General features: G+C 35.3%; 10 protein-coding genes and 1 non-coding gene across 27 annotated transcripts; 6 read left to right on the top strand and 5 right to left on the bottom strand.

Moving 5' to 3' along the window:
* The first annotated feature begins 111,796 nt into the window (after nt 1-111,796).
* Nucleotides 111,797-234,436, top strand: LOC123319852 (zinc finger protein 135-like). 16 transcript variants are annotated; one of them, XM_044906840.1, is made up of 12 exons: nt 111,797-111,915; nt 112,202-113,108; nt 152,600-153,670; nt 155,112-155,216; nt 191,129-191,351; nt 210,428-210,621; nt 224,791-224,941; nt 227,292-227,483; nt 227,972-228,145; nt 228,262-228,408; nt 228,475-228,647; nt 228,977-234,436. In XM_044906840.1, the coding sequence occupies exons 3-12, from the start codon at nt 153,089-153,091 to the stop codon at nt 229,454-229,456; spliced, it is 2,421 nt and encodes an 806-aa protein (XP_044762775.1). In that variant the 5' UTR covers nt 111,797-111,915; nt 112,202-113,108; nt 152,600-153,088; the 3' UTR covers nt 229,457-234,436. The 16 variants fall into 16 exon arrangements, with proteins under 16 accessions (XP_044762775.1, XP_044762784.1, XP_044762781.1 ...); XM_044906849.1 differs by lacking the exons at nt 111,797-111,915; nt 112,202-113,108 and adding exons at nt 131,443-131,726; nt 133,689-133,787 and having other exon boundaries at nt 210,428-210,612; nt 224,809-224,941; XM_044906846.1 differs by lacking the exons at nt 111,797-111,915; nt 112,202-113,108 and adding exons at nt 131,443-131,726; nt 133,689-133,787 and having other exon boundaries at nt 210,428-210,612.
* Nucleotides 123,960-124,073, bottom strand: Trnal-caa. Its single transcript has 2 exons — nt 124,036-124,073; nt 123,960-124,004 (listed from the first exon to the last, which is right to left on the bottom strand). It is a non-coding gene; the product is annotated as a tRNA-Leu (tRNA).
* Nucleotides 234,437-235,610: 1,174 nt separating the features above from the next.
* LOC123320358 (alpha-tocopherol transfer protein-like) lies at nt 235,611-238,857 on the bottom strand. Its single transcript, XM_044907655.1, has 6 exons — nt 238,570-238,857; nt 238,156-238,303; nt 237,636-237,888; nt 237,470-237,577; nt 237,217-237,319; nt 235,611-235,893 (listed from the first exon to the last, which is right to left on the bottom strand). The coding sequence occupies exons 1-6, from the start codon at nt 238,718-238,720 to the stop codon at nt 235,742-235,744; spliced, it is 915 nt and encodes a 304-aa protein (XP_044763590.1). The 5' UTR covers nt 238,721-238,857; the 3' UTR covers nt 235,611-235,741.
* A 5,412-nt stretch (nt 238,858-244,269) lies between these two features.
* On the bottom strand, nt 244,270-245,868 carry LOC123320170 (facilitated trehalose transporter Tret1-2 homolog). The gene has a single exon (XM_044907372.1). The coding sequence runs from the start codon at nt 245,811-245,813 to the stop codon at nt 244,662-244,664; it is 1,152 nt and encodes a 383-aa protein (XP_044763307.1). The 5' UTR covers nt 245,814-245,868; the 3' UTR covers nt 244,270-244,661.
* A 2,567-nt stretch (nt 245,869-248,435) lies between these two features.
* Nucleotides 248,436-258,443, top strand: LOC123320196 (serine/threonine-protein kinase BRSK2). Its single transcript, XM_044907399.1, has 15 exons — nt 248,436-249,168; nt 251,287-251,381; nt 251,440-251,525; nt 251,578-251,718; nt 251,774-251,924; nt 252,597-252,812; nt 252,868-253,067; nt 254,957-255,178; nt 255,289-255,419; nt 255,717-255,941; nt 256,006-256,140; nt 257,016-257,191; nt 257,270-257,456; nt 257,510-257,673; nt 257,728-258,443. The coding sequence occupies exons 1-15, from the start codon at nt 249,069-249,071 to the stop codon at nt 257,956-257,958; spliced, it is 2,460 nt and encodes an 819-aa protein (XP_044763334.1). The 5' UTR covers nt 248,436-249,068; the 3' UTR covers nt 257,959-258,443.
* A 3,122-nt stretch (nt 258,444-261,565) lies between these two features.
* LOC123320494 (facilitated trehalose transporter Tret1-like) lies at nt 261,566-265,500 on the top strand. Its single transcript, XM_044907827.1, has 4 exons — nt 261,566-261,681; nt 263,535-263,610; nt 263,657-263,792; nt 264,132-265,500. Exons 1-4 carry the CDS (start codon nt 261,647-261,649, stop codon nt 265,340-265,342), a joined length of 1,458 nt encoding a protein of 485 aa, XP_044763762.1. The 5' UTR covers nt 261,566-261,646; the 3' UTR covers nt 265,343-265,500.
* Nucleotides 265,501-266,261: 761 nt separating this feature from the next.
* On the top strand, nt 266,262-266,909 carry LOC123321108 (larval cuticle protein A2B-like). The gene is made up of 2 exons (XM_044908611.1): nt 266,262-266,315; nt 266,412-266,909. The coding sequence occupies exons 1-2, from the start codon at nt 266,262-266,264 to the stop codon at nt 266,907-266,909; spliced, it is 552 nt and encodes a 183-aa protein (XP_044764546.1).
* A 3,332-nt stretch (nt 266,910-270,241) lies between these two features.
* LOC123320651 (NADH-ubiquinone oxidoreductase 49 kDa subunit) lies at nt 270,242-272,275 on the bottom strand. The gene is made up of 7 exons (XM_044908025.1): nt 272,114-272,275; nt 271,823-272,045; nt 271,569-271,770; nt 271,328-271,515; nt 271,107-271,270; nt 270,808-271,057; nt 270,242-270,687 (listed from the first exon to the last, which is right to left on the bottom strand). The coding sequence occupies exons 1-7, from the start codon at nt 272,266-272,268 to the stop codon at nt 270,412-270,414; spliced, it is 1,458 nt and encodes a 485-aa protein (XP_044763960.1). The 5' UTR covers nt 272,269-272,275; the 3' UTR covers nt 270,242-270,411.
* A 268-nt stretch (nt 272,276-272,543) lies between these two features.
* LOC123319984 (codanin-1) lies at nt 272,544-277,769 on the top strand. 2 transcript variants are annotated; one of them, XM_044907091.1, is made up of 11 exons: nt 272,544-272,689; nt 272,750-272,838; nt 272,901-274,269; nt 274,346-274,616; nt 274,698-274,858; nt 274,914-275,411; nt 275,466-275,660; nt 275,745-275,973; nt 276,694-276,854; nt 277,025-277,187; nt 277,271-277,769. In XM_044907091.1, the coding sequence occupies exons 1-11, from the start codon at nt 272,603-272,605 to the stop codon at nt 277,651-277,653; spliced, it is 3,606 nt and encodes a 1,201-aa protein (XP_044763026.1). In that variant the 5' UTR covers nt 272,544-272,602; the 3' UTR covers nt 277,654-277,769. The 2 variants fall into 2 exon arrangements, with proteins under 2 accessions (XP_044763026.1, XP_044763025.1); XM_044907090.1 differs by having other exon boundaries at nt 275,457-275,660.
* A 69-nt stretch (nt 277,770-277,838) lies between these two features.
* On the top strand, nt 277,839-281,308 carry LOC123319987 (ciliogenesis-associated TTC17-interacting protein). Its single transcript, XM_044907093.1, has 7 exons — nt 277,839-278,311; nt 278,953-279,144; nt 280,031-280,235; nt 280,304-280,568; nt 280,627-280,750; nt 280,805-280,962; nt 281,034-281,308. The coding sequence occupies exons 1-7, from the start codon at nt 277,897-277,899 to the stop codon at nt 281,262-281,264; spliced, it is 1,590 nt and encodes a 529-aa protein (XP_044763028.1). The 5' UTR covers nt 277,839-277,896; the 3' UTR covers nt 281,265-281,308.
* Nucleotides 278,529-285,571, bottom strand: LOC123319986 (vacuolar protein sorting-associated protein 41 homolog). Its single transcript, XM_044907092.1, has 14 exons — nt 285,420-285,571; nt 285,186-285,314; nt 284,851-285,133; nt 284,596-284,794; nt 284,369-284,523; nt 283,988-284,312; nt 283,673-283,885; nt 283,504-283,600; nt 283,070-283,248; nt 282,833-283,019; nt 282,597-282,783; nt 282,268-282,545; nt 281,815-282,106; nt 278,529-278,917 (listed from the first exon to the last, which is right to left on the bottom strand). The coding sequence occupies exons 1-13, from the start codon at nt 285,438-285,440 to the stop codon at nt 281,840-281,842; spliced, it is 2,520 nt and encodes an 839-aa protein (XP_044763027.1). The 5' UTR covers nt 285,441-285,571; the 3' UTR covers nt 278,529-278,917; nt 281,815-281,839.
* Between the last annotated feature and the right edge of the window lie 2,787 nt (nt 285,572-288,358).

Here is a 288,358-nt window from a genome sequence, read left to right as displayed (position 1 = left end):
AGTAAAAATTTAACATTTGATAGGGAATTAAGAGTTAGAAAAAAAATTTAGAAACTATATGAATTGAGTGTACCAAAGTATTGATCTAGCTATATGATTTTGTTTGAAATTATTGTGAAACAAAGATTTCGTCCCACAAATAATTACTTTTTATGTAAAACTTCACTATACGATTACTGAACAGTATTATTTATAGTTGTTTCTTATCTTGTTGCTGCTCAGTTCTGGACTTTTTCCAAAGGGTTATCCAGATATGTTTTGTTTTTGATGTAAAGATCGAACCATTCATGATAAATTGTTCGAAAATTCAGTGGGGTCTCAAGATGAACCTCTGATATCATTATTTATTATACACATGAAATAAGTTATATTCACTCACACGATGTATACATAAACATTTCGAACAAATTCAGGATATTGATCTCTGAGGTTTTCGGACTCAGAAAGCTCCTGTAGGCCTTGGTCTGAAAATGCTTCTTTTCCAAGATAAAGGACTTTAAATGTTTTCCAAATAAATTACAAATTAAGAGACAACCTTGATGTTTTCGAAGCAGTTCGGCAATCCATGATTAAAAGAATTGTAAAAATGAATATAATTTTGGAAAAAGGCATTGACGACCTATTTTTCTCCAAAATTGTCAAACTAGGTACCACTGTAGTTGCTAAAGACGAGGAAGGTATACAACGTGAAATAATCAGATATCCATTTTCACCAAATCCGTTCAAATATGTCAGTCCTTTTTGGTTATGGTTCTTTATTTGGAATCTATTCAACTCCATGAATTGTAGCATTTCCAGACAAAGATCTAAAGGAGCTTTAAGACTCCAAAAAATTCATACAATAATTAACTGAATTTTTTTGCAATCTTTGAAACAAGCTATAGTTATCATTTTATTTGTGCACTCATATTGTACTCGAGCTTCAATATGAGTATACAAAAGAAACAAATGATATGAAAAACAGAGAAGAAGTGAATGAAATCCATAGGAAAATTTTTCATATGCTCCTAAAATTTCTGAATGAAGAAACCTCATCATATTGTACAGAAAACCAATCAACTTCAGAATTGTAATGTTGAGAGTTACTAAAATTAGTAATGTCCGTTTTACATCTGTTCCTTTCACAACTCATTTGCACTTTAAATCATACCAAAAAAGTGCAGTTAACGCAATTAGAACAACAATACTATGAGGGACAACTTACGCTCAGTCCAGAACTGCTAAACTCACCCCCGAAGAGGAAAACCGGGGAAATTGGAGCCGTGTTTTCCTAGGCGGAAATTCAACTCATTACATTTCCTACAAACTCGTGATATTTCATGAAATAAAAGTTTGCGAATTAAAACTCCGTTTATAAATTCCTCATTTGGACTTTTTGCCAGCTAGGCAGGTTTTGTTTCTGATTATTTCACGGGATGAGAGGGTTTGTTGGAGGGGTTGGAGGGGTATAAATCTGTTTCCGCTGTTGAATCACAGCGGGCATTCGGAAGTTTTTCATGGTTATAAATCACGGTTGAGTTCCATAATTTTTATCCATTTTTTTAACATTTCTGATATCAATAAATTTCAATTAAGATTTTTTTCTCAATTAACACTCATTAAGTGTTTGAGTTTGCACTGTTTTTCTCATTGAGATATCAGAAGAGTTTCCTCTTGGAGTGGCAAAAGATCTCGCGTATTGAAATACATCATCTCACCTAAGGATCCAGCACCTCGGGGTTTTCAACCCTCACAAAACGAAGATGATAAATTCGCATCCATATTTTAAATGCGTTTCTCTATCTTCGCGAGATAGGACGGAACTCGAACAACAATGGCGTACCATTTGTTTGATAAATTGGAGCAGTCTTATTGCGAGAAGGCGTATTAGGTGAGTTCTTTGTGAAGACGGTAGAAATATATATATGGATAACGCTAGAGTGTCATAACAGAAGGCGTAGAATGATTGGCCCTATGCGAATATGGAATCGCGTTGGGAATTTTAATATTCGTTTCTCCAAGACCTCGTTTGCAGAGCGAACATTTCGATCAATCAATTCGTTTCTTGAAAACGTACCAAATCAGCCAGAAACCAGCACACCCAGTATCAACCAGTAAGTATACTCCATTCACTTTTATTTTAGCACTCGGTTGGCCATGGAAACTTGACACATTCCACTCTGTATTGTACGAAAATGTGAGGTTATGACGCTAGTCAAAACGTTTTTGGGTTTAAAATAGTTGCTATGTTGACTGTTCTACTCTCAGTAATTTATCACATTGACGAAGGCATACCAAATCTAGTTATTTGCATGAAAAATACAAGAGATCAGTTTTTAAATATATTTACTTTTGCTATGGAATTTGCTATGAATTATTGACACATAGTTTGCAGTCTCATAAGGATAGTTAATGTAGTTTATGTTATCTTCTTTGGCTCAAGGTTGAAGGCGTTACATCAGTTGTAGGTTTCAAAAAAATCAACCCGAAGATGAAATGCATCTGATGCAGTGGTAGGGAATGGGTATCTCTCGAAGGAATTAACGAATGATTACAAGAATGTTAAATTCTTCAACAAAAAATCATCTTGCATCATTGGAAGTTAACAGAATTAAAAGTTTCAAGGCAAGAGGAACTTGACCTTTAAACAAAAATTTAACATGAATTACCAATTTAACAGGACAACTGCCTCATATTTATATGGCTGTTTACTTTGATATAATAATATTTACACATTTATCGATAACTTAAGACATTTACAGTGTATAGGAAAAGTCAAATAAAAAATAGAAATATTAAATTTCAGGAACTTATTCTACGATGACATTAATCGAAAATCCTGTAGTAACTTTACGAATTCGTTCACCCTAAAATGAAATTCTCAAATGCCACCAATTTTTTGGTTCTCCCAATAGAAGGAAATTCTTTGTCATTCTCTTCATTCACAATCTTCATGATTATGGAAACATTCAGCTAAAATATCGCTTAGATTCAGATGAAACATTATATAAATTCACTCACATTGAATATGGTGACTTGGGACGATTGTTGAATTCAACTTGTCATATTTTCAAAACGGTGACCTATTTTTATCTGAAAAAGAAGTTCGAATATGCTTAATGCCTCGGACTATTGATTAGGCTTTATACCATGCTTCAGAATTCGGATATAAATTTTGAAAAAATTGAATATATTTGTCCCAAGTCACCCACCGATTTGGGAGGCTTGGGACACAAGTTGAAATCAATTGATTACTCAACTCTCAAATGAAATAGATGACTTGGGACGGTGTATAGTTTTGAAAAATTAGAATTCGTGATTATATAGTTGAAATTCGGTAAGGAAATTAAATAATTAACCCTATTACAGCGAAAGTAAATATATTGCAACTGAAATGTAAAAAAACTAAACAAAACAAGGGAACTTTGATTTCTTTCATTCTTTGGTAATGTATTTGTGGAAATACATAACGTAACTAATAATGTTCTGCGAAAAATTGGCATTTTTCCTGCTGCCAATCAGCCGCTTGTATATATTCGGCATTGTACCAAGTCACCCTATGAAACAACAAAATAAATGAATGAGATTCGTGTTGCCGTTTGATTTGTAAACAAACTTGTTTCATGACAAATCTAATATCAAAATATCCCACGTATCCAGAAAAAAAAATTACACATACACAAAGTGAAACACATGTACAGGACACTAGAAGTATAAGGGCCATAAAAAAAAACGCGCTTTTACTCTCCTGAATTCGTCAATTCAAACGCTCTGGTCACGGTAATCTCAACAGAAATTAGTTGTTAAACTAACCGGAAAGACGCTACATGATATTATAAGTTTGTACCTTCACTCACTAATGGTAAAAAATGAAGAAATCTGCAAGGGGGGCAATTGTCCCAAGTACAGGACTGTCCCAAGTCTACCGGTACCGTCTGATATATTGTAGATATATTAGAATATCAGAGTTACCTACTATTTGAATGAGCAGACCTGAATACTAAATAGTACTGAAACCCTGTCATCTCTCTTTTTCAATGATTTTCGGTATTTTTGTAATTGACATTAGTTTTGGCAACGGCGTTATGACATTAACGACATTTCATGAGTGCCAGCCAACCTTACTCCGTTCTAGAGACAAAAACTAGAGAAAATTATTTCATGGCCAACCGAGTGCTCAAATGAAAGTGAATGGAGTAGGCACTCACCTGTCTCTCTTTCCTTATTTTGAACGAATAAACAAATATAGTCCTCGTTTGACCTGTCATATCAAATCGCCTGATGAGAAATTTCGCTTAATCCAGGTGTGTTGGATGCATTTTTGTGTTTCTATCACGATCTCTGTTTCAGTAGCCGGAATCTCAACTGATTTTTCCTTCTACGCAACCATCTGCCTCGACATATTTTTTCGAATTCAACCCCAGCTACCAGACCGGGAAATCTCTGGTAAAAAAGACATCGTTGTACATACGGCGACCCAAAAGACCCAACATATGGTACGAAATTGATGGTCTCTGGTACCCATATCGAGAGAGGTTCGGACAAAAGGTCACTGTGACCAATTATTGATTTCTGGCCCGACATACACGGGTTATTAGGGAAAAAACTTATTGAAAAGTTCGTTCCCGAAACGACCAACGGTAATTGTGAGGGACAGAATCGATAATTAGTGGTATTATGTACGGGCAGGATCTGTCGTCGATGGAATAAAAAAACTGTGGAACCGTTGTACGAGAAAGATTGTTTTTCTTTCACGATTCGGTTATTCCAACAGTCTTCCGAGGTAGGTTGACTCCTGCCACTTATTTTCTGGGAGGAAATTATTTGTATTCATCAGTGACGTTCGGAAAAACGGAGCTACCCTAAGAAACGGTTGTACCCAAAATTTGGTGAAATAAGCTAAAACTAGCAACTGAAGGAGGTAACAGCATACGACCTACTACGACATAGATTTTTTCTCCATATACAGAAGGATTGGTGAAAGGTATTGGTTTCGTAATAAAATTAGTTTTTCTTAAGGAGTACTGAAATTCATTTATATTGTGTGTTCAGACATTTATGATGAATGTGAATATTATTTATACAGGATGTTCTTCGATATTATTCAACTCCCCTTCCTTTATGAAATCATAACAACGTTTTGAAAGTCCTTCACAAAGCTGTTCTATAACTGCTTCGGTTATTTCTCGATATACAGAATGTTTTATGAAAACTTTAACCATATGAAGTTACAGGATAGTATCAAAATCGATGAGGAATATTATGTGCACATGATTCTTGGATGAACTTCTATTTTCTTCTATGAAGAAGTAATTACAAACTAGCTTTATATGGTTCTCACTATTTGGTTTTGTCTTCCTCATGAATAAGACGCAGAAATTATATCCAAGGACATTCTGTATAAATAAAATCTTTAGATTGGCTTAACCATTATTTTGAATGCTCTCATGACTATCTCAGTATAGGTATCTGGACATGAACCAAGTCGTCATAGAGCACCCTATATAAGGTTCATAATATGAATATTTGTAGAAAAGCAACCTGTATTTCTGGGACTTATCCACGCCGTCACAGAACACCCTATGAATTCCGAGAATGAACTCGGAATTTAACTACATTCTGACCTCAAAATCGGAATTAATCGAAAAATATTTCTAAAATATTATGTGGCACTTCTACGCATATATATATATCTGATTTCAACAACAGAAAAAAATTGATCGAATTAAACTTCATTCACTTTTATTTTAGCAGTCGGTTGGCCATGGAAATTTGACACATTCCACTCTGTATAGTACGAAAATGTGGGGTTATGAAGCTTGTCAAAACATTTTTGGGTCTTAAATCAACGCTATGTTGCCCGTTCTACGTAAAAGTTTCTGTTATTACGTATTTCATCACAATGTCGAATCTCTTCGGAAAATATGTGACGAACATAATTGAAGTTTATTCAAACTGATTGAAGGCATACCAAATCCAGTTATTTGCATGGAAAATACAAGAGATCAGTATAATATCATAATATGCACTATCAAGATAGTGCAGGAAAGTTAATGTTCGTTATCTTCTTTGGCTTACATCATTTGTAGATTTCAAAAATATTAACCCGAAGATGAGATGCATATGATGCAGTGGTTGGGAATGGGTATCTCCCGAAGGAATTAACAGATAATTACAAGAATGTTAAATTCTTCAACAAAAATCATCTTGCATCATTATAAGTAAAAGGAATTGAAGGAAGTTTCAAGTTAAGATGAACTTCACCTTTGAACAAAAATTTTACATAAATAAACAAGTAACAGGGCAACTTGCGCGTATTTGTCGCTATTCATCTTCATACGTTGATGTAATAATAATAATTAGGTATTTATTAGTACCTTAAGACATTTACATTAATTGTATAGGACAAGTCAAATGAAAAATAGAAAAATCCATTTTAGGGAACTAAAATGTCCTGTAGTAAACTTTTCGCATTAATTCACTCAAACATAAAATTCTCAAATGCCACCCCTTTTTTGGGTCTCCCAATAGAAGGAAATTCTTTGTCATCCTCTTCATCCACGATCTTTCTGATTGTGGAAATATCCAGCTGAAATATAAGTCATTTTGATTCAGATGAAACATTATATAAATTCTCTTACATTGAATATGTTCGCTACCGTCTGACGTATTGTGGATTTTAGAATATCAGGGTATAACAATTTGAATGAGCGGACCTGAATTCTAAATAGCACTTCCTGAAACCCTCTCTCTTTTTTCAATCACCTTCGGCATTTTCGTAATAAAAATTGATATTAGTTGTGGCAACGGCGTTATGACATTAACGACATTTCATGAGTGCCAACCTAACTTCGTTCTAGTTACAAAAACTTGAGAAAATTATTTCATGGCCAACCGACTGCTAAAATAACTTTGAATGAAGTATAGTTATTTTTTTTTTAATTAACCCTTTTTTATTATATGCATTAAATGGAAGAATATACCTAATTCGCAATTAATAAACTAACCTAACGTGACCTAACCTCACCTAACCTAATTTAAATCTAATAAATTGTTTTTTTTTTTTCGGAATATTGCTTATTAAAATATTCGAATACAATACGTGTACCTACAATTACGACGATGTTGTGAATTCATTAGTGACCTATATTTTGAAAGCATCTTCGAAAAATAATGAAAAATTTGTATGAATATAACCTTCAGATATAAGAGATATTTCAGGTTAAAAACAGAGCTTTTAATTTTAATTATAATGTTGATTCTACACATATTTTTGAGATTCTCATCTCACTCCTGCTCATAATAATACCCACCAAAAACGCAATGTTGTTTCAAGCATTCGTCAGTTTCAAACTTTTCATTTCAAATGACTATCCCAAAATTTTCCTTATATTGGTACAGTTTTAAGTCATCACCCGAATACCTTTGCAGAAGAATTCGCCTGGTGTTATAATCCCTATATGCCCTGCCTAAAAATCATTCCGGGAAAACTTGGTTTCATCCGAATTTTCCTAATGTTCCTGTTAATCCCTTCTCACGTGGCATGTAGGAAGGATTAACAAAGAAAGTTGTCTAATGCCGCAAACTCCAGGTTTTCAAACCCATAAGCCGGTCGTTCCGAGGAGGGAAATGTCTTTCTGAATACTTAAATTCGGTGCCAAGGATACTCCAGAGATTCCTCCAAGAATTGTTGGAGGGTTGGATGTTGTAGATATACAACTGCGATTCTCGGAATAAAACTTCCATCAAATTTCGTTCGGAAGTTTATTAGCTGATGATTTTCGCAGAAATGAGTTTATAGGGTTGTTATACACAAATATATTGAGTCAGTGAGTGAGTTTTCTCGTTTCGATGGACCTTAATTATTTTCATGAATTTTTGCAATCCACCATAACGCTTGCCTGCTAGACACTGTACTTTTGAATTTAAAACGAGTTTTCTTGGACACATAATAAATAAATAACTTATTGTTATTTTTTGTTTATTGAGGCTGAATATATGAAGATTCCCTTAGAATATATTGAAAAAGTAAGAAAATGGGGGTATGATCTAAATCAATTAACGAAAATTCCTAAAAAAGTGTGTATTTGGTTTTTAGACCTATCAGAATACTCCTTTCAAAAATTCCATTTTTCCTGGATAAAAATGTTGATTCAGACTAGATGCACAGGGTGTTCTACGACGACATAGATTATTCCTCCATATACAATAAGCACTAATATAATGTTAATTGATATTTAATGAATACTGAAATTCATTCATATTATCTTCGCACATCTATGATGAGCCTGAATGTTATTTATACAGGATTTTCCTTGATCTCATTCAACTCTCCTTGCATGATGAAATCATAACAAATTTATGAAAATGTTATACAAGCTGTTCTATGACGGCTTCGGTCATTTTTTGATACACAGGATGTTTTATAAAAATAGTTTTCCATATGTTTATATGAGGTGGGAGGGGGTGGGAACTTCTAGTATTGCATGAACATGAATATTTGTAGAAAAGTAACCTGTATTTCGGGAACTGATCCACCTTGTGATAGAACACCCTGTAAAAGGTAGGAAATTTTTTGTTATCGACCTAGTTTTACGTATGTAGGTAGGTACTATAAAATAGATTACAATCAAAATTCGTTATAATTTCTTCTTTGGTTATTTTTTCCTGTCGCTACAGAAATGAACTAGGTCATTTATATCAGTATGGTGAGGGTAAGGGAATAAAAATCAGCAAAATCGAAACTTTATTAGAATCATATTCATAGGACGCTCTTTTACTTATTGATATTTTATCATTCAAAACTCCTTTTATTTTTCATATGTAGAGATACTCATGTTTCCAAAAAAATCGTGTGTTCTCCATATTTAGTTCCGTACTACTTTTTCTGCAGATTCAAGCTGCTTGTTCTGCTCTTCGATCGTACAGCATTTATCGATTTTGATAGGTTGACATCTGTAAAGAAAAATAAATTAGTTTAAATTAATCATATAACTATTTTTCAATCAATTTTTCATTACAAATGCAGATTTTTTCATTTAATTTCATCATCGATAAACAGACGTTTAGAATGAAATATAAAAACATGAAATGAACAAAATATATTTAAAATTTCGAGACCAATGAAACATAATAAAACAGAAATAGTAAAGTGGGAATTTTTTTCTTTGTTGAATTTTCAGATGGTTCAGGAACTGTTACCCCTTTCCATCATGAGGAATATAAAATAATCTATTCCAAATAGAGAAAAATGATGGAAAAACCAAATTTACTAAATATGATTGATGGAAAATGCATCAAAACCTTTCGAACAAAACAGGCTATATATGTATTAGAAAAAATTCATCACAATTCATCATCCAACCAATCTCCAACGTGAAAACCTTACTTGAACTCAAAACAACCCTCCCCTACAATCCTTATCACAAGTGTTTTCCTGCTTCAGCTTCCCTGTTTTTCTCCGGTTTTCTATTAAAGTAAGCTGCGGCGAATTTCAAAAAGATCCTCTCTATCCTAATCAGATCCCATCGAGTCTATCCAAACAAAATCGATAGAAATGCTCTCCGCTATCTTTAAGAGGAAATTTAAACGAACCACCCTCTTCCCGATATTACGTTTCCAATGAGTTCAGACAGGGCGACTTTACGTGAACGATAAAATCTATCGAAGTTGGCGTTGAAAAGGTTGAGAATGAGAATTTCTCCGATTTAAGTCTATACGTAAAATGGCAAGGGATGGGAGAGATTTGGTTCGTTTTTCAAATTTGCTCAAAAACGACACAATTTGGCCACTGATTCTCGATACAACATTAGAAGAACCCTGAAATTCGCCACTGGGAATAGTTTCTTCTTCTTTCCTTTGAATCATACCAAACCCCCTTTAAACACCTTTAACTGGGCCACAATGTCTGTGGAACCACTAAACATTAACCGCGTGTTTGAATTCCTTGATAATTGTTGAACCGTGCTAAAAAGTCCCTTTTATCGAAAAATTTTCTTTCCACTTGCAATTTTTTCATGAAACGCAGGATTTTTGAGAAAAATTGTGAAATTCGAAAAATTGGAGTATCGAGCCATCATCAAGTTCCAGTATTTAAAAGGGTGAGCAGATTTACGAAGATATGCTTAAAACCCTTGGTGATCAATGTTCTTCGTATGCGACCATGAAAAATTGGACTGCAAGCTTCAAAAGAGGTAAATTTTCCCTTGAAGATGATGACCAATCGGGAAGGCCAGTTTTTGAGTCAGTCCCCGAAAATATCGATGCAGTTCATAAAATGATTTTATCAGACCATCGAATTGGTCTAAAACGGATATCTGAAGCACTGAATATTTCATACGAACGTGTTCATCATATAGTTCACGTCCATTCGGACATGAGAAAAATTGCTGCAAAATGGATCCCCAAATGAATTGAATGTTGACCAAAAGCGTGCAAGGGTAGAAGCATCGCGTTCGATCTGTGCTCGATGTGAAAACCATGTAAACTTCTTAAAGCGAATTGTTACTATGGATGAGATTCGGCTACATTTCTACGATCCAGAAACAAAGCAACAATCGATGGAATGACGACACTCTGGTTCTCCAAGACCTAAGAAGTTTCGTGTCCAAAAAATCTTCTGGAAAAGTTCTTGCTTCAGACTTTTGGAATTGCCATGGAGTTATCATGATTGATTTTATGGATATAAGTAGAACAATAACCGGAGATTACTATTCGACATTACTGATCACTTCACGGAAAAAAAAATTTAAGAGAAAAGACTCGGAAAGCTATCCAAAGATGTAATGTTCTTGCAGGACAACGTCCCTGCACACTAATCTCATGTTGCCATGCAAAAAAATTCGTGATTTAGGGTTTGAATTACTAGAACGCCCCCCTTATTCACCAGATTTAACTCCATCCTACTATCATCTCTTTCCTCAACCGAAAAAAAGTTTAAAAGGTCGTAAATTTTCTTCCAACGAGGAGATAATAAAAGCTGTGGAGGTTTGGTTTGCAGAGCAAGAAGAAACATTTTTTTTGAAAGGTCTAGAGACGTTGCAGGTTCACTGTAATAAATGTATCCAATTAAGAGGAGAATATGTAGAGTAATAAAATATTTCGACATTGAAAGTTTGTTTGGTTCTATAGCAAGCTAAGAATTTTTCAATATATCCTCATAGCAACTAAGTATCGCTAAACTAGCGATAACTATTGAAGGTCAAAACCTGAGTTCACAAAATAAAATATTATATAATATTTTGACATTGAAATTTAGTTTGCAAATTATAAATTGCCCTGTACGAAACTCCATAGAATAGATGAACGTTTATCTTTGCTCATCATCTTCCAACAAGGTCAAAAAACGAAACCGCGGCCATTTCCAACTCACCCTCTTTCCCACCTCCCTCGTCAATGACACCCCTGCGTCGACCCAAATATTTTCCAAACCCCACAAATCTATCCTTCCATCGCATCCAAACCGGGATGCCTTAACGGTTTCGGACGAGTTGATCTAGATTAATGAAAGTATTTTCTGGGTCCAATTTATCTCAGAATTAAGATTAAGACGTCTCAAAATGTCTAAGTCTTAATTTGTCACCCCGGGGGGGCGGCGATGCCCCCCTCGCGCCCCTCGCCATCGCAGCTTCTTTCGGGGGCGCTTCCTTCTAGTTGTTTTCTTATCTCCGACCGGCGAATTTAAATTGTAAATGGATTTTCGCCTGGACTTATTGATTTTTCCGGGTTTTCGACGCTCTAGCCCCGTCTCTGTCTGGCCCGACGGTCTTCCGGAGGTAAGAGATGGCCCCGAGATGATCAGTCTCGGATTCTTCCGGTAATCCGGCCGTCTCGGCCTTCTTCGTGATGACCCGGAGAGACGGAACTGTAGCTGGCTGTCGTCCTTCGGTTGTACTGTCCTTCCTCGCTGATAATTCATACGGGGTGAGTCTTGGCATTTATTTGTAGGGCTGAAAAATTACGTTGGTTTTAGAGCAGCAGAATCTCAATAAAAATATTTAAAAAAAAGTAAAAAGAAGCACAGGTTTGAAAAACACCTTAGAACTCTAGTTTTATGAGTCTACACCAGCTAAATCAGCCTACCAAATCCAGAAGGAATTTTATGTTTTTAGATTTTCATTACAATTTATTGCAACAGGTCGGATTTTTATTACACGTACCATTCCCGAGTTTTTCGTGTACAACAAAACAAATAAGTTCTAGAAAATTAATTTATCTATTTTTTCCATACATTATGAATGTCTCAATTAAGGAATCAATAAATATGTAATTATTATCATATCGAAGTATTAAAAATAAACAGCCATAAATACGAGCCAGTTGTTCTGCCAATTGTTAATTTGTGTGACATTTTTTTTAAAGAAATCCATTTAATTATTTTCACCCCCATTGATGATTCTGTTGAAAAATTCGACATTTTTGTAATTATGCAAGAAATCTTTTGAGGAATACCCATGCTCTACCACTGTATCAGATGCATTTCATCTTTGGGTTTATTTTTTTGAATTCTACAACTGTAATGCCTTCAACCTTTAGTCAAAGAAGATAACTAACATCAACTCTTCTCAATCAACTGCATACTATATGTCAATAATTTAATTTTCTTCAATAGCAAAATGAATTATGTTTAAAAACTTATATCTCTTGACTTTCCAAGCCAATAGCTATATTTTGACTCCCTTCAATCAGTTTGTATGAACGTCAATTATATTCATCACATATTTTTGACTTCATATTTTTTAAAGTAATTTGACATTGTGATAAATTAGTAAGTACTAACACTTTTACGTTTTTACGTAGAATGGATAACACAGTGCTGATTTAAAACCAATAAATGTTTTGGCGAGCGTCTTAACCTCACATTTTCGTACTATACCAAGTGGAATGTGTCAAATTTCCATGGCCATCCGAGTGCTTTTATATGAATACGAACTAAACGAGTTTCAAATCAGAATGAAGAATTTTGAATATAGCTAGACCCATCCAATTTTTGTGTTTGGAATAGGAAGCTTTATGAAAACACATTGTTTACATTTTTTGGGAAATTTATGTTGAAACTTCAGAATCATTCCAGCGAAGCTAAAAATTGAAAGATCTCTGTCGAGCAGCACTCAATTTGTTTACCGATGTATAGGATTATTGGTTTCCTGAAAAACAACTCCATGATTAACGGACGTTTTTCATTTCATTTGTTTCTACACGTCTTGGAATGAGTATACGGTAGTGAATAAATTCCTTCTCGATTGCAAATCTTACTTCGGATCATTGGACGAACAGCAAGATGTCCATGCCTAGACTACACTAGACAAGACTAGACTAGAGTAGACTGGACTAGTCTACACTAGACTAAACTAAACAAGGCAAGACTAGACTAGTCTAGACTAGACTAGACTAGACTAGACTAGACTAGACTAGACTAGACTAGACTAGAGTAGACTAGACTAGTCTAGACTAGTGTAGACTACACTAGTCTAGGCTAGACTTGTCTCGACTAGACTAGTCAGTCTAGTCTTGTCTAGACTAGTCTAGACTAGACCTGACTAGACTAGTCTAGACTAGACCAGACTGGACTAGTCTAGACTAGACTAGTCTAGTCTTGTCTAGTTTAGTTTAGTCTAGACTAGACTAGTTTCATCTAGTCTGGTCAAGATTAGAAATGATTTCCTGAAACATTTTAGGGTTTTCTCTCCCAATCTCTGAAACAGAATCAAGTAAAAAAATTGAAATAACGTCTGATGAAGCAGTTTGTTATAGACTCCGAAACGCTTCTGTACCTACATAATCAAAATTTCAAAATTCCTCTTTTCAGTTCATTGTCAGACAACACTTTTTTCTACTTGATTTACTCCTGACAATTTAGTGTAAGAATTCATGCAGGAGCAAATCGGTTATTTCAATTTTTTCAATTGGTTTTTTTCCAGAGATTGAGAGTGAAAACCCTAAAAAGTTTCAGAAAATGCAGAATTCTCCCAGACTGAATTTCAATCGATATCTGAAAGATTCGATAAGACTTGACTAGACTAGAATACACTAGACCATACAAGACTAGACTGGACTAGACCATACTAGACTAGACTAGACTAGAATAAACTAGGCTATACTAAACTAGGCTATACTAAACTAGGCTATACTAAACTAGGCTATACTAAACTAGGCTAGATTAAACTGGACTAGACCATAGTAGTCCTGATTCCCAGTCACAGAGAAATCAAAGGAAATGAGGCCAATACACCAGCCAGGAAAGGAGCACAAACTCTTTACAGTATCTCGCAAATTACCTGTGGCAATGGAAAATGTACAAACAAGAAAAAGTTTCAGGAGAAAGAAAAACCCAAAGAGAATTACTCTAGAGAAAATCGTCCATGATTTGAATACTCAGAAAAGTTCTTTGGAATCTTTGCAAGAATAATCTAACGGCTAAGAGAGTTCTGATGGGAGGCACAATAGATTTTTTTTCAGTGCACTGAAGCAACCCCTCCAGAAATCTAGATTTACAATCTAGACTAGACTAGATTATGCTATATAATGCTGATATAAATATACCAATTTCAAAAACGGTTATGAATGACAAAACACAAAACTATGGACATTGTATAGACTTGAGACAAGACTAGGCAAGGCGAGACTTGATGAAAGTCTAGTCTCTTTGGTCTCGTGCCGATCACTTGTTTCTCGTGCTTCAAAACAGAACTTGTATCATATTATTTATTATTCATTTTGATTCAGGAAAAGGATAAAGGAAAAAGTATGAAAGTTATTTTTTCATTATATCATTCTTAACATTCATTTTTTTGGCATTCTCCTTCTTTTCACCTTTTATTTCTTCAGTACCTACTTCTTATGCAAGCAACGTTTTCTCGCATCAAAATCATACAAAATACAGTATAGTGTAGTACGAGACTGCGTTCAAAAATTTCCCATTTCTTCGTGCACCTTTCACCTCCGAAATTTTCCTTCCAACCCTCGCCGGCCTCGCGCGGGGGTAACAATCCCCCATCTTTATTTCCGCCCAACGTAAAATTGGAAACTTCAGACACTGGAGTAATTCAATTCAGGCAACGTTTCATTTTAATCGTTTTCCTCCGTTGCTTTTCAGCCCCCCGCAAAAACTGCCATAAAAGAGCCAGAATTTAATTTCGCAGAGCGCCTGCAGAGAGCGCCTTATTACTTATTATTTCATGCAAATGCAAAGGAGGGTTGGAGGGAGGAGGGGGGCCGGACGGGGGGGGCGGAAAAGTAAAAAGCTATCCTCCAGGAACTTATTTACATAATGAGAGAATATCAAGCCGTGGTTTTTATGGCGGTTTTTATGGCCGCAAGCTTAAATCACCTCGTAAACTGCTACGAATGGCCTTCGTAGGGAGGAGATGTTCTTATCTGGTGGTTTATTCCTCCTCCGGTTTATACAGGCTGTTTGCCGGATGGCTTATCCAGGGCAGCTTTCATAACAATTTTCCATGTTACTTTTCTTAAAATAACTGTCCGTTTTTTGATGTTTCATATCACGATGTATGATTGGGGATCTCCATATCCTGGCAATAAGTTGAGTATTCAATGTCAATCATCATTATACGTGAGTGTGAAATGAGTTTTCAAGAGAATTTGGTTCTATATAGCGTATACAGATTCTCACAAATATTTTGTATTTAAATTCCATCACTTCCTTGAAGTACAATTTCTCATAATTCTTAAAATTCAATATGTATTTAATCATTTCCTTAAATATGGTAAGAAAGTTGCACAGTGCTGACCATTTTGAGCAACAATTATGCTTAAATTCAAAACATTTGAAATTATTAATTGAAATCCTGACTTCTCTGATATTGCCGATATTTGGTATTCAAACATTTAATCATTCAGTTTTTCTGAATATTCCAATAAATATACAGGGTGTATTTGAAGGTGAGGCTTTTTTTTCAACAGAAGATAGAACTGGTTAAAATGAAGCGTTTCACCTATACAAAACTTTCAAAATGACAATGTTGAAAAAAAATTTGAAAATGATTACTGAAATAGATCCTAATACGACCCTAGACCTTTTGTTAGCTGAATTATCGCAAAGCAGTGGGAAAAAACGTATCTCCTGATTCGACCATGTGGTTTCGTTTAGGATTTTGGCTCGTTCGATATTTACGTGGTTATGAAAATGGAAACTTAGGATTGCCGAATTATTCTCATTATTTTTTAGTTACTTACACGATTTTATGAAATGGCTCATTTCGATACCAACTGACAGAAGAGACATAGGGCACAACCGTAAAAATAGATAATACTTCAAAATCTCACTAATAAAATTTGTCCATATTATTCACGAAATTTTTCGCAATGAGCATCACAATCTTCTTGTTCGAACATTCCAACAATCGTCGTAAAAATGGGATGAAAGGGCGAAACATCATAGCACTTTTTCAACATAACTGACATAAGCACTTTCAAGAAACTGCCTCGATTTTCAAAATTTTTTTTTCACCGTTAATTGCACGATTCAACAATTATGATTCTCTCAAAAGTGACCTGATGCATCTAATCCGATGAACTTGGTACTGAACCATTCATTTTCCAGCCATATGTTCATGTTTTGTTTCGTTTTTGCGATGCCGGAGTCACCTTTCGCAGTGCCGTACTATAATGAAATTTTGTCGAACTTTTGTATCTCAGCCATCTTGGATATTTTATATAGACAATTTCTGGTTGAACGACTTATTTTGATGAGTTCTACCTTCTGTCAAAAAAAAAGCCTCACCTTTGAAAACACCCTGTAGTACAGTTTACAGCGACATAATTTTTCAGAAAACGTTCAAAAAGAAAATACCTAATGCTACCCTTGGCAGCCAGGAGATGTAGATCATTTTCTCATGGTGAGAGGAAGGGATTGCAATAAGAAATATCCTGTAGAAATCTGGTTTTACTATTTTTCTAGAAAAACTTATTTACCTCAAATTAAGGTTATTAAATTCTATCATTTCCTCATTAAATGATTGGAAATATCCGTTATATGAAAACTTAGTTTTGAAGAATTAGGATATGAAAATTGTGTGTACTTCTGGATTCTAAGGAAAGTGAAGAAATTGTTCAGGATTGGCATTGCATTCGTCAGAACCTGTATATGCCAGAGTTGAGTTTTCTAGAATAATTTATTCCCGAAGGTTTCGTTTTTGTTACTCATTTCACGATTTTCAAAGTTTATTTTCCAATAAAATCAAGCATGAAAAATCAGAAACATCGAGCTAATAATAAGGTAATGAAATCTAAAAAAATTGTGTGAGTTACATCTACTTAGTGCTTCATATTATGTATAGTTTTATGACTCAGTGTTTTTTAGAACCCTTAAAAAAAATAAAAATTGTCAACTCGTCATCGCCTTCCTAAGGCTATATCATGGAAGGGAGGTCGATTTCGAAAAAAAACTATTGGAGATACCCCTGCTTATTTTCATTGAGAAATCATCTCCCTATGTCCTTCACATTTGTGTTCGGACACCCTATAATAAATCAATTTCGTGGCTCTGATACGCCAGTATTCAACAAAAATTGAGGATATAGACTCAGAAAACTGTATCCCACCTAAAACCCTACATTCACCCCATATCATTTCCCAACTTCCCACACACACCCTGATAGAGTCAAAGCCCCGAAGAAGTCCAAAATACCGCCGACCTCCGAACGTTCAAAAGGGCGTGAAGGTAGAAGAGCCGCATTTTACGCCCGGTCGACCTTTCACCTAGCCCCAATCCACTTTTAAACCCCGAGTCATCGGTTTCGCCCGCGCTATTCCAAGGTAGAAACATCGATACAACAACCCCAATTGGCCGAAAAGAAAAGTTACCCAGAGGCCGGACGGAGAAAGAGAGGCGAAACGACGCCAAAGCTCAAGTTACCGTCAGAGGGAAGGACGGTAAACCACCCCTCCCGTCCTTATTCGCCGCCCCGGCCGATGTAAAAGTTCGTTCTTTTATCATTCCTATCCCCACTGAGTGTTTTGGGGTGGGTTCTGTCGGCTTTCTTTCCATTCTTTCCGGAGTTTTGTCGATAACTGGGAGGGTATGATGTTCTCCACCTGCCCTATTCTGCTCTGTTCGCGTTAGGGTTGTTCGATACTATTCAAAGTACCGTTTTTTCTTATGGCATCGCAAAATATCGGTATATTCGAATAGCGATTGTCGAAGAACCAGTAGTACGAGGATAGATTGAAAAATTTTTAGCCTACTATACAACCAAACAAAATTTCAATGTCAAAATATTTTATTACTCAACATATTCTCCTCTTAATTGGATACATTTATTACAGCGAACCTGCGACGTCTCTAGACCTTAAAAAAAAAATGTTTCTTCTTGATCTGCAAACCAGACCTCCACAGCTTTTATTAACTCCTCGTTGGAAGAAAATTTACGACCTTTTAAACTTTTTTTCAGTTGAGGAAAGAGACGACAGTCGGATGGAGCTATATCTGGTTAAAAAGGGGGCAGTTCTAGTTATTCAAACTCTAAATCACAACAAGTTTGGATAGCTTTCCTCGTCTTTACTCTCTAATTTTTTCCCGTAGAGTGGTCAGTAATGTCGAATAGTAATTTCCTGTTATTGTTATACCCTCATCCAAAAAAATCAATTATGATTACTCCATGGTAATCCCACAAAACTGAAGCAAGAACATTTCCAGCAAATTTTTGGACACGAAACTTCTTAGGTCTTGGAGAACCATCAGAGTGTCGCCATTCCATCGATTGTTGCTTTGTTTCTAGATCTTAGAAATGTACCCAAGTCTCAACCATAGTAACAATTCGGTTTAAGAAGTCTACATCGTTTTCAAATCGAGCACAGATCGAACGCTATGCTTCTACCCTTGTACGGTTTTGGTCAACATTCAAACATTTGGGGATCTATTTTGCAGCAATTTTTCTCGAGTCCAAATTGACGTGAACTACATGATGAACGCGTTGTTATGAAATATGCAGTGCTTCAGATATCCGTTTTAGCCCAATTCGACGGTGTGATAAAATCATGTCATGAACTGCATCGATATTTTCGGGTACTGACACAGAAACTGGCTTTCCCGATCGGTCATCATAATCAATGGAAAATTTACCTCTTTTGAAGCTTGCAGTCCAATTTTTCACGGTCGCATACGAAGGACATTGATCACCAAAGTATTAAGCATATCTTCATAAATCTGCTTACCTCTTAACCCTTTTGAATACAGGTACTTGATGATGGCTCGATACTCCAGTTTTTCGATTTTCACAATTTCGGTGGACATCTTCTTTCTTTTAATTTATTGCGTAACTGTTTTTCAACAGCCTGTACCTTTCAAACCAAGTCTATTCGGAAAAAATGGTAAAGGAAAAAATCGTTTCTTTTGACCTCAAAAATCTACTGTTAAAAAATTAATACCTGTCAAAAACTCACCCTGTACATCTGGATACAAGTCAAAGACTCACCCTGTGTAGGTATCCGACAAAATTATCTTTCTGTTGTAATAAATAAGAAAAGTTCATCATTTATAACCCTGCATGGTTCCCGGAAAATTGAAAACCGTGAAAATTCACTTGATTTCATGAGAAATTCGTACACCAGAGCGACAAAGATATAAGGCGACCTTTTCTTGCTTTTCCTCCAATCGAAACGGGGGAACTCGACATGCTGGGACTTCCAGATTCCTCAGACACTCCAACGGGTTCCCCTTCACTCCAGAAAGTTCTGATTGTGCGGAAAACTCCATTCGGATCGGGGCCCATTAATTTTCCGAGGGAAAACTCGGATATTTTCTACGTTTCCTTATATACGCGGCGGCTAAACATGACGGAATAAGAAATATCTGCTCGTTGGAAAACTTCCACCGAAAGTATGGACGAAGTTAAATAAGGAGGAAACTTCGGGAGCTGTCTCGAAATATAATTTGGGCGCTGCAGAAGACGGGAAAAACAGCTGTGATTAATTTAAATTTTGGATGGGTGGAAAAGCAACTTTAGGGGTTGGAGGGGGGGGCTGTGATTTATCACTCCTTGACTGTGGTTCAACTCGGAATAAGAACATGAGCTATTGGAAATTCCTAGTCGGAATAAGGATTTTCTTGTGGAACAAAAATGAGGAATGACAAATTTTGGGTTCAAAAGATAATAAAAGATGGAGTCATACATGATCCTCCCTTGTAGGGGGGCTAATTTACCCTACGATCGTAACTGATTCGCTGAATAGAAAAAGGGCAGAAGAAAAGAAATGACAAACCCTTATAAAGAAGCAAATACAATCTCAATATGTTCAGGACTCTTTCAGGAAATTGACAAGTCGTGCCCTTCATTTTTGAACAGTTTTTGAGGGGGTTGCAAGGCTGCTTAGTACTATATTCTTACACCCACAATTTTGCTATTGGATGCCTCCCCCTAACATCAAAACTCGTTGAAACTTATACTCTCAAAATCCGAATGGACTCTTTCATGTAGACCACCCTGTATACAAGGAGCATTGAGTTTATCCTTGGATAATATAAGAACAGAGCAAATAACACAATTTTGTGTTGTTTGGTCACGAAGAATCCTATTTCATGGTGTATTTTTGCATTAAACAATACCATACTGTTTTGTCTTCCTTTTCACCCTTAAAACGATGATTTCATGTTCAACTTCCAGAGTTCCTTCCGCTGTTCTCAACCCCGCAAAGTTATCCCGAATTCGCGACGTTTTTGCACGTGCTTTGGCTTCCTCTTCCTCATTTTTCCGAGGGAAAACAATGCGACTTGTCTGGTTATGGTTTCACGCTATGATGGTTCCTCCATGTCACCCACCTAGTGCAGTGTGTATGGAAGGATGAATGTGTTTAACAAGTACAAGAGGAAATATAATCTAATTGGAAACGAGTTTTTTCCCTTTTCATAAAGGACTATGAAACAATCTGACTAATTTCGTTTTGAATATGTAAAAAAATTTGAAAAAATGTCAAAACTCAAAATATGTGTCATTGAATAAATTCAGGAGAGGGAGTGAAATTTGCATCAATGGCAATTCTAGTTGGAGTATTTCTTGCACTCTGTGGTGGAGTTGCCACACCACTGGTGGAGTTACCAAAAACTTGGTGGAGTTGACCCAAAACTTGGTGAAGTTGGTAAAAATTTGGTGGAATTAACAATTCATTAATATTTTGGTAATGTCCTCAGTAAAAGAAGATTTACTTGAACCATTGCGTACTTCATGAAGTGTGTGTTAAATGAATTCCACTATTAATCAGCCAACTTTATCCATTCGAAAACATGCCATAAAAATCCATTCGAATTGGGGCATAACAAATTTTCAATTAGCATAGATTTGGTAATTTTATTCAGTTTGCATCAATCAGATCCTAATGCATGTTACAGGGGCTAATCATGTCAAAATTTATGTTTTTGCGTTGAATTCAATATTATTCGGTTATCGATGTAAATTGTGATTGATGGTGCTTCACAAATAGGACGTTATAGTGATATCGATCCAAAAGTTTTGTGAAATTTTTTCATGGCTTCTTTAGCAGGAATCAAATTCAAATGATTGAGGTTCTATGATAAGAAATTTAGAAATTACATGTCTTAACGTTTGCAGAAACGATTAAAAAAGAGATTTTTTTTAGGCTACGCTAATCAGAATCATAATCTGTTAAAACCAAGTTCCTTTATTATTTTTTAAAACAGGAAATCGCAAATGCTTATGGTGGGCAATAGGAGGTGCATCTTTTTGACCATTAAAGGTGCTGATCCTACGAAAACAGTTAAAAAACTTGAAAGTTGAAGCAGAAAATAATATCGAGGATTGTATGAAGAAGAAAAATGTATAAGATTCTTCTGGTAAATCAAAGAATGGTTTTTTGTTGTGAATATGATCGAACAAGTTCAACTATGTGTGAGATATGACGTAACCGACCATTTTTTTTTATTGAAATCCTAATTTTTTTTCCGACTATTTTTATGAGTATATCGAGAAATACATATGTGTACCCGAAATGAAATTCTTTGTTTTCGCTGTTAAAAAGTTATTCAATTCAGAATAATTCATCTACTTTGAAAATTTATCGTCAAGATGTTTAATAAACATTTTTCGTCAAACAAAGAAATTTGAGTTCAATTAGATTCCTTCATTTCCCAATTAGTTATTTGTTAAATATATTTTTAACATCAAAGAATGAGAATTTGATATTAGATAGGCGTGTGTAAGTGTACCTTGATGTACACTTTGAAAATAATCATGAAAAAATGAGATTGCGCTTCGAAAAGTCATAGATATTTTATCTAAAATTTAAGACACATCATATAACATTTCCTTACATCAAAAAGAGCGAAATTTAAAATACTATTCAGTCTATACAGTCTTCGATCGTTGGATGTATAAAGTGGAATTTGAGGATTTCAAGTCGTTCATACGATTTTCTCCGGATGAAAATGTTCCCCGCCACTGCTCCACCCCGTTATTATCGCCCAACCCCATTTTTCCAAGACACGATATTGCCTCAAACACGAACCGGGTCGGTTATCAAAATATCCCCCAGAAACTCCGAGAGATATCTGACGCAGGTATTTCAAACAAATGTAAGTCCCGAAATTATTCCAAACACTCATCGCCCCCTCCGGAACGGGGGATGAAAAAGAAGGAATAAGAGAGGGTGGATGGAAGAAGTGACGTCGGGCCATCTTGGAAACCCTTTTTCGACATTAATTTTGTTCCCTTTGTCTTTAATTTCTGTTTTAATTCCATGAAGGAAGCAGGCAGTTTTTACCCTCTCATTTCACCCCTTGAAGTTCTTGGAGATTCGATGCCGTTCCTTTGTAGGATCTGCTTTGAATGGGGGGGTAGTTTGAGACGGAATTAATTATCAATCTCTGGGGGTGAACATGAAAAATGTCATGCCTAAGGTTTATTGTCTCCTCGGGGATTTAATTGAAAAAGTAGTTTCGGGCTTGGAAAATGGCGCTTCTACAAAATAGGTTATACTCCGTTGAACTTAATTTCAGTTGAAGGTTACTAGAATGACTCAAACTTCCATATTGAATCTTTTTTCATCACAGTTTCGAACACCGCAAACGATGAATTGAAGTTTATCAGTATTTTCTCATCATTCAAGATCATTTTCCCCGAAATAATGAAATTTACCCAGTAAATCCTACCATATACACCATAAAAATTCATGGAGAAACATTCAATTTTCGATGAGCATGCTCTAGATAATACACTGCGCAAAAAATTGACGCACATTATGGAAATCTCAAATTTATTCTACAACTGAAGGTGTTCTCAATGATAATTATTTTCATCAGAATTATGCATGCATATGTTATCCACTTTCAATGGTTTTCTTCAATACAGATGTTTTTTCCCAGCAGGAATAAAAAAAGATGATATTATCAGATTTTGAATGTATTGGCTCCATTCTAAAATCAGTTGTTCTCGATCAATTCTAGTGATCAATAGTTTTTCTTTCGTTTGATTTTCTACACTCAATTGCTATGCAACGCAACAACAACAATTTGACCCAAAGGAATGTGCCCAAGCGGTAGTTTTGCGAGAAGAAGGGTGGACATACACAAGAATTGCAGAAAGGTTTGGAGTTTCTCATACAAGTGTGTCCAGAATGTTGCAGCGATTCAGAGAGACAGGTATGAATGTCTGAAGACCAGGACAGGGTAGACCACGGGTAAAAACTGCCATTAAAGAATGTTACTTGAGAGTTTCTTCGTTGAGACAACGGTTTGCAACCGCTCGCCTCCTTCAAATTCAGCTTGAGCAAACTCATGAGGTGCAAATTAGCACTCAGACAATAAGAAATCGCCTCAGAGAATATGATTTAAGGCCACGTGTCGCGGCAAGAGGCCCAGCTCTTACCCCAGCCCATCGAAGGGCGCGTTTGGATTTTGCGAGAGAGCATATCAATTGGGAAGAGGCCGATTGGGAAAGAGTTCTCTTCACAGATGAGTCTAGATTCTGCCTCTACCATTGTGATCGACGTTCCCTTGTATACAAACGTCCACATGAAAGATATGCTCAGTGCAATTTCCTGAATACTACTGATTTCGGGGGAGGATCGATTATGGTATGGGGTGGAATATCTTTGACTGCTCGCACAGACCTAGTGGTCGTTGATAATAGAGCTATGAACGCTGATAAGTATATAAGGAACATTCTTGAAGAGCATGTATTGCCATTTGCCCCATACATTGGTGAAAATTTCATTTTTATGGACGATAATGCCACACCCAATCGTGCGCGCATCGTTCAGGAGTACCTTGAAGAGGTTGAAGTCTCTCGAATGGAATGGCCAGCAAGAAGTCCAGATCTCAATCCGATGGAGCAGGTTTGGGACAACCTAAATAGAAGGGTGAGAAGTTCAGAAAATCATCCAGCTACTCTTAATGACTTAGGAATCCAACTCGGAGAAATCTAGGAAGGATTAGATCAGAACATTTTAAGATCACTCATTTTGAGTGTGAATCGTCGTTGCCGAGCTGTAATTAACGCAAGGGGTGGAAATACCAAGTATTAAATCACCTATCAGTATTTCAGTATTTTGAAAATTGTTCATTTCTCTTCTTTCACATAAGATTCGGTGAAATCCTGAATTTTTCTTCCATTTAATGTGTCTTGTTTCGTTCAAAACCTTCCCGAGAGAACATAAAAAATAAGTAATGAAGTCAATGTTGAATTAACTTTCATCAAAATTGAGATTTTCAGAATGTGCGTTAATTTTTTTGCGCAGTGTATTATTCAGGCAAAATAGATGACTGAGCCAAAATCTTTTTATAAATTGATGCAACCAGACAAACATGTACATAAATTTCGTATTTGGTCCATATTTCAATCTTCCGAATACAGGGTATACCTCCTACCATAGTCGTTAAAATTTTTACACCCCCTTTGCATTCGCTATCAACTCCTTTCTTTCCCAAATAGCCTCTTAAACTTGAATGACTGGCTCAGAACTTCAAGACGGAGCGGGGTCCTTATCTTATCAAACTGTTATGCTGTCATCAAATATGGATACGACTTTGGCCCTCAAGGGTGATATTCACTTTTGTGATGAGTCCGCGTTCTTCATGTCCAAAAATTCATTTTACTTTATCTGTCTCTTGCGGGAACCATATGATGAATTATTCAAACTTGGCTTGAGATAATTTGAGGACTTGGGATGATGAAAGGATTGGCCTTGGAAAATATTTTCTGAAATTTTGATGTAGAAGTATCATTATTTATTATGATAGAATAGTGTGTTTTTCATCAGAAAAATATTTTCAGATATGTAGTTTATCGACAGCATATTTGAAACACATACAGTTAGTGTGCATTTCAATTATACAGGGTGAGTCATTGACTCGTAAAATATTTTAACAGTAGATTCTTGAGGTCAAAAGAAACACTCGTTTCTCTACATTTTTTCCCGAATCAGCTCGGTTTAACAGATACAGGCTGTAGGCTGTTGAAAAACCATAAAAAAATGTTATTTTTAGATCTATCCTATACATCACAAATGGTTTTGTGGAATGGAATGAATTTCGGAATATAGTTTTCCATTCATTTGATGAAGCTTTTTCGAACAAAAAAAACCTACGTCTTCCAGTTTTCTCATTATGACCATAACGTACCATAAAAATACCAAAAATTCGAAAATCCCAACGTTTGAAACTAAGTTGGACGCATGAATATTTGAACGTTTCCTGGAATAGAAGTAGTAGTAGTATGTGTAGTGTCACAGATTTAGTTAGTTATTCTGAAGGCAATTTTGTTTTTCCAGAGATGGCACAGGTCATTATGAAAACTTAAAATGGCTGTATATTTTTAGCAGGGTCGAATCGGAAAAAATGTTTCAGGGAAAAGTGTTCCTTTTGACCTTAAGGATCTACTGATGGAATATTTGTGAGATTCAAAGACTCTCGTTGTAGAGCGAATTGAAAATTTTGAAATTTTCAATCGAGAAAGGTTCCATAGAATCCTTCAAACAGTTGGTTTGGTTGATTATTCGGATGGGAATAGTATTTATACTGCATTCACATTTATTTTAGCAGTCGGTTGGCCATGAAATAATTTTCTCAAGTTTTTGTAACTAGAACGGAGTAAGGTTGGCACTCATGAAATTTCGTTGATGTCATAACGCCGTTGCCACAACTAATATCAATTTTTATTGCAAAAATGCCGAAAGTGATTGAAAAAAGAGACCGGGTTTCAGGAAGTGCTATTTAGAATTCAGGTCCGCTCATTCAAATAGTTATACCCTGATATTCTAAAATCTACAATACGTCAGACGGTAGCGAACATTTTCAATGTAAGAGAATTTATATAATGTTTCATCTGAATCTAAACGACTTATATTTCAGCTGAATATTTCCACAGTCAAAAAGATTGTGAATGAAGAGGATGACAAAGAATTTCCTTCTATTAGGAGACCCAAAAAGGTGGAGGCATTTGAGAATTTTATGTTTGAGTGAATTATATAATGCGAAAAGTTTACTACAGGATTTTCGACAAATGTCGTCGGAGAATAAAATCCCTAAAATTGATTTTTCTATTTTTCATTTGACTTGTCCTAATACATTGTAAAGGTCTTACGGTACCAATAAGTACCTAATTATTATTATTATATTGATGCATTACGATGAACAGCCACAAATACACGCCAGTTGTCCTGCTAATTGTTTGTTCTTGCGAAATTTTTGTTCAAAGATGAAGTTCATCTTGATTGAAACTTCCTTTAATTCCTTTTACTTATACTTATTGATGCAAGATGATTTTTGTTGAAGAATTTAACATTCTTGTAATTATGTGTTAATTCCTTCGGGAGATACCCATTCCCAACCACTGCAACATATGCATTTCATCTTCGGGTTAATATTTTTGAAATCTACAACTGATGTAACCTATTCAAACTTCAGCCAAAGAAGATAACGAACATTAACTCTCCTCAAGCTAGTGCATATTATACTGACCTCTAGTATTTTCCATGCGAATAACTGGATTTGGTGTGCCTTCAATCAGTTTGTATGTACATCAATTTTGTTCGTCACATATTTTCCGAAGAGATTCGAGATTGTGATAAAATACGTAATAACAGAAACTTTTACGTAGAACTGCTAAAATAAAAGTGAATGGAGTACACGTACAATTCAGTCACAAAATAATTGATGCCCTAGAAACAATTCAAAATGTAACTGATTCATGAACTACAGCAATTTTATCGGCTTCCTCTCTTTGGATTAAAAAGAGACCTTGATTCTTCTAACGAAGTAGATCTTATCAACGAATCTTCCCAGGGACAAAATTACCAATAAAATAACCATAGAAAAATCATCCTTCACTAAGATAACCAATCTATAGACATAATAATTTCAGTTGAAATCTATCATCACATCTAGATCGCTTTTGAATGATATAATTCATGAACTTTTTTATTTAATCTTTTCAACTTTTCGATTTCATTTGCAGTTCAAAATTCAGCATTTTCTAATTTTTAGGCATTTATTTTCATTATTATTTCATCATTTTTTCTTCCTCATCCTATTTTTATTCTTTCAAAACTCACAACCTACAAATGAGGAAACTTGCCAATTTAAATTCTCACTGTTTCTGCTCACTCCACTAAATTTTTTTCTGTAGACAACATTGCGTATCGTTTCACCCCCATATTTTCTTTTGGTCCGGCCATCATCGCAATCCAATTAACCCCGTCCGTCCTCCACCCGGCCACATATCAATTTTTCAATTAAATTACCTCTCGCACCCTGTAAGCAAACAGTAATATATCTCAAAAGTCTCAGAAAGTTCATCGACAACCCTCTAAAATTACACCGTCATTCGATTAAGGCGTGAGCCGCAGTGTCTTGGATAGTGTATCGTATTTCAATCGATAACTCACCCCCCTAAACCATCCCTGTCGCATAATGAAATTGAAAAATGGCAGCATGGCCTTCTGGAGAACGTTCAGACGTTGAGGGTGGCGGGGTAAGGGGGGGTTTTAGATGGAAGAATAGAACGAAAGGCGACGCCGTGTTTTGGGGTTGAGACGAGAGTTTTTCGGGGGTGGATTTCATGAGGGGGTTGGTTTGATGACTGCCATTGTATCGTCGACGGTTGCTTCATGGGAATTTCGGTTTAGGAACCATTCGCTCGAGAAATGAGTCATGAAGATATATCTTCTAAGATAGGGCTATTGGGGTTGCATTGTTTTTTCTGTTAGTTAGGTCTTAATACCAATCTAAACTCAAATATACACTTATACACAGAATGTGAAGATGTCAAGGTGGTACACTTCAGCATTTAAGGTTGCACAACTAGGATTCGAATTTTCTTTGCTCAAAACCGATTACGATTAAAATCAACCTTTTCTTCAAAATCTCCTTAAACCTGACAATTGAGGAATGAGAAAAGAATTGACTTCAAGTCGATAGTTTACACCATTCTTGCAAAGACAAAACCAATCACCCTTACAGGATAGGAACTCGCTGATGAACACTGCTATTATAGCCTACCAGAAAAGATATTCTCTCAGAATTTTCAAAAATATCGATTCGATACAGTAGGAAATCATTTCTTTGCTGTAAAATAACGTTTCGAAGGTTTTTGCAGAATCTAAGTATCATCTGCCGCATGGTTCCTGAGATATAATTTTTTTTTGAAATTTTTAGTATCGGTAAATATCTGTAGAAGGATATTTTGGTAGTTCTCGAAGAACGGCCCAAAACCATTGAGCAGATTTCAATCCGTATTGAACTCAACCATCTGTTCCTCTTTGTTGCGGCATAGGAAATTCGGAATGATACCTTTCAATTGAAAGAAAACTGAATAAAGTCTAAAGAAGTCGAATTTGAGAGAGGAAACTCAATCAAAGGATCAGATTTGTGGGAATAAAACACTACGGCATCTCATAGGGCTGTCAATGTCAGAAAATCACATCTCACAACCACCGTATTGCCCTGATATGGATTCGATCGAGTTTTTGTCGTTTACGTTGGATTATTCTTGGCATAAGTCTGTAGGGTGTACTTTGAACACAATACAATTTTTTTTATGAATATTGCATATTACGTTAACAGTTTCCCGATCATTTTTGGGGGAAAATTTCCACATTTATTTAATGGGCGCTTCCCAAATTCTGGAATGAATGACCTTCAACATTTTATTGTGCATAAATTCAAATCTTGCCGCTCTTTACGAGTATCTGGAAGGATGCCTCTTCGTTATCTTAGGAAGGCTCGTAATACAAAAGCAAAGTTGGCCTGGAAATTTCCAATTTTCAACAAATAACTCATTCATTTTGATTAAGTTTTAATCAAACCTCGTTCGCGATGGATGCAATTAAACTCTCGAAATAATGCGAAATCTACTTTCAGTTTTTGTCATGGCATAAATTCAACGATGAAAAATGAGACGAGAGGAACGGCTGATTAAGAAGGTATGTGGAGAGCAGTGAATGACTGAGAGCTTTCCAGTGAAGAGGCCGAAGAATACCCTAATTTCAGCGGGATCGGTTCAACAATCCTCTACAGGATTCTCCTAAAAACGTTTCAATCAATGTTGTTGAGAACGGAGAAAAACTTATTTTATCATCCTTCTTTCTGAAATTGGAGAAATTCATCGAAAAAATACAGTATGTCCCGAATAAGATGGGGAACATTTCATGGATGATAAAGGATCACGTAAAAGACAAGATTCCTTGTCAGAAAATGATATGTGTCTTTATATTTTTGATGCAGCTGCCTAAAGATGGCAACTGAAAAACAATTTTTACTTTCTTTCTAGAAACCAGAGAACAGACAGAAATGAAATTTAGCATCAAGGAGGCAATAAAAAAAAGAAAAGAGTAACTCCTAAAATTTGTTTTGCAAGAAAGATTTATCGTTATTCATATCATTCCATTGAAAAACTTATTCTAGATAGCTTAATTCATTTTGGTTTCTATTAATTTCTTGCTGAAAGTAAAGGTTCTTGAGAAAAAGGATAAGTCATCAAAGGTACCTAAGTATAATACGTAGCGTGAGTACTATAGGCTGTTTTTTTTTATTGCGTTCTCACTCTTAGAGAACGTCATTTCTACTAGTAGATATTCTAGTTCCCAAGAAAAAAATTAGTTTTCAGGTTCTGATCGTTCCTCACGTGCGAATAAATCTTTTGATTTTTACAACACCCTATATATGTACAGTATCTACGACTATGTACTAGATTCTGATATGAAAGCTGTCTTTCTGAATCCAAGATGGCTGAGATACAACCCCTAGAAGTTCGACAAAATTTCATTGAATTTCAAGTGCGGGACTGTGGAAGGTGACTCCGGCATCGCAAAAACGAAACAAGACATAAACATATGACTGGTTCAGTACCAAGTTCATCAGATTAGATGCATCAGGTCACTTTTTAGAGAATCCTTAATGTTGTATCGTGCAATTTAGGGTGAAAAAAATGTATGAAATCAGGGCAGTTTCTTAAAAGTTCTTATGTTAGTTATGTTGAAAAAGTACAATGATGTTTACCCATTTCTTTCCCATTTTTAAGTCGATTGTTGGAATGTTCGTACAAGAAGATTGTGATGCCCATTGTGAAAAAATTCGGGAATAATTTAGACGAATTTAATTGGTTAGATTTTGAAGTATTATTCTGTTTTTTACACTTGGTTTCCTTAGTCTCTTCTATCAGTTGGTATCGAAATGAGCCATCTCATAAGTGTAAGTTACTAAAAATAATGAGAACAATTCGGCAATACTAAGTTTCAATTTTCATTACCACGTAAATATCCAACGAGCCAATATCCTAAACGAAACCACATGGTCGAATCAGGAGATAAGTTTTTTCCCACTGCTTTGCGATATTTCTGCTAACAAACGGTCTAGGGTCGTATTAGGATAAATTTCAGTATTCATTTTCAATTTTTTGTTCAACTTTGTCATTTTGAAAATTTTGTATAGGTGATTTTTGGTGAAACGCTTCATTTTGACTGGTTTCTGTTGAAAAAAAGACTCACCTTCGAATACACCCTATATACAATGACTAAAATTGGACATTGATGGTGAGAAAACTTGTCTATTTCAGTAATCATTTTGAATTTTTTTTTTCAACTTTGTCATTTTGAAAGTTTTGTGTGAGTGATTTTTGGTGAATCGCTTCATTTTGACCGGTTCTACCTTCTGTTGAAAAGAAAAGTCTCACCTTCAAATACATCCTGTATTTATTTTATTTTCCAAAGGAATCATTATTCTCCATTCAGTATATTGGCCGAAATATTTCTGAGATCCAATAATAAAAGGTAATATGTACCTATATGTTAATATTCAACTCTCAACTTAGTCCTGAACCTCAATTAAAAAAAATGGAAATAGTGCTAAATATTATAAGAGCGAAATTCAACAAAAAAAAATACAAGAAATTCTGTGAATTTAATTAAATCTGAATTCAAGTGATACAAGTCTTCTGCTAAAATGAAAATACGACTCTGTTATTCGAATATTTCTCCTGATGTACCGCAACTTTTTCCCATCAACCGCGTAGACCTTAAACGTCAACCCCCGTCCCCCCCTAACGCCCCCCTCCCAACCGCCCAGATCTCATCTTCCCCAAAATCTCAGTTTTAATGACTTGAAAACTTCTCCGGACCGACATCTGCCAACGGAATGATAATTCCTCCTCCGCCATCATCTTTTTTCGTGCCCGCCATCGTCCGACAACTTCCCGCCGACTGTGCACGAAACGCCCGCGCCGGGCGGACGTGTACGCCCGGTCGCGAAACTTTAAATTAGCGTTTCTTCCCCGAACTCAAAGAAGGCGCTTTTCCGACGGGGCAATTTATAATGAATAAAATTCGAAGTCGAGTTAATTGCCGGGCGTTGATGGATCCCCGAGTACGACGCCCGGGCGTGGACATTTTCCCTTCCCGCCGTTCCGCAGCGTTCTCCTGAGGGGTGAATACATTTTATAAATTGTGCGATGGGGGCGGGGGGTGGTAGCTAAGAACGCCATTTGGGTTTTATCGATTTTAAATGCGAATGTTTTTAGAGGGGTTGTAAGGTTTGGGGTGGTTTATGTTCCGGGTTTCTTCGTTTTATGATTTGTTTATCGGGGCATCTTACTCGATTGGTTTTCTGTCAGTTTATCTCGTTTATAGGATTTCCATCAAATAAAAAAAAATTAGTGTATTTATCGCTATATTGACAACGGATTATTTCAGCCACCTTCCACATTTATATTTGAATGAGATTATCATTGATAAAATTAATAAAAAAAAAATGCAGACTGAAGAAATATCAAGATTCATGTATACTAGGTGTATCATTTTAATTGTGAAGATTCCAGAAGCTTGATGAGTTACCATTCATGTTAAACTGAAAGAATGTCACAGTATTAAAATTCTTAATTCGATATAATTTTTTTTTAACAAATTTTCAAAAAAGTGGATAAAGTCAGTGAAAATTGCAGCAATTATTTAAGCAAAAATTGTATATATAAAATAATCAAGATAGTTTACTCACAACCCCTAGAATTTCGACAAAATTTCATTGAATTTCAAGTGCGGGACTGTGGAAGGTGACCCAGAATCAAAAAAACGAAAAAAAAAAAATAAACATATGTCTAAAAAACGGTTCAGTACCTTCGAGTCTATTCGATGAGTAAGTTGCATCAGGTCCCTTGAAAAAATTGTTGTATTGGGTGATTTTCGGTGACAACAGTGTAGAAAATAGCGACAGCTTATTGAAAGTGCTCATGTTGACAAAGTCCTATTGTTGTTACCTGATTTCACCCCATTTTTACGATGATTTTTGAGGAATTTTAATAAGAAGAAGATTGTAAAAAAATTTGTGAATAATTCAGGCGAATTTTATTGGTGAGATTTCGAACAAATATTTTGTTTTAATACCCTTGGTATCGAAATGATTTATTCCATAAAATCGTTCAAGTTTAAATAACGAGCAAAAGTCGACAATCTTAAGTTTCCATTTTCATTCCCACATTAAAATCGAACGGTTGAGTCAGTCATCACGAGATGAGTTTTTCACTTTTTCTCATTGATTTGCGATTATTCAGAGATCTATTTCAGTAATCATTCTCAATTTTGTCATTTTGAAAGTTTTGTATAGGTGAATTTTGGGGTTTCACTGTATTTCGACCAGTTCTACCTTCTGTTAAAAAAAGTCTCACCTTTATATTCACGCATTTGGTTGATCTGATGAAATTGTTCGAAAATCATAGCTAATAAATTCTATTGCATTGTGCATCTTCTTACTTTTAATGGCTTCAATACATTCCATCGATTTTGCTATTTTAACAGTTCCAGTTATATCAGTTGTGAAAATTCTTCTCTCCAAAGTAATAATTTTTTAACATAATATTTTTTATTTGTTTTATTTAATTATTTCCGCTACTTTTACCTCAAACTAAAAATGTACTCTCTACTAACTGTTATTGAGTCAATATCTGTCTATTTGAATAGATACAGAGATATTCAATATTTATTTGCAGAATAAGTAACCTAACTTTTTTATTCGAAAAACGCGCTTCAAGGTCAAAAACACAGTGTTTTGATGCTCTTACTAGTAGGTTTGGATTTTGTTCATTTCAATCAACTGACATGCCCTCTTACTAAATTCATCACAAAGACTGACCCTAGGATCTCTGATCGAAAAAAAAAAATTGATAAAAAAATAAAAATAAAAGTTTTCGAAACAATCCTTAAAATTCAGTAGTGAATAACGATATTATAGAACCAAATCCATCAGAAATGTCTTGTAATCGTTTGTGAATAGATTATGGAACAAATTTTCAGAGAGTTCTCCTGCAAAAACTAACACAATTCTAAATGTTCCTTGTGTTGAATAATTTTTTCTTATTCCTCCGAAGTAAAGATGTATAAAATTTGTAACCGAAAGAGTCAATATAAGTTGTTGTTATCTCATCGAATTCTTGATTCTGAAGAGAAAAATAATACAAAACAACGTTCTGACAATCAAAACAACCGACACCCTTTCTCTCGTCGAAAACTTGAATACTGCAGCTTTTCACGTCGGGAAACCTTAATTTTCGCCCGGGAAATTCAGACGATGGAATAATAAGAAAACTGCGAAGTATTTCCATAAAACTCCCCCGAGAAATCTAAACAAATAGAACTCCGGTCTTTGTTCCAGTCCTTAAAGGTCAGAATTTCGGCGGGCCGCCTTCCACAGTGAACCTTAAGGCCATTCATAAAGAAATTTATATAGAATATTAAGATTCCTTGTTGGCTTTAATGAGCAAGCCCCGCGACCCCCCTCTCGCGCCCCCTCGAGGTCCCTCGGATGCTGGAAGGAGAATTTTATTTAACTTTGCCTTCAATTACATTGGAAATTCCATTCTTAATTTACTTTGGACGAGGTTGGCGCAGTCGGCTGCGTCGTTTTGGAGTGGTTTTACCTTTGGAAATAATATTATTGAAGCAGCTGGAGGGTTGGAGATCGAATACAGGGCTGTCAAACTTTCACTACACATCAAAGATGCACAATAACTGTGAGAATTAACATGAAGGGATTGCTCATTTTGGGAAGAAAAGAATCAGTTATTTTATAGGTGTCAATTTATGTGCTGGATGGTATTGATTCAGTGACCTTCCAACCATAATGCCCCAGACGTTACTTAATTGGTGAAAAATCTGGAAATTGGGATGGCTGAGGCAACAAATACACATGGGTTGGCCCGAAAGGGAGTGGCAAGGTCAAGAGGTTCAGGTAGAACACAAGGCTCCATTTGAATGCTGATTACAGATCTCACATTAATTCTCTTTGTGATGAATTTAAATATCAGTTCATCAAGCCACTCTGATAATATGTGGGGAAGGAACAGGTAATGAGAGAATTTGAAACCACAAAGCCTGTTTTTCTCTGATCATGGACATCTCATCAGCAGATCTTGGTGTACTAAAGTCCATTCACTTCTAGTTACAAGTATTTGTAACTTGTCACTTTGGACATGAGAAAAATTGCTGCAAAATGGATCCCCAAATGTTTGAATGTTGACCAAAAGCGTGCGAGGGTAGAAGCACCGCGTTCGATCTGTGCTCGATTTGAAAACGATGTTAACTTCTTAAACCGAATTGTTACTATGGATGAGACTTGGGTACATTTCTACGATCCAGAAACAAAGTAACGATCGATGGAATGGCGACACTCTGGTTCTTCAAGACCTAAGAAGTTTCGTGTCCAAAAATCTGCTGGAAAAGTTTTTTCTTCAGTTTTTTGGGACTGCCATGGGGTAATCATGATTGGTTTTCTGGATAAGGGTAGAACAATAAACGGAGATTACTATTCGACATTACTGACCACTCTACGGGAAAAAATTAAAGAGAAAAGACGCGGAAAGCTATCCAAAGGTGTCTTGTTTTTGCAGGACGACGCCCCTGCACACGAATCTCATGTTGCCATGCAAAAAATTCGTGATTTAGGGTTTCAATTACTGAAACACCCTCATCATTCACCAGATTTGGCTCCATCCCACTATCATCTCTTTCCTCAACTGAAAAAAGTTTTAAAGTTCGTAAATTTTCTTCCAACGAGGAGGTAATGAAAGCTGTAGAGGTCTGGTTTGCAGAGCAAGAAGAAAAATTTTGTTTGAAAAGCCTAGAGACGTTGCAGGTTCGCTGTAATAAATGTATCCAGTTAAGAGGAGAGTATGTTGAGTAATAAAATATTTCGACAGTGAAATTTTGTTTAGTTCTATAGTAGGCTAAGAATTTTTCAATATATCCACATACTTATACAGGTCCAATGAAAGGAGTTTTTGCTTTTTGTTAACTGATATACTGGCCTTGTTATTCTTGCCTAATTCTGTGAGTTTTCTTCGGCACTAGGTACCATAACATCTCAGAATTTTATATTTATCGGTATTTCTTTTGAGGATTTAATGGATTCCCTTTCCCAATCTTCTATTCTTCTTAGCATCGTAGTGAATATTTTTTCATGCTTGTTTCCTTTATCGTCACGTCAGTGGGAAGATTATCTGATAGGATGCTTCCAGTCAGAGAGGTCCAGACTCTCTGATTCCTAATTCTGCATCACCCTCACCTTCCCAGGATATTCTTAGGATGGTTGATCTGGCTTTCGTATGAGGCACTGACACTGAGAATAAGTCTAACAGCAATTGACTGGAGCAGATTCTGTAGGGAGACCACCATTCCCAGCCAACGTGAAAAATGCTCTGGGCTATAATCCTGAAGAAGCGAGGGTGTAAACTTCTTGGAGCCCTTCCAGATAGATACTGTGGTTCATTGGAACACTGAAACTAGATGGTTAGCTGTATAAATGGTGTAGCAGTGAGAAGAGCTCTGATGGAGGGCACAAATGTCCAGTTCTCAATGGAGAATAACCCCTTAGATCAATTCACAATCTAGTTTACATCTTTCCAAGTATCTACAAAGAGGCTACGAGGTGTAGCTCCTTAGATATGATTGAGAAACGACATTTATCCAGTACTTATCTGCTGTCAATTGTCAAACCGATTGTCCTATATACAGTTTGGACGATATATGAGGAAAAATCGTCGAAAAATCAGAAAAATTTCTAGTTCCTTCCTTCCTCAATCTACGCAGCTGCTCCAGGGCTAATCAGCCTTATCTCTCCTCGGCTTCAGAGAAATATAAGCCTTCTAGGGCGGCGCGCGAAATTGGAAATAATTTCGACTGCGCCCGTGTTTTATCTCAGATAGGACCAATTGGAGGATCCAACTCCGGGGGCCCTTGGGCGAATTTTAAATTGGCGGGGCGAACTTTATATAGCCTAAGACTTATCTAAATCGAACCAATAACCGTCTACTTCGGTCGTGTTTTATAGGGCCCGGGAATAAAGTTAATTCAACGCCGCCGAGTTGAAAATTTCACGAATAAAATATGGATGATGTTCGCTGGCTTGCTCCGGGCCGGATTATTCGGAATGATTTGGAGAGTTGGGAGGTTGGAGGCTTCATTCAAGTCCCAAGAAGTTCGCGCAGAGTTAGATGGGATTTAATCGGAGATGGAAGTTGGATTGTTTGTATTGGGATGGAGCTGGACTGAAAAAGTCATATTTTTATGTCTTACTAGTAAATTCTTGAGCTTTTGCTGCGTGGCTGCCAACTGTATAATTTGCTCATCATTAAGACGAATTGATTAAATGGCAAATCATCCAATCAAATGGTTCCTCAAAATTATTCAGTTGAGTTAACAGAAAACTGGCAGATATCAAAAGACCCTGCTGAAGTTAGATTGTCTGCAGGAACTATTGATATACCTTTCAATGGTTGGCTATAAAGTTTTTTTGCCAGATAGCTAGCATAGAAACATCCAGTACTAATGAATCTATTACAACAGTGTTTTGTGTGCATGTGTCTTAGGTTAAGGATAGTAATCGATCAAAATTTGGAAAAAATCCTGAGATGATGGATTGCCTCTTGAGATATTTCATTCCAGGCAACTTAATACCTCATAGAAGTGACCTAGAGTCTTTTGGGGATGGAGTAAAAGGAGTAATATCCTTCTCATAATGTCCCAGACATTTTCTATTGGCCTCAAAATGGGTCAATGTAATTCTGGTAACATGTGGTCGAGTATTACCTGATTGTAAAAGTAGGTTGGAATAAAAGTAATCCCAGAATGCGTGTTTGACACTGTATTCCTATCCGTGAAAAATTGGCGCCCTAGCAGGGACTTCCTGACCCCACTTTTCATGATTTGAGCTGTTCCAATTAAGCAAGCGGTGATGTTTGATATATTATACATAATCAAAGGATTAAAATCAAGAATTCATTCATATTTTCTTCCCGTACAAAAAGTTTCAACAACTGTCGAGAACACATATATTCCAAACCAATCGATTTCGTCTTTTTTCAAAACGAACAAAATCTAATTCGGTATTCTAGAGTCGGTTCTAATGGATCTAAGTAACGATAGATTCGAGTGACTTGGGACAGTCCTGTAACTTGGGACAATTATCCCCCTTGCAGATTTCTTTGTTTCTTACCATTTATGAGTGAAGGGACGAACTTATAAGATTGTGTAGCGTCTTTTCGGTTAGTTTAACTATTAATTCCTGTTGAGTTTGCCGTGACCAGAGCGTTTGAATTGACAGGAAAAATTAACGAATTGAGCAGTTTTTTATGGTCCTTATACTTTCTAGTGTCCTGTAAGTGTGTTTCACTTTGTGCATGTGTAATTTTTTTTCTGGATACGTGGGATATTCAGATATTAGGTATGTCATGAAACAAGGTTGGTCACAAATCAAACGGCAATACGGATCTCATTCATTTATTTTGTTGTTTGATAGGGTGACTTGGGACAATGCCGAATAAATACAATCGGCGCATTGGCAGAAGGAAATATGACGAATTTTCGCAGGATATTATTATTCAAGTTATTTGCACAAAGAAATCATCAAAGAATGAAAGAAATCAAAGTTCCCTTGTTTTGTTTAGTTTTTTGACATTTGAGTTGCAATATATTTACTTTCGCTGTAATAGGAGTTTATCATTTAATTTCCTTACCGAATTTCAACTATATATTCACGAATTCTAATTCTTCAAAACTTTCACGAAAACAGCTTCTGGAAAAATTGAAATTTTATAAGATTGATCAAAGTGCGATTCTTCTGATCGAGTCCTTCCTCACAGACCGAAAACAGTTTGTAGATCATGGAGGTTATATGTCTAAAATGTGTGATGTTAAGTGTGGTGTTCCCCAAGGATCAGTTCTTGGGCCCCTTCTCTTTATTATTTACATAAATGACCTTCCAAACAGTGACCACGAAGCTGACGACGACACAACGGTATTAAAAAAGGCTAAATCCATCGAACTTCTTATGGATAAGATGAATATTTCGTTCTCTGTAGTTTCAGACTGGTTTCACAGCAATCAGCTTCAGTTTAATGTAGATAAGACAAAGTTTATGTATTTTTCAATGAGAGATATGGAGGGAATAGATGCAGAGGGTCCGGTTAGGTTCCTGGGTGTTAACATTGATAGTAAATTATCTTGGAGCTCCCACGTAGATAACGTCTGTCTCAGTGTATCGTCTTACATTTATGCATTGAGGACCTTGGCTGGAGTGGTATCTAGTAGGGTATTGTGTAGTGTTTATCATGCATTTATAGGATCAAAGGCGTCATACGGAATTTTGTGTTGGGGCCATGATCCTAACGTAAAGCGACTATTTGGTTTACAGGAGCTATCAGGGTAATGAGTCAACTTGGTTACTGAGATGACTGTAGAAACGCTTTCAGAGAAAAAAAAATTCTCACACTCCCGTGTTTGTATATATTTCAATGTTTGTTATATGTAAGGTCTCATATGGGTGAATATAGGACAAACCAAGAAGTTCATGATCATTGTACACGTCAAAGAGGGCAGATATATACCGACTTCCACAGGATCAATAAAGTAAAATGTGGGGTAACGTATTACGGGCCGAAATTTTTTAATAGGCTGCCCACTACAGTAAAGATGGCTATGTAGCCATCTAGGGAAGTTTAAAATTATGGTGAAAGAATATTTACTGCAAAAATGCTTTAACTCAATAGAGGAATACCTTTCTTGTGATTTTTCTGATTTTCACAAGTAATATATTTTTGTTCATTTTTTGTTGACGTATGTAAGCATCGTTAGTATGTATTAGCACGAATAAACTATTATTATTATTATACACCGTCCCAAGGCCCCTATTTCATTTGAGAGTTGACAAATCAATGGATTTTAACTTGTGTCCCAAGCCTCCCAAATCGGTGGGTGACTTGGGACAAGCATATTTGATTTTTTTCGAAATTCCTATCTGAATTCTGAAGCATGGTATATATCCTAATCAATAGTCTCAGTCATTAAGCAAATTCGAACCTCTTTTTCATATAAAAATAGGTCACCGTTTTGAAAATATGACAAGTTGAATTTCAAAATCGTCCCAAGTCACCCGAATCTACGGTACCACATAACTCAAGGATTTTTCGATGTGAAAAAATGAGAATCTTCTAAGCCAAAATGCCCAACGATGAAAAGTGGTCTCAGAATGCACATATTTCAATGTAGTGATAATCATAAAAATTGGTGACTCAGCAGAGTCAGCCCGAAAATTTTACTCAGAAGCTCTCTGAGTGGCGAATTCACAACAATTTTCTTGCAAGAAACTTTCAAGGAACATGTCAATCGACGATTTTTTGCAGTTGCAAAACGGCAAATCGAAGCTGGTTCGACTGTGGTCCTGTTAACACTACCCAACCATAACACTCATGGGTTTCGTCGTGTCAAGATCAAAATCAATTGAGGATCATCTTAGCTGAAATAACCCACCTTGAAAAAGGGCTCAGAATTAACATTTATCACTATACTGATAATCGTACAAATTGGCAACGAAACAGGGATGTTCCAGGAATTGGAAATTACATTCCTCATGATATCAGTTGTTGACAGCCGTGGTTATGTTGAATGAATGTCATCATCTGAAGAGTGAATTGATTCAGTTTTTTCCAAAAACATACAAAAAGTTCAAACGGCGACGGGACAACTCCGCCAACCAATTTTCTTGCGGGAAACCTCCCCGAGGACCCGTCAATTCCAAACCCAATCGATACCGATCCTTTTTTGCCGCTACAAAACGACAAAATCAAGGGTGGAACCGGTCCGGGGGTCGACTCCACTAAATCACTCTTCGCGACTGCGTCTTTTCCACTTTTCTTTGCTCCGGACCTTCTAACGGGCCTCCTCTCCCCTTATTCTTTGTTAATTGCATCCCCGCGCGCGCTGTACCCGTTCCTTCTACCATTAATTTTCGTTTCTCCAACCCCCTTCCTCCCCCAACCCCCCCGGGGCCCGGCGAAAAAGTTTCTCTCTCAGACTTAAAGTCTTCGTTGCGTGGATTCCATTTATTAAGCCGAGTTTTCGGCGAAATGCGAAGGGAAAACCTGCCAGTTTTGTAATTAGTTATTTATGATGGGAATCGTTATGAGTTAGGGACGTATTTGTGTCGCGAAGAAGGAAACGGAAACATATGACGCTTTCCCGAGCTACAGAAATTAGGGGAGTCGATAATAACTCTTTATTTTCTTCGGTGAAGGGGGCTTTAGATGGGAAGAGCAGAGTTTCTTCTCAGCCTTCACAAAATATAAAATAAAAACACTCACATCCTCACTCTATTCCAAATTATTTAAACTGTACAGGGTGACTTAGGGACTTATGGAGATTATTCTTTGATGAAAATAAGCAAGGGTAGTTCCTATAAATTTTTTTCGAAATCGACCTCCCTTCCAAGATACAGCCTTTGGAGGGTGATGACGAGTTGACAGTTTTTAATTTTTTATACGAGTTCTAAAAAACACTGAGTCATAAAACTACACATAATATGAAGCACTTACTCACACAATTTTTTTAGATTACATAACGTCATTAACAAGTATCGACTATCGAAATTTTGCAAGAGACTTTTTTCTCCATAATTGACTGTGAAACCATAGAAGAATTCCATTTTTCGATCATAAGGGGTTGTTATTTTCAACTTCTGATAATAAAATTATAAGATCTGAAAAATTGTGTGAGTAACATCTACTTAGTGCTTCATATTATGTGTGGTTTTATGACTCAGTGTTTTTTAGAACCCGTTAAAAAAATTAAAATCTGTCAACTTGCCATCGCTTTCCAAAGGCTATATCTTGGAAGGGAGGTCGATTTCATCGAGGAATCATCTCCCTAAGTCCTTCGCATTGTTTACAGACACATTGTATAATATACTAAGTAACATAGAAAACAGACCGCCAGTATTGATAAAATCATTAGAAAGAATGTCTAGGAATATATTTGAAAGATAAGAAAGATCAGTTTTTCAACCCTTTCTACACAGTGGTTTTTGTGTTATCATCGGTTCTCACAGAAAGTAAGTGAAGTGATAAGGATAAATTCAGATGCATACCACCCGCCGATATGAATATCAACAAGTGTTACGATCTGAATTGAACTAGCCAATTTGCCATCGTCAAGGCCCCAAATGGAGTACGCTCCATCGAAGAAAAGAAGATGCTGACCATAGTTTCGGTCTCATTTGACCTCATCAGAGCAACATAGCATTTTTCTCCGATGGAGAACGTTTGGAATTGATGGAACTTTATTCAATATTGGCACGCGCTACTGGGTACTATACATTTACCCAGACCGCCACCCAATATGAAACGGTGTCCAATTCAATCCCTCCAGATAGAAACCAAGACGAAGACAATAGCATATGTCCCATATTTTCTCTAATTCAGTACGACGATTCGCTTTGCGAACAACAGACGTGTCACGAATTGAGAAGTCCGGGAACACGTTCAGATCACGGCAGAAATGATGCCAGCGGTACAAGAATAATAGAATGATCACGCCTAAAGGCAATGAAGTAAGTAAAGTGTTTTGTCTTCATACAATACGCGATGAATAGTTGATTTAATTTGTCAATCATGCCAAGACGAAAAAATTGTCAACACTTTGGGCCACTTTGATAAAGCGCAAATATTGGGCTTTGCCTTAAAGAAAAAGCCACGAGAATGCACAGAAGGGTGAATAAGATAGAGGATTGATGTAAGGTATGGAATCAAGAAGGCGGTTCACGAAGAGCTATAGGTACAGGATGTGTCAGAACGCTTCACGTCCACAAGGTCACTGTTGGACCAATGGTTTGCAGAGCATAGCAAAATTATAATGCGAACTGTTTATGGCCAGATATTTTGTAATGCCATCTTTGGTTTGTTCTACCTATCACTCCTATGCACTGAAGTGATCGACTGGCTTGATGCAGAGAACATCTGAATTGGGACCTCGAATGGAATAGCATTATCCTAAGCGATAAATCCTGATTCTATTTGGAAGTTAGTCGTGCAAGTGTAAGAAAGCCTCGTGTTGGAAGAGGAGGTCCTCAATTTTTCGAGGAAATGCATGTTGATCACACTGTCGAAATTATGACATGAGGGCTGTTGGTTAGGTCATCTTTGGAAGTCATTGGAGGCAAGATGACATTAAATCCAGGAGGTGGTAGAACCACATGTTCCAAAGTCATTATCTGCCAGAGCTGCTCCATTTGTGGGCTTATATAGCCAATATAAGGCAGCAGCCACCAAAGGGAGTCGAAAAATGAAAGTTCCCTTTGTTTGAACACTCCCGGACTTGCACAGGTCGAATTATTCGAAGATGTTCACCGACCTGAAGCAGAAACCTCCAGAAGATACCACTAGCTGAGCTAGGGGTAATGGTGAGACTGCTGTACCGTTCAAGTATATTTTGTATCAATGGAAAGATCAGCAGATGAGACATGAAGGCTTTATGGATCGCGAAGAGAAGCAGCTGAGTACTAGCTGGCTCTCAAGCCATACATATGGCGTAGTTTGTCCAAATCGTCTAGAGAAGACAACCAAAGCTCTTAAGTCGTCGTCGGACATTTCAATGCCATTGATGTTCTCCTTAGGATTGAGTAAGTAAGGATGTTGGACAAAAGATCAAGCAGTGGCAGTTCTGAAGGGCTGAACCAAGCTGTAGAGATCCCGATCCAATAATAATAGTCGCCGAAGAAAGATAAGCACAAACTGAACTGCCGACCAACTCAATTTCTCGAGAAAAGCAACATTTTTCAAAAAGTCTGTTAGTCTAACTTTGAAGAGTAAATATTAGCATCGTTTTATGAGAACTGGAATAACTTTTTCCGCCAGCTTTATATTTAATGTTCTGCCCACCTTAAAACGAAATGAAACATGAAACTTAATGAATTTTGTATATTATATTTTTCAGGGAGCACTGAACGAAGAAGTCTTTCCACATTTCTTCACAAATATACTTCCTGATTCTCTAAACTACCCTCTACAAGCTGAAGGCTAAATCCAGTTCGATAATAATAAAATCTGACGGACTGCCAGATGCACAATCGAAGCGGGGACCGCTAAAATGTCGAAAATCCTTCACACAAACCTCCACCATCCCGGATATCATCCACGAACTCGACGTAACCTACACATGAACGTATCCGGGCCCCCCTCGCCCCTTACGCAATCCCCCCCTTGTCGTCGGCATCCAGTTTCATGAATGAACCAGCACACATTCACATGTTGGGGTAGTCGGGAGGTCGCGCTAGACGTAATCGGGGCAAATTTTGGAGGATCACGGTGAAAGTTGTCTGATATCTAGGGGATGGGGGTGGTTGCTGCCTGCGGTTGCGGTGTTTGTTCGCCGGAGACGGGTATGTGGGTTACGGGCCGGCGGACCGACGATGTTGCAATTGCGTTTTTGGGGTTGCTCGCGTATCGCCGAGAGATCGATTTGCGATCATTACTTCCGCACTTTATCTGTTAATTCTTCGGAATATTTCTATATTAAACATACCAAATCTGAACGGCAAAATCAGAACCAAATGAAAAGAACCCAAGGCATAATATGTAATGAAGAAAAATGATCAGAATGCATGTTCTTCACTTGTATCATAATAGTGAACAATTGGCGACAAAGCAGGGACGTGCTGAAAAATTTATCCTACTTTTTCCATGATTCATTTACACCATGTATAGTAAGTAATAAGAGATTAAAAAAACATATTCCAGGCCAGTGGCTTGCAGGTGAAGGATCTTGGGATGAAAATGCAATATCACCAAAGTAATGTCGAAGTTATAATTAATCAAACTCAGGTTATTCTTCAGCTGTTTCACTTCATTTGCTATTTACTTTCATAGACTGAGCAATCTTGAACAGCAAAACTCAAAACTTCGGCTACGAACGTGCCAACACATCTCATCCACATACCACATACCTCAATTTTTTTTCCGTTGTGAAATTAAGACTCTAACCAAATAAGAATCACGCAAGTCAAAACATCCATTGTTGAAAAGTGAGATCAGAAAGTATACTCTCCATTTTACTTGCAATCGTGAAAAATTGGCGCCACAGCAGGGACATCCTATTTTTTTAAATTATTTCAACTCTCTCTACTAAAGAGGCCTGATGATTTTCGATAAATGTCAATCAAAAAACAAAAATCTACGCAAAATCTGTTTATGTGGATCAGAAGATCAAAGCTTCATAGAAATTGTTAGGGATCCAAGAAGACGTTTGTTGAATAAGTTGATTTGCGTTGATCGTAGACATCGTGAAATGATCTTCATGATGTTTGTGATCGATAGGACCATTTAAAGACAGATTAACTTTTTTATAAGGCTTACTCACTCTACCTAACTAACTTACTAACTCAATAAAATAGGCAAGAAAAACAAGATTTCTTTAGTTTGAGTGACAACTGACAGAAGAGACTTAGGACGCAGGTGTAAAAAATAGAATAATACTTCAAAATCCCACCCATTAAATTCGTCTAAATAATTCACGAATCCTTTCACAATGGGCATCACAATCTTCTTGTTCGAACATTCCAACAATCGTGGTAAAAATGGGATGAAATGGGGAAACATTATAGCACTTTTTCAACATAACTAACATAAGCACTTTCAAGAAACTGCCTCAATTTTCTACATTTTTTTTCACCATTAATAGCACTATACAACAATTATTACTCTCTCAAAAGTGACCTGATGCATCTAATCCGATGAACTTGGTACTCATTGTCCAGAATGTTGATGTTTTATTTCGTTTTTGCGATGCCGGAGTCACCTTCCACAGTCCCGTACTTGGAATTCAATGAAATTTTGTGGAACCCCTAGGGTTGTATCTAAGCCATCTTGGATATTTTATATAGATAATTTGTGGTTAAACGACTTATTTTGATGAGTTCTACCTTCTGTCAAAAAAAAGCTTCATCTTCGAAAACACCCTGGATATTATCCAAGGATGAATACAGATTCTACAGAATTTGAAAACAATATCAACAGAATAAAAGAGACTCCTTTAGTAAATAGCGCTTGGCTACTAGTCATCGGTGAGATGAATGTGGAACCAATGTTATCGTGTTTTCACAGGATGGGGGTATAAAAATAGCTTCTCATTACATCTGCTCGGAGTAATATTCACAATTTGATAGTTCTGAAGGTGGTTAATTCAGTTGTGGGCGAAAAGGCAGGAGCAATACTCAATAGTAGCTTAAAAACTCTCTTCCGGTTCATTATCAAGAGCGAGTAAAAAGTTCTCTGGCGCATCCGACTCGTAGCTAATCGATAGAGCCAACATAAACTCTGATAACAAAATGAATATTTATCAAAATTGCGCTTTCGACTCGAGATTCGAGAAAACTTCCCCCAAAAGCCCCGCAAACGAATCTCCGTCTCTCATTCCGAATTCTAATCTGACAACTTCAAGACAGAATATGGAAAAGCTTTTAAATATCCCCAAACTGTGGAGACTCCAGAGCGTCACCGCCCCTCATCCACCCCCTCTACCGGGGAACCTGTAACAATATTTTCGACCGGATAAAAAGTGCTAACGGAATTAGAAACTTGGAGATCGAGTAGGCGACGACGGAAATTCTGGATATCTGGATCTGGAGAGTGCCGAATGGCCCCGTTATTTTGTTACGTTACGAGTTCCGTAATGAAGAAAGATGCCTAATTAAAATGGTGGATGATTGTGGAGCTGTATCTCCGTGGAGTTACCTTGGAGTCCCCCTCCTTTAGCAGACGGGGTCAACGATGCTTTTCAGTTAAACAAGTCAAAAATAAATTTTCAACGAATCTGGTAGGATGAATGAAAATATTTTCAGCGCGTTCCTGGTTGAACATCCCTAATCCCTTTATAATTAATTTGCTGGAGATACTATAAAGAGTAAATTTTATTTGGTCATGTCTCTATGCAACAAACGCCAACTGGATTTTTATGACAGTTTGAATATTCCTGAGAATTTTCAGAAAGTTATCTGAAATGTCCTTCTTGATTTTTCTAGTCGATACTACGAAAGCGCTGGCGGGCCACACACAAAAAAATCCAAATGTATAATTCCGACTTGCTAAGTCAGAATTCTGAGTTACAAGTCGGAATTCCGAATTGCAAGTCGTAATTCTGAGTTAGAAGTCGGAATTCTGAGATACAAGTCGGAATTCTGAGATACAAGTCGGAATTCCGACTTGCAAGTCGGAATTCTGAGATACAAGTCTGAGATACGTCGGAATTCCGATTTGTATCTCAGAATTCCGACTTGTATCTCAGAATTCCGACTTGTATCTCAGAATTCCGACTTGTATCTCAGAATTCCGACTTGTATCTCAAAATTACGACTTACATGTCGGCATTCTGACTTGCATCTCAGAATTCCGTCTTGCAAGTCAGAATTCTGACATGTATCTCAGAATTCCGACTTGCAAGTCAGAATTGTGCATTTTTATGACAATTTGAATATTCCTGAGAATTATCTGAAATTTCTTTCTTGATATTTCTAGTCGATACTACGAAAGCGCTGGCGGGCCACACACAAAAAAATCCAAATGTATAATTCCGACTTGCTAAGTCAGAATTCTGAGTTACAAGTCGGAATTCCGAATTGCAAGTCGTAATTCTGAGTTAGAAGTCGGAATTCTGAGATACAAGTCGGAATTCCGACTTGCAAGTCGGAATTCTGAGATACAAGTCTGAGTTACGTCGGAATTCCGATTTGTATCTCAAAATTCCGACTTGTATCTCAGAATTCCGACTTTTATCTCAGAATTACGACTTACATGTCGGAATTCTGACTTGTATCTCAGAATTCGGAGTTGCAAGTCAGAATTCTGACTTGCATCTCAGAATTCCGTCTTGCAAGTCAGAATTCTGACATGTATCTCAGAATTCCGACTTGTATCTCAGAATTCCGACTTGTATCTCAGAATTCCGACTTTTATCTCAGAATTACGACTTACATGTCGGAATTCTGACTTGTATCTCAGAATTCCGACATGTATCTCAGAATTCCGACTTTTATCTCAGAATTACGACTTACATGTCCGAATTCTGACTTGTATCTCAGAATTCGGAGTTGCAAGTCAGAATTCTGACTTGCATCTCAGAATTCCGTCTTGCAAGTCAGAATTCTGACATGTATCTCAGAATTCCGACTTGCAAGTCGGAATTGTGCATTTGGAATTTTTTTTCGTGTGGCACTTCAGCGCTTTCGAACGATACAACTAAATTACAAGGGACCAAAACGTTTAGTACTAGGACTCTTCCTGCATTCCTCAAACAACTGCGAAAAAGATTCTAGGAGAGAAAATGTAAGGAATGTCCCTTTTTCCAATTCAGTAACAACACCCTGTAGTTCAAGTTTTATTTAAAATAAAAAGAGTCCAAATAAAGGACCATTTCAAACAAGGGTTACTCAGACTATGAATTTTTCAATTCGAAAAATGGATAGAAAGAAGCCTAGAATAATCAGTTCGACTCTAATTCAATTATCAATTATTATTTCGCTCCTATTCAATAACCATAAATATTCGACATTGAATTCAAAATCAATACTAATTATAAATTCGATTCTGTTTTCCTCAGAACCCTGTTTTTGGAATGACATAAATTAATCTGGTGAACCATTTGGTTATTTTCCATAATAATTATTTGGTTTAGAATCAGTCTCGTTTGTGTAAACTCTGGAATAAATTAAACAACGAAGATTAAAGCTATCGTTGTGGGGTTGATATAAAAACACACTTTTTGGGTGCTTATGGTGATTCTCAATTATGATTTCAATCCTGCCAACTTTTCGAAATAATTCAGCACAAATTTCGTTATTTCAAGGGAAAATCTTCTTTCCCTCAGAAATGTAATGGTCAGACTAAATTATACTGAAATTATTTACCTTTGAACTTTCCATGGAATCAGCGAAAGGTGTTTGACACTTCACAAGGATTATATTCCTCACTTGTTAGAATTCGCTAGATATTGATCATTGAACTCAATAGAGTTACACAATTGGATAGAAGAAAATTGTGTACCATCATTGTATCCTCACATCGTGATGGTTCATGGACTTCATCGACCCCCAGCTTCTGTTGGGTAGTATCCTGAAGACACTGGGTTATCACTGTGTTCACTTCTTCATGAAGATACAGGGTTAGGTTAGCTTCTGTTGGGTAGAATCCTGAAGACACTGGGTGATAACTGTGTTCACTTCTTCATGAAGATACAGGGTTAGCAATGAAAATATTCTTGGGGAGGATTTGTTTTAAGAGCAAAAGGGTATATTCGACGAGCTCGAATTGAAACACTGGATTTTGTGTCATTACACCTTTAAAAGAACACCAACAATGTAACAATATTGCACCCTGACATACTGGCCAAAGGGTTCAGATTGAAACTTCATCTTTTCTCCTCATAAATTTTGACAGGCAATGAAACTCTGTTCCATTTCAAGAGGACATTTATCATCTCTTTATGTTTCATCTAATATAACTAGAGTTTCATAATACATCTTCATGTATGATTTTGCAGTTTCTCCTCAAAGTTTTGAGATTAAGGTCATTGAATTTTTCGATTTACACTGTTTTGTATTGTCTGCATATTTATATTTCTTAGTTTTTCTGTTTGTTTAAAACTTTGTTTGTTTTTATAACACTGCTATGATAAGGTGATTTCGTTGATCTTCAATGCTGAGTTATTTTGGATCTGACTAGTTCATTGTCTTTCTCTTCCTGATTTCTTCTACTTTTCTTTTGTCTCTGATCAATGTAATAATTGTCCTGTCTTTTTGAAAGAGCAGCTTTTTCTTTGGATTGAGGAGGTGACAAATATATTCCTAACGAAGCACTGCGTCATTGGAGCTTAATTCTTCATCGGAGCTTTGGCCACTTCTTCTTGTTATTTCTTAAACTTCTTTTTGCGTTGTCTTGTAATTCATTCTTAATTAATTTGTTGTCATTGGAGTAAACACTGCATGTTATCTGAACTCATTACTTTCTGTCTAGCGAAAAACAAACGATATTTCTAAAATCTTGTTTCCTTTCGCAAATTTTTTCATCGACACTACCACTAGCACTGCCTTTCTCACATCACATTCTTGCCAAGTCCAGAAGCGTCAGTGTTACCGTCACAAAAATACCGATATAACTAAAGCAAAAATCCTACGTTTTCCTACCTCTTTCCTTGCAAGGAAGGGTCAACGGAACCCCATCAGGTCCCACGTCACCTTTCAAGGGGTCAGGAATGGAAATAGAACCGGAGTTATTAAAATGACAGAAAATAAATGCGGAAGGGTCCCTACCGGTCATCCAGAACTGGACAAACCTGTTTTGGATTTTTCTATTTTTTCAGGGAACGGACGGCCCGGTTAAGAAATGGTCATTCATGCTCACCCCAGGGACTAGCGGGATTTATTTTGAATGGGAAAGGGCGCAATCACATATGGACTGTATCGTGGGAAAGCGTTCAGGTAAAGGGACGAGCGATGAAGGTTCCGCAGTGTCTAGGAACGGACTTGATACCTTACATCAATGATAATGATGAACAAATTTCATTTCGAAGAATATCGCATCCAATTTCAAAGCAGTATTAACTGAAATGATAAAAATGGGGAGAGCATTGAAGGATCATAAACAATTTCGAGCATCCCTGATGGTAAGTTTCGGAAACACAGATATTTTCTTATTCATTAAATTTTTTTTTTTTTAAGTGAATGCTGACGGAATTCCTTTCGATAATTGGTATCGGTAGATATGTACTTTGGTACTTGTTAATAATTATTAAGGTTCGTGCCCAAGATGCCACAGATCCGAATAAATCGAATGTTAATAGAACCATTCATATTCAAGAATGTCTGTTGGATCTTGGACCTATATATCTTCGAATAATACATGAAAACAGAGAAAAACCTCAGTGAAAACTCTCTGTCTGCCCTTATGAGTGTAATAATAACGAATTTGTGTGAAGAATAGGCTTAAATTATTATATTGAAGGACATCTTCTTCATAGGACAAAATCCAAAAACTTCTTTCCCCCTCTTTCTACCATTCTGGTTGACGAAGTGAGAATAATCTGAAAACAAAAAAGAAGGAACAAACGATAGGGGTATTGAATTTTATTTTTCTCAATAAATAATTTTGAAATTTATAACCCATCTCAAAAAAGAATCGATCACCTAATGAATTCCTTCAAAACCACCCTGAAATTTATATTTTGTGCAACTGTTTACCATGGTCTAAAGTCTCTTTTTCTGCGCCATACTCACAACTCGGACTATCAACAGCAGTCCATCTAAAGAGCATGCTATTACACTGACCATATAGCCAGTCCTGTATGTCGATTTAGCGTACACCAAACTTTTCTACGAAGATGAAAGCCAGGCACAAATTCCATTCTGATTGCCAAAATACTTAGGGAAATTATTCATCGAGGAAGATAATCAGTGGTAGTTCCTATAATTTTTTTTCGAAATCGACCTCACTTTCAAGATGCAGCCTTTGGAAGGCGATGACGAGTTGACACTTTTCAATTTCTTTTACGGGTTCTAAAAAACACTGAGTCATAAAACTATACATAATATGAAGTACTATGTAGATGTTACTTACACATTTTTTTTCAACTCATAACTTTATTATTAGGGGTTGAAAATAACAACCCCCTATGATTTTCCTTCAAAAATAGTCTTCGTGGGATAGATTTTCGAAAAATAAAATTCTCTTATGGTTTTCCATTCAATTCTGGAAAAGAACAGCCTCTGGCAAAATTTTGATACAGTCTATACTTTTCTCGGAATAAATAAAAATTTACAAGCAGTATACCAAGATCTATGAGGCAGAGAGTTTATGCATGTATTTTAGCGGGAGGTAGTCATTCTATGGAACACTTATACGATGAAATGGAATTAACAGTGATCAGAACTGCTTGAAAGTTTTTATTTATTCCGAGAAAAATATCGACTGTATCGAAATTTCCCAATGGACTTTTTATTTTTCCAGAATTGAATGGGAAACCAGAAGAGAATTTCATTTTTCGAAAATCTATCCCACGAAAACAATTTTTGAAGGAAAATCATAAGGGATTGTTATTTTCAACTCCTGATAATAAAATTATGAGATCTGAAAAAATTGTGTGAGTAACATCTAGGTACTTAGTGCTTCATATTATGTGTAGTTTTATGACTCAGTGTTTTTTAGAACCCGTAAAAAATTCAAAACTGTCAATTCGTCATGGCCTTCCAAGGGCTGTATCTGGGAAGGGAGGTCGATTTCGAAAAAAAATTATAGGAACTACCCCTGCTTATCTCCATCGATGAATTATCTCCCTAAGTCCTTCGCATTTGTTTACAGACACCCTGCAAATGATAAAATTGGGAATAAATTTGGGAAGGAATGCAATTTATTCCAAAATTTCGAGACTGCCAACTGCAGTTGGTTTTAAATGAGGTCACTCAACCCCTGTTTTCGTTGATTCTATGAGGAGTGTTACTGGAACCATCAAATCAACACCTCTGCATTGGTTACCCATTCTTTCAAACATCGTACCCCCTTATATTCACCTACATGTAGGTGAGAGGTGTTGATTTGATGGTTCCAGTAACACTCCTCATAGAATCAACGAAAACAGGGGTTGAGTGACCTCATTTAAAAGGTCTTTGAATTCTCCAATTAAAAATATCTATCTCAAGTCAGCAATTGGCCAACAAATCTTTTTCCTCTCCTTTGGTGAAAAAAAAATTCTATTCTTCATTCTCTTTCAGTAAGTCTTTCGTTGAAACTTTGTTAGAATTGATATGGTAAGTGAACATCTAGATAAACAAAAGTTTTCTCGACAGACTTGTGGAATTGATCTATTTGTACCCACTGATCAACTGCAAACTTCTACAACAGGAAGAATCTCCCACCAGAATCATCATGAGCATTTGGTTCGCCACAAATCTTCTTTGGAAAAGTACATGATGCACAATCCAAAAAGGGTCATCGATGATGAATCTACTGAAGTTGCTGTTTTCAACCATATTGGCATTGTACTACTGTAAGACAAGTCGTCCTCATACAATGATATTGCTTCAAGACCTAACACCCAGTCTATATAAAAATTATCATCTATCAGAAGCTTCAGCAGTCAACAGATCATCTTTATCCAGAATTACCCACGAAATACAAAAATTAAGTTGGAGCCAGTTGAATGTTGATGATTCAGAGAGAAAAAAATTGGTTGTTTTAATTTTTTTTTGGGTGTATTCTACCACTAGAATTGGTTTGATCTATCTGTAGATTGGATCATCTTCGATCGAAACCCTGGACAAGGTTTTTTTGATAGATCCCAAAGGTTTTGATTCGATAAAAAACCGAACTACCTATCGGAAGAATATCATTGCACTCACAAACTTTGGCTGTCCTCGTTACGCGTCTCAGACCATCACCTGAAGGCCCAAACCGTCCCAATTATAAATTCTCGACCGATTACATCCCCCCCGATACGTAATATCACCCCAAGTCCACCCGTGCCGGACATATGCGTCGGATTTTGAATGGATGGCGAACTGGTCAAACCAGTTCTTGCCTTTTTATAGAGATGGACATTCGGACATCGCGTTTTTGGGGTGTTATAGTCGGGGGGTCAGATTGAATGGTCTCCGAAACCCTTGCTGGATTTGTCATTGACCATTGACCAGCTTGATTAACAGCTGGACTAGTAAGCGGCTCGAAAAAATACGGAAGCGGGTCAAAACTGGTTTTTTGGAAGGGGCACGTGCTGTATGGATCTCTACCCAAAACTGATACAGCTGAATTTAAAGGTGGCCTTTTTTATTTACCTTGATTTCGAAGAGCGTCATCCCTCATTTGTTACCGATGCAGAGTTGGAGGAATGGAAGATGAATCAAGTGTTTGGATGAATGAAATTAAGGATTGAGTATTCCAAGCATGTTTGGTCAATGTTTAAGGAAGTATTATCATATCCTTATAGAATGGTGAAGTTCTTGTACATTTCAAGTTAGTTACGAAGAATATGATGTAATTTAACTAACCTGGATATACAGTGAGTGTCTTGGACTCGTACAAATATTTAAACAGTAGATTCTTGAGGTAAAAAAAAAACACTTTTTTTCCATACCACTTTTTCCGATTCGGTCCTGATAAAAAAATATACCTAGCCTTTTTAAGTTTTCATAATGAGCTGTGCCACTTCTGGGAAAACAAAATCAGCTTCAGAATAACTAGCTGAATCTGTGACACTACACATCAGTGGATCTTTTACACAGAGTTGTATTCAGCCAAAGTACCCAATTCTTTAAATTTCACAGACACTTTTTAATTTTTGAACATGCGAACAAGGCGCATTATACGAGAAAATTTGAAGAATACTTTTATTTTACAAATCGTTCAAATATTCATTACACACTCTTATCCAACTTAGTTTCAAGAGTTGGGTTCTTTGAATTGTTAATTGGTATTGTTATGGTACGCAATGGTCATATTGAGAAAACTGAAAAACGTGGGTGATATCTTGTGCTAGAAAAAGATTACCCAAATAAATGAAATTCATTTCATACGATACAACTATTAGTGAGATAGATAGAGCTGAAAATGATTTTTTTTATGGTTTTTCAAAGGCCTGTATATTTCAAACCGAGCCTATGCGGAAAAAATGGCAAAAAAGAGGAGTGTTTTTTTGGCCTCAAGAATCTACTGTTAAAATATTTATACGAGTCAAAGACTCACCCTGTATAACCTCAAAATGATTTGATCGAACAACAAATCTGTTTTCCCGACAGAAGACTTTTTCCACCAATTGAGTTGATAAACATATGAATTCAAATAATCTTCTCACAAACTTCATTAAATATAACATTTCTTATGCAGTTTCACTGTGACAAATTTTCTCACCATAATGTCCAATTTTAGTCATTGTATATAGGGTGTATTTGAAGGTGAGTCTTTTTTTCAACAGAAACTGGTCAAAATGAAGCGTTTCACCAAAAATCACCTATACAAAATGTCATGTCCATAAGAAAACTACGTTTGGTGATTTACAAATTTATTCGATATACAATTTCTCAATCTCGACTACCAACATAAATTCTTTCCGAATACTGAACTCTCCAACGCATGTGGAAACCTAGATAATTAATTAATCATGCGCACACAATATATTACAATCTCCCCCATTTAAATAAGTACAATTTGATTTAATCAGAAATTACAATAACATCTTAATCTAAGAATTCAAATATTTTAAATTTTTAAATTTTATAATTTTGTTTTTTTTTTGTTATTTTCAAAAATATCACAAATACGATCAAAATCAATTTAACAATATGATTCCAAAATAATAATTTACAATCAAAATTTTTATTTTTTATTTATGTAATATAGAAATAATTAATTAATAGAATTAACTATTATTATACAATATACAATCAATTATCATTATACTATACAATTATTATGCAATATATAATTAATTACAATATACATATAAACAGAAATTCTGGATCTTAATTTCATTTATTTAAATTTTTCAAGCGTTCAGATCTCCTTATACTTATATCATCTTTCAAGTCTTTATTTATATCATTGTCATTATTTAAAATTTTCAACATTTGATTAACATGTCTTTTTATAATTCGTCCTCCATCACATAACAAGTTAAATGTAACTGGTGATAATTTTTCAACAATTTTTGCTTGAACTCGGTGCCTCTTATTATTGTTGTAAACATCTACTAAAACCACGTCTCCCAACTTGAAATCAATTTTACTTATTTTATTTTTATCTGACATATTGAATTGTTTAAAAGATGTTTCACTGACTAAATTTTCTCTTAAAAGATGAAACCTCGTTTTAATCTCCCTTTTGAAAATAATATCTGATGGTGATTTTCCCGTTGTCGAATGCTTCATTGTACGATAATCAAACAAAAATGAATTCACAGCAAAATTTAATGACGACTTACCCTCTCCTGTAATTTTCAAAACCTTATTTTTAAATGTACCCACAAAATTTTCTGCTGCTCCATTAGTTGCTGGGTGATAGGGTGGAGAATATGTGTGCCGTATACCTAACGATTTCAAAAATTCATTAAACTCTTCACTTGCAAATTGTGGACCATTGTCTGAGACTAAATGATCACACAATCCAAACCTTGAGAAAATAGAATCAAAAACTTCAATCAATTTACTGGCTGAGGTGTTATTTTTCATATTTATAGCTTCAGGCCATTTACTATGTGCATCAACTATGACTAAAAACATATTTCCTTGAATAAGTCCTAAAAAATCAGTGTGTAACCTGGACCATGGGTTAGATGGAAATGGCCATTGAAAAGTACTGATTTTGTTATTTTGTTTTCTATTTTTCACACATAACTCACAACTATTTGCTAATTTTTCTATATCATCGTCCAAACCCGGCCACCAAAAAAACGAACGAGCTACTTGTTTCATTCTAACAATACCAAAATGAGACTGGTGAAGTGATTTCAATAAAGTTTTTCGCAATACTTTTGGTATTATTAGTCTAGAACCTCGAACAAGACATTCATTCTCAATACTTAATTCTGTTTTCTTATCGAAATACATTTTCTCTTCCAAAGAAATATCATTTGAATTTTCTACCCATCCAAACATTAACTTTCTTTTCACATCACATAAAACCTTATCTTTTTTTGTTTCTTGCTTAATCAAATTTAAATCAATCAAATTACTTTCATTTTCAATAAAGTTTATAACATCTAATTCAGAATCAAACACAGCCATCCCATCCTCGTCGCCAGATTATTGTCATGTCCATAAGAAAACTACGTTTGGTGATTTACAAATTTATTCGATATACAATTTCTCAATCTCGACTACCAACATAAAATCTTTCCGAATACTGAACTCTCCAACGCATGTGGAAACCTAGATAATTAATTAATCATGCGCACACAATATATTACACAAAATTTTCAAAATGACAAAGTTGAAAAAAAAATTGGAAATGAATACTGAAAGAGATCCTTATACGACCCTAGACGTTTGTTAACTAAATTATCGCAAAGCAGTGGAAAAAAATTATCTCTTGATTGGACCATGTGGTTTCGTTTAAGATATTGGCTCGTTCATTATTTACGTGATAATGAAAATCGAAACTTAGGATTGCCAAATTTTTGTCATTATTTTTTAGTAACTTACATGATTTTATGAAATGGCTCATTTCGATACCAACTGACAAAAGAAATTTAGTACACGAGTGTAAAAAATAGAATAATACTTCTAAATCCCACCAATAAAATTCGTCTGAATTATTCACGAATTTTTTCACAATGGGCATCACAATCTTCTTATTCGAACATTCCAACAATCGTCGTAAGAATGGGATGAAATGGGGAAACATCATAACATTTATTCAACATAACTAACATAAGCACTTTCTAGAAGATTTTCAACATTTTTTTCACCCTAAATTACACGATACAACAATTATCATTCTCTCAAAAGTGTCCTGATGCATCTAATCCGATGAACTTGGTACTGAATCATTCATTGTCCAGCCATATGTTTATGTTTTGTTTCGTTTTTTCGATGCCGGAGTCACCTTCCACAGTCCCGTACTTGAAATTCAATGAAATTTTGTCGAAATTCTAGGGGTTGTATCTCAGCCATCTTGGATATTTTATATAGACAATTTGTGGTTAAACGACTTATTTTGATGAGGTCTACTTTCTTTCAAAATAAATTCTCACCTTTGAAAACACCCCGTATAATGGAGAAGGTGAGATATCATTGCAGTAGCCCTCATATAGTCAATGACCTTATAATATGATAGTGTTGAGAGCCAAGAAGTCGGATTTAAAAAATATTAGGTACTATGTTTTATCAGCTCATTCAAAAATAGTCGGAATTTACTTCGACAACCAATCATCCCCTTAAACTCTGCACTTATTTGGTGACAACCTGATGTATATTTTCAGAGATCGCACACTCTCTCATGAACATGAATTTCATTCGAATCTCCTGCGGACGAAATTCATTGCAGAAATACTGAAATGAATTCGCAAAATTTCCCCTCAATTCATTTTAATACCGCATATAAGCCCAAAATACGTGAATATGCCATTTTTAACGAAATTCATAATACGCTCATACTGAAGCGAATCAATTGGAATACCGCATGAAATTATTCAATAACGATAGATACTGTGCATTCAAAACTGTAATTAATTTCCGAATAAACACTATTTGCGAATCCAATTATTGACATCTATCTCTCAGCTGGTTATTATTTTCCTGTTTGTTATTGATTGATGTTTCACATGGCTAGTTCGCATGTAAAAAGCGGTAAAATGTGTAATTTCAAAATTTACATACGATTATTTATGCGTTTCCTATAATTGAGGGTGTGCATATCTAGGGGGCGTATCACTTATTAGTTTTGTGTTCTTGAATTGATATTAATATGGGTTTTTAACGGCTGTTTCGCCAGTAGCAGTTGCTTATGCAGTATTGGGCATAATTCTGGAATTAAATTAATATTTCTTCAACCAATAATTCGGAATAAACACGAATGGATTTTTAATAACCTGACAATCAAATTGAGTGTTTTTTTATACTAAAAAGTTCTGTTCAAATAATATTGCATATCTATTAACGCAAGAAATTTAACGTCATTTCATGAATTTTTCAATGAGCTGAATTCATATTACAATACAGTCACTTTTGAAATGTATGAGAATTTGTACCTATTTTGTGAAAAAAGTCGTTATAACCATCTGAAATATTTTAACAATATACCTGCCAGCATTTCAACTACCTCAAGGTTTTCCCTACACGATAAGTAACTAATTATTCATATTTTTTTGCCTAACCCTTTTCTCTGAAGAGCACCTTAAGCATCAGGGTGAGAAGGCACCCCTTCATTGTGTTACTATAGAAATGAACGGGAATTTTATATGTGTATACCCTAATGTGGGTTTCTAATCGTTGCCTATCAAATAACGGACACAAATTCCCACATATGATGGATTTTATTATAAAAAAAAACGAAAAAAGGTTCTATCAAGGTTAGAAAAAATTTATTTCCAAGGATAAGACCATATAATATTCAGTTCTGATAACTATTCATGAGGGTATTCAAATTATATGATTGTATAGAAATAGCTTAGGTTTATACTTTGACCTTTGACAAATTGAATACGAAAATTGATGAATTCCTATAGTTCCTAGTTTTTCCTTCGAATCAATTTCATTATTGATTAATTATTATATATAGCTCACTCTTTTTCACAAAAATTCAAAGATTCATATATCCCTTCTAGGATGAGTCGAATAAGCACAAAAAATTCTATTATGAGTCAAAGATCCTCGACCTAATAACAACAATCTATTTCTATTCACCCCATTTCTTGTCGAAAAAATCGAAGCATGTCCTCCACCTGTGGACCGATAACGTAAGAAAAAACTCACAATAGAATATTCAAGATATCGACTTGACACGAGAACTACCCTTGCTTTCATCCCAGAAAGAATAGAGGAGGTGTGGATGTGATCAGCATCTGAAAGGAGCAGGTAGGAGCACCGGTCTATTGAAAAAAATAGGGTGCATAATCACATCGGCAAGTGTTCTATTCATGGCAATGAAGAAGTGTTGAGCTAGGATGAGATGGAAAACGTAGTTTTTATGCGTAGAGCTCCCGTGTTTTTCGATCTTAATATTGAGAATCTTTTTATGAATACAGAGTGAATGTTTTCGAACAATTTCTTGAGGTGGAGTTATACCATAAGGGTAAATAATTCTTTGGAAGTAAATAGATGGGATTAAGAGATTTAGGAATAACTTCAAATTCACTTACTTCTAATAACTCTGTTCTCGTAAAAAAGTCTGAAAATCTTTAAACACCAACAAAAATTTGTCTGAGAAGGTACTTTTATCTACGAGGATGTATTGAAAAATTCTTAGCCTACTATTCAATGTCAAAATATTTTATTACTCAACATATTCTCCTCTTAATTGGATAAATTTATTACAGCGAAATTGCAACGTCTCTGGACCCTTCAAAAATAATGTTTCTTTCTTGCTCTGCAAACCAAACCTCCACAGCTTTTATTACCTCCTCGTTGGAAGAAAATTTACGACCTTTTGACCTTTTTTCAGGTGAGGAAAAAGATGATATTCGGATGGAGCCAAATCTGGTGAATAAGGAAGGTGTTCTAGTTATTCCAACCCTAAATCACGAATTTCTTGCATGGCAACATGAGATTTGTGTGCAGGGGCGTTGTCAAGCGAAAACAAAACACCTATGGATAGCTTTGCCCATCTTTCCTCTTTAATTTTTTCCCGAAGAGTGGTCAGTAATGTCGAAAAGTAATCTCCGGTTATTGTTTCTACCCATATTCAAAAAATCAATCATGATTACTCCATGGCAATCCTAAAAAACTAAAGCAAGAACTTTTCCAAAAGATTTTTGGACATGAAACTTCTTAGGTCTTGGAGAACCATAGTATCGCCATTCCATCGATTGTTGCTTTGTTTCTGGATCGTAGAAATGTACCCAATTCTCATCCATAGAAACAATTAGGTTTAAGAAGTCTACATCGTTTTCAAATAGAGCACAGATCGAACGCGATGCTTTTACCCTTGCACGCTTTTGGTCAAAATTCAAACATTTGGGGATTCATTTTGCAGCATTTTTTCTCATGTACAAATTGAAGTGAACTGTATGATTAACGCGTTCGTATGAGATATTCAGTGCTTCAGATATCCGTTTTAGCCCAGTTCGGCGGTCTGATAAAATCATGTCATGAACTGCAACGATATTTTCGGGGACTGACACAGAAACTGGCCTTCCCGATCGGTCATCATCTTCAATGGAAAATTCACCTCTTTTGAAGCTTGCAGTCCAATTTTTCACTGTTGCATACGAAGGACATTGATCAACAAGGGTATTAAGCATATCTTCGTAAATCTGCTTACCTCTTAACCCTTTTAAATACAGGTACTTGATGATGGCTCGATACTCCAATTTTTCGATTTCCACAATTTCGGTAGACATCTTCTTTTGTTTAATTTATTGCGTAACTCTGGTTCACTTTTTTGACCTCAAACTTCACACTGACACTTCTAATGAGTTATTATTCGTTGCTATGGTAGCGCAATATTTTTTTTATGCATGGAACTGGTCTAGGCTAACTAGATATCAATACATCTTCGTATGTAGTCAGAACAGAAAACAGTGAAGATTAACTATGGTGATTTGCAGCACTCATAATGGTGTTTCGATAATTAAATATTAGATAATTCTATATTCATGAAGACCCATGATGAAATTCTCGAACTTGTGCTGTTCAATAAAGAAGATACCTGAAGAGTGTGTTCATTCAGTAATCTCACTGATATAAGCAAAGTCTCCATCTTCTTTTAGAGCACGCTTTTGTGTTTAGATAAATTATGCAGAATGACTCTCTGGTGAGGACATATTGAGAGACTAGAACCAATACTGCGAGAGTGTAATCCTAATAGTGTATGTTTAAAACTAATCAGAGGATCTAACCTAACCTAACCTAACCAAACCAATTTTTGATGAGAATTTTGTTCATATCTTGTTCAAAATTTCAATCAACCACTACTTTTGGAAGATAAACGTCAAGTTTAGGGAAATAAATCCCAACTCCTTCTTGGTGTTGCTATCTGCAGGTCATCTATCCATCTCCCATTCACTCCCAATGATCGTACAGCATGACACAACAAATCCTGAACCTTTTCGCCATCACCACCACCAGCCCAGGAACTTCCCCATCACCTCACCCACCACCCCCCACCCCTTATCTTTCAACCATTTCGCGAATTTTATTATTCAAAGGGCCCGAGTCGCTTCGCTGCCTGAGAAAACAAAAGACGCGGGGGACAGGCTTGAAACAAATGAAGAGGAAGACGAAGAAGAGGTAAATGAGTCGGAACAAAAGCGAAGCGGACGAGGCGAGCGAGGCTCACTTGATAAACGTCGCCATCCCATTTGCATCTGAATCACGTGGTACATGTGTTTTTAAAACGACGATTCTGGATTTTCGTGCGTTTTATCACGGACCGCCGTGCAGAAATGGCGACGGTTAAGTCGAGACAAAAGAGCTTCTTGTTGGGGGCTTTAACAAAAGGTATTCTAGCTGACATGAGTGCGGATTTTCTCGGATAGAAATAACTTCATATTTACCCACCGATATTGTATACATTGCTACTTTTAACAGTAAGGAGTTTGGAGAAGTGGGAGACATGACACCACATTTGTTCTGAGTTTGATCTTATTGCCCAGGTGGCGCTGGAGTCTTGATGATACTTCCTAGACATTATTTTATCTTCACCAGATTGCCTTGGCACTATTCGTTTATTCTCTTGAGATCTTGGTTCGAGGAACCGATTTGCTGGCATCTATGAATGTATAAGAATCGATCTAAGTTGCTCTAAGTTGTCTCAAAACATTAACTTGGTGTCATACGCAAACTACTACTAACTGGATTAAGTAAAAATTTCTTCAACCCCTCACACCTAAGGAAGCTTATTCAGAGGACCTGGAGCAATAGCTCTTCCACACACATGCGTCACATAGCTGAGGAAGTCACATGTTATCGGTATAGCTTCTACATGAACTGCATTCAATCTGGTCTGGTCATTTTCTATCGGAGTGCGCGTTGTGTTGCTCTGATGAGGTCATGTAACATCCAAACCATAGGCGGAATCTAGTTTCCTTCGGTATTTCCGAGGCCATTCCTTTGATGTGGGTGTGGGGTTAGTTCTATACAGATCGTAACGTTAAATGATATGTTATTTGCCTGAATTTTCTCATCACCTATACGTATTACCTAGGCCCAGACTCTATGGATCCAAATTGAATGCTTGTAGAAGCTATACCCATAACATGTGATCTCCTTAGCTTTGTGAAGCATGTGTGGAGAAGAACTACTACTCGACGTCTTCTAAATAAGCCTTCCGAGAACTGCGACCATGTAGATCTTCTGTTCTCTACCCTACTCATTCATAGGAACATGAGGAGGTATTCAATGATGTTGATAAAACCGACAGCATCTTCAAGAACCGGCTTCTCCACATGATTCTTAATCCAGTCAGCTCTGGACCCTTCTTTAAGTGTGAGGGGATGAAGAAATTTTCACTTGGTTCATATAGTAATAGTTTGCGTATGACACTATGTTAATGTCACATCTTAGAGCGTTATTGGAAATTAACATTATAGAAATCGAAAATTAGTCACAAAAGAAGCAACTTTCCTGAAAGTCCTAGATGAGCTGCATTCACCACAAGCCTATCGCCAACCACTAGTGAAACACCCTGTATATATACTTATTGCCGAGAGTTCGTCGTATATTTAGATATTGTCATGTGGGATTATTCGTATTTACCCTGTCATCTGTTTTCTTTTATTCAGTGCATGGTTACCTCAGTAATGTTTGAATCGTTTCAGTGAAAATGAAATTTACTATTCACACAAGTTGAAACATTACAATTCAAAAATAAATTGAGCTGTCATCTAAATTTATAATCGAGTAGGTTTAGGAGTTTTGACTGGTACGTCACTCAGTTCTTACTTGTTTACTAGATTTGATTCTTCCAGTAAATTACATCTTTGAACATGGTCTCTTTTCACAATTTCTCTTGTTTAGTGGACAACTTTAATGTCGTGAGTAGCAAGATGTAACATCGTTCAAACTCGGTAATGAAGAGTAACCGGAAACATTCACCAGATGGACCCAACAGTTGTCCAATTGACAAACAGAATGCGTAGCAAAAAACCGACCAAAACCGATTAGAATTTCCCGGCAAATATTTGTCGATAACCCTAAGCTAATACTGACGAGGAAAAATTATTTGAGTTCTCATTGTAAAGTGACCGTTCTATGACTGTCGATAGATTAAAAATGTCCCCTCAAATATTTGATGTAGAATAATAGATTATGCTTCTTGGATCTCCCAAGAGTGTATATTGTTTAAGCTTGAATTGTAAAAGGCTTAATTCAAACTATTATGTATAACATCATTGCACTTAGCCTCCACTAAGTGTCAATACTTCGGAGATATCTTTATGACTGCTAGGAAAACAGGGAAAGACGATTTTCTCACAATTTTATAGATTTGTCATGAATAAATGAATACACGTAGCTATCTCCCAACCAACAAAATTCAAAAACTTGTATTCGTTTGACCTGAAAGTTTTGCTACGTTTAATTCATTCACCTTGTTTAATCCCAACGTTAATGTAGACGTAGCGAGAAAATTTAAGAAACACTTTTCGTTTATATGTAAATTTGGGGTTTTACGAGGCTTCCATGTCAGTAAAAGTGGCGTAAAGCTCCAGGTAGTTTATTGTTTATAGTGGAGACATTAAAAGAAGATTGCTCCGTTGATAACTACGACGTTATGACGAATTTAATCAAAAACTTCTGGTGTTCGGGCTGTGTAACTTGACACGAGGATGACAGGGAAGTGGTGATTTCAGTGTTTTATATTCTGTTAATTTGACAGCCTAGATTTAGTGGAAAATATTCTTATCATTACTCAAATCTTAATGAAAATAAGACTGGACACCATGCATTTCAGTTTGAAGGAAGACGAGACATTATGTCATTATGTTACAAGAGGTTGAAAAATAGTTAATATTCATTTCAAAAATATTTCAGATATTGGGAAAGAACTACCATGCATGAAGAAAATTAATGAAATGCTCTCAAAAGTCTTTCAATTCATAAAGAATAAATTTGTGAGTTTGGAATGACGCTACTCTCTTCAAAATCTTGAGGTATAGTTGATGGGGTAAGATTCTCATCAAAATAAGTCTTCCAAACGTAAAACAAGATTTGATAGTTTTAAAAATTCAATTTCTGTAGACGTTCTTGAATTGGTCGTGTATTTACATGCATGTGCTTCCATCCATAAAAAAATGTGCATAATTTTCATATGTACTTATCCTGCTACACTTATCGTTGGCATGATATGAAGATTTAATTTATGAAAAAAGAACGTATAGATAAGTGAATGTTTCTTGACAGGTATAAAAGATGTCTGGAGAAAATGTTTCGGCAGTTGATCCTGCAATATGAAGATCTTTCCACTTTTAAGTGAGTAACAAAACTTTACATAAATCGTACTTAACAATCCATAACTAAAGATGATAACAGAAAAAAGTTCTGAAATTGAACATTGCATAAACTTCATGTCAGTCCATATGCTCATGTATTATTCATGCTTAATTTGACACTTCTTTAGTAGTCTTATTCCTAAGACAAGAACAGAGCTTTTCTCAGATCTAGGAAAAATCTATGTTGTTGCTGAAGATGTTTCTGAAATATATACATTATTTTCATCTGAATGATCTGCTGGATCATTATCTGATAGTAAATTAGTATATTTTGCGATTTTCCTTTCAGTTTTTCATACTGACTCAAGAAAAATCATGACAATACCCTTGAGCTCAAATGAAAATATTATGAAAGATATGTTCAAGCTTTATATTATATACTTTTTTGATATTTTCAGCCATCTTTTTCTTGATCACTGTTGTACTAGGAAAAAGCAGAGTAGCAGCAGCAGATCCAACGGACAGTATAAATGGTAAGTTTACAACACCTAAAGTAACCACATAAATTGCTATCAATTCTAATGAACAAAATATAAGATGAGGAAATTTTATCTGAATCAGTATAAAAAATGTTTTAGATTCTGGTTAAAAACTCATCCTTATAAAATCAAGTTTTCAGTTTATTCAATTTTTATACAACAAATTTCTTCAGATATCTACCGGAAATATTCCCTGTTGCAATTGAACAGAATTTTTTTCAAGTGTTGCCGCATATTACATAACTGTATACACATCCTGTTTGTCCAATTATTCAGTGATGAATTAACTCTTTCAGAATGGATGAAGAAATTTTCAGATTTAATTAAAAAAATGGGAGAATCTGGAAAACCTAAGGTCCTGTGATGGTGTAGGAAAAAATCGACCGATCTGTATCACCAGACTGAAATGAATCCCTTGTTACCTAAATACAAATAAAAAAATTATAAAACACATATAAATAATTGAATATTAATTATATTCCTCATGCTTTGTTGCTTTGTGCCACTAGTTGAACAAAGTAAAAAATTCCATAACGTCAATCAGTTCTAAAAAGTGTCACTATATATGTCAAAATTTGAAAAAAAATTGTGCTGAAGTCTTGCATTAAATACTCTTCCATATCTGTGGATCAATTGGAGAAGGTAGGTTGGTATTTTATGGAATAAAATTACCTTGTTACTTCCAGAAAAATGATGTACCTTATATAAGCGATTTTGTGATGTCAGAAATTGAGGGCATAAAATCTCTTTATATTATTTCAGTCCATTTGCGAAGAGAAAATACACGAATATTCAGTAAATTTTATTTTCACTGATTCAATAACAAATATTGGCCATAAGTAAGTAGATGACTTTTCCATCATAAATTAAAAATATATTGTCGTTTCAATTCTTCGAAAAGTATACGAAATAGAAATAAGAAAATCACCCGATCCGGCCCTGCCTGTAGTCCTCTAATTTCATCCCTTAACGACCTACTCCGCTCCGCAAAGTATTTTTCCCAAGCGTCTCATTTCGCGAAGACTTAAATTCGCCATATCTAACCTTGAATAAGATAATGTAAAAATAAATCTTTATTAATTCCGAACCTTAAAACCGCCCCTCTCACGTCTCACCACCGAGGGGGGTGGAAAAACGGGTCGCAGAGACGAACAAAACGCGCCTCGAAGTTCATCTAAGTGTGCCCTGTATACGTCATTATCGTTAACGACCAGAACAAAACACTCGCGCTTTCTTTGTAGACGGCCATCTTGTTTTTACTTCGCTTAACTGATTTCGTTAAGTTCCCGACGTTCGTTGTATTGACAAAGGAAGATGGATTTTGGTGGATTCGTGATTATGCACAGCATCCCCCTCAGTGAAATTTTCATTGGTGATCGATATTCAGATACTGAAAGAAGGGGGACATATTGATGGTGAATTAAGGAAACATCATCTTATATTCTCAAGATATCCAGAAAAAGATAACAGAGGTATGGTCCATATTTCTTCGGTTATTCGCTGCCTAAGTTGTGGTAGGGTGTGTGACTTCTTTGAACACTCAGACCTCATCCTCAAGCACCAAAGAAATAAGACGAAGATACTCAAATCCTGTGAGCGCGCTGGTCACAGTCCAAATAATGGTACCGATTAAAAACTACAGACCCTAAGGAACACTAAGAGCCCTCCCGAGCTTACCTGACCCCATCACAACCCGAGCAATGATCCTTTGAAACTCTCCACAATATATTCCATCAATCTACACACTCATTCATTCAATTTTCAATAAAAAATTTGCTCCATCTTACCATTTCTTGAAAAAATGAGTTTGAATAATCAGACAAAATTACCTGGCTGCCTCAGTTTGCTGAGCGAACAAGTGCGTAAGTTTTTTTTACGAACATCAAGCGTTTTATTCGATCGTTTCTAAAATTTACGAGATGTATCTTCGGACAATTAAAAAAATATGACTTTTTTCATTCAACAATGAGCCGTTATTCTTTATGTTATTATATAATTAAATTCGCTCTGATACAAATTAGTTTTCGATTCAATGCAAGAAGGGAAGATCAAGTTTGGTGCGGTTGGTTTGTTTTTCAGGCTATTGCTCAGTAAAGATGTTCAGTAAAAGAGGAGACAGTGAGTTGAATGCTGATTTAAGTTTAGAATGACATAAATTTGAAGTAGATTGCCTGAAATTTAACTTCTTTTGCGTCGTTTTCCTTTGACTGATACGAGGATGTATTGATATCTAGTCAGCCTAGACCAGTTCCATGCATAAAAAAATATTGCGTTACCATAGCAAAGAACAACAACTAATTAGAAGTGTCAGTGTGAAGTTTGAGGACAAACAAATAAACCAGAGTTACGCCCTGAATTGAAAGAAAGAAGATGTCTACCTGTATTTTAAAGGGTTGAGAGGTAAGCAGACTTACGAAGATATGCTTAATACCCTTGGTGATCAATGTTCTTCGTATGCGACCGTGAAAAATTAGACTGCAAGCTTCAAAAGAGGTAAATTTTCCATTGAAGATGATGACCGATCGAGAAGGCCAGTTTCTGTGTCAGTCACAGAAAATATCGATCCAGTTCATGACATGATTTTATCAGACCGTCGAATTGGGCTAAAACAGATATCTGATCTGAAGCACTGAATTTTTCATACGAACGCATTCATCATATAGTTCACGTCGATTTGGACATGAGAAAAATTGCTGCAAAATGGATCCCCAAATGTTTGAATGTTGACCAAAAGCGTGCAAGGGTAGAAGCATCGCGTTCGATCTGTGCTCGGTTTGAAAACGATGTAGCCTTCTTAAACCGAATTGTTACTATAGATGAGACTTGGGTACATTTCTAAGATCCAGAAACAAAGCAACAATCGATGGAATGGCGACACTCTGGTTCTCCAAGACCTAAGAAGTTTCGTGTCCAAAAATCTGCTGGAAAAGTTCTTGCTTCAGTTTTTTGGGATTGCCATAGAGTAATCATAATTGGTTTTCTGGATAGGGTAGGACAATAATCGGAGATTACTAATCGACATTACTGACCACTCTACGGGAAAAATTAAAGGGAAAAGACGCGGAAAGCTATCCAAAGGTGTTTTGTTTTTGCAGGACAACGCCCCTGCACACAAATCTCATGTTGCCATGCAAAATATTCGTGATTTAGGGTTTGAATTAGAACACCCTCCTTATTCACCAGATTTGGCTTCATCCGACTATCATCTCTTTCCACAACTGAAAAAGAGTTTAAAAGGTCGTAAATTTTCTTCCAACGAGGAGGTAATAGAAGCTGTGGAGGTCTGGTTTGCAGTGTAAGAAGAAACATTTTTTTTTGAAAGATCTAGAGACGTTGCAGTTTCGCTGTAATGAATGTATCCAATCAAGAGGAGAATATGTTGACTAATAAAATATTTTGATATTGAATTTTTGTTTGGATCTATAGTAGGCTAAGCATTTTTCAATATATCCTCGTATTCATGATGATATGGGTAAGTGATAGGTGATGCTTTCGATGTTCCAAGAATGGTAATTTTAGTATTGAAGACAAGATTCTCTTAGCCAAAAGACCTTGGGGACAAAGAATTTTCTAGATGAAGATCCGTGTCAGAGGCAAGGGACGCTTGAAGTATAACGTTGACTAAACGTCATTCCTTGAACCGCCACTTCACCGAGCTCCAAAAAATTTCGAGATCTATTAATAAAAGAGTTGCTCTTTCAGAATATGTATCACATTTCCATCTACGGCTACTTTTATTGAGAGATAAACGACTCGAAAGCTGACCTTCGAAAAGTACCGAAAAAGTTGGGGTAACTCAAAAAGACCGAACAGTTACTTCGAGATCGATGAAATATCGAGATTGTATACTAGAAATGTGGCCCTTTTAGAATATATATAACATTCAAATCTACAATGGTTTTTCTGGGAGATACCTATAGGTATCTCCACTCATTACTACACAGAACTCCACAAGATGAACGGTAATATATATTAATCGTCAAGTTGGCTCAAAAAATTAATTATTCCTTGTTGAGAACAATTTAAAATATAGGCATTGCATGTTATATACAAGATTCTACCATATCTCGTTCCACTTTTGGCAAACCCCGTTAAAAAAAGGATCTCGACCCCAAAACCTTCGAGACGACTCTGCGTCAGTCTCCCAGATCGCATAGGTGATCCCGGAAAACCGATGGGAATCCTGAAACGACGTGAAAGATAAGATCCGGGCGAAGGAAAGTCGGGGAAACCAAGGAAAACCGGAGAGATTTGGCATTAAAAGCGCAGTTAGTGGCGTGAAGGGGATATTTAAGAGGGAAGATTTAGTTAGGTGTAGTTGTTCTTTTACCTAACGTTGGTTATCTATCACCTCGTGCCACCCCCGCCGCGACGCCGCCCTCAGGACATTAGTCTTGTCACGTGGTGCCTGCGACGTTAAGAAAAGCTGCCTTCTTGACTTTTCGTTCTACGCTGGCTCTGCTGGTTTGTTTTTAATTCTGCTGCGTTAGAATAACTAGGAGGATAGAATCAGAATAACTTACTTCAACCTTCGAAAACTCAGTCAGGGTGTCCCAGGATTAACGGGAAAAAATTCCGATATAGGTTCAGTACCTCAAAATAAGAAAAAAAGTTCCTATGAAGTCATGCACGGAAACGCAGCATAGCTACAAAGGGATGAAATCGGCGTATATTTTCCACCATGATTTTTCTTGAAGGCTCATCCAAAAATATGTATTGACGATTTTTTTCGGGAAACTTTACAACCTCTTCTGTCTCCGCAAAAGAAAAATTTTTGAAGATAACAGAACTGGTCCAACTGAAAATTCGGTTCGAAATTACAAGAAGAATCAAAAAGGAAGATCATGAAGGCTCTAGGTTGGTTGTTCGAAAACAGAGCAAAGGACTTTTTTTATGTTTAAGGAAATACTACAATTTCACGATAAAAACTCCGTAAACAATAAACTTTCCAAATGAAATACAAGGATATATTGAAGAATTTTTAGCCTAGTATAGAACCAAACAAAATTTCAATGTCAAAATATTTTATTACTCAACATATTCTCCTTTTAATTGGATACATTCATTACAGCCAACCTGCAACGTCTCTAGACCTTTCAAAAAAATGTTTTTTCTTGCTCTGCAAACCAGACATCCACAGCTTTCATTACTTCCTCGTTCGAAGAAAATTTACACCCTTTTAAACTCTTTTTCAGTTGAGGAAAGAGATGGTAGTCGGATGGAGCCAAATCTAGTGAATAAGGGAGGTGTTCTAGTTATTCAAACCCAAAATCACGAATTTTCAGCATGGAAACATGAGTTTTGTTTGCAGGAGCGTTGTCCTGCAAAAACAAAACACCTTTGGCTTGCATTCCGCGTCTTTTCTCTTAAATTTGTTTCCGTAGAGTGGTCAGTAATGTCGAAAAGTAATCTCCGGTTATTGTTTCTACCCCTATCCAAAAAATCAATCATGATTACTCCATGGCAATCCCAAAAAACTAAAGCAAGAACTTTTCCTGAAGATTTTGGGACACCAAACTTCTTAGGTCTTGGAGAACCAGAGTGTCGCCATTCCATCGATTGTTGCTTTGTTTCTGGATCGTAGAAATGTATCCAAGTCTCATCCATAGTAACAATTCGATTTAAGAAGTCTACATCGTTTTCAAATCGAGCACAGATCGAACGCGATGCTTCTATCCTTGCACGCTTTTGGTCAACATTAATTTGGGGGTCCATTTTGCAGCAATTTTTTTCATGTCCAAATTGACCTGAACTATATGATGAACGCGTTCGTATGAAATATTCAGTGCTTCAGATATCCGTTTTAGCCCAATTCGACGGTCTGATAAAATCATGTCATGAACTGCATCGATATTTTCGGGGACTGACACAGAAACTGGCCTTCCCGATCGATAATCATTATCAAAGGAAAATTTACCTCTTTTGAAGCTTGCAGTCCAATTTCTCACGGTTGCATACGAAGGATATTGATCACCAAGGGTATCAAACATAAATAAATAAATAACCGCTTTTAAATACAGGTACTTGATCATACCTCGATACTCCTATTTTTCGATTTACACAATTTCGGTGGACATCTTCTTTCTTTTAATTTATTGCTTAACTCTGGTTTACTTTTTCGACCTCAAACTTCACACTGACATTTCTAATGAGTTATTGTTCATTGCTATGGTAACGCAATTTTTTTTGTCTGCATGGAACTGGTCTAGGCTAACTAGATATCAATACATCCTCGTAATCTTTTCAATGCATAATTTTTAATGATGATATTCGAAGCCTGTGAAAAGTTATGGTGTAAAATCAAAAAGGGTTGTCGATTTCACCCAATATTACATGTGAAAAACAAATGGAGTCTCAAAGGCAGTCAAATAACAAACAGAATACCTAAATTCATTTAGCTCCTTCAAGAGTAAGGGTCATCCTATAAAATTCCACTGGATATACGACGCAAGTTTGCCTAAAACCGCAGAGGTAAATCTAATAGAAGGTTTTGGTCATAGTGTGCCGTTTTGTTCCTCCCGACGTTCAGTTGTTTTGTCGTGTATATATACAGAAACAATGGCATGTTTTACACACTCCATTGTTTCCTTATCTTGAAGACATTGATAAATTAAGGTTAGTTCCAGAGCCGCCATCTTTGTTGCCCTCGTGTTTATTGTTATTTTAAAGATAGAGATTCGTCTGATTCTGAAAGGGCAGGGAGGGCTTCAGACGACAACTTGATTTCGGCTGTTTTAAATTTTTTAATTTTTTTTCCTGGTCTGGTCTCACTGTTTTAACTGGGAATTGGACTCCATACTTATACTGTACAGGGTCTGCAGAAATTAATGTAACTAGTTTGGTAACAAAAAGAGGAGACCCCTATTTTTGATATTTGCCAGGATGCCCCTTCTGTCAGAGTTACAGCTCTGAATTGATATCAGATTCTGAGAAAAATAATGGTTTTTTCGGCGTCGAAATTCAGGGGCTGTAATTCCAAAATTTGGGGTTCCTAATTTTGTCTCGAAAATCTGTGACCAAATTTCGTTGCAGTAATTTTGGGACAGCTCTATATATCTCTGAAACACTTATTCATTTGTTCGTTTGGAATTTAAATTTATATTGTTAATGTCCATGTGATCACCTTTATAGTAACAACTATACCGTGCTTAATGATTTTTGTTTGGTTTTAAAGACTTTTAGAACCTTAATGATTATTTTTACTGGGATCATCTGTTTGGGAGTATTACTGCTGGGTATATCAACTCCGAAATATATTCATCACCTAGCTTTTGTTTTTCCAAGAAATGAGTGTTTCATCGAAAGTCAGTAACCGAATTGGAACTTTTTTACTAGTATAATTATCATTTCAGTTGTATATTATATGAGTGATTGAAAAATGGTGAAAAGATTTGTTGAGCATAGTCATACATCAATTCTCAAAGAAATTATTCTACTATAACAATATTTTATTCAGACAATTTCAGGAAATTTCTCATTTCCTCAAAATCTCTCACAAAGTGACGTAATACTCCTTCCTATACAAATACGAACTTCAGATCAAGCCATTTCGACATTCAGTATAAATTCTTAACTGAAAATATAATCATTTTCATTTAAACCTCTAATGATGTAGCCCTAGAGCCTAGACTCAAGAGCTTGAAACTCCAAGTCCTACCCTGCGAGCTTGAGCATTCATCTCAACTATTGTTATTGTTCTCTTTTCCTATTTTGCTATTTGATTAATTAGTTTCGTTTGTATCCTGAGTTATTCGCAATTTATATATGCCTTATGATGGATGGCAATTTTGTTTTTACTTGTATTCGTATAATAAATGGTTCAAGATATTGCTATGAGTTTTTGAAGTGACGGTTGAGATGAATGGGTTGTTTTTTATCTTCCTTTCGACTTTAAGGTCCCCATCGGTCTTATATCGGTGATCAATGTTGAAGGTGTGGAAAGTATTGTTTTCAAATAATCACAAAGCACCTAGACGAACTGCTAATAGTTAGTAATCTCTGCCACAAATATACTGACTCAGTAAAAGCAAAGGGAAAAACTTCGACAAAAAATAGTAAATTTTATGTTCAGAAATCCATTTATTTCTGAACCTGACTGGTACTGATGAAGCCCTGGGTTTCGAGTCCTGATGGTTGATGTTCATAGATTAGAGACGAAACCTGGACGCATATGATATCTGGTTAATAACTTCAACTGACCAGCCTGAAAAACATTGTTGTAGCGTCTATAATTCGTATCTCAATAACGTTATTTCTCCGTAGAATTTTGTTTACAAATTGGATAGTTGCCACGTGCAACCAACCTAGAATCAACGTTAGGTGGTAACGTTGCTATGATACTAGGATGTATCATAGCATTTTTAGGATTTTTATTTGGTACTCAAACAAAAGAAAAATAGATGGAAGATTGAGGTATTCTTATGATATGGCATAAGGAATATTCTAAATACCTCTGATCGATTATAATACCTATACCCAATTAACTTTTATTTTAGCACTCGGTTGGCCATGAAAATTCGACACATTTCACTCTGTATAGTACGAAAATCTGGGGTTATGAGGATTGTCAAAACATTTTTGGGTTTTAAATCAACGCTATGTTGCCCGTTCTACGTAAAAGCTTCTGTTATTACGTATTTTATCAGAATGTCGAATCTCTTCGGAAGATATGTGACGAACATAATTGAAGTTTAAACAAACTGATTGAAAGCATACCAAATCCAGTTATTTGCATGGAAAATACAAGAGATCAGTTTAATATCATAATATGCACTAGCTTGAGGAGAGTTAATGTTTGTTATCTTCTTTGGCTAAAGTTTGAATACATTACATCAGTTGTAGATTTCAAAAATATTAACTCGAAGATAAAATGCATATGATGCAGTGGTTGGGAATGGGTATCTCCCGAAGGAATTAACAGATAATTACAAAAATGTTGAATTCTTCAACGAAAATCATCTTGCATCAATATAAGTAAAAGGAATTAAAGGAAGTTTCAAGTCAAGATGAACCTATGAACAAAAATTTCAAATGAATAAACAATTTATAGGACAACTGCCATGGATATACTAATAATAATTAGGTATTTATTGTTACCCTATGACATTTACAATGTATAGGACAAGTCAAATGGAAAACAGAAAAACCAATTTTCGGGAACTTATTCTACGATAACATTCATCGAAAATCCTGTAGTAAACATTTCGCATTAATTCACGCAAACATAAAATTCTCAAATGCCACCACTTTTTTGGGGCTCCCAATAGAAGGAAATTCTTTGTCATCCCCTTCATTCACAATCTTTCTGATTGCGGAAATATTCAGCTGAAATATAAGTCGTTTAGATTCAGATGAAACATTATATAAATTCACTTACATTGAATATGCTCGCTACAGTCTGACGTATTGTGGATTTTAGAATATCAGGGTATAACTATTTGAATGAGCGGACCTGAATTCTAAATAGCACTTCCTGAAACCCCGTCTCTTTTTTCAATCACTTTCGGCATTTTCGTAATAAAAATTGATATCAGTTGTGGCAACGGCGTTATGACATTAACGACATTTCATGAGTGCCAACCTTACTCCCTTCTAGTTATAAAAACTTGAGAAAATCATTTCTTGGCCAACCGACTGCTAAAATAAAAGTGAATGGAGTATACATTTCATCCTTTTTACTCAACGAATATTTCAATGGTAACGACAATGTTACAAATCTTTTTATTTTATATTTCTATTTATCGTTGTCAGGCAACTATTGCAGATTGTTCCTTACAGTCCAGTCACCCTACCCGTGTAGGGTATCAATTCGGACAACCCTTAGCCCCCATACACGGCTGGCAACTCTAAATAGCCCCGCACAGTAAGGGAAGAATAATAATTTCCAGAGTTAGAAAGCGTAAAAGCATTTCCCTCACTAATTCAATCAGCTACACGCCTAGAAGTACTGAAATCATAAAATAAAACCTTCCTCCGTTCGATTTTCATCCTGAAAATTTTTCGACCTTCCCTCTCTCTCTCCCTCTCGCCCCCGTCCTTTTAAAAAGGAGCGGGAAAACCGCCCCGCCAGCATATTTCTCTTTCTTTTCTGCCTCCCGGAGGTGAACAAGTCCGCTACTCTTCTGGCCGTCTGAAGTCTGCGAACGTCTCACCCCCGGATCGATAGGAACATCTGAACGTAGCGGCGTTTCCATTGGTCGGCCAAGGAGTTTTTCCCCCTCCTTCTTTCGCGGAAATGTCCGTCAGAAAGCTTTCTTTTGTTGCCACGTTTTATATTAGATTCTGATGATGCCTGAGGGGTTGGAGCGGGACGGAGGGGCGAGCGTTTTGAGGGGGAGGGGGCGAAGGAAAGCGAACACCGTGGAAAATCGACGGTGAAGGAGCGTGGGGGATGAAGAAATCGAACGGTTCGAGGGTTTGGTTGTTACTTTTGGAAGAAAATTCGAGGGAGTGTGTCAAATGGGAAATGGATTGAAATTCACCCTATTTTGAAATCGTTAAAAGACATTTCAAGTATATTGGAGTTTTTTTAAGAAACATCGAAGAAGTCAGTACCTATGTTTAACTCCCGTATCCAACTTTGAATAAATTCTTGAAAACAAGGACAGTTTTTTTGCTGTGAATAACAAAAAAACTGTCCCCTATTCACAGAATTAATTCCAAGTTAGGGAAACGCACTGTTTATTTTCTACCTATTGAAACAGTGAAATTTTTACTAGTTAGAGCTTGATTTCTAGATCGAAATTTTTTGTAGATGATTTTGTTTTTTTGTCTGATATTAGCATCAAAAATTCTTTTCATAATTTTTCGGTAGAAATACATACTTTTTCTTAGATATTCAAAAATAATATCAGCAAGTACGCAAGGAAGAAAAAGCAATCAGAAAATATCGGTGAAAAATTCGTTTTTTAATTTCGATCGACATAATTTTTCTTTGTTGTTTCATAGATAACATCCTTCCTATGTTTCTTATGGAATGTTTTATGATGAATGAGTTTAAGAACCTAACATTCAATGATTGTAAAGTACGAAAAGGTGTTTACTACAAAGATTCTTTTCCATTTGATCTGAAACTATACGATAAATTCAATAAATTCAAAGTTGATGAGAATTGAAGGCATAAATTAAAGAATTCAAAGCTAATGAATGAAAATGTTGTATTGTTCACAAGAATGGATTTGAAAAGAAAATAATATATATGCTCTACATAGTAGGCTTTTCCATAAGAGAATTCTTATCCAAATGAAAAATTCGATATAAGTATTGACTATCAGTGAATAATATTCAGCTATACTATACAGGGTCAGTCTTTGACTGACTTAACTTAAGTAAATTCTTGAGGTTAAAAGAGACACTTTTCTCCTATACCGTTTTTTCCGATTCAGCCCTGATAAAAAGATATAGACGTTTTAAGTTTTCATAATAAGCTATGCCACCTCTGGAAAAACAAAATTCCCTTCAGAATAACATGCTAAATCTACGACACTACATATCTGTGGATCTTTTAAACAGAGTTGCATTCAGCAAAAGTACCCAATTTTCCGAATATCACAGATATTTTTTATTTTTGAACATCAAAACACCTACTTGAAAACGGCGCATTATATGAGAAATTATGAAGAATACTTTCATTTTAAAAAACGTTAAAATATTGATTAGGTAGCGTTCAACCTAGTTTCAAGAGTTGGGTTCTTTGAATTTTTGATATTTTCATGTAATGTTCGTAACAAGAAAACTGAAAGACATGGGTGATATCTTGTGTTCGAAAAAGATTAATCAAATAAATGACAAGCTATATTTCGATATTCATTCCATTCGATAAAATCGTTTGTGAGATAGAACTAAAAATAACATTATGGTTTTTCAACAGCCTGTATCTTTTAAACCAAGCCGATTCGAAAAAAATGGTGTTGGAAAAAATGTTTCTTTGGACCTCAAGAATCTACTGTTAAAATATTTTTGCGAGTCAAAGACTCACCCTATACAAACAACAACTGTTAGTAGAGGTTAGCAACCCATATGAGTGGCATAGGAAGTATGCGTTTTAGGAAAACAACATCAACAATCTCCCACTCAGTAAAATATCTCATTGGTATTTTTCAAAAAAATTCGAAGGGTTCCAAAAATCAAATATTCTAGAATTAAATATTCAATCGATTTTCCAATAAGAATACGTTAGTTTTGTTCTTCTTGGGAAATAGAAAAAAATACTTGTAAAGATATACTAGAAAATTTTCAACATTTTGAATGGTCCTTGAACTCAAAATAACCGATGAATTCTCAACGAAATAGAAAATTGTATTCTCTATATCTGAAATTTGGTAGATTATACAGATTATGGAAAGTCTAGAATTGTGGGTTGTCATTCCAATTCTTCATTTCGATGCACGAGCAGTACGGATATAAACGGAGAGAGGGGGCTACAGTTACGAATGTTCATCCCTTACAGAACCGTCATGTTTTTCTTTGCAATTAGGTAATTTTCCCTATTTTCTCGAGTGAATTATTCAGGAATTTCCGTTCCACCGACTGCTCGTTATATGATTTATAAGATCAAAATTGTCCGAATGGAAGAAACGTATATAAATGAATGATGTAGGAGGGGATGCTCCCAGTATCGACTTGAGGGGGTTTTGGGGTGGTATCCATCAGAATTTTGGAGGTTCTCTGTGGGGTTGGCATGAACCTATTTCAGTTCAGGCAGTATTCAAACAATTCCATTTAGACTCGACGAATTTCTTCGTTTAAATCCAACTTTTTGAGGACTTTTAAGGAGAAATATGCAGGATATAATAGGCAATAATTCCACCTCCATTGAAGACTCCTGAAATGAATTTTGTAGCATTCAAAACCCTCAATATTCTTTTGAAAACTCAAAAGTATGTAATATTTCTTTGATATCATTTACGAGTACTAATACACCCCTAAATATTAATTCAAATATCTTATTACGAAAAACATTTAATTCTCAATCGTAAATAACCTCTTACAACCACAATTTCACCAAACTTGTCCATTTACTGAAAAAGTTTCAAAAATACATATTTTGTGAAGAAATTCATATTATTAGTCAACAATGAAAGAGTGCCATAAACAGGATGCTTTCATGATATAGGTAATCAAACCTGGCGTGAATACCCGGATTAAAAAACGCTGTGTACATAAAAAATACTTCAACAATGTACCATAAAAAGGTCGCTTTGAAAACCATCATCACATGAATTAATAAAATAAAACATCGCATAAAAACACCCATATAATACCAACCAAACATACATAAAAACGCATAAAAGCGTCACGCGACCAAAATCCATCCCCTATCCCCAAACGGGACAAAAAACCCCAGTCATCGGGACCCCAGCGAAAAAAATCAGTATCAAAAAACAACCGTCGACAGCTTAATAACATGCCATTACCCGAGGGATGCGAACGATGTATAAAAAAGGCCTAAAAACACACTCCACCCCAGGTCTATTAAAAAACAATTAGAGGGGTAAGTTCCGTGGTTTTTTAAATTGACCCTGCAGTATTTTTTACCTGGCAATTGGGATATATTGGCGAGGGGTGGATAAGGAAGGACGGTGCGAATGGAGGGTTGGTTCGGACGTCCGTCAATAGAGGGGTAGTTATAAACTTGGAAGGGTGTCTCATAGATGGTGCGTTCACGGAAAGTTGCAGGTTGCTGCAGAATTTATTCGATAATTTTGAATGAGATGGGTTGTATTGGAAATCCGACCAGAAGACAGAGGGAAGTTCAAGCGATCGGGGTAGTTTTACTCTACGAAACGAAAAATTTTTGCGAAAGGCCTGAGTTTTCGAAAGATTGTAAAATAAATATGAGTGGTTTCTTTCAAGAATCCCTTCAGAAAAACGTAAATCAATCGGGTGATGAATTTTTCCTTTATTGAAATACTGAAAACAAATTTAGTTCTACTTCTACTACTTTATAGTTGTACAAACAGTAAAACCATAACATGAACTTTTGAAGTGGCGATAAGAACTTGAACAAATTAGTATTTTCATCCACTCGAGTTTGAGTTCTAGGTATAGACCAACGTATTTTTCTGTTTTAATAGTTTCCAGGAGTTAAATCTGTTTGGCAGCAAATAATTTTCAAATATTCCAATATTCGAGTTATACAGTACTGTAGCAGGTTGAATGAAATTTTTCATCAGTAATGTATTGGATTTTTTTTCTCTATTGCATGAATATGATAGTTGGATATTCTTCATTTTTCTGGAACCATTTTAGGCCTAAAATGTTTCCTTAAATCGGCTCTCCAACAGAAAAAAAGGTTCGAAAAAATTAAGTTATTGACGTTTTTTTAAGGTAATTTTGGAAAATCTGCAATGTCTGTCGAACAAACTGTAGAATGATCCGAAAAACTCTTCAGGAGTCCATTAAAAGAATTCATGCATTTATCTTTATTTCGAAAAGTTTATATGGCCATCCAGTTCCAGCACAGCATACTTGAGTTTTATTAACATATCTTTTTTGAAATTTTTTTAATGGGGTTTCTCTCGGAAAATTCGTTGAATTAATTGAACAGAAATATTTCCCAGAGTAAATTCTTTGCTAGATGAAAAAAGTGATGGGAGTTCTGGAATGAATGAAGCTGCTGTGTTTTATTCATTGAAATTTTTGAAATCATGCTCAAAATAGTTTATAGATAAAAATTGACGACGAAAAGTATTTCTTTATATCAATTTCCTTCAAATATTAACTATCTAATCTTCAAAACTTTTTCAACCAATGTAAAAATGCGGTATGAATAAAACAATTAAAAAAAAACTATGCACACATATAAAAATAATATAAAAAGATTCGAGGTAAAACATCATATATGCCAATATAGATTGTTACGACATATGAAAAAATTATATTTTAATGAATTGAGGTGATCAAATACTCATATTTGAAGAATACAGAGAAATAATTTAAAATATAAATATAAAGTGTTATAATAATTTTCAATTTATATATTATTTTTTAACATAAAATGTTATTACTGAAAAAGAAAAATTATATTCAAAAATTAAAAAGTCTCCACCTAAATCAGCTCAATTTGCTTATAGCCACATTTCAGTGGAATATCTGAGTGCATTCAACAATAATTATTACTGATTAAAAGCTTATGCAACATATCCTTGATTGTTTCTTCTTCTTCACCAAACCACATCGACGGGATTTACGTTGCAGTACCTCCAATCCGTTTTTTACCCGCACTACCCTTCACTTATCGTATTCAACACAGGGGTGCAATCTCCATCCCCACATCCCGTTACCTGTTCCCATTCAATTCCACAATCGAATTTTTTTCGAAATGGCATTTTTACAGACGTACTGACCCTCTCCATCCACTTGGGATCCATCTGAAGCCTCAGTACACACTCTGTCCAAACCAAAAACGGTCACACAAAACTTTTCGGAAATGTTCATTGCAAAATTACCGTCGATAAGTCGTTTTTTGACCGGTCAAAGTTCTTCGGGTGTGTCCATTAGGGCTGTAACGTGAAAATTAACGAAAAATTTGAAGAAAAAAAGGGCAATCTATTGTTAGTTTTAAGATGACGAAAAGGATGAACGGGCAAATCGTTCTTTTCGTAACCAACTCAGGGCATGATGTGCAAATTGGGCTATTTCTGTTTGATTGTTTGTTATGTTGATGTTTTTGTTTATAAACTTTGTTTTTGTTGAGTTTGTACATGTAGGTACAATCGATGTATAGGTAAGGTGAGTGAAATTCAATTGTCCAATATTTAAAATTTGTCTCCTTCAATATATTACCATATTTTCATTCAAAATTTACGAATTCATTCATGAAGCAATTGTTTATGCTTAAGAACATCAAATCAGCTCTGCTTTACGCTATCATTGATTTAATTGATTCAATATTGATCCTCAATAACGCTAAACATATACAAGATAAGACTAAATATTAAGACCGATAAACTTGTGTTAACTTGTATTCATGCTGTTGAAATTTCCAGGTACTAAATTATTATCCAAAAATTTCTTGAATTGCATTCTTCTGAAATATAGGTTGTCGCTTTTAGGGTATAAATTTAAATTACTATAATTTTGATTCAAAAAAGGTTTGGATATACCTATATGTCAATCCATTTTAGTAAACCAAGAATATATAAAATGTTTAAAATAAATTAAAATTGAAAAGAAAATAGAAACCAAGCTTGATTTTGGCGAAAAAAACAACTGGAAAATCTAGGCTCTTTAAAAATCATTCAGTGCAATTGGCAACCTTCCATAATAATAACGCCTATTTTTTATTTGATACCATAGATTCGGGTGACTTGGGATTGTTGAATTCAACTTGTCATATATTCAAAACGGTGACTTATTTTTATCTGAAAAAGAGGTTTGAATATGCTTAATAACTCAGACTATTGATTAGGGTAAATATAAATATAAATAAAATATACTTGTCCCAAGTCACCCACAGAGTAGAGCGGCTTAGGACACAAGTTGAAATCTATTAATTTCTCAACACTTTAATGAAATAGGTGACTTGAGACGGTGTATAGTTTTGAACAATTAGAATTTGTGATTATACATTTGAAATTAGGTAAGGAAATAAAATGATAAACCATTATTACAGCGAAAGTAAATATATTGCAACTCAAATGTAAAAAAACTAAACAAAACAAGGGAACTTTGATTTCTTTCATTCTTTGGTGATTTCTCTGTAGAAATAACGTAAATAATAATATCCTAATACACATGCACAAAGTGCAACACATGTACAAGACACTAGAAAGTATAAATGCCATAAAAAAAGCGCTTTTACTCTCCTGAATTCGTTAATTTTTCCTGTCAATTCAAACGCTCTGGTCACGGCAAACTCAACAGGAATTAATTGTTAAACTAACCGAAAAGACGCTACACAATCTTATAAATTTGTCCTTTCACTCATAAATGGTAAGAAACAAAGAAATCTGCAAAGGGGTAATTGTCCCAAGTTACAGGACTGTACCAAGTCACCCGAATCTACCGGTACCAATTTTTTTCGGTATTTTTGAATAAAATCTTCTTTCAAAAAAACCATGTACGTCCAAAAAATGGACATTTGACTTGAATATTCGGTCATTCTGACCAATGCTGGTTGGCTGAGAATTGGGCAACGGAGAAATTCTCGGACGAACCCCGTACGTCTAAAAGTTGAAACTTATTCGCTTGTCAACTTTTTGTATACCGAGAGCTCCATCTTCCAACCACCCCTTTGAAACCGCGGCGGGGTAATAAATTTCCTCAACTTTTTAAAACTTTGTCCCTAGATTAAAAACAGGCCGCTGGCTTGTAAGAAACAAATGAATGTCAGGAAAGAAGAAGAATAAGAGTAATAAGGTTAAAATAGATAAATCTTCCGTTCAAGCAGACTGAGCTAAAAGTATTTAACTTCAAAACTCCACTACTTGGAGGCGGCATTCAGGCGGCAAAGAAAGAGTGAAAGAAGGACCCTTAATAGGTCTGAATTTGTGGCGCAACGATGAATCCATTCCTCACTCGGCATTTTCAACAGTATCAGGACAGGAGCCATATTCCAATTTGTTGAGCTGTCTCGCCGAAGAAATTCTCACTTCTACAGTCTCGATCTATAATTCGAAAAATACAATTTCATTTATTATTCATTGAAGACAGTAACCAGTCGACTGCAGATATGGTCATAAAATTCTGATGAATATAGGATGTTTCTTATAAAATACGGCACCCTTCAAACTAGACATACTATTGACTTGTCCAGGCTCATTCGGTGATTTTTAAGCGGGATGAAAGTTAAGAAAATTCAACATCATATATTCTGAAACCACGATTTTATTTGAAAATATCTCTTGAAAAAAACTGAGTTTTGTTTTTTACTATATTCTCTAAGGTGTACGTATTAATTTTATTCGTCCACCTAAACAAAAAATAACATTTTACGTAATAATTTCTGAACGAAACGTAGAGTCTTTTTGAAGGCAAATACTTTTCGTCCGCATACACTTTTCGTCCGCATACACTTTCGTCCTCTAACTTTTTTCGTCTGGCTGTTCGTCACACCAAAACTAGATAGAGGGTCCATTGAATTGATTTTGTGAATATAGAACTAGATAATTAATAGGATTTTTTCAACTTTCTTGGACGCTATTGAAGAGATTCATACGGAAAATTTGATGTTAATTGAAGGAAAGAATTAATTTATTCAGCAGATATTAGGTAGCATGAACGAATAATTTTTTCAACTCATAAATGGAACCCAATGATCTGAAATACTATAAAATGGAAATTTACATCTTACGAAAAGTCTTTCAATCCCTACTAAACTCCCCCTGCACCCCCTTCTCCCCCAAACCCCGTAGGTCGCTTCTTCAGCCTCGAATAAAAGCATTTAAAACGGACTGTTTTTCTTCACCAATTAAGTTTGCCATCAGTTTGTTATTTTTAGATCATTTTTAATTACCGTGGAGCTTTTTAAGCGAAGGCGGCCGTTTTACAGGAGGGTCCGCCAGGGTCGAAGGTCTTCTCCGCGGAGTTTTCCCAGGAAATTTTCACAATTTCCCGCTCGATTTGTTTCGCGCTCCGTGACGGTGACGCGCTGGTACGAATTCCCAACTGAAAAAAATAGTTTGCATGAATTCGTACGAACACTAGGATTTTGGAATTTCAGTTTTATGTGGAAAAAGCTTACTTTGTCCATTTCATGTGGTCAACGAAGTAGTATTTATTATAAAATGAAAGAGTTACCACAATTTCATTGGCGATAAATATTGAATATCATCCTCTTGCTCTGTATTACATTTTCGAGAATATTAATGGGTAATCTCAACTTGAGGATCGGTGAAGCAGCACAAAGGAACAAAAAACCTTTGTTAAAATTAACAACGTTTCGAATCTTTATGAATTCTTCATCAGGGCTACAAAAATAAATCAAAATATAATAATAAGTGATAACTCATTAGAGGAACAGACCACAACGACAAACAGGTTCAGCAAATTATCAGCATATGAAATTTTTGAAAATAAAAACGACACAATATAAGGAATAAAAACCTTATTAAGCCAGATTAAAGCTGCCCAAGAAGTCAAAACTCAAACAATAAAAGACAAACGTATATTTAACATTAATTAACATCTGTAAGATCTTCGATCTTACAGATAAGTGTAAGGCTCACCTATTTATTGGGTTTTGTAAATTCCGTCATTAAATTTCATGCTAGATTTTCGAGAATAATTAAAAACTCAGCTTGCAACCACACATAGATATTAGCTCTGTATGCATCTACAATCATTTATAATCGTTTTATTTCGTACAAGAGTTACCAGATTCAAACATAACCCATTTAACCTTTCATTTCATGTCATGAATGAACGTTCAAACATTCTTCTTGTGCCAAGTTAACAAAGGTAGAACACTATAATGAGAACAAGATTTCCTTCGGAATAATAAGCTAAATCTAAAGACACTACACAATTATGTAATGTGTCATGTTTTAACTCGAGTTTTAAGGTTAATCCTGTGGGTCTTTTCATAAAGCCAAAGTACCCAATTTTTCGAATTCCTCGTATTTCAATGGTATGTTATGGTCATAATGAAGAAACTGGAAGATTCAAGTTGGATTGTGTGATTGGAGAAGAATTATCACATCAAAATTATAATGATAATTAATAATAATAATAGTAAATTTTATTAATCCTATAAGACATCAGAAACAATGTGTGGGACAAGTCTGAGGAAGAAAGAGAAAGAATAAAATAAAATAGAATAAAATGAAATAAACATAGAGTTTATGTTCCGAAAACCATTCCACTCGATTCAATCGTTTGTGAGATATAACTGGAAATCCCATTTTTTTTAATAGATTATCAACAGTATCTTCTCAACAGAGCCGAATTAAAAGAAATGGTAAAGAAAAAAGTATTTCTTTTGACCTTAGGAATCTCCTGTTCAAATATATAGGGTGAGTCTTTTACTCGTACAAATATATCAACAATAGATTTTTGAGGTCGAAAGAAACATTTTTTTTCCGATTCGGCTCTGATGAAAATAAATAGCAATTTTAATTTTTCATGATGATCTGTGCCCCACTGGAAAAACAAAATAACCTTCAGAATAACCAGCTAAATCTGTGACACTACACATGTGTGGATCTTTTGAACAGAGTTGTATTCAGCCAAAATATCTAATTTTGCAATTTTCACACATTCTTTTTTATTTTTGAACATCAAATTACTATAAAACGGTGCATTATACGAGAAAACCTGGAGAATACTCCCATTTTACATAACGTTCAAATCCATTCATTCATTGCTGTATCCCGTTACCGAGAATAAATCTACAAAAAGAAGAAAAAAAAAAAGTGCGAGCAGACTTGTAATTTCTTAGGGCTAGTTACGACTGTGTGCCCTCCTGTTACTGAAGAGACCCAACCGTGACCTGCAGATCCTTCCACAGTCAGGGCATGGATAGTCACCAACCAGATCTGGCCGCCGCTGTATCCTTCTCGATTCTCCATTATAACTGTGTACCAAAGACCTCCACTGTGACCTGTCTGACGCTAGTTGTTCCCAGTTATGATTGGCATTAACTAATTTTAGGGATTGATGTAGTGTATCCTTAAACCCCTTATACTGGCCTCCTGGTTACCGGGCTCCCTCAGTGAATTCGCCATATAGAGCTATTTTGGGGAGTCTTGTGTCTTGCATCCTCAGAATGTGGCCGCTCCATCTGAGTCGGGCCCTCGTTACTTGAGTCTCAATTGTTGTACAACTCGCCCGTTGCAAGACTTCTGCATTCGAAACTTTGTGGAACCATCTGATGTGCATTATCTGTCTTAGATGACGTTGCTGCGTTTGCTCAAGTTGTTTAATATGTCGCCTGTAGGGCGTCCAGCTTTCGCTTCTGTAAAGAAGCGTTGGGAGGACCACTGCTTTGTAAACAGCTGTCTTGGTCTTCAGAGTGAGGTCGTGATTTTGAAACACTCTTTCCTTTAGCTTCCAGAATGCCCGTGATGCCGAATTGATACGGTTTTGTATTTCCGTGTCTAGATTAGCCCTAGTATTTATGAAGCTTCCCAAGTATTTGAACTGCTCGACCTGTTCTAGAGTTTCATTCTCCAGGCTGATATCTGTTTGAAGGCTTTCTGGCGGACTTACCAGGATTTTGGTCTTGTCGATATTGAGTCTAAGGCCTAAAGCTTCGTATATATGTTTATAGGTGTCGATCATTATCTGTAGATCCTCTGAGCTACTAGCGATGAGTGAACAGTCGTCTGCATATTGAAGTTCCGTGATAAACTTGGTATGGGTTTTTGCTCTGTTCAAATATTCATTATACAGCGTATAATTTAGTTCCAAGAGTTGAGTTCTTTGAATTTTTAGTATTTTTATGGTACGTAATGGTCGTAACAAGAAAACTGGAAGACGTGGGTGATATCTTGTGTTCGAAAAAGATTCATCAAAAAAGTGAGAACCTATATTCCGAAATTAACTTCATTCGATAAAACCGTTTGTGAGATAGAACTGAACTTATATTTTTTATAGTTTTTCAACAGCCTGTGTCTTTTAAATCCAAGCCGATTCGACAAAAATGGTAAAAAAAAGTGTTTATTTTGACCTCAAAAATCTTCTGTTGAAATATTTGTACGACTCAATGACTCACCCTGTATAAGTCGAAGACTCGCCCCATATGTTATATGATAACTTGATGGTACCTAAAAATTTAATTGAAAAACAATGTCGTCGCCAAAAGGGAAAATTGAAAGTGGATGTGAAGATATACAAAAAAAACAACCCCCGGCGTTCTTGATATTATTCCCCCAACCGTCGAGAATGTACCACCAACAATGTAATTCAAGAACGGGTTTGTATTTTTACAATTTATCAATTAATTTCCAGCCCTGCCGTACAACAGTCTCCTTCTCGGCTCATCTGATAAAAACGGTCAGGTAAACGGAAGGAAACGATAAAAAACGTCATCGGAGGTGTCAAACGACAAGGGGCTTACCCTTCTTGGCGTGCAGGAAATTCGGCTGGTGTTGAATGTAACGAATCTACGCCACAATCTTTTGTTGTGCCCGCGGAAGTGGCACGTAAGTGGAGCAGAAAATTAAAAGGAAAATTTTTATTTTTAAGACAATGGGGGGCATAAGACGTTGCGTGAGAAATGGATTAAAGGAAGGGGCTCAGAGGTATGCTGTTTCGGGTTTTTCGAATTTTTTTTCAGGTTGAGGGTCTGGGAATTTTATCGAGTTTGCTCAAGTGAAACCGAGGAGACTAGATTATAGTTCATTACTTTATTATATTAGACATTGTCTCGTGAAATTTGGATATGTTTAAGTGATTTGTTTCGTCACTGGAACATCAATTTAATTCTTGAATTACCCATTTTATAACTACACTGCGCAAAAAAATTAACGCACATTATGGAAATCTCAAATTTATTCCACAACTGGAGGTGTTCTCAATGATAATTATTTTTATCAGAATTATGCATGCATATGTTATCCACTTTCAACGGTTTTCTTCAATACAGATGTTTTTTCCCAGCAGGAATAAAAAAAGATGATATTATCAGATTTTGAATGTATTGGCTCCATTCTAAAATCAGTTGTTCTCGATCAATTCTAGTGATCAATAGTTTTTCTTTCGTTTGATTTTCTACACTCGATCGCTATGCAACGCGAAACACGCAATTTGACCCAAGAGGAATGTGCCCAAGCGGTAGTTTTGCGAGAAGAAGGGTGGACATACACAAGAATTGCAGAAAGGTTTGGAGTTTCCCATACAAGTGTGTCCAGAATGTTGCAGCGATTCAGGGAGACAGGTATGAATGTCCGAAGACCAGGACAGGGTAGACCACGGGTAACAACTGCCATTCAAGAACGTTACTTGAGAGTTTCTTCGTTGAGACAACGGTTTGCAACCGCTCGCCTCCTTCAAATTCAGCTTGAGCAAACTCATGAGGTGCAAATTAGCACTCAGACAATAAGAAATCGCCTCAGAGAATATGATTTAAGGCCTCGTGTCGCGGAAAGAGGCCCAGCTCTTACCCCAGCCCATCGAAGGGCGCGTTTGGATTTTGCGAGAAAGCATATTCATTGGGAAGAGGCCGATTGGGAAAGAGTTCTCTTCATAGATGAGTCTAGATTCTGCCTCTACCATTGTGATCGACGTTCCCTTGTATACAGACGTCCACATGAAAGATATGCTCAGTGCAATTTCCTGAATACTACTGGTTTCGGGGGAGGATCGATTATGGTATGGGGTGGAATATCTTTGACTGCTCGCACAGACCTAGGTCGTTGATAATGGAGCTATGAATGCTGATAATTACATATATAAGGAACATTCTTGAAGAGCATGTAGTGCCATTTGCCCCATACATTGGTGAAAATTTCATTTTTATGGACGATAATGCCAGACCTCATCGTGCGCGCAAGGTTCAGGAGTATCTTGAAGAGGTTGAAGTCTCTCGAATGGAATGGCCAGCAAGAAGTCCAGATCTCAATCCGATTGAGCAGGTTTGGGACAACCTCAATAGAAGGCTGAGAAGTTCAGAAAATCATCCAGCTACTCTTAATGACTTAGGAATCCAACTCGGAGAAATCTGGGAAGGATTAGATCAGAACATTTCAAGATCACTCATTTTGAGTATGAACCGTCGTTGCCGAGCTGTAATTAACGCAAGGGGTGGAAATACCAAGTATTAAATCACTATCAGCATATCAGTATTTTGAAAATTGTTCATTTCTCTTCTTTCACATAAGATTCGGTGAAATCCTGAATTTTTCTTCCATTTAATGTGTCTTGTTTCATTCAGAATCTTCCCGAGAGAACATAAAAAATAAGTTATAAAGACAATGTAGAGTTAACTTTCATTAAACTTAAGATTTTCAGAATGTGCGTTAATTTTTTTGCGCAGTGTATAAAAGTTCAATTTTCCATTTTTCCTGTATAGTTTTTTAATGGACAAAATATACCTACTATAAGATGAGTCTTTGACAAGTACAAGAATTTTAACGGTAAATTCTTAAGGTCGAAAGAAATACTATTTCCCATACCAATTTTTCCGATTCGGCACTAATAAAAAGATATAGCCACTTTAAATATTCATAATTAGCTGTGCCACCCCTGGAAAAACAACATTACCTTCAGAATAACTAGCTAAATCTGTAACACTACACATCGGCGGATCTTTCGAACAGGGTTATTTTCAGCCAAAGTACACAATTTTTCAAATTTCACAGATATATTTCGATTTTTGAACATCAAATTACTCGAAAACAGCGTATTATACGAGAAAATACGAAGAATACTTTTGTTTTACAAAACATTCCATTCAAATATTCATTAGATAGCGTCCAACTTAGTTTCAAGAGTAGGGTTTTTTGAATTGTTGATATTTTCATGGAATGGTCGTAATGTAATGTAATGGTCATAATGAGAAAACTGGAAGACGTGGGAGATATCTTGTATTCGAAAAAGGTTCATCAAGTAAATGAAAAACTATATTCCGACATTCATTTCATTCGAAAAGAGCGTTTGTGAGATAAAAATAACATTTTTTTGTAGTTTTTCAATAACCTGTATCTTTTAAACCCAGCCAATTCGTAAAAAATGGTAGGGCAAAAATATTTTTTTCTTAACCTCAATAATCTATTGTCAAAATATTTGTACGAGTCGAAGACTAACCCCGTATATTATTTTATGATAGGTTGATGATCAAAAAACGATTTAGATGCCAAAATACCGACTCATACTCCTCGTAAAAACCTTCCAACCCAGCTGAAACAACCCTTTTAATTTTTTTTTCATAGACAGCATCCTCTCTGTGCTCATCGAATAACGGGTCAACAGTATTTCCGTTAGGATAAAATGCTCGTAGACCATCGGCTTATCAATTAATCTAAAACACAAAGGGTCAACCGACGGCTCGGTCTAAGTGACGACCCGCAGAAAAAACACGAAACATCTGCTTGGCCACTGTCCCCGACAGAATTTGACCCTATTGTTTTGTCGCGCTGACCTTTTGTCAACATTTTTGGCCACGTTCCGCTTCCGCATTCAAATCTGTCTACCTGGACCTGGCGATTTGAATTTCTTTTGTCTCGCCGCGGACCCTAGAAAAAAGGGTGAAATAGATTCTGTACAGGAATTGGGGTAAGGCAGCTTGTCCGAGCTGATTCATGTTGTCTGCATGTTATATAGCTATCAGATGCTCCACATTGGTGATACATTAATTTAGAAAACGTTTTTCAGATTATAAAAGTGTATGACACTTCCATTTAGACAATTTATTATTTCTGAATTATTACAACAGGAAATGTTGTAGTAGTTGTAGAATGACTCATGCTAGTGAAATTAATGTCATTCAAGTATCAGCCACATGTACGAGGATATATTGAAAAATTCTTAGCCTACTATAGAACCAAACAAAATTTCAATGTTGAAATATTTTATTACTCAACATTTTCCTCTCTTTATTGGATACATTTATTACAGCGAACCTGCAACGTCTGTAGACCTTTCAAAAAAACTATTTCTTCTGGCTCTGCAAACCAGACCTCCACAGCTTTTATTACCTCCTCGTTGGAAGAAAATTTACGACCTATTAAACTTTTTTTCAGTTGAGGAAAGTGCTGATAGTCGGATGGAGCCAAATCTAGTGAATAAGGGGGGTGTTCTAGTAATTCAAACCCTAAATCACGAATTTTTTGCATGGCAACATGGAATTTGTGTGTAGGGGCGTTGTCCTCCAAAAACAAAACACTTTTGGATAGCTTTCCGCGTCTTTTCTCTAATTTTTTCCTGTATAGTGGTCAGTAATGTCGAAAAGTAATCTCCGGTTATTGTTATACCCATATCCAAAAAATCAATCATGATTACCCCATGGCAATCCCAAAAAACTGAAGCAAGAACTTTTCCAGCAGATTTTTGGACACGAAATTTCTTAGGTCTTGGAGAACCAGAGTGTCGCCATTCCATCGATTGTTGCTTTGTTTCTGGATCGTAGAAATGTACCCAAGTCTCAACCATAGTAATAATTTGTTTTAAGAAGTCTACATCGTTTTCAAATCGAGCACAGATCGAACGCTATGCTTCTACTCTTGCACGCTTTTGGTCAACATTCAAACATTTGGGTATCCATTTTGCAGCAATTTTTCTCTTTCCAAATTGATGTGAACTATATGATGAACGCCTTCATATGAAAAATTCAGTGCTTCAGATATCCGTTTTAGCCCAATTCGAAGATTCGATAAAATCATGTCATGAACTACATCGACATTTTCGGGGACTGACACAGAAACTGGCCTTCCCGATCGGTCATCATCTTCAATGGAAAATTTACCTCTTTCGAAGCTTGCAGTCCAACTTTTCTCGGTCGCATACGAAGGACATAGATCACCAAGGGTATTAAGCATATCTTCGTAAATCTGCTCACCTCTTAATCCTTTTAGATATAGGTACTTGATGATGGCTCGATACTCCAGTTTTTCGATTTTCACAATTTCGGTGGACATCTCCTTTCTTTTAATTTATTGTGTAACTCTGGTTTACTCTTTCGACCTCAAACTTCACACTGACACTTCTAATGAGTTATTGTCTGTTGTTGTGGTAACGCAATATTTTTTTTATGCATGAAACTGGTCTAGGCTGACTAGATATCAATATCGATTGAAATTAATTCTGGGAGTATTCTGCATTTCTTAATAAACTTTTTAGGGTTTTCACTCCCAATCTCCGAAACAAAATCAATTAAAAATGAAATAAACGATTTGCTCCTGCGTAAATTCTTGCACTAATTTGTCAGGCGCAAATTAACTAGAACAAATTGTTGCCTGACAATGAACTGAAAATAAATAACGTTGAAATTATAATTTTAAGTGATAACGTTTCGGAGTCTTCTCGAAACGTTATCTATCTCGATCTTTTTTCGAAAATCTCCTGAATTGTGGCTTTTGCTCCTGACAAATTAGTGCAAGAATTTACGCAGGAGCAAATCGTTGATTTCAGTTTTAATTGATTTTGTTTCAGAGATTGTGAGTGAAAACCCTAAAAAGTTTATTAAGAAATAGATATCAATACATCCTAGTATTCAATATTCCTGAAATTGTACAAGCTTCAACGGACGCCCTGTATAAGATCGTAACCGACATCGCACTATCGCAGCCAATCCTGCAGGATACTCCAGATCCTCCAGGATCCCAAGAACAGCCCGATGAAAAAGCAAATCTAAAAATTCAATTATGAAATTGAATTAATTTCGCAGCCTTTTAATTACAGACGTCGAAATGGCCGAATGAAGTGCTAGAAAAAGATTGAAAGGCGAGAAAAGAGTGGAGTACGGGGGCTGCGAAGGGATGAACCAGAGAGAGATGGCGCAGCACTGAGGACGACAAATTAAGGAATGACTCCAATTAATTCTCGATTGTATAAGTCGCGGAAAAATATTAAAATTCGCGAGTTTAATGGGAGGACTGGAGGGGGTTGGCGTTCAGTAGATAAATTGGATTTTAAGGGATGCAGAGGGCGCTAGTTAGTCTCGGGGAGACGGTGAATACTTCCGCTAATTGATATCAAAGATCAAGAATTTTCTCGTGAAATAATTTTTTAGGAGGAAGTCAGAATGTATATCGATCAGTTTCAGTCGAATTCGAACTCAATTTTGAAAATATATGCATACATATGTCGATATTTTATCGAATCTTCAATCTTATCTGGATGTTACATTGTTACATTGTTACATTGTTACGAAGGCGTTGTAGTTGTACGTGTAATTTCGACTTGCAACTCAGAATTTTGACTCCTATCTCAGAAATCGAATTTACAATTCAAAATTCTGACTTCTATCTACGATTTCCATCTAACAAGTCAGAATTTAGGCTTTCATCTCTGAATTTCGACTAGCGTCTCAGAATTCTTCGTTTCAAGTCAGAATTTTGTGTTGCAAGTTGGAATTCTGAGATATTAGTCGAAATTCTGAGTTGAAACGAATAATTCTGAGCCGCAGGTCGAAATTCAGAGATGAAAGTCAAAATTCTGACTTCTATCTAGGATTTCCAAGTAACAAGTCAGAATTTTGTCTTTCATCTCTGAATTTTTACCTGCGACTCAGAATTCTTCGTTTCAACTCAGAATTTTGAGTTGCAAGTTGGAATTCTGAGATATAAGTCAAAATTCTGATTTGAAACGAAGATTTCTGAGTCGCAGGTCGAAATTCAGAGATGAAAGTCAAAATTCTGACATCTATCTAGGATTTCCAACTAACAAGTCAAAATTTTGACTTTCATCTTTGAATTTCGACCTGCGACTTAGAATTCTTCGTTTCCACTCAGAATTTCGAGTTGCAAGTTGGAATTCTGAGATATAAGTCAAAATTCTGATTTGAAACGAAGAATTCTGAGTCGCAGGTCTAAATTCAGAGATGAAAGTCAAAATTCTGACATCTATCTAGGATTTCCAAATAACAAGTCAGAATTTTGACATTCATCTCTGAATTTCGACCTGCGACTCAGAATTCTTCGTTTCAACTCAGAATTTCGAGTTGCAAGTTGGAATTCTGAGATATAAGTCAAAATTCTGATTTGAAACGAAGAACTCTGAGTCGCAGGTCTAAATTCAGAGATGAAAGTCAAAATTCTGACTTCTATCTAAGATTTTCAACTAACAAGTCAGAATTTTGACCTTCATCTCTGAATTTCGACCTGCGACTCAGAATTCTTCGTTTCAACTCTGAATTCTGAGTCGCAGGTCGGAATTCAGAGATTAAAGTCAAAATTCTGACTTCTATCTAATATTTCCAACTAACAAGTCAGAATTTTGACTTTCATCTCTGAATTTCGACCTCCCACTCAGAATTCTTCGTTTCAAGTCAGAATTTTGAATTTCAAGTTGGAATTCTAAGATAAAAGTCAAAATTCTGAGTTGCAGGTTGAAATTCTGAGATACAAGTGAGAATTCTCAGTTAAAAGTCAGAATTCTCGGATATAAGTCTCATTGCTGGGATAGACGTTGCAAGAAGTAAACATTTTATGTATGCTGTTCTGATGGCTTGTTCAAATTACTGATTTGAAAGCTGAGTACCAAACAATATAGTAATGTAGTAGAAGCTAAAAAAAGGAAATCTAATAAATTCTCCTAATTCCAAGAACTTCTTCACTGTCCGAATGGATCAAAACGAATACTATTCTACCAATAATCAATTCATTCTCAAACTCCTGTCTTGTGTCCCATAATTCCAACCCTCAAGTCAGAATGCTGACTTGTATCGTTTCATTCTGATTCGCAACTCTGATTATTGCCTTGTAGCTCAGAATTCCGACTTGCAACTCAGAATTTTGAAATATATCTCAGGAATTCAACGTGCAAATAGAATTTTGACCTGTATCTAAATCCAACTTGCAAGTTCTAATTCTGAGTCAGAATTCTTACTTGCATCTCAGAATTTCCACTAGCAAATCAGAATTCTAGCTTGTATCTCAGAATTCCGACTCTCAAGTTGGAATTCTGACTTGTATCTCAGAATTCGAACTTGCAAGTTGTAATTATCCATTTGATAATTACAATTCTTATGTGGCACCTCAACGCTCTTGTACTTCTTTGTTTTTGTGACTATGTGCATTCAAAAAATTTCAGAATATTCAGATTTCAAGCTGTTTTGGTTCTGTGGTGTATGAAAAGAATGTTTAGAGATATACAAGAAAATCATGACATTGCCAGATACGGTAGGGCATAATATTTTATAAACGTTTGATTAAACCTAAACTACAATGATTCATTATTATAAAATCAATGAAATTATTAAGTATTTTCAGGATAAATTCAGGAATGAGTAGTTTCATAACATCTAGAGTAGTATTCCTCGCTCTAGACTCCGATCAACTCGTTTTGAGGGTTGAATTTTGAGAAATGAAAAATAAGGAACATATTTAGATGACATAAATCAAATTTGAAGACTATTTAATACATTTTTCAACCCTTTCATCAAAGCAATATTAACATGATGTATATGTATGTGCATGTGTGTAAAAATCGTAGGCTCTAACCTTCCCTGGACTTTTGGACCCTCTTCCACGGCACCGTCCCTTGGGCGCTCCCTTAATCCGCACAAAAACACCCCGCAGATGTCCAAATCTTTATTTCATCTCCGGAATCTGGGGCTCAGACAAGCTCCTCCAGTCGGATTTAATGTTAAAAATGGCCGCACTTTTCTAATCTGCTACTTCGGCGATCCCCGGAGGGGGTGTCCGGAGGGTGGAAAGAATTGAAAAGGGTACGGAAAAAGGGGTCGAAAAAGTGCAATTATTTCGATAGAAGGACGGCAGGGCATCCCCTGTAGATGTGCGTGCGTGCTTTGGGATGGGGATATCAAATATGGAAACTTTCTTTATGGGGAAAAATCGATGGTCGGATATGTGGAGGGTGAGTTATTGGGCTAATGATGAATTACCCCTGTACTTTCGGCTAGGTAATGATGAGAAATCGTTTCATTCAATCTCGATATTAATATATTACATTTACTAGGTACTGAAGGACCATGTTTTGAAGGGTCATCATATCTTCGAACTTGTACAGAAAATGCCCTCAGAAATCTTCTTGTTGGACTGAAACCATCAGCCAGTCCACCACAGTCATCTGGACCACGTCAAAAATGCAAACGTCGACCGGTAATTTCATGTAGCACATTAACAGTTTTGTAACAATTTGTGGAATTGCTTCATAAATATAAGTTTTTGTCGCGCCAGAAGTTGTTTTAAGGAAATAAATATCAGTTTGCGTGGAAACTTGGCAAGTTTTTGGCTCTAATTACTTGAGAAGTAAAAACAGATCCTACAAATTGTCGGGTGAAGACTGGGGAGTATAACATTTCCGAAGTTTTCGAGACTCGCTGAATGAAACGGAATGAATTGGACGAAATATGATTTTTTTTTTACAGCCGTGATGTACCATGGGTATCGCGAAGGTTTATCGGTTATGCTGGAATTATTCAGCTGTCGTGTTCAATTATACGTGTAGAATACTGAATTTATGCATTCGATAATACAAAATTTCAATATTCAGATAATTCACAGATTCTTTTCATAAACTTTTTAGGGTTTTCACTCCCAATCTCTGAAACAAAATCAATTAAAAATGAAATCAACGATTTGCTCCTGCGTAAATTCTTGCACTAATTTGTCAGGAGCAAATTAACTAGAAAAAATTGTTGCCTGACAATGAACTCAAAATAAATAACGTTGAAATTATAATTCTTTGTAACGTTTCGGAGTCTATATCAGACTCCTTCATCAGACGAAAAAATCTACTTTTGAAAATCTTCTGAATTGTCGCTTTTTGTCTGACATTAATTGTCAACACACAGAAACAGAGACTGCACAGAAACGCTGATTCATTTAATTTTGAAATTACCGGATGACAGTTTCTTCTTTAGTAAATTGATCCAAATATGATCTATTCCTACCGAAAAATTTGCCAAATTATTATCTTGATCTAATAGAATACACGTAGACTCTTTAATTTTTCGTTTAAAATGGTCTGGTTCTGTCATTAAAATTTTAGTGTTGTCCCAATCCATCATGTGGTCTCCCGTATTAGAACAAATGTGATCTGCGATTTGTGATCGATTAATTTCTCTATTTTTAATATTATTTTTATGTTCGCGTTTTCTTATTTCTAGAGGTCTGGACGTTTCACCTGTATAAGTTTTACCACAAATACAGGGTATGTTGTAAATACAATTTTTTGATTTTTGTTTTTCGTTCAAAGGTTTAGTTTTTGTTAATATAGATCTTAAATCATTTTGCGTTTTAAAAACAGTTCGTATTTTGAACTTCGAACCTATTCTTCTTATTTTTTCTGAAAGGCCATTAACATAAGGAATTACATTCAAAAAATTTGGTTGTTCTTGACGGTTTGTTGGTTGTTCCTGATCATTATTACGATTTTGGTTAGTCATTTTTCTCTCTAAATTTAATATTGTTTTTTCAATAAAATTTTTTGGGTATTGATTATCCCTAAGAAAATGTTTAATGAAGTCAACTTCATTATTTCTAATTTCGGGTGTAGATGAAATTAAATTAGCTCTATCATAAAGTGTTTTAATAATACCTCTTTTGACACTTACTTGGTGATTGGAATAAAAATTTAAATATCTATTAGTATGTGTCTTTTTTCGATATCTAATTCACAGATTGTTTTATCCGTTTCTTGCAAAGTTTGAGTATTTTGGAATTATCGCCGAAAATTTTGTTTTATACCAAATAATTATTTTCAATACCGGTAGATTCGGGTGACCTGGGACAGTCCTGTAACTTAGGACAATTACCCCCCTTGCAGATTTTTTTGTTTCTTACCATTTATGAGTGAAGGGACACACTTATAAGATTGTGTAGCGTCTTTTCGGTTAGTTTAACAATTAATTCCTGTTGAGTTGCCGTGACCAGAGCGTTTGAATTGACAGAAAAAATTAACGAATTCAGGAGAGTAAAAGCGCGTTTTCTTACGGCTCTTATACTTTCTAGTGTCCTGTACATGTGTTTCACTTTGTGCATGTGTAATTTTTTTTTCTGGATAAGTGGGATATTGGGATATTAGATATGTCATGAAACAAGGTTGTTTACAAATCAAACGGCAACACGGATCTCATTCATTTATTTTGTTGTTTCATAGGGTGACTTAGGACAATGCCGAATAGATACAAACGGCGCATTGGTAGTAGGAAATATGCCCATTTTTCGCAGGATATTATTGTTTACCTTATTTCCACAAAGAAATTACCAAAGAATGGAAGAAATCAAAGTTCCCTTGTTTTGTTTAGTTTTTTTTTACATTTGAGTCGCAATATATTTACATCCGCTGTAATAGGGATTTATCATTTAATTTCCTTACCGAATTTCAACTATATAATCACAAATTCTAATCTTTCAGAACTATACACCGTGCCAAGTCACCTATTTCATTTGAGAGTTGAGAAATCAATGGATTTTAAGTTGTGTCCCAAGCCTCCCAACTCGGTGGGTGACTTGGGATGAGTATATTTTATTTATTTTATAATTTATATCCCAATTCTGAAGCATGCTATATATGCTAATCAATAGTCCGAGTCATTTAGCATATTTGAACCTCTTTCGCACATGAAAATAGGTCACCGTTTTTGAAATATGACAAGTTGAATTTCAAAATCGTCCCAAGTCCCACGAATCCACTGTATTAAAGCTCAGAATTGAGCAAAACGAAAGTGTCCCTGTGGTTTCTACACACCATGTCTGGAAATTGATGTAAAAAATTTGGTCACAGATTCTCGAGAAATATTTCTCGATTTTTTCTCTGTTTTTCAGTTACAGCCCCCTCAGTTTTTTCCCTACAAGTAGTAGTGTTCATATCTCAGAATCCGTTCATACGAAAATCACTGAATTTTGCACACGGGAGTTTTATGATATGTGAAATATCATAGTGCTGTCTACGAGTATTTTGGTGATGGATACCTTTAGGACACTTTTTACAGGTGATTTCGTATGGCCAGATTCTGAGATAAAAAGAAAAGGATAATTTTAGGGGCTGTAAATCCGAAAGAGGTATCTCGGACAAAAAAAGAGAACAGGTGTCTGACCAAATTTATAATTTCGCGACACCTTGTAGATTTAATAAAAAAAATTTTACTTTTGTTCTCTTAGCTTATTTTTTGAATTTGACGCGATAAAATTAGGTGAAAATATCTAGGTAATATTATTCGGCAACGATCTTTTATAGAGTATATATCATTAACTGTCGAGGTTGACAAATGAGAAAGAAAACTACAATAAAAAAAGACAATTTTCCTGTAAATTCGAAAGCTCAACTCTTGCATGTTTTCGTCTATTTTTGTATTCACCTCATTCTTCTCATAATAATCATACAAATGTGGGAAATATAGTAATTTGCTAGACAATTTTATTAATATTTTGAAAACATCTGGATAAGCTACGATGTTGCGTATATAGAGAAACGCGTCACGTTTCATTGGAACAATGAATAAAAACCAACATATATCACGGCACAACCATCCTAGATCCAAAAATAGTAACGCACCATCGAAATCGAGAAAAACGACGAGCTTATGTCATGTGTCAAAATCCCAACTGGTCGAAACCCGTATCGGAAGTGACGGGGGTCGCACAAATCATCATTTCCTGTCGCATTTTCCGCCATATTTTCGGATCCGCATAAAGATTAATGATACTTAATTATCTGGTCTGCTACGCCATGGGAATAATGTCCTTTTTAATATATGTCCTCTCATGGAAAATATAGATGGCGCTCCGGTTTTCGAACTCGTTTATTCGCTACTGAATAACATATTTCGGTTTTTGTCAGTTGGTGGCAGCGGGATCCTATGGGAATTTACGGGATGTCCCTACAAAATGTCAGACGAATCGGCAGATTATTAAAAAAGAGTCTATTAGCTCAAGAATGGTGGTGAAATTTATTTGATTTTCGGCTTCCTCCCACTTTTCTATAATGATTGAAATTCAATTATTAATTATTAATGAAAATGGGTAATTATTATTAATTATACAGGGTGAGTCTTTGACTCGTACAAAAAGTTTAACACTACATTATTGAACTCAAAAGAAACACTGTTTCCTTCATCATTCTATCCGATTCGGCCCAGATAATTTATTATTATTAAACAAAAATTATTTGTGGTAATTCTGTTTCGAAATATTCGAGGGAATTCTACATTTTCACTCCTCATTTTTTGTGTGCCTTCAAAACATTCAAATATTATCATTGAGTAGAAAGAATATGAAAGTAATATGAAAGTTCTATGTTGTTTAAAGTTTCATTAATTTTTCTAGAATTTTTTATTTTATTTTTTACTATTATTTGATCACATGATAAAATGAAAATGCTATGCCCCAAAATTAATTCTTATATAAGCCAGTGAAATAAATATTCGACTCGAAGAAGTTTGAAGAGAATAAGTTTCTGTGGAGGTAAAATATCCGATTTATTTTTCTCGTCAAACAACGAATTTTCAGTCTATAAAGTAAGCGAGCGGACTCCTGAATAAACAGTCCTCGGACACGGGGAAAATTGAGCGAATTTCCCAGATATCTGAGCTGTTTCCATCAGTTCCCGAGCGGACATTATCAGAAATGAATCGATAACTAATCAAGAAAATGCAAATTTCAAAATACAGAATTAATTCAACTAAATGAAAAACGCTCCTCCGCGTAAAGCGTCGGGTAGACGTTTGGGGTGGAAGAAAAATGGAGCGGGAGGGGTAAAAAAGCCTTTTAAAGAAATACCTACCCTTCCATTTAAACCACTTGAGAATAATTCACCATCGCTAGGGAGCGGCCGAGGAGCTGTGATTTCACTGCAAAAATATTGGTCTTCTCGTGTGATTTTCATTTGGATTATAAAATATACCAAGGAATACAATTGAAAAATTGTCGTGAATTGAATATTTTGGACACTCAAACGTGAGTTTTTATAAGGAGCATTTTGAAATTGATTCTAAGGATTTTGGAAGGTGAAACTTCGATCAAAATTAAGGGAGTTCTATCAGATCAGATTTTTTGGTTTTTTGTTCTCATCCCCTTTCGTTCAAGTGTCTGCCTCTTGATTTCATACGTAACAATTCAAACATTTTTCTAATTGAAAATATAGATAAATTGGATAAGCTTTGCCTCTTGAAATTACTTTTGTTTAATCACAAAAAAATCTAAGGTTATTTTCACTCCATTTCAAAGACTTTCATAAAAAAGCCCATTAGTTTTGTTCTCGAATCACTTCCAAAATCTTTCGCAGCTGTGAAAAATATACACCCAAACAGCTTAGTTTGATTGCACCGTTAATATTTCCCCTGCCTCATATACAGGGTGAATCTTTGACTCATGCGGATATTTTAACAGTAGATTCTTGAGGTCAAAAGAAATCCTTTTTTTCTATACCATTTTTTGCGATTTGGTCGTGATAAAAAGATATAGCTATTTAAAATTCTCATAATGAATTTGAAAAACAAAATTACCTTCAGAATAACTAACTGAATCTATGACACCAAACATCTGTGGATTTTTTAAGTATTTTCAGTCAAAGTACCCAATTTTTGGAATTTCACAGATATTTTTTATTTTTGAACATCAAATTACTAGAAAACGATGCATTATACGAGAAAATATCAAGAATTCTTTCATTTTACAAAACGTTCAAATATTCATTAAATAGCCTCCAACTTAGTTTCAAGAGTTGGGTTCTTTGAATTTTTGGTATTTTTATGGTACGTAATGTTCACAAAGAAAAACTACTCCGAAATTAATTTCATTCGATAAAATCGTTTGTGTAAATATAACATTTTTTATGGTTTCTCGACAGCCTGTATCTTTTAAATCCAAACCGATTCGACAAAAATGGTAAAAGAAAAAAGTGTTTCTTTCGACCTCAAGAATCTTCTGTTAAAATATTTGTAAGAGTCAAAGACTCACTCACTCTGTATACTTAAGTTTCGTCTACTTTTCCTTTTGTAAAAAACGTGAAATCCACGTGTTCATCGATAAATAATAATAAGTATTTTAAATTTCATCATGAAATATCTCGATTCATCAGGAACAAATTCGTAGCAATAAATAGAAAAAAAATACCCAGATTAACAAAATATATTTTTTTATTTTTCAGTGATTTTCTTAAGAATTCATAGTGGTGAATTTCACGACTGCGTGTCAGAAATTTGACGCAGTTTTAAAATATAATGTGCCATTTTACTTATGTTAAATAAATTTTCTAGCACGTCTGTTAAGGGAGGATCCGCTCCCTTAAATGGTACACCCGACTATATCAACTTCGGGTGTCGTCCCTGACAGACACTTTATCAGAGAGCGAGAAAAAATAATTAGATCATTCTTTTTCAATCTTCTGACGGGTTTTCCACTGTATTTCTTCCGTTTGGACGGATTCAGCTCTTTAAATGGGGTTGATTTACCCGGTGGTTGAGACTACGCCATTGATAATTTCTACCGAAATTTAATTAGCTCTATCATGGGTATTTGCGTCCTGAATATGAAAGAAATTCTTTCCTGATAGACATTCCAGATGGAGAATAGGAAATTTTATACTAAAAAAAAATCAGTGAATAAAAAAAAATTGAGAAATTTGGGACATATACGAAACATAAGTTGTTTATGTGCTACTGTCGGCTAATTTCATCAATAAAGAATTCAGAATTGTGCTCTTAAAACTACCTACAAAAACAGTTCCATTTCAAAGTTTAAGGCATTTTCTTAAGAATTTTCATAAATAAATAATATAAATCATTGCAATTTGGAGTACTTTGGTACTCGATATTCCGATGATAATCAGTAGGGGTACCTTACATGAATTTTTTTCGAAATCAGCTGTCTCTAAAGATACAACCCTTAGAAGTGGATTCTATATTTTTTTAAGATTTTGAGAATATTTGAAAAACACGATTTAACACTTTGACTTCATTGTTAGGGGTTGAAATAACAACCCATCTGATTTTTGTGCGATAATTATTTCTGTGAGAAAAACTTTCAGAACATGGACCATTTCTAAAAGTCCTAAACTCTGAAGAAAAAATGTCCTATGCTGTAGAAGGAATATATTTTCAACAAAACTTACAATCGATGTTGACCAGTATTTAATTTCATTTAATTGAATATAGGTGCACCATGCAATGAATTATCCTGAGATTACGTTATCTCTTATTTAAAACACCTAATAATGAAGTTAAGGGGTTGAAATATTATGCGAAGAAGAGCTTCTCCATAGTGCTTCACATTGGATAGAACTATATTGTTCAGTGTTTTTCATAACCGTTAAAAAAATGAAATCCGTCAGCTTTTAGGACTGAATCTTAGAAGGGTGGATTTCGAAAAAACCCTACTGGATTTAATTGGGAAATCAGGTCTCAAAGTCTCTTCCATTTAACTACAAACACACCGTATAGAAAGCCTGTGTTTTTACGTCTTTCTTCTCAGAACAAATGATAATTATATGACAATTATCTGAGTTTGTTATGCTTCTATTATATCTACCGCATTTTATCAGTCGATTTTTATTGAAGGGAGACTACATTCTCAGACAGTCGCGTAATAAAAACCGCAAATTGATTTTCTTCAATGGAGTCACCAACTAATGGTCTTTGCAGTTAAGCAATGAAAAAATAAAAAGGAAGGGGGGACGAAGCGTAGTTCTGGAGAATTTGAATTCCAACAGTTTTCGTAAAAGAAGCCTCAGATCTGAATGAATTCTGCGATGAAAGGTCAATCGATCCCGAAGAAAATCCTTCGTCAGAAATTAAAGATAGGTTTCCTCTGCCCATTGTTATTTTTATATAACCGGTTGACTCTCGAACAAAAGCTTAATTTCAAATCGATAGTCGATTTTCTCTTTTGTCTCTGCGATCTTTTATGCGAGACAATTAATGACAGACAGTGAACTTTAAGGCAAACACATTTTTCCTTCGTTTTCATCGCGAATGAAAATTGCTGAATATTTCCAAGTTTTGCAACCATCTTTCTCCCTGTGATTGGAACTGACCTATCCTCGATTATTGATCAGAAAAAAATTCAAAAAAATAATATGAATGTCGGAACGAACATTCACGGTTTTATTTTCAAATCATAAAAAAATTTCGATGAAAATTTCAATTTTTATTGGATTTTCGAAAGTTCAGTGAATAATTGAGGGAAAAATTATCATAACATTTTTAATTCCTGCTCTAGTATACAGGGTATACCAAATTGCCTTATTTTGGCTGTTTCTGGTACTTCTAGACTAGATTTCTGGGCTCGATTTTCGTGAAAAGCCCCTTCGTGGAAACTGTTTCACGACATCTTCATTTGTCTTGAAGATAAAACCAAATTTTGATATTTTATTAGTTTGGAATAATTTTGATTTTCGAAAATACCTAAAAAAATAAAAACTTTCTATATATAGGCACTTCTGGGAATACAACATATATCATCAATTTCCTTTTTTGCGCTTAGGGTGGAAAAAAAGACTTCTTCATTTTAAATACGGATGAAATCTTTTTTGAATTCGTGTCAAAAAAAATAGGCTCTTCAAAAATATATACAGGATGGGTCTTCGACTCGTACGAATATTTCAGCAGTAGATTCTTGAGGTCAAAATTTTTTACTATCCCATTTTTTTCGATTCGGCCATGATAAAAAGAAATAGCCATTTTAAGTTTTCTTAATGAGCCATCCCTGGAAAAATAAAATAACCTTCGAAATAACTAAATCTGTGACACTACACATCTGTGGATCTTCCAACATAGTTGCATTCAGCCAAAGTACCTAGCCAATTTTCCGAATATCACAGATAGTTTTAATTTCAAATTACTCGACATAGAATACTTCAAAACATTATAATAATACAGGGCCTGTATATTTGGGTATGCTCCTTTTCAGAAATAATCTATAGTGCAAAATTTATTCTCAGTCACCTTTACTATTACAATGTTTTGAAGTATTCTATGTCTACGTCATTCATACAATAACGTATGAAAATAAGTGATTATTTCACTTTTTGTTGGTTTTGCCTTGAAGATGTAAGTAATATTTTGACATGTACATATATTTTTGAAAAGCTTAATTTTTTTATGTGATGAAGTAAAAAAAATGCATTCCTAATTGAAATAACGAAGTTATTTTACTCTCAGTACAAGATATTGAATAAAAAATTAATATAGTGTAGAATGCCTAGTAAGATAGTGCCTTTAAAAAGTTTTTTTCGTTTTTAGATATTTTCTAGAATGAAGAAGTTATGGCACATTTTCGAAATCGACAAAATACCAAAATTTGGTCATAACTTGAAGACAAATAAAGATATGGTGAAACGCTTAGTCTAGAAGTACCAGAAATAGCCAAAAGCCATTAGGGATACCCTGTACAGTGTATATCAAAGGTCCTACTGAGATAGAAATTGAATGAGAGCAATTTCTAATCGGTGCATCTGAAGTATCCATTCATCCTGCCTCATCAGAAAAGAGAAAAGCTGATGCATTACCTCGCTAGCATCCCGCTACGCATGAGGGTAAACTGCATTCATTTGCCTCTGCCTGCGTTGAGCTGGTTGGAAATTAATCAAAACGAGTAGCCAGTTCACAGGAAAATTCCAGGAATTACATTGATTTTCGCAATACACACTTGTATCGATAAAAACAAATTAGATAAAAATATAATCAAAATTCACTACAAATCGATTATTTTTCAGTTAGTCCACTATCCACTTTTTCCCAACTCATAGTCAATATTTATTTGTTTTTATTCAAAGTAAATTGAAAAATTTCCAACATTGGTCTTGATAGCAAAATCACAATACCTATTTGAATTAACTAAAAATTGCTGAAGCAAAAATAGTCAAAAATAAAAAAAGTATATGAGAAATTAGTAAATATTTCACTCACTTCACAATGAATTTGAACTATGCTAAGTGGATGACTTAAAAATATAGTACTGAGATTACCTTTTGAAATGACAAATGAAAAAAAATCCTTGAAAAAACGTTGGTAAAATATGGAAATTAATTTGAAAATGCAAGGACAGAAGGTTCTTTTATGAATTAGAATCAAAACGGGAATTGCACGAAATTATAAGAAAGTTAAATTTTGTTTGGATCGACCTATTCACTAAAAATTTTAAACTTGGAGGAAATTCGTATTTATGAATTTTCACGATTTTTAATTATTTTTGATAGTTGAATATTACGCCCATAAATTCCCGAAAACAGTGTTTCAATTCGAAAAAAAAAATGCAGGGTAAAAATTTCAGTAGATATTGATGTCCGCTGCGGATGCGTCAGGGCGATTCCACCATATTTCCGCCGCTATCCACCCTCTTCGCAATCGCCACACCATCGGCCCGTTGCATTTTCACAATATGCAGCCCGCTGCATTGTTGGTCCCCCATATTGATTTACAATATCCCAACTCGCAGCACCACTGTATGATTGGTTTTTTCCAGCAAAAATGCAATTTTGTTGGGGGTGTTGGATGGCGCGGGTGGTCGCGCGGGCGACGCGGAGGGGGAATTAATGATTTTCAGAGTGAAATAATGTATTGCAGTACGCAATTTATGTATTTTAATTTAAAATGGATCCTCCCGTTTGTTTCGAATTGATATACCATGTTTGTTGAAATATATTCTGAATTGGGGGGTGGGAGGGGTTCGGGTGGGAAGATAATGCTGGATGCCCCGTTGAATCGAAGTTTTTAAATCGTTGTTTGAAAATATTTACACCTTAATTGAATGAAAAAAATTTCATACCCCATAATTACCATATACATAATTTTTGGCATTCCTCATTTTATTTATTTATATATTAAAAAAAATATTACAATTCCAACTTCATTTTAATTAATTCCTCTGTATAACTTGTATTATTTTTCAGTAATATAGGGTGGAAAAATATAAATGAATATTGTATTCTTAATTTTTTTCAATATTTATAAGTTGAAATAAAGTGATGAAGATTAAGAAAAAATGCATAGAAATAATTGTAGAACACAATATAATGGAACATATTGAATTTTTCCTGCTATCACCATGGTTGAGTTTGGAACAATAACTCAATCAACAGTTCCATTATAATAAAATTTTTTTATGCGTTACCAAAATATTTGTAACTGTTAGGAAATTATGCCAGTGATCGACAAAAACAACTTAATCGACTTTTGATTATCATTTTAATCGATATTATAGACATATTTCTGACTGTGCTGCAACCTAACATACCCACTGATGTTTTGTTTTAAGGGACACTCAAATCATTCAGGGAAATTTCAACTGTACAATGAAATGTATCCTTGGGAAAATGGTTTTTGTATTATACAAATCGAGTTTTTCACCTCTGTTTATCACAACTTAATCAAAATTACGATCGTTATCGAAATAGAAGTGATAATAACATAATATATTTTTTAGGAATTGATTATACCCATTCCAAGAATACTGAGACTGAAAAACCGTTCTTCTCATGCTGAATTTTCGGTTTTTTTTTTCGAGAAAAAATAATTCTGCTGCTTTCTGAATATTCTGAGCGAAATTGAGGTACAACTTGAGTTTGGTATTAAACGACAAAAAATGTGCTTTGTTTTCTCCAAAACAAATCGCAAAGTTCTATTTTCCAGCGAAAAGTGAAAAATACTCGAACAAAAGTAAAAAATATTGATATTTATCTACAAAAAAAATCTGACCTCAACAATTATGAAACAATATTCTTCGCAAATAAAGCAGAAAAGGATTCTTATTGAGTACGTTTTCCAGATATATTCCTTCTGCTGAATCTATCCCAGGTTCAGCCAGAATACGAAGAAAATGTGAATAATTAGCGTACATAAACATGTTATGAATAATCCCCAGTGATGGATCCGAATCACCAACACTATTTCTAATTTTATAAGCTGAACCTCTACTCGCTATCAGGATGTTTAAATGAAAACAATGTGGCCTGTTTTCTTTGTTTGCAAATAATCATAACAATGGCGTGGATCTGGAAAAAATCGGTTTGCATTTAAGATGTTTCTAGCCAGATAAAGCTTCACGCTAGGAAAAAAAAACTACATCATTTTATGGGTATTATTTTATTATGAGCTGTGGGTAGAATACCAGCTTGTCGATGTTGAATGTGCATGTCGAATTGACCTTTGGGATGGTTTGATGGAGTTATACGATCTCTTCCAAATAATGGAGTACCTATGTGAAATATCCTCTACATTCTCTATAGGTATAAAAATGAACAAAAAATTTGTATGAAAGGGGCAACCCAGAAATATTTAATGCCAATTGCAGAGTTACAATCTTTTATTGAGATAAAATATGACTCCGTTCAAAATCGTTCAAATGGTCACACAGTTGAGAGAGGTGTGTTAGAAGGAATCAAAATGGGAAATAAGAAGCTAAAAATCAAAACTGAAGGGTTGTACTCCCTCCTAAGGTCTATTGTGCCCCCTATCATGTTCTCACAACTACGCTATCTCCAGCTCCAGAATTCCAATAATCTCAAAAATCTGAGAGGGCTTGGACGAGGCTAAGTCCTCATTCCTTCAGGCGTGGAATGGTGAGGAATTCTGTAACCATGTAAATAAGAGTTTCCTTCTCTTCTCGTCAGTATCCAGACTCGTCAGTTTCTGATGAGCCCATTCTCATCATATGCTTCCTAAGGCCACAATGTCCTGTGAGGAAGCTAGTGAAGAGGCTCAACTTATTCTTACTGAAATCCAAATACTTCTTGCATCACCTTTACTTAGTGAACAGCTCGCCCTCGAGTTCCAAAGTTCCAATGAACTACAGTATCTGGCATGGCTTCAAGGAGGTTAACTCCTTGCATTCTTTGCCCTGTAAGTTCCTTGTCCAGAGCATTTTTTACTTTGGCTAACAATGGAGAGGCATTCTGTTACCAGGTGAGCAGGAGTTTCATTCTCCTTACCACAGAATCTGCACTCGACAGTTCTTGTTAGATCCATTCTCATCAGGTTCATTCTGAAGCTAAAATAACCTGAAAGGGATTCAGTATGGAGGTCTAGCATTTTCTTGCTGAGATCAAGATACTTCTTAGATCTCGCAGTGTGGAAGTTCCCAAGGAACCTTTTGGAGTGTTTCAGAGTGATTCTCTTTCGTTTTCTCCCTTCTCTTGAAACTCTTTCTTGTCGGTATTTTCGCAGAACAATAACCAATAAGACGTGTGTGCTCATTTCCTTTTAAGTGCATTATCCTCTTCATTTCTTTTCTTTTGTTTTTCGAATGAACAGAGACCAAGCTAGCCTTGTTATTCTTTCCTTTTGGAGATTTCTTGAGAGCTTTGATGACAAGTGAGAGAACACTACTTTCATCGCAGCCTAACTGTCAGATTGTATCGATATATCACTTTTTTGAGAGTTCATATCTGGTCTTTCGATTGTTAATATTTATGCCTTAAAGGCTTCAACAGCGACAGCTTCCGAGAATTTTGGAGGTGGTTTCCCTTTTCGAATCTTCTTTTCTTCTTAGTCACCGAGAAGATTAGATACACTTGAGTGTACTTTACTGATGTACAAAGAGACCCACTTTCTATGTTCCCTGATGCTGCCATCACATGTACCTTCCCTGGCTAATCTTAGGAGGGCTTCATTCGCTAATCTATCTATCACAAGATGAAGAGGTGTGAGATCTGTAATGATCTCCATTGACTTTTTGAACTTGCTGAGTACATTATAATAACTCCAGTGATTCAAACACAAGCTAGTATTTGTATTCTATCAAGCAGGCCAGACTTTCGCCCCATAACTTATCACAGGTCTCACAATCATGATTATAACTATAGCAGTATTTTTGGGGTACTTCCAGATTTCTGTATGCCATTGAGGCCTTGATTGCCTTCCAGAGGTGATCTCAATATGGTTATTCCACAGCAGCTTAATATCTAGGGTTATACACAGATCTTTTATCTTCTGACTTTCGCTCTATGATGTTTCTATCTTGGTTGGGTTAATGTCCAGCACCATTGCTGAATAATTCTGAGGCCTTTTTGCATTAAATCACTCAAGGTACTCTCGAATTTTAACATTTGAAAGCGGATTTGTGTGTCAGACAAATTATTGTTAGCGAAAATAATTCGAAGTACTTATGTGTAAATGTATTTCAAAATTCATCCTCAGATATCCGAAGGAAGTTCATAGGAAGATGAATCATTTTGCATTGGGCATAAATATACTCCATTCACTTTTATTTTAGCACTCGGTTGGCGATGGAAATTTGACACATTCCCCTCTGTATAGTAAGGAAATGTGAGGTTATGACGCTTTTCAAAACATTTTTTGGTTTTAAATCAGCGCTATGTTGTCCGTTCTACGTAAAAGTCTGAGTAATTACGTATTTTATCATAATGTCGAATCTCTTCGTGAAATATGAAGTCCAAAATATGTGATGAATATAATTGACGTTTATACGAACTGTTTGCAGGCATACCGAATCTAGTTATTTTTATGGAAAATACAAGAGATTAGTTTGTAAATATATTTATTTTTGCTATGGAAGAAAATTGAACTATTGACACAATATGCTGTAGCTTGAGAAGAGTTAATGTTGGTTATCTTATTTGGCTAAAGGTTGAAGACGTTACTTCAGTTGTAGATTGTAAAAAAATCAACCCCAAGATGAAATACATATGATGCAGTGGTTGGCAATTGGTATGGCTCGAAGGATTCAACGGATAATTACAAGAACTTGGAATTCTTCAATTTTCACATGAATTAACAATTAACAGGACAACTGGCTCATATTTATTACTGTTTATTTTTGATACTTTGATATAATAATAATTATATATTTATTGATTCCTTAAGACATTTACAATGTATAGGACAAGTCGAATGAAAAATCAAAAAATTAATTTTCTGGAACTTATTCTACGATGACATTCTTCGAAAATCCTGTAGTAATTTTTCACATTCGTTTACTCTAAAATAAAATTCTCAAATTCCACCACTTTTTTGGGTCTCCCAATTGAAGGAAATTCTTTGTAATCCTCTTCATTCACAATCTTTTCGATTGTGGAAACATTCAGCTAAAATATAAGTCGTTCAGATTCAGATGAAACATTATATAAATTCACTTACATTGAATATGTTCACTACCGTCTGATATATTGTAGATATTAGAATACATATCAGGGTTACCTACTATTTGAATGTGCGGACCTGAATTCTAAATAGCAGTTCCTGAAACTCTGTCTTCTTTATTTTTCAATCACTTTCGGCATTTTTGTGATAAAAATTGATATTAGTTGTGGCAACGGCTTCATGACATTAACTACATTTCATGAGTGCCAACCTTCCTCCGTTCTAGTTACAAAAACTTGAGAAAATTATTTCATGGTCAACCGAGTGCTAAAATAAAAGTGAATGGAGTATAGGCAGTCCTATTATCTTTATTTTTTCAACGAATCACTTGCTATATCATTCCTTGAAATTCTGAAAACTACCATTACCTCCTGTAAATCAGTGGAAGCAGAATTAAATGTTTTTTTTTGAGGAAACCTTCAATTTTAGTGATATGACAGTTGTTTCGATTTCAGAATTTTCTTTTTAAGGAAAATCCTGTATTGCCCCTCCATTTTCATCAGTAGATTTTTCATTGTTGCCTCTGTTTCGTTAAATATCAGCTTATAATCTCCTACGACATTTCTGGAATGAATTTTCAGGAAAATCACACATCAGAGACTCGTTCGATTCATTCTTTCCACAGTTTCATCGAAAAACGGGGGAAAATTCATTATTGGAACGCCCAGCTATCGAATGTAGCGCTCAATGCCGTATCCCACTACCCAAACTCTAAAGAGAGACAGCATGCATACGACGATTTCAAAATGCATCCCCATCAAGTGATAGGCAAGCCCTATCTATGTACACCGGCCTATGTACAATTCCATGTATTCGTCGGCCATTTACCAACCCTGCCTTTGCAAAATCGGGGAAAAGGTTCAGTGCATAGCTAACTGCGTTTGAAATCCCTTCAACATACCCCTTTCACCTAGCCTAAACCTACAGTTAAATTACGAAAAAAATTCACACTAAACAAATTCAACAGTAAGTGGGAAATTTCTTGCCAATAAGTGTCCAGCATGTGTTTGTGTTGCTGTGCTGCGATTTCGAGTGTGCCATTCTTCGGTCAACCCTTGATTTTGTTCTCCATCTTGCATCCCCCTCGTCTTCACTTTGAGTATTCTTCTAGAAGCCAGCGCATGCTTGATTCATTCGTTTCACATCTTATTTCATTTATATTTTTGCATGCATCTCATACATCCTTATTCTTTGACGTTCCCAACGAAATTCTAACTGAACAATATATCTAATTTTCGCCTTTCTCTTTCAGAAATTAACCATTGGAACTCATAGTACAAATCAAGCATTCGTGATAAAAAGAATTCGGCAACTAAATCAGATAAAAACGCACATAAATAAAACGCAGCAGCTATAGACCAAAACAACAATTTTCTACATAAAATAAAGCTAAGTTTCCAGTACAATTTTTTTCGCGTGGCTTATTGTTCAAAAAGGGCATATCTGAAATAACAAATTTTCGCAACACATAACGTACGGACTTTTAAAATATTGAAACACTGTATCGGGCAAAAAACATCACAACAGACTCAATATTTCAAAAGTGCCGGTTAAAAATTCTTTCAAGTAACCTCAAACATTGATAATAATAATAAGGGCAATCTTCCCTCCAGGTTTTTCTTTACACACACTTAGATATTTTTAAACAGGGCAACTAAATAAAGGGCTAAGTTAATTAACAATAGAATAACAACAATTGACGATTAAATATTGATTTAAAAGCGATTACTATAATTTGAACGACTCAGTTAATCTTAACACAAGTTAATTTCAAACATTTCGAACTAACTGAAACGTCTGTGATCTTTATATATAAAAAAGATAATAATTATTTCGCAGTTTAGGTGTGCATTTATCGAAAAAAATTCTTCAGTTAAAACGAAAAACATATTTTTCCAAATATACGACTCTTGTGCCTTATTGTCGGCCTTAAAAACTTCCTATTAGAAAAGTTTGTATATTATTAAAAAAATAATTAAAAAAAAAGATAATAAAAAAATCGAGAAGGAAATTCGTGGCTTATTTTGGAAAGTATCAAATTGTTAGTAAAAATTGTTAAAATTTCCTAATTGTGACTGAAAACCGACCATCTTCATCATTCCAACCAACCGAAGTACACATAATCTCAGGATTTTCGACTTCAACAGACAACATCAAGGGTGAGTTGAATGTCTGAGACAATAATAAAAATGGCTTAGAAATAAGGGTTGATATAAATGTTTCAGTTCCATTTCTCAGCCATTTCACTGCATGCCGAACTGCAATTTCATTTTAATCAATTTCCAATAACTGACCCTGCAACCCCTCCCAGCTCATTTCAATTCAGTATATAACTTTTTTCGTGTCAAATATATACACATATAATTCCGTGCGCATGTGCAATTCTTCCAAAAATTCCCCAAAAATCGGCTTCTAGGTTATAAATTCGAAATGTCGATGATGGCAACGATTTCAATGCGATTGTCCAAGATGGCCGCCGTGACGTAACGCAACCCTTGCCAGCTTCGACCAATGGGGAGCTCGGAAACCGTGCAATTTTGTTTTTACAATGTTGATATATTTATTGCTACGCCACACCCTGGTTTATTAATGGTTTTTCAACGGGGAATTGGTATATTCGAATTCAAATTTAGATATATGGACTGGTACGGAAAAATGTCGAATCAATATGGCCGATTGAATTGAATTTTAGTTATAACTACACGATAGGGATGAATTAATTTGAAGTTTTGGCAGAGTAATTATGAATACGAGGAAACAGAGGTTTTTTTTGAACTTTTAAATACTTTCTCACAAAATGGCAAATAAATATGGTGGAGAATTGAATAGTGGAGTGAAAATTTTATACCTTAAAAAATTTTTTTATTTTTCTGTACTGATTCGTGTTGGAAATTTTTCTCGATATTATGTTATCATTTTTGGAATGTTCGTCATTATCTGTCTTCACTCCTTTCCTATATAGTTAAGCATTTTTTATGAATTTATTTCATAAATTATCATACACTTTTCAGTACTTACCGTAGATTCGGGTGACTTGGGACGATTTTGAAATTCAACTCGTCCTATTTAAAAAACGGTGACCTATTTTCATGTGAGAAAGAGGTTCAAATATGGTAAATGACTCGCACTATTGATTAGGACATATACCATGACTAAGAATTCGGGTATAAATTAAAAAAAAATAAAATATACTTGTGCCAAGTCACCCACCGAGTTGGGAGGCTTGGGACACAAGTTAAAATCTATTGATTTCTTAACTCTCAAATGAAATGGGTGACTTGGAACGGTGTATAGTTTTGGAAAATTAGATTTTTTGATTATATAGTTGAAATTCGGTAAGGAAATTAAATGATAAACCCCTATTAGAGCGAAAGTAAATATATTGCAACTCAAATGTAAAAAAACTAAACAAAACAAGGGAACTTTGATTTCTTTCATTCTTCGGTGATTTATTTGTGGAAATAACGTAAATAATAGTATCCTGCGAAAAATCGGCATATTTCCTGCTGCCAATGCGCCGCTTGTATCTATTCGGCATTGTCCCAAGTCACCCTATGAAACAACAAAATAAATGAATGAGATCCGTGTTGCCATTTGATTTGTAAACAACCTTGTTTCATGACATATCTAATATCCCACGTATCCAGAAAAAAAATTACACATGCACAAAGTGAGACACATGTACAGGACACTAGAAAGTATAAGGGCCATAAAAAAACGCGCTTTTACTCTCCTGAATTCGTTAATTTTTCCTGTCACGGTCTGGTCACGGCAAACTCAACAGGAATTAATGTTAAACTAACCGAAAAGACGCTACACAATCTTATAAATTTGTTCCTTCACTCATAAATGGTAAGAAACAAAGAAATCTGCAAGGGGGGTAATTGTCCCAAGTTACAGGACTGTCCCAAGTCACCCGAATCTACCGGTACATCATAACCTACATCATTGAATATTAACCCCCAATACTCAAAGCCTATAAGTACCTAAATGGTCTGCCTTGTATGATGACTAACTTCTTATTTTCGAATTCAACTTGAGATTGAATGAGACTCTTTAACTTGGAATAAATAATGCAGCAAATCGAAGAGAGTTTTTTGTTGTATAAATATGTAGAGTCTGGTCGATTAGTATTTCATACTTCGAACTTTTAAATGTAAGAAATTGCTATAAGCGTGTCCCAAATTTGAGATATGATACAAAGACAACTCTGTATATCATCGAAATAGTTTTTGAATGGGAATCCCAATTTTTTCATTACTATTCTTGAAAGTTATATTAACTTACACATGCATTGGTAAATGAAAATTCAATTAAATCTATTCAATTCAAAAATCAATTCAAAGAAATCTGGTGAGCTCATACATGTTTCTTCAATAATAAATGCTTAAAATAATGTCAATTAACTCTATGATAAAAAGTTAAACGGGGCTGAAACTCTTGGGATATTTCTAATAAATACTTAGCCCAGTGGTGGTTCCAGAAGTGATTTTGGGGGGCATAATTCTACATATATAATTTTCTGTAAGGTGTTTGTTGATATAAAACTAGAAAACTACTTTGAAACTCCTTATTTGCAGAAGAGGGAGATAAAATAATTTTTTGAGATTCGAAAAAATATTCTTTTCAACTTCTCAAAGAGCAATCTAGCTGCATCTAGCTCGGTCCAACCGTACGGTCTTGACGAATTTTCAACTGACTTAAAAATTTTCCTAAGATCGACTTTCGACTCATGTATCTCTCAGAAAAATCATCGTAGATTCGAAAATGATGAATATTCTGAAAGAGAATTTTTTTAATCTCTAAATAAACTATAAGAATTGATTTCGAGTTCTTGTCGTATTTCATCTCCATGCATCATTATTCTAAGTTATATAGAGACTCGCACTGTATAGAAGACTTTTGGTGGTGTCTATGAAGCTTTGTTGTAACCAGTACAAAAAAAAACAGTCATTTTTTGATCTGTTACCATTGAGTACAAAATGAGTTTTATTTTTGTAATATTACGAACTTTGAGAATTTTCGATACTCTTCTGTAAAGACACATAATTCTGTATATAGTTGCAAATAGGTTGTCGAAATTTTCTCAGATATCTCCCTGTAGAATGGAACGTCAGATAAAATATTGATCGATAGGAATTCTTCTCTCACGATGGACTTTTCTTACGATCAGGACGGTCATTATTCATCTCACAGTTTGTTCAACGCTTTAGCCTTAATGAGCAAGATGTAAAGGCTTAACTTCCTAGTTGAAGGACATGACTTTCGTTAGATCATGAGGAAGTACAGTTAGCTGAGAGCTGATTGAAATGAACTTCGTACTGATTTGAATAGCGAAGTGGTCGTCTACGGAGATCACTCTTAAAATGCCCTATTGTCTTTCAAATCAATCTCTTATCAAAAGTATTGCAGAATGTATTCATTTGATGTGTTGGATCATCTCAATACTTCATCATGGAGCTTGAATTACCTTTGATACTGACCGTAATGGAAGAATCATTCCAGTATGATGCTACATAACCATGCAACTCCACAATATCCATCATTCATATATCATGGTACAAGTAACGATTATTTTCACCAAAATAGAATTTTCAAATGTTCTCAAGAAAAAAATGACGCTCCTTTCTTCTTATCCTTCTGTGATCTCAAAAAACTGTCTTATATGAAGAGGTTTGATAATTTTCTGTACCGTGGTAATTCCAGGTACATACATTCATACATAAGTTGAAGTCCTCATTCAACATCTCTCGATCTTGACCTAGACAACACGTCGTTTTGTTGACAAGGCAAAGTAAAGTTTTTCGAACTTGCATACTCCTTGTGTTCTGGCATGATTCGTATATAGATAGATAAACATCGTATAATAATAAAAAGGGACTTTGCTTTTGCGTAGAGGGATCAATGAACGAGAGCTTTACGCCATCAGTATGTGTGCACATGACGCTACAGGGTGGCTCTGCATGGATCAAGAATTCATATTGGGGGATTTGATTTTGATCATCAGTTATAACTATTGAGAGACAAAACTGATTAGATTCAGGGGGTCATGTACAAAAGAGAACCTGAAAAATGTTTCTAAAACATCTAAAATTGAGTGGTCTTTGTCAGAGATTGCCAGAACCCTCAAAAAAACATATCACTCATGGTTTTTTTCTACAATACTTTTGAAATACCTAGTCACCAAAATATATATTCAAATATTGAGTAGGTATCTTCGAAGATACCAAGATTAGTCATCTTCTTATGCTTCTTTGATTCTTCTAATTTACTAAGGGTAGTTATCAAGGGGTGAGTTACTCCTTTGTACACCTATATTTTTCATTCGCGAGTAGGTAATTCAAGATAGTGGAATACAAAAGAAATATATCGATTTTTGCTAAATAACTCTGAAACGGTTAATTTATGGATGATACATCAAGAGTGTCTTCTATTCCCTTCATTGAAGCATCTTCAGAAGGCCCATCTTGTGTGGTCCGAATGACAAGGGACCTCCAGCCCATAGAACCAATAAACCAATTACACCGACAATTGCATTTTTTCCAAAAAGTCTAATCGAATCGCGCCAAGCAAATGAACTTTTATAGTTTGGCCGTAGCTGTGGGTTTTATAAAGATAGAATCCAAGAACTAACATACACCGCACGGAGTAAAAAACTCAAAAGAACTCGATGGAGTGTACGGAGCATAAGTAAAATAAAACGACTACGAAATACATTGACCTACCCTACACAGAATCTGTTAACTATAAGGAGGCTGTGCATGTATACATATAAGACAGAGGCGTGCCTTCGGAAGATCATAGAGTAACAGAAAATGGAATTACCTCTCATCAATCATCGGAGGATTACAAACCGTTCAAGAAATCATTGCTTCAATCTTTTTTCCTGCTGAAATTTCGAACTAAGAGATCACTTGTTTGTGATTTCTTCTCTTAAATTGCATCTGTCAATTAGGGCATTATAAAAACAACGTGAACGCTGATGGAATACAATCAAACATACTGAAGTATTATCCACATTTTATACTTAAAAGTTGAAGATCTCGAAAAATGACCTACAGTTTTTTTACGATTTGCTGCTTTTTTTAGTGATATATCATGCATGAATAATATTTTGTGAGAGAAAAACTGATGGATTATTTTTATTTGAAGAGTAAATCTACATTTCTACAAGGTAGATATATTTTTAATTTTATTCAAAGCGCCTAATACTGTGAGAATAAAATGGTTCAACTTATTGGATTTGAATTTTCACTTTATTTTTTGAGGTCATTGAAATAACTAATGTTTTTAAAGTTTTATCGGAAACTTGCCTTTTTTATGAGTCAGAAATGAATTTAATATAAACGACAGAATAAATTGAGCATTCATTGATTTTTGTAATTTTTAATTTTATTTCAAATAATTCCCAAGAAACTGAATAAAATGAATATTTCCGAGAACACATCAAGCACTCTTAAATTGCATTTTATTGACCTCAAAATACATACATAAAAAAGTGAAATTCGAATTCAATAAGTGTCACCATCTCATCCCTATAATGAAAAAAGGGTTGTTAAAAAAAACCTCCTCAGCAACAAAAGGTGTATCCATTTAAAAAAAACTCAACTTTCCCCCACACCTATTACAGAGGCCTTGGCAATCTCAACAATCATACATGAAAAGTTTCATCATAAGTATAAAATAAAAACTGAACTTTTTGAGCATTTTTCTACAAAATAGTAAATACCGAATAATGATTTTTTTTTGTTACTCTTCCCTGACTCTGTGTAATATGTAAAACCTTATCTTTTCTCAAGGCACAGAGTGAACAAGTGCATAAAATCATTTCGATACTGAAATAAAAATTGATTTCAATTGACAACTTCAAATATCCATCAATCTATCTCGTCAACAGAGTATTCCCTTCTGCAAAAAGTTCTGATTTGGTTTTCCAATTCAAATTCTCGAAAAAAAATCGATACAGTTTTTTCGACTAAGTCTCCTTATATCATCTACGCCCATGCCTGAACTCTCTCAGTACAGTGCGGGGGACAGAGACAGCCTCACAAGTGAAGTACGTTGACCCAGAGGTTTCTTTCTACAGTACTTTATTTGCATGTGTTTTTTTTATCTTGTTGCGTTCTTTTACAGCCTACTTTAACTGAAATAACTCAGCTTGCGCTGGGATAGGTTATGGTCTCTTCCAAGTGTACACATTTTTTACTTTCGTTTATTTTTTCACGTCACTGCGCCTTTCTCACTCTAGCTTACTTCCACCGATTTATTTTTGCGACCTTTTTCCCTATGCGAGTTTGTTAACACTGATGGTTATTTTTGCGTAGGGATTAATTATTCTTGAACAAACATATGTTGCGTTTATTAAAGACCGCGGCCTGCTCGCGCTTTCTGGAGATGAAAATGGGATACAGTAAGGTTTTATCTCCAAGAAATATCGACTTTTATTTCATAATAATGAATAGAGAGTGAAATAGTCTAGATCAATGTAGTAGAAGTGCAAAAATTAAGTCGAGGAGATGTTTTTCTGAGAAAACATATACTTTCAATAGAAATCTATTGATTCTTGTGGAATATTTCGTTTTGCAGAATTATGAATGAAGAATACTATCACTATATTAATTTCATGTTAATCCCAAAAGGGTTGAAATGTTGGTTATGTTAACTACCCATTTATTCATCATCCTTCCACACCAATGGTTCAATTATTAATTATAATAATTCAGTGTATTATAATACCGAATAGGAATAAAAAAAAAATGTTATTTTAGGAATCAATTATATTTTCTTCTCCAAACCTTGTGAAAAAATGAGATAGATTGAGCGATAAAAATTAGATTTTTTTCCAAATACAATATCCTTTTTTTCGTTTCCAAAATATTCAACTTTAAAATCAGATTCCCTATTAATTAATTTTAGCAAAAAAAGAAGCATAGTGGTCGAAGTGAGTCCCATTGATGTAATAGGTGTTGAGGTAAAATAATAATATGAAATTTATACGAATTCTGGTAGGTGAAAAATACAATTTTTTTCCTTCGAAGTAGGTTCCTTTGTGATTTTAATGGATTGAAAACAATTCCGTTTTTTTTTCAAAAATCATATTCTTGTTTATTTAGTAAAAAATTCTACGGTTTATTGCACGATCCCTTAATTCAAATTCTTCTGGTTTTGCAAAGTGAGGTAAAATATATTCATTAATAATTTTTGGTGATGTTATTTTTTAAACAAAACAGAAATGTTTTCAATAAAATACCTTTTCTGGAAAACTCTCAGTAAAAATGTAAAGAATCGGTGCTAAACTTATTTAAGAATCAATTTGAAAAAAACCCATAGAATGTTACAACAATATCAAAGGAAAAGAAGAAGAAGAAGAGTTATTTTCACATTTTCTTACTGATCTGAGAAAGCCACAATATTTATCTAGCGGAAAATGTTTTGGAAGTCTGAATTTTGAAAATACCATTTCTTACTCGACGAAAATTTCTTTAAACATTTATTACCTCCAAGAAAAAGAATTTTCTTGCGAAAAGGAAAATCGTGTTTCGCGTTTTATACGAGGCTTGTTATCTGCAATAAATCTACCAATGGAAATAACTCATACGCGTACTGGTTAAGCAGAAATTACCTGAGGTATATCTACGTGTCGATGCAACCACGCTACAACGACCACAGAAAAAAGCCTTAAGAACACCGAGGGGTGTAACGGTCACAGATGGAAGTAGTTTGACATCGAAGTTAAAGGTCTCAAGTTCAAATACCGTATGTTGCTCATAGAATCGCACTCCTCCTTTTTCTTTTTACGGCGGTCTGAGCATATGACTTAGATTAATAGATGGTTTTATATAATATAAATGACCGCGGTTCGGTGTCGTTTTGCTTTTATTTAGCGTTATTAAAGTTGCTTATCGTATGTATGGAGATCGCTAACAGATAATCCGCTGGGATAATTTAAGGTCCCTCAGGTTCTCAGGTTCTGTTTGCGTTTTATTGGTTTTCTGCAATACAGTTCTACTCGCGAAAACCCTAGAAGGAAGTTGTAGAGCTTTCGTTAAGAATATCTTAATTATATTTATGACACGACGGGCCTATTTCAGAAGCAAAAGAACTGTTGATACTTCCCTTCTGATTAATCGTAAATTATAAGAAAACTAGAGTTAGTAACATTACCTATATCATCCAGTCTAAGCATGTAATGATGCAAAAATGGAAGGTCCAAAGATGTGTCGTTATGAATGGTTACCAAAAGCAAAAAATATTCGGAAGATGATACTCAGGGGAAACACTAATAAAGAAGGAGGATTTGAGTGGGTTAGTAGTTAAGGTCAGTTCAGGTAGGGTTGGTTTAGGTAATAATTCATTTTAGGTTAGCTAAGCTTAGGTTAGATTAGAGTATGTTAGTTTAGGTTAGGTTGGGTTGGGTTAGCTCAGGTTAGATTGAAAATAATTGGCAAAGATATAGAGTGAAGTGATATAAACCTAGATCCCTAATCTAAGAACCGACCAATGACTGAAACAGCAATTGATTCAGCCCAAAGGTTTGTCGTTATGAATGGTTACCAAAAGAAAAAAATAATTGGAAGATGATACTCGGGGGAAACACTAATAAAGAAGAAGGATTTGGTTGGGTTAGTAGTTAGGGTCAGTTGAGGTAGGGTTGGTTTAGGTTATAATTCATTTTAGGTTAGCTAATCTTAGGTTAGCTTAGAGTATGTTAGTTTAGGTTAGGTTGGGTTGGGTTAGCTCAGGTTAGATTGAAAATAAACGGCAAAGACATAAGGTAAAGTGATATAAACCTAGATCCCTGGTCTAAGAACCGACCAATGACTGAAACAGCAATTGATTCAGGTCTTATTTAATTTTGTATCGAACTGTAAGAGCTCATTATACTTCTAATTTCTTCTTATGGATTCAGCAGATTTTCCGGTCACTCGTTTAGTTTTTTTTCCGGTTGAGGTCGTAGCTAGAAGATCTCAGCATAAAAAAAAGAAAAAGCAAATAGATTTTGCTATTTAGAGGGCTCATAAGTTACCAGTAGCTTTGAAGGCGGTTCTGGAATTACAATACGTTTTCTGGACCGATTTATCAGGGTGATGATGAAATTTTGCCATGGAAGACTTGCTCATCAAGCATGTTTGAGACATGATGGACAGAATACTGGGGAAATTGATGCTTTCTGGACCATAAGGGTGTTTTAGTCAATTGAGAATGTTCAAAATATATTCTTAGTCGAAATTGATTCCAAAATATTCAAGTAATTTCTGAATTTAATTCAGATTAAATTTGAAATAAGTATGAGTTAACGTTAGTCATCAGTACCTATTCTAAATAATTTCACTGTGGTTTATTTATCTGCCTTCTATATCAAACCAAAGCGAAATCCTTGTCGATTTCTTCAATAATCCCCCCGATCATGGAAACTGATAAAAATTTTTCAACATTGAGAGATATCGACCGATGATTCAGTAGGTCACACTGACTGAATAAAATGACGATTACAAAATTGCGATAAAACAAAATGAGCGTTTGAAGATGTTTGGGTTGGTTCAGATATCGGGTAAAAAAAGAATAGATTTTAGCGGTTACAAAAACACTATCGCAATAGTTTTAAAATAGCCTATCGCGTTTTCCCATCCTTGATTTATAAACTGATATCTAGGCGACTCCATGCAATGAACATCGTGAATATGAATTTCAAATGGTGTATCGCATTGAAAAATAATGATGAAAAACCGAAACAAAAAGAACTGAATTTTTATGCAACTCATCTCATGAAATGCCCCTTATCATGTAGCTACTTACCTCATAAATAATTTCTGAGCCATTTTTTTCCAAAAAATATACGTAACATTGTTCAAATAACAAACCCTGATGGAAAGATTTTAGTACTCAAAAGGCAACTTACAAACGTAAGGGTGTCTTACATACACAATGACAATTATATACTCTAAAGCCACTTACTAAAGGGCGACGCTCACACCCAAGGGCAATTACGTAACCTAAGGTAACTTACAATCCCTAGGACAACTTACAAGTCCTAGGGAAACTTACAACCCCTATGGTGACTCTCAAACCCTAGGGTAACTTTCATACTTTACGGGAACTTACAAAACCTAGGGTTACTCTTCAACCCGAAAGTGATTTACAAATCCAAGGACAACTTACCAACCCTAGGGACACTTACAAATCCAAGGACAACTTACCAACCCTAGGGCTACTTACAAATCCCAGGACGACTGTCATAACCAAGGGTAACTTACATACCCAATGGCAATTATACGTACCCTAAGTTAACTTACAATCCCTAGGGCAACTTACAAATACTCACTGTATGAATAACTATATATTTTGTTCAGATTTATAGAATCAATTCAACTGAAGAAAGACAACTTGATTTAAATTGCAAGAAAACTAATGTTTCAATTTTTATTTCCAATCATTATTTATCGACGTGTGTTTTGAACTAGGCATCTAACTATTGCATTAAACAATGGTGGTGTATTCTCACGCGAATGATACATAAACGATAATAAGTCATTTTCGATAGGAATTCGAAAAATAAATGATCGCAATGTGTGTCTAACTGAGACACTCGTTGATTTCACTACGTGATGAAGATAATTGAAAATGGTTAATAAAATGCTGGAAAGAACACAGTCGAAATGATGGATGGAGCTGTTTAGTGGCGAATACTATGTGCAGGGTCGTATCGAGGTAGGAATTCTTGACTGAGCAGAGCAATCAGGGTAGTGTATTTCGAATTCGATAGAGAGATTCGTTTTTGGTGGCTCTCATTTAACTTCTTTTGAACATATAAGGAGTAAAAATATACTTTTCTCAAGAAAAACTATGAAGGCATAGATTATCTCTGATGAAACTTCACACAGAATGTGTAATTTTCAAATATCACTTCCATACTTTTTCAAACAAATTTTGTAATGAATTTCCCTTTCTGAAATCTGGAAATTCCGTATGAGCAATTGAATAGTTCTGAATGTTTTGAACTACAAAATATTTGTCAGAAGTGGGATTCGAACCCACGCCCTCAGAGAGGACCAGAACGCCCGAAACCTGTGAAACAGGCAAGTTTTACTTGAGTCTGGCGCCTTAGACCGCTCGGCCATCCTGACATACTAAATAATAAGAGTAAAAAAAAACGTCTGTCAGAGTGTACTTGTCAGAAGCAGTTTTTCTAAGCAGCTGTAATTATTGAATAAATAAAAAATTGTTGCTAGATTTTTCGGAAAAAAATTTAATTTTCCTAGTGAATGCAGTCTCAAAAGTTCGAATATTAATTACAGTTTGTTCATATAAACTTTTTATTTCTCTGGATAAAACATGTTTTCAATTTTTAATGTGACATAATATTTATTCAGCTTATTTTCAACCCTTTTTCATCTAAATGATATCCAATAAATAAAATATCAGTGGGGCGAAGTTGCTCAGTATAAAATTAATCGAAAAAATACATTTTAATTTCAGCCAGTGAATTTCAGAAATCCATATAAGATTCATTATTTTTCCTTTAATGACAGTCTGTGTTTATATAAATTTTTTTCTCAGAAAATAAAAGGGGAAAATTAAATGTTCATTTATTTTATGAGATTTTCAATTTCATATTGAAAATACAGATAAATTATTAACAGAACATTTATTTTTTTGTTGCATTTTATCGCTTTCATACATTGCAAGCATAAAGGATGGAATTCGATTTTGATGAAATCTGGATCTCACGCATAACTTTTCAAGTAGTGTAAAATATCTACTGTAGTTATTTCCTTCTTTTTATAAGCTGTTTTTATTGTTTTTATTCTTCCTTGTTTGGAATAGATCATTTCATGGTTTTGCTTCATTAAGTTTATCTTGAGAAATATTTTGACGAATGACTACTAAAAGCAAATCACTGAAACCTTTTCATTTTTGAATATATTGAAGGAGTAGCAATTGAATGAACGTATAAACATCATAATTTGATGCAAAAAGGATATTCTGAATGATCATGACTGAATTATCGATTGAAAACAAATTGAAGTCTATTCGTCAATCAAGCGTTGATTCCTCGATCAAGCTTTATGAAACCCGGGGTTAGCCCGTCAATTTTTTTGGGTTGTCAAAAACTCTCTGTATACAGCGGCATTTTTAATACAGTTTATACAGGGCAAGTCTCTAAAACTTGAATAAATTCAGTACATCAAAGGGAATTACTATTTTAAATTGTTTTTTTTTTGATGTAGCAATACATCAAAGACTATCAACTAAAGATACTGTTCGAATGTATACAGCGTGTAAAATATTTGAGATATGACGTCAGCTATAAATTCTTCAAATGGCAATCCCAATAATTATTTTATGCTGAAGTTATACACATCGATACCGAATATAAAACTCTTATTCCTTGTCGTTGAATAGATATTTAAGACATTCATTTTCGATTTGTTGATATTCGTTAAGTATCTTTTTACTTGTTACCTCATATAACAAGTAAACCTAACTTCAACATCTATTTCAGTTTGAGATTATTTTATCCATTTGGGGTTGATTATACACAACGTACAATTGAAGTTGACATTGACAGGTTCGCCATTTTGCTTGAGGAACACAGATGTATTGGGTGTGTTGAGTTTTTTTGTGATTTCGAGTGAATTTCATCAGTATTCTCAGAAAATGTCGTTCAGTGAAACTAAAGTACGGTATGATAAAAAATTTACTATAAACGACAATATGGACTCGTATACGGTTTGTGATCATAGATGTCCAGTGAACTCTAAAAGAAGTTTTTTTAGAGTGATATTCAGCTTCATCAAGAGCAACAGCATTTTTGCCATGGGATATTATTTTGAATGCGTTCAAAATTCATTCTATACAAAGTGTTTGAATCAATTTTTGATCGATTTGGTTGCGTGAGCAATACGCGGGCCTCCTGAGCATACATTCTCGTTTCGCCCGAATGATAGGTACGTCTCTCATTTTTAAAATGGCGTCTTATAGATCGTGAACTCATAGATCGCCCACCACAGGCCGCATAGCTCGGGATGTGGAGGGAAGAATAGAGCAACGATGAAGAGAAGAAATTCCGCAACTAATCAGGTAAGAGAGTTTAGAAGACCGGACAACTCTGAAGCTCTCAAATTTACCGTTGCGCCGGTTTGTTGGACCTGGGAGAGGAACGAAAGAAGAGATTATTATAGGTGGAATTAATACTATACGCGCCCGGTGCAGGTTTTATAAGCCGTAACTGGTTTTTCTGCGACGGTTCTCCCACATGAAGTAATGCCCGAAGAATCGATATGTTAAGTTTCGTGGAAAGGTGCACTGGAAGCGTTTGGTGAGGTCAGATTTGCCTGTCGCCGATTGAAGGATGCAGTAGGTCGGCCCAGGAGATGCTTGAAAGCTTGACGGCTTGAAAGTTCTTCCTACACGCATACAGTTTTACTTTTCCTCATCAGTTAAAAGCAACATCTTGTTGAGGAGGCTTATACAAGGCCACGGCATTATTTCATCTTAAAACCCTGATACATAAAGCAAAAATAAGAAATTAAAGAATACTTTCCTTCAACTAGTGAGATATTAGATAGATATACAGGGTGAGTATTTGACTCGTACAAATATTTCAACATTCCATTCTTGAGGTCAAAAGAAACACTTTTTTCCTTTACCATTCTTTCCGAATCTGCTCGGTTTGAAAGATACAGGCTGTTGAAAAACCATAAAAAATGTTATTTTCAGTTTTATCTCACAAACGGTTCTATCGAATGAAATCAATTTCGGAATATAGTTTTTCATTTATTCGGTGAATCTTTTTCGAAAACAAGATATCACTCACGTATTCCAGTTTTCTCATTATGACCATTACGTACCATTAAAATACCAAAAATTCAAAGAACCCAACTCTTGAAACTCAGTTGTACGCTATCTAATGAATATTTGAACGTTTTGTAAAATAAAAGAATTCTTCATATTTTCTCGTATATAGCTCCGTTTTTGAGTAATTTGAGAATTAAAAAGTATCTGTGATATCCGAAAAATTGGGCACTTTGGCTGAATACAACTCTGCATAAAAAATCCACAAACGTGTAGTGTCGCAGATTTAGCTAGTTAGTCAGCAGGTAATTTTGTTTTTTCAGTGGTCGCACAGCGCATTATGAACACTTAAAATGGCTATATCTTTTTATCAGGGCCGAATCGGCAAAAATGGTATAAAAAACCTCAAAATGACCTCAAGAATGTATTCTTAAAATATTTGTAAGAGTCAAAGGCTCACCCTATAGAATGCAAGCCTCTAACATTCTTCTAAATTCAGTAAATCAAAGGCGGTTTATTTCGTTGAAAATATGATCAAATAGATCGATCAGTATTTCAAATTGCGTTCTTTGTGAGGCTGGAAAAAGGCCTACAGCATGTCCAAAATTTGAGATATGACATTATTGATAATTTCCATATCTAATAACACTAGATATAAGATCATGTTGTTCATTTAGTTCATCTGTCAACTGTCAAACGCCATTACGCCAGTGAGAAGCAATCACTTCTTCGTGGGGGTTAGACTACCCAACTTACACTTACTTTTTGTCTAGTTTTCTTGATTTTCCCAGCTTCCCAGGCAACTTTTACGAATGTTTCTTCCGCTTGAACCTTCTACAAAGCACGAGGAAGGATACAAAGAAAAAATGGATGAAATCGGTTCACTCATTTTTACGAAAAGCCATGACACCACAAAACAGCGCTCCACTTTTATTCATAGATTTCAAGATTTTATACTGGGACATTTTTCGATGTGTATTAATTGCTTATATCATATAACATAATTTTATTCGTATCTCACATGAACATTTCTCCATAATATCGAATTTCTACATGGAACACTAGTTATATATTCATGTAATTCATAAGCTCGACAAATGGAAAATAGATTATTGTCGAATCATTACAGGGTTGGAAGTTTTCTCCTTGTCTGCAAAAAAAAGTCGATCATGTTTCCAGGAGATAGTACAAGTTATATCAGAATCGGTGTTGAATTTTTTCTTCTATTATCCGAGAAATTATTATATTCAAGTTTGCCCATTTTGTTAGATCTTAGGTCCTTCTATCCTACTTCATATTGATGGGTTGAATTAATAATTAAATCCCGATATATATGTCATGATCTGTAGATCCAGGAATATCGATATCCCAGGATATCCAAAAGTTGTTTGTGACTATATCTGTTGGATATTCTCTTGATATCCCATGGATGTCTAGGATATCTGAAGAATAGGACAGGAAATCTCTTGAAGATCCATTTGTACTCCATGAAAATTAGCAAGATATTTAAAGGATATCTGCAGATATCCCACAAATGTGTCACTTCTCTATGTTCTCATCCATAGACAGCACATCTTCTCCACATTTGCATTATTGGTATCACCAAACAAACATTGACCTTCCTTATTACTAGTATTAAAGAATACGACGATGAAAAATATTTTTGAGCATCCTGGTACTATATAACTACTGTACCAACCCAATTCGAACAATATCCATCATTCAATCGACAGTTACACCCCCTGAACTACAGAATCGAGCTTCGATCCAGGAATTACCGCCATCAGACAAAGAACAATAATTCACGATTACTGAGGTCCGGTTCTTGCGTTGTCCACAAACAGAACGACTCGAAAGATCGAAGCAGGCTGAGGAATGGTTGCGGAACGACCTAGATCCGAACCATAATATTCGATTTATTAATCGGCAACAAATGAAATCTCTTTTGTTGGACGGCAGGTAGGTACTGCTCTGGGCGCCTATTGACTGTTGCACCTGGTTTGTTATGGTTTTGCGAAATGGGTGAAAATTTCAGGTGTTGAGGTGTCGTGGGTGGATGGTATGGCAGTGCGTCCACTTGGAGGCGAAACGTATTGGTTTGGTTCGCTTTCTTTCCCCCCAGATGCGTGAGAGGTATCGATAAAGTATCTATACGTTATGAAAGAGAGATTTCTCATATTGAATTCAATCAATCCTCGAATAGAGGAACTGAGGGGGGATATTGATTGTTACCAGTGGCTCCAATAACATAAAATCGACAGTTGTTCATAATTTACAACAGAGATCCACAGGATATCCAATATCGGACCATGGGACCATGGGATATCTTTGAAATCCACAGGATACCCTTGAAATACGCAGAATATTCTTAAAATCTACAGGATATCCTTAATATCCACAGGATATCCAATACCGTTATCCTAGACATCCACGGTATATCCCTTATGAATATCCCTGAAGTCCATGAGATACCTTTGAAATCCAAAGGATACCCTTGAAATACACAGGATATTTTTAAAATCTACAGGATACCCTCGATATCCACAGGACATCTTTTTGGATATCCTTGAAATCCACATGATTTGACTGATAAATATCCTTGACGCCCAGATGATATTTTACAGGAATATCCACAATGAACATAAGACATCCAAATAATATCCATGAAATATTGACGACCCTTCTCATCATCCCTCACATCCATCAGTCTTCAATAGCTCTTGATATTCCCATTAAATGCTGACAGAATACAATTTATGGATAAAAGCATAACCACTAGATATCCTCATATTCCTTGATCATGAAATATATCCATCAGATATACACATGATATCCTCTATGGAGATCTGGTACATCCGCTAGAGGTACATAGAATATCCTTCTTGGATACTCCATATATCCCGTGGACAACAGCAGGATATCCTCCACAGACATCCAATTATTCAACGTGGTATCAACAAAATCTTCATCATAGAGAATTTCTATCGAATATAGATAGATATCTTGTAGAAACACTGGGAATGTTATCGGATATTCACAAGATAGGGGATTTCTAATGATTTTAAATGTGGATACCTTCATCATATATCCATTGGATATCACTATATATTCGTTGAATTCGTTTCCCGATGGTTCAGTAGAGCAAGAAGATAACAATAGGATATCTCTCATGGATATCCTTGGGATCTACATGATATCCTTTATGAATAGGGCTGGCATCTATAGAATATATCCAAGGATATTCACAAAACACAGGATATCCATTCTTGAATTATCAGATTAGCATTCACATAAGATATCCACAGAATATCCTCTAAAGATGAGCAACATATTCATGAGATCAATCAGATATCCTTTATGGATGTCCGGTATATCCAAGGAATAATTATTTTGATATATTATATTGATTGTAAATGTGGATATCTTCATCCTATATCCATAGGATATCACTATATATTCGTTGAATTCGTTTCCCGATGGTTCAGTAGAGCAAGAAGATAACCATAGGATATCTCTCATGGATATCCTTGGGATCCACATGATATCCTTTAAGAATAGGGCTGGCATCCATAGAAAATATCCAAGGATATTCACAAAACACAGGATATCCATTCATGAATTATTAGATTAGCATTCACATAACATATCCACAGAATATCCTATAAAGATGAGCAACATATTCATGAGATCAATCAGATATCCTGTATGGATATCCGGTATATCCAAGGAATAATTATTTTGATATATTATATTGATTGTAAATGTGGATATCTTCATCTTATATCCATAGGATATAAGGATTTGTTGAGCTCTTCATAGCGGATGTTCCGTGGATATATTATATCTCATATTCAAGTATCGGATAACCTTTTATGATAAACTGCGTCTTCATGGGACACTTCTTATGATCATTCAGTAGGGCAAGCATATATCCATAGGATATTACTCATGGATATCTTTGGGATACGTAGGATATCCTTTATTAATAACCTTGACGTCCAGAATATCCTCTAAGGTATTCACAGGATATCCATTCATGAATAATTGGCATTTACATTAGGTATATCAACAGAATATCTATTATGAACGAATAACATCCATTAGATATCCACTGGATATCCGGTATGTCCATAGAGATAGAATGGCTATCATGGACATTGGAAACATCCATTAGACATCAGCAGGATATCCCCATATTCCCATATCATTTGATATACATATACAATACATCAGTTTCCACAATGGCGCCAAAATGGTTGTTCTTATTGCTTGTGAAAAATAGAGATGGGATCTTACGACTCGTTCCCATAGATCATTGCAATTTTTCCGAATTCAACTTTCACTATCCCACAATACGCCCTACAACGACGATAAGTGATGCAGAATCAACGTACAGAACGTTATCGTGGAAAGATCGTAGATTTATCAGGCACCTGATGCCATCCATCTTCGAAAACGCCCGATGTAGGAAACCATTTTAACCGCCCTCTTCCTCATGCGTCTCAGAACGGCAACGTCCTCGCAAAAATACACCGTGCCATTATACTATTTCTGTGACCCCAGACCGCGTCTTTCTTCCTCTTCTTCCCGCTGTTCCATCGAATTGCATTCCTAAGTAACCAATGCAATATTCAATGCTCTAGACTCACTTATGCAATTTCAAATACCCCCACCCGATTCTACGCCTCCTATGCATTTGCGGGCTTTTCTTACGGCAACTCTCCGATGCAATGCAAGTTTCAACTAAATCATAGATATCTATGCTTAAAATGACCATCGACACGCTTCGGACTATAGAAAATCGCATAGAAAACGCCAAGTTTCAAAATTACTACATTTTGACACCTTAGTTCGAGTGAAACCATCGATATTTTTGACAGTTCATAGAGTGTGACCGGTGAACTACCGAATTTCGTCGGGTAAGAGTGCAACGTGATTGGATTTTGAGTGACTGAGGACCGGATACCACGTGAATCTGATTGGTCAGTGATAAAAATGTTGGGATAAGTGATAGTTTCCAGTACCCGACCAATTAAAAAGTATTTTTTCGGTAGATAACGAGTTGAAAACAAATAAACGGCTGTTTTTATCGTTGCGACGTTGAATAACAAAAACAAATCTTCGTATTATTCAAATTGAAATGACCTTTGGGTATATTTATTAATTTTGATAAAAGAGTCTGAAATTTCCTCGTGCATCAAGACACGCCATTTCGAAATTCATAACGATGAAGGATAAAAAATCAAGGAAATCTTGATGTGTGTGTATCGAAAGCACTGGAAAAGTTCGTGTTTTGGTATTCAAATAAGGTGATAAATTGCAGGAAAGAAAATTAGAAAACCGATAAAATGCAAGAGGGAAATGTTTTAGCGTTCGAGGCCTTCATGATTTATGTGATTTTGTGCAAAATAAAATTCATTTTTCCTTCTTGAGGCACGGAAAACTTCAACAGTTCCTACTAATCAATTTTACCATAGGGATAGCGGTTTTAACTCGATTAGAATTCTTATGTCTTTTTCTTTTACACATTTTTTAAGGGGGATAATCAAAAATTTAATTTTTTGTAATCATTGAAAAAATTTTTTTTTTATATTTGCATGACATCATTTCTTCAAAAAACATTTCTTCAAAGAAAGAATGTGGAAGTAGTGAAAAACGAAAGAAATTTTCTGGTACATAATTCAAAATATTTTTCCGCAGAAACTATCATTTTCTTGAGTGGGTAACTGAATAATGATTCAATATTCTCAAGGAAAAATAATATTTTGGCAGTTCGACAAAAATTTCACAATTTAAATCTACACGTAACTGAAAAAAAATTTTTTGAAAATTCAAAATCTGAGGAATTTTCAATTTTTCTCTGCAGGGAAGGAAAGCATGAAGAAAATTAATTTCCTGATTATTTTAGTGTGATATTACAACATCGAAAAAAATATGTCTGAACAGCAGAAAGGACAAAATACCTTTTCTAAAATTCTTCTCACAAATTCTGTATTATTATGTAGGTATTTCTGATCAAGATCAAAGTTCCTTTGTGAAAAAAGCATGCTTTCGATTGATATCAGTGAGAAAGCACACAAAAATACTCTTTGGAATGAAAAACAGTAATTCCTTTTAAAATCTTCAAATTTTTCCCCACCTTACCAATAATTAAAGATTAAATTTCAACTATATTAAGGATTTTTTTCAAATAACACAAAAGCCAGCAAAAGTAACATCCATTACAAGCGAGAATTTAAGTAAAATTTTTTGTGCAAATAACAAACGATTACTAATTTATACATTGTGATTAAGAAATAAATTTCCAATTATTTCAATTAGTCGATCATCGTTCAATTCGACCTCATGTATGATGCTTCCAGTCGTCAACTAAGCGAATAAATTACGCATTTTGTGCAATTGTGAATTTTTTTCATGGATTTTTCGCAATTTAACTCGTAAAAACCACAATTTAGACGCATCCTTCTATTACGTCCGACCTTCGGTTTGTAAAACATTTGTTAGTCGATTTTTTTAATCGACATTGTGCGTTTATTTACAATGCGACATTTTTGTTTGGAACGTAGGAATAGAGCGTTTTCAACGTTTGTCAGGAGATTATGACCAGTAAAAAGCGGTGAGAATTCCTAGGCGCGACCAGATAAAAATAGACTATTTGAACAGCCATTTTGATTTTTATATCTTGCGGTAAAAAAATCGACCAACCAATTCTCGCCTTTTTAAATCATCCCGCCCAAATCTACGGGTCTGTAAGCAAATCCAGCTATCTATGCGGAGCAAATATTGAATCATCGATTCTTAGGATAGTAACCGACTCGACTCAAATTTTTTTTAATTACCAACTTAACCATACGTATTTTTTCGTGAACGTTGTGGGTTGTTTGATGCATTTTTCTTCCTATTATAGCCGTTTTTTGTTTTCAATTCCGGTTTGTTTTTCGCAGTTGGTAATGGTCTGGTGATTAATTAAAAGGAAGACTGATTAAGATTGACATTTTTCTGTGATCTTGTTCTTGCCATCTACAAATATTAGGAATAGATATGTAAGTATCTTTTACGATGGATGATGAGGTATCTATAAAATTACGATTTTAGAATATTTTAATCTCGAAAAATCAAGTGGTTCTTGGAATACAATTCTCCAGAAATCATGCTTGTGATTATAATATTTTTTCATTGAAAAATAATATTTTGGATGTAAATCTTCTAACAAACACTTTTTTATTCTTCATTTTGTTTTCTTCGATACTTATTTTTATATCTTGCTCATTTTCTTTAATTTTCCATTATCAAAGCTTTTTATTATTATATTACATGAAATTATCGGTAAAAAATAAATTTAATATTTTTATGGAACATTTTTCAAACCAATAAAATTCAGAGAATAACCTACCAACTCCAACAGTAACAACTATTTTTATGGGTGCTTTTTTTTTCAAGAAATGGTAAATATGTCAATCATCTATTTTTGTCGCACTGAGCACAAAGATTGCTTTCAAGTAGTAAGTCATTGTCTTACTAAACATATCAGACGACAGGAGACAATAAAAATAAATAGTACATTTTTATAGAAACGCGCATTTTAATCATAAAATACATATTTTTGGGAATTTATTCTTATTTAGAGCCTAATAAATTTTTAAATATTCCAGAGGAAAGAATAATCTGATCAAGGAAATTTTTGTAATTATTTAGTCCGTTCACAACAATATCACATGCATGGTAATTACACAGGAGTGCAAGTTGATTTGAACAGTATCTTGAGTAATTTTAGCAATTTATTTCTGTAAATTTATTTTGGGTATTAACAAAGTCAAGGCAATCATCCGGAAATGCAAGGTGTTTCTACAATAAATTCCATAATTACAAAAAAAATACTCGTTTTTCACAAATTCAGTCAGTTGATCATTCACGAGTGCATAGCTGTAGTAATTTTTCAGAACAATTTTCGTATTTTCTAAAGGTGAATTAAATGTAAAACATTTCTTCGCATGAATTCTTTAATATAAATAAATTCTTGTGATCTCACAATTAAGTTGTATGAAACTTCTTTGCTGATTCACAAAACTGGGATACAATAAAATATACTGTAATTTCAAGACATATTTTCACCAGAAATTGTAATGATTCCACAACTACTCTAATTTCAACACAGTTCTGTACAAAAAATTATATTGAATTCACAAGCTTAGTTGGTACAAAACTCAATGGTTTAAAGGTTCATTCAATGATTTATCATTGGTCAAAAATAACCAATATTTTACAACTTGGGAATCATATTAATGATTATTTTTGAAGACAAAATCGATTTACAATATAATCTCTCACAAAATTCCAGGAAATGTTTTTTTGACGATATTCATTGCCAATTGTTTATTTTCTATTATCTACACTACAGGGTATCTCGAAATTAAGGCAACAAAATTTATTCGCAGATTCTCGCACAATCCTACTTAGATTTTTGCCTGAAGCCACCCTTCCTTTGGACCCCTAAAAAAAGTTTTTTTCTATCTCAGAATCCGGTCATACAAAATAACTGAATTTTTATATTTTTCTCCAAAATCTTTCACGTTTCATCGAAAAATTTCGACGCATTAATTTCGAGACACATTGTGTGCAAATGCAAAATTACCCAACCATTAATTAACACCCTTTTTGAAGAGAATTCAATTAACTTCATAACAATAATAATGGTGAGAAACGTGGGATAATTGTGAAGAATTTCACTTTAATTTTCATACTCCATACTTTATGTAGAGAGAGTATTCATTCCAATCCAAACACATCTCGACATCTTCCATCCATTCGCAATGTTTTTTTCACTTGGCGTTAAACCAGGTGAAGTAACCGTTCCCCGATAATAATTACGCCCCAAGAAGGGACCCCTGTGGAGCACCGTTAAAATGCCAATCATTTTTTCAGATACATATGAATTCGCCCGGAGTCTAATAACGTCCATGTCTTATCAAATGTAGCACGTGAGAAAGAATTTTCCGATAAATCTACAACGGTTCAATTAAAATATATAAGCGCTGATCACCGATGGCAATTAAAACGCTAAATTTAAATAGAGAAAGAAACTAGACGTACCACTAGCTTTTTCCACACGTTGCACTCGCACGTAAGGTCTCATTTCCTCCTTTATTATTTCAACCTAGATTTGAGAGAATTAGAAAGTATGTACTATCCTTACAAGAGACGTACAATTATGACGAGGTAAAGATCTGGGAATTATCTGAAATTTGCCATGTTGGGAGAGTGTAGAAAAGCATTTGGTCCATAAGGAACAACGTGGATAAGGATCACTTATATCAGGAGATCAGGATATTGAAAATTCTTACATCAATTACGAGATTATTTTGTTAGCTGAGATGCTTCATTCAGAACAATTTTTTGCTATTTCATTACCGGTAGATTCGGGTGACTTAGGGCTGTAGTGTAACTTGGGACAATTACCCCCTTGCAGATTCCTTTTATGAGTGAAGGGACAAACTTATAAGATTGTCTAGCGTCTTTTCGGTTAGTTTAACACTTAATTCCTGTTGAGTTTGCCGTGACCAGAGCGTTTGAATTTACAGGAAAATTAACGAATTCAGGAGAGTAAATGCGCGTTTTTTATGGCCCTTATACATTCTAGTGTCCTGTACATGTGTTTCACTTTGTTCATGTGTAATTTTTTTTCTGGATACGTGGGATATTGGGATATTAGATATGTCATGAAACAAGGCTGTTTACAAATCAAACGGCAACACGGATCTCATTCATTTATCTTGTTGTTTCATAAGGTGACTTAAGACACCGAATATATACAAGCGGCTCATAGGCAGCAGAAAATATGCCGATTTTTCGCAGGGTATTATTATTTACGTTATTTCCACAAAGAAATGACCAAAGAATGAAAGAAATCGAAGTTTCCTTGTTTTGTTTAGTTTTTTTACATTTGAGTTGCAATATATTTACTTTCGCTGTAATAGGGGTTTATCTTTTAATTGCCTTGCCGAATTTAAACTATATAATCACGAATTATAATTTTTCAAAACTATACACCGTCCCAAGTCACCTATTTCATTTGAGAGTTGAGAAATCAATGGATTTTAACTTTTGTGTCCCAAGCCTCCCAAATCGGTGGGTGACTTGGGACAAGTATATTTTATTTTTTTCAAAATTCATATCCGAAATCTGAATCATGGTATATATCCTCATCAATTGTCCTAGTCATTAAGCATATTCCAACCTCTTTTTCAGATAAAAATAGGTTACCGTTTTGAAAATATGACACGTTGAATTCAACAATCCTCCCAAGTCACCCGAATCTACGGTATGTAGAAATGAATAAATGACGTTCTTGAAGGTTATTTTTTGGTTCATTCGTATTAGGGATATGGGAGGAATTCCATAATTCATAAAATAATGATTTATTGTCTAATGAAAAACCTCTTTCAGTTGGTAAATGATTGGAAAGTTCGAAAAAAACCTATCAGATTTAACCTTATATAAATGTCAAATGTCTTTGAACAGAATAAATGTGTTCGTTCTATACCGTCTCTCTTTTCTGGGAGATGAGCTCGCAAACACTCATAAAATAGTAAAAATTTTTGAGACATAATTAATTGAATTTTTCTACATTGAAATATTACTGATCGAATGGGAATGAAACTGAGTGAGTTAGTAACTCGAAAACACCAAAAAATTCTGCATTTCAGATGCTCAGATTAGCTGTACACCCAGGACAATCACTCATCAGTGGGTACCCCAGTACCTTATCCAAAATCTCGTTGGATTTGAAAATACGCGATTCCGAAAATAAAAACGATCACGCATTTAATGCACATTCATGGAACCCTGATCCGTTGCAAAAATGCACCGTCCAGGAAAAAGCTGCTGGCATTAAAGATATGCACATTTAAAAATATCCCGAATGTAAAAACAGATGCGAGGGAGATGTGCAACAGAAAAATTGATACCGTCTCTTTCTACGTACTTGGAACCAATTCATATTTTTATATCGGGAAATGAAGGCAACTACGCTCCGACTTATTCTTTATTTTCTTGTTTATTTTAGTAGATCACAACTTTGAGAATGTTCAAATGATTGATTTCAACGAAATTAACATTTTATCATAGTAAGAGTAGGGAAAGAGTTACAGTTTAGTTAGAAAAAGATATATTTTACCTGTACAGTGTCTAAAAATGAAAACACATTCAATTTCTGAGGCGAAATAAAAAAAAATTGAAAAGCAAATTTTTAAATATTTCAGAGGAAGGAAAATTTTGATCAAGGAAATTTTTGTAATTATTCAGTCCGTTCATAATAATTTCACATGCATGGTAATTACACAGGAGTGCAAGTTTATTTGAACAGTATCTTGTGTAATTTTAGCAATTTATTTCTGTAAATTCATTTTGGGTATTAACAAAGTCGAGGTAATTATTCTTTATTTTCTTTTTTATTTTAGTAGATCACAACTTTGAGAATGTTCAAATGATATATTTCAACGAAATTACCATTTTATCATAGTAAGAGTAGGGAAAGAGTTACAGTTTAGTTAGAAAAAGATATATTTTAACTGTACAGTGTCTAAAAATGAAAACACATTCAATTTCTGAGGCGAAATAAAAAAAATAAAAAAGCAATACCGTAGATTCGGGTGACTTGGGACGATTGTTGAATTCAACATGTCATATTTGCAAAACGGTGACCTATTTTTATCTGAAAAAGAGGTTCGAATATGCTTAATGACGCAGACTATTGATTAGGATATATACCATGCTTCAGAAATCGGATATAAATTTTGAAAAAAATAAAATATACTTGTCCCAAGTCACCCACCGAGTTGGGAGGCTTGGGACACAAGTTAAAATCTATTGATTTCTCAACTGTCAAATGAAAAAGGTGACTTGTGGGGGGTATACAGTTTTGAAAAATTAGAATTTGTGATTATATAGTTGAAATTCGGTGAAGAAATTAAATGATAAACCCCTATTACAGCGAAACTAAATATATTGCAACTCAAATGTAAAAAAACTAAACAAAACAAGGATACTTTGATTCCTTTCATTCTTTGGTGATTTCTGTGTGGAAATAACGTAAATAATGATATCCTGCGAAAAATCGGCATATTTCCTGCTGCCAATGCGCCGCTTGTATCTATTCGGCATTGTCCCAAGTCACCCTATAAAACAACAAAATAAATGAATGAGATCCGTGCTGCCGTTTGATTTGTAAACGACCTTTTTTCATGACATAGGTATCTTATATCCCAATATGCAGAAAAAAATATTACACGTGCACAAAGTGAAACACATGTACAGGACACTAGAAAGTATAATATAAGGGCCATAAAAAAACGCGCTTTTACTAGCCTGAATTCGTTAATTTTTCCTGTCGATTCAAACGCTCTGGTCTCGGCAAACTCAACAGGAATTGATTTTAAACTAACCGAAAAGACGCTACACAATCTTATAAGATTTTCCTGCTCTCATAAATGGTAAGAAACAAAGAAATCTGTAAGGGGCGTAATTGTCCCAAGTTACAGGACTGTCCCAAGTCACCCGAATCTACCGGTATGGAGTTTGATTGTTTAATTTATAGTTTTCAGCATTTACAGTCTTGTTGTCTTCATACGATTTTCACAAAATGAGTTTTTAAGCCACGATACGTGTTTCGCTATCACAATAGCATCTTCAGGTGGGTGAAGTAATATTAATTAGTGTAATAATTTTCTGTTTTCTATCCCACTGCGTATTTGGTAGTAAAACATCGAGTTTTCGTTGAAAAATGTCAGCTTATCAATCGATCCCTGTATATTTATTACGTATCCCACTATTCGTCTCTGCAATGAAAACGAGGACGGCATGCCATAGGAAAAGAAACAGTTGCAATAAAGTAAAAACGATCTTTTAGAGGTCAGAATTGCACTCTCTCTTATCAAAACTAACTTCCCTAATCTACGAAAAATGGGAATCAGATTTTTTTCGTTGGCTTTATCAACGAGATAACGACAAAAGTACCAAGTTCAACAAATAATACCGCTCCGGATGAAAAATCCGTCGCAAAAAATTTCAGTTTTGTGTTAACTTTTCGAGGGTGAAGAATACGCGTTCGATTTGTCGTCATTAGAGGGAGCAGTTTGATGTTTTTCTTGATGCCGGATGAGTCGTTTGTCTCGCTCAAGGTAAATATTTGTGTTTAGCCCAGTTTTCTCTTCCAACATTGTTGTTATCTGCCGTTTTTTTCTTCAGTTATCTGTGTTCTACGAGCTAATGTTAGATGCGATGGATAGGTCAGGAAATCGTTATTGTCAGTAGCAGGGATATGTTCGCAACGCGATCGTTAGTCTAGGACCTTTTTTTTATCGTGGAAAGATAAACGCACTCCACAAACTGCGTTCACGCTTTACGTATCGAGTGAAATCTGAAAAAACGATTATCGCCAATTAAAATTGATGTCCTTACCGATATCTATGGAGGTTGTAACGGGTAGAAAGGTATTTGAAAGCTGAAAAAAGTGTGACTAGGAATTATTAAAAATTACACTAAATAATTCATGAAAACTCGTCATCAAAATTTTAAACGATATAGTTAGGTGAAAAATGTCCACATATTATATTATTCATATTTTTTTTTGAGTGTATTCAATTTCCATTCATATTTTCATTTCACCTAGGATATAAAAGAAATTTAATTACATATATATATATTTTCTGCAAAACCGTTATATTAAGCAAGTAATTACAAGAAACTTCATTTATTCAAAATGAATCAAGCTATCACAGGTTAAATTTTAATGGTATAATATGAATAATGAGAATAGTTCCTGGCGAAACTAATTTTAGATGTTTTTTTTCTACCCCTATTTTTTTTATTGCCTTCTCACTCTCATACGAGGATGTATTGAAATCTAGTTAGCCTAGACCAGTTAATTGCATAAAAAAAATATTGGACATGAGAAAAATTGCTGCAAAATGGATCCCCAAATGTTTGAATGTTGAGCAAAAGCGTGCAAGGGTAGAAGCATCGCGTTCGATCTGTGCTCGATTTGAAAACGATGTAGACTTCTTAAACCGAATTGTTACTATTAATGAGACTTGGGTACATTTCTACGATCCAGAATCAAAGCAACAATCGATGGAATGGCGACACTCTGGTTCTCCAAGACCTAAGAAGTTTCGTGTCCAAAAATCTGCTGGAAAAGTTCTTGCTTCAGTTTTTTGGGATTGCCATGGAGTAATCATGATTGATTTTTTGGATAAGGGTAGAACAATAACCGGAGATTACTATTCGACATTACTGACCATTCTACGAGAAAAAATTAAAGACAAAAGACGCGGAGAGCTATCCAAAGGTGTTTTGTTTTCGCAGGACAACGCTCCTGCACACAAATCTCATGTTGCCATGCAAAAAATTCGTGATTTAGGGTTTGAATTACTAGAACACCCCCCTTATTGACCAGATTCGGCTCCCTCCGATTATCATCTCTTTCCCCAACTGAAAAAAAGTTTAAAAGGTACTAATTTTTTTTCCTACGAGGAAGTAATAAAAGCTGTGGAGGTCTGGTTTGCAGAGCAAGAAGAAACATTTTTTTCAAAGGTCTAGAGACGTTGCAGGTTCGCTGTAATAAATGTATTCAATTAAGAGGAGAATATGTTGAGTTATAAAGTATTTTGACATTGAAATTTTGTTTGGTTCTATAGTAGGCTAAGAATTTTTCAATATATCCTCGTAGAATGTCTGCTCAAGTTTATTTCTGTAAGTTTTCTGGTTCTTCGGTAAAGAACATTGCTTTTTAGGTGACATCTCCCCCTGTACGCAGGGGTTAATCAAAAAAAAAAAAATAAATCGAAAGACCCATTCTAAATTTTCACTAGGAATCACCCCTTAAATTTTCAAGCTATATATTTATAGTCTGTAGATACCTAAATTCCCACCATTTCATTTCAAGTAAGAGGAAGGATTTAATATATAATCAAAAAAGTATTCAAGACTTGTTTTTCTTCTGTGATGGAAGTAAGACTTAATTGAATTTTCGTCTTGATGGAAGCCTCCCTCTTTGTACATACTCAGCCAGGTGTTATACAGAGTGAGCCAAAAGTAACGTACAAAATTTTCATTTTGGTATTCACTGTTTTGTGGAAAAATGTAGAATAGGTCAATTTTTTTTCATGTATAATTGAGTGAAGGGTAATTGAGAATTCTCAAAGGTCAACTTATTAAGTCAGAAATAGATAGATCTTTTGTTGCTGCGAGGATGAGTTTGGGCTTTTCCTTCGAACTTTTTTATTATTGGGTTAAACTGTTTTTATGTAATCGAAAACATACCTTTTTCTTAGCGTATATTTGCTGTTTTGTTTGTTGTTCCATACGGATAAAATATGTGTTTGTTCGGCAAGAGAGTCAGCTTTCTTGCTTCCCAGTACCAACCGAAACATTTTGTATCTTTTGTATCATTAAGTATTTATGGCAAAGAGGCCCTCATTGAATTACAAATCCACGTTACCTAATTAAACCCAATCGATCACAATCGATTAAAAGCAATTCATAAAAACCCAACACCTGCAGATTGCAAAGAAAAATTTCAATATTACGTAACTCCATCCCCATTAAAAAAAAATTCAACACATCATACACTGGCCAATTATATTCGTACCATGCCAAGTTACACCTTTATGCTTTATGTGTTTTAATCCCAACGAATGAAGATATACTCGATTATTATTAATGTTAAAATGCCGTATCCTCGTTTGACATGACAGGAAATTGAGCACGTATATGAAAGTGAAATTAAAAATATGGACGACGCGACGTATATATAAAAAGTTGACGTTTGCTCGGCGAGCGTTCTCAAGGATGATAATTAGATATGGACCGGTCTATATTTGGGATACTGCATAATGATGCGATGAAAATGAATCGTTGGTAATTGTTGATTCAGGTGTTAATTATGAGGCTGATTACGCTGTGTCAGTTGTATAGGCGCCAGTGCAGCAGACTTCATGGTGAAAACGAAAGGAAAGATAGGGTCTGCTTTGATATTGCAAAACACGCACCATCAGGTTGACATTTTTGGCACTTTTTTGAATGTACATTTCTTTAAATATCTTATCAAATCAATAGGCTTTGTCATTATAATCTACATGAGCACAGTTATACAAAATTTCACATCGATGGATTAAAAATTGCGTACTGTAACGCATCGACAACAATTTCTTCAAAAAGAGCAGAAATAGAAAACAGCTCTTCCGATTTCCGCCAAAGTCAATAGCTTCCTTTCATGGTAAGTCAGTATAATCGTTTAGAAGTTGAGCTCTATAGCGAAAAAACTCTAGCCTGTCCAAAAAAAAACTACAACGCTACATGAATATACAGTTAGTCCGATGTGACTTCAGGAAATCACTAAAATTTGATGTTGTAATGGATTATTTGCATATTTCATGAATTGTTTGAGGATTCTCAACAATCCCAACCAACAATTCATTTGGTACAGCTCATGAAATTTTACAGTTATTAGTCCAGTCGAGAGAGATAAATAAAATGATGTCCAATGAGATTAGATGAAGAATATATCACAAATTGATACAATGAGAAAGAAAATTATATTCACCATATATTCACACGTCCTTCGAATATACTTAGTGTACGAATTTCCAAAAATAGAACGAAAAATTTTTGTCTGAATAAAGAGGTTGGAATCGTTGATAACATTTCGTGGAATATTTCCAGAATTGGATGAAAATATTATCTAACGAAAAATTTCGCACCAAAATATATAAGGTATGCCATTCTCGAGATATTTATAGCGAAGATAGGAAACGAGTTTTGAAAGCTCAGACAATATATATTCGAGTCAGATATTTATTTGAGGGTTACGGTTATCATTTCGACTGAGTGACGCCATTTTATTTGAGTAAGTACTCCAGACTTGAATAAACAAAGGTCCAGATAAGGCTTTATCCGGGGAATTCGACAAAATGGAGTGATCCGTTCTATCGAGATATTTGATGGTGTTTTTCGCGAATCACAAATGCTGGATCAATTTCTTTTGCAAAAAGGAACGAAACATCCCACATATTTTCTCCATTTGGCAACCACGCAATGATTTTAGAAAAAACGACGAAATGGTGCTGCCAAAATTCTGTGCAAAGATATGTAGGTGCACAACTCCCTTTAAGTCCTCTGGAGGATGAAACTCTAGAACAGGTCGAGCAGTACAAATACTTGGAAAGCTTCATAAATATTAGGGCTCACCTGGACACAGAAATACACAGGTCGAGTATCAATTCGGCATCACGGGCATTCTGGAAGCTAAAGCACAGAGTGTTTCAAAATCACGACCTCAATCTGAAGACCAAGACAGCTGTTTACAAAGCTACTTTTACGATAGTGAAAGCTGGACGCCCTACAGGCGACATATTAAACAGCTTGAACAAACGCAACAACGTCATCTAAGACAAATAATGCACATCAGATGGTTCCACAAAGTTTCAAAGGCAGAAGTCTTGCAGCGCGCCAGTTGTATAACAATTGTGACTCAAATAATGAAGGCCCGACTCAGATGGAGCGGCAACATTCTGAGGATGCAAGACACAAGACTCCCCAAAGTAGCTCTGTATGACGAATTCACAGAGGGAGCTCAAAAACCAGGAGGCCATTATAAGCAGCCAGGATATACTGCATCAATCCCTTAAATCATTTAATGCCAATCATAACTGGGAAAAACTAAGGTTAGACAGATCACAGTGGAGGTTTTTGGTACACAGTTATAATGGAGACTCGAGAAGAATACAGCGGCAGCTAGATATGATTGGTGACTATCCACACCCGGAGTGTGGAAGGATCTGTAGGTCATGGTTGGGTCTCTTCAGTCACAGAAAGACACACAGTCGCAAGTAGCCCTAAGAAATTATAAGTTTGATCGCATCGATAGTTTTTTTGTAGATCCTCGTAGTTCTACATGTTTCAGCCCTATTGGTCCAAGATTGAATCATAAAGAGTATATGGGAAAGTTATTTGAAAATTTAAAGAGTTCAACTGCAAATAGTAATCACTAAATGACTAGAGTTATGTGAACAGGTTAACAATCTAGCTTGAATTTTTAAGAGAATGGTTTATTTCTAGTGGTGCAGCATTTGTGGGGGATGCTGCAAGTTCCTCAATGCTACTACCAGTAACTTCACCAAAACTATGTTCTGTGGTATAAAGATCGGTCATTCAAGGTATCTGTATCAGGGAATTGTCATTCTGCTCTGAAATTCTGGCCATGGGGCGTTTTACACTATAGGATAGTGTATAATCGTTCTGAAATATTTTGACTTCCAATTGCTGCAACAATGGAAGGAAAGTCTATATCAAGTTAAATATCTGTGCTAATATAAAATTTTAAAATTTCTGGTGGATACACTCTCTTCACCTGTATAACGAAGTTAGTCGTCTTAAAATCTTCCTCCTGATGACTGATAAGTTTCCATGAAGAGAAGAAGACTGATTCTTATTATTCAATTGTTAAACGTCAACAATACAATGTTCCGATGAGCCATCAGAGAGACGATTACTAAATAAACGCAGTCCTATTTACTAACACTCGACGACAAAAACACCAGGCACTGTGCAAAAACCTAAATGCCAAACTCGACCTACTGCCGATACCAATTAATAAAATCGGTCTTGTATCCTCATTAAACTTTATGCTAATGGCAATTACACGCATCAGGGTACGAAGCTGACCACTTTTTTTCTTGCTCTGTTTTACCTTCACTTTCATTCGCAGTCGAAATGTCCCAGCGCTGGACATCTTTGGAATTCGAAATGATCAAAGGTGACAAGGAAAGGCTATTATTATTGGGAGACAGAAAGTTGAAGTGTACAAATGACCGTAGGAAGTTCTAGCTGAATTTTTCTATCAGAATTTGATAAATGAGTTTTGATTCGATTGACCACTTGCTGATATTCAGTTCATGTAGGTAAAGGATATTCCAAATTGCTTTATTTTGGCTGTTCCTGGTTCTTATTCTAGACTAGATGAGTAAAAACATTGAGAAGAGTTCTGGGCTCGATTTTTGTGAAAATGCCCTTTTATTTTCGGAAATATTTTGAAACGATAAAAACTTTCTACTGCAATTTTCCACTGGGAATACGGCACTCTATTCAGCTTTTTTTATGTCTTGCACTGAGGGTAGAAAACATCATTCATCATTATCATTCGAAACGATGAACCAAAACAATATTGAACTGCACTGAAAAAAATATACAGTACCTAATTATTGTTCTAGAACGTCTATCAAGCAGCTAATTGCAATAATTAATTATCGATAATTCCAATGAATTTGCTTGTCGTCTAATCTTCAGTATCTGAAACAGGAGATGGAGTATTTGAAATACAAAATTTTTATTTGAAATTTTACCGACAAAAAAGCAATATTCGTTGAAATCTTCATGAATCAACCTGTGTATCGATAGAGTAAGTACATCCGGTACATGATACCCGCGTAGTTTTCCTGAAGAGTGCATCAATATTCTTACAGTCATCAACTCAAAAAAAATTAGAATGGCTCTCCATCATATTTTGTTCAGTTATTCTAAATTGATCACCGTTATGCATTTTTAGCGTGATGGTGTACAGAAAGACCGTGTCTAAAACTGGCTCCGGCCTCTGCGGAAGAGATTAGACTCCTGATAAATTGCACACTTCAATTATTATAAACTCTTTTAATGTATAATTAAGAACGAGCTAGCAATTGCATACGTTCGGTTGAAACTGGTTAGTTCAAAGAATGCCAGCGCCTCCTTCCATGCGGCAATTTGGAATTATTATTTCATTTAGATCGTTTCATCGGTTTGCCAGTGAGAGATGGTATGGTACCCAACAAGCAACTTTGCCGAGATCCGATTTATGAGGGAATAGATATGATTTTTTATCTATTTATTGCCGTTGCTGATTGAGATCGATATTTTTCGACTTACCTATCGAGTTTTGATCTGAATCAGGGTTTAATTCTCGGGAATTATATCTTTGTGAGCCGAACTCAATATTTCGATGAATTACTCACAAGGTATAAGGGAAAAATAGAATATATCACATTCACAGTCCACAACAAAAAATCATAATAAATAAGTATAAAAATTATAAAAATAATGAATACTAAACTAAACTAAAATAATAATAATAGAAACTTATTATTACCTTCACACACTGAAGGATCTAAAGAAGCTATTGTGATAGCAATACACGTGTAGTGGTAAGAAACTCGTAAAATTCAGATTCTTCAGTTTAACGAAATTATCAATTTTGATTGCTGGCCATAATGGGCGTTTAACGAACTGCCATCAAAGTAACAACGTTGTAAATTCTTCCACACCATTCCCAAATGGCACCTGCTCAATGCTAAACACCGAAGATCAAACAAAATAACCCTTATCTCTGAAAATCAGACTCGACAATTAGAGGGCGTATCTTGAATATTTATCTGGTTAGATCTTATCGCTGTGTTTGTTCCCGTGCTATTGGCAACACTTCATTTTCGGCAGTCTGTTTAAGATATATGCCAAGATTAGAAATTTATGCACCCACACTCTGGTTAAATGCATCCAACTGCAACAAGTTCGCAAATGCACGACTTCCGCTGTATTTTTCACTGTTTGTCTGATATTTTTGGTCATCATTTCCAATAACATGAATACGAAAAAAAATATTGATAAATTTTAATAAAAAATTAGGGGTACAGCTGCCTCAAAACATTTTCTCAATTAATTTGAAATAATATGCATAATATACCATACAAACTCTTTGATTGAGATTTTTTCGTATAGGGGTATGTTAAAAATAAAATTTTTAAGACCCCAGTCATAAACAGGGGTCATTTAGAGAAGAGAGTCAAGATATTGACTCAGAGACATTTCGAAAAAATTCAGCCAGTCCAGAAGTACCAGGAACAGCCAAAATCAAGCAATTTTGGATACCCACCCTGTACTGTTGCACTTTATTTTTTTTTTTTTTTTATTTCACAACAAATGCAAAAAAGCCTGAGGCAGCCCGAAACATAAGCTGCTTCTACCAAAATTATATTATAACCTGTTTGAAAGACCTTAAAGTGACTTATTCGGGCATTCACTATTTCTATGCTGGGGAGAATTTTTTTACTTGCAACAGTCCATCATTTTGGCAACTATCAATAACTTAACTGTCCATAAATCCAGTTCCCAACATTTCAAATAGGTACATGAGTAAATATGGCCCATATAAAGAGCCAATAAAAAGCTCCATTTCATCGTTTTTATTTGCACCACAAACAGCGAGCATATCAGTCCCGGTACCTACGTCAAGGTCGAGCCATTGACATTGTACTACCAGGAAATTAACCTTGAAACTCACGTTTGGAAGTGGTAGGGTTGTCACAGCTTCCTAGTCACTCCGTCTGTCCGAAGGGTGGGTCGAAAAGGGGGTGGAAAAGAATTGTGTCACCCTATTAGTTCGAGAAAAAGAGGGTGGTAATGTAATTATATAGGAGGGGTTTGAAAAAAACGGAGGGGTGGTAAGATATTTTTATATTTAGGTAGGGAGTACGAAGGGGTAGGGATAAAAATGATGGAGGGGAAAAATTAAGGAGTGGGGAAAATTAGTTAGAAGTGAAATGAGGAAATCATTTTAATTCTTCTATACTTATTTCGTATAGTCGCAAAATCATTTTATGAAAAAATCGATAATTTATTCTAATTCTATTAATTATGTGTGATAATGAATGTTCTTAAACTTCTTCATGTTAACAACGCTATAAATTGAGATATATCGTTTGAATATCGTGTAATTGCTTGTAATAACAAAAATAACATAAAAAGTACTTTGGATTGAAGTGTAAGAAACGTACGAAAGTGCAAGTTTTTCGATATTTCCATTTAAATTAGAACAAGGGAATTGAATTTATTCCATTAATTCTGGATATATTTTACCATGTAAGTAAAGGACACAAGAACTCGAATAGCTATTACCAAACTCAGGTATCCCACTCATGAAATTACAAAATTCGCAGTTTTACTAGTAAAAATTTTCACTCGGAAAATATTGAAAGTTTCAAACCTTTTTCAGTCGTCGCAGCTTTTTCTGGAAAGCATAATATCATTTTTGTCAGTTGAAAATACAGTTTCATTAATTTTCATTCTGAAGAAAGCTTATTGGTAAGTCCTTCTGAAAAAATATCCCTATATAACATTCAAATTTTCCTTCAGTATTAAGATTCACTTATTATTCAGAATTTCGAACGATTTTAACGAAAGGGAAGGTGACACAGATGAAGATATAATCTGATAAGTAGCGCCATCTAGCTGTATCGCGGTTCAGTAAAATCTTTCTCATCTCAGGAAAATCGCTTTCCTGTTACGCTTAAGGAAATCTCCGCTTCTCTTGAAGACTATTCGTGATAATTACCTGATGAAAATTTCGAGTAGAAAATCTTCAGTATATCTTAGGAATAAATTACACTTTTAGTTTGAACTGAGTATGTGTGAAAAATTTATTAGTCTTTTTCAAGGATAAAATGGAATATTCATACATATCGCAGGTCATTGAGATCTTTGCCTATTTCGTTTAATCAACAGAGCTTTCAGTCGTTGATAGATGGATTATTTTTAGATGCACCATTATCATAGAGAAGCTAGTATGTGTGAGAAAAAATGCGCATTCGATTACTTTGCTGGACCCTTTTATGAGTAGGGTAACTTTTTTTTTCATTAGTTTATATCGAAGAAAATTATTATTTCAAAATTTTCCCAAGCATGGAATTTTATTACTTTTAAAAAATTCTCTTGTAAAGAATAATCATTATATTTTCTTCGATTTGATTTTATGTCGAAATGATATATCATTTATGAGATATGATTACTGTAACTTGCGTTATAATTATTCTTGCAAAGCATGAATTTAAATTCATTAATTCGTTTTAATCTCCACTACTGCGGATATTTTTGAAAATTCACAAGAATCCACACAACTAATTTCATGAAATTCGTATAAATTAAATTCCTAACTTGAGATGAGTTTTAAGAAAAATTGATTTCATTTAAGGGTGCTTTTAAAAACGTCTCTATCGGAAAATATGGTCAGAAATTTCTCTAACTCACTATGAATTGCTTCAGGTGAATAAAAGTCACTAATTATCGGTGTAGGTTAACAGAACTCTTAGTACAAGGAGGAATCCCGGAAGGATGCATGAGAACAACCCCTCATTACCACAAAAAATCCACCTGTCAACCCCTAGCTGAACAAACTCCAGAAAACCCGCCGGGCCAGTTCCTTCGTGATAATAACACCCCATCCCACCCTCGTGAACGAGTGGTCACTATTCTCCTTCTGAAATCATCCCTTAAAACACCCTGTTCGCCGTCCGGGCTTCCCCTCCTTCGCCGTTGGAGGGGATGAGAAAAAATGAGAAGGAGCTTTTTTCTTGTAGATTAAAAGTAGGGGGGGAAAGGAATCACTCCTTATTTCCCCTGGAATCTCTACGGAGACGCGTGCGCGGTTGCCGTTACTTCAAGAACGAAATCTAACGTTCTTTCTTCTCCCTCTGGCGCAGTTTACTTGCGTATATCGGTCTCAGTCGCAACCCTTACGTACGTTGGGGGTCTCTGTTCGACATGTTGCACTTGTATAGTGTCGTCTTCATCGTTCCTTATCAGTATTTTTGTTTCGTTTCACTCCCTCGCGTAAGACTTGGGTATTTTCGTCTCCGTCAATGTGAATTGCTCCCTTAAATTCTTAGTTTGAAGGCGCTCTCCTACGACGCGAGGCGTCTTCTAGAATCCGTCGGTTTCTTAGTTATATCCTAACTTTCTTGGCGTCTGGTAGCGTCGCGACGCTCTTCGTTCAACGTACTTGCGACACTCAAGTTCAAAGTTTCCGGGTATTTTCAAAGTTCGAATTTTTCGTGAACGAAAGTGATCATCAACCGTCGGTAGATTTACGCGGTCTAGTTGTGTTTTACGTGGAAATTCAGTGGTTTCTTCGATTGTGTTTGTGATATTTCCGGATAACGTGCAATATTTTCCGAATGTGAGTTGATAGATTTTGTTGCTAGGATCATGGACGTAGCTACTAGATCTTTTTAATCGGAAATCTAACCCTGATTTTATCGTTATTCTGGATGCTAAAAGTCTTCGAAAAATTGAACACAACTGTCTTCTGACAATATAAACAAATCAGCTTGAATCCTTAAAATTTACCGTGAAAATTCAAATGGCATAATGAGTTTACACTAAAACTTCGCGAATTACTAGCTCGTGTATTTGTCAAAATTTTGTAGATTTTTACTCCAGCAATATTAGCAAAATAATTTCAGGAATTATCATTGAAAATTCTTCCATTACATTCTACTGTTTCAGAGTTCAGAATGATACTGCTTTTATTAGAACAGAATAGCAAAAATTGAAGTGATGATGGAAATTATTGAAAGTTACTACTGAAATTCTTGGCCACACTGCCTTTTGAAATATAAAATAGAATGAAGGGGCTCTTTCGATTATTTCACCAAAATTCAATATTAATTTCGGACGAATTTATTGACAATATGACATTCTATTTTCCCTTAAACACATGGTAATTGAAATGATTTTAAATCCCTACTTCGTGTACTATTATCGAAACTAAAAAATATATTAATCCCACGTGAAAATTGGTTAATTTTCGATCAAAACCAATCAACCTATAACTTCATCCCTACCAGAAAAAATTTGTTATAACATTTATGTATCGAAGTGAAACAGCAAATATCAATTGTGCGTAATGCCGTATAAAATCGGTAGATAATTAGTACCCGCAATAATTGGAAATATAAATTAAACTAATCTTGTCATTTTCCTTGGAAAAAATTACTATTCGGTGACACTTTACATTGAAAACGTCAAGAAACACGATTCAATCCATCTTATTTAATTGATAATAAGATGCCCAATAAAACAAGGAGAAACAGTCGATTCGTTACTTCAAAGTCGATAGAGTACACGAAAAATGTTGTACTTCCGCAATATAAACTAATCGTTTCATGAAGCAACCTCAAAAGTAATCAACGCTATGCATAAGTGTGAGGTCTTTTTTTGACAGCGTTGTAGATAAATTTAAACATGAAATTTCAAGGGGACAAGTATTCTCTTCATAACTGTTATGTAATAATGAACAAATTGTCTAATTGCTGAATGACATCTAGTTACCGGGGATAGTTTACGGGGGAAATTTTGAGAAACACGTATTTTTTTAGTGTGTCCTTAATTCTCAGTCAAACCTACCAGAAATGGTGAAAGATTCCAAGCAAGTTACAACCTTCCTGTAAAATTACCCTCTTTTTGTAATATAACAACTTTAGAATTTTACCGCCAATATTTTAAGAAATAGAAATATCTAAGGCTTATCATAATCATATTTCGAGACATCTATTTCTTTTGATAATTGTTTGCGAAAATTATTAATTTAAATTTGGTAAAAAAAGCTGCCAAAAATGAATGATATTCATTATAATTCAGGAATAATTTTATAAATAATATAATTTTATCGTTTTAATTTCATTCGAAAATATGACAGTCGCAAAGTCTTCACAATTCTCTGATATACTTCATTTTTTCAAAAATTATTGAAAAATGGGTCTATATAAAGAGTTTGAAATGTAAGGTCAGAATTTTCACCAGAACGTATTATTTAACGCTCAGTATATTCTTCAAGGTAAAAATATTTGATGCCCCTATTAACATATGAATTAATATTATATTGTACGTCCAGAAGTGCATATTCGAGAGAAAAATTGATATGATTAATTTAAAAGCATGCGTTAATTTTTAATCATTTGATTGATAAAATTGCTACATGGTGGTCCTCAATTTTCAGATTAACAACCCCCATTGGACCCTAAGTACACTGGTATTTAAAAGGGACCATCACGTTTATCATCAGTTGAAAGAAACACAGCTGTTGGTGAAAAAAACAACGAACAAAGACAGACATAGGAAGAGGTGATACCAGCACCCCTAAAGCACGAGGCTCATTCGAAATCTAGTAGCCAAAGTACAGCGATCGACGAAAGAATCGCGCGTGACGTTTCGTACCACAGAAACGTCTCAGGAGAACAGTGCAATATAAAGTGCAAAATTTCCTCGTTGTGAAGAACGTCGCACCGACGGCCTAAAAATAGGCCAAAATTCCGAAATTTTGGACAATTTCTCGAAAATCTTCAACACGGAGGAACAGACGCTCATCAACAATATCAAAGTCGAACATGAGAATCTTGTAGCGAAGTGGCTGCAGAATTCCTTCAAAATTCAAGAGAATACCGCGCTCGACTTGAGGGCAACGCCTCTGTCGCTACAGATACCGCCAATGACAGAGGTGAACAACAGACCGGTATTCAAGATGAACAACGACTTCTGGAACCAGGCCAGGGGGCCGCCTCAGATGATGGCTCAGAACCTGAGCAACTCCAACCAGAATTCCCCGGTGCCGGGGAGCGCTAACTCCATACCGGCCCATTCGCCATCTCAGCACAGCACCTCCTCGCAAAACCAGAACCACGTGATGTCTCAGAACCAGATGACGATGCAGCAGCAACAGCAGAACCAGCAGGGTCAGCAGCAGGGCCAGCTGCAGCAGCCGCAGCAATCCAACACGCCCAATTCGCACCCGCAGACGCCTCAGAATGCTCAGCAGATGACGCCCAACAGTCAGATGTCGCAGCAGTCCAACAATCATCAGCAGCAACAGCAGCAGCAGCCTCAGAACAACGGGCAGAACCAGCAGCACACGCCGCAGATGGGCAGTCCGAATACTCAGCATCACAATCTGCAGGCGGCGCATGCGCACGCGCTGGCTCAGCAGCACTTGGCGCAGATGACTCAGCACCATCTGGGCAGCGGGCAGAATTCGCCCGAAAAATTGCACGAGAAACTGGTCAACGACATACAGGTGAGACCTTAAATAACTCTAACAAACTTATTGTGATTTATTTCATTTATTATTTACTTTTATTTCTCTTATTTTTTGCGTCTCCAAACAGTACTTGCTTGAAGAGGAACAGTTCCTAGCGTTTTAAAAGTAATGTCGATAAATTAAAATGAATGTGTATTGATTTCGATACATTTTTCAAACGAATTACTCAAAAAATTTCTATAATTGATGTTCTCAATATGCAAAACTAAAAAAATATCGAAAAAACTTATGAAATCTTGATCACAAAGTTTTTCTATTTAACGAAGCAAAATATCTAAGGCATAAAATTAATGGATACAAAATTGAATATTCTCATATCTGCATCAATAATAATATTCATTTATTCTAATAAAACTGACTGAGCTCAACCAGAATTGTTTTTACTAACAAACAAATTGTTTGAATTAATTTTTAAAAAAATGCCAAGAAATGGAGAAACGTTAAAAAAGTATTTTGCTCATACACTGTTATACATCAAGCCACAAATATGAAAAAGGGGATCCGTTTTCTCTCCATTTTCTTGTTTTTTAACATTTTGAAAATAATAATAATAGTTATTACAAAAGAATTCGTAATCGAAGTCTTGAATTCATTAGAATTTAGTGTGCTCTTATCAAATATTGAGTACGGCCCATTGCCAATGGTCCAGAGGATGTGTATAATAGCCTTAAATAGGCCTAAATCATGCATCTTCACTCCGAAGTGCAACAACCAAGCTGACCGCTGGCCCCCTTAGCATATGTCGGTAACATATGTCGAAATTAACCAGGCAGAAAGAATGGTACCTAATAAAACGATCTCAAGATTTTTTTCGAATGATTACTACCTTCCAAAGTATCAATTATTTTTTACAAACGTGAAAATTTAAAAGTGGTTATTAAGGTACCGGACGCCACTGTCCCTCACGTTATATCTCACATCCTCCTCCGTGTTCGTCCGAGCAAAACGACCACGATTCAAAAAAAAAAAGTAGATTCGGTAGATTCAGATCGCTTCACGCTAATTTCCTAACGTCCGTACTAAGGCGCCATCTAAGCGGCGACGTCTCGAAGTGAAAAGAGAGTTTCCGACGGCTGGGAAACCACGTGGTCTGTTGGACGTCTTCTGCGTCGAGGAAGTTTTGATAGTGTCGAAGTTGGAACTATTATGTCGCTCAAAAGGTTCTTCGTCTAATTGACCCTTGTTTGGACGTATTACTTTATCGTTTTTCTTTATTTGGTTTCTGTTTTCTTGTTTATTTCAACAATTTTTTTTCGAGCATGTTTGTGGTGTTGTGTCTGTGGTTCGTATCGCCACTGAAAATCATCACTGGATTCATCCGTCAATCGTTCAATGGATTGTTCGAATTGTTTTCAAAATCCAGCTAATGGTTTTCAGACTTATTTAATCCTTCATTGTACTAATATCTTTGGAATAGTTGCTCTCCCAACTAACACTGCCGGATATGAGTCTCCAAAGGAATACATCCTCCTCTTCTATCAGCGAAAGGACCCTCGAAGAATGCTGGACAACCCTGCAGCGAGTGAGTTGGATCTTGTTCAATCGTGTAGAGTACTCTTCCATAATTGCTGCTTAAATTCCAACCCTAAACTCGAAAATTCCAAAAAATACTGTTCACCAACTAATCAATTCGAAAGACATAAAATTTTGACAATTGACAAATGACAAACAGCAGCCATAACCTCTTTTTTTTCTGATGAGACATAATTAATTGATGAACAGTATTTTTTGAAAATAAAGTGATGTTCCATAAAAAATCGTCACTCATACGTATATCATACAAAATTTTATAAATTGAAATCAGAACTGATCACTTGAAAAATTATCGATATCTAATCGTTTTGAATTGTTGCTCGGATATTCGGGAACCGTTGAGTAGATTGCATGCATAAACCCACCATCCTGCCTTGCTTTGTTTCCATTTTGAAAATTTTATAATGACATGTATGGGGTATTGGAAATTGACATGTCGAAAAGAGGTGAGTATCAAACACACACAAATACACAACAGAAACACGAGATCACGAAATATTCTCCAACGGTTTCTTCAATTAATTAATGCGCTAAATCCTCATTGAAGTGATTAAAAAGTAATTGGTGCCAATATCGCGATAATTTTATATTTTTGATTATATCGTTGGGGAAAATATGCGTTTGAGTGCTCGTCGATGGCATCTTACTAATTGCGGGAGACGAAAATGATTCTCCTAAGAGATATTTCAGGTTTTCACCGAAGCCGAAGTTCGAAAATTTGCATATAAAATAAACATAAAAAATATGATAGTTGTGTTGAAATTGCTTACACAATCGATGCTTTAACTATCATTATCCATCAATTATAAATGTACTGGATGTTTGGCAGAAGACATTTTACAACCGATTCATACAAATAGGAATTTCACCATTTCTCCATAATTATATTTTTAGACGCTATTGTGAAGGAAACTTAAAATTAATTATTTTGCGTTAACCTTGTTAACATGAAAAATGTGCAATGAATGTCATGATGTTTCAGTAAATCCCTGTTTTGAGACCTATTTTTTCAATTTAATTATAACAAATTTAATTTAACTAACCAATAAGTTCAGAACGATTTTTTTCGGATCTATAACCGAATTTTGATTTCAACCATAGTTGAGTATATTTTAATACCTCATTTTCAAATTTTAAATTCAATTTAGAATTTTTTTGTCACGAATGTTCCTGAAGAATTTTTTTCGTTTCGTATTTAAGTTTCTTAATGCAAATTTCGAGTCCCAAATTAATTGGTTTGCGTCGAAAAAATCGGGGACAAAAGAAATTAAATATTTAAATAATTAGAATATTTTATTTCATATAACACGATAATTTTAACGATTTTTTTTGGAGGAAACGAATCTTAACATAGTCTTTATTTTTATTTTATTCAGGGTATATCTATTCTGTTGTTTTCAAAGCAAATTTAAAAACTGGACTGAAGTTCCAGATAAGCATGAGACAAAAATAAAATTAACACTAAGGTAGATTCATTTTTTTGCGAGCTGTTGGGAAGGGATCGGCTAAGGGGGTGGAGAAAAATATTCAATTTTATGGCTATAAAATAAATACAGTCGGAACTCAGTAAACGTGTTTCATCGTGTTAGTTTTAATTTCTAGTTATTGGTTGGGAAACTATAATTTTTTTTTTTCAAGAAAATTGTGTGTTTCTTCTAATGACAAGAAAATAAAAAAATATAGAGATTATGGTGGGATATCATTTTTCGTGAGCTTTCAAAAATTCCAGATCTATGCCCAACAATGTATAAAAACTAATTTAATGTGTGTACGGCTATTTAATAACTTCATTTATTTGTTACAATTCATTGAGTGATATACCTACGCTTATATTAAATGAACATAAATATTACAAATTTATATCCATCAATATTTTCAAGAAATTCTAATATTTCTCATAATATGAATTGAAGTTATTATCATTTATTCATATTCAAATTTTGGGGAAGATACAATTTTTCACTCAATTAACGAATTTCAAACTGTTCAAGAATAGGAAATATTATCAAAATCCTAGAATCAAAATGCGAATTTATATTCTCACGTTTACTTTATTGAATCACGTGTGAAACACCAGTAATTTCATCGTTATTTGATGTCCTCAATAGAAAAAATAGCTTTTCCACTTGTGGTCGTTCCCGCCTAGCACTTAAATTGGAAAAATCGGAAAAAAAATGCCTCGACCAAGGCAATAAAATACCAATTCCGTATCGTTTTACGATTCAGAAGAATCCTGTTTCGAAAGATATAAAAGATGAAGTTATAGCGATATAAAATATAACTTGGTTACAACTACGGACAATTTGATTCAAAAATAAAACGAACTGCAAAAACGATAAGGATCTAGAAGGCCTTTCACGCACACCACGATCCGGGGGAGAGGAGAGAGAAGGCGATAGAAGCTTCCCGAGTGGGAGAGAGACGGTTATGGGGTATGGGATGCAATTTTCTATGTTTGATACGCATATTTGTACCAAGACGTACCAGTATAATGAAAAGCGCTCGATATGTTGAAAAATGTTACATAGGAAAGTTATTTGTTGGGTTTTCATCCATTTTTCATCGTCAGGCAGCTGTAGGGTAAGGAAGAAAGAAATAAATTCCAAAGGAAGCCTGCACGCGAATATATATATATATATATATAGAAACAGACAGGAAAAATAAATATGCTTTTGAAGCGAATCTGATTCCAAAATATGAAAATTTCAGTTTATAATACTCAAAATAGATTTTTCTGTGATGAAAATCACAGTAGAATATTATAGATATAAATTAACTGAAAACGGAAAAATCTAACGATTCCAATTCCTAAGTTTAATAACCATTCTCTGGTTGTCTGATTATATTTTATGATCAATCCTGTCTGGTACTCACTTATAATTCTTGACCGAGATAGCTGAATGAATAATAAATCTTCAGCAGTTGTATTTACTTCTCAATAAAATGTTCACATCAACACAACATAAAAATTGAATATCCCCGATTGATATTCACTTTTGATTTACTGCTCTCAACAATAAACCTTTGGAATTTAGCACGAGAAAAAATAATAATCCTCATCTACAATATTCCAAAAACCTACTGCCGGCCTTGATAATTTTTCTGCTTCAACTTTACTCAAAGATTATTAAATAATAATCAGTGCAATGCACTAATTTTGAGTTTGAATAAAGTACAGTAGATCTAATTATCAAATATTTAAATTCCGCTTAAAATATGAAATATTCCTCAGAAAAAAAAAGCATATGCTTATGAGATTTCATCGAAAAATACCACAAGAATAATATTCTATTAAATTATTGAAATTTATGGTTTTTAATTTACGCTTGAAATTAGGGGTTGTTTTATAAAAAATTCAAAAACAGTTGTCTCTATTTTGAATTTTAATTTTAATTTCATGTTTTATGTACAATTTCCGTTGTTTGCTTTGGAAAAGTGAAGAAGGGCATTCAAAAATTGAAAATTTAAACGCAATTATTAATTGATCAAATTTTAACTTTAAATCATCGAAAAAAATGAAATGAAATCTCAGTTAAATTATCATATCAATTATTGAGTATATCCACCAATGAGTGTGGAAGCATTATTTCACTCCTTGGAAAATGGAGTTTATTCCAAAAAAAAAAATTATGTGTATGTATATGACAAGGGATATTATTTTAATGTATGTACATATTGATTATTTCGACAAATGTTGAAACAACTGACAGAACAGAAAAGCAATGAATTGAACTCCGTAGGGTAGTTTTACTAATGGCATCGCAATCAACCAATTGAAAACATTCATTTCTCAAATTCTATAAGTACATATAAAATGAACAGGTAATAATTTCGTTATTCCAATATGGATATCTCCTGGAATATACTGTTAACTTTTTGCCCCCGTTAATTTTCTGGTGTTTTTCAAACCAAATTATTCTCAAGAAAAAGAAGATTGAAGAAATTCAACTTTCAAAGTTTCCAGAAAAATGACCCCCTAACAGTGAACCACCCCCAGTCACCCTTATTATGCGCTTCCATTTTTTTCGTCCACCCCTCGGAAAACAAATTGACACAATTCAATATTTAATAACGACGCGGTGAACGAATGGGGGACTTTTTCATCGGACGAGGGTGTCAATAAGTATTGGTTTTAGATGGGGTGGCCCGGGGCGAAAATTTGCACCCTGTTCGCACCGACGACGATTGGGCGTTATTCTGTGTGAACTGATTCATGTATCTCACGGCTGGAGTATCTCGAAAATTGCGCCGTGATTCTGGATAACGTCACGTCTCATTTCTCATTTTAGGGGTGAAAATCGGGAAAAAAATCAACCCCTACGTTTCTGGCGGTTTTTTCGCGAAAACGCGGTTTTGAAGCATTAAACTTGAATGAATGTCTTAGATTTATACAATGTTTTCACCTCAACGTTTCATATTGACAGACTAAGGTTTTAGGGGGTAAAAAAAAATTTTCAAGAAAATCTCAAAAATATTTTTTGGTGCTCCTCAGTTGTGATCAAATGAATTCCTCTCATTTTCATTCAATAAACGCTATCGGAATGAAAGTATACCAACGTGTAGAAACAATTTCCAAGAATCGAATTTAAAGGATAAAATTTAAAAAAAATTGAACACAAAATCTGCTGAATTATCTAAAGTATTTATATCATTATTTCTACATTTATTCGAATTATTGCGCTACAAAAAAGTATGAAAATTAAAATGTACTAAGAAATAATTGAAATTCCAGAATTATGAAAGAAATATACAAAACAGTGGTAAAAAAATTCTGACAGGGAAATTTTGGGGATGAAATGAAAAAAATGAATGACATATTTATTTTGTATATGCGAAGCGTCCAGGCCTAATAATATTAAATTTATTGAATTTTTGACTCCTCCATATTAATCTGACAGAATCATTTCGTTCTGAGGGGGTGGAGGGAGGATTTAATTCAAACGTCCATTCATGAATAAAAGTAGCCGATTATTCTTCACTCCAACACCTTCATCTCTCGAAACTGTGCAAACAATAGGGGTTGAAAATTTTTACAATTATTATTTACTCCTTTTCCATCCACCCTAATATAAATCTCATCAGATCAATATATCCTAGATGAATTCAGGATATTTTTACGCACATAACCTTTGGTTAAATCTATTAAAACAAATTAGATTAACAATCAGAAAGCTTCATTTTGTACACGTCCAATTTTCCCAAAGAATTTCTCAAGATGTTATGTGAAACACCCATAAAAATTCACCCCTTTCTAGATGGCGCTTTCGCTCGTTCCTTCTCGCGAGTTTTAATAATATTCGTGTTTTGCGGTAATTTTCGAGAGGTTCATTTGGACATCGAATCATTCAGGAACAACAGAAGGTAAAATTATCCTTTACTGCCAATTTTCCAAATAATTTCCACCTAAATCCGGGTGAAATTGTTGCATCGACGATGCTAGTGAGACTTAAACATGAAATCGTTCGCGATTCCAAACAAACGGAGCGGGAATTAGCTAAACGTCCTTCTTGGATCGTTATCTCCGTTTGTTTCGGCAGTTTTGGACATCTTCGCGTAGTTCCCGACAAGTTTCAACCCCTTTCGGTCCAATTTTTCATGAATACATTTTTAAATTTTGTCCACAGATCTCCAAAAAGATAATATATTGTATTCTGAAAATTTATTATACATACTTCATTCTGTTGGTGTACATCAGATAAAAAACGAACGAGTCGAGAAGTTGTATAGATGCTTTAGTTGTGTCTGATACAATCGCGTCACAAAACGTTGCCGGGATGACATCGGATTTCCCATTCATTTTTTTCGCTGCCACCGTGGAACAAAGTGTGTGAAAATGACATTGTCAAAACCTGTTCCAGCCAACCCCCTAAATGACGAGCGAAAATTTCCCATTCCGGACTCGAACTCAATAAACTGAACGGCGAATATCTTTTCATTTACTCCCGATCGAAAAAAAACTTCAAACAGAAGCCACCGACTAAAAAATTAATCACGTATGCATATCATTTCTGGGCCACCCTTGAGAGCGCGAAGGGCAAGGGACCCCAACCGATCCGCGATTGTTTCAGGCAAAAAATTAACCCCAAATTATATCCGCATGCAAATCGGGGCAGGGCAGGTAAGAGAATGAGAATGTGTCAGGAAGAATGAAAATTTCCTTTGAATGAAAAGGAGCAGAGGAAGAGGAAGCGTTTGTTCTCACGAAAAATGTGGGCAATGTACACAGTTTTTGTCTTGAGAATGGTTTAATTATAGCGCTGGATGAGTGGATGTCCCGTTTGGGGATGATGCATTATCTACGTGAGAAAATTCGAGGGGGTAACAAGTTATGGAAATTAATAACCGCTAGGTTAAGACTGTTAAATCAGTATACATGCAATTTCACTGTGACCAATACAAATCAAATGTAATTCAGTGTCGCTAACATAAAAAAATTACAATACGATCATAAACACGATGAAGATTGGGATTTCAAACTAAATCAAAGACATGAAAATCGCAATTTGGACATTGATTGATTAAAATTCAATACCAGTCTTCATACTGCAAGACGTTCCATGTAAAGATTTGTACAGGATACTGTTAATCACACTCCATGGTCACCCTGATGACATCCAGATATCTCGCTCATTAAACATGTTCTGGATATTATGGAAAGAACTTACAAGAAGAATCACTGAAGAATATTATACTTCCAATATTTATCATTATTAAAGTTGTATTTCCTACATTTTCTGAAAGAATCACTTTATTCGATTAAGAAACAGGGCAGGATTCACAATAAAATAAATCTGTTGTCCCTCTATAGGTTTCCTGAGAAATGTACACTGAACTAAATGGTGCGAAAATTGCTGAGAAGTGTGAACTGAATGAGGCAGAAAAAAAATTTCCCAAACTTTTGTAGTTGAAAATTTCGTCAAATTCTATAAAAAATTTTCATCCCTAGCATCCTGGTATTACAAACCAGGTAATTCTACGCAATATTCCAATTGACCAACGCAATGCTCCACATACATTCACATGAGTCAGTTGTCATTGAGTCTCTCATTGTTTGAATATTGGTTGCGTTTGCATCTGCACTCTATTTATAGAAATAAAACAGGGAGTCAAGTACGTTCATATGCAATAATTTCCTTTGGTGAAATTGGCGTTTAACGGATTCTACTCGGGAAAGAATAATTGTTGAGTTTTTCGGTTTTAATACGACTACCAATCAAAATCTGCCACATAATTGATGTGATTAGTAGAATACTGTACTTTATCCACAATTCTGAAAAGATTATTACTGAAATAGCTATCTCTATCAATTATATTTGTGCTCAATTCTCAATACTCAATACTCGCTACAGCCATTTCCGACATTTCAATAAATATAGCAATACAGGGTGAGTCTTTGACTTGTACGTATATTTTACCTGAGGTCAAAACAAACACTTTTTTCTTCCATCATTTTTTCCCATTCGGCTCGGGTGAAAAGATACAAGCTGTTGAAAATCCGTAAAAAATGTTATTTTCAGTTATATCTCACAAACGATTTTATCGAATGGAATAATTTTCGGAATATAGCTTTTCGTTGGTTTGTTAAAATTTTTCCGAACATCAAATTCCACCCATATCTTTGGATTTCTTCGTTATGACCATTACAAACCATAAAATTACTAGAAATTCACAGTAAAAAAACCCAACCCTTAAATGTGAGTAGAATGTTCGATAATGAATATTTGACCATTTTGGGAAATAAAAGTATTCTTTATTTTTCCTCGTATAATGATGTTAAATTCGAAAAATTTGGTGCTTTGGCTGATTGCAACTCTGTTTAAAAGATCCACAGGTGTGTTAAATGGGTTATGTGAGCTAGATTCATTATTATTGGTGAAAATGAACCAGAAATCGAGGGAACAATATTCAATATTCATCACCAACGAAATTGCTGTAACTCATAATATAAATCTGAGTTTAATTTGGCCGAATTTTTCCCTTGATGAGGCCAAGTATCCCGTATAACTGACCTCCCCTCTCAATAACTACGTTGGCGTTGGCGCTCGTTTGAGATTTCGTTCCTTTTTTTTTCAGGCATCGCCTCGGGTCACTCGATTTTTCGCCGGTGGAAAAGAGACGAACCGGTTTTTTACCGCGCTCGTTTTGCTTAGGTGGCGTTGACTTTGAAACTTCGCGACCGTACACTGAGAGAACGAAATAGTGAAATTACAGTGAAAATCTTGGGTTATTTGTGACCAACGATAATCACTGGAATTTCACAAGGAATATTCTGAAACGAAAACCTTGTAAAATCACAGAAAATATAAATCACAAGTTGGTTGTGATTTCACATGAAATTTTTTCTAATGATTTTTCTAGAAACTAAACCTGTGAATACTCATTGTGAAATCACAATGGAATTTTATGGTATCAACTGTAAAATTACATTTATTCTGTGAATTCGCAAAGGATTTTTACAGAAATAAATTGTAAAATTAAAAAATTTTGGAAAATTACAGGATATCACCTCTTGGTCTCGCGAAAATACGTCGTGAAATTTTGCATCAATTAGACCGTAAAATACTATAATGTTGTAAATAAACAGGGCAGATTCACAGAATTTAATTGTGAATTTCAAGTATTTGTTAAAATTCCAGAATTCATTGTAGAAATACCCCACACCTTTTTAAAATTACTTCGTGAAATAACCATGAAAATTACTGGATAATTGTCTTTATTTTGTTATTGATCAAAGTAGTTGTACAGAACTAAATTTGGCAAAATCACTGCCTAAAATATACATCAATTGGAAAAAAACATTAGATTAATTAAAAATAACAACTATAACATAAAATATAGTCATCAATATGGAAAAAATTTGAAACATTATATCAGTTAAAAAACAACCACAACATGAAATTAATATAATCTTCAATATAAAAAACAATATGAAACATAACATCAAACAAAAACAACAACCACAAATATCACCTAAAATGATTAAACATTTTTTTCAAAATATAAAAAAAAATCAACATAATTGTGAAGCATTCAACTGTGAAATATCAGCTTCTGAAAATATTGATATAAGTATGCGCTTATTTAGCGGTTCATATCATAAGAGTATAAAATTAAAATTCAAAAACAAAGTATACCTAGTCTTCTTCTAACAAAAAAAACACAATCTTCTGGAATAGATAAATTTATGAATTTGTTTTCTATAAAACTTGCTTTTGTCGTGCTTGACTTACTTCCATAATTCAGATGAATGTTGAAATGCATCCCTCGGAACATCTCCATAGATTAAATTGAGGGCCTCCCTGAATACATAGGTTGTAAACGTAAACACATATCGTTTTTCCATAAAGAATTCGTATCGGTGGTTTATTCCTGAAAAAAAAATGAAATAAGTAGGAATCCAATAGGCAATATTTCGATACAGAATAATTGAATAATAAGTTGTATGCATGCGGTGTTCAATTTTTTTCATTAATATCTGCCAAAGGAAAACCACAAATCGAAAAAATAAACATCGCTTTCAAAAAATGTGAACTATCTACTTACCAGTATATATTTCTTTAGTCACACACTTGAAACCTTGAAGGAACTTGGAAGGCAGAATTACTTGGAACTTGAAAGAACTAAATCATAGGAAACAAAAAACTGAACCATGTATAACTCTTCGCACTTCAGAGTTCTTGAAGACACAGTGGATCATTCCAGAATGAATTGGGTTATGGGGTAAGTTAGAAAGTTAGTGAGTAATGTGAGTATCTACGATAGGATATGGGATTGGGCAACGAGCAGGTGCCAGTTGCAGGAAAGGTTTTGATTGGCCACGGAATGAATCTAGAAGCAGATAAAAGTTGTGATTTTACAATTGCATTATGAAATTCCATTGAAGCTGTGAATTCGGATCCAGCCGAGCGACGTCACGTACCGCATAGGTGGAAAATGACTTGATATTTGCAATCATATTGTAATATTACGTTCAAGCTATGAATGTGTTTAACACATTTTTAAAATAGATATTTTACAAAAATACCCAGACTTACGAGTTTTTTCAGCAGTAGGTACCTACTCAAAATATTTTCTGACCAAGTGACAGAATTTGTTTTTCGATTATGGTTGAGGAGGAATGCAGGAACCTATAATCTCCTTAATGAATTATACAAAGAATAGAATGAAATATATTTTATTTATATCTTCAGAAATGTATTCATATAAAGAACAAGTCGAGAAAAAAATTTCTACAAAAAACGTCATTGTGGACTTTCTCAATGCGATGAATAAATTAGACAAAAAGTCATCTGTATGGACTCTATGTTGTACTGATGGATCAAAATTAGAAAGAGGTACAGGCATTGGGGTGTGTGGACACAGATCAATATAAAAAAAAGCCTTAAACAGCAGTCCAAAATGAGGAGGGAAGGAAGCATTAAAAAAAATCCTGTACACACACTCCTAGACATGCAGAGAATAGTTATAACAACAAAAAAATTCGTCTTTCCTTCACCGATCTACACCGGAAAGCTCCTGGAGCTGCCACTAGATGAGCCTCTGAAAAGTCAGCTTCAGATGAGACTCTTCGTGGATCGGAAAAAGAACAGCACAATTTTGGCCTTCGTAAGATCAAGATCATCAGTTGTTTATTAAATTTCAAGCGGCATCTTTGGAATGCTCTAATGGAAACCGATTGATCTATTTTTTTTATTCTGTTTTCATATTCGAGAGAAATATTTTGACCATAATAAATTTCAACAATTTCGCGTAAGATTTTCCTCTTGCTGTAGACATGTAAATAAAAAGTGTTCTATCCTTGAAGGAAATTGTGCCGCGATATCATGTTGTAAAATTATATTTTTTCGTGGTAATTTCACAACCGCCTTAATAACACATTGTATAAGCACATTTGTGAAGGAATTTTAAAATTAAAAGGGTTCTGCATTGTAATTCTACAACACAACATTTTCTTCTTCGCAAATTCACAAGAAAAATTCTCAAATCACAATAACTTTGTGAAATAACGTTGTGAAATCACATTTTCATGTGATAATCCACGAAATTATTGTAATTAAAAAAAAAATTAGATCACAATAATGTTGTGAAATTACCGTTTCATGTTGAAATTCGCAAATTTATTGTAATATTGCATTGCAGTTGTAATTTTCCAGGTGAATATTACAACCCTTGTGATATCACAGAGAATTAACACATATTTTCTGTAAATTTCATATTCACTGTAAATATACATGATAGTTTTACATTTTTCATGAAATTTCGCAACACCCTTGTAGAAACATCCAGATATTAGTTGTGAAAAAAATAATCCAACTGTGTAACTGTAACCTGTCCAGCTAATATGTGGGTAATTTCACATTGTAACCTCAAGATTTTTCTCAGTGTAGATCGTCGTAGTAGGCCGCTCAGCGGACAAGAGATTTAAAGTTGAGCGGGTCAGTTTCGCGTTTTTATTTATTATTTTTTTATCGCGGGATGTACTAGCGTGGGCAAAAAAGTAGCGATGAGTAAAGCTGCGAGTTCCTTGACTTTTCGAAACGTCGTCGGCGGCTCGGTCTGGTCGCATAGCCTACTCGAAAAAAAAGCAGATACCAATTCCGAACCGTGATATTGTGATTTATCAAAGAATAACAGGGGTCGTCGCACTGAAATAACTCCATGGACGTCTAGTAGGCCACAAGAAGAATGATAATCGTTGTGATAATGGACGCCTCTGACTTATCAACAAATAATCCATTTCGTAATATTAGAAATTGATCCGATATCATTATCACTGTCGTAGAAATAACATTTATGTGCATTTCATTTAATCATTTTCCATCAATTGCTTTTTTAAAACGGCAAAAAATTGGGGCGAAAAACTGACTTTTCAAAATGAAAAAAAGTTTTAAAAAAAATTGCATTAACAATCATTTTATTGTTTTTTTTCACCCAATGAAATTTTTTCTTAAAATAGAACGAAAACTCTTCAATATAACATACCAAATATGTATACAATAATTGTTATTAATTAACAACTACAAATTTTCTAACCATACGAAAATGATGATTAAAACCTGAAAATTGTTGAAAATTTGAGGAAATTAAAAAAAAAGATTAAAAAAAAAGAAGAAAGTCTGTTGCTCTGTTATAGTTCATTATAAAAAATGAGGAAAAATAACATTTTTTCAAAGAAAATAAAACACTTATTATTCAGAAGGAGTTTCAACTCCAAATGTCAGTTCAAAAATCTTTTATTTCAAGAATTGTGTTGTAACTTGTGACATTTGGACTATAAGGCAGCACTTTATGTGAAAATCGAAATTTCAACAGAAAATTCAGCATTTCACTCGCAGTCTCAAAATCATGAGTCAAAACTAAAAAATTTATTTTAAATTTCAAATTTTCAAGTTGGAATACCATTATAATTTGATTTCATAATTATAGCCTGAAATTCTGATATGAAAAATAATTCGTGTAACTCATAACGATTCGCAAATTCACCATGAAAGTTGAATTTCATCTCACAGTTTTGAAGTTTCAGGTTTCAGGCAAAAATAAACTTTGAAATTCCGACTCATAAGTTGAAATTTCGAGTTGAAATCCGACATGATTCAAAGACACAATTCAGAGTATTGAAATTTTGACATTTCGAATTGAAACACATTGAAATTTCAACTCATATGACTTGAAATTGTGGAATACGAACTCATAAATTCAATTTTCGAGTTGAAACCGATATACCTTGAAATTTCAAGGCATATGACTTGAAATTGTGAAATTTCAACTCATCAACTGAAATTTCGAGTTCGACGTGACTTGAAATTCTATCTCATATGACTTGAAATTGAAACTCGACATGACTTGAAATTCTATGTCATATGACCTGGAATTGTAAAATTTCGACTCATTAGCTTAAATTTGAAAATTTCGAAATTCCAAAATGTCGAGTTGCTATTTCGAATTCATTTCCTACATTAGAACTCATTAGTCGTAATATTTAAATTTCAAAATATAAGTTGTAATTTCAGAATTTTTTTATTTTGGTTCAGAGCTTGATTTGTAATGGCTTAAGTCTCGAAAATATTGAAGAACAATTACCTAGCCAAGTGTTGAACTTGTTTGGAGCTGCTTAAAGTTAACCTTTGAAAAAATGTGGAAAAAATCCTTGTGAAGTTTTAATGGAATGCTTGAAAATGTTAATAAATTTTCTATCTCGATAATCTACCGATCAACAATCATTTCCCCAAATTCAACAATGAAACTCCGGAGGTCCCAGCATAAAATGCGGTCCGCTGATACACAACATGCAAAATAATAAAATTGTAACGTTACCAAACTAATAATTCCGAAATTTTTCGGCCCAAACGTTCCCCAGACACGCCAGATCCCCATTTTTATCTCCCGCCCCGATCGAATACGTGTTTCGAGTCCGATATTAAAATTTTCCGGTCGTTCAAGTATCGGGAAAATTGTTTTCCCGGGTCGGGGTTTTCGCGAATTTTCCGATACGAAAATTCCGCCCCATAGATGTCACACGATCGGGATAAGCGTTGGAGGGGGGGTTAATTTTGTGTATGAAATTCGGAATTTCATTAGCTTTACTTATTTCAGAAAGGACTGAAATTTTATATTGAATTTTATTTTAATAAATTGTTAAAAATCGTTTCTGTCGGTGTCAGATCTCCCCAACATTTTCACCAACTCCTCAATGAAGGGAAAATGGAAAAGGATTTCTGCTAAAATCTGTCGGAGGAAAATCAAATCCCAGGTATATTTTCCCCGATTTTTCCGCGAACATTTCAGCTTTTCCAACTCTTAAGTACCACAGGAATACACCGATAATCTAGTTATCCCCTAAGTGCTCCTTTCTTTTATTTCCACGCCGGCTTATCCAACTTTTGCACATCTGCCATTCTTTCTATAGAATTTGTTTCAATTTGTCCGCATTCAAAAATTCATAATCAGTTCTCCACCTCCGTCTGTTAAGGCTCCTCCTTTGAGTGTTTTTGAATTCTTAATGGGCTTTTTCAAAGTATCGACCCTTTTTCATCATCGACTTTCTTTATTCGTAATTACGTGGGATGGGGCTGGGGATTCCAAGGGCTGCTCAGATTGACCTACTGCTTTATATTCGATCATCATGTTCAGGAATCTGCCGTCAATTTCTTTCATAATTTCCAAGAATTAACCTTATGAATTAAATCGATAATTGCCAATTTTTTTGCATAGTTTCGTTTATAAAAATTTTAGAATCAATTGTGCAGTCAGTTTCTCATTCGCTCATGAATTTTTATTTTTTTATTGATAAATTATGATGCTAACTATCATCGAGATACTGAAATAACTTTGAATTTAAACAGGATTTAATTAATTGAAAATTGATACATAATTTTATGCAAATTTCTGAGAATATGGCTTTAAAAAATTTTGCCTGATTTCCCTGTTAATTTTTATAATTTCATTACTAAAAATAACCTGACACACATTAATCAATAAATGAATAAAAAAGCATTCTGGAGATGCTTGGAAAATTTAAAAAAATCAATAAAATCAAAATAAATAAGGCAAAAAAAAAACTCAAAATTATATGATTTGCCCAAGTTGTCGTCAAAGAAATAACTCCACACAATGAATTACACTTACACAAAATTGTCATTAATTGTGTAATATTCACACATAATTCTGTTTTTTCAGAAAAATTCTAAATTATAAATCAATATAATTTTCATTTTTTTTTCATTGAAAGCTATGGATGTACGATTTGCAGATGATCCATTTTATGAAATAGCATTTAGTACATATATGAATTGTAATTTTAATTCGGGATCTGGTAATTTTTCCCATATGCTCTACTATAAACGGAGTCACACTCATATTTGAGCTTAGTGTCTTGTTAAATTACTTCTGTTCATAGAGATCCATTAATAAATATACAATCCTCGATGTACGTCAGCGAAGTCGAAAAACGTGAATGAAAACATCAAGAATATCCCTCAGTTACAGTTCTCCGACAAATTGACCCATTATCCACTCCATTTCCTGGTCTCTACACCCAAAACTGCAAACAAATCCTTCTTTGCACGCCACACATTCGATAAAATCATAAAAGCAAATCTTGTTCAGCGTTTTACCCTTGACTGTTCCCCCTCTTCAAAAAAACATCTGAAATCCAGGGTTTCATTTGTTTGCAAGGCCGCCTTCGGCTTACTCACTCGAACATTGCGCTGTACCACAGAAAAAGCAACTTGCAACTAACAAGTGCATTCAATTTAGCTAACATGATATTCTGTGCTGTTTATCGAATAATTCGCGCATTTCTCAGCGATTGAGATCGAAAACATTGCCGTTTTTTTTTTCGTTCGACGCGTGTGACTGTCCAGTGTGCCATGACTTACCATAAAAAGAAACCGTCATAGAGTTATTAGTTTTCCCACTCTATGAGTTTTCCGGGATTACCACGTGGATGTGAAGTTTTCCGAAGGATTTTCTATGGTGGTTTTCTAGGTGCGTCACCAAAATGATGGAAAATGACCCTACAGTATGTACATATGCTAATTTCTTTTTGGAACAACCCCATAGCTGTCTAGACCGAGGTCATAACCTAAATTTTTATGTTATCACGTTAGTAATTCGAAGATCATCACATCTCTTTCGAAGGCGTAGCTATAAACAATTTTTCCTCTTTGTTAGTCTATAACTAAACATAGCATTCTTTCAGATCACATCAAGTACGTCTCATATTATTTATTCATAAATTTACTACGCACATGTACGACCGAATCAATTATCAATTCAATCGTTAGTCTATTCACTAAAATATTTCACTCAATCTATTTGAATAATATAAAATTGATTTCAAGTGTCCATTTTCCCAACAAAAACTGTCCAAAATTATTGTTTGATTTTACGCACTCGATTCGCTATGCATATCAATGGCGTCACTACTTTTGACATTTGCATATTTCAGTGACTCCGATCCTTCACTTGAACATAAATGTGTTTCTTTACCATCGTCTTCCCAGCTTTTATTGTTAGGAATTGATACATATCCATTTTTTTTACCAATTTGTCAAATTCCCAAACTGACCTTGTCACCCTTCACATATATGCTGAGGCAAGAACAACATAACCTCCCTTGACAGAAGGTCAACGGGATGTTTTTTCAAATAACCACAGAAATTATGAATTAAAATCTACAAAAAGAAAATTGGCGACTTAACTTATTTTCTAATTCGACCCTGCAACTTTAAATCTCATCTAGTGAGCCTCCTGAGCAACGTCATCTTTCACCTCTCATCATTCATTCTGGAGTCCATAGCACTTTTCCATTAAAATGATTATAACTAATAGCTCTTCCAAAACCAATTTGCCTATGACGAAGAATGCGGTAAAAGCGAAGAATATGGTAGTTTATAGTGGCCAGGTCAAGTCTGTTATAAACCACGTCCTGGCTAGTTATTTTTGCGGCCAGCATATTAAAAAAGGAAGAAAAAGAAACGAGCAATAACTCGCCTACTTGAACTCATATCATGTAACGTCCACAGAAATATACTTTACGGTGTACTGCTTTAGGACTATATTTGATAGAGTTTAATGAGTGGAAAGACTGAGATGGAATGTGCCTCTATGCCTTCGCACAACCGAGATTTTTCTTCTTCTTGATTAAAAGTGGTAATTATATTTGATTAGCTATCTCTCTGACGGTACTCTACAAGATGTATGGGTATATTGATGAAAAACTGGAAACATCATGATAGTGGAGTATTCAGCGTGATTAACAGGGCTGGGAAACCGACACAGAAATTGAGAGAGCATTGATTTACATCAATATCCACCTTAGCCATCATTCGATGTTTTTGTTTTTCTTCTTGCTCGGTTTTGGCATAAAAATTATCTGTAGTTTTGATTTTATTCGACTGTTAGTGATTATGATAAGCTTGATCCTAGTTTATAGAATGCAAGTTACAATAATTCCTTCGAATATTGCAGTTCAGATGTTATCTACACTCTATGAAACCTCTTCATGGATGAAACAACATTGAACGATAACGTTAACCGTTTGATCTTTTTACAACCGATCATAAAATGGCATGATGTCATAACAATAGTTTTCTATGGTAATCATAGTGAAAAATTACAGTTTTCTACACTTGGGATGAGGGGTTACTGACCTAGGATGAGGAATTTCGAATTTTGTGGATTCAGTGAGTTTGGAATCATAAGAATCTAACCTCAAAATGAATGTTATGAGTCATAGAAGGATCAGGGAAGCACTTTGGCCTAAGATGCTTCCGTATTCAGTGCCGTAACATCAGAGCTCATTCAGAAACTACCCCTCATTAAAATTTCGAATCAATCTTCCAGCCGATGCAGGAAAAAAGGCGACAAAAACGTGACCGAACCAATCGGACGACTCTTAATGTCACAAATGATGTCCTTTACGTCTCAAACCTGTCACAAGTCGAAGGAGTACGAAATCTATGACGTGCTCGTACGCGTATGCGATCGTTATTTCTATAACTTGTACGACACCTTTTTATGACGACGTTCCATATAGGTTAGGTCCGAGAACGTGTTTCATTTGTTTCGTCTTCGGCGTCTAGATGGCTTTGCAATTATCTTCATTATAGGGGAATTCGCGAACGGCATCTTTAAGCTGTGTCACTCGGTTTTGCGGTATTTTTATTAGGCGCTCCGTCATTATATCATTCTGGGAAACGCGGTTGCTGGTTTTTCCGACGGAATTTTTCATCAATTTATGACAGGAAATGTCATTTTCTGCGACTTGAGTTCTATGGTTTCTGCAGTTTTGATTGTGAACCCTGGTTTATATCTGTCCATCCTAAAATGTAAGGTCGTTTGTAATCCAACCTAATTTTTTTTCATTCATATCGTGAGCAAGAAATAACCCCAGACTACAGACAGCAAATAGTGTCCAATTCACTGGGGAATATTGCGAGGATGACAATGTTTTTGTGTGTGCGTATATGCACGTAAGTTGGATAGGTCAAGGAACTGGTATCACTGTTGCATTTTTATCGGTCATAAGCGTTTCAATAACATTATGTGTGGTTTGTAAAAATGCAGCACATACGTTCAAGGACTGACCGCATCATTGAGGAAGTCAATACCTTCACTTTCTACAGGGACCTTCTGGAAATACGATAATTTGTGTTGTATATTCGATGCACCTACTAACTAATCAGCTTCGTGTAAATATGATTTTCTGGTGTTATTTAATCGTGTCATTGTTTAAAATCTTTACTTTATTGCCCAATTTGTTGATTACCAAAGAGTACCAATGTAAAATATGGCGTCCAAGTCCAAAGAATCGTAATGACAGTCGTGTCAGAACTAGTGTTGCCAATATGATAAATATATCACGAATAATGGCGAAAAATGTGTTTGTTGTGTTCGCTGCGGCGAATTGATAGTTTCGAAATTCATATTATCGTAGAAATAATAAATCAGGAATCAATTTTTCAGGGGAAAACGTTACTTGCCTAGCCGGCGGACACACGGTCCGATACAATGTTTCGATATTTATTATTTATCGGCGTCCGTTTGTATTTTGTTAGGACAGATGTTTTTCCCACGATTTTTCAATGGCGGCTTTTGATCCAGCTCGTTATTTATGCAGTGAAAAGCTCGGAATGACGGATTAATTGAATCACGTGAAAAATTCATAAATATCGTCAATTAATACGCGATCAGACTAAAATGCCTCCCCATTTTCGGCCACGCTACCAATAAAGAAAAAAGCGTTGCATGTAAATTAAGTGGTTTTTTATGTATCTGTTTAATTTTTTCGTGGAATTGGCAACCTTCACACATATTTTGCGCAGATAAGCGACCTCCAGCGAGAAAACAGACACGAAAAATGCATTTTCCACAACTCGAACAAATTGGGCAAGAAAATTTCTACAATTTGACTTCATTCCACAATTTTAAACATTTTTATCTTACATCTAAGTTCTTCACATAAACTTTGTACATCGGTAATCTTTCTATTATCGTCAGATAAATTACATAGTCCTTAGGTGCAATAATCAGAGCACAAACACGGTTTTCGTCGAAAAAACATGCTTAATATACCAGAAGTCCCCGGGCAACGTTCTACTGGGTGTTCCGCTAATAGCTGACATGGCACTAAATCTTAATACCGACCAGCAGAAATCATTACGCCGAGAATATTGTTTTCTGTTGTTCATTTCGCAGTTGAGATTGTTCAGAGCACGGTATTATAGTTATTAGTGAGAAATGGCGGTCAATTAGAGGCATAAAAGGGTCATAAAGTCTCGGTAGGTGTTCCGTGTAGGGATTTTTCAGTTTCCGCGTTGGTATGAATCATGAAGTTGACAGCGTTCGATCACAGAACCACAATATATCATATCTGTCGATCGTTTCTCATTTCTGTATCCGCGAGTACGAAATATCTATGTTGGTGAGATTAGATGCGATTTCTGAGTGGAAAATGAATTTGTTTTAGTGTTGGATTGAATATAGGAATTTTTTATTGAATCAGTGGTTCACAGTGGTGCCAATTCTAAAATTTTTCGATTGAAACGGATATTTCCACAAGAAGTAGATGTTTCCTGCCACGTCGATGCATAACATACAAGTTTAAAACCACAATCAAAACGCGCAGTAACAAAGTTAGTAATTAACTGAAATCCTAGAGCCCCATCTAACATTTACCGTTAGGAGAGAACGAACTCAGATGCAGTTTTTAAAAAAAGCCCGTGCATAAGTCTTGCTTTTATGGAATAAAACAGATAGCTTCCGGTCAAATGAACTAACTACAAATAAATTGTGGACAAATTCATCGATAATGATTCTTTCTCGACCTCGTTCTCAGGTTCCCACACTTAACCATAAAAATGGCAAACAGGCTTTACAGAGCTGGTAATAATATGCGCTAGATAATTTTTCCGTATCGGAATTAACATGAAAATAAGCTCTTCTTGATTTAGGTTGGCAATATTGGCAGTGCGATGACGCTAGACAAGTTCTGTGCTCTTAATGAGCACAGAACGATGTCCGATGCTTCTATGCTGGAATGAGCAGCTAATTGACGTTTGTCATGTCACAATATGGCCGATTGAGATCGAGATGTTTCCCACGCAAGATCGATACCGCTACTTTTTTAACGAACCTCGTTTTTCTCAACGAAATGTCAGCGTCGCACTGTCAATCTAGAGCAAGAGCCGTTGTACGTACGCCCTCAGCGTGAAATATGTGGATTGGACATAACGTCCAGTCCATTATCATGCAAATTGAATGTCCACGTACACGCAAATAAATTTGAAGAAGTTTCCTCGAAGACTTATGCGGAGAAAGCCTAGAAATCGGGCTAGGCCTGCCACAGGACCGTAGCCATATGATTTCTATCTTGATCCAGGGTTTTTCATGAGTAAGGTGTTCCGCAGGGTTCAGTGTTAGTCCTGGGAAAGTTCTCTGACGGCTTGAAACTAGAATCTAGTTACTAAGAGACTTAAATCGTAGTCTAGTGTATAGAGTAAGGACAGTTTGTAATGATCGATTCAGAAAATTTGTGATGATGATTTTCATGCATTTCCGGAAAAAAATATGGAGTAGATACCTCTTCCAGTGTGCCTGAAAAATGAATACTGATGCAACCCAAATCTCGAAGAGAAAAGATGAAATCATTATTCTCTATAAAGAAGCGCAAGAAGCACAATCTGAAATATCCTTCATTACGATGATGCTGCATCTCGATGGAGGTCCCGGACGCATCTCGGTGTTCGCCAGAGATCCGACCCTGATCTCGACTTATAATATATCAAGTTAGCCATGAATCTTATAATGGCTATACGCCCTCTACATGCCAACAAAACAACTATGCATTTTTAACTTGTTTTCATTTTTATTTCTTTTGAGAGGCGAGCTTTTTCAAAGTGTATTCACCCAAGGCAGCCCAGCTTAACCGTCGGCGAAAGTGGCTTAGGTGCGCGACGATGGCTCAGCTGGTCCGCAGCGATAACATAACCTATCTCAACTGTGAAAATGTTGTTTGCAGATTTAAAAATAGCCTTTTAATCTCTTATATGTGGACTGTGAAGGCAGTAAAAACGTCGCTCGTTCGTTGGGTACTTAAATTGTCGTTGTTTCCACGTAAAATTCCTGGCGGGCGAATTTTCGACTTTATCGATTTGTAAAATTAGAAATAACTGTTCGGAATGGACCGCTGAATGGCATCTATTGGCGTTTGACATCGCTAATAGATTCATGAACGTAAACTATTGAAATTGTATGGAGTTATAAGAAGTACCTCGAATTTCTTGGGTCCCAATACTTTCCTGGACCTTCTAATCGGATATAGTTAAGTATTGCCGATTTAAATCGAAAATATATGACATTTACTTGAAAAACTTGTTGAATCAATAATTTTTTTGATCAATTGTGTAACGTCCTGCCCATTCTAAGATATTTATTAGGTTGAATTATAAGCCATAATTTCGTATAGATGGCACTATAATCAGCACAACGCTCAAGAGGAGCCTCTCGAAATCACATAGGTATGTGGACACTAACTTTATGTCTGCATATTTCGGTGTCTGGAAAGCACTTATGGTTCACCATAACCATTAAATTTTGGGGTGGTTACGTTGGTTGACAACCTGAACATGATTAGGGTCCTCATCAGAAATGTTTTCTTGTCAGCTACTGAGAAGTATCTTCAGCATCACAAGTTGGTACAGTCTCCCTGAATGTTTAAAATAGTCTGTTCGCAGCAGGAATCTTACATTTCCTATATGTGTGACTGCAATATCATACTCTATTTAATCACCTCAACCATTTTTTTTAACCTATATCAACCCCAATAACCGTGTTGATCCAAGATGGCTGAGGTACAACCCCCAGAAGTTCGACAAAATTTCATTGGATTTCAAGTAGAGGACTGTGGAAGGTGACTCCGGCATTGCTAAAACGAAAGAAAACATAAACATATGGCTAGACAATGAATGGTTCAGTACCAAGTTCATCGGATTAGATGCATCAAGTCACTATTGAGATAATCATAATTGTTGTATCGTGCTATTTAGGGTGAAAAAAATGTAGAAAATCGACGCAGTTTCTTGAAATTGCTTATGTTAGTTATGTTGAAAAAGTAATATGATGTTTCCCCATTTCATCCCATTTTTACGACGATTGTTGGAATGTTTGAACAAGAAGATCGTGATGCCCATTGTGAAAAAATTCGTGTATAATTTAGACGAATTTTATTGGTGGGATTTTGAAGTATTATTCTATTTTTTACACTTGTGACCTAAGATTTTTGGTGAAACGCTTCATTCTGACCAGTTCTATCTTCTGTTGGAAAAAAAGCCTCACCTTCAAATACACCCCGTATAGTCTAGCCTAGACGATCTGAATAGAAATGAATCCCGACTTGTTTGCCCCAAGTTCGATTCGAAAACAACAGAAACATAAATCGAACCTTCGTATTATACAGTGCGTCACCAGAAAAATATGTTGCGTTCATTCGAAAACTTCAAATTCGCAGTAAATTTCCCGAACAGTCGACGCATATCGAGTTCAATGTCATCTTCTTGATTTAATATCCATATAATTCTTATATTTTTCATTGCCGACCACTTCTCGAGCATCCTGTTTCGCTGCCAATGAAATTCAGCGACGGGCGAACGAAGGAATCAGGAAATGCACTCCGCGACAAAAAAAAAATAAATAATCGCCACTCAATGGTGAGTTGCTGAAGATTGAGTCATTTGCGCGAATTCCTTTTTTACCGATATGTCCTTCGACTAGACCGATATCGCAAGCTGGGACAGAAACGTATGGATTGATAAACAAGAGATAATTGAAACAACAACACTTTGTGTGCAGGGTGTACCAATTAAATTTGTAATAACTATTCAAAGAAGATGAAGAGCATATTGGTCAGGAAAATCTTCTGTCAACGATCCAATGAGGAATCTTCTACATCTGTACATTATGGACGTTTCTGTGAGAACCAGACTCGTTTTCGCTTGAAAAGACATTGTTGCTGTCATACTATCTTCTCAAAGAATTGTCATGAAATTTCCTACTTCTGCTTCCTTTAGATTTGCTCCAAAAGAGATTTGGACTATTTGGAGTGCCTTCCATAACTTTTTCCAGTTGGAATATACTTAACATCTCCCTTATGAAGTAGGTAATGGTTCAAACATCCATCACAGTTTCACACCAAAACCAAAATTCAGTAGATTGTTGCACTTCGATCTAAGCTCTTTTGTACTCTCATCAGAGCTGTTCCCTCCACTACTTCTTCTCCAGTTTTAGGGTTTTTATGAACTCCACCAACTGGGATGGCTTCAGGTTACATCCTGGATCCTTCAAGTTCTCGTTCGAAGATGTTTTGCCTTGGAGAGGTGGTCAGGAGTTTCTTCCTTCTTCACAATGTTAGACGGTTTCTCATGAGGTGCTCCCTGAGGAAACCAGTGAGAATATGAGGCATTGACACTCAGACAAATCTTCTGATATGCTCTTTTGATACACTTCTCGATCTTGATCATTTATCAATGATCCAATACAGAATCTTCTACATCTATATACTAGGGACATTTCTGTGGAAACCAAGCTCGTTTTTGCATGAAAAATCATTGTTGCTGTAACACTATTGTCTCAAAAAATTGTCATGAAATTTCTCTTCATTCCCTACTTCTGTTTCCTTTAGATTTGCTCCAAGAGTGATTTGGACTTTTTGGAGTACCTACCTTCAATAACTTGTGACAGTTGAAATATACTAAACATCTCCCTTATGAAGTAGATAATGGTACAAACATCTATCTCAGTTTTACACCAAAACCAAAATCTAGTAGATTATTGCACTTCGATTCGAGCTCTTTTGTACTCTCATCAGAACTGTTCCCTCCACTACTTCTTCTCCAGTTTTAGGATTTTTATGAACTCCACCAACTGGGATGGCTTCAGGTTACATCCTGGATCCTTCAAGTTCTCGTTCGAAGATTTTTTGCCTTGGAGAGGTGGTCAGGAGTTTCTTCCTTCTCCCCAATGTTAGACGGTTTCTTATGAGGTACTCCCTGAAGAAACCAGTAAGAATATGAGGCATTGACACTCAGACAAATCTTCTGATATGCTCTTTTGATACACTTCTCGATCTTGATCATTTATCAATGATCCAATACAGAATCTTCTACATCTATATACTAGGGACGTTCCTGTGGAAACCAGGCTCGTTTTTGCATGAAAAAACATTGTTGCTGTCTTCCTTTAGATTTGCTTCAAGAGTGATTTGGACTTTTTGGAGTACCTTCGTTAACTTGTGGCAGTTAAAATATACTTAACATCTCCCTTATGAAGTAGGTAATGGTTCAAACATCCATCACAGTTTCACACCAAAACCAAAATTCAGTAGATTGTTGCACTTCGATCTAAGCTCTTTTGTACTCTCATCAGAGCTGTTCCCTCCTCTACTTCTTCTACAGTTCTAGAGTTTTTATGAACTTCACTTACTGGGATGGCTCCAGGTTACATCCTAAATCCTTCAAGTTTTCGCCAGTGAGAATGTTAGGCATTGATTTACTGAGATCAAATACTCGCTGAGTATTTACCATTTCTTCAGCTCTCGAAGCGGAACTGTGCCAAGCAGCAGCTCCTTGATCTCCTTCGTTTCCGGAATATTCAAAACATTTTCCTTGAGATGTCGCCGATGCAACACGCACAAATAGCGCGACTGAGGCAAGGCCACCTTGAGTTTATTGGCTCTGGTCAACCGACCCAAAGGTTTATTTTTAAGCGTCTGGTTTTTTCAAGTACCACCGGTAGAGACGCCTACAGACGTATCATGACGAGGTAAAAGTACCACAATGTTCACAATAATAAACCGCGACTACAACTCGGTATCATTACCGTCTGTTATGTGCGATTTCATTGAAACGCGGCGTTAGGTATGTCGTTGATTTGCCCATTTTTCGACGTGGAATGCATAATTGACTGGTTCGTGAGAGATTGGCTGATATGATCGACCCTTTCCATCGGTCATAAGCGCTGATTTTGATCTTTAATGATCGCACTGGATTAATCGAATTGTCCTACATTCACAAGTCCTGCTAATCCTTATTTGTGCTAGGTAATAACCGTCAAATTTTCATCATCATTACTAAAAATCTTCAACATGGTGAATAATGTGAGAAAAATTTCTTCTTGGGTAAGAAGAATCATATCTTTTATGTTTATCTCTCAAGAAATGCAAGCAATCATCATAATCTAGTCAAATTCGCCTTTAAAATAGATGCACATTCAAGGTACAAAGTAGATTCAGTTATTGAGTACATTCCACTTTAAGTAGATTCAACTTTTCAACAGATGCTAGTTGCATAAATAAGTAAATGCCAGTTTTGACATACAAACGTCTATAATACGTCATGCGTCAAGGTATGAAAAGAAAAAAGGCGATGGAACGAAAGTTTACATCTTTTTGGGAAAGAGCTTTGTCATTGTTTAAAAGACGTGACCAAACGGCGTCAATTCAATCTAAAACCACTATTATTCAAGGAAATAGCCCCCAACGGACATTGTAATCGAAATAAGTGGACGTAATTACTCGTAACGTGTTGACATTTGTCGGACACCTCGGAGCGCACTCGAAAAACGTCAAAAATGGAGACATAAAAGTCGTAAATAAACTAAAGACCGCAAGAAATTAGAACCGAGCAAATTGAATGACTCTAATTTCCCGCGTAGAATAGAAATGGACGCATTAAAACTTGTCCATCATGATGTATTTTCTGCCGGACCTTGTCCGTCTCTGTTGGACTCGCTGCGATTGCACGGAGCGCAAGAAAGAGGCCGCTGATTGATGTCGAGCTTTGATGTCCCCCGGTCCGCCTCATGACCATCTTGGATTGTGGCATAAATTTCGAGGAAAGATAAAAAAATGCGGAGAGTATTTTAACGAGTATTAGGTGATTATTACGATCGTTCTTGGTGAACGCGATGGCGATTGTTTTGTAACAGGTTGGTTTTTGTGCACTGAGCCGATGGGAATCGCGATTCGAGACGTTGACGTTTTTCTTCTTCTTCCACGACTTCTTCACGGGCTCGGCTTTTTCTCCTCACGTAAAGTGTTTTCGTTCTTCACAACCAATTCCTCATCGAATTTCATTTAAAGAGAAACTATTACCAGCATCTTTGGCATTTTCAAGATCAAATTTGGCAGAATCATGCCTTCCCAAGATGGTGGTCCTCGACAATTCTATGAATCATAGCCAGTGCATTGGAACTACTGATTGTCTATTTGCGGGTTCATTAGAAAATAGACGTTAATCGTTAATTAATATTGCATAACAAATTTATCTATTCTATTTCGATAGGAGCGTCTTTGCCGAGTCATAACATGCATTAGAAATTCCTTTCGTCATCGAGTACCGAAATCATAGAAAAATGTGAGCGTCAACAATAAGGTTGGATCATGCGAAGACGTCATGTCGACGACATAGCTTGTTGGACTTTGACAACCGAATTTTCTGTGGGCCACTCGTCACCCGGATGTTTACAAACTGTCCTCCAACAAGAAGTTACGTCACTTCGGTATCGTAAACACAACAGATCTGCCCGTCTGCGATCTCTTGCACGTCATAAGTCATGACTGAAACGTGCTCACTTGAATTATAATAATTGCATTTGTGATTTTTGCCTAGAACACTTGTTATCTGACCTAATTACAACCGGCCAGTCTACTAGTCGATACGTATGACTAACTCCGACTTATAACGGGCTGCTGCACGTGTGCGACTCCGTCTGGCCGATTGCAATGCAGCTAAGACCAATTTTCATATCGGAATCGAGAAGTTATTGAAAATAAGCTCTAAATTGGCGCAAATATCTCGAATAAAACAAAAGTTGATTTATATTCGTTTGGATTTGTAATAATAATTATAAATATAGAACAAATTTAAATTATTTGCTAGTAGTTTGTCAACTTTAGACCTCTTTTTCCTATGATTCCTTTCTAATCTCGACAACGAGTTGATTTTCGTCGATCAGTTCAATTTCGTGTTTCGATGTGAACATAGAAAACGGTTCGCGTTACCCAACATCTGTGAGTTCTTCTTTTTCTTCCGTTCTTCTTCTACCTGAAAGTGATCAATCGTTTTATGAATTGTGCGAGTGAGACATTCGAAGATAGAGGAACAAACTTTTCTTACTGAATGGAGTACGAAGATGTTCAGTAATGACCTTAGTGCGAACATACCACCTGAGTCTCAGGTCTCTAGAGTGAACGCGCCACATACTTCCATCTCTCATGCGCCCCAAAACACAATAGTGCATTCTAGCATCATAACTTGGAGTGAACCAGTGCATAGCACACCGTCCATACCGATGTACACCAGTAGCACCATGACGATGTCATTCCCGAACTTCGACCCAGGTCCCAGCACCTCTTCTGGTGTGTACCACCATCAGAGCATGTTTCAGTTTCCGCCATATCATGTCCCATTCGATTACCAACAGGTAAAATTTTCATGACGTTCTATGCTCCCAAAAAACCGTGCACTCACGGCACGGTATACCAGAATAGCGTGTCATAGAATTTAATCTTGTTCTTGGTGGTGAAGACTCAATGCCCAAAAAACGTTCCAAGTATGGATTTTCCGAAATACAGGTAGTTTAGATCACGATAATCCCGAAACGACTCGGCTATAAATTATTAATGAAATTTTACAGGGTGATTTATCGCTCCCATCGTAATAATTTACCGCGTCTTTTTTCGTGCTTACGTTTTCTTTCGATAGCGTACAGAAAGAGAATTAAAAGTATGAGTTATGGGACAACCCTTCCTTACTTCTGTATACGGTGAGGCTCCTCTCCATCCCTTGAGATAAAAAAGACATTATACTTACTTCTGTCTGCAGTGGCGCGACAAAAGGGTTGAAGCAAACACATCGTCTTAAAACTCTCAATTCGCATTAAATGTTTTCTGATCTATATCATGAAGACTACATTTTTTACGAACTAAGAACAGATTATATGATACCAAAAATTAGTTCGTAAACTATGACACGTGTTTCGCTATCACAATAGCATCTTCAGGTGGATGAAAGTAAAATTTGGCGAAACACGTGTTTTGAAAACTTATTTTTGTAAAAATCATATTATCCGATTTTTTTTTAATATGGTTTTTCATCAGTATTTTAAACATCAATTCAATATATCATTTGCAATTTAAATAGTAAGAGAAATTTTTTCTAGTTTACAAAATACAATTTTGGAAGGTCAAACTAGATTTTCATCAAATAAACACGATCTCCTCCGAAAGTATTTTTATTTAATTCAATAAAATAACCTAAAATCTACTTCTTCTGAAGTTCAAAGCATGCCAGTCAATAAATCTTAATCTTATTATTTTTGGTCGAAATGAAAGCTTCATTCGGAACTAAAATATTAAACAGGGTCTTTTATTAAAAATTTCGAAACATAAGTACATTATTTCCAGTTTCCAGGGAAGTTAAAAATTGGAAAAATACAATTACAAATACGTAATTAGTGTTACATCTACTTTCCGACTCTCATCTTGATATACACGGTGAGTCTTTGACTCGTACAAATATTTCTACAGTTGATTCTTGAGGTCAAAAGAAACACTTTCTTCCCATGCTTTTTTTCCAATTTAGCCTTGGTGAAAATATATAGCCATTTTAAGTTTTCATGATGAGCTGTGCCACCCCTGGAAAAACAAAATCATCAATCAATATTAAGAATGCTTCTATTTTACAAAACGTTCAAATATTCATTAGATAGCGTCCAACTTAGGTTCAAGTGTTGGGTTCTTAAAATTTTTGGTATTTTTATAGTACGTAATGGTGATTTCTTGTGTTCGAAAAAGATCAAATAAATAAAAAACTATATTCCGAAATTCATTCCATTCGATAAAATAGTTTGTGAGATAGAACTAAAAATAACATTGTTTTATGGTTTTTCTACAGCCTCTATCTTTTATCGGAAAAAATGGTACTGGAAAAAAGTGTTTCTTTTGTCCTCAAGAATCTATTGTTGAAATATTCGTACGAGTTAAAGACTCACCCTGTACATACTTTGGAAAATGAAAATATATACCGTATCCAAATTTAAAAAAATGTCATTGAGAGCCATAGTTGTTTTGCGTCTTCCAGCGAATAGAAAGCTTTCTACGCCGCTGCCTTCTTTGCAGCAAATGAAAAAAGCAATTTCATAACTGCGCTCAACAATATATCATAGCGCGAAATTCAGATGTCCGACCGCAATTTTAAGCTACTTTAATTTTCCTTTTTTGCCATTAATGATAATGGCCATATTTCTCGGTCTGTGGTTCGCTACTTCCCCGATGTTTTTGCTGCGGGAGCATCGAATAAGAGTCCAAGAAAGTTTGGACAGTTTAGAGTATTGGATAACGGGCATAACTCATGAATGTGCTCGCCTACTCGATCATCCTGAAAAATTGCAGCCAGACACGGTGAAAGCACCACGAGCTGCTGATAATTGGCTGGTGGAGAACTGCAGAAGGGTCTGCGAGGTCCTCAGCCAAGAAATACACTCGTTGGACTGGTTACCGCCCTGAAAAACGAACGGTTAAAACGTAAAAATTGTCCTTTCATAGATTCAAGGTCTCTTGAATCAGTAGGAATTAAAGTTGGGAAAATTATTTTACGAAAAACTCTGATATAATCAAAAAATCGTATTTGTAATAGCAAGTAATAGATATGTGAAAAAAAAACTATAAATGAACATCTTCCTGAAATAGAAGGGTGGTCGAAATCAGTGTTATGATCATAACGTTCCTCATTTCCCCACTGTAAGGTTAACGTTCTCCACCTTTTTTTTCCATTCTTCTCGTCGATTATGCTTTTCGATTAACTTTTAAGTGAACGTATACTCGCTCAACTTTTACAGGAAGTAAAGTAATTGGTTGTATCTGTAAATGTGTGTAGGAGTACACGCTGATCAATATGCGTTTTCTCTTTAATTGTTCGCTAGCTAGCACCGAATAAAAAAAGTTTTACAGCAGATGTTGTACGTTGTTGTCTGGATGACGCAGGGACGTATCGGGTAGGTTTGTTATGCGGGAAAAACTGAAGTGCGGTTTCAAGCAGACTTAGAAGAAGAAGAGCTTGAAATCGCATCTCCTATCTTCTAAAAACCGCTTTGTTTTTCATACCGGAAAAACCTTCGATCTCCGCTTCATTTTGTGAAGATATCAACTCTGTTTATATTCCATTTCATCATGAAATTAACAAATAGTTTTAAAATCCTTTGAACTATCCAAGTACCAATAATCATTCTTTATCTGCTGTTATTTGGTTTCCTATTTCCTTATCTATTTTTTAAAATTCTTCAAACGATGTTTTGTTTGGACTAAACGGCATATCGCACCAATTATACTCGTTTTAATCTAACTTTCAGCGACTTATAAATCATTATTATTTATCGAAAGGGAAAAAAAATCGGAGTTGTTTTTGAGGAGTGACCTCTGAACCGCCATATTTGTTCGTTTGTTTCCAGATACCGTGCTCCGATCCCATTTTGGGAATTTACTGACACCGGACCTTATCGGCGGTATGCTGAATACCGCCGCCTTTTTACCAAATCGACCATCAACTTCTTACACGGCAATTTGAATTGAAATTGTGGCGAACTTTGTAAGGGGTCCGTAAATGTTTACCTTAAATTTATTACCTCTTTTTTCCGAACGTCGATAATTTGGCGTTGTATTGACCATATAATTCCGAGGCCGTTTGTGGCGTTGCGTTTTCAATGATTGACGTCGGTATGTAGATGATGGCAGTTTGAATGACACGCAACAAAAATCCATTTAAATTAATTAGAATATTGGAGATATTACGGCAACTGCATATTTTTCATTTGAGGTTGAAAAAAAAATATTTCGAATGTGAATCTGGATTGAGAATTGCTATAACAAACATACTATCAATATTCATTTCATTCATAATTCTCCAAGGAAAACACTCGAAAATAGTGGCAAAAAATCATATATTTTCTATAAATTTTTTTTTAGATAAAACAAAATAGGTTATAAAAGATATTCAGCAATATTTCATACGATTTTTTCTGTTTAGTTTTGTACTGAATTTCTAATTTCAATTATTTCGATTATTACTATTTCATATGTTGGCAGTTAATGTATTTTACTCAATTATAATTTGACTCTGGATGAGACTGATTTTATATGATCCTGTTCTGAAGCTGTTCTTTCAGTAATATAAATTTCCTAGTTTTCAAACTGCCCATCAATGACATGTTAAAACAATGTTTTATTTGAAGCCATCGCCAATAAATTTCCTGAAAAATTCAGTTGCATATTAATATCAGGAAAATATGTATGTGATGGATATAAAACTGATTCGAATGTGAACATCGATAGTCATATTCATAATATTTTTTTGAACAATCCCTCTCTGTGGGAAGAAAAAATAAAAAAAATATGAATACAAATTTTAAATGAAATTTATCTTCAATAAATATAATAGATCATAAATTCTATCCGCCAATATTAGATATGAATTTTTTTCGTTTAATTTTATACTGATCATTCTCTTTATTTATATCAATATATGACTTATATTGTTTATATACAAGGTGAGTCTTTGACTCGTACAAATATTTCAACAGTAGATTCTTGAAGTCGAAACAAATACTTTTTTTCAATACCATTTTTTCCGATTCGGCTATGATAAAAAAAAGCCATTTTAAGTTTTTATAATAAGCTGTGCCACCCCTAGAAAACAAAATTACCTTCAGAATAACTAGCTAAATCTGTGATACTACACATCTGTGCATCTTTTAAACAGTTGTGTTCAGCCGAAGTGCCCAATTTTTCAAATTTCACAGATATTTTTCATTTTTGAACATCAAATTTTACTCGAAAACTGCGCATTATACGAGAAAATATGAAGAATGCGTTTATTTTACACAACGTTGAAATATTCATTAGATAGCGTCCAACTTAGTTTCAGGAGTTGGATTCTTTGAATTTTCATTATTTTTATGGTAGGTAATGGTCATAATGAGAAAACTGGAAGACGTGGCTTTATATCTTGTGTTTGAAAAAGATTCATTAAATGAAATGAAATGAAAAATTATATTCCGAAATTTATTTCATTCGATAAAACGGTTTATGAGATGAAAATAACATTTTTTTATTGTTTTTCAACAGCCTGTATCTTTTGAATTGAGTTGATTCGGAAAAAATGGTGTTGGAAAATAGTGTTTTTTTTACCTCAAGAATATACTGTTAAAATATTTGTGCGAGTCAAAGACTCACCCTGTATAGTTGCGAGAAAATTTAAGAGGTGGTTCCTTCTCACAAAATAGTGTACCTCTTTTATATAATTTTTTTTGAGCAGCAACTTAGATACTCTTAAAATGAGCCCTGAAAAGCAAGTCTGAAAAAAATTTTTGATGGTGGTTAATGTCAGCATAATATCAGCCTAACAAGGTAAATTTGAGTTCGAAGAAGATATTGCCAGCTTATACTACTCACGCTTCGTACCTTTTGATAAATTATTTTTTCTTGAAAACCATTACTTTCAACAAGAAATTACACGAGACCTATGAAAAAGGAAAAAATTTCTTGGGAAACGAATTTTAGGGGCGGCTTTTTCTATTCATCAACACAATTTTTCTTAAATTTCCTCTTGCTGTTATAGATTGTCTGCTAAATTCTGGTTTCCAGAAGAAAATTTGAAATTGATTTTCAGGAGCCATTTTTGGGGTGCTGTAGAGTCTGCACAAAAACAAAAAATTTATATGAAAGATACATACTATTTTTTAAGAAGCAATCACCACTATTCATTTAAAACCTGTATAAAAACTATTATATTATTGGTAAATGGTTTCTTTTTGATGAATATGTGATTTTGTTGCTCTAAATATTTTTTGGCAATTATTAGAAACTGGAAAAACCTCAAACTCACTGACTGAGCAAAAGTATTCAATATTTCTGAATATAATATTTTCTAATGCATTTCACTGAAGTCACACAAGAAAATTTTCAACTTCCATCGAATCCTTAAAATTTTTTCTATATAGGAAACTTGCACCGATTAAGCAATAATGATAGATAAGAGAGCGATGCCGCGGGTTAAATCTAGTAACAGGAATGAATCTACAATTCCTCCAAGAAGGCCGAGAACGATTGAACGGATTTTAAAAGGTCCTTCCCCGATGCTCGAACGATCCAAGAAGGCCTCGATCTAATTGCCCCAAAAAGAGCAAAACGAAGACCTCCCGATTTTCAAACGTTATTAAATCCCCCAGAGAGAGAGTGTTCCAGCCGGGCATTCCAAAAAACCGGGAATAACTGGGAATGAAATATTAAAACTCGAGTATTATTTTAATAATGACGAATTAAGGACGAGCAGGTACGCTGGCGCCGAAATCGGAATTCTAGAATTCCTGATTAAAAACTGAGTTAATAGCCTGAAAGGGGGGCAAAACGACGGAGGTGGACGGGTTAAAAAGTTGGGAAAGAAATTAAGGGGTATTTCAACGGCTGCCGGTTTAATTTCGTGATATTTTATTTCTGGGACGCTCAAAGACAAATCCGGTAAATCTCCACTGTCGAAGGAACCCTCACCTGGAGATTTGCACTTTTCGTGTTTGATGAAAACGCAAATCTGAATCGGAATTTTTTCTTTGGTTTTTCTACCACTGTTATTAATTTCTAGCTCGGCACTGTGCTGTCAGGTAGACACCAATATTGGCAAAAACTCGCCAGGAATTTATTGCAACGATGGAAAAAATATTTCGACAATCTCAGTTGGAAAATATTTGTTTTGCTTTCATGAAAAATTCCAAAAAAGATGGGGTCACTCAAAAATTTGTCAAGACCAAACGGATGGACCGAAGTGGTTGAAATCTCGAGATGTATTATTAGAAGAGTTGCTCTTTCAGAATATGTATCGCTTTCATATCTACAATGAATTTTCTGGGAGATATGTCTGTCGAAAACTCAACTTCGAAAATTCCCAATAATATGGGTTCACTTAAAAATTCTTCAAGACTAAACTGTTGCACCGCGTTTGTTGAAATTTGGTAATTTAATCACTAAAAGAGTTGGCTCTTCAAGATATGTATCACACTTAGCTTTATGATGATTCTTCTAGGAGATACGCGTGTCGAAAATTCACCCTCAAAACGGGGGTCCCTTAAAAATTTGTCAAGACCAAAGCATTGCACTAAATTCGATGAAATTGGTAGATATACCACTAGAAGAGTTGCTCTTTCAGAGTATGTATCACTTCTAGCTCTACCATGAATTTTTTGGGGGAAAATTGACCTTAGGCTAGGCCTAAGTTAAATCTCGTCCGTCAAAATATTTTTCTCCAAAATTTTTCAAACGAAATAAAAAATTTATGACGACTTCTCACATAACTGGAGGTAGAAGAGTGCAGACATCCAAGAAATTCAGGAATTTTTGACGTCTGAATTGTTGCTCCACCTTGGTGAATCCATAATTCTTGGTTTCATGTAACGTTTTTAATAGCCGAAATCTTCCCAATAGGGAAATAGGGAATAGGGAATCTTCTCAATAAGGAATGGGGGTGAGCACCTAACCTAACCTTACCTAACCTAACCTAACCTAACCTCAATTAAAAGATCACTTGACCCTCTATATGAATACTATGGTTTGCGAATTTTCAGTGAGTCCTTGAAGTAGTTACTGAGGCTGACAATTTGAGAACTTGCCAGGCCAATTATGTCTCTACAAGCATGTTTTCACATTTTCAGAGAAAATGCCGAAACAGGTCAATTTTCATTCAGAGGGGGACATGTTTCTAGCAGAATTGTAAGCCAAAATCACCTCAATTTTAGATGTAGAGGTTCTCACCCCTAAATTCTCAATATAAAATAGAGGGTGAGCTATACCTCAATTGGAAGACAATAGTATTATGTAGACAGACATATTGTCTTCCAATTGAGGTTTAGCTCACCCTCTATTCCCTATGAGGAGTTTAGTGGTGATAGCCCCCACACAAGGAATAAATAAAAATTTGCAAACCATTGTATTCATGTAGAAGGACAAGTGATCTTTCAATAGAGGTAAATCTCACCCCCTATTCCCTATTAAGAATATAACCTACACCTGAGGTTTAGGAGATTTCGGCTTACAATTCTTCTCAAAATATGCCCCCCTACCTTTAAAAATTGACCTGTTCTGTTCTGAAAACATCCTTGTCACCCTGTATAAATGAGCGCTTTATTCTTCTTGAGAAAATAGGGCCGAATATTCTTCTCCATAACACCTCTGCATACCGAGAGGTGAATTTTTTAAGGGCATCGATCTCTACCAATAATATAAACTTGGTTTTCCACCTAAACCATCACTGTTTTACATTCGCAGAAGAAAAATCCAAACGTGCAGATTAAACAACGTTCGTGATCTGCACTTTCTATTACGCAACTTTATACACCTATTTTATCCATAATATTGACCTGTTATAAGCTATTTTAACCAGTCTATTAGTAGACACAAGCATAGGTATATCTTACAAATCTCAGATATAATTATACATTGCGTTCTTATCGGACAAACATATATTATTTAACGTAGACATCTCTTTCCTTTGCACAATTATTCTGTTTCGCCTAATCGAGATCAGCGTATTGTAGAACCGCACTAGGCAATTCGTGTCCATTCTATTCTGTGATTTTATCTCTTTGGGAAGGTTCAACATCGTAATTTGAAGGAATGGCAGTCTCCATTTCAATTCATCAACTTACAAAAATCAAGCGACTCCGTTTGCCAATCAATCCAGAAACAGCCTCTTCTAAAAGAGAAAGAATTCACGCGTTTAGACATCAGGAACAAACACACACAAACACCAACATCCCCGATGATGTTCGGACGTAAATCTGACGAAACGTTGGTTCTTTCAGCTCTTCATGACGAAGTCGATGCACATGCACGCCAGGGAACTGACAGGTAGATCGGAAGTCAAGCCACACCAGTGCCAGCAGTGTCTGAAGAGTTTCAGCAGCAACCACCAGCTAGTTCAACATATTAGAGTCCACACCGGCGAAAAACCGTACAAATGTTCCTATTGCGACAGAAGGTTCAAGCAATTGAGCCATGTACAGCAACACACAAGACTGCATACAGGTGAGTCCAGGTTTTGGTTCATTTGAAAGGCTTAGTCCTCCATTGGGAGATAGCTAGATATGTCGGTACAAAATTTCAACACTTCTGCCTCAGTATTGCTTAAAAATGCGTAAACAGTAAACTGAAATCTAGAATGCCATCTGAAAAATCTCCTCTTACCCTGAAAGTTCTAGCAATTCCTCTATAGGTCTGCAAAATGATTAAAGGACAGAAAAATCAGATAAGATAAGAATCTCTAATCGATCGATTCTATGTTATAAAATTCCTCGTCGAAGACCAAAAGCATCCCTCTCAATAGCCGTCGTTCATCAAAAGACATACCGCTGAAAAAACGCTCCTAAAAAATCGCCCTAGTAATAAATTTATTCCAAATAAACACCCTAATCGTTTTAATGAAAAAACGCGAGGGATATAATCGAATATTTCTTTTTGCGATCGCCCCCAGGGCCAATTTAGCCTGACCATCCCTGTGTAGACCAGAGCATTAATCGTCGATCGAAAAGGTTGGCTGCAATCAATCCAGGACTGGACGCCTGTGGGTCAATTCGAATAACTGAGAGCCAAATTAAGTTTCTTTTTAATTTCGCGAGAGCGATATCGGAAGAAATAGGCGAGGAAGTGTTTTTTCAATATCGACTTTCTGGTCCTTCCCTCGGACGTTCATAGCGAAATATTATGACACATATATTATGTGGAAAATACAACTAAATCGTTCATGACTTCGTACGTTGATAAACAGTGACATCAAACAAAACACTCTCAACAAGAAGAAGCATGTTTCACTTTGCTCAACTTGATCTTTCTAATTCTCAAAGCTGTCAACGAATGAAACTTGAAGGTATTTCACATCTGAGTATGGGCTTGTCAATTTAAATAATAAATGCAGCTGACTGGCAATATCATGCTAGCAAAACTTTCTCTAGTCTCGTCGATATGAAGTGAAGTCTCGTCTAGTAAACCCTAGCCTCGTCTATAAATCTTTGTCTCATCTCGAAAACTTCGTACACTCGTCGTTAATAATGTTTCTTCAGAATATTAATCAGAATTAAAACTGGACACAAGACTCCAAAACGTCTCGTCTAGTCTAGTACGTTGATGTACCTCATCTGGAAAACAGCATTAGTCCTTGTCTCGCCTCGTGCCTACCAGTGTTGTCTCATGAGTGCTCGTCTCTTCTCCTCAGTCCTCGTTTTATCTGGTAAAATCTGAGGCACCTAAAACCGAAAAAAAAAAGTCCAACTCTAATCTCCTAATTTCTAGACTCGTCGAAACAAATATTGTAGTCTCGTCGTTTGTAGTCTTTTTTTGAAACTGGACACAAATCCGAAAACAGTCTCGTCTCACTAATGCGGAGATGTGCCTCCTAGTCTCGTTTCGTTAGTCCTCGTCTCATCTCATATTCTCTAGTCTCATCTCGTATTCTCTAGTCTCGTCTAGAAAAATCTAGCAGTCTCTATTTGATCATCTTTAAACAGAATTTTTATACTTAATCATTATATCAAAAACTCGATGAGACAATATAGTCTAGTCTCGACGATACGTCGATGTGCCTCGTCTAGTGAACGAGAGAAGATGAGACGTTTCTGGCGAAAACTCTTTTGTAGTGGGCATAACTAATTCTCATTGAGAAACCAGTTGGTTTTGATTCCTTCCGATATGCTGGTTGGAGGAATTCAACTCGGGAATTGCAGTGATTGATCTGAAGGAAACGATCAGGTGCGAGTTGAACTCTCTTCATTGGGGATTGGCTTTATGCAGTGATTGCATAGTATTGAAACAAATTCGAAGAATCTCAGGGGGAATTCAGCTTTTTTGGCTGAACAGTTCTTTTGAATGCTTGTTCTATAAAACTACGTTGGAATTTGGAAACCAACGTTATCATTTCAATTCACTTCAAGATATTTCTCCCTTTATTCTTTAGGTGCATGATCGATAAGGGATAATTATCGTCTATTCTCTTAAATGAGCTTTCCAGAAAGCTGTTTCATTTACGTAAAACGTCTTTTTGTTTTGTCCCAATGAATGATTTGGATTTGCATGCAAGGATTGTTATTGTTGACTAAGGACCATTTTTTGTAACAAGCATATAGTCAGTCAATCAATCACATGAAGTTTTTCCTTGAAAGACACTGTCATGTTTCAAATGAGACCGTTTTTCTCATCGAAAAAGTCAATCATTCCAGACCGTACGATCTGTTGACGAAGGGTTACCACCAGAAATAACAAATCGAAAACAGTTAACACCACCTGATCGATTTCCAGATCCATCAAGCAAGGCGCTGAATCATCCCGACCTCTTCAACCGCCTCTTGACACAATTCCGGAGCCCCGAATTAAAAACCGACCAACTGTCGTCGTATAGTGCGGGCAAAAAATCCGGTCGCAACCTATAATTGTCCATTTAAATCTGGGGTTCCTAATCTGCCATGTGCTACCGCCTTCCATTCCTCTCAATCATGCCGTCTGTAGATGTATCAGTTACGTCTCGAAATCCAAACACCTGTTTCGGAGTAGCGATCTACGCGAACAGATACAGAGGGACCACCGAAGCACCGAGCTGTTCTTCTTGGCCGTTATAAGAAGGCGGAAGTGACAGCTTGAATTGGTAACTGCGAGCCGAAAAGGGGTATTTTGAATTGCCCGGTGTGCTGAATACTGAATGAAGATATCAACATTTATGCTTTATGCCTTCCCATGTTTGCGGTTGCTTGTCATGTTGGTGCTGAACTGGGTTGTTCTTAATCTCATCAAATCGACGATTTATTGAAAAACTGCTACCAATACTTGAATCAAATGAGTGGTTCAACAAAGAGAGACATTATGCATTACATGATTTGCACTGAAGTAGTTCTCCAAGGCAATTTTACTTAGAAAATGGGACCATGTTGTAACAGAGATGCACGTTCAGTGATTTTTAAGCCATTTCTGCAGAGTGTTCAATCTACACATTACTCAGGAGACAGCTTCCAAGTCGTGGACACTCCAAAATGTGTCCTGGAGATCTACGAAGTTACTGGATCTTAGCAAGAATATGAAACACCTCTTACTGTTGCCTCAAGAAGCACCTAATGAGAATGGGTCTATAGCAGAATCTGCCGAGTGAAGGTTCTGTAGGGAGAAGGATGAAACTCCAGATCATCTGGTGACAGAATGCCTCGCCATTGCTAGCCAAAACAAAGAATGCTTTAGCCTAGAAACTTCCTTCACTCCACAGAATCTGCACTAGCCACTTTCTACTAGATCTAGTCTCTCGTACTGTAGCTACATTAGTACCTTGTAAGAAAGCAAGTGATGTTGCATACTTTAATCAGGTCCAGACACTTTTCACTTTTCAGATCTGAAAGTGTTGAATTTCCAAAGGAACTTCTTGGAATGATTCAGTCCTGGAAGATTCCACTACAGTCTTTCTCTTTCGGTTCATTCCTTATCCTGAACTCCTTAGTTTAGGTGCATTTCCCTATGCCATAAGAAGGTTTTTGGCTTTTGGGCTTCTTTTCGAGAAGGTTTCTTGGCTTTCTCGTTTATCGAGTAACTTCGTTACTTCCATATCATCCTTGAATCAATGACTGGTGACTGTTACAACTATTTTTTTTTCCAAAGTTTGGTGGGGTATATACTTGCTCAGTCTTTCTTCATTACTAATCATCGTAGTGAAGGTGTTTTGGTCATTATTCTCTTGATCATTGCGTCGCTGGAAAGATTCGATGATGCTGATGGGAAATAATGTACTGTAGCCCGATGCAGATGGGGCTGGGAAGAAATGCGATGTTATAGGAGCAACATTACCGGGCAAAGAGGCCCTGGGGCAGCTAGAAATGCAATAGCGTCCGCAGAATATCCGATAAATAATTTGGAATTCAATTATACCCTCCGCCACATACATCCTATATATACTAATTTATATGTCGATTTTATGACCACATTTAATTGATTTTCGGGCTCGTATAGTCCCAGGAAATACGAAATAAATTATCCCTACGTTATATTAGTTTTAAACGAACAAATTCCGTATACGCGAACAGCGATTGTCTCTTCTAGTGGTGAGTACAGAGTCCAGCAAAAGGCCATTTGGACTTATGATTCGGAATACGTTTTTGAAAATGGTGTTGAGATTTTTCAAATCGAATGATCACTTGGTGATTTGTGGAAAAAGGTTTTGGAAAGCCTCTTCGAACATATGACTAGTAACTGTGATGATTTTACGCTTCTAAATGCCTAGCTATAAATATACAGAACCGTTGCTGGTTTAATGATCACTTAATGGACGCTTAATGATCACTTACAGATTTCGATAAAAATGAATCTGATTGGTTTTAACTCGATGAATAATGCCTCAAAAATGTTAATCAGGGCAATTTTGTCTTCCTTTTACAACATCACAAATGACAAGCCTCATTCACTGTATTGACATAAATTTTTGATTTGGTAGCATTCAATAAATACGAATTGCACTATTAAAATTACCTAAGCAGAGCACAATTATAACTGCGGTTCATCGAATTTTATAGCAAATATAAATGTTCATGATCGTCATCAGATCAGTTGATATTGTAGGATGAATAACCCTATGAAATGCATCATGCAAGTGTATAAATGGACTTATACTTCTGGTATATTACTCTAGCGGTTAATAATCTCGAAGATAAACTGTGCAGAATGAAACAATTTTTTGAAAATTCAGTATAGATCAGTACATACACTTATACCATTTCTCATATGGACCATTGAGAACAGAAGCGTAACATTTTGAATTGAAAAATTGCAGAATAAATTGAGTTGAAGAATCAAGGAGCTTTTGGATTTCATGCATATGGGTCATTCATTTTTCAATGTTGCCTCAGAATTCTCTAAATTGCAGACAACAATACAATACTACATCCTCCATTTGGTGTCAGCAAATATCTCTTGTATTATCCTTTTTATAACAATATATGTCTTGAAACGTGACGACAAATTCAAGACTGTCAGGTGCTGTATAGGTTTCAGGAATCAACTTGTTAATAAATCATCTTTATGGTATGAAGATGGATCAAAATAAAAGAGCTGTACCATCTACACCTTAGCCTTCAGAATTTAATGAACTCCAGTAGCTAATATCTGTTCCTATAGGTTTTCGTCCAAAGCATAGCAGAGTGTTTCTCTGTCAGTGTTTTCTTTTTCCTATATGTGCAACTTCCATTAGAGATACCTTCCTTAGGTATTCTGAGGAAGGCTCCATGACCATTCATCCATTACTAGATAAACAGCTGTGATATTTTTAATGGTCTCAAGTGGACAACTGGGCAGGTTTTCGTAGCTCCAGTTATGCATGCACAGGCTAGCTTTTGAACTTCGTCCAGGGTTTTCCTTTCAGCAGCTGAAAGAACTGATTCCAGCACTGAGCCTTTGGGGTGTTCAACTGGATATTTCGAGGATCTTCATGTATCAGTCCTGGCGAATGTGTTTTTTACACCCTGATGTGTTTTTTAAAGTGAAAACTTCAACTTTTCTGAAGAGGTGATCAGAACAAAATAAATCAGTTTCTGTAGGTGAAATAGGACTGTTTATTCCTATATAGTCCTGGAAGAAGAAGTCAAATGGCTTGTGGTAGCCCTGTGCAGTTTCTTGGAGACTTTCTCGGCGTGAAATATCGATATAGCAACCACTGGACCTAGCCCATTCCCAATTTCAATTCCCCGCGCAACCATTCCGCATTTAATCCCCTGAAATATATCCCGTATCGGGCACTTCCAGCATCGGAAGTAAACGCAAATATCCCGTGAATCGATGGCTGCGTTATCCTGCAGGGTGGCGCGTTTCCGAGCCACCCTTGCAGTGGACACAGGGGTCGGACCAACAAACCCCCCTCGCCGTGATTTCTCATTTGCGACGTGTACCGGCCAGTTCGAACGTGTACATGTGTGTGCGGAGTGCAGACCGAAAATGCACCCCTGCAGACGGGGGTTGTAGTTGCATCCGAGTTCGATGAAGTGCAGGGCTGCGGAACATTCCATCAGCGGGCGAGCCGGCCAAACGGTAGAGGTCAAAAATTGTCTGACCGATATTGGCGTGCAGGGAAAGTCGGGAAATGCCCTACGGTGTTTGAGGGGGGTTGGAGAACATCCTTTGTGTCATCTGTGGTCATGGTAGCCTTCGTAACGTTTAAAATACTGTGGGCTTCGGCAGGGTTGACGATATTCATCTGCTCTTGCACAACATCTATCTTTGATTCTTCAAAACCTCATCAAATCCCAATTTTCAATATATGAGGGGGTTTCACCGTGAAAATAGCAACAAGTTGGTCAAGATGGCCAAGTTTTTCCCAAGGTAGACACCTGTGAGGTTGCAGAAAGTTGTCGACTTTTCACCTGTCATAGAATCTCTATTGGCAAACTGTAGACATACAGTGGTGGTTTTGATAAGTGATAAATCATCCCCTGTAGATCCTTCCATAGAAATATGGAGTAGCTCCTTATACTACGAAAGAATAGGTCTTGAAACTGCTGAAATTTGGAAGGACATGATCATCTATATCTCGAAGGACGTTCATATTTCTTCTGATGAATGACAAACAAGACGTGGTAAAACAGGCGATACTGACATGTTAGGAAATCAAGTAGGTGTGGGTGACATAGGATGGATTTTCTTCTGGTGGTTCACCTTTCAAATTGAATCCTGAAACATAAATAGACCTTAGGAGGTACTCCAAAGTCTCTGGACAAATGAAGAAAAGAAGCACCCTCAATCAAAAAAATTTCATCTAGATGGGGCACACCATAGATTAGATATGTCAATGGATAAAACATAATTATTCAAAACATTGGAGTAACATATAAGACAGTACAACTTATGACAAAATCGTTCTGAATTGTACTGTGAAAACGGTGAAACAAATAAATAGTTTTGCTTTGCATTCATTATTTAGTACTTTATTACAGATCCATAAGTTGTGTGGTATTGCGAATGCTCTACCAACAGCACCCATAGACAATGTGTCACGTTCTTTTCGTGAGTGACAGCTACATATGCCAAATCATCCTGCCAAAGCTGGAAGCATGGAACCATTCGTTAATTTTTTTACTACAAGGTCCGAATTTTATTACAGTTGCCAATTTCGATCAGTATGTTTGTCCTTTTCAGAAAACACATGTTGCAGTCGAAACTTAACATTTTTTTCGACCGAATGGATGCTCATCACAAATATAATTCAATTCCAAATCCCATTCCTTCATCACAATTACTTCAAAAGTTACAAGTCCTTACTTTAGACTTTGTGTAATAAATTGTAATAAAGATGTAATCAATAACTGCTGGTTTTGGCTGGGTGATTTGGCTGGTGTAGCTCTAACTTAATTCTACAATCACCTATATCAGTGAGTTCTTCAAGGTGCCCCATACAAAATCCTCGGTGCTCAATCAAACCAAGAACGTTATGAAATATTAAAAAAACAATCCCGCCGACAGCTGACGACAGGGTACCATTTGTCTTCACGGAACCTACATACAACGGCTTCCGATGAGCCAGCTCACTGGCACAAACCGTGTAATTCCAATCAGAAATCCATGAAGTGTGTTATGCTCTCATACCTTAAAATTGGTAAAGGTGTTTACCATATCACACGTGCCTTTTTAATTGTCCCTATCGGTACGGACACAATGAAAACCAATTTAAAAATTCGATACACGTTCGTTACGTCATCAGTGTCCGTCTTCTATTTTCTATTTGACCTCCAGTACGTACAACGGGGCAGATGCGCTGCTCTGGGTTGATTATTTAGGGTTAAGCTGTGGCCATATGCATATGAGGTCGAAAAAATGATACTACGACTATAAATCGTTACTAGTTTGGCCGACAGGGAACCATATGTCCGAACCAAGATGGAATGACCCTTCCTTACTCTATAAAATTGCTTATTGATTGAAACAAATGATTATATGTTAGGAGGAAGGGTTATCGAGTGAACACTGACAAAAAATCGAGCAAAAACTACGATGATCCGAAGGAATAACTAATTTGATTGCTGCACCTGGTCCAGGGGTTGAACGCAATTCAAATCAGATACTGAAGAAATAGATATACAGGTTGGGTATAGTTGAAATGGGAATTTGAGATTGTTTCCGAATCGCAGATAATTTTTTACATTACAAACTGCAGTCTTAATCCCAAAAGAAGAACCCTGTCAATTAATTATGTACCAAAAAACAATAATAATGTCATACTCAGCCTAACAACAAAAAATTAATATTTTTGAAAAGTTTCTTAAGGGTAATAATTTGAATTGAAACAATATCAAGTAATTTCGATATATATAGAAACACTTTTTCTGCTCATTCGATGGCTAAAAATGGATTTTGTCATTTATCCCGGTAATTCCAAAGCAACTGTTTTGCTCATGAAAGTAGGAGCTGTAATTGCAGTACCATCATCACTGTAATTCGTTGAAAAATACTTTGTTTATACAAGACACAATGAAGAATGTCAATAATCGCATTGATGGTTCGAAATTATCGTTTATTTTCCATAACAGTATGTATTTTACGAAAATTGATTGAGCTCCCTACCATAATTCGCAGAAACACTTTTGGAATAGCATTTTTCCAACTGTCTGTCAATTACATATTTGGAACATAAATTCCCCAAATTTTACTTTTCAATAAATGAAATATAAAAAGCTTGACAGAAAATACTGGCAATTACCAATAAATCTCAAAAATTTTAATACATTTAAATTCCTACTGCATGCTCGATAGACTCATCGCTGTAATACTTCAGCTTGTACAGTGTAATTACTGCTGTAATACCACAAAAGACAAATTGCTCATAAGAGATATTTCACTGATACTATTTTCAAATATTCACCATGAGTGGGACACTAATGATTCAGTTACACTTAGAAGACAATTCTCCCTCGTATATTACAATGATCGCTGTAATTCATAAAAGACTACATTAGGTACTCTTATAAACCACGATTGATAGATTTGTTGTAATTCTTCATCGTATCGTGCAATTTTTGCTGTAATGAAGTAAAACTACACGAAGTACAGAAAACAGCACAAAACGTACTCTAATTTAAAATACTCTCTCCAAAACTTCTCAACAGATACACAACTTGCCAACATAGGGATAAAGGGGGAGATACAAAAATGTTTATTTAATAGAAACAGCACTTACTTCCCCAACAAATTCAAAAGAAAATCGATGTACCCACTGAAATTTTCTGGGTGTTTCAGTAAATTATCGAATGTTGGTTCTACACGCGTCAAAACGAAACGGAAAACATGTTACAAACGGCAAAGCGTGGGGACACGAGCTGCTTTCTCTATCTTCGCATTAAAACACCTCATTTACAAACTGATATATCCTTTCAACCCCTCAAAACAAATGACCGCATCACAAAAACAAATAAAAACAATTTATGTCTTGTAAGAATGGGCCTCGGAGATATCCACAACCCTTTTCGACTTCCTGGAGGAAGCATATAAATTTCTTCCCCATTGATTGTCAGGTCATATGCAAAGCAGCGCGAGTGTAGGGGCATACATTTCAGGCCGCTTTTTAGACCTTGTCGTTCATAGAACAAGGACACGTAGGTGGCACGTGCCAAAGGTGGATTTTTGATGTCGCAAGCTCATAGTGCCAGTGAGCATATGCCCTAATGAAGGAGAAAGTTTAACGGATAAAGTCGTTAAGGTGGATGGTTGCTAGGTTGAGGGTTGTTAGAGGGAAGGTATTTGAATTTTTTTGGTGCTTCACTTTCACTCTATCAATTCACAATATGTTCGTAAGTTGGGGAATGGTCCTTACCGTTAATTTATAAAATTTCCCCTAAAAAATGAACAGGTGGATTATAGATTTCAACCATCCTCAAAGTAGGTCAATACAGTAGCGATCCAATACAAAAAAGTGTGCAACATTGAATAAAGAGGAGTCTTTTAGTAGTTACAAGATTTATAATGAATCAGCATCACTTTCGATAAAAATTAAACTATTTGGATTTTATTTCGAGGAATATAACTGGCAGTTCATTACCCTCGTTTTTCCCTTCAGTCATTTCATAACACATTCTATTCTTTCAAGGCTCTCCCCGTAACCTACAAACCTAGAGGAATAACGGTCTCAAATGTTAATTAAAAGTCTCCCAATCTCATTCTGATAACCCGACCGAATTCTTGTACACTCTGAGATGAAAAAACGAAGGGTGTTTGCGCCCCACCAACCCTCCATACCGAAAAAATTACCCTCTTCATCCGTGGACGTTTAAATATAAAAATCCGATACGATAAGGGGTTGCGAAACAAAGTGACAATTTTTCTGGAACGATAACGAAGGTGCTGAATACATTAGGAAGGTAATTTCTTCCACAGCGTCTTTATTAATATTCCAAAGTGTGACTTGGTCATTACGGCAGAGGAAGACGAATGAAAAAGGGTGTAAAAATTCAGGTTATATGCGCCGGATGTGCTTGTCTATATTTTAAAATTAACACGGAAGCTCCTTGTTAACATCGATGGGAATTTTTATCACTGATTAGGTGTTCGTGGGGCTTAACGGTGTCAAGACGCTAATTGAGGTGTTGATGGTTCTTTATAGTTGTTGATTTTGATTGGTTCATGAAAAATTTGATACATTGGACAAGTTGAATTGTTTGAATACTTGAATAACAATCAGAAGATGATATGTTGGAGATTTCGGGGGAAAAACATAAAATATACTGTAATTTGCAACAAAATTTTCACTGATATTCTTCTTTGTTTAGATAGGAGAGAAATGAAACCAATTTCGTTGGTATTTTCAAAATTCTACCAAATGAAGTGTCTTATCTGTACAAATGTGAGGTTGTTGTATTGTCTGCATTGTCTACATTGCTGATCTGTCAGATTTCATTTGACAAGTGACGTACTACATAACCTCAAACGTCACATTCATATTGTTTGGAGCATTTTTGATAGGATTTTCGTTTCGAATGTAATTTTTCGGGTTGATTTACTCGTCTTTTTCTATTATAAATATGAAGTTTCAGGAGAATCGTTATACCAACATGAGAAAAGTTCGTTTCTCGAGTTGCAAATGCAATCATGAATACTGTCGAGATAAGATTGCAACAATAAAACAATGTCTTAGAGTTACAGGCCCGGCCGATTGGACGGGCAGGTGTGTATCGAAATTTTTTGAAACAATGTGCGTACAAGGGGTTAAACGCGTCCGCATTGTGGGTGGGTTCCGGCACGACCTAAAATCGTTACAGTCCATTATAAAGGTGTACTTCAAGTAGAAAAAGTAATTGTTCTCATTCCCGTATAAGCCATATGTCCATCCGGCGGAATGAATAAACGCTATGCATTTGTTCTCCGGGCCCTTTCTTTTGTTTTTTTTTCTCGGCCCGGTCGATGGCAGACTTGATTTAGGTAATGAATGTGTTTGAGGAAGATAAGGAAGGGTGGGTATTTGTTTGGTGTGCGAGCTGTGACGTCTCGCTATGTTCTAGGTGCTCCCCGGTGCGTGGAATATACAGGGTGATACATTTTAAATGTAAAGAAAAAGCTATTGAAATAGATGGTGTAACGGGACTATGGAAGAAGACCTCAAGACCTTTGCCACCAAAGCAATCATCGTATCAATGTCCAAGTTATCTTTACAGGGGGAGTCTTTGACTCGTACAAATATTTCAGTAGTAGATAGTCAAAAGAAACGCTTTTTTCCTTCACCATTTCATCCGAATCGGCTTGGTTTAAAAGATACAGGCTGTTGAAAACCCTTAAAAAAATGTTATTTTAGTTCTCTCAAACGGTTTCATCAAATGAAATGAATTTCGGAATATAGTTTTCCATTTATTTGATGAATCTCCTTCGAATACAAGATATCACCCACGTCTCCAAGTTTTCCCAATATGACCATTACATACCATAAAAATACCAAAAATTCAAAGAACCCAACACTGGAAACTAAGTTGGACACTATGTATTTGAACGTTTTGTAAAATTAAAGTATTCTTGCACCGTTTTTGAGAAATTTGAAGTTCAAAAATTATCTGTGATATTCGGAAAATTGGGTACTTTGGCTGAATGTAACTCTGCTTGAAAGATCTACAGATGTGTAGTGTCATACATTTAGCTTGTTATTCTGAAGGGAATTTTGTTTCTTCAGAAGTGGTACAGCTCATTATGAAAACTCAAAATGGCTATATCTTTTCATCAGCCCCAAATCGGAAAAAATGGTATAAGAAAATAGTGTTTCTTTTGACCTGAAGAACCTACTGTTTAAATATTTGTACGAGTCAAAGAATTACCATGTATTAGAACTACTTATACATATAAGATATCTGCAACATGATGAAGTTTAACGCCGAAAGGCTAATCTTTTAAGCCTGAAAATAGGGCAAATTTTCCTCATTATGTTCACTTCAAAATGGGCAATAAGATATCTGCAACTTGATGAAGTTTAACGTCGAAAGGCTAATCTTTTAATCCTGCAAATAGGGCAAATTTTACTCATTATTTTCACTTCAAAATGGGCAATAAGATATCTGCAACTTGATGAAGTTTAACGCCGAAAGGCTAATCTTTTGAGCCTGAAAATAGGGCAAATTTTACTCATTATGTTCCCTTCAAAATGGGCAATAAGATATCTGCAACTTGATGAAGTTTAACGCCGAAAGGCTAATCTTTTAATCCTGCAAATAGGGCAAATTTTACTCATTATTTTCACTTCAAAATGGGCAATAAGATATCTGCAACTTGATGAAGTTTAACGCCGAAAGGCTAATCTTTTGAGCCTGAAAATAGGGCAAATTTTACTCATTATGTTCAGTTCAAAATGGGCAATAAGATATCTGCAACTTGATGAAGTTTAACGCCGAAAGGCTAATATTTTGAGCCTGAAAATAGGGCAAATTTTACTCATTATGTTCACTTCAAAATGTGCAATGATAACTTTGTTCTAGGATATCATTCACCCTCTACCGGAGTTTTCACAGATAATCTCAGTCTTGAGAGATTGACCTAGAAATATCATTACATTATTTCATATGTAGATACATTATTTCATATGTGCTTCAATCTATGACCATCTGTGTCTATTAAAGCATTTTTTACCACTTTTCTGGTGATCATTTATAAGCACTCTTCATTATTAACCCATGGGTGAATAATATTCACCAAAACTGTTGGTATATTTTCAAAGAATATTTTAGTCTCAGTGGGGTACATCCCTTAAAAACTTATGAAAACCCCTTATCGTTTGAAATAGCTTTGCATACACGAGCTCTAGCTGCTATTGTTAGTCAGAATACAAGAAATCCAAGCCTTCAAAACAACTCAAATTCTACGAGAAGGTACAAATGTGTTGCTTGATTTCTTGTGAAGACAGCATAAAAGAGTGTAATTCCTGCTGCCACAAATAGGCAAGGAAGTGTTGATACACTTAGGGATTATCAAAGTTCGTAGTTTGTCCTGCATAAAAGTTATAATTTGCTTTATCCGTTACAGAAACTGAATGAAAGTTGAAAAAGCATGATATCCCATCCCCATCCCCATTTCGGCTGTCGGAAAATCCCCAGTTTCCAATAACACGAAACCCCCATCAGAGATCGAAAAAAACACAGTGGCGTTCAAAAAATTAAATGCTATCGAATAACGCAACCCTCAAAAGCGACATCGGCCGAATTGGATTCTCGGAATGCGCGTATTCCATCAATAACGAAATAACTATTTTTTCGGATACGTTGTCAACGTTTACCGACACATAACAATTATAAACGGGAACGTTATTGGTCCGGCAGTCCGAGGTATCGATAAAATCTGTATCGGCTGAAACGGCGAGATGAGTGCGTGAGAGTGTGTAGTTTCGCGAACGCTCGGGATGAGTTGGAGGGGAGGGAAAACTGGGTGGGGTGGGGGTACGTTTGAGTTTTCCACACGTGCAGGAAAATCCAGTTGGGATAGGTTAGGTACCCCGCGAAAAGCTGAGCGCTACATGGCATCGCTGGTTTGCATACGAGGAGTTTTGCTTTTCTTTGCTTGAAGATTGTCTTGGAGAACGAAACGTCGAGAAGAGTTCCGGATGATCACTTGGTTATTTGGAGGTTCTATATAGCGTTTATCGCATTTAACACTTTTATATGCAGTTGAATAGAAGGGACTTTCAGAAACACTCTTGTCATCCCAACTTTTCTGACAATATTGTCAGAAAAGTTTCCTATATACAATGTTTATATTTTTGTATTGTAATTTATAGTAAGTGATCGTTCAAGTTCAGGATTCCTGTTTTTTGTTTTAAATTGGCCATTCGGTATTGTTTTGTAATGCCCCGAAGATGATTTGAATATAATAGAAACGTGGAATTTTCATCTAATTGATTTCCTTTATCCCTGACCTCAACCACTTATAAACAATAGGTTTTTTATATCAAGATTTGAATTATACAAAGTTTTGTGTGTATTGACTTCCACTCCCAAAATTGTTAGTTCTAAAAATAAGATAAAACACAATCTTCTCATTTTAATCCAGAGACGTTATTAATTGTTGGGAACAAGGGCGGATTTAGGGGGGGGGCACGGGGGCACGTGCCCCCCCCAGACGGACGGATCTTTCTATTCATACTTGAACTCTTTAAAATAAAAGTGAAGTTCATTTCTCACATTTACTGTTGATTTTTTGCTCGTGTGCCCGTTGTGCCCCCCCCAGAAAAAAATCCTGGATCCGCCCTTGGTTGGGAAAATCAAATATAAACGTCTGCTAACCACTAAATTTGGTATGACATTACCTTTACATCAATTCAAAAACATTAAGTACAAGACTCCAGAAACCTTTTACGAAAACAAATTTCTTGTTCGATTAAAATGCTCCGATGTTTTCGAAAACTACAGAAAAAAGTGAAAAGTGAAGAAAACAAATCCTAATGTTTCCTTAGTATTAAAGCATTATTAAAATTCTATACTATAAATTGAATACTATACAGGGTGAGTCTTTGACTGGGGCTAATATTTTAACTGTAGATTCTTCAGGTTAAAAAAATTACTTTTTTCTTCAACATTTTTTCCGATTCTTCATTGACAAAAAAGATACAACCATTTTAAATTTTCATGATCAACTGTGACCTCTGGAGAAACAAAATTACCTTCAGAATAACTAGCTAAATCTGGGATGCTACACATATGTGGATCTTTTAAAAAGGGTTGCATTGGGCCAAAGTACCCAATTTTTCGAATTTCACAGATATTTTTTATTTTTGAATATCAAATTACTCGAAAACGGCGCATTATACGAGAAAATATGAAGTATTCTTTGATTTTACAAAAAGTTCATATATTCATTAGATAGCGTCCAACTTAGTTTCAAGAGTTGGGTCCTTTGAATTTTTGGTATTTTTATGACACGTAATGGTCATAATGAGAAAACTGAAAAACGTGGGTGATAGCCAGTATTCGAAAAAGATAAATCGAACAACTGAAAAAATAATATTCCAAAATTCATTTCATTCGATAAAACCATTTTTGAGATAGAACCATTGAGTATTAAACCCATGGATTTAATGGGTGGGTTTGATACTCAATAATTAATAGAACTGAAAATAACATTTGTTTAAGGTTTTTCAACAGCCTGTATCTTTCAAACCGAGCTGATTCGGAAAAAATGGCTCAGAAAAAATTGTTTCTTTTGACCTCAAGAATCTACTGTTAGAATATTTGTACGAGTTAAAAGCTCATCCTGTATTTAAAAAAAATTTTCAACCCAATGTTAATAATGGACAATGGTGATGTTGAAAAAATTTATTACGCATTTTTATGCATTATTGAACCCAATTTTTCAACCTTTATGCAAATTTTTGGGGGTCCCCACCGTCATATCCCAAAATCCACCCTCAAAATCCACCCCCTAAACCGAAAAAATTAGACACGATCAGTATTTGAATTATATTCGAAGTATTGCACGCGTTGCACATGCAAATATCAGCATTACCCACCCCCCACACACCACCCGGGGGGTCGTACGGGGATAAAATCGATAGCATTCCAATGCCTACTTTTAAATAAAATTTTACAAACATGGCGTACACGCGCCGACTATGATCGCAAATGTGCCGAGCGGTGCGTCGGGGGGGTAGCATTGCACGGCGGGGCACGGGGTGCGTTATATACTCGCAAGGGTGGAGCCTAGGCCTATGTACTGGCGGCCGAACGATGCACATTGTGCATTTCAGGGGTGGTCGAGGGAAACAGACAGAAGTGCATTTCGCGTAGTTTTGTCAACAGCAACGATCCATCCGGGAATAAATGTAGAGGGCGCGCATTTGGATTTATTGGAACGATAGTAAATAATTTTCCCAATGGCTATCTGAGGGATGCGGTCACCGCTGATTATAGGGGTTCGACAAAAATTTCGAGAAAGTAATAATCACTGGATCGGTTTCCAGGTATCCAGAAACGGATTAAAACTGGGATATTCCCCGGGTGATGGATGCTGTTTCACGAATCGTCAGGTTCAATTCGAAATCCACTCGGTATTGGAGTGCACATTAATTGATGGGTTAATTGTGGCAATCAGATTTTTTTATTGCACTCATAAAACTTTCTCGAACCGAATATTGTTTGGTCTAATTCGTCTATTACTGATTTTGAGTGTTTGAAATACTTTTTACTTGCTATATTAATTCAATCTTTCCGGAATATCGAAATTGAGACACCAAAAATTAGTTAACAGAAAAATTCTCACTTCCGCCAACTCAACATTATGAGGCATTCTCCCTTAAAGTGTCTACCATTATTGGTTTTCATTTTTGTAGAGGCACCCTATAAACATTATCTTTCCTTCACTCCTCAAACAAAATAAAAAATTAAATCAGAATTTTTACTTGCACTGAATATTTCTTGTTTCCGTTTAATATTTTTATTAATTTTGTTTAGTCGAAACATTTTTTTCTCGTTTTCAAAAGCTTAATTCCGTCCTGGCTCTTCATTTAAACTTTCTGAAATAAGTGGAATACGATTCCTGAATAGCTTGTATACATGTTCAAAAAGAAATAAAAATAAAACTAAACAGAATGTGCCAAATAGATCAAACTTGATAAGACGTTCGACTCGTTCAGTTTCACTCAATGACTATAGTCATTATCAATAATACAAATCGCACTTCGAAAGTGCAGAAATCATTTTGAAAGGAACGATAAAATTTGTATAGTATAAGTGTTGAAAATTTATACCTCAAGGTATAATATACTTAAGAAATAGGTTAGGATACTGTAAATATATACAAAAATTGAGAATGGTGAGCGAGAGTGCGAGTATATTATTTAGATAGATGTTAATAGGTACGTCAGTTTTTGCAACATCAAAATTTTTCTGCGATATATTTTCGAGAATTAAAAGCAATAAAACTGAATAATTTTAGTTGGGATCTTTGAGACTCGTTTATCATCAACAATTAGATTAGGTCGAGGATAAACGAGACATCACAAAGATCCCACTGTTGAATGCAATTAAAATACTGTGATTAGAGAAAATATATAAACTTGATTTTTTATTTTTTTTTTGTCAATTCGATAACGTGGCAATTTCCTGATAAAATTGATTTTTTGTTATTAGCGAGTACAAATGGGATAAAGTGTTCCTTTTTGAGTTTTTAATAAATCGAGTATGTTCGAGAGAGTGTGTATATTTTATTTTTTCATATATATAGAACTTTATAAACAGAGTACTTACAACGAAATTTATATATACAGAGAATGTGAATATGTAAAAAATATTTTTCCTTTGAAAATTCAACAAATTTATGAGAAATTTTTTTTAATTACGAACAAACCTATGTCTGAAAACTATCAATTTTTACGAACTACATTGTTTCGATATCTTAAAATTCTACCGATTGTATATATCGTATAAATATATTGTAAATAAAGCACAACAACATTGAAAAATATTTTTGAGGCAAAAATCGATTTGGGAACGTATTTTGAAAAATTCATCAGTTTCGGTCTTCGACATTAATTTCTGTGTATATTCTGAAAATACTCAGTTGAGCGTAGCCCACAATATACTTGTAAAAATCATTTAGGTATAGGAATTGTTTAGTTAAAAAAATGGGATTTATTTGTAGATAATTCAGTCAATAGGTTCCATTCCATTTTTGAGTACAGTGTGAATATACCATGCAAAAAAAAATGTGTATATTTTGCTGAAGCTCAATTTGAAATAACAGAATTAACCTCTATTCCTCATTCAATATTCTAAGCCACAAAAAAAAAACAAAAAACGATCTTCGATGAGACAGGTCAGAATTGAAGCCCCTAATCCCTAATCGACAGGGTCGAACAAATAAAACAACCTCCACCGAACGAAATAAAATTCCCAACTGTCGGCCTAAAAAGACAAAAGAGTAAGACTTTAAGAATGAAACAAACAACCCCCGCACAATGGGGGTATCGAATAAAAACCAGATCAAACTTTTCGAAACCCCTAATCGCTGAAGAATGTGACCAATTTCAACCCTTTGTCGAAGTTGCGAGTCCAATATAAGGGGTCCGTCGAAATTAAAAACGAAAACTTGGTTATTAGCTGGAATCGTCGAAGAACTTTTTACAGGTTTTTAATTTGGAGCGAGAGGGACGTCGGCTAAACAGAGCCGACGATGAATAAATCGTATCTATTCAAAATAGACGGGGAAAGGTCGTCATTTGCATCTTTTTCGTGGAAGAATATAGTGGTTGTTTAGTTTGAGGCGGAAACTGTACTCTTAATGTATCGTAAGTAATTCGCTGCTATGGAAAGAAAACTTAACGAGTATTTTATGCGAGAAACTCCTCGATAACTCATTCTTTCAGTGCGCCATTCGAAAAAGTGTAGTAAAAGCACGGAGAACTGGATGTTATTCTTGTCCCTTATTAGTCTGTATTTCCGAGACCACTAGGATTACCATAATGATGCGGCAACTCGATTCGAAAAACTCCACGATTCTGAATCGTTTCCATTGGTCTATACTCCGATAAAATGAACACGATGAAAATTAGAAACCGACACCTTGTTTCGTATGAAAAAAATTAAATTTTAATCGGCATTCATGACTCTGCGATGTCAAATAACTAACTTTGATTTTTTTCCCAGGTGAACGTCCCTACAAATGTCACCTTCCCGACTGCGGCCGAGCCTTCATCCAGCTCAGCAACCTCCAACAGCACCTTAGGAATCACGACGCCCAAGTGGAGAGGGCGAAAAATAGGCCTTTTCACTGTAACATCTGCGGAAAAGGCTTCGCGACTGAGTCAAGCCTGAGAACTCACACGTCGAAAGTAAGCCATGTATGTACACTCGGTTTTCTATTATTTCACATTAACCCCCTTTATTTGTTCTGGTTTGGTTTGAGCTGGGACGTACCCACAAAGATGAAAATCTATTGTTTTTTGTCGCTGAGGTACGTTACAGTGAACGTTCATTTAATATAGTTTGATTATTATGATTTGAACAGAATTTGTTGGATGTGGTTTTTATCAGTTCGTTATTGTTTCAAAGTTTGGTTCGGAATTATTTTCAGTTTGATTTTACACCAAAAAAATTATTATGTTGAAAGACTTCAGTTGGTTGCGGTGGATAAGGATGTCGATATTTGGAGTGAGGTTCTTCGTTTTAATACTTATTAAACATAGTTGAAATACGGATATTTCCGAAATGTTATTATAAAGGAAAAGATGTTTCAATATAGTATAAGTTCAATCTAACACTAAACATTTCTTCTGTGGTCATCTGATTTCAATGCATGGATTCAAAGAATTATTCTTTGTCAATGAAATAACACTGCTCAACTATTGATCATGTATAAATTTCTCGTTATTCGTAGCTTTTCTTATGTTACCTGGAGCCTCTGTTATACAGGGTGTCCCAGGATTAGGGGAATAAATGTGGATATAGGTTCAGAACCTAAAGATAAGACGAAAAGTCCCCAAGGACTTTTGATGTCGTGAAATGCTTCGTTAAAGAGTTCTGCTACTTCAAAGATGAAGACTATGGATTTATTCAATTTTTTCAAAGTATGACCAAGATGAACAAATGAAATTTTGAACAGGTATTTCTTGAATAGAGATGCACCTGAAACTTATTTTCCCACCATAACTTTCCATTTGAAAACTTCATTGTGTTCTGAGTTTTCATCGGAAAAATGCTAGTATTTCCGTAAAATATGGAATATACCCTTGCTCTGTTTTTAAACAACCAAAAAAAAGGCGTCATGATTTTTTCTCAATGCTTAGGATCTACCTTCTGTAGTTTCGAATGTCAATTTGACTACTAGCATAGTAACAATTTAGTTCGTTGAGTGTATTTGATTTGTGCTCAAATTATGCCAAATAATTTTAAATGAGTGATAAGCCGATGTGATGATTAAAAACACATCAAAGAATCTGATTTATTTTTTTACGGACATAGTTGAAAGGAAATAGATGAACTATTCAGAAATAATAGGCATTTCAATTCAATATTTTTTGATGATCCTGAATGAAAAGTTATGGTGAAAAATAAATAAGAGTGCGGCTGATTTTACCTCTAGTAGCTATAAGGAATAGGTAAAGGATTGAGGTTTAGGTGCATCTGTATTTGAAAAATACCACTGCAAAATTTAATTTGTTCATCTCTGTCCCACTTTGAAAAAATTGAATAAATCCATAATCAAGTCGTTTGTCGTTATGTTTGAAGAAAGGTTACTATAAGTAATGAACCGAATCCAAATTTATTTCCCTCAATCAATTAATGTTTCTTTAAATCTCTGAATCTATAAACCTAAACTCTAAACATATATTAGATATTATACCATGTTTTAGTATAACAGCAGTCTATACTTTTCTGAGGACCATGGATTCATTGTGTCAATGAAAGCATTCATTGGACCAGTAATATGGAAATTGGTTATTGGTATACAGGGTGAGTCTTTGACTCGGACAAATATTTCAGCAGAAGATTTCAGAGGTCCAAAGGAACCTTTTTGTCCTTCACCATTTTTTCCGAATAGTCTCGGTTTAAAAGGAACAGGCTCTTGAAAATCCATAAAAAATGATATTTTTAGTTATATCTCACAAAGGGTTTCATCGAATGAAATGAATTTCGGAATATAGTTTTTCATGCGTTTGATGAATCTTTTTCGAATACAAGATATCACCCACGTCTTTCAGTTTTCTCATTTTGACCATTACGTACCATAAAAATACCAAAAATTCAAAGAACACAACTCTGGAAACTAAGTTGGACACTATATATTTGAACGTTTTGTAAAATGAATGTATTCTTTATATTTTCTCGTAAAATGCGCCGTTTTCGAGTAATTTGATGTTCAAAATTCAAAAATATCTGTGATATTCGAAAAATTGGGTAGTACTTTGGCTTAGTGTAATTCTTAAAAGATCCGCAGATGTGTAGTGTCATGTGTCATAGATTTAGCTTGTTATTCTGAAGGGAATTTTGTTTCTCCAGAGATGACATAGCTCATTATGAAAACTAAAAATGGCTACATCTTTTAATCAGGACCGAATCGGATAAAATGGTAAAAAAAAATGGTTTTTTTGACCTCAAGAATCTACTGTTAAAATATTTGTACGAGTAAAAGACTCACCCGTTATAGAAGTAGAGTTCATTTCTAATAGAATATAACTGTTTAGACCTTTTCTTGAGGTATTATTTTGAAGATTATCAAAGCTCTGCGTTCTCTCCTCGTGGTTCTTTTAAACGATTCACTTTAATTACTGAAAATGTGTCTAATTAACATTAATTATTATTATTATTAGACCGGTGCATTGAAAAAGTTTCTTCTTCTTTTGGTGGAATTGAAGTATCAATATTTCTCAACTTTACCAACGTCAAGATGCAACAGGAAATATTACAAATACCATCCAATGAAGAAACCAAAGAGGTATCGAAGAAGTTGGTTGAAAAAAAATCGACAATCTACCTACTCCTCACCTGTTCCTAGGAATATCCCCATATTTTTCAACCCTTTCACAATTACGTGATATCTTGAGACCATGAGGTTCATTTCTAGACGAGGTATTTTTAATCTGCAACTTTTTATTGGGGGCGAATCTGTCGGGAAATGAAAAAGCCAGGTGCGCTTTCCCACACTAACAAAGTCTTGAAAATTCGGAGTTTTCCCGGGATTTATAGTCGGCAAAGTTTCCGAGCTAAAAGAACCACAATTTCATTTTCATTTATTTTAATCAAAATTGAAAATGTTTTATTCTCGTGAGAAGCGGCCTGTTCTAATGATTTATCGCCTACGAAAAATGAGGATTTCGTGCAGTATCTGAATTGCAGATACATCGAGATCTTCTGTAAAACACAATATTAAATTATCTCCGAAACCCGTCAGGAACTTCAATTTTTTTGTCCTAGGATATGAGAGTCCCAAACTTCCTAGCCTTCAAAGCTACTACACCTCAAATTTTCAAATAGTAAATGTGAGTCAACTGAAAAATGTTGTTTTTCCAACCCAGAAATACTGATATTTTTGGAGTGAACACTGTTTATATTTTCGAGGCCTTTCAAACCTATGACCACCATTGAATTCAGAATTGTGAATCGTTAAAACATGAAGGAACAACATACAATACAATTTTCACACCACTTTTTCTCTCCATGTTGTTCTTCAATTCGTAAACAGTATAAATGAATAATTGCAGAAAAATTGGAGGGGTGATTCCTAGTCAACGAATAGTGTGAGCTTCTATATGCAAAAGCAGCCCTAAAATTTGTTTCTCGAGAAACTTTTTACCTCATACTATGATGTATTGATATCTAGTTAGCCTAGACCAGTTCCATGCATAAAAAAAACATTGCGTTACCATAGCAACGAACAATAACTCATTAGAAGTGTCAGTGTGAAGTTTGAGGTCAACAAAGTAAACCAGAGTTACGCAATAAATTAAAAGAAAGTAGATGTCCACCGAAATTGTGAAAATCGAAAAATTGGAGTAGGAAGCCATCATCAAGTACCTGTATTTAAAAGGGTTAAGAGGTTAGCAGATTTACGAAGATATGCTTAATACCCTTGGTGATCGATGTCCTTCGTATGCGACCATGAAAAATTGGACTGCAAGCTTGAAAAGAGGTAAATTTTTCATTGAAGATGATGAACGATCGAGAAGGCCAGTTTCTGTGTCAGTCCCCACAATATCGATGCAGTTCATGACATGATTTTATCAGACCGTCGAATTGGGCTAAAACGGATATCTGAAGCACTCAATATTTTATACGAACGCTTTCATCATATAGTTCACGTCAATTTTGACATGAGAAAAATTGCTGCAAAATGGATCCCCAAATGTTTGAATGTTGACCAAAAGCGTGCAAGGGTAAAAGCATCGCGTCCGATCTGTGCTCGATATGTAAACGATGTAGACTTCTTAAACCGAATTGTTACTATGGATGAGATTTGGGAACATTTCTACGATCCAGAAACAAAGCAACAATCTATGAAATGGCGACACTCTGGTTCTCCAAGACCAAAGAAGTTTCGTGTCCAAAAATCTGCTGGAAAAGTTCTTGCTTCAGTTTTTTGGGATTGCCATGGAGTAATCATGATGTATTTTTTTGGTAAGGGTAGAACAATAACCGGAGATTACTATTCGACATTACTGACCACTCTAAGGGAAAAAATTAAGAGAAAAGACGCGGAAAGTTCAAAGTCCAAAGGTGTTTTGTTTCTGCAGGACAACGCCCCTGCACAGAAATATCATGTTGCCATGCAAAAAATTCGTGATTTAGGGTTTGAATAACTAGAACCTCCCTTATTCACCAGATTTGGTTCCATCCGACTATCATCTCTTTCCCCATCTGAAAAAAAGTTTAAAAGGTCGTAAATTTTCTTCCAACGAGGAGGTAATAAAAGCTGTGGAGATCTGGTTTGTAGAACAAGAAGAAACATTTTTTTGAAAGGTCTAGAGACATTGCAGGTTCGCTATAATAAATGTATCCAATTAAGAGGAGAATATGTTGAGTAATAAAATATTTTGACATTGAAATTTTGGTTGGTTCTGTACTAATTGAAGAATTAGTTTTTTATATTGCTTGTTCCATTTTGAACAAATAATATCTCTTTCAATTATTTTCTGAAAGTAACGGTTTTTGAGAAAAAAATTATTCAACAGCGAGATTCTAAACGTTATAAAGCTTCTCCATCAGGCCGTAAGAAACAAGGAAAAAAATAGAAAAATCTTGAAAAGTATTCTTTTTATATTCGCAGCACGTACACAATCAATTTCCAGTGGTTTTTTTTGTGAAAATTTCCGATAGACAAACCCCCCGTACAATTTTATAATATTGTTGATACCAGACGCAAAATATATCGTTCTGATCACGATATTTCATTTTAATAGCGATGTGAACAGGGGGTAGCCACCCCCCCAACGAAAAAGTGGCGCACAAAAGTGAATATATTTCCATACGATACTTTCGTGTCCTGAACGAATAACAACTTCTGAATCGATGTTCTCTTTCAACATCAACCTTTTCAAAAAGTTTTCTAACTAATCAATTTGCCATAATGTACTGTCCCTTCCCATGCAATCTTTTTGCCCGCAAGAGCAAATTCGGTCGTAAATTTTCTTGGTTCGTTCACCGTTTCGTACCGTATTCATTATTCTTATGTACGCAACTTTATGATGTTCATGTCGCGGTGGATATGGCCTCCGACATACAGGCTGGCTCGTCACAGGCGATATTTTGGACATCCCTTTCAGTTTTGCGATAGGTGGGGAATTTTTAGAGTTAACTATAATAGCAGTAGGTGTAAAAAAATTGCATGCTGTTAATTTGCCAGCACCTGCATCCAGATTTCCACATCAGTCATCTAAATCGTTTCAGTGGGTCATAAAAACCTCGCAGAAACCGAAGAATCTAATCCTGGCATCTTATCGCGGCATTCTTCGATAAGTGAGGGGTTGGCTAAGATACCCGATAATCCCTTTTATGACCGAGAAAGGGTTGAACCCTCGGGCCCGAATATTTTAAGAAATAATTGAGGATTAAACTTTCTCAGATTTTTAGATTAGCAACACCTGATGCGGCTATTTGCATGTTCACTGCAGATTATGGATTTGGGAGGTTATTGGACCTTTACAATCAGGGAAAAGTCATCAGGATCATCGAAATGTCCAGTAGAATTTGAAAACATTTAAAACATCCCTCAAGTATAGGTCTAACACGCTTTGACTTCTTCGTATTCAGTCTCATAACAGAAGATTTGAGGAATAAAACTGGAAATCTCAAATAAGACGTAGAAATTCGTGACTACTCTAAAAAAGATCGACTATCACCTAACTATAGGTGATATACAGGGTGAGTCTTTGACTCGTACAAATATTTTAACAGTAGATTCTTTAGGTCAAAAGACACACTTTTTTTCCTTACCATTTTTTTCGAATCGGTTCGGTTTAAAAGATACAGGCTGTTGAAAAACCATAAGAAAAATTATTTTTATAGTCCTATCTCACGAACGGTTTCATCGAATGGAATGAATTTTGGAATATAGTTTTTCATTTATTTGATGGATTTTTTCGTACACAAGATATCACCCACGTCTTTCTTCTCTGATTTTGAAGTGAGTGGGTGTAATTTCTGGATGAATTTCAAACCAACGATGGTTGAAGTGAGAAGAATGACTGGCATCATGAGTCTATTCCATCAAATAGTCAAACTGAATGCTTCTCAAAATCCAATTAATCCTCAAAATATTTCCGGAATCCTCGTATATGTATCAGAGGGGGATACGTCCATAGTGGCGGTGAGGAAGGGGTGGTGTAGGGGCAACCTCCACAATTCACAAAGAAATGGAGAATGCCCGGTTGGCATGCAACGTTTTTAAATGTATTTTATACACGCATATACCTTTTTCCTTAATTGTATACGGTGGCCGGGTTATCTGGACTACTACTGTATTGCTATTTATTCTCCCCGAGGAAATTGAAAGTTTTTCCTCAGAGTTTTCTGATCCGAACGCCAGATATAACCGAGTTTACGCAGTTGTTTTCACGCGAAAATGTGGGCCTCTAGAACGTGAAGGGTGAACCCACAGAAATAACAATTTTATGCGGACAAAAATAATTCAAGTCCCAAGTTTTCGACAGACAAATCAACAAGCTCTTTCGTAGTACTATGTCTCGATTCTTCTGCACTGTTTGGCGATGAACCAATTGTTCAAAATATTCACAGAAAAATACTTAGGACCAAGTGTAAATCTGTAGAATATTTGTTCAAAATCCCACCAATAAAATTCGTCTAAATTATACACAATGGTCTTCACAATCTTTTTCTAGCTCGAATCCTCCAACAATGGGATGAAATGGGGAAACATCATAGCACTTTTTCAACATAACTAACATAAGCACTTTCAAGAAAGTACCTCGATTTTCTACATTTTTTTCACCCTAAATTGCACGATACAACAATTATGATTCTCTCAAAAGTGACCTGATGCATCTAATCCGATGAACTTGGTACTGAACCATTCATGGTCCATCAGCCATATGTTTAGGTTTTGTTTCGTTTTTCTGATGCCGGAGTAACCTTCCATAGTCCCGTACTTGAAATTTAATGAAATTTTGTCGAACTTCTAGGGTTTGTAGCTCAGCCATCTCGAATATTTTATATACAGTATTTGTGGTGGAATGACTTGTTTTGGTGATTTCTACTTTTGTTCAAAAAAGGCCTCACCTTTGAAAACACCCTATATTTATAACTCTGCTATTGCTATTGTAATTATTGTACTCTTGCTTATATGTCTTCCGTATAGTTTTTCTTGGCTCAGCTCCACTTTTTCTGCTGTAGATCTTGTACACTAGATGTTGGTTAATTCTTGGCTATTCTCATAATTTGTTACTGGAATTTAGGTTGTTGCTGGCATCTTCCGATTAATCTGTATACAGGGTGAGTCTTTGACTCGAACAAATATTTTAGCAGTAGATTCTTGAGGTCAAAAGAAACATCATTTTCCTATACCATTTTTTCCAATTCGGCCCTGATAAAAAATGTAGCTATTTCAAGTTTATGGGCAGTGCCAACCCTGGAAAACAGAATAACCTTCAGAATAACTAGCCAAATCTTCGACACTACACATCTGTGGGCCTTTTAAACAGACTTGTATTCAGCCAAAGTACCCAATTTTTCAAATTTCACAGATACTTTTCAATTTTTGAACATCAAATTACTCGAAAACGGCGCATTATACGAGAAAATATAAAGAATACTCTTATTTTAAAAAACGTTCAAATATTCATTAGATGTAGTCCAACTTAGTTTCAAGAGTTGGGTTCTTTGAATTTTTGGTATTTTTATGGTACGTAATGGTCATAATAAGAAATCTGGAAGACGTGGGTGATATCTTGTGTTCGAAAAAGATTCATTAAATAAATGAAAAACTATATTTCGAAATTCATTTCATTCGATAAAACCATTTGTGAGATAGAAATAAGAATAACATTTTTTATGGTTTTTCAATAGCCTGTATCTTTTGAACCGAGCCGATTCGGAAAAAAGTGTTTCTTTTGACCTGAACAATCTATACTGTTACAATATTTTTATGAATCAGAGAACCACCCTGTATAGTTTCCAATTCGAAATGCGAGTCAATTTTGTTGACAACTTACTAAATAGTGCGATGAGTAGTCTTTTCACAAGTGTCATGTCACTTGTCAATTGTCAAACTTGACAAGTGACATAACTATTAACCTCAAACGTCATGTTGACTGTGTCCAGTTCTTCAGTTGGACGACGCTCGGAAAAACAGCGTACGCCGCTGCTCGCGGACTTTTCCGAGAGTGAAAGTCATTAAGTCCGAGCTCCGTGGCTACGTGCGGAACCTGGGAAAAAAAGAAGCGTGGATAATAGCCGCCGTTTCCGGCCGGCGAGCTGGGAGTTTCCTTCTGCTCCTCTATCCCCCTATAGCGATTTTTTTCCGGCGGAAGTGGGCGGGCGCAGCTTCGCGTGCGTAAAAAAATCACAAATAAAAATTCACGCGTCCATTTGGGACCATTTGTCAAGAAAAACGCCTGGGTGGAGCCTTTCCGTGCCGGCGGACAAATGAAAGCGGGCGCATTTCCGGAAGCGGCCGTCTATTCACGCGCCGATTTTTTCCACGCTCCGCGAAACAATTGCGAATCGAGTGATGCGAACAATGGTATGATTGTTGCTAATTGCAGGCAGGTCGCCATCTTATTTAGGGATGTTCAGATGGCGAACGCCGTCATTATCGGCATTGCTGAAGTGAAAACTCAGAAGCTTTTTCAATTCTAGTTCTTGTTCGAATTCATAACTAGAGTGCCAACCATCCAGATACTTTACTCGCCCAGCGCTGCTTTGTCCCAAGAATATTTCCTGTTTTTTCCAAAAATCCAAATTAGATCCAGTTGGAAACTAGTATTCAACTCGTAAATTGAGTTTCGAAGGCTGTTGCAAAGTTTGAGCTCCATCTGGCGACTACTTCCACTATTTTATGACGAAAAATCACTTCTTATATTTTTCCCATTTTCCGCAACTATTCATTCACACCCTGTATATTGACGGATAGGCAGAATTTGATTCGACAACGTATTCTTTATCAATGACGCCGAATCAATCATTCAGGGCTATTTGATCAAAATTCCAGAATAAGAGACATTAGGGCTAAATGATAACGTCTCAGGAACAAACTCGAAAAAAATGACATCATTGCATCATACTCAAAGAATCTGCAATAAAAAACATTCCCCTCTCGATATAATAGCATTTTGAAGAAAAAATGAACATATATAAGATGTTATGATAAGATATTATCCAGATCTGATTTACCTGACAAATATATCGAATAGTTTTTCTGATTGTTTGATTGAAATCCGTGATCGAAAAGATTCAGACTTATTTCACTAAACTAAAAATAAATTTTCTTTAAGGCTTTTCAACAGCCCGTATCTTTTAAACCCAACAGATTTGGACAAAATGGTAAGGAAAAAAATGTTTTTTTGGACCTCAAGAATCTACTGTTAAAATATTTGTACGAGTCAAAGACTCACCCTATATGAACTACTATTTGTGTTGTAAACAATGAAATAATAATAATAATATATTCCAAAAGTTAAAAAGTAAAAAATTCTTCGACGATCAATTCTATAGTCCTTCGAAAGACTTTAGCATTCCGCTTATTTGAATAAATGAAAATCTTGTCATTTCGATTAAATAGTCAGACATGAATTCAACTTAATTTACGTAAAATAATTGTAACATTTCATTAACCAAAATTTTGTTATAACTGAAAAAGATATGAGCAATAAATTTCGAGTAAAAAATATAAAACTATTAAATGTTACCGTTCGAAAAAACCAACAGAATGCTAATAATGATCTGGGAAAAAAGTTTTACACTTACAGCACCTTTATATTGATGGGTGTCATATATAGAGAAGATAGATGGCAATTATTCTAAAAGACAGGTTTCACAATACAATCCTAGATTTTTCTGAATATTGCCATTGAAGGAATGGTGACATACATTTGCATTTCTCAGTTTTGCCTCATTGAAAACACTCCGAAATAATATCTCACCTAATAATTCTCGAGGAATTCCCAGTATTCTAATCTTACAATCCGCATGAACAACCAACTATTTATTATCCATAAAAGATTTAATAACCGTGAATGACATGCTTTAAAGGATACCTCAACCGGTAGACCCATTTGGATAGGTTAGGAAGGTTACATAAAATGCCATGGTGAATAAACTGCGAAAGCATTTATCCATTATCTTTTCGTCGACATGACTTTTGCCGATGTACTTAAGGTTCATGCACCCGGACAAGTTGTGAAACGATTGACTGGTCTCATACTACAAATAAACCCTTGTATTTTGTATGTTTGACCCATGTTGGTATTGTGGAAGGGAAGCAGTCTCCACAGTCCACTGTGATTGAAGACATGTCTAATTTGACGAAGAAATATAAGTAAAAATAGTAGTCCAGTATGAACCAGGTATAGTAAGAGATAAGGACCATATTTGGCCAACCACCGGCCGTATACACGGTGCTCAATGTCCCGCGATGCCCCGTGTGGGTCATCAAGTCCAAAGACGGTCCTTGAACATAACGAATAAAAATGAGGATCAACCGTTTCATCCCTTGAAATTACGGGGTCGATAGAACAATCATTTCTAATTTTCCCCCCCGTGCAGAATGATTATTTTTCCTTTTTCAAGCACCACAGAACACGTGACGCGGATTCGAACGCTCCGGACAAGGACGGAAGATCTGTAACGACCTCTTCCCTCAGTTCGTTAGTAGCATTTTTTCCATTCTTTTTAAGTTCCCCTTTTTTCCATTTGATATTGTGACTCATCAAATATAGGTCAATTTTAACCCTTTCATTTTTCTGTCATCATTCTTAATACGGAAGCATCGATCGGGGTTTTTTTAGGTTGGGGAGGAAGATTAGGGGTTTCTGGAATATGTGTTGACGTGGACTTCTATTAGATCTGACATATTGTTTCTGAAAGGAACAAGACTTAATGCAACTATTGTTGTTCATACTTACATAGTTGCTAGAAACTCTGAGGTGCATTATTTTTTGCAAAAATGAATCTTTTAAATCGAACACAAAGAATTAATAGTACAGGGTCTTCATAAACTGCAGTCCTTGCACTTTTTCGTTAACCACTATAGGAGTGATGCCATGAAATATGGCATAACTCTCTGATGGTTTACTCTCTGATCGAAACATTGCAGGTGAAAATTAAGGGGTGCCACCCATAAAAATGATTCTCGCATTTATTCAATGACCTTTAAAACATAATAGCATGTTTTTGAGCTACCTCGACCTCTGTGTTGAGTTCCAGAGTTCTGGAGAGTATTTTTCCGAACACTAGTTCATGACCCAATCATGAGTTGGATCACAGCAATAGCGAGAGCTTCAATTACATTTTGTACTCAAGAATCTTCCCCTTCCTTTCACATTCGTGATTTCCTTATAAAATTAACCCCATCACTATGAAATTTCTGAGGTGATATGTGATAAGTTTTGAATGATTGCTGTGCCTGAAGCTAGGACTCAATTGGAAACCATACTTACTCTGTGTTGGACACGCAATTCTCAAAATTTACTACAGAAAACAAAAATGTTAAGCTCTCTTTTTAAACTCAGTTCTTCAGTTTCTGATAATTCTTGGTGAAGGCTATGAAATTATTAATGATTAATCTGTCAGAGACTAAATATTAATTGGAAACTGTACTCATTTTGGATCTGGCCAGCATTTTTCAAGATTATCTACAGAAAGTAGAAATTTGAAACTCCCTTTACTTTTCCAAACTTGATTCTTCAGTTTCTGATTATTCTTGGTGAAGGCTATGGAATTTTTAACGATTACTCTGTCAGAGAGTATATCTTAACTGGAAACTGTACTTATTTTGGATCTGGCAAGCATTTTACAGGATTACCTACAGAGAGCAGAAATTTGAAACACCCCTTACTTTTCCAAACTTGATTCTTCAGTTTCTGATAATTCTTGGTGAAGGTTATATGAAATTATTAATGATAACGTTGTCACAGATTAAATCTTAACTGGAAACTGTAGTCATTTTGGATTTGGAAAGCATTTTTCAAGATTACCTACAGAAAGTAGAAATTTGAAACTTCCTTTACTTTTCCAAACTTGATTCTTCAGTTTCTGATAATTCTTGGTGAGGACTATGAAATTTTTAACGATTACTCTGTCAGAGAGTATATCTTAACTGGAAACTGTACTTATTTTGGATCTGGCAAGCATTTTACAGGATTACCTACAGAGAGCAGAAATTTGAAACACCCCTTACTTTTCCAAACTTGATTCTTCAGTTTCTGATAATTCTTGGTGAAGGCTATGAAATTATTAATGATTACGTTGTCAGAGAGTAAATCTTAACTGGAAACTGTACTCATTTTGGATTTGTCAAGCATTTTTCAAGATTACCTACAGAAAGTAGAAATTGGAAACTCCCTTTACTTTTCCAAACTTGATTCTTCAGTTTCTGATAATGCTTGGTGAAGGCTATGAAGTTTTTTAATGATCACTTTGTCAGAGAGTGAATCTTAAATCTTAACTGGAAAGTGTACTCATTCTGGATCTGGCAAGCATTTTCCGAGATTACCTAGAGAAAATGGAAATTTGAAACTCCCTTACCTTTTCCAAACTTGACTCTTCAGTTTCTGATAATTCTTGGTTAAGGCTATGAAATGTTTAATGATTACTCTGTCAGAGAGTAAATCTTAACTGAAAACTGTACTTATTTTGGATCTGGCAAGCGTTTTACAAGATTACCTACAGAAAGTATAAATTTGAAAATCCTTTTCCTTTCCCAAACTGGATTTTTCAGTTTCTGATAATTCTTGGTGAAGGCTATGAAGTTTTTAATGACCACTTTGTCAGAGAGTGAATCTTAAATCTTAACTGAAAACTGTACTCATTCTGGATCTGGCAAGCATTTTCCGAGATTACCTAGAGAAAATGGAAATTTGAAACTCCCTTACCTTTTCCAAAATTGATTCTTCAGTTTCTGATAATTCTCGGTGAAGGCTATAAAATTTTGAATGTCTAAAGGTAGAGTTCAATTAAAATATAGTCACTTTGAGTCTGACACGTAATTTTCACCATTTCCTTCAAAACATCCGAATTTACAACCCCCTACCCTTTTCCAAACTTGATTTCAGCGTACAGAAATGAGTTTATAAAAATTAAGTCCTTTTTCCGAGTCCCCTTCGCTGCGGAATATCCAGGGAAAAATTGCATGATGTTTTTCTAGGGCGAGGGAAAACTGGAAACATTTTCCTTTCCTCATTTTATTTCCCGGACTCGGCTGCTAATTATCACGCAATTCTTTATCACATCTAGAGCTTGTTTGGGGTATTTTTTGCACCCTTTTTGCGTGGGAAGCGCTGATAGACATCGCAGTACCTGCACATTCACTGGGGAAAAAATGATACGGAAAAAGCGGAGATTTTTAATGATCCAATTTATGACTCGTAATAATGTAAGAATATCAACTATTGATTGCATTCTTTGACCATCGCTTGGGGTCACCAGGAAGCGTACAAGACAGATTTTATTTATCGCTTTTATCAATGAAGAACCTTGGCTTCGAAAACCGACGTAAATCCTTGCAAGTCACGGAAAAGGACACATTTTCAGAGCAGGAAATGCAGTTTTGTTATTGAATTTTTCCCGGTTTATCTCTCCGCGAATTCCGACCCAAAGGTCAATCCACCGGATCATATTACAAGTGAAGTCTTTCAATAATCATCCCTGAACGTTTTTTCGTGAAACACCCATAACTATTGGCGAGGAAAAACGTTCAGGGTTCGCTCTTCGCCCAAGCGAGACAGTAAACATCGGAGGAAATGTTCGAATCAAACCAAACAAAGTTGACTTATATGCGATCTAGAATTGACCACGGTTTGGTTTGGTTGGGCAATGTCATTAACCGGCAAATTTGTCAACAGTGCATTGGTCGTTTGCAGCAACATGCAGCTCTTATCGGAGGACCAAATGCCACCACCTGTCCGTTGTGCCATAAGATGTTCATCGGCGGCGAAAGCCTTATGGAGCATATGAAACACACCCACAAGGATCCCAACGCTTCGGGTGTAGCCAGTAAGTACCTAAGCCGTCAACGAGCACGATTTCTGCTGGTTTCTAGCTGTTTTAGTGGAGGTAGATAAGAATCGCGGTGCATGAACTGAACCATGAGGAACACCAATTTTATTTTGGATTTGTTTCGTAGTTTTTTTGATGCTCTTCGTGAAATTTGATCGTCTCTAGATGAACAGAATCTAAGCGTCAATATTTTCTTTATGAAATTACATCAGATCTCTCATTTAATAGGGCAGACATAAAAATACGTTAATTCCGAAACTACTCTTCGATTAATCAATTTTCCCTGCTATATTGACTCAAAATTGACCCCCAACATTAGTGCCCCTATAATAATAATGAAAATAATGATAATTCTTCAATTCATACAGTCATACAACTTAAGAAAGATAAAGAAAGAGCTCAAAAAAGCTAATTTAAGAGCTTGTGTATATTAATCACCAGTTAATCTACAGATGAACTAGATATCATGATAGATTTTCACCTAAGGAAACAAATTCTTTATCGTTTTGTGGGGCTTAGTATTTTTTCCTGATTTTCAAAGCTATTCCATAATTTATCACTTGCTTAGGAAAAATTCACAGTTGGGCACAAAGAAAATATGAAGTTGAATAAACAAGCTAATGCATAGACCTAAATAAACGATTTTATTCCCTGTTATATTCATAATTAAGTAATGTTCAAAAGCTTAAAATATTCAATTTATTAGTGCCCCTGTTATAATAATAATATTTCTTTATTTCGTAGTCATACAATTCAGAAAAAAACAAACCAAAAAAGCTATTCTAAGAACTCGTTCTGTGAATTACTGTAGAAATACAGTATTTTTTTACCTCTTAAGCCTCAAAACTCTTGTTCTCATTAATCTCATTACGGTTTTGTAACAATCACTTTTTTCAATTTAAGAAGCTCTGTCTGAATTCACACTCTGATCCTTAGTAAGGAGCCTCGAAAAAATAGTTGAATAAACAAATCAGCAAACTTAAATAAGAATAGATTCGAATATCTGTTATACATATAGCTTAGATATTAAAATCTTTTGCGTAGAGGAATCAGAAGTTTGAGAATTTTGTTGTTATACTCGTTTCTAACCTATTTGGGAATAATCCATAGCGCGTACGCCACTGGGGGATAGATAACAAAATTCACAATGCAAACAACAGCTCAAAACACGACCAAATACAGAATGAATGCGAACACAAGAAGAAAGGAGTAGAAGTTAATGAAAAAGCGATCTAAAAATGAGACCCTGATGCGGTTTTTAAAAAGGGCCTTAATCGACGTTTTGTGTTGTACAGTTGAGGAAACATAAAGGGGTCCCTTTTGAATTTTTAAGTGAGATCCGACACTGATTTATTGCTGAAGTTGTCGATTTTACGTGTGGGGAGCGATGAATGTTATTTTTCGGGAGTTTCAATGTAAATAAGCGAGCGTTACAACTGTTACAAGTTGTGATTTCCTCGCAATCAATTTTGTTTTGATTCCACCCTTTCGGTTGTCACTAACTAGTCGTACGAAGTGACAAAATTGATGTACTTACTTCGGAAAGTCTTTTGATGTTGTCTAATAAGGGGACACATTTCGGACAATATCTCAATAAAAAAACAACTCATTTAATAAATTCTACGTGATAAAATAAGTTGTCACTGAGTATATAAGAAAGGAATAGACCCTCTTGTAGTATGTCATCAATCAAACCCATAAAAACTGCACAATGTCTTTGATATTCGAAAAAAAAACTTATCTAACTGTATGTATTGTTGAAGTACAGTTGGCACTGACATATATCTATAATTTCAAAGGCTGCCATATCTCAAGTAGCTCAGGGCCTTATCGAGACTGAATCTGGCCTTGTGAATCAATATCAACCAGAATAAATAAAAAACATATCATTCAATACCGCTTGATTTTAGCCTTATGATATTCCAATTATTTTATGTTTACTTAGAATAGCTTCAAGTAGTTTCTAACACATTCAAATGCTTAATTTATCTATACAAAAATTATAGATCTTAGGTTAACTAATCGAAGAAAAAAATTGGTTGCTTACGCGGTACCCTTTTCCACATGATGCATGCATATGCTTACTAACACTGTTTTTAATTTATGGTAAATTCATCTTTGATTAACTTATCGAGAGGTGAGTTTACCAATGGTTTGATGAAACTGGAGAAGTAATCTTGAAATTGACAAGAACCATTCGAGGCATCTGCAGCACAAGGTCTCCCTGAAGCATTTTAACCTTGAATTAAGACTATTTTGTGCCCTGGATGTCTCCAGTTGTTCGAATACCGCTTTTATTATACAAAAATCCTGGGGTGCTTTGCTTGATCTTGTTTTTCTCTCTCTGTTGACGTCATCGATCCTTATTTAGCGAAGAGAAGGACAGCAAATCATCCTTGTCCAGTATGTGGCAAGCATTACGTTAACGAAGGATCTCTGAGGAAGCATTTGGCTTGCCATCCGGAAACGTCACAATTATCAACCTCTTTGAGAATGTGGCCATGCTCAGTGTGTCAAGCCGTTTTCACTCACGAATCAGGTATTCAAATCACGTTCTTTAACTAACTGCGAGTACAGGATGAAACACTGTATGAAATCGGGCTGCCCAAGAACGGATCCTTCGAGCACACCATCGTCAAACTGCGCGAACTTTTCCGTCAATTCGTTTTTCACCTGCCTAAATTCATGTTTCGGAATACCTGAGAACCACAAGGCCACAAAAACGATCTTTTGGACATTTCGCTGAAACCAAAGAAATAAAATCAAGCAGGCTTCTCCCAGAATTATCGTGTTTGTTTGTTTCATCCTGTATCTCTTCTCCAAGACCTAGTCTTCACTTGTTTGTTGACTGTTCACGTTTTTTTAACGTTGTCACCTACCACTTAGTTTGAAAGCAGGGAAATTCAGCTTCATTTCGCACAGTTACAATCTTTTCATCACTTTGTCGGACTCTTTCAAACTTGGGAGGATTTAGGTTGTTGCCGTTGTAGATGGGGATTGTTTTATTCAGAAAATTTGGTTTTCTAGGTCTTCTGAGCCATATGGAGCACATGAGGATGGACCCCAAACATCAGTTTGCTGCCCAGTATGTGCTATCTCGGGCTGCTGCTGAGAGAAGGGAGAGGGAGACTCTTCTAGCAGCTGTGTCGGCATCTGCTTCAGGCAGTGGTTTGCTTCCGATGCCTCCGATGCCTGGTCAAAGTAAGTATACCACACTATTCATCAATTTTTTTATATTCGACTACGTTTGTCTTCAACCTTGAGACATTTATTGTGGGTGAGTCAAAGCGAGTATTATTTTTGTCGATTTTCAACAGCAGGAGGTAGCCCCATGTGTGCATCACCAAGTGCTCACAGTGATAGTTCATCAGGCAACGGTAGACTCTCTTCGACTGGATCCGATGCTGGTGGACTCAATAACAACAATAACAACTGCAACACCAAATTGGGAGATATACTCAGAAGTAAGTCCATACCCTTCTGGTTTTCATAAAGACTCCTAAACTCATCCAATTGTTCTCTCTACACAGGTAATAATGGACTCCACCAACAGTACAACGTGGAAGAGCAGCTTCATAACGCCAACAGGATGGCGGCTTTGGCGAATATGGTTAGCCAAGGCGGTGTACCTCCTGGTCTTGGATCAGATCCAGCCTCCAACATCGCCAACATAGCTAATCTGATGCGATTAGGGGTGACACAAGTAAGTAGAATTAAGGCACTGATCATTTTATTTGAGTTCTGTTTCACGTGAGTTTAGGCAAAACTTTGGAAGAGACTAATGACACAGTAAGGTGTTGAGGATTCAAGATATTTCTGAAGGTTTTGCCTAAAATTTCTGCCGATACCAGTTGAGCTTCATTAAAATTTATGTTCATTTGTTTTTTTTGGTTTCACAATTTCAGTTTCCGTTAAATTTCTACAATTAGAACAAGCCGAGTCCCTTAGGAACTCCAGCATGACTTTAAAAAAATGTGGTAATACGAATCCTGGTTAACCCCAGGCATCTTATAACACTGCGTCCTATTTCAGGCCAACCAGGTGAACAATAGCAACCCCTCGACGCCGCCGATCAACAACGACGCGCTGTCAGCTGTCAACGCGTCTGTCAACGCCATGAACGCGATGCGAGCCTCGATGGAAAGCATAAGGAACATGGATCCCATGAGGTCTTCTGTGATGGATTCCCAGCAATCGCAGCAACAGGAGGCGCTCAGGATGCAGCAGCACGCAGAGGCTCTCCTGAGGTCCCAAGCGGAGGCGGCCTTGAGGCTTGCCATGAGCCAGGCCTTGCCCCAGCTTAACCAGCAAGATAACAGCAATCCTCTTCGACACAATGGTAACTATCAAAGCCATCAGGGTCAGCCTTCACAGCAGCTCAGTCCTGACCTCACTGAAGCCTTGAGGCTGCAAGAGCAGAGATTAGAACAGGCCTTAAGGCTGCACGGGAGCGATCCAAGGTCTCTCGGATTCTCGCTGAGCGGTCAGCAACAGAATCAGAACCAGCCGTGAAATTTCAGCTACTACTGAACGTGTCTTACGTTGAACATAGAAATATATGAATACCTGTACAAGTATGTATGTATATGTACTTATGTATATATATTTACATAGGTTCTTAGAACTGGTTATTGTTTTCCTCACATAATCATCTCGTTGAACGTTTTTTCTTAACTTTTTTCTAAATTCACATATCCATATCAACACAATCGTCGGTATACAAGCTAATCGGATTGATGAATCGATCGAGATCAATGATAAACAGCCAAAATTAAGCATGAAAATTCAACATCAAAATTGAGACACCAAAAATAAGTTATAGGGAAGCTTTTCAATTCCGTCGGCTAAGCATTATGAGGCCTTCTCCTTCAAAATGTCTACCATTATTGGTTTTCCTTTTTGAAGAGGTTCCCTTATTATTCTACCTTTACTCCTTCACAAAATAAATTGAGTCAGAATTTTTACTTGCACTGAATTATTTCTTGTTTCTGTTTAATATTTTTATTAATTTTTTGTAGTCGAAACATTTTCTTCTCGTTTTTTAAAATGATAATTCCGTCCTTGCTCTTCATTTAAATTTTGTGGAATAAGTGGAATACGATTCCTGAATAGCTTGTATACATGTTCAAAAAGAAATAAAAATAAAACTAAACAGAATGTGCCAAATAGATCAAACTTGATTAGACGTTCGACTCGTTCAGTTTCACTCAATGACTAAGTCATTATCAATTATACAAATCGCACTTCGAAAGTGCAGAAATCATTTTGAAAGGAACGATAAAATTTGTATAGTATAAGTGTTGAAAATTTATACCTCACGGTATAATATACTTAAGAAATAGGTTAGGATACTGTAAATATATACAAAAATTGAGAATGGTGAGCGAGAGTGCGAGTATATTATTTAGATAGATGTTAATAGGTACGTCTTTTTTTGCAACATCAAAATTTTTTCTGTGATTTATTTTCGAGAATTAAAAGCAATAAAACTGAATAATTTTAGTTGGGATCTTTGAGACTCGTTTATCATCAACAATTAGATTAGGTCGAGGATAAACGAGACATCACAAAGATCCCACTGTTGAATGCAATTAAAATACTGTGATTAGAGAAAATATATAAACTTGATTTTTTATTTTTTTTTGTCAATTCGATAACGTGGCAATTTCCTGATAAAATTGCTTTTTTGTTACTAGCGAGTACAAAGGGGATAAAGTGTTCCTTTTTGAGTTTTTAATAATGCGAGTATGTTCGAGAGAGTGTGTATATTTTATTTTTTCATATATATAGAACTTTGAAAACAGAGTACTTACAACAGAATTTATATATACAGAGAATGTGAATATGTAAAAAATATTTTTCCTTTGGAAATTTAACAAATTTATAGGAAATTTTTTTAATTTCGAACAAACCTATGTCTGAAAACTATCAATTTTTACGAACTACATTGTTTCGATATCTCGAAATTCAACCGATTGTATATATCGTATAAATATATTGTAAATAAAGCACAACAACATTGAAAAATATTTTTGAGGCAAAAATCGATTTGGGAACGTATTTTGAAAAATTCATCAGTTTCGGTCTTCAACATTAATTTCTGTATATATTCTGAAAATACTCAGTTGAGCGTACTCCACAATACTTGCAATAGTCATTTATAGCCAATAGTTGAAAAAATACAATAGATACAGGATAGCAGTCTCTGCTATGATTTTCCCTCAAAAGTGACGAAGAAGTGACATATTACTCAGAGTAAATAACACAGTTTTCATTCGTGAAAGATTGATTTTTGGACGGAATACAAGGTGAACTTATAGCTCTTAGATATTTGGCGAGAAAATTCAACAACCAAGTGAGTTTCACTATTTTCGGCGTAACAATCATAATTATAATATATTCAGAGCGGGTTTCCGAGATATTCATGAAAATTTCACAGCATATTCGGGTGATTTACAGGTCATTATTCACGCCTGTCAAACGTGAAAGAATATCCTCGAAATCACCATTTTACCACCAAACGCGACAACAATGCGGTTTTTTTGGAAACCGCGACAAACTCTACCGATGATGACGCCATAATAAAATACATGAAAAAAATAATAAGAAATAGCCCAGTTGCACAGAGTGCTTCAAACATTTTGCCCACTATAATAACAACCGTTATTATCCTTCAAAAATTATACAATAGCCCAATCAAGGCTCGGTTCCTAGGGGGGCGGGCGCGTGCGCAGCCCTCGTCGGAGTCGAGCGTTGAATTCAAATTTTTAGCAAGCCCTTGGGGGGGTCTGCCCAGGCCCCCTCCACAACCAGTGTATTTTACATAAATATTCGAGTCTAAATGCCCGAACGGACAAATATTTATTGTAAAATTACAACAAAACAAATTTTTTTTGCAATAGCCCACAATACATGTGCAAATCTGCACGCGTTTTCAATGTTCAAACCAGATTTTTTTTAACTACATTTTTCCTTGTTTCAATCAACCGACTGAAGGTGTTTCGTTCTCAAAGCAAGAAGGGACTCAAAAAAAATATGCTGTAGGCCGTGTATCCTCTGTAACCGCTTGATATGCAGCTTTTAACATAGTTATTTTCGATACTTTATCGATGGCTTCTATGAAACACGACAATATTCATTTGAACTCAAGTTTCCAACTATTTTCATGTCTCCTGAATCTTCTCTACTAGGTGTTTCATGATTTCTATATTTGTAGTGTATTGTATGTTCCCCCAGCTTTGCCAGGTAAGCTTGTTAGAGCATATAAAACTAAGAAAAGCCCTTCTTGTGAACAACATCCAATCGGTTGTCGATCTTAAAATTTTTTCTTTGCAATAGTCAAAACGCATGAGTGTTCTTATGCTATACAAAAAATCCGGTATACCACACTTATGTTCAAGTTTTTCCAACTTTGCATGGAAAATTCCGCATTTCCAATTTTCATTGCAGAGTTTACCTTCGTTGATTACAATAATATATTCAGAATTCATAATATACAAAATTAACGGATACAGGTTAATGAAAAAAAAAAAATACATCGCCAAAATTCATAGCAGTTACATTACCACACTTATAATTTTTATTTATGTTTAACCTTCAGTTACTCTTTGATAGCGTGACAGTTGAGAGAACATTTTTGGTCCGTTTTATCTTAATTCGAACAAATCGACACATGAACTTAAAAACTAGGAAATCTAAAAGTCACTTTTGGGAAACACAAAACATTTCGGCAATTCCAGATATTCAAAATCTTTCAAAATCAAACCGATCACATTCGGCCATCCACTTACTCATAGTAAACCCAAATAGTTAATAATATAAATGTTAGTTGTGTTATATTGCAATTTTTTAATGTTAAGTTGTGTTTTTTCGTATACGTCATACTGTAAGTTAACGCATCGTACAACATTGCTCTTGTATACTTGAATCTGTACACTATTTCGGAACTGACTGTATCTCAACCATCCAACATCATTTTATGACTCCAAAACAAAAACAAATTAATAAACATTTCAATCAAATTTTTCTTGTTGTATGGTTTGATGGAGATATTCCTCAATAAAAAAACCATAGATGCTGTCTGATGTTAAAGTTGATATTGCTCAAACCTTATCACGTACATAGCGCAGATAAATAGTTAAATGTTTCTTGTTAAAATCGATGTAGCTGCAATAGATGAATACAAGTTTTTGTTGATTGTATCCGAAGCAATATCAACTGATATTTAGTTTCAAGTATGCAAAGTTGGTTCGAGACAAAAAGTTGACACTTTCAGTTCAATACAACAAAACCAAACATATCTGAAGAAAAAACGAAAATAAACAATGTTGTGCGAAACCTATATATTCAGTTTTACTGATATATCCGATGAATATTGGATTTTATAGCATTGTCTTGAGAATCGTTATTTAATAGTTACTTTCGAAGCTCATGAAAGACAGTTTTAGGTCACTAGGTCGAATTTCGATGAAGAAATCGAAGATCTGACTCAACCAATTCAATAAGCATCACAGAATCTAGTCTAGAAGATGTCATCTCAAATGATAACGATAAAACTGTAGATATCATACAAAGAACAAAGAAGCGAAATTGAAAGAAAAGAGATGATGAAATAAAAAAGCAGTGTTTCGCGAAGCAGTCAGATTTCTTCAATCCTAATTTGTCCAGCCTGTTCAAAAATCATTGAGGCTCAAAAATATTCTAGTTTCCCTAACTGTGAATGTTGAAACTACAGTTGAATTTTCTTTTGCTTTAATGTATTTATTGAATTGTTATATAGTTTAAGTTAATTAGGTGTTGAAAATATTCAATTTGAAGTTTGATATTATTTGAAACGTGCTAACAAAAATGAATATTTTGAACAAGTCTTCTGGAGTTGTTGTATATCAAGAGTGTAATGTTGAAGTAGATTTAAGTGAGTTATATAATATTTTTAATTTTTTACAATATTTGCCATTTTATTTCTCATTTGACTGCCATTTCGATAGTAACTTATGCTTTTTTTAATTAATGTTTAAGTTCCTATACATATATTTTTTGAAGAAACTGTAGGTACATTGCAGAATTTTCGCGTGAATGTTGTATAAATGGAGAATTGTTCAACTTGTTAAATTATTGTTTTGTAAATTTGGAAATCACTCAATTACATACACTCGAAATTGTACAAAAATTTGTAAAAATTTAGACAAATTGATATTGAAAAATTGTACATTATAGGGACTAAGGCAATATACACGGTGTGTAATTGACACTTTCCACAAAAGTTTTCGAAAATTTAGTACTAGTGAAATTACCTTATCTGTGAAAATTGAGGCATTACAAATTCGACTTAAAGAATTAATTTATATGGCACTAGATCATCAACAAATTGTGAATTAGATGAAGAAATTATGTTAATGTTTTTGAAGGAATCAAAAAAAATCGAAATTTTGATGTATGATGTATGTGTGACAAATGTATCTAATATCTGAAAATAGCAAATTGCAAAAATTACACGATGTGTTTCTTTTCCATATCACCTGCCCTTTTTGATTAAAAACCATTTCGAATAACAAAAACCAAAACCTTGGACAATTCAAAACGTGGTAATTGTGATACTTGTATAATGGAAAAATCTTTTCATTGGAGCCTTTTCAACTTGTGATTCTGAACAACTAATAGTTCATCTTCAAGTGACAAAACAAAAAATACCACAACTTGGAGAGGCACATTTCCAAACTTGTATCTAGCTCTTTGTGTCTATCAGAGTAGACATTTGATGAACTTTGTCTTCTTGCTTCAGTTCTATTAGACTGAGGCTGACTTAAAGAGGAAGTCGAAATCCCCAATGAATACTGATGAAGAAGGATTGAATACAGTCAGGAATATTGCAAGTGTTCAATGATCTATTTTTTTATGAGGATAAGAACAGAAGCTTGCATATAGTCAAACACCAATAACGAAACCAAGACTTTATTCAAATATCGTCTACTAAGGGAAGAAAATTCTACATTTTAATTTCAAGGAAAGTGTTTCAAGTACACGATACATACATGGTTCTTTATTAATTCATACTATCCCCTCCTAGGTAAGTCTTTGTAGATATCAAAATTCGCAGAAATCTGTCTCCACCATCTCCATCTGTTTAGCCATCCCCCTATGGCCAAACTGTAAAAGCTGGACTTCCTCCCCTTGCAGTTTTCCTTTTGATGTTGCTGCTGAACTCTAGCGGTGAAGATGTGTAAACAGGGGTTCAAGCCCTTCATTAAGGGGATTTCTACAGAATTGCTATTCAGCTAATCGAATGTTACGATTCATCTGAATAAAATAAAAAAAAATTCAGAACCAATTATTTCACCACCAATAACTATTTGGAATCAAATTCATTATTGTTTGTTTAATAAGTACTTTCTATATTTTACAAGTGCCTACGTACTAATGACACAACAAATGAAAAATAGCACTTTTTGTCAACTATAACCACATCACATGTTAATAATTCAAATATTTTTAGGATACCTATCTCTTCAGTAAAATAATTCGAATCATTTCCCTGATAACTTACGTATTCCAACATATTATAGGATTTCTGTGAGGTATTAAGTATTTCTACAACAAACAGACGAAAAACTTGAGAATGATTGAATGCAACTATTGGCATGGGCAGAAAAAATATGATTTTTCAAAATAAAGCAAATTAATTTTTTATTTATCAGAACAGATATCACATTCGAAATCATTCAAAGTATTCAAAACATGGCATTACTGCTCAGACACCACAGAGCTAGGAAAATATACTTCTAGTTATACTTCAAATTTTCAATCTATATTGAGTTGCTTGAATGTGCCATCTACGCCAAATTCGTCTGACTTAAGATTGGAAAATCCAATTCTAAGAGATTCATCCGCAACCTGATACCGTAGATTTTTCAAAAATATCTCTTCTTCCTTGATAATATCGTTCCATATTTCTGAAACATAGGAAGTCAATGAAAATCCACACAGACTTAGTGTTATCAGAACTTCATCGAAGAGAAGTTTCCTTTCACAGATAGATGGACCTTTCAGATATAGCTAGCTATTATTATTTTTCATTAAATCTGCACTTCAAAGAGAAAGATTCTCAGGAATAGAGTCATTCGGGGCAACTGTGCGCACTTTTGCATTTCAAGCCATACCCTGTTTCAAATGTTGAAGTTAGAAAAATTAAAACATATTCATAAGATAGAGAATTTTCTAATCTATAAAAAAACATCAAAAAGCAAACAAACAAAATCGTTTTATTTCCGCAAAAAGAAATTTAATGGTGAAAGTCGGAGTGCGTTCACATGCCCCGTATTTCTACTCTGTAATCTGTGCCCGTATTGCGGGTAAGTGTGCGCACCCTCACGGGGTAAGTGAACGCAGTGCTTAGTAACCACACAATCAGAACAAATTACAAAATAATGCCATCAAAATGTTACAATATTAGAGAAATGCTGTTTATTGTCAATAAAGAAGCGCCTTTTTATAAGCACTGCATTATTGTTCGTGCCACAATTCCTGGTGAACACAACACTTGATACATTCCCCTGTTGTTGGCTCTTCATATTTTTCTGAACAAATAGGACAATATTGATCGAGTCTTAACCAAGAAAAGCAACAATGTCATAATTTATTCCTCACTGAACTAATGCCCATAATGAATCTATGCGCACACTTACCCGCGCACACTTTCCCCAGTAAGCCAAAATTTGAATTGACGTTCTTATAGAGTTGAGCAGCTAAGAGAACCCAAAATTTTATATTATATATTTAGATTAATATGCCCATGATCGAATAAAATATTGTTTAACACTGTCGGACTCGAAACTTGGACCTGGCAGAATTTGCAGAGATGCTAAAAATTAAAAAGAAAACTAGTAAATTGGATTGATTGCAAATAAAAAGTTAACGAAACGTCGCACGGTGCACTTCTATAAAAAACTAATTAGGGGATTCTGCGCCCTTGCTTCACCCAAATGAACCCCTCTTTCATACATTGCATAGTCGAGATATACGCACTGCGCAAACTTACCCACTGCGCTCAGTTACCCCGAATGACTCTATCCACTTTTCATCTTTTAAAACATTTATTAGGTAAATTTTCTCTAGAGAGTTTCAAAATATTGTTCTGGTTATTTTCGGCCTAGGACAGCTTTTTGTGCAGAAGTGTGGAGCCAACATACTCGAGAAGCTTGGGAAACATTATTTATATCACCAGTCGTATTTCTTGACAGTATTTTTACATAATATACCTACAGAAAACAACTTACTGAGGTACTCTGCAACAGGAATATCATCTCCACCGTAATCTTTTGGTAGAATTGCCCGAGGCACTTCTCTGTGAAGGGATTCTAAGTTTTCGTGAACTTTGATCTGAAAATGAATTGGCAATGTGAAATGCTGTTAATATCACGAACATTCAAATCAATATACAGAATTGAATATGAACAATAAATTCGAAAACTGGTGTTTTACCAGAATGCTATGAGAAAAAGTTAAAACTTAACTCTGGTAAAACCATACCTTAGACGCGACGTCTTTAAAAATCATCTTGATTCCGCCCAACAGCAAATTTGCGAAATTTGTCAAGTTTACCATGTGTATAGCTGCCACCCTTCCACTGTAGCAGTTCTGAGAAAAAAAAATCAGCTGAAACGTTCGAGATGAAATGACAGAACACCCTCCTCACCCTGATCAATTTCAGATGCTTGTGCAACATTGAAACGTCGAAATTCTTGAAAAATCCGGACTTCAAACCGTACACATCTATAATGGCAATTCTTGAATCGGTAAAACTGTACTTGTTCATGATTTCCGAAACTGCCACTTGAAATTTGAGGCATTCCTCGAAATCTGCCCCTACCGTTTGTCCATGATTAGACACACAAATCAGAATCACTCGTTTGCCTTCATTGGTCAATTTTCTCAGTGGAAATTTCACTCTGAAAATGTGGAAAAACTTTCAATTTGAAGCATGAATTTTCCTGAAATAATCTACATTTAATTCAGGGAAAAATATAAAGGAATAATTAAATAAGGCTTAATTATTAATCCCAATGTTTTGGGATTCGGTTTGTTTTTCTAACATTTCTTCGTTATATTTTTCCATAAACACATCCTACATATGTTACCAAGTTACATAAAAAATCCTTGATCATTTCGGAAAGTGCAAATGTTCCTTCATATGTTAAATCCAAAAAGAGACTCACACAGGTATTGACGATGGTATCACTTTCTCAATTCCCTGGTAAAAAAAATTATATTCGGCTTTCATGGTGAAATAATTGTCATATTTTATTTTGGATTGTTCTATTCGGAATTTGTTATTCAACAGAAGACGCTCTAGAAACAATTCATCTGAAAAAATTATGAAAAATAATAAGATTGATAAGAAAAAAACTACATCTAATGTTACTAAAATAAAAATGAAAAGATAGGTACAACAAATTTGTTTTTACCAATGGATAAATATTCTCAAGCTAAAAGGACAGAAAATATCTTGTACCCCCTTTAATCATTGAATTCACCCTTCAAAACGGAGACTAATTATGATCATTGTCAATCGAAATAACCTCCTGTTTTTTTTTTTTTTTTTTCAAAAGATTAACGTCTATTACGCTCACCGTTAATGAAATCTTGTGGTAAATGCTTCTCCTTTTCTGCCCAGTTCCTTAAAATCTCTATATCCCTCTTGATATCATCTTCTTTCACTCCCAAAGATTCCAATACCTCCAACCTCCTGTTTTGATCTTCTTTCAGGTAATTTTTAGACATATCAACATATAACTGTTCTACTTCCACGAATTTTATCCAATAAACTGGAAAATTCTCTGCAAACTTGGCGAAAGCCGAGACAGTAATTATGATTCCAGTCCAATTTTAATTTTCCGACCTTCTTTTTTCACCTTAGTTCAGTCGCTTCTCAATTAGCATCATTGGTAAATCAGTGTATTTCGAACGAATATGATCTGAATCGATTGAAAGTGTGGAGGTTCACGATTCCCCTGAAAAAAATATGGTAGAGAAGAATTATAGTGATAAACAAGATAAAAAAGTGGAAACCAAGGTTTTTCCATAATCACTGCTCCATTGGTTATACAATATGCAGTTTAAAATACTGTGTGTCCTATAATCATACGTGTATCAAACTCAGTTATCTCTGAGGAAAAATAAAAATATTAAATTGAAAATGAATTTTTCATTGGCCTTGGTATCTGTGTCTTTTGGACTTGATAATGGAATTTCATATAGAGGATGTTTCTAAATTAAGACGAAAAATGTTGAAGGGTGATATTTCAACCAAAATTGAGGGGGATCTTTACAGTAACCCTTTGTAATTAGGGCAAAATAGTCGATTTATTTACTATCATTTAGTTTGTCTATTATTATTTATTACAATCAAGCAGGCTAGTTTGACTAGACAACGCATTGTGTCTTGTGCCTAACAAACTGTGATTCTATGTGGAGAGATCCTAAATATTATTTCATTTAGGTACATTGAGAAGTTTCAGATCAAATGCTGCTTCTTAATTGAATTTTTTAAATATGGAAATTCGGGTACCTTGAAAGTGCTGATGAAGAATAATATAAGGGTTGCACTCTTCACTCTCATGTAATGACATTTCTTCGTTAAAAAAACCTAGAAAACAGTTTTTTGCTAGGATCATTTTTTGTCAAACTTTATATTCTTCTGAACACTCTTTTCGCGAATATATTAAATGAAATAGATCATTATGTCCTAAACAGGCTGTAACCGGGGAAAGGGTTTTTAGCAAAATTTTATTTGACAGATCCCCCTCCTAATTTTGGATGACAAATCACTGTTTAAAAGTAAATCTTCTGGAATGAAGACTGTGAATGAAGAAAATTGAAAATGAATTTTTTGTAATGGCTTTGTAGCTGTGTCTTCTGGGCTTGATAATGGAATCACATATGCAGGGCGAGTCTTTGACGAGTACAAATATTCTAACAGTAGATTTTTGAGGTAAAAAAAAACACTTTCTTTCCTTACCGTTTTTTCCGAATCGGCTCTGTTTAATAGATACAGGATGTTGAAAAACCATAAAAAAGTGTTATTTTTAGTTCAGTCTCACAAAAGATTCAATCGAATATGATCAATTTCGGAATATAGTTCTTCATTTATTTGATGAATCTTTTTCGAACACAAGATATCACCCACGTCTTCCAGTTTTCTAATTTTGACCATTACGTACCATAAAAATACCAAAAATTCAAAGAACCGATCTATTGGAACTAAGTTGAACACTATCTAATGAATATCTGTATATTCTTCATATTTTCTTGTATAATGCTCCGTTTTCGAGTAATTTGATGTTCAGAAATAAAAAATATCTCTGCAATTCGAAAAATTGGGTAATTTGACCGAATACAACTCTGTCCACAGATGTGTATTGTCACAGTTTAGCTAGATATTCTGAAGGTTATTTTATTCTTCCAGGGCTGGCACAGCTCATTATGAAAACTTAAAATGGCTATATCTTTTATCAACGCCGAAGCAAAAAAAATAAAATGTATATTCATCTAGTATGAAGACTGCAAATGAAAGGACTAAATTGAAAATTTTTGTTTACTGGCCTTGTAGCTGTGTCTTTTCGTCTTGATAATGGAATTTCTAAGTTGGGTTGAAATCAATTCTGTAGCTGGTTTCGAAAAAAAACTATATAGTGTATAAGACTACAAAATTTTGCACGAACAATTGTGAAAATATGAAACCTAAACTTTATTTTTTCATTAGATGCGTGAACCTTATCCTATTTCCTTGAATACGAAGAAAATAATTGATATGAGGAAAATTTACACAGTTTTTAGAAAGTGTTTTTTCATGTGAATCTACTGCTTAAAGTTCGATTTATTGAAAAAAATGTATCATGTTCTGTTCGGGAAAATTTTTCAATCATTTGCGTATCGTCTTGATAAAAGTTGTATGTGGTCTAGGTGATTTTGATATATATTTTGAAGGAAAATTAATTTTCCGCCTGTTCATAGAGCAATCTCTCCATTTATCTCATGCACTATCTACAGGATGGAGCTTTACATCTCCCTTTTTTTTCCTTGGATATTTCCTGGATCGAAGATAAAAATGAGTATTTAAGGGGTTGGAGGAATTCTAAGCAGTGTGTACAACAGCATATTACCTAACAGAAGTTAGTAAATCGTAAAAAAAAATCTAAAATGTTTTCTTTCAAAATCTGTTTGCTCGTGGTCGCTGCAGCCATTGTTGCTGTTTCCTGTGTGCCATACCAAGTTGTTGTTCATAGGGAAATTGAACCAGTTGTAAGTAAACCGAATTTTTCCAATGTTTATTAGTTGAGAGTTAATTGGCTTCTATGTATAATTACATCTTTGACGTTCAATATTGACGTGAAATATGTACTCTTTTCATAATTGAATATATCCCACGTATAACACAGAAAAAATAGAGAAAAAACAGACGTTTTCAACGGTTGAATATTTATTTATCAAGTATTTTACCAATATCGGAGCAGTAGTTAGTGAAACACGTGTTGGAATATGTAATATGAAAAAATAAAAAACAAATGATTGTCAATTAATTCACCTAATTTTTTTTTTGAGTAAGTACCTACTACAATTTTTTGAACATTCGATAAGTATTTTTTCATTTCTCTTTTTCGGTCTATGAATTTACACAAATTTATTTTACTAGCAAAAATTAAACTATCATCAATAGATAGCAAGTTCAATGCCATATCTACAATACTGGTAAATAGTGGATGTAATGAAAATCCTTATGAAACACTTTTGATATTGAAAAATCTGTACAGTGTACAGTACTCCTTCTTTTTGTATTACTTTTGATATTCTTTAAAATTATTATGATGGATACTTGATTCCTTCATCGATTTGAAAATTTTCTTGAATTATATTCTTGTAGACTAGAGTCCATAGAAACTTCACCTAATCATTACATTTTTCGAACGAAACTTTTCTTGATTTCAAAAATTGGTGAGCCAAAACACGTTATAAATATTATTAATCCTTACTTTCAAACTCACTTGATTTTCTCTGTAAAGTTTTTGGAGTACCACATTATTTGAGTCTCGAATACTGTGTAAAAAATAATAGATACATAAGAGAAATGGAAGTAAGAAAGATATTAAGGAATATTGAGTTTCTAACTGAACTCGCATCTATCAGAAGCAAAATTTATGCATTTACCAAAAATTTCCTCTTACCTCTAATTTTGAAGGAAATATTCAATCTCAAATACTTAATCTTGAATTGTGAAAAAATATAAGGTTGAAGTGATAATCTATTACTTAACTTAATTTTTTCTTGTTGAATAAGTCGTTTATTGGGAAACGCTATGGACCAATAAAATTAAAGAAATTGTATCCCATTCTATATACATAGAGTACTATATACCTACGTATGAAAGAGCAGTATCAGCTTCAGCCATTAGTTTTGAAGCTCCTGTCAGTACTATAGTATGAAAAACCCTCGATTTTGTTTCAGAATCCAGTGGTTATTCCCAAAGTGGTGCAAAGACCTGTGATCATTCAAACTCCACAAACCACCACCGACTCAAACTTGCTTGGTTTGAACATCCTGGGAATGAAAGCCGGCCTTGACACCAACATATTCGATTTCTTAGGCAAAAAATGAACGAACGACTTTTGCAATAAGCTGTATCACATATCTTAATTGTTTAACTATGTAGAAATAGAATTGAGCATCTGCATAAGTATTTTTTTTACCCACGAATCCCCTAAACAAAACCGTTGTAACAAGTATTTTTATGAACGAAAAAATAATAAAATGTGCTGCAGTAATTTTTGGAGTGTCCAGTATCTATACAACAAGTTCAATAATGAGCCGATATTATTTTTCATTTTAATCATGCTCGTAAATCTGCGCCATTTCCCTCAAGATAAGAGATGGCCTTGACCGAAGTCATTAGCGAGTTTATACACAAATATTCGAGAAAAAAATTCAGCTGAATTTGTTATCGAAAGCCCTATCTAGTATTTGGGGTCATTGTTTTCAGTCAGTAAGCCACTCTAGACCTACCAAGTCATAACTTAACATCTTATTCAGTTGAAGCAAAACATAATGTTTTCCAAATTTTTTTTAATTTTATTTTTGTACTTCGTCGATGGGTACATACAGGTGAGATAGTAATTAATATATTGATTAATAATGAAGGATAATATAACCAACAAATCCGAAATTTATAGTTATTCAAACAACAAGTGAGTTAATTAAATAAACATTTATAACTCACGTGTTGTATACAAAATTTCATTTCATTTTGATTAGGATTCAAATGATATGTCATTTGACACCTTATGAAAGGTGTCACTTCGATTAAAAATTTATTAAACAGTGATGTGGACGTTTCAAAATTTATAATGGAATAATAAAGGGTTTATTCAGCAAATAAAAAGAAATAACAAATAGTGAATCGATTTGTTGGCTTATATAAACAACCAAAGAACTTGAACCAATTAAAAATACTTCCTTGATAATGTCATTTCAATCGAAATAATAAAATTTCTGTATCAGTTATATTTTTTTGTTTTGCCAATTAAAAATTTGGTACGTTTTAAGTTACGAAGAAAAGAATTGTCCTTATTATAGGACAATTATAGGCCTAATTAGTTAAATATAATTCTACAATAAGAGATGTAGCCATATTTTGTTCGTATTCTTTCTTATTTTATCTGATTTCTTAGATAAACGCATTAATGATTTAGTCCTTGCTCAATTCAATTACTATGTTTCATTATGTTACTAATTAAATTTTTTTCACTGCATAAACTCACTTTAACCCTCAAAAATCATATAAAATTCTTGCACCATCATCTAAATATTTTCATCAATACTTTAAGGAATGCGGTAAATTTCTAGGACATCAAAAGTGATCTCACTAACGTTCCTCATTTTCAGAAAGATGATGAAATAGATAGAGGTATAGTGGCTTGTTTGAGAGAAGTGGGGTATCCAGTTGGCGATATTCATGGAATCAAAATTCATCATGCTGTATACCAAAACCCAAAATTTTTGGGATGCATCAAAAGGAAGTTCTTCCCAGATGTAGATGAAGTAAAAATTCCCGAATAATCATTGTTCGAAAGGCTTTTTCTTCATTTCTATACACTAGGGTTTTCTGTGTGATTTTTTCAGTAGCAGTAGTAGTTTTTCCTCCTGTCAAGTGGACAGGAGATAGAATCAGAAAATCTTTCAGCTTGGTACCAGTTTGAAATGTGTTTTTGCAGTATGTATACAAAATATATGATTTCGAATCTTAATTTTCATTATATGTTTTGTATCATTGCCTTAGGAATAAATTTTGAAGAAAAAAATCAATATATACCGATAATCTAGTGAGCATTCGCATAAAAAACAGACCAAGAGCTTGATGCATTCAATCCAAAAAAATATTCACTAGATGCAATGGACAAAATGATATTTTAGAAAAGTACCCATTTAAAAAAAAATAACGAACATAACCATTACCTATTTTAATTATTATTGAATATTTGAAAATCTATATGAAATATTCTTTATTATTGTCGTGTTTTGTTTGATAATATATTTTCAAAACAAATACAATTGAACATAGGCAGAAAAAATTCTATTATCCCTACATAATTCTATTATGAATAAAATATCTTACAAACTCCTACGTCTACAGTTTTTTATTCGTATAGCAATTGCCTTCGAGTTGTTTTTCTTATTTTCTCTTGAAATTTTCTTCTATTTCAGCGAAGGTTTTGTTCCTCGTTTCAGGTAAGTAGAAAAATAAGTAAATAGTACCCAGAAGGGCTACTATGCCATAAGTTAAGAAGGTTCCATCAGACCCCAAACTGCTGAACATATAGGGAAGGGTATTGACTACTACGAAGGCTGCTATATAGGAAATAGTTGATGATATACCAGCCCCCAATCCCTTATTATCAGCTGAAAATAGTTCACCGAGCATGCACCACGGTAAAGGCATAAAACCAAACGACATAAAAGAGATATAAATAATGACAGAACTTAAGGGAACAATATAGTTGATATCATAACCGTATCTGTTACAAATCATATTGTAAATACTCATCAAAAGCAGGGAAAAAGTAACACCACTTCCACTAATCAAAGCTTGAAGCCTCCTGGAGATATACTGCATGAAAAAAATTGTGATTAGGGAACAAACAAGACGAACAGTGTCCACAGCGATCATCGCAATTTCACCTGGAAATTCTGGTCCAAGAACACCTTGAAAAACTGTCATGCTGTAGAAGGTTATCGAACTTATTCCAGAGAACTGGGCAATCAAAAAAAACATGCTGGATATTATCAAGGGTTTGTAGAATTCGGGCCTAACGAAACAGTCCAGATAGTACTTCCAATTTCTGGGGATTGACTTCATGTGTTCAGCTTTCTGACGAAGACCCTCGAACTCTTCTGAGGTGGGATCTTCTTCTGGCAAACATCTCAGATTGGAGAAGTTCTTGATGCTCTCATCGTACTCATCGTTCAAGATGAGCCAGAAAGGGGTTTCTGGTGAGAAAACCATGAGAATGGAACCCAGCACTGCGAAACCAAAAATCACCACAGCTGCTAATTGCCAGTTCAAGATCAGACCAAGAATGTGGCATAATAGGATGCCTAAGTTGATGGAGAAATTGAGCAAAGCTAACAATAAGGATCTATTCTTTATAGACGCTATTTCAGCCACGTAAACGTTGGCTAGACCTGATGACATCCCAGCGCTCCAGCCTGTTAAAAACCTGCCTACGTAGACCGTGTAGATGTTCTGTGAAAAAGCGATCATCATCCATCCCGGTGCTGGTATCTGAGAGAACCACATCGCATGTTTTCTTCCATATTTTTCCATCAGGTACCCATTGAGGATCGCTCCTAAGGCTAGCGGTAAAGCGGCTATGGAAGCTGCAAAAAAACTGGGGTAACCATAAGACTTTCAACCCTCCACCAATATTTACCAACTAAGGAGATCTCTTGTTGGGTATTGATTCGCACCCTGCTGGTTCTCATTTGCATCTGTGGGATCAGAACTGAGGAATATCCCAACACGGAGCCCATGCCCATCGAAATTATGTAACAACCCATGAGAGCTCGTAGCTAAAACGAAGATTGAAGATAGGAGGGTTTACACTCTACTAAGATGGAAGGAAATACTTACTTGTTTGAGAAAAGGGCGGATTTTCATGTAATATCCTCTCCAGAGCCTGGTTCAACGTGAATATGACCTCTATTGGGCTTTGGTAGCTCTAAGGCGAAAGAGTTATTCAGTGAGGAGTACATTTTTGTCAAGTAATAATGACATTTCTCAGAGAGTTTTAAGTAGAATTTTATGGTTCAAAATGAGGAATAACTATGATTCAGATCCTGAGAATCTTTCGGTTTGATTATATCTCTTACAAGTAGTTTTATCGAAGGGTTGAAGTTCGCAACCCTTGTATTGTAGAGACTTCCAGGTTGCTAGGCAAGATTATCAACTTTGTTATAAGGTAATACAAATTTCGATTTTCTAAGACTTGATGTTTGATTGAGATAAACTCTAGCAGTAGAAAGTATTAGATTGAGTTTTATATCCTTGCTGCAATTTATATTTATAAATTTGTTAGTCTAGTTTCAACATGAAAATATGATTGTTATAGTTTATTCCCAGATTCTCAAAATAATTCAAATACCACATGCTCATTATTCATGGATCCTTTATTGTCATTTTGTTCGATCAAGACATCATTAAATTTTCATACTCAAAGCCTTTTTGCAAGCCATCTATTGGAAGATTTAACCCAGTTCTCGAAAAAAAAACAAAACTGGAATATTTATTTCTTGAAAAAGAACAGTTATTGGACTGTTGTAGGTATTGAAAAATTGTTTCAATTACTAAAAAGTGAAAAGACTTTTTCTTCAAGGAATCTATAACAAATCAATGTGATTTTGGCGGATGCGCTGCGCTTTTGAGGGTCCAGTAATGAACCGATTGTTGAATATCTTTTTAACAACAAGAAATAAGGAATAGATATCTTGAAATGCCCTCCAAGAATAGTCATGAAAAATTAGGATTGTTCAACTATCGATGACGTCATATATTAAATTTGGGACTCGCTGTATAAAATTTTTTCACACAAAAGAACGCAATTTGAAATACTACTTGACCTTTACGAGTATCTAATAATAATAATAATAATAATTTTCCGAATATCACAGATGGGTGATATCTTGTGTTCGACTATATTCCGAAATTCATTTCATTCGATAAAACCGTTTAGAAGATAGAAGTACAAATAAATCATTTTTCATAGTTTTTCAACAGCCTGAATCTTTTAAACCGAGCTCATTCGAAAGTATTTCTTTCAACCTCAAGAATCTACTGTTAAAATATTTGTACAAGTCAAAGACTCACACTGTATGTTGAAATTTTCATCCATTGAATTTGAAATTTTCCTTTCACTTTATTGAAAAATAATAATTTTTATGTATTTATTGATCAAACTCATTTTCCTCGCACTAAGTTGAGATTTCTCAAATTATTTTTGTCTCAGAAACTGTTCATCAGGGAATTATATCAGTAATAGTACTCGAAATATCACAGTGAAGTATTTGATCACTAGAGACCATTATTTCGAAATACGCAGGGGTAAAAAAAAGGCTTACATCAAACTTTTAGGGATGTTAAAAATCTACATATCTGTGATAAATTGAAATAAACAGAGAGGATTGCCCATAAAGTTATGAAGAATAATAATTATACTTTCCATATGGAACAGCCTGTATATCATTACTTAGTTTGATTTTTCACCGAATTTTCATTGAATTCATTAGTTTCTTAGATACCATAACATATCGATCAGCTATTGAACACAAAATACATTTCAAAAACAATTTAATATAATGATTCTATTTTTCAATTAGTGTGTCGAAAATTGTCCCATTTACTAACTGACAATGATACAAATTATCGCAAAAATGTCTCCATTTACAACCCTACAACTTTTATACGAGGCATTTTTGGTTAAACCCTGTGTATTTGGAAATAGTCGACCGTTTTGAAATGCTACTAAAGAAGTAGAATTCAATTAGTTTTTCATTAATGAGCCTACTGGTTTTTATATCAAATATTCATAAAATATACTGATGAAATAAGAAATAGAATTTTTCAATCAACTGTAAGTTTCGATGTGAAAATCACCAGTACATCGAAATTTGAAAATTCAAAATTGAATGGAGTATAATTATGTTAACTCTACCAACAAAAAATCAAAAAAGTATAATTTACTGGACATTTAAAAAGAATGACCCCCTTTGTTCAAAAGATGAACTATAATATAAAATATCTTCATATTTTTCATTGTTACTCATCGAGTACAAAAACTTTTCCACCCTCCCTTATAACTTCACCCTCTTTACGCTCTAGTGTACACCACTTTCAACAACACACATCGACAGACCTTGACAAACGCAGAATAAAACTGATCGACTGTAACACATGACGGAATCAAATGTGAATTGAAGTTAATTAAGGGTTGTATTTCAAATCTCGAACTTACGAAACAACTTAATCTATTTCATCGGAATTTCCTGAGTGTCAATTTCAAATATGGTGTTTTCCACCAGCGTAGGGATATTTCACCCACCAGTATCTACAACAGAATATTGATTTTTACTTTCAAGCCACCCCTACATTCTTACTTCTAACTTGGCTCTTTTCCCCTGTGAAACCGATATTAGATATGTAGTAAATTCGTCGAATTTCGGTGAATTCAGCTCGTTTCACTGTCGTGCGTCAGTTAAAAACGTGGAAAAATCGTGAATATCGGTTGAAATGTTGAAAACAGATGTGGGGGTGCAAGTGAAAACATCCCCTGTCGCTATTGTCAGATTTTCGTGCGATATAGCTCTGGAAAGAGATAATAGTGGAGTGGAAATACAGGGTTTCGTGTGAAGAATACATTTTTATCGTGCCTCAAAGGTTTTGGAGTCGGTGGTTTTTTTTTCCTGGATAAAGATTTGGGCGTTTGGGAGAAAATGGAAAGTTTTTCGTACACGATTGGATATCATGGTTTTGTGATGGTTTCCTGTGGAGATTCGTGACGGGGCCGTGCAGGAAAATCTGAGGAAAATGCAGATCGAGACGAAACAAAACTCCACCCCGGTTCAGGAGGTCCACCAATATGTTGGACCTTACAGGTTGGAGAAAACACTGGGCAAGGGACAGACGGGTGAGTTTCCCCGGGAAATTATCGGGAAATCAAGAAAAATATTGAAAAATTCATGTAGAGATTGGAAGGACCTTGGCCTAGTTTCCAGATTCAACAAATATTTATTGAAATATCATTTTTGTAACCCTGTCAATTTCAATAGATTATTAATTAAGGATGCAAGAGTGAAGACAAAAAAAAATTGTCAAATTTGAATTATAGAATGAACTATAATATAATATAATAATAAATCCAGGGGTTATATTGAAGGTGAAATTAAATTTCGAAAATTTTACTACATCTCCCTTGTCATATTCCATTAACTTCATTCACTAGAAAAATTCAGTTGAGGGGGGCTACCTAATATAAAATTATCAGAAACTTATGAAGACAATTCACGAGGCAAGAAGTTATATAACTTCATTCAAAGAAATATTCTGGACTATAATTCCAGTTTTATCAGTACATATCGATCTTTTTAACAAAGCAGAATAATAACATTCGTACATTAGAATAATTGAGGGAAATGTTCCTCGTTTTTCATGCTTTTATTTTCAACCTACAAAAAAAAAGAACCCTTATTGTCGAGAGACAGATGCTGATTTTTGAATTGAACGTTACAATTTCATAAAATTATGTTTTCCATATTTCCTTGAATGTTTGAGATAATAATTTTATTTATTCGTAGAAAAATAATATTCGTTTTTTGTACTTTCATTTCAATATCATCGATCATTTACAGATACTTGGTTACAATGTGGTAAAGATTAAAGTAATCAAGTAGCACAGCAAATTATGAAAACTCAGAATTGCTATATCTTTTTATCAGGAGCGAATCGGAAAGAATGGTATAGGAAAAAAGTGTTTCTTTTGACCTCAAGAATATACTGTTGAAATATTCGTACGAGTCAAAGACTCATCCTGTATAATTAATATTTTAAAATGGCTATGTTCAGATATAGGTGAAGTCAAAGAGGAGGTCTTCAAAAGAAAATGCAATTTGCGAAAGTAATGGTAGTGAATGAAATATCGCTCAAATTTCATTGTCCTCAAGCACTTGGTCCACATGTTTCATTTTTCAAAAATTCAAAAATGAAGTTGCAGGAGAAAAAAACACTTAAATATCTCCCTTGAACAAAAATTCACTAATACTAAATTTTTCAAAAATCAGTTGATACTCTAGTATTTTAGAAAGGGAATAATGAACTTGAAAATACTGGGCGCTCAATAAAAAATACAAAAAATATCTATCTCAAACTACCTTAGATAAGTAGTAGTGGATCAGCTACTCCACAGTTTCATATATGCTGACGACATAGTTCTAACAGTAATAAGAGAATTCGCGAGCATCTTATGCCATTTAATGCAAAAAAAGCCTCAGTATTATTGAGCAATAGTGCTTGTCAGTGGGTCTTAACATTAAGTCAACCAAGACCACAGTAATTCCATCTATATACATCTATAAAATCCATCCTTGTAAATTCAAACATCATAGAGGGAAAGTCTGAAATTGAATATTTGGGAAAAACCCTAGATAGTAGTCTTTTGTGGAATAAGCAGTTTGAGATCCCTGCTAGAAAAGCAATAAAGGTCTTGTTGGTGTGCAGAAATACTATGATAGTTGTAGCTAATCTTGGGGGACTTCTTGGGGTATTTTATTGTTATTTCATTCTGAGCATTTAATATCTGTACTATCAGGTATAACACCTTTCTTTTTTGTTTGTAGATCTTACTAATACAACAAATAATTTTCCAAAATGAGTAATTTAGAAAATAATAGGCTGATTCATATTCTTTTGATTTTACTAATTATTTTTTATCTCCAATTCTGACCAGAAATTCACAATAAATTATTATGAACTTACATTTTCAAATATTATACAATTATTTTCCTCACTTTTATTGCCGTATACTCTTGAATAAATCAGCAAAAAGAGTATCTGTCGATAATGACTTTTCGTTCGATAACATTGGCTGATAAAATTAAAATTCCCACTTCTAAGTGTGTTTTTCGCACAACTACCGCCAAGAATTAATTGATGGAAATTGATTGCCGGTAGAGTATCAATTATTTTACAGCTCATTCCAAGGTTTTTTCGTTACTTTGGTAATTGAATTACCGTTACCTATTATTTTCAGGTCTTGTGAAGCTGGGCGTGCATTGTGTCACGGGCAAGAAAGTAGCAATTAAAATTATAAATAGGGAAAAGCTAAGCGAAAGTGTTTTAATGAAGGTGGGTATCGGTGGCTTAATTCGATTTTCTCCATCATTCACTTTGTTTATTCCCAAAGGTTGAGAGGGAAATTGCAATAATGAAGCTTATAGACCATCCCCATGTTCTTGGACTGACGGATGTTTACGAGAACAAAAAATATTTGTAAGTTACTATGGAAAAAACCAATCGGTTTCCTTATAACCCTCCATTTCAGATATCTAGTCCTGGAACATGTATCTGGTGGTGAATTGTTCGATTATTTAGTAAAAAAAGGTAGACTGACTCCGAAGGAAGCTCGAAGATTTTTCAGGCAAATAATTTCTGCTTTGGATTTCTGTCACAGCCACTCTATTTGGTGAGTATTGCTAATTGTTGTATTTCATAGTTGTTGATATATTTCTCCTATTCAGTCATAGGGATCTCAAACCAGAAAACTTGTTATTGGACGAGAAAAACAACATAAAAATTGCTGATTTTGGAATGGCCTCCCTTCAGCCTATGGGATCGATGCTTGAAACAAGCTGTGGGTCTCCTCATTATGCTTGTCCAGAAGTGATAAGGGTAAGATATGTTCGATGAATAGACGTCAGGAGATGAAAAACGGCATACCAATTCGTAGTTGAAATGAAGCTTAAAGCGCCCCTCAAACTTGGAAAGGGACACGAGGCCTTATCAAAAAAGTTCTTCAATAGTTGAAAATTTTAATCTACAGTTAGTGGAGGGTATCAGTTGACTGAAATTCTTCCATATGTGATCTGTGATCTGAGAGCTTTGTCATCAATTAAATGAGATCTTGAAATCACGTAGTTAGTTCAGGTTCAAATCAAAAAACCTTCTATTAGACTTCGTACTAGTCCAGTCTTGTATTGATATAAAATTGGGGTTCGTAATGAGATAATGAGCTGAAAACTCCTTTACACTTTCATTTTGGCATCAGTTTTTCCCAATGATCTCGGTTTCTATGGGTCCAATGATGTTAACATGTATTAACAAAGTTGTCGAGCATAAGATTTTCGACAAATTTTGTTGGAGTTCTTTTTATATACGGTCAACCAGTTCTGAGATAGAGGGTGTAGAATGCACAGCCCTTAACAACACACACTGTAATGCAAGGTCAACTGTGTATCTCCGGAATTTCTATGACTATACATTGTATTTAGTTATTGGATCATCAACATTGGAAAATTTGTATTATTTAAGGGCTGATTAATTACCTCATTTTTGTATCTATAGGGTGAGAAATATGACGGAAGAAAGGCAGACGTTTGGTCTTGCGGTGTCATCCTTTACGCCCTATTGGTTGGTGCTCTCCCTTTCGATGACGATAACCTGAGACAACTCTTGGAAAAAGTCAAGAGGGGGGTGTTTCACATACCCCATTTCGTTCCCCCGGACTGTCAGAGCCTACTTCGAGGAATGATAGAGGTGAACCCAGAAAAAAGATTGACGGTGAGTCCAAACTCAAGTCGATAGAAAAAAGTTCTTATAACGGAAGTTTTTTTAGCTGTCCGAGATCAACAAGCACGCTTGGGTCACTGCTGGTGGTAAGGGAGAACTGGAACTGGAGCAACCGATGATGGATGTTGTCCAAACTCACGTGCTGCCATCTATAGAGTCAATAGATCCCGATGTCCTTCAAGCTATATGTAGTTTAGGTTGTTTCAAGGAGAAGGATAAGTTGATACAGCATCTACTCAGTCCTAGGTAAGTTGTTTTTTGGCTTTCGAGCCACTCAAGTATTTAGTGTGCAGTAAAACATTCTTACTTTTTTATCCAATTTTTTTTTCAATAAATGAATATTTGAGATAGAACATTTCGCTAAAATATTTCTCTGAAGTAACCACGTAGCATGATGATTCCAAGAATAGTCCCAGAAAGAAAACACTCATGGATATTCCACATATTGACCACGTATTTCACTACATATGAATCACACTGGGTTCAGACTAGTGCAGACGAACAAGTAGAAATTCAATTGGCCGGCTTTGAAGGTTTTTCTGTTGGCTATAACGAAACAAGGTCTCTCAGAAGAGTATCGTACGGTCCTCAATGGAAAATTTTCAATCCTATCAAGATGACCCTTGAAAATCATTCAACCGTGACCTGCAGATCCTTCCACACTCAGGGCATGGATATTCACCAACCAGATCTGGCCGCCGCTGTATCCTTCTCGAGTCTCCATTATAACTGTGTACCAAAGACCTCCACTGTGACCTGTCCAACGCTAGTTGTTCCCAGTTATGATTGGCAGTAACTGATTTCAGGGATTGATGTAGTATATGCTTAAACCGCTTATACTGGCCTCCTGGTTTTCGGGCTCCCTCAGTGAGTTCGCCATACAGAGCTATTTTGGGAAGTCTTGTGTCTTGCATCCTCAGAATGTGGTCGCTCCATCTGAGTCGGGCCCTGCTTACTTGAGTCTCAATTGTTGTACAACTCGCGCGTTGCAAGACTTCTGCATTCGAAACTTTGTGGAACCATCTGATGTGCATTATCTGTCTTAGGTGACGTTGTTGCGTTTGTTCAAGCTGTTTAATGTGTCGCCTGTAGGGCGTCCACTTTCGCTTCCGTAAAGAAGCGTTGGGAGGACCACTGCTTTGTAAACAGCTGTCTTGGTCTTCAGATTGAGGTCCTGATTTTGAAACACTCTGACCTTTAACTTCCAGAATGCCCGTGATGCCGAATTGATACGGTTGTGTATTTCCGTATCTAGGTTAGCCCTAGTATTTATGAAGCTTCCCAAATATTTGAACTGCTCGACCTGTTCTAGAGTTTCATTCTTCAGGCTGATATGTGTTTGAAGGCTTTCTGGCGGACTTAACAGTATATTGTTTCTGTCGATATTGAGTCTAAAGCCTAAAGCTTCGTATATATGTTTATAGGTGTCCAGCATTATCTGTAGATCCTCTGGGCTGCTAGCTATAAGTGCGCAATCGTCTGCATATTGAAGTTCCGTGATAAACATTAAACGGGTCTTTGCTCTGAGGCTCTTCAGGTTAAATAGGCCTCCATCAAATCTGAATCTTATTCGACCCCATGACCCTTGGAAGTAGTGAACGTAAGAAATTCCAGGTTCCACGTGTCTGCATATTATAAGGGCAGCATTATGAAGAAAAGAATGTTCATACTACAGGTAGTAAAGTGGTCTTGAACCAGTATAGTGGGTAGATCTATTGGGATTTGAAAAGCACTCATAGCTCTTCACAAAATCATTTTGGTTCAGACATGTGCTCACTGGGATACACAGGAAATGACGAAGATTATATCCTGTTGAAAAATGCAGATACATATTTTGTTATAATTTGGTTGGCACGCTCAGTATGGTCATCCACCCTCCATGATCTTCTCAGTTCAAACAAGACTGGACAGAGATCAAATTCGAAAATTGCCTTTGATGTGAAATTGAGATTTATTGCATGATCTGCTCATGGATTTTGTTCTTAAATGAATGCCCTTCTGACCCAAAAAGTACCGAACTAATTTGTACTCCCAAAATTTTCAATGATTGATTTGCTAAAACTACATATTTCTCTTCCTGAGTTCAGAAACAAAGCATATTCCAACGTAAAATTTCACCATTTCCATTTTTTCAGTCATAATACAGAAAAAGTGATATACTTCCTGCTTTTGGAGAGGAAAAGAAAGAGGCCAGCTTGCGAAGATGACTCCGATTCAATACTCAGGATAAGAAACACCGAAAGTCAAGATCCGCCTAAGAAAAGAATAGATACTTGTAGGGTGAATGGTCAGAGTCCCCTTCAGTTCGGACAAATAAGTGAAGGTTCACCTTTGACACCTAGACGCTCTACTTACAAGTGAGTAACATCCTGTTCTTTTCGTACCATGGAAAGCAAGTTACCCTTCTGGGTCTCTGTTTTCATGTGACCTCAATCAATTCGGACATAAGTGACTTTTGTTTTCATAGACGTCAACATGCCAGAAGAAGCCCTTCAACTGGTAGTACCCACAGTAATTTGAGCATCCACTCACCAACAAGGTCATCATCTGGTGCCTCTAGTCCAATTCATTTCAATAGCACATCAAATAACACTCATTGTGAGTATTTACACTCCTCTTCCTGTTTATTGGTTCAAATCAATTATATGCCATATAGCATATACAGACCTTCACATAAAATGGCCTCAAAAACATCAGAAGTCAGAGATTTTCAGCAGGTTTCTAACAAATCTTCGAATATCTCATATCGATCGAATAGAAACTCCCTACATGAATATTGTGCTTGTTATATAAACATATCTAGTAGATTAATAGGTACCCTTGCTTCTCTGGAATAGTTAGAGCTATATAATTATCTCTAATTATCAAATCTAACTGACATCGATATGTTTCAAGCCGCTCTATCATCCCCAGTGTGTCAAAGAGCAGCCTCCCACCACGGCCACCGCAGTACCACAAATACCACCTCGAGCCACATCTCCCCCAACACTCATGTTACTGTCACACCAGCCCCTCCAACTCCAACCCACCACAGAGCGAATAGTAGTGGGGGAACGTCAACTTCGTCCATATTGTCAACGCTAACTTCGCCCGAAAATGACAACGCTAATCTATTGGCAGGTATGTGGTTCATCTGAAGAAGTACCATAGTCTCTCAATTGTAAAACTTGACATCGGTTCACAGGCTCAACAATTCTGTCCCAAATGACACCACCGGGTTCTCCCCACTCTAGCTCAAGTCATCACTGGAAAAGCAGATTGACCACCATCAAGAACAGCTTCTTGGGTTCACCCAGATTTCATAGGAGGAAATTGCAAAGTGAGTACTGAATAGTTGGTCAAGTCTTTCTCATCATATTATTGAAGGTATTGTCCATCGCAGGCCTACGTTGTTATTCAGATGAAAATAAACGTTTCGTACTAGACCACACCTCCGTTTTATGTTTAAGGGGAAGAGAAACCCAACCAAAGGTGACATAGCATTGCCCATTCCCTTGCATTCAACTTAATTGTAGATCGTAGATTTTAATGAGGTTTCTATTGCACTACGACCTTATGATCTATTCTAAAACCCATCAGAACTGTTCTCACCCCCTCCAGTTTCAGAGTTCTAATGAACTACATTGCATTGGCTTGCGAGGCAATCCATCACCAAGTGATCAAGAGATTTTTCTTGGTCCTCAGTTTTTGCTAGACCAACTCTCACTAGGTGCTTCCTAAGGTGGCAATACCCTCTAAGGAATCTAGTAAAGAGGTGTAGCCTATCCTTTCCAGATATACTACTAAGATCTCGCAATGTTGAAGTTGAAAAGGACATTTTTGGAATGACTCAGCCTTTTCGTTTTTTTCTTTCTCCTGAAACTCTTCCTTGTAGATACATTTACCACAAGGTTCCTGTCCATCGAAAGGAGTATGTGATCCTTCTTGGCAAGTGTGTTGGCCTCTTTATAACTTTTTATTCCCGAGTGAATGGTTACCCTGACTACACAGATCTTCTCATGTTCACCTATTTCGTTGGGTCTTCTTCGGCACTCCCAGAAGAACCATTTATCCAGCAGAAAAACTATTGGCAGTTGTTCAATAGACTAACAAGTTGCAGAGAATAATGGAAGAAGGACATCTCCAATCTTTGAACGAATAAGAGTGAACTAAGTTCATTTATGAAAATAAATTGAGTAGATTTTCTTCCTCTAGACGTTACCACTGCGTCAGACGAGGCACATTTGACCCCTGAGTCCTCACCCGAGCTCACCAAGAAATCTTGGTTCGGCAGCCTGATGACAACGGAAAAGGACGAAACTTCCACGATTTTGATCAAGGGAAAGCCTTTGGCCACAGTTAAAGCTGACCTAATTCACGCTTTCCTATCGGTAAGGGTTAATCGATGAAAATATAGTTTCCATAAGAGAACCCTGAGGAACACCTCGTGATCGTTGATTGCATTACAGATAGCTGAATTGAGTCACTCAGTCTCCAGTCCCATGAGTTTCAGGGTGGAGTATAAGAGAGGTACCACTGGGCCAGCCATGTTCCAAAGACATGTGAGGTTTCAGGTTGATATTTCGACGATCACCAAGCAGGTTGGTGATAATTCTAAAGAGAATCTGTATGCGATCACCTTCACCCTTCTCTCTGGTAAGTTTTTGAGTGATTGGTGGTGTGGAATACTTAGTAAACGTTCGTTATAGGGAATATAAGGAGATTTAGGAGAGTTTGTGAACATATTCAGGCTCAGGTTTGTACCAGGAGGCCGCCACCCAGTCCAAGGGCACAGAGGAAGTTCACCACTGAACTGAGTGAGAGTTCTAGTTGCGGATCTGATTCCAGCGAACTTTATTTGAATACCAGACAGGTAAATGTTGTGAAGTTTTTATCGATGCCAGTTGATATGCAAAAATTGTTCCAGTTGAATGTTCTCCAATTGGAAAACAGCGATCTGGAGAGCGAATGCAGCGTCTTCGACGTAAGAACGGCCACCAGGGAAGTGTCAAGAAGGGCATCCACCAATAACAACACGGAAAACCTGGAGCCCAACGTCCCAGGCACCCCCAAAGCCGTCAGATCAAACTCGGAAAACACGGATTCCACCTGTGAAAGAACCTGCATAACGACAATGTCCGGCAGTTCGATTGCGTAATACAAAGGTTCCTTCGATCTGTTCGAGAGATTCGTGTGAAAACGCCCGCCATTCGCCCCCGTTAGGGCCCTTTCGCGCGCCGTCCGACGAATCTAACGGACGAATAAGAATCGGACGGTGCGGAAGGGGCCTAACGGACGGCCAGAGAAAACGGGTCGCGATGCTAATTCGTGGGGGTTTTGTGGTCCTTTACCCGCGGAAAATTCGTAAATGAGACTAATTGAGTGGCGTAGAAAATTTTAATATTGAATTACGTAAGATTAGGTCTACTTTGAACACCTAGTTATCTATGCTGATTTTGATGATTAAGGGGTTGAGATTAGGTGTTAAATCGACGGGGTAGGTTCACCGTTTTTCAATGAAGGAAGCCGTTCGTTAGGAATTTGCAATATTTTCGTTGTCTTCCTCTCAAATTCTCTTCTGCTGCAGTGAAACATCTAATGAGAAATTTCGACTATTTTTCACCTGCAATGGAAGTAATTTAGCAATCAAAAGATGGTTCTTATTATTTCAAATGTTCAAAGATCAATATGAAAGAGTAGAAGGACCATGGAAATGTTTTATTCTCAATCGGAATTGAAAGTTGGAATTTTGGCTATAAACTTCGACTTCTAACTAATTGTCTCTTGTTCGAAGCACAATACAGAGTGAGTCTTTGAATCGTACAAATATTTCAACGATAGGTTTTCGAGGTCAAAAGAAACACATTTTTCCTTTGCCATTTCTTTCTGAATCGACTAGGTTCAAAAGATAGAGGCTGTTGAAAAACCATAAAAAAATTATTTTAAGTTCTCTCGGTTTCATCGAATGAAATGAATTTCAGTATATAGTTTTCATCAATTTGATGAATCTTTTTCGAACACAAGATATCACCCACGTCTTCTTTTTTTCTCATTATGACCATTGAGTACCATAACAATACCAAAAATTATAAATAAAAATATTCTTCATATTTTCTCGTATAATGCGCCGTTTTCGAGTAATTTGATTTTCACAAATAAAAAATATTAATGAAATTCGAAAAATTGGGTACTTCGACTCAGTGCAACTCTTTTTAAAAGATCCACTGAGGTATAGTGTCACAGATTTAGCTAGTTATTCTAAAGCAATTTTATTTTCCCAGGGGTGGTATAGCTTATTATGAAAACTTAAGGTGGCTATATCTTTGTATCAGGCCCGAATCAGAAAAAATGTTATAGGAAAAAAGTGTTATCTTACCCCAAGAATTAACTGTTAAAATATTTGTACCGTGTATAGCTTTAAAAGATGAAATTCGGAGATAATAATCAAAATTTCCAGTGAAAATAGATAAATTCTGTGGCCCTACTAAGCCTTCGTGATTTTAAAAACATGGGTTGGGGTTTAAATTTTCTACACTCTTTCTGTACTTGCATCTTCAACCGAACGGCTCCAGGTGTTGAAAAATATCTAGTTACCCCTAATTGCTGGGGACAAAACGTGTTATCCATAACTGATAGTTTGCGATTTCTCGATTATTAAATTTCTGATTTGTCGGACGATCATCGGAGTAAGTATCTCCTCGAAGAGCTGGCTTTTGTCATGAATAAAGCAACCTTTCCATCTGCCTTCAGCGTCAGCGTTAGAAAAAATTTCGGGATTTTTTACTGGAGATGTTGAGAATAGCTTTTGTACATAGCGAAAGAAGCTTATTGTGATTTTTCGGAAAATCTATGTTGTAAAAATTATATGGGGATGAAACATGAGTGTCAAGCGATAAGAAAAATGCTTCGAATGGGAATATTTAGTGTCGGTTAAAGCCGAAATATTATTCGGTTTAAGGGAATAATTTTTGGTAATTTCATAATTTGTATTCATGGCAGTGTTTCGCTCTGATCATTTCTCATCATTGAAAACAGAAGACTTTCAATCGATTGTGTATCAATTCTTGAATCGTTCAACTTCAGAAATGTTAAAAAATCCTTAGAATGTTTAAAAACAAGCTAACAAATAACACAAAAAACTACTTTCCATTTTGTTCACAAAATATTTAATACATATAACAAAAATGACTAACACCCAGAAGAAGAAAGAATTTAGAGAATCTCTAGAGTGTGCAAATGTAACATTTCTGTTAATGGATTCTATGGAATATTTCGAAATATATCAGAAATTCTTTCATGATCATGATATGTGTAAATGTACAGAAATCAGAGTGGAACATTGTGATGAGACGTAAATAAAGTAAACTTTTAACAGAACACACCAATAGTACGATGCTCGTTATTTTTTTGCGATACTTAACAGAGGGTTCTAATTGAAAACAATATTTTAGAAAATTTGTCGCGATAAAATAGTGTAAAATGCCGGCCATATATAGATAAAAAAGATATCCAATAGTATACTTGCAGAGGATGACATTATTGAATATTCCTTGTTTTTTGTAGGTACTTATGTGGACATATCAATATTTTAATTGAAGAGCTCAATTTTTAAGGAAGCAAATATTCGTTCGATTATGTAAATAACCCAATTTTTGCGCTGTATCTTTCCCTTATGGTTCACTCTTTCTATTAACTTCAGTCTACCTTCGGCACGAGAAAATGAAAAATAAATAGACACAAAACAACAATATTTCTCGGAGGTAGTTGTGTATTTTATCCTTCGAAAAATGTACAGGCTGTTCTTAATTAACCCCACCACGGTTCAGATGATTTCGAACCCATTATTGAAGAAGGACCTTGAAAATTTATTGTTATTCAACTGTTGAGTTTATATAACACAGTCTGTACTAAAAAGTCCAAACTTTTTGATGTGATTGTGAATGTTCTTTGATTTGTTACCTGTTAAATTTTCGTTACCTTGTATATATTCGTTAGTTCAATATATAAGGTGTTCAAGAAATAATATGAAATAATGAATGATAGGCTTCGATTTTGTATTATTAGTTGAACTCGAATTAATAATAAATATAGTGAAAATATAACAAATTTTGCCAGAAATAAGAGTGTAAATTATTTTAATAATTATTGAATTTAACATTGCCACGTGACTGTATTATTGAATTTTTGTTTAGGATGTTGAAGTTCTTCATTTGAACGTACTCTTTGACATATTCTGTTCGAAAAATATTATATAGTTTGATTACAATATGATATTATATGTATAAGTGCTTGTATATAAAAATTGTGATAAATAAAAAAGATTTGCACAATAATCAACTATCGATTAAATATTACCCACAAAATATTATCCCGAATACCTATAAACCTATCAAAAATGTATTAGCAAACCCAAGAATAAAAATCATATACACCGTGATTTAGGAAAACAATTGAAATTGATGAAAAAGGGAAACTTGAATAAGTTTTTTCACTCGGTCTCGTCATAATATTGGAAATGTTCCCGAATGCAAATAAAATCAATTCGTTCTTCGTAGAGAAAAGTTGGTCAAACAAGTGTTGAAACTTCCTCTAACACATAGGTAGGTAATTGTTTTTTTTGTACATACCATAAAAATGAGTCGGAAAAAATGTCATCAATGAAGAATACATGGTGAGCTTTGAATAATTAACATCGAAACAACGTTTGAGGTGTGAAATTGTGTTGGATTCTACCGATTCACTTATCTCCCTCCAAATTGTTCAAAAGCCCAACACAATGGTGAAGAATAAGCAACTTCACATTCTTTCTCTAACAGTTGATATGATTGTGTTCAGGTGATTGAATTATGTTGTTCGGTATCCTTTGGAGTTATATAAAAATGTGAGTAGGTACTTACCTCGAAATATCCAAATAAATTTTTGTGAGAAAATATCCATTTTTGATATTGCATATTGATTTTTGGATAAAGTGAAACACATAAAAGAGCTCACATTTTTGATTAAGAATGATTAAAAGCCACTTATCTTGAAATCTATTGAAATATAATTATTATTCAAAAAATGTAAGGGGTTATTCCTGGATTTTTATTCAATATTTTTTTGAGCAGCCTAGTATTTTTAATTTTCTTCTTAGAAACTAGAAAACAATTATTGATTTTGTCATCTTTAGGGAGCTGTCTTGAAAAGCATTTTTTCTCAGAAACCAGAAAACTGGCAGAAATAAAATCAGCCAGACATTCTTTGAGGGACGAGATGAAAATAAAAAAAATTAAATACAATATGATAAATCCATGCAGTTTTTTGACAAGAAGTCACCCCTTTTCTATTCTAACTATTCATTTACTGTTTGTCCAAAGCATTTGTTAAACAATGCTGCCTTACGAAAAATATTGAAAAAATATGAGTGAATGTTTGGTTTTTGAGCCATATATCAAACAATAAATTCGAAGCTTTCTAATTATTCTCTTGAAATCTAAATTTGAGTTTTTTTGTCATATCAACATTTCACACCACCTGAAAATTTCCAACTATACTGGGTGTGTCTTTGACTCGTACAAATATTTTGACAGGGGGATGCTTGAGGTCAAAAGAAACACTTTTTTTCTGTACCATTTTTTCCAATTCGGCCCTGATAAAAAGATATAGCAATTTTCATAGCTGTTTTCATAATGAACTGTGCCACTCTTGGAAAAACAAAATTGCCTTCAGAATAACTAGCTGAATCTATGGATCTTTTAAACAGAGTTGTATTCAGCTATAATACACAATTTTTCAAATTTCACCTATACTTTTAAATTTTTGAACATCGAATTAGGTGGGTACCTACTCAAAAAAAGGGAGAAAATATGAAGATTACTTTTATTTTACAAAACGTTTAAATATTCATTAGATAGCGTCCTACTTAGTTTCAAGAGTTGGGTTCTCTGAATTATTGGTATTTTTATGGAACGTTAATGGTCATAATGAGAAAACTGAAAAACGTAGGTGATATATTGTGTTCGAAAAAGATTCATCAAATAAACGAAAACTGTATTTCGAAATTCATTTTTTTCTATAAACCCGTTCGTGAGATCCAACTGAATAAAACATTTTTTATGGTTTTTCAACAGCCTGTATCTTTCAAACCTAGCCGATCGGAAAAAAGGGTAAAGGAAAAAAATGTTTCTTTTGATCTCAGGAATCTACTGTTGAATTATTTGTAGGGGTCAAAGACTCACCCTGTATATCCTTTTTTTTGTTACAAATCTCAGATCGAGTTTTATTATTATTAGTAATAAAAAAAATATGTCTGACTTTTCCAATAAAAAATACCTGAGGATAATTTTTCATCATTGAGACTCATCATTGAGTTCATAAATTTCTCTAAGTGTAGGAGAAAGTGAAAGATAATAAAATGATTATTTTGCTCTGTGTTGTATGAAAGTAGAGAAAGTATGTTATGATTATTTCTACGCATTGTTCAAAGCACGCTCGACTGATTTTGTTCATATTGAAACAGCGATTTCGGTTGGTTATTAATAATTAATATGAAAAAATGCTATGAGATATGAATATTCCAATGAACGAATAAATATATATATGTTGTACCAGGGAGCGAGCTAAAGAGTAGAAAAAAACGTTTATATATCTGTGTGACCCATTTACCAAAAAATTTGAATATTGGAAATTAATCGGTTATTTCACAAGGCATCAATAAAAACATGAATTTCTTAAATTTATACCAATATCTTCCAGAATATGGGAAAAAAGATCAAGCAGATCTTCATCCGAACTGAACGCTGATCGAAAATGGGACACAACAATATATCAGGTAAATTACGAAGCACTTTAATTGAATCTAAAATAATCCCACCCAGATTTTCATTAGTTTGGGACCGCTGATCTTCTGCTTCAGTGTTGGGGCTATGATGGGATTTTCTGGCATATTCCTGCCACAGCTTGAGGCAGGGAAAGGCCAGATGAAAACTAATGGGGATGTTCAGTCCTGGATCGGTAAGAAAACTTATATAATATAATTATAGGTAGGGAAGTTCAACGCTGACATGGCTATGAATATTAGTAAAAAGGGAATTTTACTGGCAAAGATGTAGATTTAAAATAATATTTTTGTTTTTTATGGCTTACTCTAAATCTAAATTTTTGGGTAAATAATCGTTTGTAGTTCTCCTCAAAAGTTATATTTTGTTTTTCAATCACATGAACTCATAACAATTTTTGTAGAATGCTAGGGGTCACTGACCTTTCATCAATTTATTTGAGGAATATGTTTAGTGTCGCATTCAAGTAATTTTTAAAGATACAGTGGCTGTTGATTGATTGTGCTTTTTTCAGCGTCTTCAGCTGTGCTCTCCATGACATTCTTCTCCCTTTTTGGAGGTTTCCTGATGGAGGAAGTAGGAAGAAGGTCGGCACACATCATTCCAGCCATCCCTGGCATCGCAGGATGGTTAACGATCTATTTTGCCAGAAATATATCGACTATACTCATAGGCAGAATTTTAACAGGAATTTCTTGTGGTCTGTTCGCACCAATAACATCAGCCTACATCGGAGAAATAACATCACCATCTCTCAGACCCTTCATTCTAGGCTGTATCACGCTAAGTGTGACGTCAGGAACTTTGCTGTGTCATTTAGTTGGCACATTTTACTCCTGGAGGACAACAGCAATTTTTTGCGCAATATTTCCAACTATTGGTGGAATCCTAACTTTCTTTTCTGAGGAAACCCCCACTTGGCTCTTCAGGAAGGATAGAATAGAAGACGCATGCGCAGCATTCTCTAGGATCAGGGGACAATCAGAAGAGACCGAAAAGGAGCTGGAGGTGATGTTGGAGAAACACAAGAATGGTGGATTTCGAAGTAAACCACTGGCAGAAATCACTCAGGATTTGATTGCTAAGCCCGAATTGTTCAAGCCTTTACTTGTCGTCGTTTTATACTTCGTGTCCGCGCAATTTGCCGGCATAAACGTTGTAACCTTCTACGCTATAGACGTTGTTAAGTTGAGTTTAGGGGCTAAATTCGAAAAATCCCATGTGACGATGCTTGGCATGGATTTTATCCGAGTGGTTACCTCAGTTATAGCTTGTATCCTTCTGAAGAATTTAAAACGACGACATTTAGTCGTTGGTGGGGGTGTAGGGTGTATGGGATGCCTCTTAACATTGAGCTTCTCTAATTTCCTGTCAAGGGTCACTGAAAACACTCTGTTATCGGTTTATGCCCCTCTGACTGCACTTCTCGCCTACGTTTTCTTCATTTCCATCAGTCTCGTTCCTCTGCCCTGGTGCCTGGCTGGTGAATTGCTGCCACAAGAACTCAAAGGGCTAGCTTCCAGCCTGCTGTGTTTCTTTTCTTTCACCGCCTTTTTCATCGCAGTGAAATGTGCGCCATTCTTGTTCGAGTTCTTGGGAGCGGGATTGACGTACTTGGTCTTCTGTGGTTCAGTACTCTTCGGTACCACATTGTGTTGGTTCTTTCTTCCTGAGACGAAGAATAAGACGTTGGAGGAAATATCGGATACATATAGCGAAAGATGATTGGAAATTAGATTTTTTTACTGCTAGCTTCACCAGTGATTGTAGAAGCCTCATCATTCAGGGAGAAAGAAACCAAAGAAAGTGACTGAAGTTAATAGTGAATTTACAACCCTTCATATTTTCGTTATTTCCAGCATGGAGGGAGACTTGTTTTTTAAGGATTTCATTGCCTCAACTCCATTCTTATAACGGTCAAATCCACTAATTCAGTGACATTAGGTCGCTTTATACTTACTTCAAGAGTCCTCTGAACCTTAATATGGTCGCTCAGTTTCCTAACACTTTGACTGGAACCATCAAAATTTGTTGAAGAAATTCATAAATAATATTTCTAATCCGTTTTTTATTGCTATTTTTGTCGAAGGATCAAGCTGTACGTTCATTCAATTTATTTTGATGGTTGAATCAAGGAATGACTCTTTTTTTGAATGAATAAAATTCTCGAAATTATTATGTATTATGAATGAAATCCTAATAAGAGTGTCCCGAAACTGACGTAAAGTTTGTTTTAAATTGAGACCACCTAATAAAGTCCTTCACAATACTCCAAACAAACTTCTTTACCAGAACACAGGATTAAAGTATTGAATTCTTCAATATGTTCTCATCGAGGTAGAAGTTGTGTTGCTCTTACGAAATCGAATAAGATCGAGACCATGGTCAGCATCTACTCATCCTCGATGAGACAGTCTTTCATTCGGTACCCTCAGTGATGGTAGTTGTCACTTTATCTTATCTTATTTGAAGACGCCTTAATAACAAATAATTATTATTTACGTATGGAAATATTCTACTTAAAATGTGCAACTATATAATATTGATCTCTATCCAAACTCAAGAGTTCTTTGTACCCTTAGACCATTTGACTGAAAAAGGTTACAGATGAACGAAGAGTATCTGGATGTTTTTTTGAGATTTTATGCATACATTGAACAGATATCTACCGCTTGTGAACAAAATTTTCGATGATGAGGTATTTTTTATTTTTCATATGAACCACATCGACTATTCCGAAAATATTGTGCTTTATATGAACTCGGTGTAAAATAACCCGGCTCCTTCGCTGTAGCTGGTGGCTGTAGCTAACGCTGCTGTAATTCCTGACGTTCACCTTGTGTCCGAAGAGGCACCAGCCCATTACAAATTTGGCTATTCAGTTAACAACCCCTTGACTGGCGATAGCAAGCACCAGGAGGAAACCCGTGAAAGTGATGTTGTCCAAGGTAGCTACTTGGTAGAAGCTGACGGTACCAAACGTGTTGTTGAATACACTGCCGATGCCGTGAACGGATTCAACGCTGTTGTACACAAAGAACCCGCTGTAGTTGCTCCTGCTGCTCACCATGTGGTTGCCACTCCTGCTGTGCACCACGTTGCTACAGCTCCAGTGGCCCACCACGTTGTAGCTACCCCAGTTGCTCACCATGTTGCTACCGCACCCCTTGTTTCCACCAGAGTAGCCACTCTTCCATCAGTTGCCAGCTACTCCGGATTGTACTCTCCATACCACTCTTACAACCACCCTGTATATTCCCCCTACCACCACGTCAACAACTACGTGTTCTAAGATGTAAATAAATTGATTAATTGTGGATTCGGCTTGTGAAGAATGTTATGATTTAGTTGAATAAATCCTTTAAATTCAAAACGAATTGGAAGCAATTTTTACAATATACCATCATAACAATATCTATAACCTTTTAGAGTTTTTCTGGGATAGATATCCTCTCAATCTACATGATGAAAATGTGAAACGTTCTATACTTCCGTTATTCCTGGAACAATTCATGTGAAAGCAATTTTTTCACACCTAAAAACATGCCTCGCATCTCTCAGAGTATTGACACAAGGAGTGTATGGATGATTTTTGACATTTGATGTATGAATTGATCAGATATCTTCGGATTGAGACACATACTCCATATAATGAGTCGTTCTTCTAACATTTCCAATAAATAAATCAGCAATTCCCACTATATTTCCGAAAATATTACAATTTATATCAACACTATCTAAAATACCCGGCTCCTTCGCCATTTTGCAACCCAATCTTTGAAACTTTGACTTTGATTTTTATATATTAATTGTGAACATTTAGAGTTCAAATTGCTTGTAATTGAATAGACAGATGATAATGTATCCGAAAATGTACTCAATTTGCTATTCCGCACCTTCTGAGCGTTGTAGGAAAATGAAAACTAGCGAAAAAGCGAGGTCCGTCAACCATTCGCCGAATTTTTTCGAAATTATGCCATATAAATCGAGAAAAATCAGTTATTTCAATATAAGAATAGATCTACTTCCTTATCCATATAAAAAATCCTCATAAAGACTTTCAATAAACCGGAATTTTTTGAAACATCATGAGACAATTCATCTGAAGATATGTACACTCCACAATCATAAAATGAAAAGGTTTAATGGAATTTTTCGATACGATGCAATTCATTGAAGAAAACGTCTCGTCAATATCATAGAAATTTTCGATTTTTGTGAATTACATCTGAAAAAATTATCGGAATTCCAATTTTTCCATTTCAGTACTTAAATATCTGGAAATACATAATGACAGGTTGATCTGATTCAGTCTACGAATGAATAACATTGATTTTCCATTTTAAACCAATCTACATCCCCATTCCTTCCTTATTCTCAAAAATATTCAATTTTTTTCGAAATATTTAAAAACTAGCGCATCCGCCAATTATTCCACAGTCGATATACCATTTTCGATCAAGCAATTGAGTCTTTCCTCAATAACTCGTTATCTCTATTCCTTTGGAATCATGAATTCGCTTTGTTTATTGCTCCCCAGTATCAGACCAAGCTTCCCTCTCGTATTTACGATGATTCGTGTGATGAAATTATACCGATAAGTCAAGCTTTTGAATCTACTCAATAACTTTCGATTTAATTTTCGAATTTTAAATATCCATCGATGACGAGAATGATTGATAGGTTTAACACATAATTCTTGACATTATTTAGTTGCAGGAATAATGTTTAAAGTGGAAATTAATTTATTGCTGGAAAATCAGCAGCTGCATGAGAGGTGAGAAAATGACGATCTGATACTGATTTTCAAATTTCGAGCATTGAATAATATTGAATTCTGTCCAATTTGGGGAGTTCTTCTCAGCAATGCAAAATTTTCTACCATTAAAATGAGAAAGATTGCGAAATGAGTAGTTTGTGAAGAATTTTAGGAATTTGATACACAAATTAAGCAGATATCTATCGATTCCGAAGCATATTCAATGGAGTAAGCTATTTTTTATCATTTCCAGTGAATGAATCAATGATTCACGCTGTATTTCCGGAAATATCATGATTTAGATAAACACGGTATGGAAAACCCGGCGCCTTCGCCAATTTGCAACCCAATCTTGGAAACTTTGAGATTGATTTTTGTATATTAATTGTAGGAATTTTCAGTTGAAATTGATTGTTATCGAATAAACAAATAATGGTGATTCAGATAAAGTAGTCAAACTGCCATTTTTCACCTTGAGACCGTTGTAGGAGAATGAAAACTAGTGAAATATCAATATTCCTCAACCATTCACTGAATTTCTCCGAAATTATAGCACATAAATCGAGGAAAAATGATTATATAAATAGAGGAATAGATCGACTTCCCTCGCCATTCAAAAAATCCGCATGAAAAATTTCAGTAAATCGGAATTTTTTGAAAGATTAGGAAAAAATTCATCTGAAAATATATGCATCCCAAAATCATGAAATGAAGAAAAATCTTTAGAGTTTTCAATACGATGCTAGTAACTAAGATGGGTGTTTCACCAATATTCAAAAAAATCCCGATTTCTGTTAATCAATTCTGAAAAAATTATACGAATGCAAATTTCCCAATTTCATCTCCCTATCATTTGAAAACATGAAAAGAGAGGCTGATCTGATTCTGTGGATCAATGAATAACGTAATTTCGTTATTTATTCGAAAAAATATCTCGATTGATCTCCTATTTCCGAAAATATTCAGTTTTTCCTATTTAAGGCGAAACTGGCGCATCCACCAATTTATATCGAAGTCAAAGTATAATACTACCTGCAATCAACTAATCAAATCTCCCCTTGGTAACTCATCATCTTTTTCGTTTAAAATCAACAATTCCTTTTTCAAATTGCTCAACAGAATCATATTAACCCCTCTTCACATATTTAATTGTAAAATTTAGAGGTTGAGAATCATTCGATCATAACTAAAAATTTAAAGTTTCGATATGGAGTGCCATATGTTTTCTATGTATTTCTTAGTCGCTGATTCCAAAAATCTAAGCTCATTTTTGATAATTAGAGCTACGCCCATGGCTCATAAGTATGGAACTTGTTGATGTTTTCAGAACAATTAGTTGGCTTTATACAACATAATTGTGAACCCAACAAATGCTTATATTCAATTTTTCATCCAAAACTATAACAGTTTATATAACATTTTCGTTGTTTAAAAAAAAGCTGGGTTCTGCCATCTCTTCATGAATCTGCAAACTTCTGTTGACGTATTGAAGATATCTACTCGCCCGCAACATTGTGAAGATGCTTACAGTGATCTCTTTGGTAAAATGAACAGTTACCAGCTTTTCCGGTAGATGGCGGCCATCTTGCAAACATTGAACTAAAGAAAGTTCAATGCTTGCAAATCAAAGAGGTTTGATAGGTCGTGCATAGATGGCGACGTCAGTCAAGTTCTTAATATTTGAAAAAGATTTAAATCAATTGAAATATTCATGCATTTCAATATTGTTCATGGGTTATGATTATCAATTCTAAGGTGTTATTTCTTTATCTTACCTTAGAATCTGCAATGTTCCCATATACAATCTGATTTCTGAAGAAAATAGATTGAGAGTGATGAACAGAAAAGTAATTGAAACACAGAAGTTAAAATCGGTGTTTATTTATTGAATTACAGGTTGGTTTGAAAAAAAGATTCTTTATTATATACAATTTTTTGAATAAAGTTTGAATGCATGTTTTATACATTAATGTTTTCCCTATTAATAACTTCAAGAATTATTGATACTGAATATATATTGCCCGTAATTATCTATTTATCGATCGATTTCACCGAATACAACATCCAAAGTACCAATAATAGCTACAATATCGGCTAACATGTGGTTTTTCCCAATCTTTTCTAAAGCTGCTAAATGAGCAAAACCTGGAGCTTTGATCTTGCATCTATAAGGCCTTGAACTTCCATCGGATACTAAATAAACAGCAAATTCTCCTTTCGGAGCCTCAATCGCTGTATATGTTGAACCAGGGGGTACTTGATAGCCCTGAGTGAACAGTTTGAAATGATGAATCAACGCCTCCATAGAAGTCTGGAACATAAAAAAATAATGTGAAAAATACAATTCAAAAGCTCAAAACAACAATGATTGAGCAAAATGCAAAATTTTCATTTCTTTCAATCTTTCCTTGGGAGATCAAACTTGACCTACCTTCATTTCTGCCCTACTTGGTGGTGTCACTTTAGCGTCGTCCGTTTTGATTTCTCCAGCAGGCATTTTGTTCAGACACTGATCGATAATTCTGAGAGATTGTCGCATCTCTTCAACTCTACACAAATACCTGTCATAGCAGTCACCTTTTGTACCAATCGGCACATCAAATTCAACTAAATCATATGCGTCATAAGGCTGAACTTTACGAAGATCCCATTTGATCCCTGAACCTCTGAGCATGACTCCACTGAAAAAAATTATTGTTCAGGTCAAATAAGAAGAATTTTCTTATCTACCTGAAGCCCAAATTCAAAGCATCTTCAGCAGAAACAACTCCAATATTCTCCGTTCTTTGTACCCAGATTCTGTTGGATGTTACGACGTCTTCAACCTCGTCTAACCTCTCATTGAATCTCATAGCCCAATCATGAATGTCATCCATGAGACCTATTGGCAAATCCTGAAAGAAATTAGATGTTCAAGGAATTGATCATTACCATTTTAAATGGGAACGTACCAAAGACACCCCTCCAGGCCTTATATACGCCGCATGCATTCTAGCACCTGAGACTCTCTCATAAAACTCCATTAATTTTTCCCTCTCCTCAAATAGCCAAAACAAAGGGGTGATAGCTCCAACATCCAAAATATGGGTACTAACAGCCATCAAATGGTTCAAAATTCGAGTAATCTCAGCAAATAGAACTACAAAATTTCATTTGAAAAGAAATAAGCTGGACTTTACTTGCCAGTCTTACCTCTGATGTATTTGGCTCTGATGGGAACGTCAATATTGAGCAACTTTTCAACAGCTAAACTGTAGCATTGCTCGTTGCACATCATTGATACATAATCAAGACGATCGAAATATGGCAAAGCCTGAGTATATGTCTTATATTCAATCAATTTCTCTGTTCCCCGATGCAACAGACCGATATGGGGATCGGCTCTTTTGACAATCTGCAAAAATAATATAATCAATTGGATTTTCAATTGAATAGCTTGCAGAGACCTCTCCATCTAATTCTAAGACCAAACGAAGCACACCGTGAGCGGCAGGGTGTTGGGGGCCAAAATTCAAAACAATGTTCTTGCATTCCTTCTCGGTGGGTGCTTTTTTGGCCCTATGTGGTTCCAATTTCCAATGCTTCGTGACTTCGTCAGGGTACATCAAAGGGCCAGCAAATTGCGATGCCCATTCTGAGTCAGGGTACCATTTAGCTTTTTTATCAGAACTAAAAATGTTGATACCCTGGTTATATAACCTATTAACCTACACTTTACCTCCTTGCTTATTAATTACCTAATGGATATGAATGCTCTACTGTTTTTAAAGAAGAGATTGGAAACTGAGACAGGGGATTTTTTGAATACTGAACCAAGTAATGTATTTGCCATTTTTCCACTTGAAAATTGGCTACAGCTGTCTGTAGCCAAATAATTAAATTTTAATCGCATGCGCGAGCGGATATTTAACCTACGAATAGTACGAATGTAATATTGGGAAATTCTTCTGTCTGCATAAATTTTACTTAGACAAAATCCTTCTAAATCACTAATTACTTCACGAATTTATTTTTCCGTTTAAAGAAATTTCTACTCAACACAGCACAATTTCCAAGAAAAAGAATTTTGGGACAATCGAAGAAGAAGAATTAAAGTGAATTACATTTCTGTGTCTGTAGGTCATATCAACAGTAACCAAAATTTAGAGACATTTCGAAATTGAACTTAACCTCACTTATTGCTTTGATAAACATACAAAAGGAGTATATGAAAATAATTGCTCAAAATGGCAAGTATCTTGACTAAGAAAGTGTTGAGTGATGAAATAAATGTAGGTGATTTTTTGAAGTGGTTGGAAGAATTGCATATCGAGGTGAGTTTATTATACCTATTTCATTACTAGATCAAAAGTAATATATCTTTTTTCATTCAGAACACAAAGTACCAGGAATTGAGTGAATTATGTTCCCAGAAGGATTTTGTTACATATTTTCTCAACTCACTCCATGAGCTTTCTACAAGGTAAAAAAACTTGAAACTGGGCTTGATGTATTAAACTTGAATATTTTTTCATTCAATTTCAGAGATCAATCATCAGAATTACCTACAAAATCTAAAATTCGAAATAACTCCAGTGATAATTCTAGAATAAATCGTTCTCTATTCAATGGATCACATGCACAACTCAACACAACAATTAACTCATCTCACTCTTCGCAAAGTACACTTAATTCGACTTGCACTACAAGCACTCCAAAACATAATAAATCACTAAGTTTTGATAAGAATTATTCTCCAATTCACACAAACTCAATACAAGGAAATACATCTTCAAATAAGAATTATTCTCCAATTCACACAAACTCGATACAAGGAAATACACCTTCAAATGGTTCCTCTTTCTGTTTGGGAGATTTCATTGTTAAAAGCAAAAAAAATAGTTCGAAGAAAAAATCGAATAAGAAAGCAAACACTACCTCTGACGTAGTGGATAATAAAACTTTCAAGAAACTCAAACCGACAAATTTGAATGATAGTAGGTTCAACTCAATAGATCTCAAAAGTGGAAATTCTTACAATTTCCAAAATAATATAGAAGAAGTTTCCCGAGAAAGTGTGAACCGCGATTTCATGACGAGGGAAATATCTTATTCTAAGAATAAGAGGATGGACAACAATGTTCGGGAATTATCTCATTCTAGGAATAAGAGAACAGAAGATGATGCTTGTGAATTATCTAGTGAAAAACCTGGAAGGAAGATCAACAAAGAAAAAAATACAAATCCAAAAAATGTTAGATACAAAAAAGAAATCGAGAAGATAGCTACTATTTATGAGTTTTTATTGAAAAATGGTTTAGTTCTCAGTTTGGCTGGAGAGCTGTATTTTATTATAACTTTAGTTGCAAGCAAAAGTTTCTGTGATATAGAATGTGATGAAGATGATATATCTTATGAAGGTGTTAAGTTTGATGTGATTTTTAATAATTCAGACAGAATCACTCTTTTTGCTTCTTTTGTGTTAGAAAGAGTGTTTTATTTACTGAAATCTCTAGATAAAAACACATTGAGATACTTATGTGAAAATGAAGGCATCAAAACATACTCACCGCAGTTGATCGAAAAACTTGAGGCACTAACAGAGGAAAAAGCAGAATGTAACTTGAATTTGTACAGTTCTAATGGAAAAAACAATATATGCTTCGTTTTGGAGACAGATAACCAAAGCAATTTCCCATCAGATGGATCTTTCCAAGGTTTTAAAAAACAGAGAGATATGTTTTATGAAATTTTGAGATTATGGGAGAGTAATCACATGCAACCTCACTGGGACTTTGATTTATCTCTGGGGAAGAAGGTGAGAAGTCTTGTCGCTTACCACAATGACTCTGTGAATTTTATGAGGCTCTCTAGGCTTTTTATGGAACAATTGCTGAATGCATCCAGCAATAAGGTAATAACAATTTTTTCAATATAGCTTTGTTATATTCGAAAGATTCTCTGTTGAAATTCTGATTTTGAACTTCCAGGGGTCAAGCAGCGACAAAAATTCTGACCTGCTTTCATCTTTTTCCAACTTGGACAAAGCCAAAATCGACAGGTTAAAGAACAGACTGATGAAAAAAACCACTAACGGAATCAACAGCGCTCCGGATTTCTGCGGGTATCAAGAATTTTTCAGAAGTTTCATTGTATCATCGAACAATCCAATCTTTTTGAGACACTTGTGCAACGTTTTCATTTCTGAAATTGTAGAATTGAATGGGACAACTTTCGATATCTTGGACACTGGATCAGACGGTAGATTGAACTTATTAACTGCTTGATTCTTCAAAAGATGGCAAACATGGGTAACAATCTAAAAATATTTCAATTTTTCAGAGAGCGAAACAGAGTTCGACACAAAAAAGGCTTTTGTGTCGTGCCTGAAATCGTTGAAGACGTTGGCGAAATTTTTGGGTTATATCGAATCGATGCCTTACAAAAATGATAATACTTATTCATTAGAACTGATGACATTCCAAATCAAGATTCGCAATCAGGTAATTTCTCGCTGAACCCACGATTACGAAATATCTGACAAATACTGCGTTCCAGGTAAATCCGAACTTGAACATACAAAAACTGCTTGAAGATTCAATATGTTCGGGAAGTCTCACCCTTCTGGTCCCTTGGCTCTGTGAATATCTCTCCATGTTGGATACGGTTACTTTAAGAACGAAATATTACACTGAAGTCATCCACAGTATGATCAATTTGTACAGAAGTTTTGTCCGGAACGATGCAAGTCTCCCTTTCTATAATTCCCTGTTGATTAAATTCTCCTTAGGATGGTTTTTCGAGCTGAATAACTTCCCTCAACACATTTTCTTCGAAAAATTGAATGATAACAGGTCAAAAGTTCAAAGATGTATCGGTCTTGACCGACTTAGCATTGTCGACAACAATATATTGTATATTTTTTGCCCTTTTCTTGAAGAATTCAGAAAATTGGTCGCCAACGAGACCACTGTCAAAGATCGTATAACATCTCGACATATAACCCCTTTGAGTAAAGTAGAATCCGCTAAAGAATCAATCAAGAAGAAAATTGAGGTAAGCTCTATTCCAAGCGGTGAAAAATTGAAAGCTAATCTCAAGAAATCACAGGTGCAACTCGAAGAGACATTCTTCAATGGCCATCCAAGTTCTCTGAAGAAAACAGTTGATTTTGTGGCTGAGAGAGTTGCATCGACCTGCGTTAAGCACCTGTGTTACACTGTTGTTCCCGAGTATAAAAAAGACTTCATCGGACAGTTGAAGACGAAACTGAACGAATGTTTTTTGGAATCAAGAACGAATGAGGTAAATTTTCATTTTATTTCTCGTAATATTTTTGTTTTCCAATGTGAAATTAACATCTCTTTATGTATGTCGATTTTTTTTTAGGCTGAATTGCAAAGTAGAGGTACAAGATTAGCAGAAGAAAATATGAGTGTTTTGAGGACTTTATGTGACAAAGAAGTGAATAAAATTATTGAGAGTAGAATCAGGACTTCGATCATAGCGTTGTTGCCAATGGACTACTTGCCCCAAATGCAGAATATTTGTGTTTCCGCAGGAGAACGGATGTGCCAGGAGAAAGTGCAACAGTGGGCATCCACACATATCGTTATAGGTTTGTACTTAGAAATTTTTTTATTGGTAGATGCACTTTTTCGAAAAATTGAAAAAATACTTAAATTCAGTATAGCCGATTAAAAAGAAACTAACTTTGACGTTCCCTCGTGAGAAGATGCTATAAAATCCATTTTAATCGGAAAAAAACCTCGAAAGATGCGAAAACGATACGTCATTGATCATTTCCAATCGCTGATGCCCAGTCGAATGTTACGCCCATGTCCGTGCCGTTCCCGAACTATTAAGCTGAAAATTATTCTGATTTTTTCATGAAACCCGAGATTTTTTATGAAAATCTGAAAGTGTAGAATTCCATAAAAACCTCGAAATTAGTTCAATCGAATTTCTAGATTTTTCTCAAAAATCTTGCGTTTCATGGAAAAATTGCATGAGAGAAGAAAGTTTTTCAGTTAAACAGGCTTTAAGATGGATTCAACAATTTTCAAGGAATTCATTTATGGGGTTAATGTGGCCTAGTAAAAAGTGTTCATCGCATTGCCCAAATAGGTAAAATTATGAGGTTTCGCTCATCATAAACTCCTTTGTACCAAATTCAGTGATTTTCACATGGCCCCATTCTAAGAGAAAGAGAAAAAAAGTCAGAGGGCAAATATTATCTTGATTTTGTTTTGATGAATTGATTTCGGGATACAGAAGATGATCTAATCACTTTCTGAAGAACTAAATTACTAATTGGTGTCTTTAAAATGAATTACAGGCCTTTTGATGAAGGAAGTAAGAGCAGAAATCAGGAATCTCGTGGAATCTGCTAATAATATAGGAAAAACAAAGCCATCCTATGCTTTACCACCTAGCGGTAATGATATTATACATGACCAAAGCGCAGAAACTGGACCACATACCCTCAATGAGATAAGGGTATGTATAGCCGCATAAAATATTTTTCTCATGAATAAAGCTGAAAAAAATATCAAACTTCTGTCTATTTATTTAATCGAGCTCTGAGCTGAGTTTGAACGTTTATCAATTGTGAAATTCTAATAAAAGCAAAACTTCTAAGACTATTTCATCACTTGCAATAATTTCAGTACATAACGGCATGTCTGTTAACCAATCCGAAAGGAATTCCAAAGGAAAAAGTAATCGAAATCCTGAGTGATGTTCATAAGACTGTAACAGCACGGTGCGATCTCAATGAAATGGTCATTGTAATGCTCTGTTCCCAACTCATCGATTTGATGATGCTCATGGGTAAGAATTATGTCGTCACTGTCATAAAATACCTAACCTACAATCCTAATTGACAGTTGACTTATATATATTTGACGTTTCAGTTTCATGTCAACCATCGACGTTTCTGGCCACAAAAGAATATTTCTTGAAAATATGGAAACTGAACGTGGACAAATCGAACGAGCTGTTCGAAGGTTTGATCAGCTTGAAAAATTTCAAAGTTATCAAAAAGTACGGTAAAGTTGAGGAATCTCTGAGCGTTAAAGCGAAGATTTGCGTGGACCTCATAATGGAAAACCTCATAACGTGCCAATATTTCGAATACCAGTGCATGGGATTGTTCAAGAACGAGTTAGACGGTGACATCTTGAAAGTCGTGACTTTATTTTTCAAGAAATTCGTTGACGCATACAAGGAACGAAGCAAATCCAGCGAGTTCACCTATTTGTTAGAATTTTTATCCGACTATTGTATTGACCTGTGAATAATTCGATGGAAAAATGATCTAGTTTAATGTTATTTATTACCCGTATATGTTATTTGAAATTTTATTCTTTGTACACGTGATCGCTTATTTCGTAAAATAAATTTTAAAATTTTCTCTCTGGTTTTTCCGCATCCTTGAAATCCCGAAAAAACAATTAGGAAATTTCCTGGAAACTGTCATAATTGGCGTTAAATCAAAGTCGATATTTTTCAAACTGACCAAAACGCCGATTTAAAAAAAATGTCTGCGACAAACGTTCAAGAAAATAATGACGAACGCGAAATCGAAAACGTGATGGAGGATCTATTAACAACAGTTGACGAAGTGGAAGAACAACAAGACGCAATCGAAAAGTATCTGGAGAATGTTGATGAAGACGAAGAGAACGAACAATTGATCGATTATCACGAACAGGTGTTACGGTATCTGAAGGATCAAGAGTTCTACGTTCCTGAAGAAGATGTAGAGGTTAGGGACTTCCCAGAAATGGAGCCACAGGAAGTGATACAAGGGGCAGCAAAACATGTTCTTATGCAACTTTTGACCGATGTCGACAACATAACGGCTTTCAAAGAGGCCTATTCCAAAAAGAAGGAACTCAGCAACCAGTACCAACTGTTCGATTTGACCCAGTTGATTCCGAACTTTCACATCAGTAAGTCAAAAGAAAAACATTTTTGAACACTGATTTAACTTTTCCCGTATTACCTTCCATCTTCATACTGGATTGATATTTTCGTTGTTCAAAAACTTTTGTTAGTTTCATTTCTCTTCCATTGGAAACGTTAATTTCCAATGAAACTCAAGGAAAAGAAACAAAATGAATCTCTACTTTGGAATTGTGGAATCGTGTGTAAAGGATAAAAGTTGGATCGCCTTTTCATCTTATATATTGATTATTACACAAAATCATCATGGATATATCACATTTTTAAATAATAGTAAAAACTGTTTTCAATCTTACCTTAGCAAAATATATATACTTTGAATACATCTATATACAAATTTGAAAAACATTTGTAGCACGCAGTAGCGAAGTAATTGATGCCATCCAGAGCATTTCGACAATTCCACTGCACAGAAACACCAAAGAATATAATGCAGAAATCAAATTGTAAAAGCTACAACCCACTTAGATTAGATATTTGTTCAAAATGGACATTTGTGATTTATCACTACGTTTCAAACGTTTTTTTTATTATTATCCTCAAATTGTCTGGTTCCGGTATGAGTGTAGGTCTCAAGATTCATTTCCAGCGTCCTGCAACAGTAAATCGGATGTTGTTATTTTTGCAGATGATAAAGTGGTGGATATGTTGTCTTTTAGAGAGACTCTCATGATTAGTAAGGTAGACAATAAAGGTCAAGTGGAGCCTGTAGGTGGACTTTGTCTCGATGTCCAAACTGCGCTAGGCGCCAAATGGGACAAGCCTAGGAAAGTACCTGATTTCACGAAGGCTCTCATGGATGCCTGCGTCGACATCAAAAGTGAGTGACACACAGATTTGGAATTTTTCTAATTCTTTAATCTATTTCTTTCCAACACTTATTTCTTCCACACTAAATCAAGAAATAAACAACAATAAACGAAGAAATTGAAAGAAGAATTAACAGATTATCTGTAAGAAATCACAAATAACGTATTATAAAAATCAATAATAAACGAAAAAATTTAAAGCATAAATCGTGAATACTGTAATATAAAAACAAATAATAAACCAAGAGGATGATATCTATAAACAAAAACAGGTAATAAACAAAATTTACGGAAATAAACCATGAATATCACAATACAAAAACAAATGATAAAGAAATGGGAAGGAGATATAGATTAGATTATCTATAAAAAAACACGAATACCGTAATAAGAGAACAGATATGAACAAAGAAAGTGAATATCTGTGAATAAACCGTGAATACCATAATAAAAAACGGATAAACAAAAAAATTGAAAGAAGAATTTCCTGATTATCTGTAACCACGAAAAACGTAATACAATAAACAATAACAGAGAATAAACAAAGGAATTGAAAGAAGAATTTCCACATCTGTAAATGAACCATGAATAACATTATACAAAAAATCGATAATAAGCAAAGAAATTAAAAGGAGAATTTTTCAGATAAAAATAAACCATTATACAGAAACGGATAATAAAAACATTTAAATAGAAATTTTCAGATTATCGGTAACTAATAAGTCATGAATACCGTAATACAAAAACAGATAATAAATAAAACTTTAAAAAAATAAGGAGAAAAAAAATAAAAATATAAAATTGGGATTTTTTTTTGGGAATCTCAAACTTTTTCAAGGACAATAAAATTTTTTCTAAAACATTAAGTTTTGAAAGTCGGTGAATGTACATTTACAGAAAGGTATTCAGAAGAATCCAAAGAACAAACGAGAAAAGATCTAGAAGAATACGCCAAGTTTCTGGATGAAGAAATGAGAAAACACCAGAAGAAATTTCTGGTGCATATGTCCACGCAATTCAACGTGGATGGAAAAAACGCAGGTTCAAGACTGACATCTTGGGTGGACAGAAATTTACATACGCTGGAAGAAAAAAGAACAGAGTAAGACATTAACCGGAGTATTGACAAAAAACAAATCGAAAAGAGTTGAATAAAATGGATTATTCCAGGTATATAATAGCTCAAGGCAAGGAAGAGAACATTTTGGACCAGAAACAACTCTACATATACATCGGCAAGAAACACTACGATGTTAGGGTACAACCGGCAAAAGACTACTGCAAAAAATACTGCTACAGTTTCCGAAGGGCGCGAGATTTCCTATCAGAGGGTGCCAATTTCATTCTGATGAGGTACCTGGCCATAGTTAAATTCATCGGTCAATTTGAACTATCTTCAATACACATCGAAGGCGGATTGTGCAGAAATATTTACGTGAGTGTTAGATTACTCCAAGGCGTTACAAATCATCACTTTAACGAATAATTTCAAGCAATGCGACGGTCCGCTAGGTGGGTACATAAACAACGAGAAGATGGACCTGTACAAAGTCTACAGGACAATTGTGGAAGAATGCGGCATCATCCATAGATCTTGCACTATACTCTCCTTGGACGGTATGCCATTTCGAAAACATTTAGCGAATAGAAAAAAATTTCAAACCGTTTCAGGCAGAATCATGAAGCACGATTGGGAAAAATGCGACTATGTGCTCCAGATTAACCCAATCGTGTCACCGGCGCAGAAAAAAAGAGCGACGATGATCCTCCACTTTGACGAAGCTTGGAAGCACGACCTCCAATTGTTCTCTAAATATCTGGATAAGAAGGCGAGTGTTTCATTATTACTGATCACTGTGATCTTCCCAAATGATGTAACAACGTTTCTATTTGTTTTCAGTCAGCAGCTTCCTTCCATATGAAGTCTTACCTTTACGACCACAAGGAAATCGGAAGCCTGATTAACGATTATGTTCAGAACATACTCCAAATCAAACCGGAGAACATAATACAATTTACCAAACATTTCTTCTTGAGCTATGCCCCTTACCTGCTTCCAAGGGCGGAATATTTCGAACAAGACGTTAACAAATGCTTTTACGGAGAAGATGTAGAAGGCAATGATATTTGAATTGTCCCATCTTGTACTTGAGAATAAACGTAATGTAAATGTTACTTAACATCTGTCAGGAATTTCACTTTTTTGACAGCATGAAACGTCTAAGGCAAAATCTAGGTTAGTTGGGTGCTCACTTTATTGGAGAATCCCCTCCGAGACTAGCTACCCCTTTTTTTTTAAAGGATAACATATTCCGCAAGTTCCAGAGACCTCGGGCATTCACTGTTCATGAAATAAATGTTTACAATTCAACAGCAAGATGTTAGTCAGTCTAGAGGAGTCCTTCTCGATGATCTTTCTTTGGCAAACCCCACAAGCCACTTCCTCAATCATCAGCATCGTTTTGTTGGCCTCTAACCAACTTGTGCTGAAGGTTAGGTTAGGTCCCCTTGTTTCGGACAAGATGTCAATAAATGCTTATATGGAGAAAATGTAGAACGCAATAATACTTGAATCTCGTACTTGAGAATAACATGTAGATATCACTTGACATCTGTCAGAAATGTCACTTTTGACAATGTCAAATGTCATTAGAGAAAATTGAGGTTAATTGGATGCTTACTTTATTAGGAGAATCACCGCCGAGATTAGCTGGGTCTTTTTTTCAATGGATAACATATTCCGCAAGTTCCAGAGCCCTCGGGCATGCACTGTTCGTGAAATGCGTGTTTACAATTGAACAACAATATGTTAGTCATTCTAGAAGAGTCCTTCTCGATGATCTTTCGGTGGCAAGCCCCACACACCACCTCCTCGATGATCGACACACCTTTCTGTTGTACTCTGACCAACTTCTGCTGAAGGTTGAAGTAATCGGACATTAAAATTTTCTTGCAACCTTCCTGGACAGAAACCTGCAAAAAATAAATATTCCTAAAACCTACACTTTGCTCTGAAAATGTAAAATAAATTCATCTGTCAAGAAAAATACTACCTGTCATTTATTTCGAGGTTATGTTAAAAGAAAATTGACTAACAAATGATTTGATTTTGGCGTTTTATCGCTTCTACTTACTCGTAAGTTATATTGATACAGCATCTTGACTAGGGAATTCTTCAGACCAGGTATCACAGTATTATCTTTGATTTTTTGTATGAGCATTGTGGGATCGACAAATGTTCCTATACTTTGTAAAAGAAAATTAATATACTCGGGTTTATCCACCGAATGATTCATCAGGTCACACCAAAGTTCAGGATCGTCGTGTTCTTGACAGAAAGTTATGGCATGTTGCATATCTTGAAGCTTACTGATTATCAACTCCAGAGCTTCCTTCGTGTCACCCATTTTTCCTTTAAATCACGAATTAATCGTTGAATTTTATGAATTTACACAAAACTCACCGAGGAGAAAAACCATCTCAGGATAATATTTTTCTTTCTGACAAATATTCAGAGCTTCTTGAATGGGATAATATTCAGATTTCTTCAGGAACGGTAACAATTTCTCCCTGTCGTACATGGCATACAGTCTGACCAATTCCCTGTGGTATTCCCCCTTTGGATTTTTCTTATCGAACTCATGTAAATACTACAACAAAATTGAATAAAAATTTCCTTTCCAAGAATTCCAAAATTACCCTGTATAGATGAAATTCGTGTTTGCTGAGGCTTTCTACGATCGTTTCCGAAGGTATGTGATTTTTTTCCATGAGCAAAGCGACAGTCTTTTTATAGTCTAAGTCCATGAGATCTACCAACATATCTTGTATGACACCATAAAGGTTGTGTTTTTGTATTAAGGCAAAAACATCTTTGTGCTTTAATCTGCAATTAACCGTTTAATTCTGGCGGAAATTAAGGATATGTTTACTTACTTTAGGTACATAGAGAGACTTTTGTCATATTTTTTTTCGTAACTGTATAATATGGCTAAAGCTTCGAGATACATATTCTTATCGGTGTCGCATATCAATAAATGCTCTAAAACAGCATTAATTACAGCAACTACGTTGTAAAGTCGAGGATCCCATTCTTTAACCAAATTCAAGAATCCCTACAAGAAAATATTGAAATGAATTCCTGAATCAAGAAATCTACTGAAGAAATGTTGAGTTTTTCATCAATGATTCCGATAAAATTAAAAAAACTCAAAAACTGTTGGACTAATTTTGAGCTAAATCAATCATGCAAAATTTCCCACCGATAAATTCAAACTTGAAAAAGTGGCCACAATAATTTTTTTTGCAAAATTTGAGTAACTCAAAAACCATTCTTCCGATTTCCACCAAAATCAAAAGTCAAAACTCACCTGGCTGTCCAATTTCAAAAATTCATACAGAATCATTTCGTAAATGTGAGGATTCAACTTGTGATTGTAAGATCTTGGGATATAAGGACTAACAGATCTAAAAAAAAAGAAATTGTTCCCGTTATACACAGCGTCGAAGAAAATATGGACAAATAATCACAGTGCTCACCTCAACTGATGTTTAGCGGCAAATTTATAAATCTGCTCCTCCCACAAAGCCGATTTGTTCTGAAAAATTTTCAAACATAATTTACCGGCCTGGTCGCACATCTGGTTCGCCAACAAATAGTCCAAATATTGTACCCCCACATTTTCAAGGTTATACCTTCGAACCCCCCTCCCATCGCTCTTTATCAGGATGTCCAGAGCATCTTCGAATTTTCTAAAAAATATTCTATTCTAGAAGATCGATAAATTTTTCAGCATTCACTGCGATACGTTTGAACTACCGAGGTATTTCTCAAATTCTTTACAATTCACTCACTTATGTTGTATGAACCACTGTATCCTGTCGTCTAAATCATAAGGGCTAGCTACGACGACGTCTTTGGGAGCGACAATGAAAAATCTGTTCTCTTCTAATAACACATCTAGATGGTAATCATTCACACTATACTCTTTATAACCACGTAAAGACAAACTATCGGTACAAATGTCTGTGTAATCGTTATCCCTATATTCAACAATGTACAACTGGGGACGTAAACTCTTTTGATCTTCATCCAATTCTTTGGAGCATCCCAAAAGTACCAATTGATGGTCCAGCGGTGCTATTCCGCTGATGTAAAATTCCGTTTGAAAGGTAGAAACTGCACAGAAAAAATGGAATAAGGAATAAGAAATAATGGAACCTCGATGTATTTACCTGGATCAACTAAATATTCAGGAAGATTTTTATTGGCTAGTTCAATGTTACTTCTCTTTCTGATTATGCACACTCTCACCGTATCAACCCACCCTATAAGTAACGTTCTAGCATCCGCCCATCGTAAATTACATCTGAATTTCTCAATAGACAAGCTGAAATCAAAACAATTATTGAATTGAACGATTATTTTGATTATGAATGTGAAAATATGGAAAGATGTTTACTTTTTATGCTCCTCCCATTTGATGAGACCTAAGGAGCATCTAGCATTCATATCATAAACTCTAACACCAACATTGCTAGACCACGCTATAAAATTTCCTTTCCAGCTCAAACTCCTAACAAAACCCTCACTTTCACAGAGAACAGTAGGTCTCAGACTTCCCAGAAAAGTTCGTTCATATAACGTTAGCTTATCGTCACCTTCAAATAAAGGAAGAACTCAAATTTACATTAATAAAAATATTCCGGATTCCTACCTAAAATAAATCTTTTAGTACTTCCATACTTGTTATAATTTGGATCGAGTGCAACAGTTTTCACTAAACGGCCAACGTTCAAGGTAAAATTGTTCTCTTTGTTGAATAGGCTGTGAATGAATATTTTCCCGTCATCCGAACATGTGGCAATGAATTCTCCGTTTGAGTCTATTGAAATCTGATTGACACCAACTGTGTGAGCTTTCAGTTCTTTTCCTTCTATGTTATTTCCCTGGTGGTCAAGAAGATGAATAACGCCCCAATGTGATCCAAGACATATAAACTGAAATAAAGATACTGTTGTCTTGGTTATCTTCCATACTAATATGACTCACCTTTGGGTGAACGCAAATGCAAGTTGCTTCAGATTTGAATAAGATACTTTGCAAATCATTAGATAATCGCGCATATTTCAATTTAGGCTCAATTTCTTCCTCTTCAGTGTCACTTGTTGTTGTGGATTCCTACAAAGAGGGAAAGTTGAGGGTGTTTCGAAGGAGGATGTAACCTCCTTCTAGGAGATTCATAGTTGGAAAACAGTGATGACTGATAAAATTTGATGTACCTACATTCATACTGGGATCTGACATATTTATTTTGAACCTTATTATATTATCTAAATATTTTTCTTGAATTTGGAGATTTCTTTGTCATTTTTCAAGTTTGGTTGAGATAAAAGGTGACATGAAAACAATTTTGACGTTTCGAACTTTAGGACTACTAAGCACAAAATCTACAAACAAATTTCTGGAGGAACTGCAGGAACTATTCAGAAACTGGGTCGAAACTGAAACTACGAATCTTTTCTACGGTCGAATCGAAAGGTTTATAGCCCTAATTTCCACGAATTTATCCGTAACACAGGAACAGAGTTTGGGAATTGACGGTCTGATTAGTTTTTCTGAATTGACTATCGGGGAATTTCATTGTAATCTATCACTGATAGCAATATTTGAGTTTATTACGAGTCTCTCTTCGTTCTGAAATAAAATCAACAGATCATTATTTATATAAGAGCTATAAGAGCTTACTGGAGAAAGTTAATTGAATGTACTACATTGACTTTGACATAAATTGGCGGATGCGCCAATCTTAGATCTAAATTATTCCAAATCCGAGCTTTGTTCTAACTAAAAAATTGGCAACTCGAATGTATCTTTCTCACAATAGATCGTACAAATAGCGCTATATTTTGCGGAATATTTCAACCACGGGATATTTACTCACAAGAAAATTCATAGGAATTTTTCACAGTTTTTGAAGGTATATTGAAATATAATTCTCATTCATAATCGACAGATATTCTAGCAATCTACATGTTATAAATCGAAATCCTTCCATACACTGGTTATTTCGCGGAATATTTCAAAAAGATTTTTAACCTCAAGATACAGGAAAATCAAAATAATCTTTTACAGTTTTTCACTGGCAAGAATAATTTTTTGAAACGATAGACATCCTCTCAATGTACATGTATCTACATGTTGAAGATGTAAAACGTTACATACTTTCGTTATTCCCGAAATAATTCATTTGAAAGATATTTTTTCACAAAAAAACATGCCTCATCTCTCAAAATATTGACAAAGTGAGGAATGTGTGGATGATTTTTGAAATTTGATGTATGAATTGAGCGAATATCTTCGAATTAAGATACATACTTCATATAATGAGGCGTTTTTCTAACATTTACAATAAATAAATCAGCAATTCACACTATATTTTCGAAAATATCACAATTTATATCAACACCATTCAGAAAACCCGGCTCCTTCGCCAATTTGCAACCCAATCTTTGAAACTTTGACGTTGATTTTTATATATTAATTGTGAACATTTCGAATTGGAATTGCTCATAATTGAATGGACAAATGATTATGTATCAGAAAAAGTACTCAAATTGCAATTCTGCACCTTCTGAACGTTGTAAAAAAATGAAAACTAGCGAAAAACGGACCTTCGTCAACCATTCACTGAATTTCTCTGAAATTATAGAATATATATCGAGCAAACTTATTTACATTGATAGAGAAATAGATAGACTTCCTCATGAATCTGAAAACATTGCCATAAAGAGTTTCAAGAATTCGGAATTCTCTGAAAGATTAGGGAAGAATTCATCTTCTAGAATGTGCTCCATATGATAATGAAGCGAAAAGAAATATTTGAAGTTTTCAATACGATACTATTCACTGGAGAAAGTGTCCTACTATTTTCTAAACATTTTTTGATTTTCATGAATAACTTCAGAAAAATTTGGGAAAAGCATAATTTTACATTTCATCGCATAAACCTTTGGGAATGGGAAATGAAAGGTTGATCTTATTCTGCCAGTAAATTAATAACGTCATTTCACGATTTCGAATCTATAAAGATGCATTCATCCATTCATTTGAGAATAAAATGCGTTTTTCTATTGGTGATCACAAACTGGCGCATCCGCCAATTTATTTCAGTGTCGATGTACTACATCACCACTATTCTCATTATCTCAGCATATTTATTCGAATAAAACCATGAAATCTATGGCTTTTTCGATCTCTTGAGGTGACTGATCAAAATCCGAAATGGATATTTATTAAAAAAATATATTTTCGGTGATGCTTCCTCGTGAATTCAAGACGATATAATAATTTTTTAACTGAATTCCGAATCTAGCTCTGTCTAACCATTAAATGTTCTGATGTTTTCTGGATAATGAAAGTATGATTGTTTGATGAACATCAAATGAAATCAAATAAGAAATCTGTACACCACAATCATCGGGCCACAATTGTACACCACAATTATTGTAGGTATAATCAAAACTGTGGATTACTCGTACTCTTTTCAAGAATTCTATAAAATTATAGCAAACAATTCAATCCAGCTCTCCGAGTTCTCAATTTTACAAAAAATCTTACTCTAATTGTTACAATTACATTTCGCCACCTAGCGGTGAACTGCCAAACCCGATAATATAGAAAGAGCATATATCTCAATCGAAAAAGTTTTCTACATTATGGTAAACAGAAATCTATAACAGGTGTTTCTACACTTGGAATAAAAAACTGTAACAGGTATGTCTATGTTCTGTAATATTTAAATAGATGGCGCTCCATCATACACAAGTTTTTTTTTTAAGACAGCTGATTTATTTTCAAGTTATTACAGCGGGAGAAATGTCAGGTTTATATTGAAAAGATCACCACAAGAAATATCCATTATTCATACCCCTATCAATAATTTGATTGATCCACAATCTCATACATTATGCCGAAGCAAATGATGAGCCAATATGAAGTTTGTAAAATTATGAAACAGTTGATCTGATTCTGTTGAGCAATAAACTAAAGTAATACATGGTTTCAGTTGAATGAATAAGCCGAGTTACTAAAGAAAACATTGAATAGATTATGTGTATTATATCGATACTGACATAAATTGGCGGATGCGCTAGTGAAACGTGAAAAGGTGACGTGAAAAAAAGGATTATTTCAGAAAATAAGAAATGAAGAGAGATGTTTAT

This window comes from Coccinella septempunctata, chromosome 9 (genome assembly GCF_907165205.1).
Source record: "Coccinella septempunctata chromosome 9, icCocSept1.1, whole genome shotgun sequence".
NCBI lineage: Eukaryota > Metazoa > Arthropoda > Insecta > Coleoptera > Coccinellidae > Coccinella > Coccinella septempunctata.
The sequence above is the reverse complement of the archived record's forward strand: the minus strand, read 5'-3'. Positions and strand labels throughout refer to the sequence as shown.

What these genes read in the sequence shown, in the direction of transcription:
- LOC123320170 (XM_044907372.1), bottom strand. Translation starts at nt 245,813, where the DNA reads ATGGAAAAATATGGAAGAAAACATGCGATGTGGTTCTCTCAGATACCA.
- LOC123319986 (XM_044907092.1), bottom strand. Translation starts at nt 285,440, where the DNA reads ATGTCAGATCCCAGTATGAAT. An exon ending in CAGTGGTTCATACAACATAA is followed by an intron (nt 283,886 to 283,987) that starts GTGAGTGAATTG and finishes AATATTTTTTAG; the next exon opens with AAAATTCGAAGATGCTCTGG. An exon ending in TGAGATGGTTTTTCTCCTCG is followed by an intron (nt 282,546 to 282,596) that starts GTGAGTTTTGTG and finishes CGTGATTTAAAG; the next exon opens with GAAAAATGGGTGACACGAAG.
- LOC123320196 (XM_044907399.1), top strand. Translation starts at nt 249,069, where the DNA reads ATGCAGATCGAGACGAAACAAAACTCCACCCCGGTTCAGGAGGTCCAC. An exon ending in CCTAGACGCTCTACTTACAA is followed by an intron (nt 255,179 to 255,288) that starts GTGAGTAACATC and finishes TTGTTTTCATAG; the next exon opens with ACGTCAACATGCCAGAAGAA. An exon ending in TTTATTTGAATACCAGACAG is followed by an intron (nt 257,674 to 257,727) that starts GTAAATGTTGTG and finishes AAATTGTTCCAG; the next exon opens with TTGAATGTTCTCCAATTGGA.
- LOC123321108 (XM_044908611.1), top strand. Translation starts at nt 266,262, where the DNA reads ATGCATACATTGAACAGATATCTACCGCTTGTGAACAAAATTTTCGAT. An exon ending in ACAAAATTTTCGATGATGAG is followed by an intron (nt 266,316 to 266,411) that starts GTATTTTTTATT and finishes CCTTCGCTGTAG; the next exon opens with CTGGTGGCTGTAGCTAACGC.
- LOC123319984 (XM_044907090.1), top strand. Translation starts at nt 272,603, where the DNA reads ATGGCAAGTATCTTGACTAAGAAAGTGTTGAGTGATGAAATAAATGTA. An exon ending in CAATCAAGAAGAAAATTGAG is followed by an intron (nt 275,412 to 275,456) that starts GTAAGCTCTATT and finishes GCTAATCTCAAG; the next exon opens with AAATCACAGGTGCAACTCGA. An exon ending in ATACCCTCAATGAGATAAGG is followed by an intron (nt 276,855 to 277,024) that starts GTATGTATAGCC and finishes CAATAATTTCAG; the next exon opens with TACATAACGGCATGTCTGTT.
- LOC123319987 (XM_044907093.1), top strand. Translation starts at nt 277,897, where the DNA reads ATGTCTGCGACAAACGTTCAAGAAAATAATGACGAACGCGAAATCGAA. An exon ending in GATTCCGAACTTTCACATCA is followed by an intron (nt 278,312 to 278,952) that starts GTAAGTCAAAAG and finishes TTATTTTTGCAG; the next exon opens with ATGATAAAGTGGTGGATATG. An exon ending in GATTGTGCAGAAATATTTAC is followed by an intron (nt 280,569 to 280,626) that starts GTGAGTGTTAGA and finishes AATAATTTCAAG; the next exon opens with CAATGCGACGGTCCGCTAGG.
- LOC123320494 (XM_044907827.1), top strand. Translation starts at nt 261,647, where the DNA reads ATGTTGTTCGGTATCCTTTGGAGTTATATAAAAAT. An exon ending in GGGACACAACAATATATCAG is followed by an intron (nt 263,611 to 263,656) that starts GTAAATTACGAA and finishes AATCCCACCCAG; the next exon opens with ATTTTCATTAGTTTGGGACC. An exon ending in GGATGTTCAGTCCTGGATCG is followed by an intron (nt 263,793 to 264,131) that starts GTAAGAAAACTT and finishes TGCTTTTTTCAG; the next exon opens with CGTCTTCAGCTGTGCTCTCC.
- LOC123320651 (XM_044908025.1), bottom strand. Translation starts at nt 272,268, where the DNA reads ATGCGATTAAAATTTAATTATTTGGCTACAGACAGCTGTAGCCAATTT. An exon ending in CAGAGCCAAATACATCAGAG is followed by an intron (nt 271,516 to 271,568) that starts GTAAGACTGGCA and finishes GAAATTTTGTAG; the next exon opens with TTCTATTTGCTGAGATTACT. An exon ending in GGCCTGGAGGGGTGTCTTTG is followed by an intron (nt 271,271 to 271,327) that starts GTACGTTCCCAT and finishes AATTTCTTTCAG; the next exon opens with GATTTGCCAATAGGTCTCAT.
- LOC123320358 (XM_044907655.1), bottom strand. Translation starts at nt 238,720, where the DNA reads ATGTCTAAAAATTACCTGAAAGAAGATCAAAACAGGAGGTTGGAGGTA. An exon ending in ACCACAAGATTTCATTAACG is followed by an intron (nt 238,304 to 238,569) that starts GTGAGCGTAATA and finishes TAATTTTTTCAG; the next exon opens with ATGAATTGTTTCTAGAGCGT. An exon ending in TTAAAGACGTCGCGTCTAAG is followed by an intron (nt 237,320 to 237,469) that starts GTATGGTTTTAC and finishes ATTCATTTTCAG; the next exon opens with ATCAAAGTTCACGAAAACTT.
- LOC123319852 (XM_044906840.1), top strand. Translation starts at nt 153,089, where the DNA reads ATGACAGAGGTGAACAACAGACCGGTATTCAAGATGAACAACGACTTC. An exon ending in GCCTCCGATGCCTGGTCAAA is followed by an intron (nt 228,146 to 228,261) that starts GTAAGTATACCA and finishes GATTTTCAACAG; the next exon opens with CAGGAGGTAGCCCCATGTGT. An exon ending in ATTGGGAGATATACTCAGAA is followed by an intron (nt 228,409 to 228,474) that starts GTAAGTCCATAC and finishes CTCTCTACACAG; the next exon opens with GTAATAATGGACTCCACCAA.